This window comes from Macaca nemestrina, chromosome 2 (genome assembly GCF_043159975.1).
Source record: "Macaca nemestrina isolate mMacNem1 chromosome 2, mMacNem.hap1, whole genome shotgun sequence".
NCBI classification, from domain to species: Eukaryota; Metazoa; Chordata; class Mammalia; order Primates; family Cercopithecidae; genus Macaca; species Macaca nemestrina.
In genome coordinates this window covers 110,938,332-111,182,124 of record NC_092126.1, presented here as the reverse complement: position 1 = coordinate 111,182,124, position 243,793 = coordinate 110,938,332, and the positions used below count along the sequence as shown (strand labels likewise).

The window sequence follows — 243,793 nt, the reverse complement described above, 5'->3', positions numbered from 1 at the left end:
GCGCCCGGCCAATCATACCTTGATAATTTAAAAATTTTCGGCTTCTATATGGGCCATTCATTAATTCATCAAGTATTCACTGTACATGTATTCATTGTCTCAGGTGTTCAGGATACACCTGTGAACAAGTTAAGATTAGGTTCTCATGTAATTTATGTGGAAGGTAAATGAGAAACTAAAAACACCGGGTCATGGTAAGCGCTACGCAGAAAGTGTATGGGTGTGAACAGTTCAAGATTGTAAGATATGACAACGGCTTTCTGAAGTCCTTTGAACCAGTGAATCTGAACGCGTCTCATAAGTGAAAATCAGAAGGGAAGACCCGCTGAGGTCTCCGAAACAGCCGATGCAAGGGCCCGTGGGGGCAGGAATGAGCCGCTGTGGCTGGACCCCTGAGGGAGTGGAAGGTCTGTGAAGCCGAAAAGCCTTGGCGTGGGCGTCCCAGATGGCTCTTCCCAAATGCCGCCGGGCCGCTGGGGGTGGAGGGTCTAAGGGAAAGCCGGGCCCGGCGCACTCGATACCCTAGGCAGGCTTTCCCCTCGGCACTTCTCGCACCAGACCTTTTCCCTTCAGCGGAGGCAGGCTATGACACAGAATCAACCTGCGGTTGTTAACCGCATAACGATTCGACGTCGGTAGCGAGGGAAGAGCATGGCTCAATAACCGGCACTCACTAGGGGAGAACGGAGCCTACAGAGGCTGGCGGAAGAGGCGGCTGGACGTGCTAGTCCAAGGCGCGCCCGCACGAGTGCTGCGCATGCGTATGCGCGGGCTCGCGTCGGATACGGCGCCAGTCCCGAGAGGGGGCGGGGCCGGGCGTCCGCACCGGAAGGGGGTTGGCTGGGCGGGGCCGGGAAGCGGCAGTGGCGGCTACGCGCGCGCGGGCGCGCGCGGGAACGAACGGGAAACACCGCGAGGGCCGGGGTGGGCCAGGCTGTGGGGACGACGGGCTGCGACGATGGCCGCAGCGGCGGGCGGCGGCGGGCCTGGGGCAGCGGTAGGCGCCACGGGCTCGGGGGCCGCGGCGGTAGCCGCAGGCCTAGCCGTTTATCGGCGGAAGGATGGGGGTCCGGCCACCAAGTTTTGGGAGAGCCCGGAGACGGTGTCCCAGCTGGATTCGGTGCGGGTCTGGCTGGGCAAGCACTACAAGAAGGTGGGTTCGCGCGCCCATGGGGGCCGGGAGACCACGCGACTGGGGCCGGAGGCGGCATCTGGCCTCGCGGGCCTCGGGCCTCCCCTCCCCCCCGCACGCCACGAGGGACAACAAAGGCAGGCGCAGGGCCCGCCACGCCCCCGCCGTCCGCTCTGGGCGCCCGCGCGCCGGTGGCCTGACGGGTCAGGCGCTTGTTCTTGTGAGCCCACGCACCCCTGGCGAAAGCCCCTGCTCAGTCTCGTGTGCCAGAGCAGGTCGAGCTCAGCCACTAGGCGAGTGTGACTCTCTTTTGTCAGCTGGCTTAGGTGTATGAACAATGATCCCTAAAGACCGAGCAAGCGTGGTAAAAGCAGCTTCAAGTTTTGTTTAGAGAGTATTCAAAGTCTCGAGGGGGTTTGCTACCTGTTGTTGATTTGCTAAACGACTGGGATGATTGTATTCGTTAATTACTAACAGGTAATATGAATTCTAGGATGGATGAGAGCTATTAACGACGGTTTCTACCTCATTGTGCTTCTGGTTCTGTGTGGCGTGAGAGTTAATGTTCACTTGTACGTAAAGTGTTCTTCAGGGAGGCCTTCCTAGAACCCAGTTTTTATTAGAGCACTTTTCTTATGTCACCTTTATTTTCTTCGTAGTATTTACCACATTTTGAAATTATTCATTTACTTATTTATCCTACCTTTGGAATGGAAGTTCCGCCGAGTCAGTAGTTTTCAAAGTTTTGACTTAATCCCTTGTTTATAACATTTTTTTTTTTCTCCAACTTCCCCTTTGTGTAAATATTCCGGAGAACTCCCTTAAAGGGTGTAATGAAGCAGGTAGTCAGAAAGGCTCCCCAGCCTCTGAAGTTTTCCTATCACCCTCTTTAATTCTGTACTTTCTCCTATTGAGGATCATAGCACTGAAGAAAGGGCTTTGTTCACTACAGTGTATCCGGGAACGTGGCTGATACTTAGTGCCTTACCCTTAGTAGCTGCTTAGTAAATATTTGTTTAATGAATGAAAAGATAAACTAGGAACCTATTTATTTGGCCTTTACAGCTCAGTGAAGCCTGTCAGTGTTTGGCAGTTATTAGGCATGGGCAGGGATCTTGGGTTCCTTTGGCATTACACGTGGTACATTCGGAAATGACCATTTCTGGCCGGGCGCGGTTTGGGAGGCCGAGGCGGGTGGATCACCTGAGGTGAGGAGTTCGAGACCAGCCTGACCAACATGGTGAAGCCCCGTCTTTCCAAAAAATACAAAATTAGTCGGGTGTGGCAGCACACGCCTGTAATCCCAGCTACTCGGGAGGCTGGGGCAGGAGAATAGCTTGAACCTAGGAGGCAGAGGCTGCAGTGAGCCGAGACCGCACCATTACACTCCAGCCTGGGTAATAGAGTAAGACTCTGTCTCAAAAAACAAAAACAAGCAAAAAACAAACCCCAGAAATGACCATTTCTTTCTTTCTTTTTTATTTTTGAAGTTCAGCTGGGAAAAATTACATTTCTTGTCTGAAGTTTGAGGAAGTGAGAGACAGTAATTATATTTTTAGGTGCTTGGACCCCCCCCCCCGAAATTACATTTAGACTCTAGATGTTTAGTAATATTGCCCTTTCTTACACAGTGATAAATTGGTCACTTTTAATTTAATTTTATTTTATTTTTGAGACGGAGTCTAGGTCTGTCGCCCAGGCTGGAGTGCAGTGGTGCGATCTCCGCTAACTGCAAGCTCCACCGCCTCCCGGGTTCACGCCATTCTCCTGCCTCAGCCTCCCTAGAAGCTGGGATTACAGGCGCCCACCACCTCGCCTGGCTAATTTTTTTGTATTTTTAGTAGAGACGAAGTTTCACCGTGTTCGCCAGGATGGTCTCGATCTCCTGACCTCGTGATCCGCCCGCCTCGGCCTCCCAAAGTGCTGGGATTACAGGCGTGAGCCACCGCGCTTTTTAAACGTAGGTAATAGAGCTTCCAGGAGTGGTTAGTGGAATTGAATATGTTATGAAAATATTGGTTAATTCTTTCTTACTACATTCCTTTTAGCCAATGCTTTGGGTCTTAAATTCAGTGAAGCTTTAACAAAGAAAAATAATCTAGAGATGTTCCTTTGAATATCAAGGAAGAGAGTAGAAAAAGGCAAATTTCAATAATTTCTATCTCTCCACACTGTTCAGTGTGCATCAGTTTGGGACCAACTACAAGAAGCTTTAGGTGTGGATAATCCTTCAGATATTTGTTTGGGTGGGTAGGGAAGTGGCTACAAAGCAGTTTGAAGAATTGCCCAGTAGTATTGAGACCACTAGGCTAATGTTGATTCACTATCCCTGAGACTTTATAGACAAAGTTGTCTTTGACTTCTCAGGACTTTGTAAAGCCAGAGTGTATTTCTATGGTCTACTGAGATTGAGAATCATATATGCCCTAGGCCTGACAGCCAGAATCTTTTCAGTCTCTGGGTGTTAGTGTCGAAGTGGTGAAAATATTATCAGAAGGTTCTTTGCTTCTTTTCTACACAATGCATTTCTATTTGTGTACACATTGGTTTTAACTAACCGTTTCTAGTGCATGTAATACTGCATTTTCAGAGCAGACAACAGTTTCAGTCTCAGTAAACATGATTTTGCTAGTGTTGTTTTTTATTTTTATTTTTATTTTTTATTTTTATTTTATTTATTTATTTTTTGAGATGGAGTCTCGCTCTGTCGCCCAGGCTGGAGTGCAGTGGCGCAATCTGGGCTCACTGCAAGCTCTGCCTCCGGGGTTCACGCCATTTTCCTGCCTCAGCCTCCCGAGTAGCTGGGACTACAGGCGCCCGCCACCTCACCTGGCTAGTTTTTTGTATTTTTATTTTTATTTTTTTTGAGACAGAGTCTCGCTCTGCCACCCAGGCTGGAGTGCAGTGGCCGGATCTCAGCTCACTGCAAGCTCCGCCTCCCGGGTTCATGCCATTCTCCTGCCTCAGCCTCCCGAGTAGCTGGGACTACAGGCGCCTGCCACCTTGCCCGGCTAGTTTGTTGTATTTTTTAGTAGAGACGGGGTTTCACCGGGTTAGCCAGGATGGTCTCGATCTCCTGACCTCATGATCCGCCCGTCTCGGCCTCCCAAAGTGCTGGGATTACAGGCTTGAGCCACCGCGCCCGGCCTATTTATTTTTATTTTACTTTATTTTTTTGAGACAGGGTCTTTCTCTGTTGCCCAGGCTGCAGTACAGTGGTGTGATCATAGCTCACTGCAACCTCAAACTCTTGCATTCAGCTCATGCGTTCAGTGAACAACTGAGCATTTACCATGTGCCAGGTACTTAAAGTATAACTCACTTAAAATCCTCACAGCAGTCCTAAATGATAGATATTATTTACCTTCTTTTTCAAATGAAAGATACCTGAGACTTCATTTAGGAACTTTTCTTTTTTTTTTGAGACAGAGTCTCGCTTTGTTGCCCAGGCTGGAGTGCAGTGGTGCGATCATAGCACACTGCAGCCTCAACCTCCTGGGCTTAGGTGATTTCCCACCTCAGCCTGGTGAGTAGCTGGGACTGTAGGCATGAATCACCACACCTGATTAATTTTTTGTATTATCAGTAGAGGCAGGGTTTTGCAATGTTTCCAGGCTGGTCTCAAACTCCTGAGCTCTCTGCCTGCCTCAGCCTCCCAAAGTACAGGGCTTACAGGTGTGAGCCACCACACTTGGCCCATACTGACTCTTATTTGAAATATTTTGAGACTAATATATTTTTCTTTTCTTAAATAAAATATGATAGACTTTTTTTGATCAAAAGATTAATTGGGCCAGCTGCAGTGGCTCAGGTCTGTAATCCCAGCACTTGGGAATTCCAGGTGGGACATTCATTTGAGCCCAGGAGTTGGAGACCAGCTTGGGTAACATGATGAGACACTCTCAAAAAAAAAAAAAAAAAAAAAAAAGAGACAAAAAACCCCCACCAATTGTGGTGGCATGCATGTGTAGTCCCAGCTACTTGGCTGAGGAAGGGTCCTTGGAGGATCATTTGAGCCTAGGAGGTTGAGAATGCCGTGAACTGTGTTGGCGCCATTGCTCTCCAGCCTGGGCAACAGAGCAAGACCTTGTCTCAAAAAAAAAAAAAAAACCAAAAAAACCCAAAAAACCCAACAGATTGTTTATGACATCAAAATTAAAATTTATTGATTAGGAGTCAGTGGTTTTTTGTTTTTTTTTTTTTTCTTTTTTGAGATAGAGTCTCGCTCTTTTGCCCAGGCTGGAGTGCAGTGGTGCGATCTCGGCCTCCCATGTTCAAGTGATTCTCCTACCCCAGTCTCCTGAGTAGCTGGGATTACAGGCACCCACCACCACGCTCTGCTAATTTTTTTCATTTTTAGTAGAGCTGGGGTTTCACCATGTTGGTCAGGCTGGGCTTGAACTCCTGACCTCAGGTGATTCGCCAGCCTCTGCCTCCCAAAGTACTGGGATTACAGGCGTGAGCCACTGTGCCTTGCCTACATGCATTTTCATGTTTGGTAATTCAGTGGGATGATTTGGGAAAAAAAAATCTAATCAGAATTAAATATTTTATAGTTTATTAAAAATTGGACTCAGAATGGGCACTGTGACTCAACGCCTGTAATCCCAGCACTTTGGGAGACCGAGGCTGGTGGATCACCTGAGTTCAGGAGTTCGAGACCAGCCTGGCCAACGTGGTGAAACTTCTCTACTAAAAATATAAAAATTGGCTGGGTGTGGTGGCGCACGACTGTAGTCCCAGCTACTCAGGAGACTGATGCACGAGAATCACTCAAACCTGGGAGGCAGAGGTTGTAGTGAGCTGAGATCAGGCCACTGCACTCCAGTCTAGGTGACAGACCAAGACTCTGTGTCAAAAAAAATAAATATATAAATAGAGACAGGGTCTTACCGTGTTGCCCAGACTGGTCTCAAATTTCTGGACTCAAGTAGTCCTCTAACATTGGCCTGCCAAAGTGCAGGGATTACAGGTGTGAGCCACTGCACCCGGCCTATATTCACTATAGGTATTAAAGATATAGGCCGGGCATGGTGGCTTATGCCTGTAATCCCAGCACTTTGGGAGGCCAAGGTGGGCGGATCACCTGAGGTCGGGAGTTTGAGACCAGCCTGGCCAACATGGTGCAACCCTGTCTCTAACAAAAATACAAAAATTAGCCAGGCATGGTGGCGCATGCCTGTAATCCCAGCTGCCCAGGAGACTGAGGCAGGAGAATCGCTGGAACCCGGTGGGCAGAAGCTGAAGTGAGCCGAGATTATGCCACTGTACTCCAGCCTAGGCGACAGACCAAGACTCTGTCTCAAAAAAAATAAATATTTACCTGAGGCCAGGTGCGGTGGCTCACGCCTGTAATCCCAGCACTTTGGGAGACCAAGGTGGGCAGATCATCTGAGGTTGGGAGTTCGAGACCAGCCTGGCCAGCATGGAGAAACCCCATCTCTACTAAAACTACAAAAATTAGCCAGACATGTTGGCACATGCCTGTAATCCCAGGTACTTGGGAGGCTGAGGCAGGAGAATTGCTTGAACCTGGAAGGCAGAGGTTGTGGTGAGCCGCGCCATTGCACTTCAGCCTGGGCAACAAGATCGAAACTGGGTTTCAAAAAAAAAATGTATATACACACACATACATACACGTACATGTTTACATATATATGTATATTTACCTGAAAAGTTGATTTGGTTCCATCTGAACAGCCTTTTTCACGGACATTGTCTTTTTCAGCTATAGAGTTTGGCATTGTTAGTTATCTGAAAAATAAAGATTGTAGTTACTGTTTTTGAGACAGAGTCTCACTTTGTCACCCAGGCTGGAGTACAGTGGCACACTCTTGGTTTGCTGCAACCTCTGCCTCCTGGGTTCAAGCGATTTTCCAGCCTCAGCCTACTGAGTAGCTGGAATTACAGGTGTGTGGCACTCTGCCTGGTTAGTTTTTGTATTTTTTTAAGTAGAAATGGAGTTTGGCTGTGTTGGCCAGGCTCATCTCAAACTCCTGACCTCAAGTGATCCATCCTCCTCGGCCTTTGAAAGTTCTGGGATTATGGGTGTGATCCACTGTGCACGATCAGTCATTATTATTTTTTTTTTATTTTATTTTATTTTTATTTTTTGAGACGGAGTCTTGCTCTGTCGCCGGGCTGGAGTGCAGTGGCCGGACCTCAGCTCACTGCAAGCTCCGCCTCCCGGGTTCCCGCCATTCTCCTGCCTCAGCCTCCCGAGTAGCTGGGACCACAGGCGCCCGCCACCTCGCCCGGCTAGGTTTTTTTTTTTTGTATTTTTAGTAGAGACGGGGTTTCACCATGTTAGCCAGGATGGTCTCGATCTCCTGACCTCGTGATCCGCCCGTCTCGGCATCCCAAAGTGCTGGGATTACAGACTTGAGCCACCGCGCCCGGCCACGATCAGTCATTATTTTTTTACGTTGCTTTACCTTATACAAAAAAAGTGCAGTACATTATATGACTCCTTTAGGAAACCTGTGGTTATTAAAGATTATGAAGTTATCTTGTGGATATGTACAATGTATTTTGTCAGTTTTTTTTTTTTTTTTTTTTTTTTTTTTGAGACGGAGTCTCGCTCTGCCGCCCAGGCTGGAGTGCAGTGGCCGGATCTCAGCTCACTGCAAGCTCCGCCTCCCGGGTTCACGCCATTTTCCTGCCTCAGCCTCCCGAGTAGCTGGGACTGCAGGCGCCCGCCACCGCGCCCGGCTAGTTTTTTGTATTTTTTAGTAGAGACGGGGTTTCACCGTGTTAGCCAGAATGGTCTCGATCTCCTGACCTCGTGATCCGCCCGTCTCGGCCTCCCGAAGTGCTGGGATTACAGGCTTGAGCCACCGCGCCCGGCCTGTCAGTTTTGTAAGATATACTTGAAGCATTTTTTTTTCCTTTTTTGAGACGGAGTCTTGCTCTGTCACCCAGGCTTGAGTGCAGTGGCGCACTTTCGGCTCACTGCAACCTCTGCCTCCTGAGTTCAAGCCATTCTCCTGCCTCAGCCTCCCAAGCAGCTGGGATTATAGGCATGCAGCACCATGCCCGGATAATTTTTGTATTTTTAGTAGAGACGGGGTTTCACTATGTTGATGAGGCTGGTCTTGAATTCCTGAGCTCAAGTGATCTGTCCACCTTGGCCTCCTAAAGTGCTGGGATTATAGGCGTGAGTAACTGCATCTGGCCACAGTTTTAATTTTTGATTTTTTTGGGTACATAGCAGGTCTATCTTGAAGTTTATTCTTTTATTTATTTATTTATTTTTTTGAGACTGAGTCTCGCTCTGTCGCCCAGGCTGGAGGGCAGTGGCGCGATCGCGATCTCAGTTCACTACAACCTCTGCCTCCTGGTTTCAAGCGATTCTCCTCCCTCAGCCTCCCAAATAGCTGGGACTACAGGTGCCCGCCACCACACCCGGCTAATATTTTATATTTTTAGTAGAGATGGGGTTTCACTGTGTTAGCCAGGTTGGTCTCGATCTCCTGACCTCATGATCCACCCACCTCTGCCTCCCAAAGTGCTGAGATTATAGGCGTGAGCCACCGTGTCCAGCTTTGAAGTTTATTTATTTATTTTTTTTTTTGAGACGGAGTCTCGCTCTGTCGCCCAGGCTGGAATGCAGTGGCGCGATCTCGGCTCACTGCAAGCTCCGCCTCCCGGGTTCACGCCATTCTCCTGCCTCAGCCTCCCGAGTAGCTGGGACTACAGGCGCCCACAACCGCGCCCGGCTAATTTTTTGTATTTTTTAGTAGAGACGGGGTTTCACCGTGGTCTCCATCGTGAGCCACCGCGCCCGGCCTCAAAGTTTATTCTTTTCTTTTCTTTTTTTTTAAAGGTGGAGTCTCACTCTGTCGCCCAGGCTGGAGTGCAGTGGCGCGATCTCTCTGCAAGCTCGGTTCACTGCAAGCTCCGCCTCCTGGGTTCACGCCATTCTCCTGCCTCAGCCTCCCGAGTAGCTGGGACTACAGGCACGTGCCACCACGCCTGGCTATTTTTTTGTATTTTTAGTAGAGATGGAGTTTCACCATGTTAGCCAGGATGATCTCGATCTCCTGACCTTGTGATCTGCCCACCTCGGCCTCCCAAATGCTGGGATTACAAGCGTGAGCCACCGCGCCCAGCCCGAAGTTTATTCTTAAGTAAAAATTAGACTGGGCGCGGTGGCTCACACCTGTAATCATAGTGAGAGGCCAGGGCTGGCAGATTGCTTGTGTCCAGGAGTTTGAGACCACCCTGGGCAACCTGGTGAAACCCTGTCACTACCAAAAAAAGCCCCCAAAATTAGCCAGGCATGGTGGTGCATGTGTGTAGTCCCAGCGACCCGGGAGGCTAAGATGAGAGGATCCCCTGAGCCCTAGGAGGTTGAGGTTGCAGTGAGCCATGATCATGCCACTGCATGCCATCCTGGGTGACTAGGAGTGAGACTCTTAAAAAAAAAAGATACAGTTGAGTACATATGGACACAAAGAAGGAAACAAAAGACACCAAGACACCAGGGCTGGCTTTAGAGAGAGGGTGGCAGGAGAGAGAGGATCAAAAAAACTATGGTTACTATGCCTATTACCTGGGTGACAAAATAACCTTAACACCAAATCCCCAAAACATGCAATTACCTACATAACCTGCACATGTATCCTTGAACCTCAAATAACAGGTAAAAAAAAATACTGTGTTGAGTATCACTAATTATTTAGCAAATTGAATCTTCTTCTTGTTTTTTTTTTGAGACGAGTCTTGCTTTGTTGCCCAGGCTGGAGTGCAGTGGCGTGATCTCAGCTCACTGCAACCTCTGTCTCCTGGGTTCAAGTGATTCTCCTGCCTCAGCCTCCTTAACAGCTGGGATTACAGGTGTGTGCCACTACACTCGGCTGTTTTTTGTATTTTTAGTAGAGATGGGGTTTCACCATGTTGGCCAGTCTGGTCTCAAACTCCTGACCTCAGGTGATCCTCCTGCCTCAGCCTCCCGAGTAGCTGGGGTTACAGGTGCCCACCACCACACCCGACTAATTTTTTGTATTTTTAGTAGAGACGGAGTTTCACTGCATTAGCCAGGATGGTGTCGATCTCCTGACCTTGTGATCCGCCCGCCTTGTTCTCACAAAGTGCTGGGATTACAGGCGTGAGCCACCATGCCCGGCCCTTGAATGTTATCTATTAAATTTTTACTATGTTGAGTAAATTGGAGAAAAAGTGATTGAAAATTTTCACTTGAAAGTATATGGGCCAGGTGCAGTACTTTATGCCTCTAGCGTTTGGCCTCCCAGCGCTTTTTGAGAGGCCAAAGTGAGAGAATCACTTGAACCCAGGAGTTCTAGACTAGCCCGGAGAAGTTGGTGAAAACTGTTCTCTACAGAAAATTAAAAAATTAGCCAGATGTGTTGGCACGCCTCTGTAGTCCTAGTTCTCTGGGAGGTCGAGGAGGAGGATCACTTGAGCCCAGGAGATTGAGGCTGCAGTGGCTGTCATCACACCACTGTGGTCCATCCTAGGTCTCCATCTCAAAAAAAAAAAGAAAAAAAGAAAAAATGTTTTTAAAATTAGTTATTTGAGACGGAGTCTCGCTCTGTCACCCAGGCTGGAGTGCAGTGATGTGATCTCGATTCACTGCAACCTCCATCTCCCAGGTTCAAGCGATTCTCCTGCCTCAGCCTCCCGAGTAGCTGGGGACAGGTGTGTTGTCACCACACCCAGCTAATTTTTGTATTTTTTTTTTTTTTTTTAGTGGAGCTGGGGTTTCGTCATTTCAGGCTGAGTGATAGAAGAAGACCCCATCTCAGAAAAATAAATAAATAAATAAATGATTGCCCTTTTATATGCTGTAAGTTTCAATGGTAGCAGAAATTGTGTGCCCTTTGTCCTATGCATAGTAATTGTAGACGTTGCAGCTGATATAATTTTGACCATACACCAGTCATCTAAAAAATATTTATTGTAATGGAGACATACCACATTAACCTTGAAATGTCGGGTGGTAGTTTGAAAGTTTGCTCCAGCAAAAAAAAAAAAAAAAAAAAAAAAATTCTCTCTTGTCCAACTGAAAGGCGAGTGTAGATGTTTTTCTTGCTCGGAATTGGAGATTTAAAAATACTTTTTGAGGCCAGGCGTGGTGGCTCATACCTGTAATCCTAGCGCTTTGGGTGGCCAAGGCGGGCGGATCATGAGGTCAGAAGTTCAAGACCAGCCTGGCTATCATAGTGAAACCCCGTGTCTACTAAAAATACAAAAAAAATCAGCCGGACATGGTGGTGTGCCCCTGTAGTCCTAGCTGCTAGGGAGGCTGAGGTAGGAGAATCGCTTGAACCCTGGAAGCAGAGGTTGCAGTGAGCTGAGATGGTGCCGCTGCACTCCAGCCTGGGTGAAAGAGCAAGACTATCTCAATAAAAAAGAAAAAAGTGGCCGGGCGCGGTGGCTCAAGCCTGTAATCCCAACACTTTGGGAGGCCGAGGCGGGTGGATCACGAGGTCAGGAGATCGAGACTATCCTGGCTAACATGGTGAAACCCCGTCTCTACTAAAAATACAAAAAACTAGCTGGGCGTGGTGGCGGGCGCCTGTAGTCTCAGCTACTTGGGAGGCTGAGGCGGGAGAATGGCGTGAACCCGGGAGGCGGAGCTTGCAGTGAGCCGAGATCATGCCACTGCACTCCAGCCTGGGAGACACAGCGAGACTCCGTCTCAAAAAAAAAAAAAAAAAAGAAAGAAAAAAGAAAAAAAAATTTTTTTTGAGTGTATTGGCTACTCAGTGATATTGAACATTTAATTGCCAAATAAAACTTTTACATTTAACTCACTGATTGATGCTTTTCTTGTTGTGTTACCCATTGTTTTTCCTTGCTGTGAAGCTTCCTAGCTGATGTGTCTATTACTGGGTTGGGCTTTTGACATTCTTTACATTAATATGGATAACATTTTACTTTCATTCTTTTGGTAAAAAACACAGGAGATTTACCTTTGTGAGGTCGAGGCGGGCAGGTCACCTGAGGTCAGGAGTTCGAGGCTAGCCTGTCCAACGTGGTGAAACCCTGTCTCTACTAAAAATACGAAAGTAGCTATGTATAGTGGCTCATGTCTGTAATCCCAGCTACTTGGGAGACTGAGGCAGGAGAATCGATTGAACCTGAGGGCAGAGGTTGCAGTGAGCCGAGATCGCACCGCTGCACTCCAGCCTGGGTGACAAGAAAGAAACTCTGTCTCAAAGAAAAGAAAAAAAAAAGAAAATTAACCATCTTAACCATTTTTAAATGCACACACGTATTTGTTTTTGTAAGCTCCTTTATAGCACAGAGCGTGTCTCAGACATCTATAAATTTCCCATAACATAAGTACTTAGTAGGTACTAGGAAGTAAGCCAACATTTTCTTCTGCAAAAATTGTACTTGTTTTTGAATGCCTGTCTTTATCTTGCAGTATGTTCATGCGGATGCTCCTACCAATAAAACACTGGCTGGGCTGGTGGTGCAGCTTCTTCAGTTCCAGGAAGATGCCTTTGGGAAGCATGTCACCAACCCGGCCTTCACCAAACTCCCTGTAAGTACATCAACTTATTATTATTTGGGCATCCACAGTTGCTGTACTTTTAGGTATAGCATCCGGCTTTTTTCCTTTGCTGCTGCTAGCGTGTAGAATTAAAAAAACCAAAAAAAAAAAAAAAAAACCCAAGAGAACAATTTTAGTTATAGAATATTACTACTTTTTAACCGTAGGAAGCTGCTTTTTGAAGAAGCACTTGATATTTGCATTAAATATTGGAGCAGTCATTGTGAAGACCTAAAAATATTTTACTATGTTGCAGTTCCCTATCCTCTCGCTGTGAGAGTCTTCTCCATGCTTTCTCCTGATGCAGGTTTTGTGCCTAGAATACTGTTTTGTGGAATTTTTTACATTTTGTAGGTGAGATACCTTCTGAACTTGTGTGAGAATATAATTTTGGTGTCTTTGCAATTGTGTGTTTTGTTTTTGTTTTTACAGACAGGGTCTTGTTCTGTTGCCCAGGCTGGTTTGATCACAGCGTACTGCAGCCTTGATCTCTGGGCTCTAACCATCTTCCCACCTCAGCTTCCCAAGAGGCTGGGACTACTAGCACGTGCTAGCATGCACGTATGGGTGACTTTTAAATTTCTGTGGGGATGAGATCTTGCTGTGTTGCCCAGGCTGGTCTCAAAATTTTGGCCAGAAGGCGATCCTTCTGCATTGACCTCCAAAAGCACTTTGGTTACTGATGCGAGCCACCATGCCAGCCCTTCTCTGCTATCTTTATTTTATTTTATTTTATTTTTTTTTATTTTTATTTTTATTTTTTGAGACGGAGTCTCGCTCTGCCGCCCAGGCTGGAGTGCAGTGGCCGGATCTCAGCTCACTGCAAGCTCCGCCTCCCGGGTTCACGCCATTCTCCGGCCTCAGCCTCCGGAGTAGCTGGGACTACAGGCGCCCGCCACCGCGCCCGGCTAGTTTTTTGTATTTTTTAGTAGAGACGGGGTTTCACCGTGCTAGCCAGGATGGTCTCGATCTCCTGACCTCGTGATCCGCCCATCTCGGCCTCCCACAGTGCTGGGATTAACAGGCTTGAGCCACCGCGCCCGGCCTTATTTTATTTTTGAGACAAAGTCTCGCTCTGTTGCCCAGGCTGGAGTGCAGTGGTGCCATTTCGGCTCACTGCAACCTCTGCATCCTGGGTTTAAGCAATTCTTGTGCCTCAGACTCCTGAGTAGTTAGGATTACAGGTGTGCGCCACCACACCCAGCTAATTTTTTTTATTTTTAGTAGAGACAGGGTTTCACCATGTTGGCCAGGCTGGTCTTGAACTCCCAACCTCAAGTGATCCACCCACCTTGTCCTCCCAAACTACTGGGAGTACAGGTGTAAACCACCACATCTGGCCTTTATTTTTATTTTTATTTTATGTTATGTTATTTTATGTTATTTTTTGAGATGGAGTCTTGTTCTGTCACCCAGGCTGGAGTGCAGTGGAGTGATCTCGGCTCACTGCAACCTCTGCCTCCCGCGTTCAAGTGATTTTCCTGCCTCAGCCTCCTGAGTAGGTGGGACTACAGGCGTGCAGCACCCACCACACCTGGCTAATTTTTGTATTTTTAGTAGAGATGGGGTTTCACTGTGTTGGCCCAGCTGGTCTTGAACTCAAGTGGTTTGCCTACCTCGGCTTCCCAAAGCACTGGGATTACAGGTGTGAGCCACTGTGCCCAGCCTCTGCTATCTTATACTCCTTCATTTATATTTTTGAACTCTGATTGTACAAATACTAGATTTTTAGGAATTGTCATATCTTTTCTCATAATTTGTTTTTTTTTTTTTTTTTTTTGAGACGGAGTCTCGCTCTGTTGCCCAGGCTGGAGTGCAGTGGCCTGATCTCAGCTCACTGCAAGCTCCGCCTCCCAGGTTCACGCCATTCTCCTGCCTCAGCCTCCCGAGTAGCTGGGACTACAGGCGCCCGCCACTGCGCCCGGCTAGTTTTTTGTAGTTTTAGTAGAGACGGGGTTTCACTGTGTTCACCAGGATGGTCTCGATCTCCTGACCTCGTGATCCACCCGTCTCGGCCTCCCAAAGTGCTGGGATTACAGGCTTGAGCCACCGCGCCCGGCCCTTTTCTCATAATTTTTGTCTCTGAATTCATTTCGGGTTTTGTTTCTAGCGTGGTGTTAGCTGCCTTTATGAATCTATGATCAGTAGACCTTTTTTGTGGGGACTGTTCTTGATCACTAAATCGTTTAACAACTTACTGATCTTTCAAATATAATTGAGAATAAGAAATAGTAGTCTGGGCACGGTGGCTTATGCCTGTAATCCCAGCACTTTGGGAGGCTGAGGTGGGCGGATCACGAGGTCAGGAGATCGAGGCCATCCTGTCTAACAAGGTGAAACCCTGTCTCTACTAAAAGTACAAAAATTAGCTGGGCATGGTGGCAGGTGCTTGTAGTCCCAGCTACTTGGGGGAGGCTGAGGCAGGAGAATGACGTGAACCCGGGAGGCGGAGCTTGCAGTGAGCCGAGATTGCGTCACTGCACTCCAGCCTGGGTGACAGAGCGAAGACTCCATCTCAAAAAAAATAAAAAATAAAAAAAAATAGGCCAGGTGCGGTGGCTCACGCCTGTAATCCCAGCACTTTGGGAGGCCGAGGTGGGCGGATCACGAGTTCAGGAGATCAAGGCCATCCTGGCTAACACGGTGAAACCCCGTCTCTACTAAAAATACAAAAAATTAGCTGGGCGTGGTGGCGGGCGCCTGTAGTCCCAGGTACTCGGGAGGCTGAGGCAGAAGAATGGCGTGAATCTGGGAGGTGGAGCTTGCAGTGAGCTGAGATCGGGCCACTGTGCTCCAGCCTGGGTGAGAGAGCGAGGTTCCGTCTCAAAAAAAAAAAATAGTGTTTCAGTGATCTTACCGTTAAATGTGTTTGCGTATGATGTTTTTATGATCCAAAAAGTTAAAGAAATTTAGTTAAATAGATTGTTGTGGTTACTTTTCTCATTTTGAATTATAATTGGGAAGCTTTTATCATTCCTTGGTTATAAAGGAATTCAGCTATGTGTTCTTTTAGTACTTGTATGGTTTCATTTTTCACTTTTTTTTTTTTTTTAATTTATAAAGATAGAGACAGGGTCTTTCTGTGTTCCCTAGGCTGGTCTTTTTTTGGAGACAAAGTCTTGCTCTGTCTCCCAGGCTGGAGTGCATGGTGCTATTTCAGCTCACCACAACCTCTGTCTCCCAGATTCAAGCAATTCTTGTGCCTCAGCCTCCCAAGTAGCTGGGAATTCAGGCACCTGCCACTATGCCTGGCTAATTTTTTTGTGTTTTTAGTAGAGACGAGGTTTCACCATGTTGACCAGTCTGGTGTTGAACTCCTGATCTCAGGTGATCCACACGCCTCAGCCTCCCAAAGTGGTGGGATTATAGGTGTGAGCCACTGCGCCCGGCCCCAGGCTGGTCTTGAACTCTTGGGCTCAGGTGATCTTCCCGCCTTGGCTTTGCAAAGTCCTGGGATTACAGGTATGAATCACCACACCCAGCCTTATTAGTTATTTATTTATTTATTTATTTTTGAGACAGAGTCTCGCTCTGTCGCCCAGGCTGGAGTGCAGTGGCACGATCTCAGCTCACTGCAAGCTCCACCTACCGGGTTCATGCCATTCTCCTGCCTCAGCCTCCCGAGTAGCTGGGACTACAGGTGCCCGCCACCACGCCTGGCTAATTTTTTTTTTTTTTTAATTTGTAGTAGAGACAGGGTTTCACCATGTTAGCTAGGATGGCCTCAATCTCCTGACCTTGTGATCTGCCCACCTCAGCCTCCCCAAGTGCTGGGATTACAGACGTGAGCCACCGTGCCAGTCCCCAGCCTTATTTTTACATTTAGTTCTCTGATCCGTTTAGGATTTGCCCTGGTTAGTTGGTGTGGGAAATGGCAGATCCATTTTTATGTTTTTCGTTATGGTTATCTGGTTATTCCAGAAAAGTTCATTTAAAAGGGCTCCTTTTCTCCACTGATTGGAGCTCAGCAAATGCTAAGAATTTGATTAGGTGCAGGGTCCTAAGAATACAAACAAATACTGTATATTATTTGTCCTCAGGGGACTCACAGTCTAATGAGCTGTGTGAGTGGAGACTTTGACTTACTTGGTGATGTCAGGAAATGTTTCTGTGGAAAAGGACATTTGAATTGTGTCTTGAAAGTTGAGTGTGAGTTCTTCAGCTAAGTGGGGGAGGATGGGATTTTCAGGCAGTGGTAGCAACACATAAAAGCATTACGGTCTGAGAGAATGTGATACTTAAAGGTTGTTGCACATAGTTCAGCACATTTAGACCTAAGGGTAGGTAGAGGGCAGTCATCAGAGAGATGGGCCAGAGTCAGTCATAAAAGGACTGGTTTACTGTGCTAGAAGTGTGCATTTTATCTTGAAGGTGATGGGAAACCACATCATAGGGGAAAGTAGAAGGTGGCTTAGTCAATTTTGGTATTTATGTATGTATGTATATGTGTGTGTGTGTGTATGTATATGTATTTATGACGGAGTTTTGCTGTGTCGCCCAGGCTGGAGTGCAGTGGCGTGATATCGACTCACTGCAACCTCTGCCTCCTGGGTTCAAGCAATTCTCCTGCCTCAGCCTCCAGAGTAGCTGGGATTACAGGTGCCACCACCGTACCTGGCTAATTTTTGTATTTTTTTTTTTTTTTTTGAGACGGAGTCTCGCTCTGTCGCCCAGGCTGGAGTGCAGTGGCCGGATCTCAGCTCACTGCAAGCTCCGCCTCCCGGGTTCACGCCATTCTCCGGCCTCAGCCTCCCGAGTAGCTGGGACTACAGGCGCCCGCCACCTCGCCCGGCTAGTTTTTTGTATTTCTTAATAGAGACGGGGTTTCACCGTGTTAGCCAGGACGGTTTCGATCTCCTGACCTCGTGATCCGCCCGTCTCGGCCTCCCAAAGTGCTGGGATTACAGGCTTGAGCCACCGCGCCCGGCCTAATTTTTGTATTTTTTAGTAGACACAGTTTCACCATCTTGGCCAGGCTGGTCTCGAACTCCTCACCTCGTGATCCGACCGCCTCTGCCTCCCAAAGTGCTGGGATTACAGGCGTGAGCCACTGTGCCTGGCCTATATTTTTTTTTTTTTTTTTGAGATGGAGTCTCACTCTGTCATCCAGGCTGGAGTACAGCGGTGCAATCTTGGCTCGCTGCAACCTCCACCTCCTAGGTTCAAGCAATTCTCCTGCCTCAGTCTCCCCAGTAGCTGGGACTACAGGAGCCCGCCACCACGCCTGGCTCATTTTTGTATTTTTAGTAGAGACAAGGTTTCACCAGGTTGGCCAGGCTGGTCTTGAACTCCTGACCTCAGGCGATCTGCCTGCCTTGGCCTCCCAAAGTGCTGGATTACAGGTGTGAGCCACCGTGCCCAGCTAGCTGCCTGATGTTTTTTGTAACAAAAGTTTAAAGATACTTAAAAGTAAAAATTTGCAAGATTAGTATGAAGAACTTTTCTTTTCCCTTCACTCAGAATCTACAGTTGCTAACATTTTACCCATTTGCTTTATCATTATCATTTTCTGTGGGATGTGTGTTACGTATTTTATGTGTGAAAAATTTGAAAGTTCCTTGTTCCGTTACAGCTAAAGTATTCATTTCCTGTTCTCTTGCATTGTGAACTGGGCTAGAATTATCAAATTAGCTATTGATTGAGGTTTTCGATAGCTTAATTCACTGTAATATAGTACATATTGATTGCACTTTATTAATTGTAACATGTAATTTAGAGTAAAATTACAGATTATATAAAGTATTTTACATAATATGATTGAAATTATATTGGGATTCTTAATTAGGAAAATATGCATGTTTTCAAAAATGGTGTTTTTAGAGAGCGTTATGTGTGGGCTCTTTGACTCCTGGGAACTAAACCATTATTTAGTTCCAGATTTTAAAGTATTAGGGAGGAATGTTTTTAGGCATAAGCCGTAATTAAAAACAATTCCTGGTTTAGTGCCACTGGGACCAGATGTACTTGCCTTCCTCTCAAAATGGTGTTCAGCGTTTTCCCAGATGAAAGGAATTGATACAATCTGTAATGGTATAAAACAAAATTCGTTGAGATAGATAATTAACAAAGCAAAGAATGTTTCAGTGAGACATATAAGTTATATACTTTAAAAAGTTTTTTCCCTGAGTAATCAGTATGGTATAAGAGTTCATGCTGGGCATAGTTGACACCTGTAATCTCAGCACTTTGGGAGGCTGAGGTGGTCAAAACTCTTGACCCCAGGAGTTTGAAACTAGCCTGGGCAATATAGGCCCCGTCTCTACAAAGAAATACAAGAAAAATTGGCCGGGCGCGGTGGCTCAAGCCTGTAATCCCAGCACTTTGGGAGGCCGAGACGGGTGGATCACGAGGTCAGGAGATCGAGACCATCCTGGCTAACACGGTGAAACCCCGTCTCTACTAAAAAAATACAAAAAACTAGCCGGGCGAGGTGGTGGGCGCCTGTAGTCCCAGCTACTCGGGAGGCTGAGGCAGGAGAATGGCGTGAACCCGGGAGGCGGAGCTTGCAGTGAGCTGAGATCCGGCCACTGCACTCCTGCCTGGGCGACAGAGCGAGACTCCGTCTCAAAAAAAAAAGAAATACAAGAAAAATCATCTGGGTGTGGTGGTGTATGCACGCTTGTAGCCCCAGCTACTTGGGAGGCTGAGGTGGGAGGATCACTTGAGCCTGGGAGACAGAGGTTGCAGTGAGCTGAGACTCTGTTTTAAAAAAAAGAGTTCATTATTTTGTTGTTGTTGTCGTTGTCCAGGCTGGAGTGCAATGGTGCGATCTCGGTCACTGCAACCTCTGCCTCCTGGGTTCACACTATTCTCCTGCCTCAGCCTCCCAAGGAGCTGAGATTACAGGCGCCCGCCACCATGCACAGCTAATTTTTGTATTTTTAGTATAGACGGGTTTTCTCCATGTTGGCCAGGCTGGTCTTGAACTCCTTTTTTTTTTGAGACGGAGTCTCGCTTTGTCGCCCAGGCTGGAGTGCAGTGGCCGGATCTCAGCTTACTGCACGCTCTGCCTCCTGGGTTTACGCCATTCTCCTGCCTCAGCCTCCCGAGTAGCTGGGACTACAGCAGGCGCCCGCCACCTCGCCCGGCTAGTTTTTTTTATTTTTTTAGTAGAGACGGGGTTTCACCGGGTTAGCCAGGATGGTCTCGATCTCCTGACCTCGTGATCCACCCATCTCAGCCTCCCAAAGTGCTGGGATTACAGGCTTGAGCCACCGCGCCCAGCCTTGGTCTTGAACTCCTGACCTCGTGATCCACCCGCCTCAGTCTCCTAAAGTGCTGGGATTACAGACGTGAGCCACCATGCCCAACCGAGATCGCTATTTGGACTAATCATTTTTTAAAAAAAATCAGAGTAGAGGCTGGGTGCGGTGGCTCAGGCCTGTATTCCCAGCACTTTGGGAGGCTGAAGCGGGCAGGTCACCTGAGGTTGGGAGTTCAGGACCAGCCTGACCAACATGGAGAAACCCTGTGTCTACCAAAAATACAAAATTAGCCGGATGTGGTGGTACCTGCCTGTAATCTCAGCTACTCAGGAGGCCAAGGCAGGAGAATCACTTGAACCTGGGAGGCAGACGTTGTGGTGAGCTGAGATTGCGCCACTGCACTCTAGCCTGGGCAACAAGAGCGAAACTCCATTTCAAAAAAAGAAAAAATCAGAGTGGAACTTTTTTTTTTTTTTTTTGAGACGGAGTCTCACTCTGTCGCCCAGGCTGGAGTGCAGTGGCACGATCTCTGATCACTGCAACCCTGCCTCCCGGGTTCACGCCATTCTGCTGCCTCAGCCTCCCAAGTAGCTGGGACTGCAGGCGCCTGGCACCATGCCCGGCTAATTTGTTTTTGTATTTTAGTAGAGACGGGGTGTCACTGTGTTAGCCAGGATGGTCTCGAACTCCTGACCTCATGATCCGCCCACCTTGGCCTCCTGAAGTGTTGGGATTACAGGAGTGAGCCACCATGCCCGGCTAGAGTGGAACTTTATATAGTAACTTCCCAAATCATGCTGGATGTCAGACAACTGGCTCTTGTTCTATCAAATGCTGAGAGATTTAGAAAGAAAGAACCAAACACTTCATAAGGCTAAGGCTAAAGGTGTGTTGCATTAGCAAACACATGAATTGAAACAAAAAAAAATTGCTAAGATGTGGGTATAAAACAAAAAAGAAAAATATATTTTATCTTCATTACAAGTAAAGTTTCTAATTTTTCTACAAGCCCTCCAAGGCTTTAGTCTACATAATATAAACGTAATCGTAATAATAGAACTATTTTTCTCTTTTTGAGACAGGGTCTCTCTCACCCTGTCACTCAGGCTGGAGTGCAGTGGTATGATCTCAACTCACTGCATCTTCGACCCCGACTTTCCGGGCTCAGGTAGATCCTCCCACCTCACCCTCCTGAGTAGTTGGGACAATAGGCTTGCACCACTACACCCTGCTAATTGTTGTGTTTTTTTTTGTAGAGACAGGGTTTTGCCCTGTTGCCCAGACTGTTCTCGAACTTCTGGGCTCAGGCTGTCTTCCCGCCTTGGCCCCCCAAAGTCCTGGGTTTACAGACATGAGCCACAGTGCCCGACCTAGAGCTATTTTTTTTAATTCTGCATTTTAAAATAGATTATAAGCATCTGTGTTTAAAAAAACAAGAAAGCTCTGAGAGTAAGAAATGTAGAAGGTTAAGTGAGAGTCTCAAGTAACTGGATTTTAATTGTGTTTGGGAGATGTCCAAGATTTTGTTTTCTTTTTTACGTGACACAGCCCCAGGAGATCCTGAGAATGTGTACCTTATTCCCAAAATTGTAAACCTGTCATTGCACTTAAAAAATTAATCATTGACCCAGCGAGGTGGCTCACCACGCCTGTAATCCCAGTACTTTGGGAGGCCAAGGCGGGCAGATCACGAGGTCAAGAGATTGAGACCATCCTGGCTAACATGGTGAAACCCCATCTGTACTAAAATGCAAAAAAATTAGCCAGGTGTGGTGGCGGGCGCCTGTAGTCCCAGCTACTCGGGAGGCTGAGGCAGGAGAATGGCATGAACCTGGGAGGTGGAGCTTGCAGTGAGCCGAGATCGCATCACTGCACTCCAGCCTGGGCAACAGAGTGAGACTCCGTCTCAAAAAAAAAAAAAAATTATTTAGACTGGGGGCGGTGGCTCACGCCTGTAATCCCAGCACTTTGGGAGGCTGAGGTAGGTGGATCACCTGAGGTCAGGAGTTAGAGACAAGCCTGGTTAACATGGTGAAACCCTGTCTCTACTAAAAATACAAAAATTACCCGGGCATGGTGGTAGGCGCCTGTAATCCCAGCTACTCAGAAGGCTGAGACAGGAGAATTGCTTGACCCCAGGAGGCGAAGGTTGCAGCGAGCCAAGATCATGCCGCTGTACTGCAGCCTGGGTGACAGCAAGATTCCATCTCAAAAAGAAAAAAAAAATTTAATTTGCAACTGGAGGAAAAATGTAGAGTATTATATTCCTGAACTGATTTCACTCTGCCATTGTATGAATTTCAGAATGGAGAGACTATCTTTGGGAACATGGGACTAGGAAGGAGACCATAAGTGTTGTATATATATTTGAAGTGAGCATTTGAGTTTGTAGCTTAGAATTCTGTCTGATGAAAGTAGAATATAAGCACCTGTTTAAGCAAAATAGTATGGGAAATGTACTTGTGGAATAATGGTTTCTTTTTTTTTTTTTTTTTTTTTTTTAACAACTTCCTATTGCAAAATATATGGAAAGTAAAATACATTTTGACTTAAATAATTATAAAGAGAACATCCATTTAACCACAGTCCAGGTCAGAAATTGCTAACATTGCTAACAACCCTAACAAGCGTATGTATTCCTTCCCTAACCTTAAACTCCCCTTTTTCCCCCACAGATAATCTTTTCCTTGCTTCTTTTTTTTTCCTGAGATGGCGTTTCGCTCTTGTTGCTCAGGTTGGAGTGCAATGGTGCGATCTTGGCTCACTGCAACCTCTGCCTCCTGGGTTCAAGCGATTGTCCTGCCTCAGCCTCCCGACTAGCTGGGATTACAGGCATATGCCACCACGCCCAGCTAATTTTGCATTTTTAGTAGAGAAGGAGTTTCTCCGTGTTGTTCCGGCTGGTCTTGAACTCCCGACCTCAGGTGATCCACCTGTCTCAGCCTCCCAAAGTGCTGGGATTACAGGCGTGAGCCACCGTATCCGGCCTGCTTGCTTTTCTTTATAGGTATCACTGTGTTAGCATGCATCCCTGAATAATATAGTATAGTTTTGCTTGTTTTTGAATTTTGTACTAATGAACTCATAGATATTCTTGTAACTTGGCGGCCATGTAGGAAATAATTTGCAAACATGGAGAAAACAAATAGTCTAACTGAACTGCTCAGCCATATACGTGTGGATAAAACAAATTACTGTAGAAGAGTTAAGTCTCTGAAAAATCTAGTTAGCTAGCTTCTGGCCTTTATAATTCATGTGCAAGGGCAGTGAGCCTACATGATCTAGCATGACCAGTTAGATAGAGCTCAGTAGGCTGCAAAATATGGGCTGCTATGTTGGAGACATGGACTAGTATTCCAGGCAGAGGGCATGCTGGACCAGGTGGTGGGCAAGGCTCTGGAGAGCTGTATGATCAACTTCAATGCAGGCTTGTACTCTGTATCATATGGATTCACAGGTAGATACCTGAGTTCACTGGCATTGTACTTATTTATTTGATTGATGTTTCATTTATTTATTTTTTCCCATATTTTTACTTTTTTTCATCTTTCTCTCTCTCCCTATAATGTGTCCTCCAGCTTTGCTGAAGTATGGCTAATGTACAGTAAACAGTACATATTTAGCTGGGCACACTGGCTCATGTCTGTAATCCGGTGTACTTGGGAGACTGAAGCAGGAGGGTCACATGAGGCAAGGAGTTTGAGACCAGCTTGAGCAACATAGTGAGACCCTATTTATCAGAAAAACTAAAAATTAGTCGTGCATGGTGCTGTGTGCCTGTAGTCCCAAGTACTTGGGAGCTGACCCAGGACGATCACTTGATCCCAGGAGTTAGAGGCTGCCATGAGTTATAATAGTACTGCTGCACTCTAGCCTGAGTGACAGAGCCAAATCCCATCAGTTTCTCTTTCTCTCTCTCTTTTTTTTTTCTAAAGAAAAAAGCTGGGTGCAGTGGTTCATGCTTATAATCTTAGCATTTTGGGTGGCTGAGGCTAGAGGAGTCCTTGAGCCCGGGAGTTTGAGACCAACCTGGACAATATGGTGAGACACCCTGCCTACAAAAAATTTTAAAAAATTAGCTTGGTGTGGTGGTGCATGCCTGTGGTCGCAGCTACTTGGGAGGCTGAGGTGGGAGAATCCCTTGAGCCCAGGATGTTAAGGCTGTGGTGAACTATAATCATGCCATTGCACTCCAGCCTAGGCGACAGTGAGACCCTGTTTCAGAAGAAAAACCTAACTGAAGTGTTTTGTGTTGTGAAAACATAGTGTAAACATAAAACAGAATACTGTATACATATATATTTATTTTTTTAAAAATCTCAGCTGGGCACTGTGGTTCATGCCTATCTGTAATCCCAATACTTTGGGAGGCCTAGGTGAGTGGGTCCTCTGAGCTCAAGAGTTTGAGACTAGCCTGAGCAACAATCTTGTGAAATTGAGCTTTTCTTAATATAGCTACAAAAATGGTGAAGTATAATACTGACTTATTTTAAAGCAGTTGTCAGAACTTACTGAAAAAATTATTTTGTTTTTATAATTTTTTTTTTTTAAGAGCTGGAGTCTTGCTCTGTTGCCCAGGCTGGTCCCAAACTCCTGGGCTCAAGTGATCCTCTCGCCTTCTCCTCTGAAAGTGTTGACCCAGAAGGGCCAGGCTCATTCCTGTAATCCTAACGTTTTGGGAGGCTGAGGCAGGAGGATCGCTTGAGCCCAGGAACTTGAGACTAGCCTGGGCAATAAAGTGAGACCCTGTCTCCAAAAAAGATTAAAAAATAAAAAAAAGGAAAAGAAGGATTATTACTCTTGAAGAAGGAGATGCATTGAGGGGACAGATACACCCATTTTAAGGGGACTATCGTTGAACATTTTCTCTTTTTTTTTTTGAGATGGAGTCTTGCCCTGTTGCCCAGGCTAGAGTGTAGTGGCGTGATCTTGGCTCACTGCAACCTCCGCCTCCTGGGTTCAAGGAATTCTCCTGCCTCAGCCTCCTGAGTAGCTGGGACTACCTGGCTAATTTTTTGTATTTTTAGTAGAGATGGAGTTTCACCGTGTTAGCCAGGATGGTCTCGATCTCCTGACCTTGTGATCTGCTCGCCTTGGCCCCCCAAAGTGCTGGAATTACAGGCATGAGCCACTGCACCCGGCCACCCCTGGCTAATTTTTATATTTTTAGTAGCGACAGGATTTCACCATGTTGGCCCGGCTGATACCAAACTCCTGACCGCAGGTGATCCGCCCGTCTCAGCCTCCCAAAGTTCTGGGAGCCACTGTGCCTAGCCTCATTCAACGTTTTCTAAATTTGTTTTCAATTGTTATGTGATTTGGTGGAATACCTGTAAATACACTGAGCAAAAAATGTTGTCATAGCCAAATGTGGTGGTGTGACTGAACTGGGTAATATATTTTGGGATGTTTTAGATGAGTCACAGTTCATAAGCTATCTCTTTCTGACACCTTGGAATTTCTCCCCAGTATGACTGACCTCATGGCAGGAATTCTCACAAACTGGATCAGTCTGGTGTAATGGAAAGGGTGGGAGTTGGAGGACTGTCTCTTTAACAGTCTGTTTTCATTTGATTGAATAAATCATTTGGAACATGAAGTTAACAAGAAGGGGCTTACAGTTGGAGTTGGACTTTATCACTGGTTTTATAATTATTTCCTGGGGAGTACCTGTAGCATCTGAGAAGAGGGAAGTGAGGAGTAAATGCAGAGGGCTAAGAAGAATCTGTTGTCTTCAAGTTTCACTTTGAACAATTTTTCCTAATAGACCTCTTTGAGTTTCTAAAATGTTCTGCGGCAAAGAAACAGGAGAAAACAAGCTGAGCGCGGTAGCTCACGCCTGTAATCCCAGCACTTTGGGAGGCTGGGGCTGGTGGATCACCTGAAATCAGGAGTTCTAGACCAGGCTGGCCAACCTTGTGAGATCCTGTCTCTACTAAAAATACAAAAAAATCCCAGCTACTCAGGATGCTGAAGCGGGAGAATCGCTTGAACCCTGGAGGCAGAGGTTGCAGTGAGCCAGGATTGTGCTGCACTCCAGCCTGGGCAGCAGAGTGAGACTCTGTCTCGAGAAAAAAAAAAAAAAAAAGAAATAGGAGAAAACTATCGAATTTGGCAAATGTTATGATCTCTCTTACTGAACATTTTATGATCTGTATGTGAGAATGGTATTGTTTTGCCAAAATCATGCTGATTCTAGGACTTTGTGGAATGGATGAGGGAGAATGCAGAGATTAGCATATAGGTCTTGGAAGGAAGAATAAAAGGATGGATTTACGTGAAAGAAATCACCAGTCATAGTCACTTGAGTTGTCATCATCCATCAAGTCCAATCTAGCAGGGAGGGAATAGCTTGAGAGACTTGAGACTGAGGCACAGATCTCTGTAGAACATGGGCTTTATCCTGGCAAATATAGTGATCAAATTTAGGAGAGTGGCTTTGATATAATACTGTTATTTACCATATAATCTATCTACACATTTCGCCAGTTATCTCAAAAATGTCCTTTATAAGATCCACACCAACACCACATATTTTATTTAGGTATGTATTTTTAGTCTTATTTAATTTGAGATAATTCAGCCTGTTTTTTTCTTTTCCTTTTTTTTTCTGAGATACTGCCTCACTCTGTCACCCAGGCTGAAGTACAGTGGTGTGATCATAGCTCACTGCAGCCCTTACCTCCAGGGCTCAACTGATCGACCTGCCTCAGCCTCCTGAGTGGCTGGGACCACAGACACATTCCACCATGCCTGGCTTGGCTTTTCTCTTCTTTTCTTTTCTTTTCTAAGACAGAGTCTTGCTCTGTCACCCAGTCTGGAGTGCAGTAACACAATTTCAGCTCACTGCAGCCTCCCCTTCCCGGGTTATTCTGTCTTAGCCTCCTGAGTAGCTGGGATTACAGGCGTGCACCACTACACCCAGCTAATTTTTGTATTTTTAGTAGAGATGGGGCTTTACCATGTTGGCTAGGCTGGTCTCGAGCTACTGACCTCAAGTGATCTGCCTGCCTTGGCCTCCCAAAGTGCTGCGATTACAGGTGTGAGCCACAACGCCTGGCCAAATTTTTTAATTTTTAATTTGATAGAGACAGGGTCTCACTGTGTTACCCAGGCTGGTTTTGAACTCTTGAACTGAAGAAGTCCTTCTGCCTTGGCCTTCCAAAGTACTGGGATTGCTGCTTTGAGCCACCATGCCCAGCTGACTGACATTTGTTTGTCATTACTTACATTTTTTTGGTGGTTGTTTTTTGAGACAGAGTATTGCTCTGTTGCCCAGGCTGGAGTGCAGTAGCACGATCTTGGCTCACTGCAATCTCCACTTCCTGGGTTCAAATGATTCTCCTGCCTCAGCCTCCCCAGTAGCTGGGATTACAGGCATGTGCCACGACGCCCAGCTAATGTTTGTATTTTTAGTAGAAACTGGATTTCACCATGTTGGCCAGGCTGGTCTCCAACTCCTGACCTCAGGTAACTGCCAGCCTTGGCCTCTCAAAGTGCTGAGATTACAGGTATGAACCACTCTCTCTGGCCCATGACTTAACATTTTTGAAGCATGCAAACAAATACTACATTTTAAAAAATGTTTTTGTGTTTTTTTCTTTTGAGACAGTCTGTGTCGCCCAGGCTGGAGTGCAGTGGTAGGATCTTGGCTCACTGCAGTCTCTGCCTTCTGAGGTCATGCGGTTCTCATGCCTCAGCCTCTAAAGTAACTGATTAACAGGTATGCACCACCATGTCTAGCTGATACTTTGTGCTTTTGGTAGAGATGGGGTTTCACCGTGTTAGCTATGCTGGTCTCGAACTCCTGGCCTCAAGTGATCCGCCCGTCTTGGCCTCCCAAAGTGCTGGGATTTCAGGCACGAGCCACTATGCCCAGCCTCAAATTTTTGTGTGCTATTGCTTATAGTCGTAATTTGTTTATTCTCATTGTTGTGTACGGGCTGATAAATTTTTTCTTTTTTCTTTCTTTTTTTTTTTTTTTTTTGAGACGGAGTCTCGCTTTTGTTGCCCAGGCTGGAGTGCAATGGTGTGATCTTAGCTCACTGCAACCTCCACCTTCCGAGTTCAGGCGATTCTCCCGCGTCAGCCTCCCAGGTAGCTGGGATTACAAACACCCGCCAGCACACCCGGCTGATTTTTTTGTATTTTTAGTAGAGAGGAGGTTTCACCATGTGGGTCAGACTGGTCTTGAACTCCTGATCTTAGGTGATCCGCCTGTCATGGTCTCCCAAAGTTCTGGGATTACAGGCGTGAGCCACCACGCCCAGCTAAATTTTTTCTTAAAGGGACAGAGTGTGCCGCATGCTGTGGCTCACTCCCATAATCCCAGCATTTTGGGAGGCCGAGGTGGGTGGATCACTTGAGTCCAGGAGTTCAAGACCAGCCTGGATAACATGGCAAAAGCTGGTCTCTACAAAAAATACCAAAATTAGCTGGTCATTTGGGAGGGCCCCCCCTGTAGTCCCAGCTATCTGGGAGGCTGAGGTGGGAGGATTGCTTGAGCTAGGTGGCGAAGGTTGTAGTGAGCTGAGATTGCACCACTGCACTCCAGCCTGTGCGACAGAGTGGCAACCTATTTCTCCTTCTTTTTTTTGAGTCAGAATTTCGCTCTTGTTGCCCAGGCTGGAGTGTAATGGTGCGATCTTGGCTCACTGCAACCTCCACCTCCTGGGTTCAAGCGATTCTCCTGCCTCAGCCTCCTGAGTAGCTGGGATTACAGGCATGCGCTACCACACCTGGCTAATTTTGTATTTATAGTAGAGAAGGGGTTTCACCATGTTAGCCAGGCTGGTCTCAAACTCCTGACCTCGAGTGATCCATCTGCCTCGGCCTTGCAAAGTTTAGGATTACAGGCGTGAGCCACCGTGCCCAGCCAACACCCTGTTTCTAAATAAATAAATAAATTAATTAAATAAAGGGACAGATAGTAAATATTTTAGATAGTAAATGTTTTAGGCCTATAGGCTGTGTGGACTCTGTCACAGCTGCTCAATGTAGTATGAAAGCAGCTATATACGATACATAAATGAGTATATATACATGCAATACATAATGAGTAGGGGTGTGTACTGGTAAAACTTTAATTTTTATTTTTTGAGATGGTACCCTGTTGTGTTACCAGGTTGGAGTGGTGTCCCAAATGAACACAGCTCACTGCAACCTCGACCTCTAGGGCTTAAGCAATCTTCTTGTCTTAACCTAGGCATATACTACCACGTGTGGCTATTTTATTTTGGAAGGCTGAAGTGGGAAGATTGCTTGAGCCCAGGAGTTCAAGACCAGCCTGGGTTAGATAGACCACATCTCTACAGAATATTAAAATATTAGTGTTAGCATGGTGGCAAACTCCTGTGGTTGGAGCTACTTAGGAGGCTGAGGTGGGAGGATCACTTGAGCCCAGGATTTGGAGGCTGCAGTGAGTAGTGATCATTCCATTGCAGTCCAGCCTGGGTGACACAGTGAGACCCTTGTTATTTTTCGATAGCTGTTTCATGATTTGCTAACAGTTGCTGTATAGTATTCTGTTGTGGGAATATACCACAATTTTTTTTATTCATTCTGTCATTGATAGGCTTTTGCGGTAATTTGCAGCTTAGAGCTATTATAAATAGTGCTGCTGTGAATATTTTTATATATTTCTTTTGCTCAACATAGATATTTCTTTTGGTTATGTTCTTGAGAGTTTACTTGCTACGTTACAGGTTGGTCAGCTTTAGCAGATATTGCTAAACAGTTTTCCACAGCGGTTCTACTGATTTATATTCCCACAAACAGTGTATGAGCATTCTGATTTTCTTTTCTTTTTTTTTTTTTGAGATGGAGTCTCGCTGTGTCGCCCAGGGTGGAGTGCAGTGGTAGGATCTCAGCTTACTGCAAGCTCCGCCTCCAGGGTTCATGCCATTCTCCTGCCTTAGCCTCCCGAGTAGCTGGGACTATAGGTACATGGTGCCACGCCCGGCTAAGTTTTTGTATTTTTAGTAGAGATGGGGGTTCACCAGTTTCACGTGTTAGCCAGGATGGTCTCGATCTCCTGACCTTGTGATCCGCCTGCCTCGGCCTCCCACAGTGCAGAGATTACAGGCATGAGCCACCACGCCCAGCTGAGCCTTCTGATTTTCTACTTTCTCACCAACCCTTGGAATCTTTTTTTTTTTTTTTGAGACGGAGTCTCGCTCTGTCGCCCAGGCTGGAGTGCAGTGGCCGGATCTCAGCTCACTGCAAGCTCCGCCTCCCGGGTTTACACCATTCTCCTGTCTCAGCCTCCCGAGTAGCACTGGGACTACAGGCGCCTGCCACCTTGCCCGGCTAGTTTTTTGTATTTTTTAGTAGAGACGGGGTTTCACTGTGTTAGCCAGGATGGTCTCGATCTCCTGACCTCGTGATCTGCCCGCCTCGGCCTCCCAAATGTGGTTATAATGCATTATTTTCTAGTTGCTAATAATTAATGTGAGCAACTTTTATTTATTGACCACTTGTCTATCCTTTCTTGAGAAGTACCTGTTTGCCTGTTTAAAAATTTGCACATTGGTCTTTCTCTCTTTTTCTTTTTTTCTTTTTTGAAACGGGGTCTGGCCTAATGACCCAGGCTGGAGTACATTGGCTTGATCATAGCTAACTGCGGCCTCAGACTCCTGGGCTCAGAGGATCTTCCCACCTTAGCCTCTCGAGTAGCTGGGACTACCAGTGTGCACCACCACACCTGGATAATTTTTTCTGTTTTTTTGTGGAGACAGTCTCACCTTGTTTCCTAGGCTGATCTCAAACTCTTGGGCTCAAGCGATTCTCCCAGTTCAGTGTTCCAAAGTGCTGGGATTACAGGTGTAAGCCACCATACCTGGCTGAATTTTTCTTAGGTATTCCGGATATGGTTCATTGGTCAGAAATATTTATTACAGATCTCTTCTCCCGCTTAATAGTTTATGTTTTTGTTTTTGTTTTTTCTTTTTTTTTTTTTTTTGAGACGGAGTCTCGCTGTGTCTCCCAGGCTGGAGTGCAGTGGCGTGATCTCGGCTCACTGCAAGCTCCACCTCCCGGGTTCACGCCATTCTCCCGCCTCAGCCTCCCAAGTAGCTGAGACTACAGGCGCCCGCCACCACGCCCGGCTAGTTTTTTGTATTTTTAGTAGAGACGGGGTTTCACCGTGTTAGCCAGGATAGTCTCGATCTCTTGACCTCGTGATCCACCCGCCTCGGCCTCCCAAAGTGCTGGGATTACAGGCTTGAGCCACCGCGCCCGGCAATAGTTTATGTTTTTACTCTCATAATGATGTCCTTTGATGACCAGAGGTTTGTAATTGTAATATACAACAGGAAACGGTAAACTTTTTCTGTAAAATGCCGGATATTTTGGGCTTTTTGGGTCATGTGGTTTGTGATGCAAGTACTCACTTTTGCCGCTATTGTGTGAAAGTAGCCACAAAAAAATACATGAATGAGTGTGAATTTGCTTTCGTTAAACTTTATCTGCGAAAACAAGAGTGGACTGCATTTGATCAGTGGACCATCATTTTCCGTTTCCTGGTACAGAACAATTTAGGAAAATTTTTCTGTATTGTTAATACTTTTTGTGTTCTTATAGAAATCTTTGCCTTTTTTTTTTGAGACGGAGTTTCGCTCTTGTTGCCCAGGCTGGAGTGCAATGGCACGATCTCAGCTCATTGCAACCTTCGCCTCCCGGATTCAAGCGATTCTCCTGCCTCAGCCTCTTGTAGCTGGAATTACAGGCATGCACCACCACGCCTGGCTGATTTTGTCTTTTTAGTAGAGACGGGGTTTCTCCATGTTGGTCAGGCTGATCTCAAACTCCTGACCTCAAGTGATCTGCCTGCCTTGGCCTCCCAAAGTGGTAGGATTACAGGCATGAGCCACCACGCCCGGCCAGAAATCTTTGCCTTTTGTAAAGTCATGTATATATTCTATTGTATTTTCTTCCAGAAGCTTTATTTTTTATTTATTTATTATAATTTTTTTGAGATGGAGTCTTGCCCAGTCGCCCAGGCTGGAAAATGGCGCGATCTCAGCTCACTGCAACCTGTGCTTCCTGGGTTCAAATGATTCTGCTGCCTCAGCCTCCCGAGTAACTGGGTTTTCAGATGCCTGCCACCACGCCCAGCTTTTTTTTTTTTTTTTTTTTTAAGATGGATTCTGGCTCTGTCACCCAGGCTGGAGTGCAGTGGCACCATCTCGGCTCATCGCAACCTCTGCCTCCTGGGTTCAAGCGAGTCCCTTGCCTCAGCCTTCAGAGTAGCTGGGATTACAGGTGCCTGCCAGCACACCTGGCTAATTTCTGTATTTTTAGTAGAGACAGAGTTCACCATGTTGGTCAGGCTGGTCTCAAACTCCTGACCTTGCGATCCACTTGCCTCAGCCTCCCAAAGTGCTGGGATTACAGGCATGAGCCACTGCTCCTGGCCTATTTTTTTTTTTTTTTTTTTGAGACAGAGTCACGCTCTGTTGCCCAGGCTGGAGTGCAGTGGTGCGATCTCAGCTCACTGGAAGCTCCGCCTCCCGGGTTCACGCCATTCTCCTGCCTCAGCCTCCCGAGTAGCTGGGACTATAGGCGCCTGCCACCATGCCCGGCTAAGTTTTTGTATTTTTAGTAGAGATGGGGTTTCACTGTGTTAGCCAGGATGGTCTCCATCTCCTGACCTCATGATCCACCCGCCTTGGCCTCCCGAAGTGCTGGGATTACAGGTGTGAGCCACCGTACCCCACCGATTTTTTGTATTTTTGGTAGAGACGGAGTTTAACCACATTGGCTAGGGTGGTCTGAAACTCCTGATCTTGTCATCTGCCCGCATTGACCTCCCAAAGTGCTGGGATTGCAGGCATGAGGCACCGCACCTGGCCTATCTTACATTTTAATGTAATTAAAATTTACATGATAATTTTTTTTAAAAAGTGCAATTAAAAAAAAAATTCATTTTTTATTTAGTTAATTTAGTTTTTGAGGCAGACTCTCACTCAGACTGGAGTGCAGTGGTGCGATCTTGGCTGACTGCAACCTCCACCATCTGGGTTCAACGAGTTCTCCTGCCTCAGCCTCCTGAGTAGCTGGGATTACAGACATGTATAACCGTGCCCAGCTAATTTTTATTTATTTATTTATTTTTGAGACAGAGTCTTGCTTTGTCATCCAGGCTGGAGTGCAGTGGCACAGTCTCGGCTCACTGCAGCCTCTGCCTCCTGGGTTCAAGCTATTCTCCTGTCTCAGCTTACCAAGTAGCTGGGATTATAAGTGCCTGCCACTGTGCCTGGCTAATTTTTCTATTTTTAATAGAGATGGGGTTTCACCATGTTGGCTAGGCTAGGCTGGTCTTCAACTCTTGACCTACAGTGGTCTGCTTGTCTTGGCCTCCCAAAGTTCTGGCATTATAGGCATGGGGCACTGTGCCTAGCCTAGGGTTGTATTTTTTACCTTGCGTGATTACCACTTTGACGTTTAGTTGTTTCTTTTTTTTCCTCCCTTTGATTTGCTTTCTTTCTAGGAATTCAGCTGCTCATTTAAAATAATGTCTGTTACATTTACCCAATATTTCTACATGTTAGTGGTAGTGTGTAATAGTTGTTTAGTCTACAATATTGCTGGAGCCAGCAACACTTTTTTCACTTGTAAAATGGGTGTAAAAGAGCAAAGTTCAGGCCAGGCGCCGTGGCTCATGCCTGTAATTTTAATACTTCGGGAGGCCGAGGCGGATGAATCACGACGTCAAGAGATCGAGACCATCCTGACCAACATGGTGAAACCCCGTCTCTGCTAAAAATACAAAAATTAGCTGGGTGTGGTGGTGCGCGCCTGCAGTCCCAGCTGCTCAGGAGGCTAAGGCAGGAGAATTGCTTGAACCTGGGAGGCGGAGGTTGCAGCGAGCTGAGATTGCACCAGTGCACTCCAGTCTGGCGACAGAGCAAGACTCTGTGTCATAAAAAAAAAAAGTAAAGTTCGTGTGATTGTTGTGACAAGTAAATGAGGAAATAAGTCAAAAGTGCTTCATGGTAAATTCTCAGTGATTGGTATCAGTGCTAGTACTTTTTGTTGTCTCCAAGACTGTTACAGTAGCAATGACCTATCATTAGAGGTGCTGATAATAATACAATTTCCAAATAAGTTTAATAGATAAGTAAATGTATGGAATTTTTGATGTATGTCATTTTACTTTGTGAGGTATAAGAATTCTGGAATTTAAATGATGTGTTTTTTTTTCTCTCGACCGTTTTCAAGGTGTGAGGATGACTTTGTGATTTCCTGTGAACTCTCTTGGTTTTTTGGACACATTCTCTGCTTATTTACTACTTCACATCCCTTTTCTGGCACAGTCATTTATTGACTGATAGACCTAAACATAGTGTTATAAATGTGTACACTCCTTTCATAGAAACACACGTTTTTTACCAGTCGTTAGCACTACTTTGTCTTTTTTTTTTTTTAATTTTTTTTTGAGATGGAGTTTTGCTCTTGTTGCCCAGACTGGAGTGCAATGGTGCAATCTCGGCTCACTGCAACCTCCACCTCCTGGGTTCAAGCGATTCTCCTGCCTCAGCCTCCCGAGTAGCTGGGATTACAGGCGCGCATTACCATGCCTGGTTGGTTAATTCTTTGTATTTTTATAAGAGACAGGGTTTCACTATGGCCAGGCTGGCCTTGAACTCCTGACCTCAGGTGGTCTGCCCCCCCCCCCGCCGCCCCCCCGGCCTCCCAGAGTGCTCAGTTTACAGGCGTGAGCCATCACACCCGGCCTACTTTGTCTTTTATGAATAAGTAAAGAAATAAGGGTTAATGGCACAAATTATTGTAGTAGATTTATCTTTTCATTTTTTATTTTGGAGATGGAGTCTTGCTCTATTGCCCAGGCTGGAGTGCAGTGGCGTGTTCTTGGCTCACTGCAACCTCCACCTCCTGGGTTCGAGTGATTCTCTTACCTCAGCCTCCCGAGTACCTGGGACTACAGGTGTGTGCCACCACATCCAACTAATTTTTGTATTTTTAGTAGAGATGGGGTTTTACCATGTTGGCCAGGATGGTCTCAAACTCACCTCATGACCCGCCCGCCTCGGACTCCCAAAGTGTTGGGATTACAGGCGTGAGCCACCGTGCCTGGCCTAGATTTATCTTTTCTAAGTTTCTTTTTTTTTTTTTTTTTTTTTGAGACGGAGTCTTGCTTTGTCGCCCAGGTTGGAGTGCAGTGGCCGGATCTCAGCTCACTGCAAGCTCCGCCTCCCGGGTTTACGCCATTCTCCTGCCTCGGCCTCCCGAGTAGCTGGGACTACAGGCGCCCGCCACCTCACCCGGCTAGTTTTTTGTATTTTTTAGTAGAGAGGGGGTTTCACCGTGTTAGCCAGGATGGTCTCGATCTCCTGACCTCGTGATCCGCCCGTCTTGGCCTCCCAAAGTGCTGGGATTACAGGCTTGAGCCACCGCGCTCGGCCTATCTTTTCTAAGTTTCATTAAGCTCAGCAAGATGTTAGGTGGGCTACGAATAAGTAGGATGAGACCACTTACATATATCCAGAATAAGATCAGATTAAATTTCCAATAGAGTCAGCCAGGGATAGAATTGTTTATTAAAAGCAATTGGGTCACACAGTTGAGAGTAGAGGCAGCCTGTTAGAGATGACTTTGACCCCCAGAGTCTCTAATTAGAGTGTTCAGCTGTTGAGATACTCATGTAAGGCATCATTTTGCTAGCTCTGGAAATTTCAGTTTTTGCTACTTTTTTTATGTTTGTTTTTTTCAGACAGGACTATGATCATGGTTTGCCGCAGCTAGCCCTAGGCTCAGCTAGCCCTCCTGACTCAGCCTATTGTGTAGCTGGGAGGTGCATCCTACCATGCCCGGCTAATTTTATTTTAATTATTTTCTAGAGACAGGGTTTTGCTCTGTTATGTTGCTCAGGCTGTTCTTGTACTCCTGGCCTTAAGTGATCCTCCTGTCTTGGCCTCTCAACGTGTTAGAATTACAGGTGCGAGCCACTGCATCTGGCTACCTTTTTATTCTTTCGATTTTCCGTAAGTGATCCTCCTGTCTTGGCCTCTCAACGTGTTAGAATTACAGGTGCGAGCCACTGCATCTGGCTACCTTTTTATTCTTTAGATTTTCCGATACGAATTAACAAGTATTTACTCTAACATCCTGTGCTTTTCATTTAGGAAATGTTTAAGAACCATACTCACTATGAATTACGGCAGGGCCTCTTCAGCACTGGGGTTTATAGGATGGTGCTGGAATGGGAGATACAGTCAAGGTGCAGTGAATGTCTCTAAGAAGTTTCTTGTCCCCGTCTTCAACTTTCCATTACCTGACTTTGGTTTCTCATGTTTTCATTTGGGTGATTGTGCTGCTGAGCTTTATGAGCCAATCCCAAGTCCATTTCTATCCCAAATCCATTTGTGTGCAAGCCGTAAGAATCCTTGATATATGGATAGACCTTGCCCCGCCAGTATCATTTTATTCTGCCACATCTGTAGAGGTTTTTTTTTTTTGTTGTTGTTGTTGTTGTTGTTTTTGAGATGGAATCTGGCTCTGTCACCCAGGCTGGAGTACAGAGGTACAATCTTGGTTCACTGCAACCTCTGCCTCCCGGGTTCACAAGCCTCCTGAGTAGCTGGGATTACAGGTGTGTGCCACCATGTCCTGCGAATTTTTTTGTGTTTTTAGTAGTAATGGAGTTTCACCATGTTGGTTAGGCTTGTCTTGAACTCCTGACCTCGTGATCTGCCCTCCTCGGCCTCCCAAAGTGCTGGGATTATAGGCGTGAGCTACTGCGCCCGACCGAGGTTTTTATCTTGTTGAACTTCGTTGTTGGAACTAATACCTTTGATAGGTTCGTGAGTTCTGTCTATTCCTTTTTATTTTTATTTTTAAATAATATAGACAAGGTCTCCCTATGTTACCCAGGTGGGTCTTGAACTCCTGGGCTCAAGAAATCTTCCTACTGTGGCCTCCCAAAGTGCTGGAATTACACTGCTTTTATGTATATTTTACCATTGGAAAATTGAATGTCAGTTTTCTTTTTTTTTTTTTTTTGAGACGGAGTCTTGCTCTGTTGCCCAAGCTGGAGTGCAATGGTGTGATCTCAGCTCACTGCAACCTCCGCCTCCTGGGTTCAAGCGATTCTTCTGCCTCAGCCTCCCAAGTAGCTGGGATTACAGGCGTCTGCCGCCACACCCAGCTAATTTGTGATTTTTAGTAAAGATGGAGTTTCACCATATTGGCCAGGCTGGTCTTGAACTCCTGACCTCATGATCAGCCTGCCTTGGCCTCCCAAAGTGTTGGGATTATAGGCATGAACCACCGTGCCTGGCCATCTGTTTTCTACTTCATTCTCAGCATCTGCCCCTGTAGTGGTTGAATAAAAGTTACTTTGTTAGCCTGGCACGGTGGCTCACGCTGTTAATCCCAGCACTTTGGGAGGCTGAGGTGGGTGGATCACCTAAGGTCAGGAATTCAAGACCAGCCTGGCCAACCTGGTGAAACCCTATCTCTACTAAAAATACCAAAATAAGCCTGGTGTGGTGGCATGTGTCTGTAATCCCAGCTGTTCAGGAGACTGAGGCAGGACAATCACTTGAACCTGGGAGGCGGAGGTTGTAATGAGCCCAGATTGCGCCACTGCACTCCAGCCTGGTGACAAGAGCGAGACTCAGTCTCAAAAAAAAAGTTTGTCTTAAGTGTATATTTGGTAATAATTTCATTTTTCAAATTTAGTATCTGTTGAGAAATTGACCTTAAATTATTTATACAGATGTTTTATTGTTATGGCCTGCTCAGTATATATTTCTGAGTAGCATGGATCTCTCATTTTAAGTGGTGTCAATATAGTTGAACTATTGAGAAAATTCAGATTACCTATGTTATCAGGTGGCACATTGCTGAATGTCGGTGATAGATTTGAATAAGCACTGTTCCTGTCCACAAGGAGTTCATATCCCACATAAAATATGTGAATCAGTCATGTCAGTATTATGCTGAGGTGCAATAGTGATTACAGGCATGGTTTGAGGAGAACATTTTAGATCAATCTGAGGATTAAGGGGAGGCTTTGTGTAGGAGAAGTAAGTCTCATTCTACTGTAGTAGATACCCACCTATTACATTAGTCTATTTATTTATTTATTTATTTATTTATTTATTTATTTATTTGAGATGGAGTCTTGTTTGTCGCTAGGCTGGAGTGCCCTGGCGCGATCTTGGCTCACTTCATCCTCTGGCTTTCGGGTTCAGGCGATTCTTCTGCCTCAGCCTCCCAAGGAGCTGGGACTACAGGCATGTGCCACCATGCCCAGCTAATTTTTGTATTTTTAGTAGAGATGTGGTTTCACCATGTTGGCCAGGATGGTCTTGATCTCTTGACCTCGTGATCCGCCCGCCTTGGCCTCCCAAAGTGTTAGGATTATTCACGTGAGCCACCATGCCCAGCCTACGTTAGTCTATTTTGAGATGTCAGCACTACAGGATTTTCAAAGATAAAATGTTATCAGTGGATAAGAATTGCACCCAAATGTACTTTTTTTTTTTTTTTTTTTTTAAGATGAAGTCTTGCTCTGTTGCCCAGACTGGAGTGCAGTGGCATGATCTTGGCTCACTGCAACCTCCACCTCCCTCCGCCATTCTCCTGCCTCAGCCTCATGAGTAGCTGGGACTACAGGCACCCTCCACCACACCTGGCTAATTTTTTATATTTTTAGTGGAGACGGGCTTTCACCATGCTAGACAGAATGGTCTCGATCTCCTGACCTTGTGATCCGCCCGCCTCGGCCTCCCAGAGTGCTGGGATTACAGGTGTGAGCCACTGCGCCTGGCCTTTTTTTTTTTTTTAAGGACATTATAATGTAGCATTTGGGATGTATTGGGTATAGAGTTGGCCAAAATAGTAGGAGATCAGAAAAGCTGCATATTTAAAAAGCACAGAATAACCAGATTGACTTGGAGAGTGTACCAGCTTAATTTGGAAGAACTCTAAGGGATCTTAATGATTCTTCTTAATTTTTTTTTTTTTTTTTTTGAGACGGAGTTTTGCTCTTGTTGCCCAGGCTGGAGTGCAATAGTGCGATCTCGGCTCACCGCAACCTCTGCCTCCCGGGTTCAATCACTTCTTCTGCCTCAGCCTCCCTAGTAGCTGGGATTACAGGTGCCACCATGCCTGGCCAATGTTTTGTGTTTTTATTAGAGATGGGGTTTCTCCCTGTTTGTCAGGCTGGTCTCGAACTCTCAACCTTAGGGGATCTGCCCGCCTCAGCCTCCCAAAGTGCTGGGATTACAGGTGTGAGCCACAGCGCCTGGCCTTAATTTTTGTATTTTTAGTAGAGACTGGGTTTCACCATGTTGGCCAGGCTGGTCTTAAACTCCTGACCTCAAGTGATCCACCTGCCTCATCCTCCCAAAGTGCTGGGATTATAGGCTTGAGCCACTGTGCCCAGCTGATTGATTATTTGCCTGCCCCTCCCTCTGTCCCTCTCCCCGCCGCCTCTCTGTCTCTCTGTCGCGTTCTCTCTCTCACTCTCTCCCCCTGTGTGTGTGTGTGTAATTATTTGGTTAAAGGGTCTCACTTTGTCATCCAGGCTGAAGTGCAGTGGTGTGGTCACAGCTCATTGTAACCTCAACTTCCCAGGCTCAAGCAACCCATTTACTCAGCCTCCTGAGTTGCTGGGGCCACAGGCATGTGCCGCCACACATGGTTCATTTTTGTTTTATAGTTTATTTTATAGATGAGGTTTCGCTATGTTGTGCAGGATGGTCTTGAACTACTGGTCTCGTGATCCTGCCTCGTTGGCCTCCCAAAGTGCGGGTTTTATAGGCCTGAGCCACTGTACCTGGCCTATTTATTTTTTAAAATTTTATTTATATTTAATTATGTTCTAATATCTATGACAAAATATGCCATTTTAATGATTTTCATTTGTTTTTTGAGATAGGGTCTCACTCTATTACAGTGGTGTGACGTCAGCTCACTTCAACCTCCGCCTCCCAGGTTCAAGTGATTTTCCCACATCAGCCTTCCAAGTAGCTGGGACTACAGGCGCCTGCCACCTCGCCCTGCTAATTTTTGTATTTTTTGGTAGAGATGGGATTTCACCATGTTGGCCACTCTTGTCCCGAACTTCTGACATCAAGTGATCTAAGGGATCTTAATGATTCTTCTTAATTTTTTTTGAGACGGAGTGTTGCTCTTGTTGCCCAGGCTGGAGTGCAATGGCATGATCTCAGCTCACTGCAACCTCTGCCTCCCTTGCTTAAGTGATTCTCCCACCTCAGCCTCCCAACTCGATCTCCCAAAGTGCTGGAATTACAGGATACTTTTTATTTTTTATTTATTACTATTTTTTTTTTAAACAGAGGTGGGATCTCACTATGTTGTCCAGGTTGGTCTTCTACTCTTGGGCTCAAGTGATCCTCCTGCCTCAGCCTCCCAAAGGTTTGGGATTATGGGATGGAGAAACTATGCTCACTTCTGTATGTATTAAACAATGACTTCCATTCCTTGTCCCTCTTTCCTTGGCAACCACCATTCTGCTTTTTGTCTCTTTTTTTAATGTTTGATACCATGTGGTTCTTTGTAGTATATTATTTTGTAGTAATAGTTTTTAAAGAAAAAAATGCATGGGTGTTTCTAATAACACTTCATCCTATTTCGCCTATCTGATGCTCAGTTTATATTGCTTATACCTTCATAATGTGGAAATTATTCACCATTTCATTTAATTTGAGCTATATTTTTAATCCATAAAGCACAGATCTCTTGAATTGTGGCATAGATTTTAGCTATTAGTTAAATATAGTTTTATATAGTTACACCACGTTTTTATGGTCATTAAAATATCATAATAGGCTAGGTGTGGTGGCTTATGCCGGTAATCCCAGCACTTTGGGAAGCCAAGGTGGGCAGATCACTTGAGGTCAAGAGTTTGAGATCAGCTTGGCCAATATGACAAAACTTTGTCTTTTAAATATGCAAAAACCAAAAAAAATTAGCTGGGCGTATTGGCACTCGCTTGTAATCCCAACTACGTGGGAGGCTGAGATATGAGAATTCCTTGAACCCGGGAGGCAGAGGCTGCAGTGAGCCATGATCACGTTGCTGTACTCCAGCCTGAGCGACACAGTTGAGAACCTGTCTCAGAAAAAAAAATAAGTATAATAAAAGTGTTCACTTACAATTTTTGTATAATTTATGTTTTTATTTTTATTTTTTTGGTGAGACAGTCTCACTATGTTGCCCAGGCTGGAGTGCAGTGGTGTGCTCTTGGCAACCTCTGCCTCCCGGGTTCAAGTGATTCTCCTGCCTCAGCCTCCCGAGTAGCTGGTATTACAGGCGCCCGCCACCACACCTAGGTAGTTTTTGTATTTTTAGTAGAGATGGGGCTTCACCGTGTTGGCCATGCTGGTGGAAAACTCCTCACCTCACATGATCCACCCGCTTTGGCTTTCCAAAGTGCTGGGATTACAGGCGTGAACCACCACGCCTGGCCTAATTTTTGTATAATTTATAGTCAAGAATCTATAAGATGAAAAACTCTGACTATCTCTATATTTATTTTTTTGTTTCCTTTTTTTTTTCTTGTGGCAAAGTTTCACTTCCTTGCCCAGGCTGGCCTCAGAACTCCTGTCTTCAAGCAGTCCTCTCTTCCTCCCTGCCTTCTTTCTCAGCCAGAGTACTGGGGTTATAGGTGTTTTCTTTTGGAACATTTTGATTTACCTTTTTTATTAAAAAAATTTTTTTTGAGATAAGGTCACACTCTGTCACTCAGCCTGGATTTGTCACCATCACAGTTCCCTATAGCTCAACTTCCCATGCTCATGCAATCCTCCCACCTCAGCCTCCTGCGTAGGTGGGACACTACAGGCATGTGCCACCATGCCCAACTAATTTTTATATTTATATTTATATTTATATTTATATTTATATTTATATTTATATTTGTATTTGTATTTGTATTTTTTGAGACAAGTTCTGGCTTTGTTGCCCAGGCTGGAGTATAATGGCGTGGTCTCAGGTCACTCCAACCTTTGCCTCCCAGGTTCAAGCCATCCTCCTACCTCAGCCTCCCAGTAGCTGGGACTACAGGCACACTCCCCCCATGCCTGGGTAATTTCTTTTGCATTTTTTGTTGAGACAGGGTTTCACCATGTTGCCCAGGCTGGTCTTGAACTCCTGTGCTAAAGCCATCTGCCCGCCTCGGCCTGCCAAATGCTGGGATTAAACTTTTTGTAGAGGTGGGATCTCACTGTGTTGCCCAAGCTGGTCTCAGACTCTTGCGCTCAAGTGATTCTTTCAACCTTGGTGTCTCAAAATGTTAGAATTACTGGTGTGTAGCTAGGCGCGATGGCTCACGCCTGTAATCACAGCACTTTGGGAGGCTGAGGCGGGCAGATCACTTGAGGTCAGGAGTTCGAGACCAGCCTGGCCAACGCAGAGAAACCCTGTCTCTACTAAAAATACAAAATTAGCCGAGCGTGGTCACGCATGCCTGTAATCCCAGCTATTTAGGAGGCTGAGGCAAGAGAATCACTTGAACCTGGGAGGCAGAGGTTGCAGTGAGCCGAGATAGCACCATTGCACTCCAGCCTGGGCAACAAAAGCGAAACCCTGTCTCAGAAAAAACAACAACAACAACAAACTGCTCCTGGCCTAAATTTAGCTTTTTAAAATCTTTCTTTTGACAGACTATTTACTCAAATTATAGTATGTTTATGGAATTTAAAAGGAATTCTTTTGGGAGGGATATGAGGTCTTGCTATACTGTCTAGGCTGGTTTTGAATTCCTGTGCTCAAGTGATTCTTTCATCTCAGCCTCCCAAGTAGCTGTGACTATAGGTGTGAGCCACTGTACTTGCTATCAGAAAGTAGTTTGAATTCAGTTTATTTTATTTCATTCCATTTTTCTTTTTTTTTTTTTTTTTTTTTTTTGAGACGGAGTCATGCTCTGTCGCCCAGGCTGGAGTGCAGTGGCCGGATCTCAGCTCACTGCAAGCTCCGCCTCCCGGGTACACGCCATTCTCCTGCCTCAGCCTCCCAAGTAGCTGGGACTACAGGCGCCCGCCACTTCGCCCGGCTAGTTTTTTGTATTTTTTAGTAGAGACAGGGTTTCACCGTGTTAGCCAGGATGGTCTCGATCTCCTGACCTCATGATCCGCCCGTCTCGGCCTCCCAAAGTGCTGGGATTACAGGCTTGAGCCACCGCGCCCGGCCCATTCCATTTTTCTTGAGACCGCATCTCACTCTGTCGTCCAGGCTGGAGTGCAGTAGGGCGATCAGGGCTCACTGCAGGCTCAACCTCTCAGACTCAAGTGATCCTCCCACCTCAGCCTCCTGGATAGGATTACAGGCATGTGCCACAATGCACAGCTAATTTTTAAAATTTTTTTCTAGAGACTGAATCTCCCTATGTTGCCAGACTGGTCTTGAACTCCTGGGCTCAAGTGATCCTCCTGCCTTATGCTCCCAGAGTGTTGGGATTACAGGCATGAGCCTCCATGCCCAGCCTAATCGACTTTTAGAAAAACTTATTGATTCCTCAGTTTATTCAAGAAGATATTTAAGGAGGTTGTTTAATTAATATGTGTTTATATCTTTGAATTTATAAAACTTAGGATTCAGACATGAGTAATTTTGTCAGAAGCTTTATTTTTCTCATGTGTAATTTGTATCATTTTTAGGCAAAGTGTTTCATGGATTTCAAAGCTGGAGGCACCTTATGTCACATTCTTGGGTCTGCTTACAAGTATAAAAATGAACAGGGATGGTAAGTTTTTGTATTTGTTTGCATGTTTTGATCTTAAGTTATTTACTTTTAAGTCCTATTTCCTTGTGTTAGAAAATTCTGTAAGCACATTATGATTAATGTGTTTTACCAAGAGCCCTAATTTACCTTGTTTCTACATCCAAGAAAAATATCAACCAACCATGTATGTATTTACTTACTTATTTTTGAGACAGGGTCTTAAAAATAGGACCAAGGCTGTCAGCAAGGCTAGAAGTGCAGTGGTGCAATCTCAGGTCACTGCATCCTCCGCCTCTCAGATTTCGACCAATTCTCATGCCCCAGCCTCCTGAGTAGCTGGGACTACAGGCATGCACCACCATGCCTGGCTAATTTTTCTATTTTTAGTGGAAACAGGGTTTTGCCATGTTGTTCAGGCTGGTCTCGAACTCCTGGCCTCAAGCAATCCACCCACCTCAGCCTCCCAAAGTGCTGGGATTACAGGGATGAGCCTCTGCACCTGGCCACAACCATGTATTTATTAGGCAAGTGATTTCTTTTTTTTTTTTTTTTTTGAGACAGAGTCTCGCTCTGTCACCCAGGCTGGAGTGCAGTGTCGTGATCTCAGCTCACTGCAAGCTCCACCTCCCGGGTTCACGCCATTCTACTGCCTCAGCCTCCCGAGTAGGTGGGACTACAGGCACCCACCACCACGCCTGGCTGATGTTTTAGTATTTTTTGTATTTTTTCATTTTTAGCTAACACGGGGTTTCACCGTGTTAGCCAGGGTGGTCTTGATCTCCTGACCTCATGATCTGCCCGTCTCGGCCTCCCAAAGTGCTGGGATTACAGGTGTGAGCCACTGCGCCCAGTGTGATTTCTTATATTTGATTTTTATAGTAACAGGTATACATTATTAGCAAATTAGAAGGTAGGCTTGCCAGGAAATGTGTAAATGTGTATAATGAACTCATACATTATGTTTGAAGTGGATAGATAGTATTTTTGTTTGTTTTGTTTTTTTGAGACTTAGTTGCGCTCTTTTGCCCAGGCTGGAGTGAAGTGGTGCGATCTTGGCTCACTGCAACCTTTGCCCCCAGGTTCGAGTGATTCTCCTGCCTCAGCCTCTTGAGTGACTGGGATTACAGGCACCTGCCACCATGCACCCAGCTAATTTTTGCATTTTTAGTAGAGATGGAGTTTCACCATGTTGGCCAGGCTGGTCTCAAACTCCTGACCTCAGGTGATCCACCTTCCTTGGCCTCCCAAGGTTCTAGGATTACAGGTGTGAGCCACCGTGCCTGGCCAGATAGCAGTTTTAAGAGATCAAGTTAGCTAGGCCTTCAAGAGTGTTCCATTTTGCTATCCTCAGGACAGTGATAAAAGGAGAAATACATATCTTTGCCTAGATCAGTGTTGGAGATAGATTGAGAATCCCTGCAGATGTTCCTGCCATTTTGCTCCCTTCAGTCTTTTCCCCTTTTCTAGCTGTCTCTCTTGGTACTATTTCTTTTTTTTCCCCTTGAACTCTGGGGTTTCCATCAGTTGCTGGGACTAGTGATGTTTGACGATGATGGTCCTGATCTGTGGGGTTGTCAGGGACATACTTCACAGGGTAGGGTTGGAGGAGTGGAGTATATTGTCTTGAAATTGTTTGGTATTTTCAGTTGAGTTAGCTGTGCACAGTTTATAAGCTTAGCATCTTTCCAGGAGAATACACATGTAATTTATATATTTTACTTTCAAAGTTAAGCTAACCCCATACTTTATGGCTGGGAAGTGCAAATAAATATTTAGATCAACAATAAGGACAAGTGTGCAATTAAATTATTTATATAGTAAATAGGACATATAAACTAACATGTGTATTTACTGAAACTTTTTATATATGGATGGTGTTGAATAGATGTTGATTTGGATCACCTGAGGTCAGGAGTTCGGGTCCAGACTGGCCATCATGGCGAAACCCCGTCTCTACTAAAAATACAAAATAAATTAGCCAGACTTGGTGGTGGGCACTTGTAATCCCAGGTACTCACGTGGCTGAGACAGGAGATTCACTCGAACCCGGGAGATGGAGGTTGCAGTGAGCTGAGATTGCGCCACTGCACTCTTGCCTGGGCAACAGAGCAAGACTCTGTCTCAAAAAAAAAAAGATATTGACTAAAAGCATGAGTCTTTTTTGTTTTTGTTTTCAGAGGTAGCTCTCTGTTTTCCAGTTCTGTGTCTAGCTCTGATGTTGGACCTCTCACGAGGGTATTATTCCCTGATCTAGGACCAACGGCATGTTTCAGTACTCGTAGAGATGGTTTGTTCCCTACTCTTGACTCTGGGTTCCCGGTTGGAACTCTTTCTGTCCCTGGTTCTTGTTCAGCTTCTATCACAAGTCCTGACCTGGACACTTAAGGACAGAATTCCAAAGTGATATGATTTTTCATAGGTCACGTATTGTGGAACTTGCTTTGTGTCTATAGTTTCTGCACAATGAAAAAAAAATTTTTTTTGAGACAGAATCTCGCTCTGTCACCCAGGCTGGAGTACAGTGGTGTAATCTCAGCTCACTGCAACCTCTACCTCCCGGGTTCAAGCGAATCTCCTGCCTCACCCTCCTGAGTAGCTGAGATTACAGGTGCCTGCCACCACACATGGCTAATTTTTGTATTTTTAGTAGAGACCGGGTTTCTCCATGTTGGCCAGGCTGGTCTTGAACTCCTGACCTCAGGTGATCTGCCTGCCTTGGCCTCCCAAAGTGCTAGGATTACAGGCTTGAGTCACCGTGCCCGGCCACAGTGAAATATTTTTATCTGAAATCACTTGCAGTAGTTTAGAAAGATATGTATAATACAGGTCGGGCGCAGTGGCTTGCACCTGTGATCCTAGCACTTTGGGAGGCCAGGGTGGTCTGATCACGAGATCAGGAGTCAGAGACCATCCTGGCCAACATAGTGAAACCTCGTCTCTACTAAAAATGCAAAAATTATCTGGGCATGGTGGCATGCGCCTGTAGTCCCAGCTACTTGGGAGGCTGAGGCAGGAGAATTGCTTGAACCCGGGAGGTGGAGGTTGCAGTGAGCCGGGATCGCGCCACTGCATTCCAGCCTGTCAACAGAGCGAGACTCCGTCTCAAGAAAAAAAAGAGAGAGGCCGGGCGCGGTGGCTCAAGCCTGTAATCCCAGCACTTTGGGAGGCCGAGACGGGCGGATCACGAGGTCAGGAGATCGAGACCATCCTGGCTAACACGGTGAAACCCCGTCTCTAATAAAAAATACAAAAAAAAAACTAGCCGGGCGAGGTGGCGGGTGCCTGTAGTCCCAGCTACTCGGGAGGCTGAGGCAGGAGAATGGCGTGAACCCGGGAGGCGGAGCTTGCAGTGAGCCGAGATCTGGCCATTGCACTCCAGCCTGGGTGACACAGCAAGACTCCGTCTCAAAAAAAAAAAAAAAAGAAAAAAAAGAGAGAGATACATATGTAATACGATTTCCTTAAAATTAAAAGTGGGGCTAAAAAAGACGTAAAGGATAGGTTTAGCATTGTCAGGAATAAGAATTTTTCCAAGTCTCTTATGCAGATTGTGCCACAATTACTTCCTTTCAGGTATAGTTATGTATCCAGTTTCAGTGTGTACCTTCTCTCATCTCTTGTGCCTCACACTTGAAGTGAGTGCATATGTTAGTAACTTCCCCACTCTGTTTGGATATCTGAATGCTGACCTGTCATTCTGACCATGCCCTGACTTGCCCCATGCCTAACATGCCTCTCAGAACCTTGTGTGTGTTCTTTAATTGAACCTCACAGTCTAGGTTGCATTTCTGGCTTTAGGTCCAAAGTTTGCTGGTTTCGTTATTATGGCAAGCACTATTTTCTTCTTATTTCATTGTGGTTCTGCTTTCTTACTGACTTCTCAGTAGTCTTTGTTTTAGTCGCTAATGGCATGAAGCTCTAATGTCATGCATATGAGGTTGAATGGGAATACCTGGTAATTACTAGCATATTTGTGAAGAGACTGTACATATTAATATTACAGAATTGGCCAGCTGTTGTGGCTCATGCCTGTAATCCCAGCACTTTGGGAGGCTGAGGTGGGCGGATTGCTTGAGCCCAGGAGTTTGAACCCAGCCCAGGCAACATGGGAAAACTCAGCCTCTACAAAAAGTAGAAAAATTAGCTGGGTATGGTGGCACATGCCTGTAGTCCCAGCTACTTGGGAGGCTGAGGTGGGAGGATCACTTGAGCCCAGGATGTAGAGGCTGCAGTGAACCAAGATTGCACCACTGCACTCCAGCCTGGGTGACAGAGACCCTGTGTCAAAAAAAAAAAAAAAAAAGAGAAATTACAGAATTGAAATGTTAAGTTTGATCTTTCTGGATGTTTCTAAATAGGCAAAATCAATGAGTGTCTTATTAATGGTTTTTCTCCTGAAGGATAAAACTTTGTATAGATTTGAATTGTAGTTATATGTAACTGAAGGATAACAAGTTTGACCTATTCATGGAAATCCAAACAGATCTCCCAAAGGAGAGATTAAATACCAAGTTCAATTAAGTAATAGAGAATTGACTTTAGTGCCCACGTGCCCAGAGATTAGGATGTTGTTTATTTTTCCCTACAGTTCTAAAGAGATTGTTAAATTTTTTTTTTTTTTTTTTGAGATGGAGTCTTGCTTTGTCACCCAGCGAGCTGGAACACTATCTTGAATTTACCAAGAATGTTTAAATTAAGTTTTGCTTTCTAATAATGCAGAAAGGTGTTCAAGCTTCAACCCGAAAGAGGAATGCAAATTAGAACTATAATCATTAGACCTGCGTGGTGGCTCACGCCTGTAATCCCAGCACTTTGGGAAGCCGAGGCGGGTGGATCACCTGAGGTCAGGAGTTGGAGACCGACCAGGCTGGCCAAAATGGTGAAACCTCGTCTCTACTAAGAATACAAAAAATTAGCCGGGTATCGTGGCGGGTGCCTGTAATCCCAGCTACTCGGGAGCCTGAGGCAGGAGAATCGCTTGAACCCGGGAGGTGGAGCTTGCAATGAGCCGAGATCTCACTGTTGCACTCCGTCCTGGGCAACAAGCGTGAAACTCCCTGTCAATTAAAAAAAAAAAACCACAAAAACTATAATCATTAAATATTTTAAAATCTATCACAGATTGACAAAGATTAAAAGGTGAGGTAATGTAAAATAAAAGTAAGTACATAGTTGGCTACTGAGAGGGAGAAAGCATAATACATTCTTAGTGGAACTATAAATGAGTACCATTTTATTGAAAGATGATTTTGCCAGTTGTGTTACGTTTGTATTATGTTTCTTATTATTTCAAGTTGAGTATCTCTAATTCCTTACAAATCCATCTGACTAGTACTAGGTTCTAGAAGAATCCCATAGGAGGGCTCTAGAAAAAAAAAAAAAACAAAATCAACTGGAAAGAGATATTCTTGCCCTATGTTATCACAGTCCTATAGAGAAAAGCAAATAAATACATTTTCCTTTTCTGACTTTTTTTTTTTTTTTTTTTGAGACAAGGTCTCGCTGTGTTGCCCAGGCTGGAGTGCAGTGGCATGATCTCGGCTTACTGCAAGCTCCGCCTCCCAGGTTCACGCCATTCTTCTACCTCAGCCTCCCGAGTAGCTGGGACTACAGGTGCCCGCCACCACGCCCGGCTAATTTTTTTGTATTTTTAGTAGAGACGGGGGTTTCACTGTGTTAGCCAGGATGGTCTTGATCTCCTGACCTTATGATCTGCCTGTCTCGGCCTCCCAAAGTGCTGGGATTACAGGCGTGAGCCACTGTGCCTGGCATTTTTTTTTTTTTTTTTATGAGACCGAGTCTTGCTCTGTCGCCAGTACAGAGTGCATAGGCGCCATCTAAGCTCACTGCAACCTCCATCTCCCAGGTTCAAGCTATTCCCTTGCCTTAGCCTCCCAAGTAGCTGGGACTGTAGGTACATGCCACCATGCCTGGCTAATTATGTTTTAGTAGAGACAGGGTTTCACCATGTTGACCAAGATAGTCTCTTATTTCTCGCCCCCATGATCCGCCCGCATAGGCCTCCCAAAGTGCTGAGATTACAGGAGTGAGCCACTGCGTCCCGCCTTTCTGACTTTTTAAATCTTTGGCCATTTAAACTGTAAATGCAAGCTCTCAGTTGAGGGTTTACTCATTAATATAAAAGTCTTCTGCATTGTTTCCTTTTGTCAATCTACTGGGCAATATCTTGCTGTAGCCTTTCAATCTAAGGCAGTAAATATGCATTGTGTGTCAAAAGGAATTACGGGCTGGTGGGAAGCCAAGGTGAAAGGTTCGCTTGGGCCCAGGAGTTGGCGACCAGCCTGGGCAACATAGAGAAGCCCTGTCTCTTGAAGAAATTTTAAAATACTACCCCAGAAAGGTAGCATGTACCTGTAGTTCAAGCTCCTTGGTAGGCTGAGCCGAGAGGACTGCTTGACCCCAGGAATGCAAGGCTACCTACAGTGAGCTATGACTGAACTGCTGCAGTCCAGCCTGGATGACAGAGCAAGAGTCTATTAAAATATATATATTAAATAAAAATAGAAAATTTAAAAAAAGTTCCTCTACTAACTGTATTCCTCCAGTTTTATTGCCTCTCGTGAGTATATTTAGGGCTACCTCTAGAAAATGGTCCGAATAGGGCCGGGCACGGTGGCTCACACCTGTAATCCCAGCACTTTGGGAGGCCAAGGTGGGTGGATCACGAGGTCAGAAGATCAAGACCATCCTGGCTAACATGGTGAAACCCCGTCTTTACTAAAATACAAAAAATTAGCTGGGCATGGTGGTGCATGCCTGTAGTCCCAGGTACTTGGGAGGCTGGGGCAGGGGAATCACTTGAACCTGGGAGGCGGAGGTTGCAGTGAGCCAAGATCGCGCCACTGCACTCCAGCCTAGCAACAGAGCAAGACTAGCAAGACTCTGTCTTTAAAAAAGAAAGAAAGAAAGAAAGAAAATGGTCCGAATAAAAATAGTCTGTTTTTTTTTTTGAGACCGAGTGTCACTCTGTTGCTTAGGCTGGAGTGCAATGTTGCAGTCTGGCTCACTGCAAGCTCTGCCTCCTGGGTTCACACCATTCTCCTACTTCAGCCTCCTGAGTAGCTGGGCCTACAGTTGCTTGCCACCACGCCCAGCTAATTTTTTTTTTGTATTTTTAGTAGAGACAGTGTTTCACTGTTAGCCAGGATAGTCTTGATCTCCTGACCTCGTGATCCGCCCACCTCGGCCTCCCAAAATGCTGGAATTACAGGCGTGAGCCACTGTGCCCAGCCTAATCAGACTCTTTAACACTGGATGGATCCCAGGTGAAGAGTTTATTCCATAGAAGTTGTGTAAAAGGGCTTCAGAAGGAAACTTCTAAAGGGAAAAACAAAAATGCACTGAGCCAAGCGCAAGACAACAATACAGCCAAACAGTTTTGTGGGGAAGTTGCTAAAGCCGGTCTCAAATAAGGAGCTTTGTATGATGACAGCAAGCTAGACTACCCTGGAGACCATCCCCACAGGATGGTCTAGTATGCTGTACCCCAAAAGGGTGGCAAACATCCTAGTAGGATCAGGTGTGGTAGCTCACACCTATAATCCGAGCACTTTGGGAGGCTGAGGCAGAAGAATCACTCAAGGCCAGAAGTTCAAGACTAACCTAGCCAACATAGCAAGACCCCATCTTTATTAAAGAAAGAAGAAAAGAAACATGAAAGATGGCCAGGTGTGGTGGCTCACATCTGTAATTCCAGCACTTTGGGAGACCGAAGCATGTGATCACCTGAGGTCAGGAGTTCGAGTTCAGCCTGGCTGACATGGTGAAACCCTGTCTCTACTAAAAATACAAAATAACTGGGTGTCATGGAGCATGCCTGTAATCCCAGCTACTCGGGAGGCTGAGGCAGGAGAATCGCTTGAATCCAGGAAGCAGAGGTTGTGGTAAATCGAGATCACACCACTGCATTCCAGCCTGGGCAACAGAGTGGGACTCCATTTAAAACAACAACAACATAGAAGATAGGCTTAGCTTCATAGAGCAAGTGACTTGGGGACTGATTCTGGAAGTGATAGTGTCAGGCCCATTGAGTGGGTAGTAACATCCTGGAAAGGCTATAGAGTTTAAAAAGAAAGATTGGAAGTGTGGGGAACATCTCCAGGATAAAATAGCATGACATGTGAGTTAAGCGTATGAGCTCTGGACTCAGACTGCCTAATGCTAGGTAGTATCTGGTAATGATTAAGAAAATTATAACTGGGCCAGGCGTGTTGGTTCACCTCTGTAATGTCAGTACTTTGGGAGACTGAGGCAGGAGGATTGCTTGAGCTCAGGAATTTGAGACCAGTTTGGACCAACATAGTGAGACCTTTGGCTTTACAAAAATAAAAATAAAAAACAATTACCTGGGTATGATGGCTGGTGCCTGTGGACCCAGCTACTCAAGGCTGAGGTTGAGGTGGGAGTGTCCCCTGAGCCCAGGAGTTCAAGGTTACAGGGAGCTCTTACTGCACCAGACCTTTCCGGCCTAGATGACACAGTGAGACTTTGCCTCCAAAAACAAAAATTATAACTATAGCTAACATTTATTGATCAGTTACTTTATATTAAATTTAAGCACTGTTGTAGTATATACCTCATTTAACCTTCACAAAAACCCACAGTAGGCTATTACATTTATGAAGCAGTCAATCCTTGGGTTAACAAATTGCTCAAGACTAATGTAGTTTTCCACAATCCTTACTTTCAGTCACTAAGCTCTACTCCTCTCCTGGATGTTAGTGTTAAAAGAACTAAAACAGAGCAAAAACAAAGTAGGTATTGAATAAAAAGTAAGGAGAAACAGGCGTTAGACTTTGTAAAGATTTAACCACATGGAGGTGACATGCTTGGGAACTTAATGTAAAGAGACATTGGAGAAGAGTTTCAAGTAAAGGTAAATACATCAGTTTTACCACATTTAGGAAAACAGTGCTTGTTATTCATATTTGCGGGTTTGGTATACCCCCAGCAATCAAGTGATTTCAGATTAAGGGATAGTCTCTGCTCTTGACTGTTACTGTGGCCAGTTAAAAATTTTATTTGGAGAAACCTTGTCTGTTTAAATCACGTCTTACAGCTGTATCAGAATTAAATACCCAAGATGCTTTCCTTTATCTAAGAGAACACAGATACTGCTGAATTTGAACAAATGATTTTTTTTTTTTTTTGAGACGGAGTCTTGCTCTGTCACCAGGCTAGAGTTCAGTGGCATGATCCTGGCTCACTGCAACCTCTGCCTCTCGGGTTCAAGCGATTCTCCTGCCTCAGCCTCCAGAGTAGCTGGGATTACAGGCGTGCTCCACCATGCCCAGCTAATTTTTGTATTTTTAGTAGAGATGGGATTTCACCATGTTGACCAGGCTGGTCTTGAACTCCTGACCTTGTGATCCGCCCGCCTCACCTCCCAAAGTGCTGGGATTGCAGGCGTCAGACACTGTACCCAGCATGGATCTGTGAACTACTTTTCTGTAAGATGTAAGATGTCTTAGATTTAAGGAAAATTAGATAGATATGTCATGGAATTGATACTTCATTTTCACTGAGGTGGATCTTAATATCTCTTTTATAAGGGTGTTGATACTGTGTATTCTTATATTACTGAGAGAATATCTCACACGTTTTGTAGAGTGTTATTTTAATTTCCAAATCTTTCTAACTCATTTGCATCGAATTCTAAAACCAAGTTTTCATTTGTGTTTAAGGTGGGAGACAAATTAACTAGGGTTTTTCCTTTTTTTTAGGCGGAGGTTTGACCTACAGAACCCATCCCGAATGGATCGTAATGTGGAAATGTTTATGAACATTGAAAAAACATTGGTGCAGGTAACTTGGAAACAGGTTATTTAAAAAGTTTGCCTTTAATATATTTTCAGTTTTAAGATTGGCGGGCCGGGCGCAGTGGCTCACGCCTGTAATCCCAGCACTTTGGGAGGCTGAGGCAGGCCTCCCAAATCACGAGGTCAGGAGATCGAGACTATCCTGGCTAACATGGTGAAACCTCGTCTCTACTAAAAAAAAAAAAAAAAAAAAAAACAAAAATTTAGCTGTGTGTGGTGGTGAGTACCTGTAGTCCCAGCTACCTAGGAAGTTGAGGCAGGAGAATGACGTGAACCCAGGAGGTGGAGCTTGCAGTGAACCAAGATTGTGCCACTGCACTCCAGCCTAGGCAGCAGAGCGAGACTACGTCTCAAAAACAAAACAAAACAAAAACAGATTGGCTTTATTGGATTGCCAAAAGAACAAAGGAAGAAAATGTTCTGAAAGGTATTGTTTTATTATTTTTATGGGTGTTTGGGGATTAGAGCTATGATTAATCTTGTCTTTAAGACTATTAAAATTTATGGTGAAATAATTTATAATTTTCTTCATTAATTTTACCTAATGTATTGTTTGACTTGCCTTTATTTTATTTTTATTTTCTTTGAGACAGGGTCTCACTCTGTCACCCAGGCTGGAGTGCAGTGGTGCGGTCATAGCTAGGCTCACTGCAGCTTTGAACTCTCGGGCTCAAGTGATCCTCCCACCTCAGCCTCCCCTGTAGCTGGGACTACAAGCACACGCTATCACACCTGGCTAATTTTTTGTATATTTTGTAGAGGTGGAGTTTTGCTGTGTTGACCAGGCTGGTTTCGAATTCATGAATTCAAGTGATTTGCCTGCTTGGCCTTCCAAAGTTCTGGGATTACAGGCATGAACCACCGAGTCCGGCCTGCCTTCATTTTATTTGGTTTAAGCACTCTTCCATCCAGTTCACTTGACTGAATATTTTCTTTGGGTTTGTTCCATGGTTGTACCATAAATACACATATTATTTCTCTAACTATATTATAACCTGGAAAAAAGAATGCTTAATGTCCTTATTTGTGTTTCCTAATATGTTCATTGTTTAATAATTTATGGTGATCACTAAATTAACCTTCCTGGGGAGAGGTAGCTGGCAAAAATTCAGTTAGATATTACTGTTAACTTAATATGTGAAAGTTGTTTGTCTCACAGATTCTTAGCTAGGGAAACAATTGGATATGTTTTGTTTGTTGGGTGAGAGTTTTTTTCATGATTTGGGGAGTCAACATACATGTTTTGTCATTGCTATTTTTAAGATTAACTGTAATCCCCTTCCATAGCTAAAAACACTACATTAGACCATTAAAGTAAATTTGGGTAAAATTGGGGAGGAGGATTAATCTGGCAATCTGGTGTGGTATCTTAATGAAAAAGCTGCTGAATTTCTTTAGGTCATGCTTCTCAATATTTTTTGTGGCAGAAAAGGTTATCTGGGGGTGGTTTGTGTATTACATAAATAATGTGATATTATTTCAAAACCAAGAGAATTTGAAAGTCTGTTCTTTTCATCCTCAGAACAATTGTTTGACCAGACCCAACATCTACCTCATTCCAGACATTGATCTGAAGTTGGCTAACAAATTGAAAGATATCATCAAACGACATCAGGTAATAGACACAATCACTTTAGATAATAATAGACACGATCACTTCATTTTGTAATTGTAAGCCTCTAATAAATGTCAACCATAGTAATGCTTTGGATTTCTTGATATATTTACATCAAAATAAATTTTTTTCTTGAGTTTTTATTTCTCTTTTTAGAGGTGAGGTGTCACTGTGTTGCCCAGGCTGGAGTGCAGTGGCGCTATCCTAGCATCTTTGCTCACTGTAGCTTTAGACTCCCGGGCTCAAGAGATCTTCCAGTTTTTGTGTGTGTGTGTGTGGTTTTTTTTTTGTTGTTGTTGAGAGAGTCTTGTGTTGTCGCCCAGGCTGGAGTACAGTGATGCGATCCCGGTTCATTGCATCCTCTGTCTCCGAGGTTCAAGTGATTCTTGTGCCTCAGTCTCCAGAATTGCTGGGACTACAGGTGTGTGCCACCATGCCTGGCTAATTTTTGTATTTTTCGTAGAGATGGGGTTTTGCCATGTTGGTGAGCCTGGTCTCGAACTCCCTACCTCAAGTGATCTGCCCACCTCAGCCTCCCAAAGAGCTGGGATTACAGGCATGAGCCACCGTGCCCGGCCACGATGGTTTCTCACTATGTTCCCAGGCTGGTCTTGAATTCCTGGCCTCAAGTCATCCTCTAGCCTCGCCCTCCCAAAGTATTAGGATTGATTATAGGTGTGAGCCACCATACTTGGCCTCTTTTTGAGTTCTTAAAGTAGCAGTGTTTTTTTTCTCTCCACTCATCTTTAGCTTTTAGCCTAGAGTAGCATTTAATAAAGTCATTGGTATGGAGTCTTTTTTTTTTTTTTTTTTTTTTTTTTTTTTGAGACGGAGTCTCGCTCTGTCACCCAGGCTGGAGTGCAGTGGCCGGATCTCAGCTCACTGCAAGCTCCGCCTCCCGGGTTCACGCCATTCTCCGGCCTCAGCCTCCCGAGTAGCTGGGACTACAGGCGCCCGCCACCTCGCCCGGCTAGTTTTTTTTGTATTTCTTAATAGAGACGGGGTTTCACCGTGTTAGCCAGGATGGTCTCGATCTCCTGACCTCGTGATCCGCCCGTCTCGGCCTCCCAAAGTGCTGGGATTACAGGCTTGAGCCACCGCGCCCGGCCGGAGTCTTTAGTCTTATTGTGAAGTGTGCTTTCATAGACCTAAGGAGACCAATGTATTCTATATCACAGAGCTCTATCTACATCACAGAGATTATAAAGTCAAATAGAGTTGGTAACATAATTGGTAGGAAGAAATGACATATTACTTTCAAGTAATCATGTCTCCCTTAACCCCGCATTTTATGTATTCTGTTACATACATTATTTAAAAAAAAGCAATTGATGGCCAGGCGTGGTGGCTCATGCCTGTAATCCCAGTACTTTGAGAGGCCAAGGCGGGTGGATCACAAGGTCAAGAGATCGAGACCATCCTGGTCAACATGGTGAAACTCGTCTCTACTAAAAATTAGCTGGGCATGGTGACGCGCCTCTGTAGTCCCAGCTACTGGGGAGGCTGAGTCAGGAGAATTGCTTGAACCCAGGAAGTGTAGGTTGCAGTGAGCTGAGATGGCGCCACTGTACTCCAGCCTGGTGACAGAGCGAGACTGTGTCTCAGAAAAATTCTGCCCCCTCAAGCTTACTTTGTCTTGATACACATGTACTAGTACTGTCTTCTGACATCTTAGCCTTCTTCTTCTGACTTCCTTTTAGGCTGAGACTTTGGGTATTTACTACATGTAAGTTTACGATTACACGTGACTAAACTGTAATTAAGCCCATCACATAGTAATCTAGCTGAGGAGACTTATGTAGAAGATAATTTTCTGAAACATTCCTTGTGTGACAGAGTTTTATGTATCCTTAGAATTGGTTGAGAAGCCTCATGAAATGTCTTTTTTTCCTGCTGCAAAAGAGATTACCAATTGAATTATGTTTTAGCATTTAGTAAAATATCTTGCATGTTCTGAAAGTTAATGTTTCTAGTACTGCATACAATTAAAGATTGAGTACATTCTTTCTTTTATATATGTTATCTCAAAGTGTAAGGTAATATAATTATTTTATCACATTGAGCAATCTGAAGTCCAGTTCCTTTTTTTACTAGTATTATGGCTTTGAACAGATCCCTTAAACCTCTTTCTTTTGGAATATCTTTTTATTAGATTGACTGTCAAATGCAGTTTATATGTGGAATGTTACCAGGATAGGAGTGGAACAAATTGATTGCTGTTTCTTGCCTTGAACCTGAAATTACCTACTCTTTTTGCTACCAGGTTGTACTGGAAACATTTTATGTATTGTCCTACAATTTATGCTGAATATTTAGCTGTTTTATATATATATATAGAGATATATATATATATATATATATTTTTTTTTTTTTTTTTGAGGTGGAGTCTCGCTCTGTCACCCACGCTGGAGTGCAGTGGTGCGATCTCGGCTCACTGCAAGCTCTGCCTCCTGGGTTCAAGCCATTCTCCTGCCTCAGCCTCCCGAGTAACTGGGACTACAGATGCATGCCACCTTGCCTGGCTAATTTTTTTTTTTTTGTATTTTTAGTAGAGACGGGGTTTCACCGTATTAGTCTCGGTCTCCTGACCTTGTGATCCGCCTGCCTCGGCCTCCCAAAGAGCTGGGATTACAGGCATGAGCCACTTGCGCCCGGCCTTAGCTGTTATATTTTTGATGAAACCTGCCTTAGTGATTGTTTTCTAGGGATACCCTCCAGAGGGATGCTGAGGTCTAACTGGCTTCTTAGAATCTTAGGAAAGAGACCTTAATAGGTCATAATAATAGTACCTTCATTGATTTGATGATCAGGCCTTTATGTGTAAGCATTTTAAATGAATTAACAGGCTGGGCACCGTGGCTCACGCCTGTAGTCCCAGCACTTTCAGAGGCCAAGGCAGCCAGATTGCTTAAGCCCAGGAGTTCAAAACCAGCCTGGGTAACAAGGCAAAACCTCTACAAGATGATAAGTAAATGAACCAACAGCTCACATTGATTGAGTACCTTCAGTGTTCCTAATGCCTTAATTCATTGTATTTGTTAATTCAGTTGTAAAGAATTCTAATGATATAGGTGTTATTGTTATTACTTTGTTTCTTTTTTGTTGTTGTTCTTTTTTGTTTCTTTGTTTGAGACAGAGTCTCACTCTGTCTCCCAGGCTGGAGTGCAGTGGCGTGATCTCAGCTCACTGCAAACTCCAATCCCCGGGTTCAAGCGATTCTCCTACCTTAGCCTCCCAGGTAGCTGGGACTACAGGCATGTGCCACTATGCCCTGCTAATTTTTGTATTTTTTAGTAGAGACAGGGTTTCACCATATGGGAGAGGCTGGTCTCGAACTCCTGACTTTGTGATCTGCCCAAAGTGCTGAGATTACAGTCATGAGCCACCTTGCCCGGCCTTGTTGTCTTTCTTTTTTTAACAACAGGTGTGCTCCACTGCACCTGGCTAGTAGTTTTATTTTTGAAGAGACATGGTCTTGCCTAGGCTGATCTCAAGCTCCTGGCCTCAAGAGATTCTCCCTGCCGCCTCGGTCTCCCAAAATGCTGGGATTACAGGCATGAGCCACGGAACCCACCCTGCAGCACACACTCCCCCCCCACTCCTTTTTTTAAATGGAAGGTTTGTGGAAACTGTGTCAAGCGAGTCTGTTGGTGCCATTTTCCCAATAGCATGTGCTCACATTGTGTCTGTGTATCACATTTTGGTAATTCTCACAATATTTCAAACTTTTTTAGTTGTTTGTTTGTTTGTTTTGTCACCCAGGCTGGAGTGCAGTGGTGCGATCTCAGCTCACTGCATCCTCCACCTCCTGGGTTCAAGCAGTTCTCTGCCTCAGCGTCCCGAGTAGCTGGTATTACAGGCACCCGCCACCACGTCCAGCTAATTTTTGTATTTTTAGTAGATACGGAGTTTCACCATGTTGGCCAGGCTGGTCTTGAACTCCTGACCTTGTGATCCTCCCCGGCTTGGCGTCCCAAAGTCCTGGGATTACAGGTGTGAGCCACCACTCCTGGCTTACTTTTTTAGTATTATTGTATATGTTATGGTGATCTGTGATAGATGCTATTTGATATTATTTTAATTGCTTTGGTTTAGCACAACACCCATAGAAGATGGTGAAGTTAATTGATAAATATATGTGTTCTGACTTCTCCACTGACTGGCTATTCCTCTCTCTACCTCGTCCCTGAGACCCACAAGTATTAAAATTAGGCCAATTAATAACCCTACAATGACTTCTAGCTGGTCAAGTCAAAGGAAGAATTGCTTATCTGTCACTTTAAATCAAAAGCTAGTCGTGATTTAGTTTAGTGAGGAAGGCATGACAAAAGCCAAGATAAGGTGAGAACTTGGCTTCTTAAGCCAAACAACCAAGTTTTTAATGCAAAGGAAAAGTTTTTGAAGGAAATTAAAAGTGGAACTCTAGTGAACATGCAGATGATACGGTGCAAAACATGCTTATTGCTGATACTGAGAAAGCTTCAGTGGTCTGAATAGGAGATCAAAGCAGCCCAACATTTCCTTAAGGTAAATTCTAATCCAGAACAAAGGCCTAACTCTCTTCAATTCTGTGAAGGCTGAGAGAGGTGAGGAAGCTGCAGAAGGAACGTTTGAAGGTAGCAGAGGTTGCTTAATGAGGTTTAAGGAAAGAAGCCGTTTTCAGAACATAAAAATACAAGGTGAAGCAACAAGTGCTAATGTAGAATCTGCAGCAAGTTATCCAGAAGATTGAGCAAAGATAATTGGTGAAGCTGGCTACACCAAACAACATATATTCAATGTAAATGATAGTCTTCTATTAAAATAAGATGCTATTTAGCGTCTTATTTATAAGATGCTATGCATCATATTTATAAGATGTCATAGTTAGAGAAGTCAATGCCTGGCTTTAAAGCTTCAGCCAGGCTGTTTTGGGGCTTAATGCAGTTGGTGACTGTAAGTTAAAGCCAATGGTCTTTTGCAGTTCTTACAATCCAAAGGCCGTATAGATAATGCTACATCTTCTTTGCCTGTGCTCCATAACAAAACTGCAAAGCCTAGATGACAGCACATCTATTTACAGTATGGTTTACTGAATACTTTAAGCCCACTGTAGAGACCTGCTGCTCAGGAAAAATAATTTCTTTTGAAATACCACTGCTCATTGACAGTCACCTAGTCACCAAAGTCTCTATTGGAGATGTACAAGGAAATTAATGTTACTTCCATGCATAGTAACACAACTTCCATTCTGCAGCCATGTTTTAAGGAGAAATTCGACTTTCAAGTCTTGTTATTTAAGGCATACATTTTGTAAAGATATAGCTGCTATAGTTAATGGTTCGTATGATGGATCTGGGCAAAGTAAATTGAAAATCTTCTGGAACAGATTCATCATTCTAGATGCCACTAAGAACACATGTGGTTCATCAGAGGTCACAATATCAACAGTAACAGAAGTTGTGAAGACGTGGATTCTGACCCTCATGGTTGACTTTGAGGGGTTAAAGACTTTAGCTACAGACGTGGTTCAAATAAGAGAACTAGAATTTGAATTGAAACTGGAACATGTGACTGAATCGCCGCGATCTTATGACCAAACTTGAACATATGGAAGAGTTGTTCCTTATGGATGAACAAAGTGCTTTCTTGACATGGAATCTACTCCTGGCATAATTGCTGTTAACATTGTTGAAATGAGAACAAAGGATTTTAAATATTACATAAATTTACTTGATAAAGCAAACAGCAGGGTTTTGAAAGAAATTCTACTGTGTGTAAAATGCTGTCAGCATCGCATGCTACAGAGAAATCGTTTGTGAAAGTAGTCAATTAATGTGACAAACTTTACTGTTGACTTATCTTGAGAAATTGCCACAGCCACCTTAACCCTCAGCAACCACCACCCTGATCAGTCAGCTGCCAGCATCATTGAGGCAGTATCCTCTATCAGCAAAAAGACTGATTTGCTTAAGTCTCAGATGATTGTTAGCATTTTTTTTTTTTTCTTTGAGGTGGCATTTTGCTCTTGTTGTCCAGGCTGGAGTGCAATGGCGTGATCTCGGCTCGCTGCAACCTCTGCCTCCGGGGTTCAAGGGATTCTCCTGCCTCAGTCTCCTGAGTAGCTGGGATTATAGGCACCTGCCACCACACCCAGCTCATTTTTTTGTATTTTTAGTAGACACAGTTTTCACCATGTTGGCCAGGCTGGTCTTGAACTTCTGACCTCAGGCGATCCACCCACCTCGACCTCCCAAAGTGCTGGGATTACAGGCGTGAGCCACTGGGTCCGGCTGTGATTGTTAGCATTTTTGAGCAATAAAATATTTTTAAATTAAGGTATATACGTTGTTTTCTAAAACCGTGTAAACATAACTTTTTATTTTTGTTTTGAGAGACAGGGTCTCTCTCACTCTCTTGCCCAAGCTAACGTACAGTGGCATAATCATAGTTCACTGCAACCTTGAACTCCTGGGCTCAAGTGATCCTCCCACTTCACCTCCTGAGTAGCTGGGACTACAGGCATTATTGCCTGGCTTTTTTTTTTTTTTTTTTTTGAGACAGAGTCTCGCTCTGTCACCCAGGCTGGGGTGCAGTGGCTGGATCTCAGCTCACTGCAAGCTTCGCCTCCCGGGTTTACGCCATTCTCCTGCCTCAGCCTCCCAAGTAGCTGGGACTACAGGCGCCTGCCACCTCGCCCAGCTAGTTTTTTTTTTTTTTTTTTTGTATTTTTTAGTAGAGATGGGATTTCACCGTGTTAGCCAGGATGGTCTCAATCTCCTGACCTCGTGATCCGCCCGTCTCGGCCTCCCAAAGTGCTGGGATTACAGGCTTGAGCCACCGCGCCCAGCCTGCCTGGCTAATTTTTAAATTTGAGACAAGGTCTCACCGTGTTGCCCAGACTAGTCTTCAACTCCTAGGCTCAAGTGATCCTTTCACCTCAGCCTTCCAAAGTGCTGGGATTACAGGTGTGAGCAGCTGCGCCTGGCCTAAATGTAACTTATTTTTTATTTTTTTGAGACGGAGTCTCACTTTGTCCCCCAAGCTAGTGGTGCCATCTTGGCTCACTGCAAGCTCTGCCTCCGGGGCTCAAGTGATTCTTCTGCCTCAGCCTCCGGAATAGCTGGGATTACAGGCATGTGCCACCACACCAGCTAATTTTTGTATTTTTAGTAGAGACGTGGTTTCACCGTGTTGGCCACTCTGGTCTTGAACTCCTGACCTCAAGTGATCTACCTGTCTCAGTCTCCCACAGTGCCAGGATTACAGACATGAGCCAGCACACCTGGCCATAAATGTAACTTTTATATACGTCAGGAAACTAAATTTGTGCAACTAATTTTGTAATGCTTTATCACAGTGGTCTGAAACTGAACTTGACAATATTTCTGTGTTATGCTTGCACAGAGTCCTAGCTTATGGCTCAAGGCCAGAAACTGCATTGATTCACTTTAAATAATGATAATTTGTGATGACCTTGGAAGTAATTTTAAGAAGTAGTAGTACCTGGCTAGACACAGTGGCTTACACCTGTAATCCCAGAACTTTGGAAGGCCAAGGCAGGCGGCTCACCTAAGGTCAGGAGTTCAAGACCAGCCTGACCAACATGGTGAAACCCCCTCTCTACTAAAAGTAGAAAAAGTAGCCAGGTGTGGTGGCAGGTGCCTGTAATTCCAGCTACTCAGGAGGCTGAGGCAGGAGAATTGTTTGAACCCAGGAGATGGAGAAGGTTGCAGTGAGCCAAGATCGTGCTGCCACACACTCCAGCCTGGGTGACAGAGCAAGACTTCATTTCAGGAAAAAAAAAAAAAAAAAGAATTAGTAGTACCCATATTACTGATATGGGTACCCAGAGAGAGAGAGATCTGTAGAGAACTAGCTAATAAATGCTCGAATTACTTTTTCTATACAGCAGTCTAAACTGTGTAGACAATTTCTTGGTTTATTGTTGTTAATCACTATTTTTTTTATTTGACTAAAAATAAGCAATACTTTTTAAATAAAGTCTATAAGTAAAACCATGCTTTTAGAATTTGTATGGAATTTGTATCTGGGATCCCATAGTTCATTTGCCATGTGCTTTATTTTTGTGGTTTTTGTTCATTTGCTTTCCAGGGAACATTTACGGATGAGAAGTCAAAAGCTTCCCACCACATTTACCCATATTCTTCCTCACAAGATGATGGTAAGTTGGTTTTGCGTTGTGAATGGATAAGCTCATACATCATACCATATGGATTTTATGTCATATCCTCAAAGTCTTAAACAGAATAACCAGCTTTTTATTTGTTTTTGTTTTGTTTTGTTTTGTTTTTAAGATGGAGTCTCTGTTGCCCAGGCTGGAGTGTAGTGGCGTGATCTCAGCTCACTGCCACTTCCACCTCCCGGGTTCAAGAGATCCTCCTGCTTCAGCCTCCTGAGTAGCTGGGAATACAGGCGGCCGCCACCATGCCCAACTAATATTTGTATTTTTATTAGAGATGGGGTTTCACCGTGTTGGCCAGGATGGTTTTGATCTCTTGACCTTGTGATCCGCCCACCTTGGCCTCCCAAAATGCTGGGTTTACAGGTGTGAGCTACTGCACCCGGCCAACATTAACTTTTACAAGATGTAGTAGAAGCTGTGCCTAGAGGAACATTTATTTCTTTATATTAGGAAAAGAGAAAGGTTAGAAATCAGTGGTCCAAACATCTTTCTCAAGAAATTAGAAAAACACCACCAAATTAAACCTAATGAAAAAAGGAAATAATAAAAGAGCAAAAATCAATGATGTAGAAAATACACATTAGTGAGATATTCAGCAATGTCAAGTGGTTCTTATGAAAGACTAATAAGGCCCGGATGTGGTGTCTCATGCCTGTAATTCTAGCACTTCTGGAGGCCAAGGCAGGTGGATCACTTGAGGTCAGGAGTTTGAGATCGGCCTGACCAAAATGGTGAAACCCCATCTCTACTAAAAATACCAAAAATTAGCCGGGTGTGCTCGCACCTGTCTGTAACCCCAGCTACTTGGGAGGCTGAGGCAGGAGAATCACTTGAACCTGGGATGCAGAGGTTGCAGTGAACCAAGATCTCGCCACTGCACTCCAGCCTGGGCGACAGAAGGAGACTCCATCTCAAAAAAAAAAAAAACGGACTAATAAGGTGGTTAAATCCAGGTGTGGTTGTATGTGCCTGTATTCAGCTCCTCTGGAGGCTGAGGTGGGAGGATCACTTGAGGTCAGGAGTTTGAGGCTGTGGTGTGTGATAATTGTGCCTGTGTATAGCCATTGCACTCCAACCTGGGCAACATAGTGAAATCTTATGTCTTAAAAAACAAGGCCTGGCGCTGTGGCTCAGGCCTGTAATCCCAGCTTTCTGGGAGGCTGAGGCAGGTGGATCACCTGAGGTCAGGAGTGCAAGACCAGCCTGACCAACATGGTGAAACCTGGTCTCTACTAAAACGACAAAAATTTAACCGGGAATGGTGGCAGGTATCTGTAATCCTGGCTACTCGGGAGGCTGAGGCAGGAGAATCGCTTGAACCTGGGAGGCGGAGGTTGCAGTGAGTTGAGATTGCGCCATTGCACGCCAGCCTGGGTAATAAGAGCGAAACTCTCTCTTACAAAAAAAAAAAAAAAGAAGATTCCTATTGGTAAAAGAGGAAAATATCTAAAACCTAAGTTAAAATAATTAGATGAATGGATAAACAAAATGTGGCATATACATACAGTGGAATTTAAAAAAAAAATTTTTTTTGAGACGGAGTCTTTGCTCTGTCACCCAGGCTAGAGTGCAGTGGTGTGATCTCAGCTCACTGCAACCTCCGCCTCCCGGGTTCAAGTGATTCTCCTGCCTCAGCCTCCTGAGTGAGACTCCGTCTCAAAAAAAAACAAAACAAAAAAAAAAAAAACCCAACAAAAAAACCCAATTCTGTTCTTCTAGCTAAGCTAATTTCAGTTAATTATTATATTAACTGTATGATATGCTAATTATTAACTGTATTTTATATTATACTAATTTATATTAACTGTATATTTTTATTTTCTGTATTTGTGTTGCTCTGGCATTTGATGCCCTGGGGAGAGATTGCCCTTTTGAGGGCTAGCTAATTTCTAAAGATAATAACTTCTCTAGGAGCACATCTTTCATATGTAAACCAACCAATCTGAGTATGTAGCTGTAACCATCTTCTTATCTAACTCACACACCAAACCAATATTTCCCCTTTTCTAAATCATTCCAGGGTGAGGTACTAGGCAATTAGAGACAACCTCTATGCCCCAATGTTTCTTGGAATTATTCAGCCATCCCTACCCTAAACTGTTTACTCTGCCCCGTGTTACCTTTTCTATGGAAACCCCAATACAGGCTTTGGCTTAGGCTTCCCCTTGTTCCTGTCTTCTACCTCTTGACTATTGTGATGCCTCTGCAGTGGCTCTGCATGGTATGTTCTTTCCCTTCTTTTGGGATATGTAAGTAATTCATCTTTCAGTGGCATTGGCCTTACTCTTGTCATTCAGCCATACTTCTATAAGTTAATTCTTGGGTATAAATTTATAATACCTGGGAAGAGAGTGAGTTTACATCTCACACCTCTTGTTGTTTCTGCTATTAGGAAAATTTTCAAAGACAATTAAAAAAATTGTCTTGGCCGGGCACGGTGGCTCACGCTTGTAATCCCAGCACTTTGGGAGGCCGAGGCGGGCAGATCACGAGGTCAGGAGATCGAGACCACAGTGAAACCCTGTCTCTACTAAAAATAAAAAAAATTAGCTGGGCACGGTGGTGGGCGCCTGTAGTCCCAGCTACTCAGGAGGCTGAGGCAGGAGAATGGTGTGAACCCGGGAGGCGGAGCTTGCAGTGAGCCGAGGTCGAGATCGCGCCACTGCATTCCAGCCTGGGCTACAGAGCGAGACTCTGTCTCAAAACAAAACAAAAAAAACCAAAAAAAATTGTCTTGATAAAAATCAAAAATTTTTTTGGCCGGGCACAGTGGCTCACGCCTGTAATCCCAGCACTTTGGGAGGCCAAGGTGATAGTTCACCTGAGGTCAGGAGTTTGAGACCAGCCTGACCAACATGGAGAAACCCTGTCTCTACTAAAAATAAAAAAAAATTAGTCAGGCGTGGTGGCGCGTGCCTGTAATCCCAGCTACTTGGGAGGCTGAGGCGGGAGAATCGCTTGAACCTCGGAGGCAGAGTTTGCGGTGAGCCGAGATCACACCATTGCACTCCAGCCTGGGCAACAAGAGTGAAACTCCATCTCAAAAAAGAAAAAAAAGTCAAAATTTGTATCAAAGTCAGCTGTGGTTAGGAAAGATATGTTTTCTTGTTTTTCTCATTAAAGTACATAGTCTTTGACAAGATAATCAGTATTCTGAAAGTCAGCTTTTACTAGTCAGAATACCACCAAGACACTCTTAACAGGACAGGACAGGTAGTTTAGGTAGTGGGGATTTAGAAAGATCCTCTGGCCTCTTCTTTTCTTTTTTCCTCTGCCATGTTGAGTTACCAGGTTAGGGAACAGGACCTGATTCTGTCATTTTCACCTTTTGTTTTGAGGTGGGGATTCACTCTTGCCCAGCCTGAAGAGCAAGAGTGCACTTATTAATAGCTCACTGCAGCCTCAAACTATAATGCTCAAGTGATCTTCCTGCCTCAGCCTCCTGAGTAGCTGGGAGTATAGATGCACACCACCATGCCTAGCTATTTTTATTTTTAAATTTTTTAAGTGACCGAATCTTACTTTGTTGCCCAGGCTGGTCTTGAACTCCTGGGCTCAAGTGATCTTCCTGCCCCTGCCTCCAAAAGTGCTGGGATTACAGGCTTGAACCACCACACCTGGCCCCCTTTCACTTTCTTTTGAGATGGTTAGGTGAGTCATTGTATACTTTAAAAACAGCACAGGTGTAGGGGCTTCATGGCTTTATTCAGTGAAAACAAGGCTATATCTTGTTAAAACCAGCACTGGAAAGTAATTTTTACTTGGCTAATTTACTAAGGTCTGGTGGTTGTTTTTTTTGTTTTTTTTGTTTTTTTTTTGTTTTTTTTTGCTCTTTCTTGGGCTTTAAGGGGGCTTGCTTCAGAACTTCTCTCTTGCTATTGGGCGTACATTTTCTAAGCTAAATTCAGACTACCAAAGAAGCACGTGATAACCATTGTTGAAATGTGGAGGTAATTTAACTATGATTAGAATGAAAATCACTTTATTGTGTAATTTGCACTTATCTTTGGAAAGGAAACTTGAAAAAAAAGTCTACAATATGTAATCACATTGCTTACACTCTTGTTGGGAGGGCTAAATTAATAGGTATGAGGCAGTTAAAGAATAGTAAAAATAGTATTTTTGATAAAAACTTTGATGTAGCACTGTATAACTTACAGAACATCAGAAAAAGGGAATCTAGAGGAAGCAGAGTAGTTAGTAAAACTTTCATCAATGAGATGAAGTACAGTTTACATCTGGAAAGATGTGTAATAATTGCTAAGCCTCACAGAAAGAGGGATGAGAGGTTCACCATGGGAAGTGAAGCATTAAATAATATGATGATTATTACTTGGGTAGAAGAGAGAGGGGAGGCTGGCAGGAGAATGGGATGGGAGTATTTTACCACAGTGGATAGTTGGTTTTGTCAAGAGTGATGGATAGTAGATCTACAGTTTGGTAAGTGTGAAAGACTGAGAAATTTCCCTTTAATCTGGTAGATAGTACTCAATTTGAAAACTTTTTCTTTCTAAACCAGCAATGGCATGTTGGAAAAATGTTGTTCATTAGCAAACTAAAACATCTTAGTAAAAATTAAGGCTAAAAATAATAGTTTCTTCATTATTTTGTCAGTTTGAGTAAAATTTTTTTCTTTTTCTCTTTCAGAAGAATGGTTGAGACCGGTGATGAGAAAAGACAAGCAAGTGTTAGTGCATTGGGGCTTTTACCCAGACAGGTAATGTTCATTTGCTGTGAGACCTGGTATAAAGATTTCTGTGAAAGGAAGGCACATTTATTTATAGTTTTATTTTCTGAATAGTGACAATTTGTTGATTTGTGTGTAGTCTTTTAGACTCTTCCAGAGTCTTTCATTGACTATTTTCTTAAGGTACAGAATTTAATGAGATCACCATTAAATCATGAATGAATAAGCCATAAATGGCTTTATTTATCTTTGAAAAAAAATTGATATCAGCGCTGGGCGTGATGACTCACGTCTGTAATCACAGCGCTTTGGGGGAGGCTAAGGCAGGTGGATCATGAGGTCAGCAGCTCGAGACCAGCCTGGCCAACATAGTGAAACCCCATCTCTACTAAAAATAAAAAAATTAGCCAGGCGTGGTGTCAGGCGTAATCCCAGCTACTCGGGAGGCTGAGACAGGAGAATTGCTTGAACCCGGGAGGCAGATGTTGCAGTGAGTTGAGATTGCGCCGTTGCACTCCAGCCTGGGTGATGGAGTAAGACTCCGTCTCAAAAAAAAAAAAAAACCCAAAAAACCTGGTGTCTTTTATGTATTTGCCGAGAAAGTCTGTGTGGTATTAGGTTGCTAATTTATATTTGTTTCTTTTAAGAAATGAATTTTACCGGGCACGGTGGCTCATGCCTGTAATTGCAGCCCTTGGAGAGGCCATGGTGGGTGGATCATGTGAGGTCAGGAGTTCAAGACCAGCCTGGCCAACATGGTGAACCTCCGTCTCTACTAAAACTATAAAAAGTTAACCAGACATGGTAGCACACGCCTGTAATCCCAACTACTCAGGTGTCTGAGGCATGAGAATCACTTGAACCTGGGAAACGGAGGTTGCACTGAGCCGAGATCATGCCACTGCACTCCATCCTTGGTGACAGAGTCTCACTCTGTCTTCAACAAATAAAGAATTTTTTCTAGTGTTTATTACTGATTAAATTTTTTTGAGACAGAGTCCTGTTCTGTTACCCAGGCTGGAGTGCAATGGCACAGTCTTGGCTCACTGCAACCTTCACCTCCCAGGTTCAAGTGATTCTCCTGCCTCCATCCTTCCTAGTAGCGGGGATTACAGGTGTGCCTCACCATGCCTGGCTAATTTTTGTATTTTTAGTAGAGACCGGGTTTCACCATGCTGATCAGACTAGTCTTGAACTCCTGACCTCAGGTGATCCACCTGCGTTGGCTTCCCAAAGTGCTGGGATTACAGGTGTGAGCCACCACGTCCAGTCTGATCAGTTTGCTTTTTTCAAAAACTACTCATGCCAAACCATTAAGGATGAAATTAATTTATGTCGAAAATTGAGTTTTTCTTCTCATCAGAAATGTATTTGCCTAGTACTGTTGTGGCTTTACATGTTATAACCCATACTGGTTTCAGTATCTATAGTGTGTATAACGAGTATTATAAACAAGAGCTAGATATTAGTGAAAATAGTGGGGGCAGGCGTGATGGCTCATGCCTGTAATCCCAGCACTTTGGGAGGCTGAGGCAGGCGGATCATGAGGTCGGGAGATCGAGACCATACTGGCTAACATGGTGAAACCCTGTCTCTACTAAAAATACAAAAAAATTAGCCGGGCGTGGTGGCGGGTGCCTGTAGTCCCAGCTACTCTGGAGGCTTAGGCACGAGAATGGCATGAACCCGGGAAGCGGAGCTTGCCGTGAGCCGAGATCACGCCACTGCAGTCCAGCCTGGGAGACAGAGCGAGACTCTTGTCTCAAAAAAAATTTTTTTTTATTTATTAAATAAAAATTATTTAATATTAATGCCTGCATAGTGCACATGGAAATAGGGATAACATTCCTTATACTTTATTTTTCTAAACCTATAGTAGAGCAGCTTTAGTATTCATTTCCTTTTTTTTTTTTTTTTTTTGAGACGGAGTCTCGCGCTGTCACCCAGGCTGGAGTGCAGTGGCCGGATCTCAGCTCACTGCAAGCTCCGCCTCCCGGGTTCACGCCATTCTCCTGCCTCCGCCTCCCGAGTAGCTGGGACTACAGGCGTCCGCCACCTCGGCCGGCTAGTTTTTTGTATTTTTTTTTTAGTAGAGACGGGGTTTCACCGTGTTAACCAGGATGGTCTCGATCTCCTGACCTCGTGATCCGCCCGTCTCGGCCTCCCAAAGTGCTGGGATTACAGGCTTGAGCCACCGCGCCCGGCCTAGTATTCATTTCATTCTTGTCAAGTAAAGTGGAGATTTTCATTGTGGTTTCTACAGGTCTAGTCAGTCTTCTTTCACCTGCTTAATTTTTATGTTTTTATTTTATTTTCTCATAAGTTATTGGGGTACAGGTGATATCTGGTTACGTGAGTAAATTCTTTAATAGTGATTTGGTGCACCCATCACCCAAGCAGTATACACTGCACCTTATTTGTAGTCTTTTATCCCTCGCCACCACCCCCACTTTTTTTTAACCTCTACTTCTATCTACTTCTCGTCTTCTCATGTTATTTATAGCAAATCCCAAACACCATTTGAATCATAAGTATTTTATTATGTGTTTAAAAAGAAATACATTCTCTCTTTTTTAAAATTTTTTTGAGATGGAGTCTTACTCTGTCTCCCAGGCTGGAGTGCAGTGGCACAATCTTGGCTCCGCCTCCCTGGTTCTAGCTATTCTCATGCCTCAGCCTCCTGCGTAGCTGGGATTATAGACGCAAGCCACCACACCTGGCTAATTTTTGTATTTTTAGTAGAGATGAGGTTTTGCCACGTTGGCTAGGCTGGTCTTGAAAACTCCTGACCTCAGGTGATCCACCCACCTTGGCCTCCCAAAGTGCTGGGATTATAGGTGTGAGCCACCATGCCTGGACTTTTTTTTTTTTTTGGAGACAAGGTCATGCTCTGTTACCCAGGCTGCAGTGCGGTGGCATGAAGACAACTCAAGTGATCCTCCCACCTTAGCCTCCCTAGAGGCTGGCACTACAGGCACATGCCACCCATAGGTGCCTTGTTTTTTAATTTTTGGTTGGGGGGTGGTCTCTGTGTGTTGTTTAGGCTGGTCTCAACCTCCTGGCCTCAAACAGTTCAAAGTAATAATACCATTGTCATCTTAACCCCAAACAGTTCCTTAATATAAAATATCATGACTGGGCACGATGGCTCATGCCTGTAATCCCAGCACTTTGGGAGTCTGAGGTGGGAGGATCACTTGAGGCCAGGAGTTCTAGACCAACTTGGACAACGTGGTGAAACCTTGTCTCTACAAAAAATACAAAAATTAGCCAGTCGTGGTGATATGTGCCTGTAGTCCCAGATACTTGGGATGGGGCTGAGGTGGGAGGATTACTTGAGCCCCAGAGGTTGAGGCTGCAGTGAGCTGAATTCATGCCACTGCACTCTAGCCTGGGCAACAGAGCGAGACCCTGTCTCAAATAAAAATAAAAATCCAGTCAATGTTGTCAATTAAATGACACATTTGATTGATTGATAGTTGTTTGAATTAGAATTCAGATAAAATCTACCTGTTGGGATTAGTTGGTGTATTTAAGTACTTTTCTAATTTATAGTTGTATAGGTTTTTCTTCTGTCTTCATGACCTCCCCTTTCTTAAAACCTTACTGGTTTTAAGAAACCAGTTGGTTTGTCATGTTTTGTTTACCACAGTATGGAGTTTTTCAGTGGCAGCACTGTGGTTTATTTGAATGGATTACTCTGTTCTCTGTATTTCCCTTAAATTGGTAGCCGGATCTAGAGGTTAATCAGATTCCATTTTAATTGGGGAGGAACAAGACTGTTGCATATATGTGTTCTTTATCAGGAAACAAAACGTCAGGTTTTGCATTGTTTCTGTTAGTCTATTTAAGTTTATTTTACTTGTAATTATATTTTTAAAAGAAGGAAGTTTGTCTTTAGATTCATTCAACATTTTAAGAGTATATGCCGTCTTTTTATGTAGTTCGAGTTAATTACAACTAAATCAAGTCACCTTTGTAATCAGTCTCGTGTGAACCATAATTGACAAATTTAAGTGAATAACTTCCCGTCCCCTAAGGATTAGTTTTTACTTTTAAAAAATATGTTGCCCACACTGGCCTCAAATTCCTGGGCTCAAGGGATTCTTCTGCCTCCTTACTAGCTGGGACTACAAGTATATGTCAGTAGGCCCAGCTTATTTTTAAAACATCATTTGAATAAGTGCTTTCTGTAAAGCACTTCTAGTCTAAAGGCTTCAAGTTGGTAGTCCTTGCATCCAAAAACACCTTTTAATATCTCAGCAACTATGATAGGAAAGCAGTTTGCCCTTTGAAACACTTCAGTGGAAACTTAAATTTATGATGACAAGCTACATAAGTATAGAGTTGGTATAAATTCCAAAATAACACATTTGTAACACATTTTAAGACAGTAGCCTGTTTGCTCACCTTTTATGTATCAAATTAAGATGTGGCAGCTGTCTCAGGTCTTGTCTTCTCAAGGGGTCTTGTTAATTCACCTTTTAAAAATTAACTATGGCCTGTGCCCTCACTTCTGCCCACATTTGGATTTCTAATCAAGACTGGAAGAGTATAAGATTAATTTTTTTTTTTTTTTTTTGAGGCAGAGTCTCACTCTCACCCAGGCTGGAGTGCAGTCGTGTGTGTGATCTAAGCTCACTGCAACCTCCGCCTCCCAGGTTCATGCTATTCTCCTGAATCAGCCTCCCATGTAGTGGAGACTATAGGCGCCCACCACAACGCCCTGCTAATTTTTGTATTTTTTAATAGAAACGAGATTTCACCATGTTGGCCAGGCTGATCTTGAACTCCTGACCTCAGGTGATCCACCCCCTCGGCCTCTCAAAGTGCTGGCATTACAGGCGTGAGCCACTGCACCTGGCCAGGTTCTATATGCTTTTGAACTGACTTCTGAATGGTGACTAAAAGGAAGCTGATATTTGTCATCATACTAGATGTCATTTGGTTTCATAGTTTACTGGTCAGTATAGTGATATTCACAGTGTTTTATTTTGGTGAAAAATGTTATGCTTATTTTATGATTTTGTTGGAGTAGGTGGCCTGATTTATGTCATTAACTTAGAGCTTGTTGATAAAGAGGCTCCTTGAGCAAAGAGATGTGAAGAAATGAGAGACTAAGCTATATGGATATCTCGGCAGTGAGGGATCAGTCTGTGTAGAGTGTATGCAGGCTTAGTAGGGCATGTTGGAATAATGTTATCAAAGCCTGTGTGACTCAAATATAACATGAGTAAGGAGAGAGGAGCAGGAGATGGGGTCAGCGTCTCCATCAGATAATCAGATCTTGAAGCCATGGCAAGCCATCATTAGGTTTTTTTCTTTCACTCTCATTGGGTGAGAGCTGTTGGAAGGGTTGGATCAGTGGAGTGATGTGGACTGACTTAGTTTTCAAAAAGATCACTATGGTTGCTATGTGAAAAATTAACTCTTGAGAGACCAAGAGACCAATGGCAGAAGCCGGAAAACCAGTGAGCAGAGTGGAGGGGTAAGAATTAGATGGATTCTAGACATACTTTTGAAGTTAGAGCTGGTCACATTTGCAGTTGGTTTGATTACAGGATGTGCTTGAGAATGGAATCAAGGCTGTTTGCAATAATTTTGGCCTGAACAGCAGGAAAGATAAAGTTGCCATTACTGAAGTGGAAATGATTGGCTAGAGTACATCGCTGGGGCCAGGGTAGCATTGCAAGTTGAGCTTTGAATGTTAGGTTTGGAATGCTTGTTAGACGTTCTACACAAGGAGATGTGGAACTGGCTGTTGGATTTATGAGTTCAGAATACATGGGAGAGTGCTGACATAAAATTTGAAGTCATCAGTGTGTATTTAAAGTTATAGGAAGGAATGAAATTAGCAGGGGAGAAGGATTTTTCCAAAAACTGAACCTCGGAACTTTTGAAGGTTGAAGACGTTTGGGACTAAGACCAGAAACTGGCATGGAAACTTGAAGAGAGGCTGGTGAATATAAGGACTATTAGGTGATATAGTACTTTCTTGGTGGCCAAGTGTGGGAAATGCTTTGAGGAAAGAGCAATCAGCTGTTTAAAATTTTTTGGTCTTAGTCTTCAACTTCAGGTTTAGCAATATATACGTTATATACTGGTGACCTCTACAGAGGAGCTTTCTTGGCAGAATAGTAAGGAGAAAAGTGTCTAATAAGTTGCTATTAATAGATTTTAGTAGTATTTCTTTTAGTTTTTTGTTTTGTTTTGTTTTGTTTCGAGATAGGGTCTCACTCTGTTGTCCAGACTGAAGTGCAGTGGCATGATCTCGGCTCACTGCAACCTCTGCCTCCTGGGTTCAAGCAATTCTTCCACCTCAGCTTCCTGGGTGGCGGGGACTGCAGGCACGTCCTACCATGCCCAGCTAATTTTTGTATTTTTTGGTAGAGACGCAGTTTCACCATATTGACCAGGCTGGGATTTTAGTAGTATTTCTAAAATATATTCTTATTATTTGTAAAAGTCTTTCTAGTAAATTACCTTTGACTCTAATTTGTTTTTCTCTTTTCTGTTCCTTTATAGCTATGATACTTGGGTCCATAGTAATGATGTTGATGCTGAAATTGAAGATCCACCAATTCAAGAAAAGCCATGGAAGGTAAATGATTTAAAAAAAAAAATCTTATAATAATCTCTTTTTTTGTTGTTTTTTTGAGATGGCGTCTCATCTGTCGCCCAGGCTAGAGTGAAGTGGTGTGATCTTGGCTTACTGCAACCTCTGCCTCCCGGGTTCGAGTGATTCTCGTGCGTCAGCCTCCCAAGTAGCTGGGACTACAGGCACACGCTACTATGTTTGGTTAATTTTTGTATTTTTAGTAGAGACGGAGTTTTACCAGGTTGGTCAGACTGGCCTCAAACTCCTGACCTCAGGTGATCCGCCTGCCTCGGTCTCCTGAAGTGCTGGGATTATAAGTGTAAGCTATCGTGCCCGGCCAAAAAAAATTATTATAATAATCTAATAGCTCTTCTCAGCGGTTTTCTAAGCAGTCTCTCTAAGGAGATACAGAATGTTGGTTTCCCTTTCCTGTCATCCATTTACAAGATATGCATGGCTACGAAGACTTTATTATCTAGGTCTTAGATGAGATGTCTGCAGTGCTTGATGTTTGAGGAGAATCCAAAGGCAGGTCAGATTGTGGTTTGTGAGAGAGGAGTGTGAGGAGTAGAGTTGAACATCACTGATGATGTCATTTGGAAAGCTTGGAAGCAGTGCCTGTGTGACTTTTAGAATGATGTAGACTCACTTTATTAATCATTTCTACCATAATGTAGTAAGAGTCCATACACTGACTTGTTAGTCAGCTTTTGAAGTAGAAGTAATTTAAACTTTGTGGGGCATGGTGACTCATACCTGTAATAACAGCACTTTGGGAGGCTAAGGCAGGAGGATTGCTTGACCAGCCTGAGCTACCAAAAAAAAAATTATCTGAGCATAATGTCAAGTGCCCTATAGTCCTAGCTACATACTTAGAAGGCTGAGGCAGGAGGATTGCTTGAGCTGAGGAGGTTGAGGCTGCAGTGAGCCATGATTGCACCACTTCACTCCAGCCTTTGTAACAAGACCCCGTCTCAAAACAAAAAAATTAATTGTACAGGTTGCAAGAGTAGTCCAAAACAAAAGCACTACTTTGTACTCTTCTTCCAGATTTTTCTATTTTTAACTATTTTTGGAAATTAAATGTTGAAATTATACTATCATCTAATAGTAAAGGAGTAAGCCATATGACTCATGAACCATGTAATGTTGCGAAGTACTACTGAAGGATTTTTAGACATTTATTGCCCTGTAGATTATAGTGTCAGAAGTTTAAGACTGGGAATGATTACTTACTATGGTATCACATTGTTAGGAAGGAAACTAGGCTCCAGAGTATACCTCATATATCATGAGTAGTATTACGTTATTAATGTGTTTTATGCATTTGAGGCTTTGAAAATAAATCAGCGTGTTTCCTTTTCAATACTTTAAAACCTTGAGTGATTTTGTTATTTATGTAGATATTCATGATTTGATACGGTTTTAGGTTCATGTGAAATGGATTTTGGACACTGATATTTTCAATGAATGGATGAATGAGGAGGATTATGAGGTGGATGAAAATAGGAAGCCTGTGAGTTTTCGTCAGCGGATTTCAACCAAGAATGAAGAGGTATTTTCTTTGGCATGATTTCTCACCGTTAAGTCTGTCTTCTTGGCCTAAATGTTACTAAATCTTCATCAATAAATTGTCATATACAAACCACTTAGGAACTTTCACATCTACCTGATGGCTGATGTGCCATCAGGTGAAAATTCCTAAGTGGCTGTAACAGCCATCTCAGAAGCTAATAACCTCCCAAAAAGGGGTATGAAAATCTTAAAAGGTTATTAAGATTTAAAGTGGCCCATGCAGAAGGATAGTGGTATAGCTGATTTTGCCCACTAGATCTGAAGTGTAATATCATCACAGCAGAATTTAATGTAGCTGTTGGTTTTCCTATGGAAAACTCATTTTGTTTAATATGTGTATATATTTTTTGAGACAAAGTCTTGCTCTGTTGGCCAGGCTAGAGTGCAGTGGCACAATCTCGGCTCACTGCAACCTCTGCTTCCTGGGTTGAAGCGATTCTCCTGCCTCAAGCCTCCCAAGTAGCTGGGATTATAGGCGTTTGCCACCACATCTGGCTAAGTTTTGCATTTTTAGTAGAGACAGGGTTTCTCCATGTTGGCTAGGCTGGTCTCCAACTCCTGACGTCAGGTGACATGCCTTGGCCTCTCAAAGTGCTGGGATTACAGGCATGAGCCACCATGCCCGACCTGTTTAATATTCTTAAATAACTGTTAATCCACAGATGGTAGGTAGTGTAAAGTACAGGCCTTAAACATCTTAACAGTTATAGTTCAATCCGCTTTTCTGAGGGTGGATGATTTGACATTTTATATCATTTAATCCTTTGAGAAGTTCAGTCGCTTAGATATTTACCCGTGATTCCTTGTAAGGCACAACTTGTGGAAGGCACAACTCGTGCGGTAGGTGTCACTAGAAGACAATTTGACACTGAGAAGAAGGGGTGTTAGTATTGGATTTGTGGTAGCTTTAGAGACTTCTGGTTCCTTTTCCTGGGGGTATTGTTTGACTTTATTTATTTGTTTGTTTGTTTGTTTGAGACAGATTCTCACTCTGTTGCCCAGGCTGGAGTGCAGTGGTGTGATCTTGGCTCTCTGCAACCTCCACCTCCTGGGTTCAAGCGATCCTCCTGCCTCAGCCTCCCAAGTAACTGGGACTACAGGCACGCGCCACCACACCTGCCTAATTTTTGTATTTTTAGTAGAAATGGGGTTTCACTATGTTGGCCAGGCTGGTCTTGAACTCTTAATCTCAGGTGATCCGCCCGCCTCGGCCTCCCAAAGTGCTGGGATTACAGGCCTGAGCCACTGCGCCTGGCCTGTTTTACTTTGTTGAAACATCTTAGAGATGGATATTCTTTGAACCACTGACATGCAGAGTACAGTTCTTTCATACCTATTTCAGTGCTGTGACTTTACTATGAAAACCTTACTGTTTTTCACATTAATTTTTTTTTTTTTCTTGACACGGGGTCTCATTCTGTTGCCCAGGCTGGAGTGCAGTGGAACGATCTTGGCTGAATGCAGTCTCTGCCTCCTGGGTTCAAGTGATTCTCCTGCCTCAGCTTCCCAAGTACCTGGGATTACAGGCACGTGCCACCACACCTGGCTAATTTTTGTATTTTCAGTAGAGATGGGGTTTCACTATCTTGGCCAGGCTGATCTTGAACTTCTGACCTCAGTTGATCCACCAGCCTTGGCCTCCCAAAGTGCTGGGATTACAGGTATGAGCCACCATGCCTTGCCAATTTTTAGGAAAAATATTAGGAAACAAAAATGTTAAATGGCTGGGCCCAGCGACTCACACCTGTAATCCCAGCAGTTACGGAGGCCGAGGTGGGAGGATTGTTTGAGCCCAGAAGTTTGAGACCAGTCTGGGCAATGTAGCAAGACCCTCGTCTCTTCAAATGATAAAAAAAATTAGAGAAAAAAAAAAGAGAAGAGAAAAATGTTTTACAGTTGAGTCTTTGTCATACCTTTTTACTTGCAGTTGGTTCTTGTTTGTTTTGGAATTGGACTCGTCAAATTTTTTTTTTTTCCACCAGTCTTATGGTGCTGATGACTCTTCCATATTCTCTTATTTTAACCCTTCCAGAAGATACACTTACATATTTGCTTTCCCTTAATATATTTTAATTGAAGGCTTTTTTGTCATTAGGAATATTCCAGTTTCTACATTACATTCTTTAACCGACCAGTTCATACCCATTTCTGTTCTGATTTAGTTTGTTTATTCATTTATTTTTAGGAGGTTATATAAAAATGGATATTTGGGCCGGGCACGGTGGCTCAAGCCTGTAATCCCAGCACTTTGGGAGGCCGAGATGGGCGGATCACGAGGTCAGGAGATCAAGACCATCCTGGCTAACACGGTGAAACCCCCTCTCTACTAAAAAATACAAAAAACTAGCCGGGCGAGGTGGCGGGCGCCTGTAGTCCCAGCTACTCCGGAGGCTGAGGCAGGAGAATGGCGTGAACCCGGGAGGCGGAGCTTGCAGTGAGCTGAGATCCGACCACTGCACTCCAGCCTGGGCGACAGAGCGAGACTCCATCTCAAAAAAAAAAAAAAAAAAAAAAAAAATTAAAAGGATATTTGTTTAAAAATTTAGGGTTGGGCATGGTGGCTCACGCCTGTAATTCCAGTACTTTGGGAGGCCAGGGTAGGTGGAGTGCTTGAGTGCAGGAGTCTGAGACTAGCCTGGGCAACATGGCAAGACCCTGTCTCTGCAAAAAATACAAAAATTAGCTGGGCTTGGTGGTGCGCAACTGAAGTCCCAGCCACTTGAGAGACTGAGGTGAGGGGGATCAATTGAGCCCAGGAAGTTAAGGCTGCAGTGATCCATAGTCGCTTGAACTCGGGTGGTGAAGGTTGCAGTGAGCTGAGATCATGCCACTGCACTCCAACCTGTGTGTCAAGAGTGAGACCCTGTCTCAGAAAAAAAAAGAAAAAAATTTAACTTCAGATTTATTGTATCATTCAAAGGTGTATATCCTTTAGATTTTTTTCAAACTGCTATTACATACTCATAAGGTGTTCAAGGTTCTCAGTTTGATGCCATGGAGCTTCTCAATGGAAATGCAGTTGAAAGGAATAGGATGGCAACAGAGAAAATTAACATTTAATTCATGGATTTTTTTCATTTTGGCGTGAGACAGAATCTCATTCTGTCACCTACGCTGAAGTGTGGTGGCGCGATTATAGCACACTGTGGCCTTGACCTCCTGAGCATAAGCTATCCTCCCGGCTCAGTATTCTGAGTAATTCGGGTGACAGATGCACACCCCTAAACCCAGCTAACTTTTTGTTTGTTTGTTTTTGTAGAGACAAGGTCTTAACTATGTTTCCCAGGCTGGTCTTGAACTCCTGGGCTCAAGCATTCCCCCCGCCTCGGCCTCCCGAAGTGCTGGGATTACAGGTGTGAGCCACCATGACCAGCCTAAGTGATGTTTTAATTTTAGGTTATTTACTTATGCCTTTCATGCTTTTACCTAATCTAGTACTGATCATTTAGGTGTTTTTTTCTTTATGATAGTCTGTTTTATTAAATTGGTAGTTACTGTCTGCAGGCTTGCTTTTGTATGTTGATCTTATGTCTTGCAACTTTCCTGAACTTGTTCATTAGGTCTGGTAGCTTTTTTTATGTATAAAATTGTATCATCTGCAAACCGGGATAGTTTTTACTTATAAAGGTTGACTTTTTTTTTCCTTCTTTGAGACAGAGTCTTGCTCTGTCACCCAGACTGGAGTACAGTGACATGATCACGACTCAGTGCAACCTTCGCCTACTGGGTTCAAGCAGTTCTCATATCTCAGCCTCCTGAGTAGCAGGGAGTACAGGCATGCTTCACCATAGCCCGCTAATTTTTTGTATTTTTAGTAGAGATGGGGTTTCCCTGTGTTGGACAGGTTGGTCTTGAACTCCTTGCCTCTTGCCTCAAGTGATCTTCCCACCTCGGCTTCCCAAAGTGCTGGGATTACAGGCATGAGCCATGGCACCCGGCCCTAGACCTTGACTTCTTTTTTTTTTTTTTTTTTTTTTTTGAGACTGAGTCTCACTCTGTCACCCAGGCTGGAGTACAGTGGCCCGATCTCAGCTCACTGCAAGCTCTGCCTCCTGGGTTTACGCCATTCTCCTGCCCCAGCCTCCCAAGTAGCTGGGACTGCAGGCGCCACCAAGTTTTTTTTTGGTATTTTTTAGTAGAGACGGGGTTTCACCATATTAGCCAGGATGGTCTCAATTTCCTGACCTCGTGATCCGCCCATCTCGGCCTCCCAGAGTGCTGGGGTTACAGGCTTGAGCCACCGTGCCCGGCCAGACATTGACTTCTAAATTATGTTGCCATCTTGCTTAACATTTCTTATAACATAAAGTTATCTTCTGTTTGTTTTAGAGATTAAGAATAATTCCTATAATGCTACATTTTCACAGGATCATTTGGCCTGTCTTTGTATTTTGTCAGTTTAATAGAGTGTATTTCATATTTTTCCAGTAGTTATTGAAATACATTTCCCACCTCAAAACATAGAATGTGAACAGTACCAGTTTTTAGTTGTGCAGGGTTTCAGCATGTCTATTATAGCATAGTTTGAATAACTGATAGCTGATACTTCCATTGATGATATATATCACCTGAAAGGTCAGGGAAAGTTTCTTGATTACTGGTGTTCCTGGATGATTAATGATATTCTTTTCATTTGCTCTGAACTAAGGATATGCTCTTGTCTTTGTATGTGGAGACTCACCTTTTGCCAAGGATTTGTAGAAACTGAGGAGCAAAGATAGCTGATATTTATTTCCATTTACTTCTTCCTAGCCAGTCAGAAGTCCAGAAAGAAGAGATAGAAAAGCATCAGCTAATGCTCGAAAGAGGAAACATTCGCCTTCGCCTCCCCCTCCGACACCAACAGAATCACGGAAGAAAAGTGGCAAGAAAGGGTAAGAACGATTACATGATTCAAAGGGCATTAAAACAGGCCGGATGTGGTGGCTTACACCTATAATCCCAGCACTTTGGGAGGCCAAGGCAGGCAGATCAACTGAGGTCAGGAGTTCAAAACCAGCCTGGCCAACATGGTGAAATCTCATCTCTACTAAAAAATATAAAAATTAACTGGGCGTGGTGGTGCACGCCTGTTTGAATGTTAGGTTTGGAATGCTTGTTAGACGTTCTACACAAGGAGATGTGGAACTGGCTGTTGGATTTATGAGGCTTGGGAGGCTGAGCCTGGAAAATCACTTGGATTTTTTTTTTTTTTTGGTATCTAAGTATGTATTGAGAAGCATGGCTGGTAAGGAGTTTAAGACATTATATTCACCAAGTGTAGTGTCTCCTTTTCTGATTTTACCCTTTGTCCCATTTGTGACAAAATGTACTCATAGAAGAGGTGAATAGGTGGCTGCTTGATGTTCGGCAAAGCATGGCAGTACAACTTTTGTACTTAGTGAGCTTTGGTTGAATGAGGATTATGATTTCTACTGAATAGATTGTTTTGAGGGTTAAATGAGACTTTAAAGCCTTTGCACATTGCCTGGCCTTAAATACACACTTAATAAATGGTATATGGTAGTTAATAATTGGTATATATTAAGATACATAATTTCTGGTTTGCATAGCTTAAAATATTTTCATTATAATTTTTATAGTTTAGACTTAGCAAGATAATTATGGTCTGTAAATTGATTATTTTCATGTGACAGTCAACTCTTTGGATGTTGATTGAAGTGTAAAGGTACAATTGACATCATCTCTCCTGCAGTTTCCTTATATAGACTTTCCTCCCTACCCTAGTTAGCATTTCTGTTCCCAGAAGATTCCTTGAATCATATTACTTCCTGAAGGGTAGTTATGACAACACTCTTACTAATAGAAGTCTTTAGGTGCATTTAATAACCTCTTAGTTTCATATATTATTAAGCAAGTTACAGTCATCAAAAAACCTTTAAAAACTTAGTTTTTGAGCCCATATGTATTATGACATGAAAATTGAAATTATAAAGATAGATTTTTCATTAGCTGTTTATGGTTTGTTTTTTTTTTTTTTTTTTTTTTTGGGAGATGGAGTCTCACTCTGTTGCCAGACTGAAGTGCAGTGGCGCAATCTCAGCTCACTGCAACCTCCGCCTCCCAAATTCAAGCGATTCTCCTGCCTCAACCTCCCAAGTAGCTGGGAGTACAGGCTCGCGCCACCACGCTCAGCTAATTTTTTTGTATTTTTAGTAGAGACAGAGTTTCACCATGTTGGTCAGGATGGTCTCAATCTCCTGACCTCGTGATCCACCCGCCTCAGCCTCCCAAAGTGCTGGGATTACAGGCATGAGCCACCGTGCCTGGCATACATTCCTTTTATATATATTTAACATTTCATCTTTTTTTTGAGACAGTGTCTTGCTCTGTTGCCCAGACTGGAGCACAGTGGTGTGATCTCAGCCCATTGCAACCTCTATCCCCTGGGCTCAGGCAATTCTCCTACTTCAGCCTCTTGAGTAGCTGAGACTACAGGTGCGCAGTACCACACTCAGCTAATTTTTGTATATTTTGTAGAGATGTTTTCTCTCCTTGTTACCCAGACTGGTCTCAAACTCCTGGTCTCAAGCAGTCCTTCCACCACGGCCTCCCAAAGTGTTGGGATTATTTGCATGAGCTACCACACCTAGCCTATTTCTTACATTTCTAGTCTGAATGTTGCTGTTGCTGTTCAGAGATTTTGGAGCTACATGAGATCTCTGCAGGGAGGGCACTGTCAACTATGATGAGATAAAATGGGGTGCCGGGACACCAGTGGTTATTGAACCGAGATGTGATCCCTAGGAGGCTTGAGGCTCACAGTGGTGACATGTACCCTCTACTTTGAATATAACGCATACCAGATTGAGTTCTCTAAAATATATGTATGCATGTACTTTAATGGAATACATTTGCCTTGTAATGACCACACCTTTTCTCATTTTACGTTTCTCCTTAGAATTATGTTGAAAATATAATTAGAAAATATTTTGAAATCTGTTTTCCCAACTTTTGTTTCATTCATCTGCATTGTATGTTTTCTTCCCCTTTAAGTATTTTATCTCTCTGCTGCCTTTATGTTTATAGGCTTTTAAAAAATCATCATGTAGCACTTGTCTTTCAAGTTGCCTGCTTAGCCCTCTTCCAAGTGTACTTTCCTTCCTTTTGTTTAAAAAAAAATAAAGGCTGAGTACGGTGGCTCATGCTTGTAATCCCAGCATTTTGGGAGGCCGAGATGGGTGAATCACGAGGTCAGAAGATGGAAACCATCCTAGCTAACACAGTGAAACCCAGTCTCTACTAAAAATACAAAAAAAAAAATTAGCCGGGCATAGTCCCAGCTGCTCGGGGGAGGCTGAGGCAGGAGAATGGCGTGAACCTGGGAGGCGGAGCTTGCAGTGAGCTGAGATCACGCCACTGTACTCCAGCCTGGGTGACAGAGCAAGACTCCGTCTCAAAGAAAAAGAAAAAAAAAAAACAAGAACAAAAACAAACAAACAAAAAAACTCATGTGATTTTTATTTGGAAAACAGTTTTACTTTATGTATCCTATTCTAACCTAAGCCAATATGTCATCCCTCAAAGGGAACTTTGAACATTCTTTCTGCACTGTAGAACTCAGGCTGGCCCAGCATGCTGTTTCAGTCAGCTTTTTCTCCATTTCCACTCTCACTTCACAGTGCACTTTAGATTGCTATGCAGTACTTCCCAAAGCAAGTGTGTTTTTCTTTTCTTATACCTTTTGGCCATTATTCTGCATCCTGAAGCATTGTCTTTTTTTTTAGTATTTCATTTATTTATTTTTGCCGGACAAGATCTTGCTCTTTGGCAGAAAAAAATAAAAAACAATAACAAATAAATTAGGGGCTTAAATTAGTATAATAACATCTGCTGAAGAATAAATAAATAATCATTAAAAAAAGACAATGCAGAATATTCAGGGTGCAGAATAAAGGCTGGAGTGCAGTGGTGCAATCATGTAACCTTAAAATCCTGAGGTCAAGCAATCCTCCTCAGTGGCTGGGACTACAGGTGCATGCCACCATGCCTGGCTTAGCATTAAAAACTTTTTGGAGGCTGGGTGCAATAGTCCATGCCTGTCATCCTAGCACTTCGGGAGACTGAGGTGGACAGATTGCCTGAGCTCAGGAGTTAGAGACCAGCCTGAGCAACATAGTGAAACCCCATCTTTACTAAAAATACAAAAAAATTAGCCGGGCGTGGTTGTGCACCCTTGTAATCCAAGCTACTGGGGAGGCTGAGGCGTGAGAATTGCTTGAACCTGAGAAGGCAAAGGTTGCAGTGAGCTGAGATTCGTGCCACTTCTCTCCAGCCTGGGCAACAGAGCAAGACTGTCTCCTCCCTCCGCCCCCACCAAAACAAAAGAAAAGAAAACAAAACTTTTTGGGCCAGGAGCCATGGTTCATGCCTGCAATCCCAGAACTTTGGGAGGCCAAGGTAGGAGGATCGCTTAAGTTTGACATCACCTGAGACAACATAGTGAAACCCTGTATCTAGAATAAATTAAAGAAAGAAAAATAGTCTGGGCATGATGGTGTGCACTTATAGCCTCAGCTACTCAGGAGCCTGAGGAAGGAGGATTACTTGAGCCCAGGAGTTCAAGGATGTAGTGACCTGTGATTGCACCACTGCATTCCAGCTTGGACAACAAAGTGAGACCCTGTCTCAAAATTTAAATTTTTTGTTTTTTGGTAGAGATGGGGTCTCGCTCTGTTTCCGAGGCTAGTCTCGAACTCCTGGCCTTCCCTTGCTCTTGGATTACAGGCATGAGCCACCACACCCAGCCCTTACCTCTTAGTGAATTGTTAAACAATTCTCAAGGTTCAGCTTAACTCTAATCTTCAGTCCTTACAACCTCTCTATGATGTATTTTCTTGGTACTTTTATTCATTTCTCTGCACTGAAATATAATACTTCTATTGTATTTCTCTGTGTTTCTGTGAATCCTGTTATGTGAGGTAAGGATTTCTGTTGTATATCCCTTGTAATCCCTAAAGGTAAAGAATCATTACTGGGTTTATTTTTTTGAGCCCCCCTGGCATTTATTAGTTTTAAAAATTAATAATGATTTGATTGAATTTTTGGTGCAAGAGCAGTGGATGATTTTATACGGTAGATTTAGTACTATGTTTAAGGATTCTACTTGCCATTCCTGATATTTGGATGATAAAATGGCCATTAAAACACAATGGTACATATCTTTGATCACATATGTGATTGCTTATAATCTTAGAATATATCATATTTCCTTAGCAGTTCTTCTTTTATTACACTAATTTAAGTCCCTTTTGTGATAGTGCCAGCAATTGTCTAGTAGGATTTTTTGCCCATTTTTTATGCCTGTTAACTTTTATTTTTGTTTTATTGGCTGGTTAGATGTAATTTGGGGGAAGTTATCTAATTTTTTTTTTTAATGTTGCCTTTTTTATTTTTAAAAATTCTTTTAGATAGAGTCTCCCTCTGTCACCCAGGTGGGAGTGCACTGGCGACATCTCAGCTCACTCCAACCTCCACCTTCTGGGTTCAAGCAATTCTCCTGCCTCAGCCTGCTGAGCAGGTGGGATTACAGGCGCCTGCCACCATGCCTGGCTTATTTTTGTATTTTTAGTAGAGACAGGGATTCGCCATGTTGGCGAGGCTGGTCTCAAACTCCTGGCCTCAGTGATCCACCTGCCTCAGCCTCCCAAAATGCTGGGATTACAGGCATGAGCCACTGCGACCGACCTACTGTTTGTCTTTTAAAGTGATCTTGAGCATATATTCTACAAATAATGAAGGTGTGCAGCCTCAGAAACTGTTTGCTATAAGTAGCAATAATCAATCTTGTTTATATTTCATATACCTTGTATGTTTTAGCCAAGCTAGCCTTTATGGGAAGCGCAGAAGTCAGAAAGAGGAAGACGAACAAGAAGATCTAACCAAGGATATGGAAGACCCAACACCTGTACCCAATATAGAAGAAGTAGTACTTCCCAAAAATGGTTTGTATTATTCTGCATGAGAGTGTTAGATGTAATTTAGTCATTCTCAGCAATACCATGGGATGAGTCATTGCTTGCTGTGGGTTCACAGTTCTCGACTTTCAAGTATGAATAGATTATCCCTTTTATGGATATCATTTTTGAATGTTCTGTAATCATTTGAGTAGTTTTACTCTTTTTTTTTTTTTTGAGACGGAGTCTCTCTTGGTCGCCCAGGCTGGAGTGCAGTGGCGCGATCTCAGCTCACTGCAAGCTCCGCCTCCCGGGTTCACTCCATTCTCCTGCCTCAGCCTCCCGAGTAGCTGGGACTACAGGCGCCCACCACCGCACCCGGCTGATTTTTTGAAGTTTTTAGTAGAGACTGGGGTTCACCGTGTTAGCCAGGATGGTCTCGATCTCCTGACCTTGTGATCCGCCCGCCTCGGCCTTCCATAGTGCTGGGATTACAGGCGTGAGCCACTGCGCCCGGCCCTACTCTTTGTTTATTGAGAAAACTTACAGCGACCAAAAACAACTTTAAATTTAGGAATGTTTTAAAATTAATGGTTTTTAAATTGCAACAGAATCATATTCATATGAAAAAGTGGAGTATGTACTTATATACAGTTTAACTTATTGAAATCTCTAGGGAATGCTTTATGTGAATGCAAATTTGAAGATCTCCAGTAATGAATTTCTTCTAAGTGTGATGAACCTCAGTTACCAGTTATGTAAATTCTGACCTGACTTCTATTCAATATAATTAAATTCAAAGTGGGCTGGGCATGGTAGCTTATACCTGTAACCCCAGTACTTGGGGAGACCAAAGCAGGGGGATCACTTGAGGTCAAGAGTTCAAGACCAGCCTGGCCAACGTGGTGAAACCCCATCTGTACTAAAAATACAGAAATTAGCCAGGCACAGTGGCACGCCTGTATTTCCAGCTACTCTGGAGGCTGAGGTAGAAGAATCATTTGAACCCAGGAGGCGGAGGTTGCAATGAGCTGAGATCATACCACTGCACTCCAGCCTAGGCGACAGAGTGAGACTCAGTCTCAAAAACAAAAACAACAAACATAAAAAAGCCAAAATGTTCTTTAAATATTGATAAGGTATTTTTTATTGATCATTAAATGTTTGTGTCCTCAGTGAGCCAGTGATTAGATTTAAAAAAATAAGCTCTAGCATACTTTATAAAGTAAAGACCTATGATTGGCGTTTTATGATTTATTAGCCTTCTCCACCCATCTTTGTGGGTACAGCTTGTAAATAAGAGACTATATATATGACTATATATATCAGTTGGTGAATTATAACTCTCATACTAATCATCTGAGTTTATAGAATTTCACTGGAATCTAGAAAGTGGAGATTTAAAATTTGGGAACTAGAAACTAAGTCATTAAAGTTATTAGTGTTTTTTTTTTAAATATACTTTATTGAAATAACTGGAGGAATTAGAACTTTTTCTGGTTATTAGAAGCTGAATTACAATTTCTTCAAAACAGCCTAAGATGAAGGATTGTAGTAAATTATAAGGTATCTCTTTTTTATTTTACTATTCTGTGAGCATGAAAAATAATGAAAAAGTAGAAAAAAAATCTAGGATTTAGATTAAGATGTATATGAAGCATATAACTATCTCTCCTGTGCTAAACTTATGCAGTGACAGAAAAGAGTATTATAAAAAGCCTAGGAAAAACCAGAACATTATTTGTACATTTGTACATTGTTGAGAAATTTGTAAAATATAGGAAGCCATCTGGATCTAAAAGTAAGATGAGTTACTAAAACTCAGAAAGTATACGGTTAAAAATAGGAGAAGATTATATGGTTTATATGGCACTAAACAGAGCAATTGATAAAGAAGACTATATGGTTTATATGGCACTAAAGACAGAGCAATTGATAAATAATTAAGATGGGTACTGGGTGTATATGTATATATACATAGGTATATACATGTAGGGCAATATGCATATGTATGTATATACCTATATATACACACACATATAGGAAATATACATATGTATAGACATATAGGACAATATACATATGTATAAGATGGGCACTGGGTGTATATATGTATATACATATGTATATACATACAGGACAGTTAAGAATACCAGGAGAAGCTAGGCTCATCAGCATTGGTCTGTCTGTATTTTGCACTCAGCTGATGGTGTGTTGTCCGGTCGAAGGCTAAAGCACTATGGCTAAAGGTGACAAAGATGGCAAGGAAAGTGTCCCAAGCAGTTCTTGACATCCAGATGGAGGGATTAAAGGATAAAAAAAAATAAGCAGGAGAATTGGTAGTTGTCCTTTTTATTGGTTTTCTGTTCTCTAGTGAATTTATAAATTACACCATTCAAGCATTTGATTTTTCTGAATTTAAGTATAACCAGTTCAAGCCCCTATTCACAGTTGCTTGGATTTTCATTTTCTTAACACTTTTTTTTTTTTGGAGGACAGGTGCTCTTAACTTCTTGTGTCCTAAGAAATTTTTTGCCTACGTTAGTGTTGTAAATGTGTTTTTCTGTGTGTTCTTGCAGAAGGCTTATGCCTTCTGCTTTTATAGTTAGGTCTGTGACCCAATTTAAAGTTGATTTTGAGGATGTTATGAATTACGGGTCGAAGATTATTTTATTCCCCACATAGGTATTTAGTTGTTTGTACACCATTTGCTGAAAAGACACTACTTCTCACATTGAACTATTTTGATGCCTTTGTTGAAAATCATCACACATGTCTACATTGAGATTCAGTATTCTATTCTAACCATCTCATTGTACTTAATACCACAGGGCCTGAGTTATTATAGTTTTTTTAGTAAGTATTGAAATTGAGTAAACTTCAACTTTTGTTCACATTTTTCAATATTGTTTTTGCTATTATAGCTCTTAGCTTTTCCATGTAAGTCTTAGCACCAGCGTTTAATGTAATTTTTCCTCTTCTGTGTTTTGTATGTTTTATTATGAGGTCTTTCACATTTTGTTAAATTTATATCTCAATTTTTTTTGTTACTGAAAGTTTAAAATTTTCCACTTATGTTTTGCTAGTATGTAGAAAGAGAATTAATATTCCTTAATTTTTGACCGTGTATTCTGTTGCTTTTTAAAAAATCATGTATTCTGGCACTTTTTTGTAGATTTCTTAGGATTTTCTGTTACACAAACCTCCAATTACGTTATACCTCCACTATAATTTTAATAGCGGTTTAGAAAGCAGACATTTTGCTTTTTTCTCTGTCTTCGAAAGAACACATTTTTATTTTACCATGACGTGTGATATCACACAATAGATGTTTCATCAATTTCAAGAAGCTTTCTTCCTGGATTTTTGTGAGTTTTTATGAATGAATGCCAAATTTTGATACCATTCTTCAGTATCCACTGATGTAATGATATTTCTCCTTTTAATCAGTTAATATTATTTAATTACATTGTATGATTTTTGTAGTGGTTGAATCAACTTTGCATTCCTGGAATTAAAAAAAAAAAGTCAGGGTCTCTCGCTCTGTCGCCCAGGCTGGAGTGCATTGGTACAGTCATGACTCACTGCTCACTCAAGTGATCCTCCCACCTCAGCCTCTCGTTTTAGCTGGGATACAGGTGCTCACCACCACGTTTGCCTAATTTTTATTCATTGTAGAGACACGGTCTTGCCATATTGCCCAAACTGGTCTCAAACTCCTGAGCTCAAGCAATCTGCCTGCCTCAGCCTCCCAAAGTGCAAGCTACCATGTCTGGCTTATTTTATAGTTAATTCCTAATTAAAATCTATGGCAGAGCTGGACATGGTAGTCTTTCCCCGTAGTCCTAGCTGTTCAGTGAGAGGATTGCTGGAAACCAAGGACATTGAGGCTTCAGTGAGCCATGATCGCACCAGTGGACTACAGCCTGGGCTAAGGAGTGAGACCCTGATTCAAAAAAACCCAAAATCATTCACTGAAAATCTAGTCTTTTGAAATTTATTCACACTTGGCCAGGCACGGCCTGTAATCCCATGGCTGTAATCCCAGCACTTCGGGAGGCCGAGGCGGATGGATCACCTGAGGTCAGGAGTTCAAGACCAGCCTGGACAACATGGTGAAACCCCATCTCTACTAAAAACACACACAAAAAATTAGCCGGGTGTGGTGGCGGGCGCCTGTAGTCCCAGCTACTCAGGAGGCTGAGGCAGGAGAATCACTTGAACCCGGGAGGTGGAGGTTGCATTGAGCCGAGATTGCGCCATTGCACTCCAGCCTGGGCAACAAGAGCGAAGCTCTGTCTCAAAAATAAAAAAAATTATTCATACTTGTTTTATTACACAGCATATAGTTTATTTTGGTGAAGGTTTGCTTGTACTACTTGAAAAGGACATGTGTTGTACAGTTTTTGAGTCTAGTGTTGTATAAATTTGTTTGTTTTGTTTCTGAGACAGAGTCTGGGCTCTGTTGCCCAGGTTGGAGTGCAGTGGTGTGATCTCAGCTCACTGCAATCTCAGCCCCCAGGATTCTAGTGATTGTCCTGCCTCAACCTCCTGAGTAGCTGAGATTACAGGTGCCCACCACCACGCTTGGCCAGTGTTTTTGTATTTTTAGTAGAGACGGGGTTTTGCCATGTTGGCCAGGCTGGTCTCGAACTTCTGATCTCAGGTGATCCACCCGCCTCGGCCTCCCAAAGTGCTGATTATAGGCATGAGCCGCCTCGCCTGGCCCTTTTTTTTTTTTTTTTTTTTTTTTTTTGAGACGGCATCTTGCCCAGTCACCCAGTCTAGAGTGCAGTGGCATGATCTCGGCTCACTGCAACCTCCGCCTCTTCAGTTCAAGTGATTCTCCTGCCTCAGCTTCCCGAGTAGCTGGAATTACAGAAGTGCACCACTATGTCTAGCTAATTTTTGTATTTTTATTAGAGATAGAGTTTCAGTGTGTTGCCCAGGCTGGTCTTCTAACTCCTGACCTCAAGTGATCTGCACACCTCAGCCTCCTAAAGTGCTGGGATTATAGGTTTATAGGTGTGAGCCACTGTGCCTGACCTTTTTTTTTTTTTTTTTTTGAGACAGTCTTGCTCTGTTGCCCAGGCTGGAGTGCACAGTCTCTGCTCACTGCAACCTCTGCCAGGTTCATGTGATTCTCCTGCTTCAGCCTCCCTAGTAGCTGGGATTACAGGTGCCTTCCACCATGCTCAGCTAAGTTTTGTATTTTTAGTAGAGACAGGGTTTCACCATGTTGGCCAGGCTGGTCGGAACTCCTGACCTTTGGTGATCCGCCTGCCTTGTCCTTCCAAAGTTCTGGGATTACAAGCATGAGCCACTGCGCCTGGATGACAAAGTAACTTTTATTCAACCACTATAGGGACAGATGCTGAGGGTGAAGTAGAAAACAGGCGTTCAATTTTCCAGTGTATGATTTTATGCATAATATAGCATTGTTTTAATTGAGATATACTTCACATAACATAAAATTAATTATTTAAAAATGCATACTTGCATTGCCACCCAGACTGGAATACAGCTGTGCAATCATAACTCATACAGCCTTCACCTCCTAGGCTCAAGCGTTTCTCCTGCCTCAGCCTCCCTAGTAGCTAGGACTTACAAGCATGAGCCACTACACCCAGTTATAAGGGCATTAATCCCATTCTTGAGGGGCCTATCCTCCTGACTTAATTATTTTCCAAAGGCCTCACTTCTAAATGCCAGGACACTACAGTTGGGTTTCAACATAAGAATTTTATGGGCACACATTTTTTTCCGTTACTATGTGTTTAGCTCATCAAATATATTTAGAATCACTGTTAACTAGTTGAGGTTAAAATACAAGAAATTTAGCACTTTAAACAGGTTTTTTTTGGGGGGGGGGATGAAGTATTTACCCATATAACAAAGGACTAGAATACTAAAAATGTATAAAGAGTCTGAACCCCTTAGACTAAGTATTTACTGTTGATTATGTCAGATTGGTAACTTGTTAGAAATACATGGCCAAGAAGTGTGTGAACAGATGGTCACTTAAAGATAGGCAAGTTCTTCAGATCACTGTTTTCATCAATAAGATTTTTAAAACCTAAAAGGTAGATGGAAAAGTGTGAAAGTTTTGAAGAATGAGTACTATCAAATGCTGTTGATGGAAAGTGTAAATTAATGAAGACGTTTAACGCAATTTGGCTGTATTTTTTTTGTTGTTGTTTTTTGTTCTTTTTGAATCTGAGTCTTGCTGTATTGTCCAGGCTGGAATGCAGTGGCGCAGTCTCACTCATTGCAACCTCCACCTCCCAGGTCAAGTGATTCTCTTGCCTCAGCATCCTGAGTAGCTGGGATTACAGATGCACACCACCATGTCAAGCTAGTTTTTGTATTTTAGTATAGACGGAATTTCACCATGTTGGCCAGGCTGGTCTCAGACTCCTGACCTCAAATGATACACCTGCCTCAACGTCCCAAAGTGCTGGGAATACAGGCATGAGCCATTTCACCCGGTCTTGACTGTGTTTTTAAAATTTTAAAATGTGTACCTTTAGTTGCAGTGTTTTATTTTTAGAATTTATCTTAAATAATTACATGTGCCCACAATGATAATTACAAAAGAATGTTTTTGAACAGTGAAATATTCAAAATAAACATGGTTTCCACAAATGTAGGGCCAGTTAACTTACATCCACCCATGGACACAGTGAACTTTTAAAAATGAAAGAAATGTAATGTAACTCAAAGTTCTTACGTGGAAAGGTCAGTGCTAAGAACTAAGCACAGTATTGATAACATTTACATAGAGTTAAAAAACCCTCAGGATATATTTTGACGTCCATATGGATGTATAAAAGATTTGTTTGGCCAGACGCAGTGGCTCATGTCTGTGATCCCAGCATTTTGGGAGGCTGATGTGAGTGGATTGCATGAGCTCAGGAGTTCGAGACTAGCCTAGGCAACGTGGTGAAACCATGTTTCTATAAAAAATAAAAAAGTTATCTAGGTATGGTGGCATGTGCCCATAGTCTAATTCCTTGGGAGCCTGAGATCAAAGGATTGCTTGAGCCTGGGAGGTCAAGGCTGTGGTGAGCCATGATCGCACCACTGCACTCAAGCCTGGGCGACAGACTGTGTCCCTGTCTCAAAACAAACTGAAAAGGTATTAGTTCTTCCTTAATTTTTTTTAAATGAATGAATGGAATATAAGTGAGAATCAAATGCATCATAAACTTCAATAAAAAAACTTTGTGGAAGCAATTGAAAGATTATTTTCATGTTTTGTTGAGTATTTTGTATTGTTTACTTTTATGATGAAAATACATAGTGCTTGGGTAATTAGAATATGGTCTACTAAATATTTCATATCTGGATTTATGATTTTTACCTGAAAATATTGAATTGTGTCGCAGTTGTAGTGAGATGCATGTCATTTAATCGTGTCCTATTCTGTTTTCTTTCTAAAAAGAAGTACAACTTTCCCACATAAACATAACTCTTTTGCTTTTCTAGTGAACCTAAAGAAAGATAGTGAAAATACACCTGTTAAAGGAGGAACTGTAGCAGATCTAGGTAAGCACCCCCCCCCCCCAAAATATACAATGGTTTGTGCTTTCTCTCTTGAATATGTCATCTCCTTTGATAGTCTATTCTTTCTTTATTTTTATCTGTTTTTTAGAGACAAGGTCTTGTTCTGTTGGTAACCTGGAGTGCAGTGGCGTAATGTAGACCACCACAGCTTTAAACGTCTGGGCTCCAGCGATTTTCCCACCTTAGTCTTCCAAGTAGTTTGGATTGTAGGCACATACCACCATGCCCAGCTTGATACACTCCTTTTCTTTTTTTTTTCTTGAGACAGAATCTCGCTCTGTTGCCCAGGGTAGAGTGCAGTGGCACGACCTCGGCTCTCTGCGAACTCTGCCTCCTGGGTTTAAGCAATTCTCCTGCTTCAGCCTCCTGAGTAGCTGGGATTACAGGCACGCGCCACCACGCCCAGCTAATTTTTGTATTTTTAGTAGAGACGGGGTTTCACCATGTTGATCAGGCCTGTCTCGAACTCCTGACCTCATGATCTGCCTGTCTCGGCCTCCCAAAGTGCTGGGGTTACAGGCGTGAGCCGCCGTGACTGGCCGATACTCCTTTCTTAAGTGAGACTTGTGCTTAACCACTGCAGGATATTAGCTGTGGCTTACTCTTAGTGCCATTATGATTTGGGTAGCTACTGTTGTAGGAAAGTTAATTTCCTGTGATCCATTGTTGCCATTCTTAGTGATCTCCCCCTGTTGGAGCATATTTTTCTACAAACTAGCAAAGGTGGTAATATTATAATTGAATATGAATATGAGTTTTAACGAAATAGTTCTAATTAAAGTGCTTTTTCAAATGTCGCTGAATTGTTTTTGTAACATAGTATGCAAATTGATATTGTATTGTTAGAACAAAAATCTGTGGAGTGTTAATACTTTGTAAGCCAAATTAAAGTTTCTAAGCAGTATGAAATGAGAATGACATCATCTTTTCCTAGTATTTCCAAGTCTTAGAGTACATTTTCACAAGTAAGGTGTAATTCTTGAGTGATTTTGCAGGAAAATAGAGAAAAGTATAATCACTTGTTCTCTTTAAAAATTAAATAGGGGTAGTTTTAAACATCTTTGTTCTGGAGAGTTGTGGATGAGACAATAGCCTTGATTTCTTTTATTCACTTGTAAAGGAGAACCTAATGTTTTCAGTATATACTAAATGTTTTACTTTATGGAATTTTAAACATGAAAGGGATTTTCAAGATCTCCTTTTTTAGAAAATGAGATGTCAATTCTATCTTCTAATTAAGGAATTCTGTATTTGAATAAATTGCAGTCATTATTATTTTCTGAGATGGAGTCTCGGTCTGTTACCAAGGCTGGAGTGCAGTGGCACGATCTTGGCTCACTGCAACCTCCTCTTCCCGGGTTCAAGTGATTCTCCTGCCTCAGCCCCGAGGAGCTGGGACTACAGGCACGTGCCACCATGCCCAGCTAATTTTTGTATTATTAGTAGAGATGGGGTTTCACCAGGTTGGCCAGACTGATCTCGAACTCCTGACCTCAGGTGATCCACCCACCTCAGTCTCCCAAAGTGCTGGGATTACAGGTGTGAGCTTTTGCGCTAGGCAGTTACAATTACTATTGATGGCAGATATGAGTGGGTATTTTGGATAGTGATCCATCAACTGTAAATTTTTGTTCTCAGAGCTGTTGTATTTTGTTTTTTGTTTTGAGACGAAGTCTCGCTCTTGTCACCCAGGCTGGAGTGCAGTAGTGTGATCTCGGCTCATTGCAACCTCCACTTCCCAGGTTCAGGTGATTCTCCTACCTCAGCCTCCCAGCTAGCTGGGATTACAGGCACCTGCCACCATGCCCGGCTAATTTTTGTATTTTTAGTAGAGACAAGATTTCACCATGTTGGCCAGGCTGATCTTGAAATTCTGACCTCAGGCGACCCACCCACCTCAGCCTCCCAAAGTGCTGGGATTACAGGCGTGAGCCACCGTGCCTGACCAGAGCTGTTGTTTTAACTGCTCTGTGTTCTGCCTTATATGCTACCTCGTCAAATATAGGTCTTTCATTCTTCAGGTCTCTGAAGGATTCAGTTGTTTGGTGTGGAGCATATTTTCTCACATCTGAAAGAAGGAAGAGAACATTTATTGAATATTACCATTTAGGGATCAGCTAATTTAGTATTATCAGACATATCTTTCCATTGAGTACCAAGACTACCTTGGGGAATGAAATTTGTCAGACTAAAAATGTGTAATTTGAGTAATGGGAGAGATTATTAAGTCAAACTAATAGTTTCTAGTAAGAGGTTGGTTATCCTATGGTTTACCATTGTCCAATGGACCAAGTGTTTGTTTTTGGCAGCCTTACCTAGATTTCTTTCTGTTAGTTACTTCCTAGATAAAAATAGTCACTATGCAGAGCTGCAGAACTCCTACTGGTAATTAATACAGTATTTTTTTCACATCCAGAATCGCCTATTCCTTGTTAGCAAGTATTTGTGACTAACTCACACATTAAGCCACCATGTCCATCTCTGGGTGGCATGAGTAGTTGTCAGATCTTGTTCTACATGTGTTTGCACTTCACTATTAAACTGTTTTGTTTTATTGGTGAGGAAATGGAGATTTAAAGAAGTTCAGTAACCTCTTTCCAAATATTTTGCAGAACCCCGATTTCGGTCCTGGTCTGTCTTACGTTTCCTGCCAGTGCTTTGTATCACTGCACTTGCTGTTGTGGTTTGTCTATTTTGCTCAGCCTTTATGTGTTTTCATAGTGGCTTTCTGTTTTGTGAAGTCACCAAACCAATCCAACTGGAGGCCCTTTGATTTGGTTCTTTCCTTTTTGTGGAATAATTACCTTGTCTTTCTCATCTCTTAACATTTCAACTTAAAGGCCAACTTTTCAGAGATACCTCTTTACTTGCTCTGAAGTGTCCGCCTACCCACTTCCTCTCTAATATATTTATGTTTATTCTTTGTATAGCATTTTTCAAAATCTGATAAATTTCTGTTTATTTTTGCTATATCCCATACCAGCCACCAAAAGTGTTGGTATAATAGCTGTGAGCGACCACACCCTACCCCCTTTTTTTTTTTTTTAATAAGAGATAAGATCTTGCTCTGTTGCCTAGGCTAGACTTGGACTCCTGGCCTTGAGTGATTCTCCCACTTCTGTCTCCAGAGTAGCTGGGACTGTAGATGTGCACTGCTGCACCCAGCATCCCATGTTCTTTTTGAACTTCATCATGCCTTACCTAGTGCCAGCTGTCACAGTAGTCATAAAAAGCTTAAATATTACAGGCATATAATAACGTAATTTGTTGTTCTTTAATACTACCTCTTTCCTATTCTGTACTGGCAGTTTTGCTTTTCACTGTGGAAATCAACTGTCTAGTTTATAAATTTTACCTGAGCTTTCTCTCATGCTGAGCCCTGTATCCTCAGAAGGCATTGTCTTACTAAGATTATTAAGGGATTGGTTATCACTTGTTTTTTTATTCATCATTCTTTACTCAATTCTTTTGGAACCCAAAATGTTGTTATTTTAGCAAAACCCAGGAGACAAGAATCATAATCAAGTCCTGTATCTGTTACTAAGATCATGACTATGATATTAGCTCAAGTAGTAATTAAATTCCCTACTGTTTGAAATTTTTAATGATCTTTGCTTTGAATTTCTAATTACGTCTGTGATTCTGTGTAAAATTCTAATTTAGTGAATTATTCAGAGTGATTTTGCTTTTATAATGCTCTATTTCATTCCTTTTCTTTGTCCAGTATCAGTTCTTACACCATTAATTTTCCAAATAACCCAAAGAACATTTACCTGTTTTGAAAATGAATTGTGTGTTTTGGTTTTGCAGATGAGCAGGATGAAGAAACAGTCACAGCAGGAGGAAAGGTAACATTCAGTTAAGCCTGTTGTGAGAGAGCTTCTCTAAGGGTCCTGTGTACCGAACAGTAGAAGCACTGAATTGTACGTAGCCCAATTTTTGGACTATGAGGCCCTTCTGGTTTTTGAATTTTTCTTTTTTCTTTTTTCTTTTTCTTTTTTTTTTTTTTTTTAGTTTTCCCCCCAAGGAAAACAAATACAGCATAAGAACCATTTCTGGAAGGTGTTTTTGTTAGTTTTTTGTTTTGAGACAGGCTGTCAGCTCACCGTAACCTTGACCTCCTGGGCTCAGGTGATCCCTCTCCCACCTCAGCCTCCTGAGTAGCTGAGACTACTTGTGTGCACCACTACACCCAACTAATTTTTTTTTTTTTGTAGAGATGGAGTTTTTTTATGTTGCCCAGGCTGGTTGCGAACAGCTGGGCTCAAGCAGTCTGCCTGCCTCAGCCTCCCAAAGTGATGGGATTTCAGGTGACAACCACTGTACTTGGCAAAATACTTGACTTTCTTGGACCCCAAGATTTTACTTAGAGGAAATTTTCATCCTCCCTGCTAGTGTCCCTGATGTGCTATGATTTGAAAAAACAAAAATAAAAGTTACTTAGTCAAAGAGCCACTTATTAATGAACATTACTTGTGCAAAAAGATATTATTTAAAGTAAATAGTGACTGGCACCTATAACCTCAGCATTTTGGAAAGCTGAGATGGGAGGATTTCTTGAGGTTAGGAATTCTATGCTGGCGTGAGCCAAAATTCTGCCACTGTGCTCTAGCCTGGGCGACAGTGCAAGACACTCTGTCTTTTTTTAATGTAAAGTGTTGAGTGCAGTGGCTATGTATGTAATCCTAGTTCTTTGAGAGGCCAGGTGGGAGAATCACTTTTAGCCCAGGAGTTGAAAACCAGCCAGCACAACATGGGGATACCCTGCGTCTCCAAAAACTTAAAAAATTAGCTTGGTGTGGTGACATCTGCCTGTGGTCCCAGCTAAAAAGGAAAGTCAAATTCCTTCATTTTAATGCCAAAGATAAGAGGATTTGAAGCCATGTACCAGTCGTTTATATAGCTTAAAAGGATTAAAGGTATTGTGTCTAAAGCAGTCTCCCAGAATGTCATCCTCCTTATTGTTTTCTGATTGAGGTCATTACAACTTATACTGTTGTCCTTCATTAATTGCGATGCCAGCCTCTTCCTGTTTTTTCTGAGTAAGGAAAATATTTTGTGTCCTAAATGATTTGTAAAGTCTATGCCACAAAAATGTATTAACTAAAGCCATAATAAAAAGAGGTCAGCCTTGAGAATATTTTTTGCTAGCTTCTGTGATTTGGGAAATAAAATTTGTTACCCTTGTCATCGTTATTATCACGTTTGTATTCGATATCATTTAAGTAATAACTAGAGTCCTTGGTGTTTTCAGCTTTAAATTTATTCCTTTTTACTATTCTTAGAGAAACTGTTAAGTTTATAGGTAGTACACTAGATCGTCATTTCAGATACTGAACAGGAAATTTAGGTTGAATTAAGTTAAAGGTAGAAATTAAATTTTGGAACCATTGTAAAAGAAAACTGATTTAAAATTTGGGTTTTTGCTTATTTTATTTTTTTGAGACAGGGTCTTGCCTAGGCTGGAGTGCTGTGCAGTGGTGGAAACACAGCTCACTGCAGCCTTGACCTCCTATGCTCAAGCAGTCCTCCTGACTTCAGTCTCTCAAGTAGCTGGGACTGCAGGCATGCACCACTATGTCCAGCTAATTTCTAAATTTTTAGTAGAGACAAAGTCTGACTGTGTTGCCCAGGCTGGTCCTGATCTTTTGGTCTCAAGTGATCCTGCTGCCTCAGTCTCCCAAGTGTTGGAATTACAGGCGTGAGACACCTTGCCCAGCCCATAATTTGTTTTTTTAATAGAAAACAATTTCATAAGGTTACAAATAATAAAATCACCACAGAGAGAAAATTGGAGAACATTTCAGTATCAAAAAACGTATTTAAAATACGTTTAAATGTATGCGATAAGAATGTATATCAAGTAAACATTTACTTTAGATTAAGTAAAACTGGGCAAGGAAGAAGCAAGCTGTTATGGAATGAGATCTAGGTTATGAGTTATTTATTTAGTCTGAAGTCCTGTGCATTGAAACAGACTTTCTTCAATCAACTTGTTAATCTTATTATGAGAGACCTACCTTCTCTGCATTGGTTCCCTCATTATCATAAATGAGCAACAAAACCTTATCTGTCAGCTGGCTACCTTGTACCTTAAACCTTAAATACTGTGAAAGGTTGTTTTTACTTGAAATTTGTTTTTCGGATATCTGATTGAATCAGGGAGCTTCATTTTATTTAACCTAACAACTAAAGTGTGAGAGATGTTATATATAGATACATATGTATCGATAGATAGATAGATAGATAGATAGATAGATAGATAGATAGATAGATAGATATCTGTAGTTCTTTCTTTCTTTCCACTTTGTCTTCTTTTCTGTAGGAAGATGAAGATCCTGCCAAAGGTGATCAGAGTCGATCAATTGACCCTGGGGAAGATAATGTGACAGAGCAGACTAATCACATTATTATTCCTAGTTATGCATCATGGTTTGATTATAACTGGTGAGTGACCACTTCATCTGTGAGCATGGTACTGAGCAGTACAAGAACTTTCCTTCAAATCAGGTTGTGCCTTTCTGCCCATGTTCCTCGTCAGAAATTACTGTCACCTTTGACGAAGGGAGATGGAAAGTGATTTTTATCTTTGGAATGTGTTTATGGTTTTTTTTTGTTTGTTTTTTTGTTGAGACAGAGTCTTGCTCTGTCACCCTGGCTGGAGTGCAGTGGTGTGATCTCAGCTCACTGCAGCCTCCCCCTCCCGGGTTCACGGATGTCTTTACATCACATCACTGCACTCTAGCCAGGGTGACAGAGCAAGACTCTGTCTCAACAACAACAAAACAAACAAAAAAACACAAACACATTCCAAAGATAAACAGAATTTTTTTTAAAGTGGGCTCTTCCTAACCTGTAACAATGAAAACATTGGGAGTTATATTAGAATTATGTAATTAGTTCCTTACGGTTATTCTTTTAGAAGTCATTATATATATTTATATAGCATTAATTCATCTTAGAAATTGTTTTTCTAGAAGTTTGCAGGTAATTCATTGTATTTATAGTATTTTACCGTGCAAATCCAATTTAATTTAAATGTTACCAAATACTCAAAGAGTGAATAATTTGAGTTATATTCCCAGACCATCGATTTGCTCTTTGCCATGCAACCAATACTTACATGTTGCATATCTGGAAAGCCACTGAGAAACTTAAAATGTCATCAGGAAGATGACACTTGTATTAGCAGCAGAAACTTTGTGCTAGATATACAGTTGGTTCATTTTTATACCGTTAGGCCTGATCATTTTACCTGATCTTTGCTTATGACCTGTAACATTTCATAAAATTATTAGCATTTGTATATATTGTTAAAATGTACTTCTATGATATTATTAAAAGCAATTGATACTGAAAATTTTTAAAAATTAATTTATCTCCCCAGCACCTCCACCAAAACTAAAAACTAAAAAGTAATTTATCACAGTGTTTCTGAGGGCTGGACAAAGGCTCATTTATGTTAACAGCCTGAGAAGCTGAGACTTGCAAATTTATTGTCTATTCTGGTCATTTGTTTCATCAGTTTGTTGCCATGCCATGCCAGCTACTTTGTTATTGTCAACATTTTTCAAAGAATTCTTCGTATCTTGTGGCTTCTTATCTAGTTATGATGTATTATGTCAAAAAATAATAAAATGTATAGTTTTCAGTGTGTCGATAGTAGTTTTTTAGTTTGGTTATGGGAATAGGAAAACTACAGTAAGTATTGGGAGTAAGAAAGAGAAGGCTTTCCTTAACTTTCTTGTATGCTGTTAATACATAGAAACTAGTGTAAGCCAATTAATTTTGGCAAGCGGTACTGAGGTTTTGGATTCATCACTTTTACTTAGAATATTTTGTGATTTTATTCTTTTAAAAAGAAGGCTCCTAAACCTTTTTTTTTTTCTTCTTCTTTTCAGTATTCATGTGATTGAACGGCGTGCTCTTCCTGAGTTCTTCAATGGAAAAAACAAATCCAAGACTCCAGAAATGTGAGGCCAGTGTTTTAGAAAACTTGTTTATTTGCCTGTGTGTGGTAGGGCCTCTTCAAGCATCCACCTGAGTTTCTTATTGCTGATTCTTGGAAGTTTGCAAATACTCCTTTCAGAACAGTGTTCATATCTCATTTGTATAGCATTCCATGGTACAAAGGAAATTGTATCTAGTTTTGTTTTTTGTTTTTTGGGGATTTTTCTTTCGTGTTTTTTTGAGACAGGGTCTCACTCTGTTGCCCAGGCTGGTGTGCGGTGTCATGATCTTGGCTCACAGCAATCTCTGCCTTCTGGACTGAAAGGATCCTCCCACCTCAGCCTCTTCAGTAGCTGGGAGAACAGGCACATGTCACCACACCTGGCTGATATCTATCTATCTATCTGTCTGTCTGTCTGTCTATCTATCTATCTATCTATTTTTTGGCAGAGATGGGGGTTTCACCATGTTGCCTAGGGTATTCTTTTATTTCTAAACCTTGAACTGTATGGACATCGGCTCTTGGAGTTTAAGTTTGGATTTTAAACCAATTTTTACTATAATGAATTCAGGCTTATCCTCACAACTTACCTTTTTTTTTTTTTTTTTTTTAATTGAGATGGAGTCTCACTCTGTCGCTCAGACTTGGGGTACAGTGTTGCAATCTTGGCTTGCTTCAGCCACCACCTCCTGGGTTCAAGCTATTCTCCTGCCTCAGCCTCCCAAGTAGCTGGGACTACGGGCATGCACCACCACACCTGGCTAATTTTTGTATTTTTAGTAGAGATGGGGTTTCACCATGTTGGCCAGACTGGTCTCGAACTCCTGACCTCAAGTGATCCACTTGCCTCGGCCTCTCAAAGTGCTAGGATTATAGGCGTGAGCCACCACATCCGGTCTGTCCTAACAACTTTCAGCTTGTGTGTGCATGTATGTTATGGATTGTTTCTATTCATCCAGGAGAAAATGAATCTTTATCTTCCTGATGCATGAGTGCTAATTAAAAGAGAGACATGGTGATATAGCTACATGTGAATTAAGCTTAATTACATAAAGGATTTTTGTGCTTTTGCATTGGAAATAGAGAAACTCTTATTGGAAGGAAGAAGTTTGGCAGAAAGTACTTTTTGTCTTTCCCTGATGATTCATCAGTATATACTTCTGGAACACTTGTCCCTATATATAAGTACACACCTTTCAGTACTGTAGATACGCTCCCATGTATTAATCAGGGTATAATCTGTTGATTTTTTTTTTTTTTTTTTTTGTGGCGGGGGGACAAAGTCATTCCGTCACACGGGCTGGAGTGCAGTGGCATGATCTTGGCTGCCTGAGTTTTGTTTTTCTTGTGTGCCAAGAACTGTTGCTAGGTCTCAAAGTCCTTAACACTCTTGTTATTAAGTACTGTATTTTGTGACAGAAGTCATTGGAATCTGCTGTAACAGAATCTCAGTTTCTCTCTCCATTTTCGTATGTTCTTTTCTGGATTTGGTCTCATGGATTCTACTTATTGACCAGCCATGATCTCCCTTAAAGAACTGCCACGAGAAGTTTCATAGCTATTTTCAGAGCCAAATCCACGTGCCACATTTGAAATACAGAAGTGATAGGCAACAGAGGTTGAGAGCATAGATTGAAGAGCCACCACACTGGGTGCGATGAATTCTGGCTCCATCAATTACCAACCCTGTGGCTAGGACAAATTCTCTAACAACTCAGTGTTTGTTTCCTCACCCATAGATGGGATGATAGCAGACCCTACCTGCAATATGGAGCGATTATGAGGATTCAGTTGTCAGACATACATTGCTTATAACAGTGCCCTGCACACAGTAAAGTATAGATACGTGGTAGTGAGGCACATAGCCTATGTAACCATGTGTTAGTTTCAAATTCTGCAGTTAACTACCACCATGACCAAGTTTGAATTTATGTTACTTCACATGAATGTCGTTACATTACTTGTTATTATACATTAGTAAACAGTTGTTTTGCATATTTGTGGTTCTAAATTCACTCATAACTTAATATGCAATATAATATCACCGTTTTTTTATGCTCTTGTCTTAATTTATTGTATTTCTAAGGAATCTGAAGATTTTTGAGTTTCTGAGTAACATTGTTTCTGAAAGGATACGTGTCCACCTTATGAATTTTGCCATTGCTTTTTAGATACTTGGCATATCGAAATTTTATGATTGACACGTATCGCCTAAACCCCCAAGAGTATTTAACTAGCACTGCTTGTCGGAGGAACTTGACTGGAGATGTGTGTGCTGTGATGAGGTAAAATGTTTGACTTTTTCTGAGACATTTAACTGTAGGAATTTACTTATGCTTTGCTGTCATATTAAACTGGTTGTTTCAACTGGGTAAAACACCTAATTTTAGTTGTGTCATTTAGGGGTGGATTATATTTTGTTTCCTTTCATTTCATTCAATTTATTTTATTTTTATTTTATTTTATTAATTTAATTTTATTGTCGAGATGGGATTTCATAATGTTGCCAAGGCTGGTCTCAATCTCCTGGCCTCAAGCAATTCTCCTGCCTCGGTCTCCTGAAGTATTGTGATTGCAGGCGTGAGCACTGTGTTCAGCATTAGAGGTTGAAAATTTAAAATATTTAATTTAGGCTGGGTGCAGTGGCTTACGCCTATATTCCCAGCACTTGGAGAAGCCAAGGCGGGCGGATCACCTGAGGTCAGGAGTTCGAGCCTGGCCGACATGGCGAAACCCCTTCTCTACTAAAAATATAAAAATTAGCCGAGCGTGGTGGCACATGACTGTAATCTTAGCTATTGGGGAGGCTGAGGCAGGAGAATTCAGGAGGCAGAGATTGCAGTGAGCTGAGATTGTCCCACTGCATTCCAGCCTGGGCGACAGAGCGAGATTGTGTCTCAAAAAAATAAAATAAGTAAGATAAATATTTAATTTAGTTTTCTAGATTTTACAGTTCACATTTTAATTTTTTTAGTCAAATCATAAAATAACCAGGGAAGGAGTAGATTCAGGTTGGGAGTGGATAAACTCTGCGCCCTAGCTCTGCCAAAAAAAAAAAACAAAAAAAAACCCGCCAGGTACAGTGGCTCACACCTGTAATCCCAGCACTTTGGGAGGCCGAGGTGGGTGGATCACCTGAGGTCAGGAGTTCGAGACCAGCCTGGCCAACATGGCGAAATCCTGTTTCTACTAAAAATACCAAACATTAGCTGGGCATGGTGACGGGCACCTGTACTCTCAGCTACTTGGGAGGCTGAGGCAGGAGAATCGCTTGAACCGAGGAGGCGGAGTAGATTGCAGTGAGCTGAGATTGCACCATTGTACTCCAGCCTGAGAGACAGAGCGAGACTCTGTCAAGAAAAATGTGGATTTTTTCTATGTGTGTATTTGGTCTGTGTGTGGGTTCTTTTATTACCATGGACCTAAATGCGTATTTGTGCTCTCATTTCTGTGATTTAAATGATTAAACTTTGTAATAGGTTTGGGGGGTGCTGTGTTATCAACATTATTTGTGGCTTGTAGAAATTGTTCCCTACATAACAAACAAAATCTGTCAAGTAATTTGTGGTGTTTGATAGCCTGCTGAGCACATTTACTTGTTTTATTGTTTCTGTTTTTTAATGGTGTAATGATGATAATAAAGCACATGAAATTGATTCTTTAGATTTTAACTTTCCGAGCTTTATTCTTTAGGGTCCATGCCTTTTTAGAGCAGTGGGGACTCGTTAATTACCAAGTTGACCCGGAAAGTAGACCCATGGCAATGGGACCTCCTCCTACTCCTCATTTTAATGTATTAGCTGATACTCCCTCTGGGCTTGTGCCTCTGCATCTTCGATCACCTCAGGTAAATTAATGTTGACTTTTCATCAGACCTGAATAGTAACAAATGTCTGTTTATAGCATATCTATTTAGGAATGCTGTTGTTAGTGCTGTTTCTTTGATGCTTGTTTGTATGTGTGTTTTGGTGTACTGTAAATATTACAGTCCAAAAGAATATATAGTGTTTAAGTTAATGCTGTCCCACCAATCCCAAAACCCAATGCCTTAGTCTATCAAATTATTAATTTACTTTTATATGCATAACTCCCTTTATCCTTCTGTCATCAAAAAGACACACATAAGTAAGCAGATGATGCAAAATCTTCTTTCCCTTCCTTCAGTCTGTGTTCTAGAAACGTGAAGCAAAGAAATCTTTATAACTTGTCCTAAGATTTGTAAAGTGGACATCCATATATACATTATCAAACAGATTATGTCAGACAAATTCTGTATAGCATTAAGTTGGATTCACAGGAACCTAAGGTATAAATTTTGTTCCATTGTGAAATAGAATATAGTAATGAAAATTTGTTATCCTTTCTGGACTTAAAGGGACACCAAAATGTAACTTGTATGTTGAATTTTTGTTAGAAGTATAGTGTAGAAGTGTGGGTATTTATTGTTTTTTCGTAGGAAATCCACCAAGAGTGGCTTAAGTTCCAATATTAACCTTTTTTTTTTTTTTTTTTTTTTTTTTTTTTTTGAGACAGAGTCTGTCTCTGCTCCCCAGGCTGGAGTGTAGTGGCATGATCTTGGCTCACTGCAATTTCCGCCTCCGGGTTATAAGCAATTCTACTGCCTCAGTCTCCTGAGTAGCTGGGATTATAGTCACATGCCACAACGCCCAGCTAATTTTTGTATTTTTAGTAGAGACGGGGTTTCACCATTTTGGTCAGGCTGGTCTTGAGCTCCTGACCTTGTGATCCGCCCGCCTCGGCCTCCCGAAGTGCTGGGATTACAGGCATGAGCCACCGCGCCCGGCCTAAACAAATTTTAAAAAACGTTTACCCTCTTGACTTTAAAGAGGCTAACTCAGCCATTTATCATTTATTTGACTCAGGTTCCTGCTGCTCAACAGATGCTAAATTTTCCTGAGAAAAACAAGGAAAAACCAATTGATTTGCAGAACTTTGGTCTACGTACTGATATTTACTCCAAGAAAACATTAGCAAAGGTAAGGATTTTTTTTCTAATCACATGTAGGCTACAATCCAGCACATCTTAGTCCTTCTAAGATACATCTGATGAGCTTTCTACTCAAATCTGATGGTATTTTTAAAAACAATTATGATTTATCTTACCTTTTATATTCCCATATGACTTAGTAGATAGGTATTTTAAAAATAACACTATTAGAGAAATTCGATGGGAAAATGGAGAATTTGAAGAGAGAATTGGAATCTGTAAAAAGAATCATGAATATTTTAGAACTGAAAAGTATACTTGAAATTATTTGATAGGTTTAACAACAGACTGCATACAGCAGAAGACAGGTTAGTGAACTCAGAGACAAATTAGTAGATATATTGAAACTGAAGTACCAAGAGAAAAAGAAATTGGATTGAGGTAGGGAGGGGCCAGGACAGAGAGGAGAGTGGAAAAGATACGTGAGATACAGTTCAGGCTGGACATGGTGGCTCACACCCGTAATTTCAGCACTTTGGGAGGCCAAGGCAGGAGGATCCCTTGAGCTCTGGAGTTTGAGACCAGCCTGGACAATATAGCAAGACTGTGTGTCTCTATTATTAGAAGAAGAAAAAGAAAAAAGAATGATAGAGTCCAAAGAATTAATGTTTGTCATTAGAGACCCATAAGAGAACGAATGAAGGAGGAGTGATACTTGAATATATAATGGCCAAAAAGATGTTGGAACAAATTAAAAGATACCAACTCAAAAAACAAGAAAGACAGAGCCAGGCCGGGCTCAACACTTTGGGAGACCAGGGCAGTAGGGTTGCCTGAGGCCAGGAGTTCAAGAGAAGCCTTGCCTCTACTGAAAAACACGCACAAAAAGAACAGATCCAGATTTATATATAGAGAGAATCACACTCGGGTACTTTATGCTTAATCTCTTAAAAACTAACATCTTAAAAGCAGACATGGAGGGTGGGGATAAGGGTAGAGAAGAACATACTAAATTCAAAAGAATAATAATAAAACCGATAGCTGACTTTTCAACAAAAATGATTAAAGCCAAAGGACAAATACAATAACATTTTTAAATTGTAAAAGAAAAAATATCTCTCTGGAATTCTGTATCCAGTAGATACTACTTTCAAAATTGAACGTGAAATAAAGACGTTTGTAGGCATTCTTAATGTAGAAAAGTTATCACTAGCACACAGTCTAAGAAAAGTAAAGGAATGTCTTCAGCATAAAGGATAATGATCCCAGATGAAAGCACATGACTCCATGAAGGAATAAGGAGCAGAGAAAAGGGTAATCTATGTGGTTAAATATAAAGTAATACAGATAGTTTAAACAATAATATTTGGGATTTATAATGGTAGAAATTATAAGAATGGCAGAAAGGCAGAAGGAGATTAAATTGAATAAATTGTTAAAAAGTTTACATTATTTGGAAACATGACAAAAGTCCTGATTTGGGGTAAACTATAATTTGACACAACATTTTGGGACCTGACTGGATCTAATGGAAGAATAAAGAGTGCTAGAAAAAAGGTCAACATGTGAGTCAGTATAAAAGACATCTTCTGGCCAGACACGGTGGGTCACGCCTGTTTTTGTTAATATAAAATTCAGATCCAAGAAAAACTAACCTATGGTTACAGAAAGTATATACTAGTCTATACTTACTTCTGTAAGTATATACTTTTGTGAGTGTATATACTTCTGTAAGACTAGTATATACTTTTGTGAGTGTATACTTCTGTAAGTATAGATTAGTATATACTTTTGTGTAAAAGACTAGTATATACTTTTGTGAGTGGCTATCAATTTGAGGTTTAAAGGAGGGAGCCTTTTGGGTTTTGATTTGAGTATTATTACATTGTCATATAAGTTAAATTGTATCAAGTTTTATACTAATTTGTGTATTTTATTGTATATGTATCATACCTTCAGAAATGCAAAAGAATTTTTTTTTTTTGAGACTGAGTTTGCCCTTTTCTCCCAGGCTGGAATGAAGTGGGGCGATCTTGGCTCACTGCAACCTCCACCTCTGTGGTTCAAGTGATTTTCCTGCCTCAGCCTCCCAAATAGCTGGGATTACAGGTGTGTGCCACCACACCTGGCTAATTTTTATATTTTTAGTAGAGACAGGGTGTCTCCATGTTGACTAGGCTTGAACTCCTGACCTCAGGTTATCCACCCACCTTGGGCACCCAGTGTGCTCAGATTACAGGCGTGAGCCTCTGGGCCTGGGCTTTTCTTTTTTTTTTTTTTTTGGAGACAGAGTCTCGCTCTGTTGCGCAAGCTGGAGTGCAGTGGTGCAGTCTCAACTCCCTGCAACCTGTGCCTCCCGGGTTCAACCGTTTCTCCTGCCTCAGTCTCACAAGTAGCTGGGACTACAGGCACGTGCCACCACGCCCAGCTAATTTTTGTATTTTTAGTAGAGATGGGGTTTCACCATGTTGGTCAGGCTGGTCTCAAACTCCTGACCTCAGGTGATCCTCCTGCTTCAGCCTCCCAAAGTCCTAGGATTACAGGCGTGAGCCACCACACCCAGCTTTTTTGTATTTGTATTTGTATTTTTTTAAAGAGAGGACATCTCACTGTGTTGTCCTGGTTGGTCTTGAACTCCTGAGCTCCAGTGATCCACCTTTTTTGACCTTCCAGAGTGCTAGGAATACAAACATGAGCCACCAGGCCCAGCCTAATTTAAAAAAAAATTTTTTTTTAATTATATGGAAGCTTCAGCAATCATTTTGTGGGCTCTGATTAGGCTTATGTTGTAGAGCCAGTTGTTATCAAGAGAGGAAACAGGCTGGGCATGGTGAAACCCCGTCTCTACTAAAAAAAAAAAAAATACAAAAACTAGCCAGACATGGTGGCGGGCGCCTGTAATTCCAGCTACTCAGGAGGCTGAAGCTCAAGAGTCGCTTGAACCCAGGAGGAAGAGGTTGCAGTGAGCTGAGATCACGCTAGTGCACTCCAGCCTGGGTGACAGAGCAAGATTCCATCTTAAAAAAAAAAAAAAAAAAAAGAAGAGGAAGAAACATTGACTTAAGTCTGTGGAGCAGAAAAAATTCTTTCTACACTTTGTGGCTGAGAAGTGGAGAGATGGTTGTTGAGGACCTTCCCTATAAATAAATGTCTGGGTCTAGGTTGTAGAGATCTTCCTTATGTTTGTTCAGGTTTTGTTTCTTCAGAATTTAGATTAGATGTTAATGAATTTTGTTCTTCTTGGTGCTCCAAATCTGATTGGTGATTACCTCTGATTTTGGTTTTTTAAAAGAACCTTTGGTTATCTTAAAGTAATCCTTGGGGATCTCAGCTGTATATTCTGTGTTATAGATACAGGCATCTTTTCTTTCTCACAAAGCCATACTGTAGGAGTTTAATTATTAATTCTGCAATGCTTAGGTCAACTGTTTTTATTCTTTAGTTAAAAGACTACTTATTTTTGATGCATTATTTGTTTTTTCTTTTTGCAAGTGAACAGGGTGTGTCAGAATGCTATGAATTGAATGCCCCAGAGATGTAGCAAATCAGGGTTTAATTTTGTTGTTGTTGTTTTATTTTTGTTTTTTCTTTCTTCCTTCATACAGAATTTAATTTTTTCATGCAGTGTGTAGCACTATTGCACTAAGAGATTTAATTATCTAAACTGAGAAACTATTGACATATACAGGAAAATCACGGATTGTAGAAATGTTTATTTATTAAATGGTAATCTCTCAAAATAGAGTTTTGAGAGAGGGAAATACGTTAGAATGTATATTTTGAATTAGTAATGTTTATAGCTGCATGATAATATCAGCTATACTACAAATCAAGTCTCCTGAAGATGAGTGAATGCAGCAGGGTATGCAGATCAAGAAATATAAATTAATCGATTAAATTGTAGTTTTTACACAAGCCAGTCTCACTTTTCTTATACTCACATTGTCACATGAATCATAAACTATAAGGGACTCACATGGAAAAGGTGATTTTGAGTTTACGGACTCACTTGGAGGTTCTTTTATATTTGAGAGGTGTTTTAAAATGAGATAGTGTAGACTTACTGCAGTTGGAATCAAGAACCTGTCAGTGTTTTATGTCTGTGGTACATCTAATCCTTGAATCCTGGAAGAAGTACTGTCTTTTTTTTTTTTTTTTCTTTTTTCTTTTTTTTTGAGACGGAGTCTCGCTCTGTCCCCGGGCTGGAGTGCAGTGGCCGGATCTCAGCTCACTGCAAGCTCCGCCTCCCGGGTTTATGCCATTCTCCTGCCTCAGCCTCCCGAGTAGCTGGGACTACAGGCGCCTGCCACGTCGCCCGGCTAGCTTTTTGTATTTTTTTTAGTAGAGACGGGGTTTCACCCTGTTAGCCAGGATGGTCTTGATCTCCTGACCTAGTGATCCGCCCGTCTCGGCCTCCCAAAGTGCTGGGATTACAGGCTTGAGCCACCGCGCCCGGCCAGTACTGTCTTTAAGTTATTACCAAGATGTGTGTTATGTTTGTGTATTACAGCTGATTTATGGTATGCAGTAAATTAATATGCCTTTTTAGCTTGCTAAAGATACTGTTAAGTATCAAAATAATAGAAATAACATATCCAAAGAGTTATGGGTCCTTGTTTGACAGCAGGAAGTCTTTTTTGGTTTTTGTTTTTGTGTTTTTTTGAGATGGAGTCTCGCTCTGTTGCCAAGGCTGGAGTGCAGTGGTGCGATCTTGGCTCACTGCAACCTCTGCCTCCTGGGTTCTCCTGCCTCAGTCACCGGAGCAGCTGGGACTATAGGCAAGAGCCACCACACCCGACTAATTTTTGTATTTTTAGTAGAGATGGGGTTTCATGGTGTTGGCCTGGCTGGTCTAGAACTCTGACCTCAAGTGATCCACCCACCTTGCCCTCCCAAATGCTGGGATTACAGGCGTGAGCCACCGTGGCCAGCCAGTCTTTGAAATAAGCCAGCATTTCTTTTAGAAGTTTAGGCTCCTTAAAGTGTTTTATTCCTGTTAGTCAAAGACTTACGTTGATAGTTTGTATAGCACAGTCACCTGAGCGTGGAAAGTAATTCTACTGAGCTCCATATTCAACTTTAAAAATGAGCAAAAAATTTCTGATTTTGTTTCCTTAGAGTAAAGGTGCTAGTGCTGGAAGAGAATGGACTGAACAGGAGACCCTTCTACTCCTGGAGGTAAGCAGATTAATGCATATGGGATGTGTGCTAAGATTCTATGACTAGCATTTTATTTTGTTTTGTTTTATTTGGAGGCAGGGTCTTGCTCTGTCACCCAGGCTGGAGCGCAGTGGCCTGATCATGGCTCAGTGCAGCCTCTACCTCCCAGGCTCAGGCGATCCTCTTACCTTTAGTCCTGAATAGCTGGCACTACAGGCATGTGCCACCATGCCTGGCTAATTTTTGTATTTTTTGTAGCAGTGGGCTTTCACCATGTTGTCCAGGCTGGTCTCAAACTCCTGGACTCAAGTAATCCTTCCACCTTGGCCTCCCAAAGTTCTGGAACTAAGGCATGAACCACTGTGCCTGGCCTGTGACTAGCATTTTAAATTCACCTTTAGTATTCTGTTTTAAAAAGTGTCCACTGGAGCTCAAAACTCAATCACACATGTGTTTTCCTTTAGAACAGCCATCATGCTTTGATAGTTGATACTTAAATCCTTTTCTGTATCTCCCATTGATAGTACAGAATTTTAAAACCGTGGAGTTAGATATTTAGACGATTAAATTGATAATTTTTATAGATTCATCGAGGATGTTTAAGTGAAGCTAATTCATAATTGTCACACACTCACAACAAAATAAGTTGTGAGTGTGTGACAATTAGGAATAAAGTGACTACTAAGACAATTGGTTTCATTGCCTGGATTTATGCTAAGATGTTGCCGCTCCTTTTGCACCATGAATGCAGATGTCGACATAATGAAAAAGACAGTAGTGCCTTAGTATTATCAAGGAAATTCTTTGACATCACATTCCTAAAAGAGCCTGGTGCCCTCTGGGTTCCCAGACCACGTAGAGTGGACTTGGTGACATTTTGATTGCTGTACTGCTTTGATTTGGTTTTTCAGGTTGTTCCAATTGTTGTAATTACTGTAGAAGTATCCTTGGTGCATCAAACTATTTTCATTTCTTTTTTGCATTCCTCTTTTACTTTTTCTTGCTGTTTTCTCCTTCTCCCCGAAACCTTGTCTTTCTCTGTTGTGATCAAAATCAAAACGATCCCTAGTTGTGTGTTCTTTTGCCTCTACTTTAATATGTTCTCATATGCCCATTCAGTATCAGTGATATGCAGAGAGCTTTGCTGACTCACTTTTTTCTTATTTATTTAACTATCTTTCCTATGGTACTGACTGACTCACTTTTAATTTCAGGACTATTTTGTATAGCCATATCTACTAGATTTTAATATTAATTAAAATGAATCGTGTTTTCAGTACTTGTGGGTGACTGTAAACACACTTCTGTATTGCTATTTTGGAATCTTTGGGCTCTGGAGAGAAAGTAAGTTATATAACAATGACTGGGACAACAATTGTTCTTTTTCTTGCTGCACATTGACGCTGAAACTTTTCTCCTTTTTCACATTTAAGATTAGTAGGTAGTAAAAGTGAGGTAAGAATAACTGAACTACTGTTTAAAGACATCCGGTGGGGTGGCTCACGCCTGTAATCCCAGCACTTTGGGAGGTCAAGGCGGGCGGATCACGAGGTCAGGAGATCGAGACCATCCTGGCTAACACAGTGAAACTCCGTCTCTACTAAAAATACAAAAAATTAGCCAGGCGTGGTGGCAGGCGCCTGTAGTCTCAGCTACTTGGGAGGCTGAGGCAGGAGAATGGCGTGAACCCGGGAGGCGGAGCTTGCAGTGAGCAGAGATCACGCCACTGCACTGCAGCCTGGGCAACGGAGCGAGACTCCGTCTCAAAAATAAAAAACAAAACATCCAAGAAAACCACAGTATTCTTACACAATAGTGCATTTTCTCTCTTGCAGGTGGAATCTGTGCAGTGTTTGATTTTTCTTTTAAACTTGCAATTCAGTCAACAGTAATTGTTTGCGATTACACAAAGAGAAATAAAAGACTTCTCCACATCAGTGTTTACCTCTAACATCTTCCATTTATATAGTTTATTTAGAGATACTCAATAGCTTAAGAATATGAAGTCACATGAGTATTTTTAAATGGATTTATAATCAAATATCGTCTCTTTCTAATACGTTGATAAATCTGGTAGACTCAGTGGGGTTTGCTGTTTTCAAAATAGCTTCGTACTTTTTTTTTTTTTTCCCCCCCAGACAGGGTTTTACTCCCTTCCCCCATGCTAGTGTGCAGTAGCACAATCTCAGTCCACTGCAGCCTCAATTTGCCGAGCTCAGGCGATCCTCCCAGCTCAGCCTCTCGAGTAGCTGGGACTACAGGTGTGCACCACCATGCCTGGCTAGTTTTTTTGTATTTTTAATAGAGATGGGGTTTCAGCATGTTGCTCAGGCTAGCATACTATTTTATTAAACAAATATACCACACAGGAAGCATTCCAAATATTTTTTGTATTCTTGAGCCCACCGCTTTGATTTTTAAAAGACCTTGTTTCATAAAGTCTTTTATCAAAGCACAGTTTTTGAGTAAATGCTAAAGGTTAATATCTGGTCATGTTCATTTCTTTGTTATCTTATTGTAAATATTGGAGGCAACATTTCAGTTTTGGAAATAGTCAAAGTGGAATGTATACAATAGATGAAGGAATGCAGTTTGAAAAAGAAAGATCTTTAATTGGTAGAAATGAAGGATAATGTAAGATTTTATATTAACTTTTTAAAAAGAAATTACTCTGTAAGATCGAGATGACGACGGCTTGTTTGAATAAGACTTCAGTTGTAAAAAGGTATGGGGAATTTCTACTTGAAAATGTGTCATTAGAATGAGTAGGCATATAAAGTCTGAAGTTTGAGGTGAAAAAACAAAATAGCACAACAACAAAAAGAAGCTACAAAAGACCACCACAGGCCGGGCGCGGTGGCTCAAGCCTGTAATCCCAGCACTTTGGGAGGCCGAGACGGGCGGATCACGAGGTCGGGAGATCGAGACCATCCTGGTTAACACGGTGAAACCCCGTCTCTACTAAAAAATACAAAAAACTAGCCGGGCGAGGTGGCGGGCGCCTGTAGTCCCAGCTACTTGGGAGGCTGAGGCAGGAGAATGGCGTGAACCCGGGAGGCGGAGCTTGCAGTGAGCTGAGATCCAGCCACTGCACTCTAGCCTGGGTGACAGAGCGAGACTCCGTCTCAAAAAAAAAAAAAAAAAAAAAAAAAGACCACCACAGTCTTTATGGAAGTTTGAAATTCTGTTGTTAGAATCAGGGCATCAGAAGGAAAGAGAGATAATGGAGCCACTCTATTCCACAGTGATTAAGGCGATCAAAAAATTTTTTTCAAATTAATATATATGTACATACATATCTATATATTTTTGCACATACTTATTTAATATAGAGGCAGGGTTTTGCTACGCTGCCCAAGCTGGTCTTGAACTCCAGGTCTCTAGTGATCCTCCTGCCTCAGCCTCCCAAAGTGCTTGGATTACAGATGTAAGCCACTGTGCTGGGTACACAGTTTCTTTTTTCTTTGAGACGGAGTCTCACTCTGTCTTCCAGGCTGGAGTGCAGTGGTATAATCTCGGCTCACTGCAACCTCTGCCTCCTGGGATCATGCGATTCTCCTGCCTCAGCCTCCCCAGTAGCTGGGACTACAGACACGTACCACCACGCCCAGCTAATTTTTGTTATTTTCACAAGACACAGGGTTTCACCATGTTGGCCAGGATGGTCTCGATCTCTTGACTTCGTGATCTGCCCGCCTCAGACTCCCAAAGTGCTGGGATTACAGGCACAAGCCACCGCACCTGGCCTTCACAGTTTCTTTTAAGTCCACAACTGATTGCACTATTCTTCCTGTTCATTTGTAATTATTCCTGGGCTTTAAAGTGACAAGACTTGAATTTGTAAGCTCACTGATTCTCCCTTGATAACTCTAGTGTTTGTCATGTATGCTTTGCTTTCTCATGCTATTTTTTTTCCCTTAGATAATTAATAGACATAAAGGCTATACCTGGAAATAAAACTTATAATTTATTAACATTTATGTATCACTATAAGTGTTTCTCTCTTTTTTCTTTTTTGAAACGGAGTCTCACTCTGTCACCCAGGCTGGAGTGCAGTGGCATGATCTTGGCTCACTGCAAGCTCTGCCTCCCGGGTTCACCCTATTCTCCTGTCTCAGCCTCCCAAGTAGCTGGGACTACAGGCGCCCGCCACCAAGCCCGGCTACTTTTTTTGTAGTTTTAGTAGAGACAGGGTTTCACCATGTTAGCCAGGATGGTCTTGATCTCCTGACCTTGTTATCGTCCCGCCTCGGCCTCCCAGAGTGCTGGGATTACAGGCGTGAGCCACCGCGCCCAGCCTTCTCTCATTTTTTTATGCCAGCTAAATTACAGGAAACATAGCATTAGAAGATATTTAGTAACCAACATGCAAGATTTCCTCACAGTGTGCATGCACTTTACATACTTTTTCTTGATACGCAACCCAGGAAATATTTCATTCTATGTACTTTTGAACTACACTAAGAGGAATAGTAAATCTTCTATTAAAAAACTTTTCTTAAGGACAGAGATGTTCAATCTTTTGGCTTCCCTGGGCCACACTGGAAGAGTGTCTTGGACCACACATAAAATACACTAACACTAACAATAGCTGATGAGCTTAAAAGAAAAAAATCCCCCAGAAAATCTCATAGTGTTTTAAGAAAGTTTATGAATTTGTATGGGTCACATTCAGCGCCATCCTGGGCCACATGCGGGCTGCAGGCCGCAGGTTGGATAAGCTTGGTTTAGGAGAAGCCTTTTTTTTTTTTTTTAAATTAAAAAATAGCCTTTTTACATTTGAGAGCCTTAGCAAAGTCAGATTTCTTTTTTGGTTTAGTTCAGTTTCCTGTGGTTTGAGTTCAGTAAACTTTATTAGGTATTGTGTGTCAGACACTATGACAGACACTGCATGTTGAGATCTATAGGACATAGTCTGTACCTTTAAGGAATTCATAGTCTACTAGGTGACAGAGAAAGATAAAACACAAAGCTTGAATGCAGAATTCCCAACTTTATGATTAGAGGTATGTCCAGAGCACAAGAGCTGTACAGAGGAGTTGCTTTGCAAACAGACCAGGTAGATAAGACAATGAGCAGCCTTCTGGGAATGGTATAGCTGTGTTGGTCCTAAAACATGATGTTTCCAGTGCAGAACAAATGGTTCATAGGCACAATACCTAGTAGGAATATATCAGTGGGACCTGTGTATTCTTGAAACAAAAAGAGTAGGGAATAGGGTGGGAGAAGTAGGCAGTGTCCTGATCATGTTTGGCTTAGTTTCATAAGATAATGACACATAATGAAATAGTTTTAGGCAGGAGAGAAAGAGTGTTTTACGTAAAACATATTTCACTCTAGCAGCTTGGAGAAGGATGAAATTAAAGTATAAAAAGGTAATTATAAGAATCAATTTATGGGGCCGAGATGGAAGGATCACTTGAGGCCAGAAGTTGGACAGCAGCCTGGGCAATATAGCAAGACCGTGTCTCTAAAAAAAAAAGAGAGAGAGAGAGAACGTATCCAGGTTGAGTGATGATGAAGACCTGAACCTGGGTTATGGCAGGATGAATAAAGCTGTTTTGTAGTATTATAAGATACTTACTAAAAACCTTTAATTGAATGAATGAAGCTGTTTTGTAGTATTATAAGATACTTACTAAAAACCTTTAATTGAACCTTTAATTGAATCATTCTCCTTCCTGGCCAGTGTATTCTCTTTTCAAACCATCTCTTTATTTTCCTCTCTTACTAACATTACTCTCAGTTCCCAGGCTCAGACATTTACTGATTCTCCACTCTGTGCTCTTCTGGATGCTGATTCTTGCTTGGATTTTGTATCTCAGAAGGTTCCCCAACTCCACCTTTATTCTGGAAAAAAAACTTGGTGAACTTTCTTATTGTTCCCTGGCGAAAGGAACATGAAAAAATATTTTTAAAATAAAAACTTCATTGGAAAAGGGCGTGATAGAGCATGCCTAGAGAATCCCTATTTATAATTAGAAACATAATACAGCCCCAGTAGATATGTTTCTACTTCCATGGACCTGCGTGAGATAGATTTATTTTTCTTTTTTCTTACAATCTGGGTCTTTCAAAAAGTAATTCCTTCTCAAACTACCTGAGGTTACTGAATATCCAGAGGTCACTGAATATCCAGAGGAAACCTAGAATTAGCCTAGTGTTTCAAGGGATTTAATGACTCAGACCGTTTGCTGGCTTGGGTTTTGAGAAGTCCTATATCATTCCAGCAGAAATGAAAGCCTGAGCAGCAGTTGGAACCCAGAGTTAAGAATTAATTGATGGCCAGGCACAGTATTTCACACCTGTAATCTCAGCACTTTGGGAGGCTGAGGTGGGAAGATTGTTTGAATTCAGAAGTCCGTGACCATCCTGGGCAATATAGTGAGAATCCATCTCTAAAAATTAAAAAATAACAAACAAACTTTGAAGTAAAATAATTAACTGAAAAAGTAAAACATGGAGACAACTATTGTTATAGAAAGCTCAATCTCACAGTGTAGATCAGCAAATTAGGCTCTAATGCAAGGTTTTTCAGTTGGAGCATTCAATATTGACATTTGGGCTAGTTTTGTTGTTGTTGGAGTGGAGGGTTCATATATGTTTTACAGCATATATGGCCCCTCCTTGTTGTTAGATACCAGCAGCACTTCCCCAGTTGGGTCCACCAGAATGTTTGCAGACATTGCCAGTGTCCTCAAGGGGGCAAAAATTACTCTTCATTGAGAACCATGGTCCTGGAGAGAATGGTGTTAGAGTAGCAACTTCAGTATGCCACTAAATAAATTCTTGTTATCCAATTAATTCCTCAACTTTCTTAGCACCACATAGTTGTCGTTTTCTTTCTACTGTTCTATCCATTTTTCCCTCGGAGACTCCTTTTAAACTTTTTGTTGGTTTCTTTCAGGATTTTCTCTGAAAAAATAATAAATGATACAACTAGAAATGTATGTAGTTTATAAATTTTAGAATCAGTTTATCAATTTCTACTAAAAAGAAGCCTACTTGGAGTTTGACTGGAATTGTATTGAATCTAAAGTTCTACTTGGAAATAATTGACATCTTAATACTGAGACTTCTGGTGAATGAACACAATATATCTCTTCGTTATTTTATTTGGGTCTTTTAGTTCTCTCATGTTTTACTCATTCCAGTCTGTTACTCTTATACATTCTTTATTATGTTTATTCCTCCTCCTAAGTATTTAATTATGCTATTTAAGACAGGGTCTTGCTGTGTTTGTCAGGCTAGCCTTGAACTCCTGGGCTGAAGAGATCCTCTCGCCTGAGCCCCCTGAGTAGCTGGGACTACAGATGTGTGCCCCCACACCCAGTTTTTATATTACTTTAAATACTTTTTTTCTTCATGTTTAAAATTTTTCATTGCTATTATATATGGATATATAGTTGAGTTTATTGCCCTTCTATCCTTTGACTTTGCTCAGCTGTTTAGTTTTAGTACTTTTTTTTATAGCTTCCTTGGAATTTTCTATATAAACAGTCATGTCTGTCTATATTAGTAAAAATATCAGCCCTTCCTCCCTCCCTCCCTCCCTTCCTTCCCTGTTTTCTTTCTTTCTATCACTCTTGCCGCCCAGGCTGGAGTGCAGTGATGCAATCTCGGCTCACTGCAACCTCTGCCTCCTGGGTTCAAGCGATTCTTGTACCTCAGCCTCCTGAGTAGCTGGGAATACAGGCACACACCACCATGCCCGGCTAATTTTTGTATTTTTAGTAGAGATGGAGTTTCACCGTGTCATTGGCCAGGCTGATCTCGAACTCCTGACCTCAGGTGATCTGCCTCCCAAAGTGCTGGGATTACAGGCGTGAGCCACCATGCTTGGAATACTTCTTTCTTTATAGTATGCATGTCTTTTATTTATTTTTCTTGCCTGATTGAAAATAATATAAAGAAAGCCATCAAATCTTTCTATTTATGCTTAACTATTTGCATTAATTTTTTTTTTTAAAAAGCTATATAAAGAACTTCTAATATTACACATTACTTTCTTGTTACCGGACATTAAAGCATCTGTTTTTTCTGTTTTAGGCCCTGGAGATGTATAAGGATGATTGGAACAAAGTGTCGGAACATGTTGGAAGTCGTACTCAGGATGAATGCATCCTCCACTTTTTGAGACTTCCCATTGAGGACCCATACCTTGAGAATTCAGATGCTTCCCTTGGGCCTTTGGCTTACCAGCCTGTCCCCTTTAGTCAGTCAGGAAATCCAGTCATGAGTACTGTTGCTTTTTTGGCATCTGTGGTGGACCCTCGCGTGGCCTCTGCTGCAGCAAAAGCGGCTTTGGGTACGGACTTCCCTAAACCATCTCCTCAACAGAAAAACTCAGTTTATCTCAATTTGAATATTACCAGCCATTACATTCATTTCTTTTAATGTAAATAACAAAAATCAGATATTACCTGTGAAAGATACCATATTCTTTGTGGAAGTATTACAAAATTTTTAAGTAATGCGTCTTAAAATTAAGAGCTTTAGGAATTGGAGGGACAGAGGTTTTTTATTGTATATTTCGTGATTAATTTATAATTTGGTATAACTAGCAAAGGAAGTCATTTGATATTCATGGGTTACACATTAATTATAACTAGAACTTCGTCACATCATAGAACTCTTTCTTGGTTTTATGGGTGTTTAATCCTTGCTGTTTTTGTTTTTTTGATTTATTAATCTAGTAAGCAAAGTTAAAATATGGACAGCAGTTTTGATTATTGCTGGTATGAGTTGAAAGATCTCTTATATCAAGGCTCTGTGATGTGTAGGATAAAATGTAGAGCCATAGAATTTCATTATTATTATTTTTTTAAATCACATTTAGTTCTCTCATTTTGCTGGTGTAGAGGGACTGAGAGCCTGAAGAGGTTGCTACACCTAAGACAATAATATTGTGTTGGGTTTCCCGATGGTGGTTTTACACTGAAGCAAATTTTTGTGCAAAGTTAGATTGCTGTTCCATTTTTATTCTTGAACCAGAGGAGTTTTCTCGGGTCCGGGAGGAGGTACCGCTGGAATTGGTTGAAGCTCATGTCAAGAAAGTACAAGAAGCAGCACGAGCCTCTGGGAAAGTGGATCCCACCTACGGCCTGGAGAGCAGCTGCATTGCGGGCACAGGGCCCGATGAGCCAGAGAAGCTTGGTGAGTCACTGCTGCTTTCAAGGGACAGGGTTAATATATGTTTGTATTCCTGTCAGCTTACTCAAGTAATTGGGTTTACCTGCACTAAAAAGTGAGTACAATGATCAGTATAAACTTGTCTTTTAAGATTAGTACATGATTTGTTTTCTCTTGTCTGTTTCTTTTGGTAGCTAGAACTAAAAAAATTGTCTTGTAATTGTTAATGGTATTACAGTTGTGAATTATCTGGTTACTGTTTGTAGATCCAGGTTTTGAATAGACAGATAGAAGAATACTGAAAGATGGATGGAACTGTAGGTGAAAAAAAAGAAATGACTTATGATTATGTTAATTTATATGTTGCTGAATGGGTTTCAGTTCATTGTTTTGTGGGTTTTCTTAGCTGAGGAGAAAATCCTGTAACATAAAATTCCTCATTTTAACTGCTTAAAAGTATAATAGCTTCTGCTCTATTTACAATGCTGTGTGTCTATCACCACTATCTAATTCCAGAACATTTTCCTCATCCCAACAGGAAATCACATACTTATTAAGCGGTCACTCCCCAGTCCTTTTGCTCTTCAGCTGTGGTACCCACTAACAATCTGCTTTCTGTCTCTATGGGTTTGCCTATTCTGGACATTTAATATAAACAGAATCATGTAATATGTGGCCTTTTGTGTCTGCTTCTTTGACTTAGCATGTTTTCAAGGTTCATCCATGTTGTAGCATCCATCAGTACCTCATTCTTGTCAGTGCTGACTATTTCTTTGGGTGGATATAACCAATTATATTTATCTGTCATATACCCAATTATATTTATCTGTCAATTCATGGACATTTTGTTTCCACTTTTACACTACTATGAAAAATGCTGCTGTGAACACTTATATACAAGCTTTTTTGTGAACAGAGGGTTTTCACTTCTTTTGATTGGGTATATACCTAGGGGTAGAATTGCTGAGTTACATGGTAATTTTGTTTACCTTTTTGAGAAACTGCCAGCCTGTTTTTCATAGTGGCTATACCATTTTATGTTCCTACCCATAATGTATGACATTTCTAAGTTCTTCACATCCTTGTCAATACTTATTTTTCTATTTTTACCTTTAATAGCCAGTCTAGTGGTTTGATGTTGGGGTTTGTATTTGCATTGATGATTAATAATCTTGAATATCATGTGTTTATTGGCCATTTTTATGTCTTCTTTGGGAAATACCTACTCAGATTCATGCCCCACCTCCCCGTTTTTTTTTTTTTTCTTAGTAGACTTTATGTTTTAGAGCAGTTTTAGGTTCATAGCAAAATTTGGTAGACATTATGGAGTTCCTGCATACCACCTGACTACCCCCCACATGCACAGTTTCCCCCACGACGACGATCAATATCCCATACCAGAATGGTACATTTGTTGATAAACCTACTTTAACACATCATCATCAACTGCAGTCCAAAGTTTTAGTTTATTCTGTAATTGATTCTCACATGTTGAACCACCCTCCCTTTTTGTTGTTGTTGTTTTTTGGTTTTTATTTTGATAAATCCAACTTGGCCTTTGTAAATAATCCATTTAACATGCTATCAGATTCAGTTTGCTAGTGTTTTGTTGAAGATTTTTGCATCTGTATTCATAGATTGTTTGTAGTTTTTTTTTCTGTGATATCTTTGTCTAGTTTTGGTATTAAGGTAATACCAGCCTCAAAGAATAAGTTAGGAATTGTTCTTTTTTTTTTAAGAAAAGTTTGAGGAGCTTTGGAGTTAATTCTTCTTTAAGCATTTGGTAATATTTACTGGTAAAGCCATCACGTCCTGGGCTTTTCTTACTTTCTTGATTACCGATTCTGTCTCTCTTTTTCTTTTTTTTCTTTTCTTTTTTTTTTTTTTTTTTTGAGACGGTGTCTGGGTGACTCCACTCTGTCACCCAGATTGGAGTGCAGTGGTGTGGTCTTGGCTCACTGCAACCTCTGCCTCCTGGGTTCAAGCAATTCTTCCGCCTCAGCCCCTGCAGTAGCTGGGACTACAGGTGCGTGCCACCACACCTGGCTAATTTTTGTATTTTAGTAGAGACGGGGTTTCACTGTGTTGGCCAGGCTGGTCTTGATCTCCTGATCTTGTGAACCACCCGCCTCGGCCTCCCAAAGTGTTGGGATTACCGGTGTGAGCCACCGCACCCAGCCCTGATTCTGTCTCTTAACTCGTTATAATTCTACTGAGATTTAAACATTTCTTAATGAGTCAGTTTTGGTAGTTTGTGTCTTATAGGAATTTATTCGTTTCGTGTAGACTATCTAATTTGTTGGCAAAAAATTTATAACAACAAAAAGGGGAAACAACTGGAATGTCCATCATCTGATGTGTGATAAGCAAAATGTAGTATATCCATACAATGGAATGTTACTTGGCTATAAAAAGGAATGAAGTATTGACATATGCCACATCATGGATGAATTTGGAAACATTTGGTAAGTGAAAAGCCAGTGAAAATAGCCAATATACTATATGATTGCATTTATAAGAAAAGTCCTGAAGAGGGAAATCTATAAAAACAAAGTAGATTAATGGTTGCTCTGCATAGGTGGAATGGAGGATTTGGGGTTGATTGCGAAAGGATACCTCTTTGAAGTAATGAAAATGTTTTAAATTTTACCATAGGGATGGTTGCACGTATCTGTTGATATGCTAAATTTCATTGAATTGTACTCCTTCAATGGGTGAATTTTATATTATGTGAATTACATCTCAATAAATTGGTGAATTCTGTATTATGTGAATTATATCTCAAAGCTATCTTTTTAAGTTCATAGTGTTCTCTCATAACTGTCAATAGTAATGTCCTCATTTTCATTACTGATTATAGTAATTTCATCCACTTGCTTTTCTTGTTTTAAAGTCAGTCCAGGTAAAGGCTTGTCAATTTTGTCTCTTCAAAGAACCAGCTTTTTTGTTTCATTGATTCTTTGTTTTTCTGTTCTATAATTTCTCTCCACTCTAATCTTCATTTTTTCCTTCTGCTTGCTTTGGGTTAAATTTGCTTTTTTTTCCTAGTTGTTTTAAGATAGTGTATGTTATTTGAGATCTTATTTAGTAATGTAGGTGTTTACAGCTCTATGAATTTCCCTCAGTACTGCTTTTGTGACATTCCATAAGTTTTGATATATTTATTTATGTTTCTGTTCTTCTCAAAGTACTTTGTAATCTTTTCTTTTTTTTTCTTTTCTTTTCTTTCTTTCTTTTTTTTTTTTTGAGATCGAGTTTCACACTTGTTGCCCAGGCTGAAGTGCAGTGGTGCGATCTTGGCTCACTGCAACCTCTGCCTCCTGGGTTCAAGCCATTCTCTTGCCTCAGCCTCCTGTAATCCCAAGTACCTGGGATTACAGGCACCCACCACCACTCCTGGCTTATTTTTTTTGTTGTATGTGTGGTTTTTTTTTGTTTTGTTTTGTTTTTTAAGTAGAGATGGGATTTCACTATGTTGGCCAGGCTCATCTCGAACTCCTGACCTCAGGTGATCCACCTGCCTTGGCCTCCCAAAGTGCTGGGATTACAGGCATGAGCCACTGAGCCCAGCCCCTGTACTTTGTAATTTCTGTTGTGATTTCTTCTTTGACTCATTGGCTATTTAAGAGGATGTTATTGTGAATTTTCATAAATATGTAAACTTTAAAGATTTTCTTCTTTTACTGATTTTTAGTTACATTTCATTGTAATCAGAGAAGGTAATTTGTGTGATTTCCGTATTTTTAAATTAAGACTTGTTTTGTTGCCTAACATGTGGTCTATTCCAGACAACGTTCTTTGTGCATTTGAGAAAAATATGTTTTCTGTTCTTATTGGATAGGGTCGTTCAAGTTGTCTACTTCCTTGTTTATCTTTTGCATAGTTCTCTCCTTCATTGAAGGTGGGGTATTGAAATCTCCAACTATTATTGTTGAATTATTCCTTCAGTTCTGTTTTTGCTTTATATATTTAGAGACTCTGTTGTTGCTTATATGTTTATAATTGTTACATCTTTTTGTTGTATTGAACCTTTTATCTTTATAAAATGTCCTTTTTGTCTTATATAACATTTTGTGTCTTAAAGTCTATCTTATCTGATATTAGTATACTATTTCAGATGCTGTTAGGTTTCTGTTTACTTTTTTTGTTGTTGTTGAGATGGAGTCTGCCTCTGTTGCCCAGGCTAGAGTTTAGTGGCATGATCTTGGCTTACTGCAACCTCAGCCTCCACCTCCTGAACTCATGTGATCCTCCTGCCTTAGCCTCTCGGGTAGCTGGGACTACAGGCACATACCGCTGTGCCCTGCTAATTTTTGTATTTTTAGTAGAGACGGGGTTTCACCATATTTCCCAGGCTGGTCTCGAACTCCTTGGCTCAAGTGATCCACCCACGTCTGCCTCCTAAAGTGCTGGGATTACAGGTGTGAGCCACGGGGCAGGGCCTGGTTTCTGTTTACACTGAATCACTTTTCTGTCTTGTTACTTTCAGTCTCTTTGTTTCTTGGTATCAAAAGTGATTCTTACAGACTGCATTATCATCATTGTATTTGAGAAGTTGAAACTTAGATTCTACCTTTGTTTCTGCCCTTCATAGCCATAGGACTTTCAAAAGCAGTTTACCTTTGCTGGTTAGCTCTGAATTGTCTCATCTGTAGAAGAAAAGGTATTATTAGATACTTTCTGTAATGTATCGTTTACTAGTGCTGTTTTATGATGTCAGAAAGGAGACATTTTTGCTATTAAGGACTTAATTACCTGTTTCTCTTTAATCAGTCTTAAAGAGAAGTGCACTTAATAAAGCAGCTTTATATGTAGTACAGCTTCTCAAATGGAAGTGCCCTTATATGAAAGGCTGTTTTTTTTTTTGAAATGGAGACTTTCACTGTCACCCAGGCTGGAGTGCAGTGGCGTGATCTCGGCTCACTGCAACCTCCGCCTCCCGGGTTCAAGCAATTCTCCTGCCTTCCAGTATATTCCCAGCATGTTTTACATTGTTCATCAATATTTTTCTTTTCTTTCATTGTGAAACTGTGTATGTCTGCTGATTAAAGAATTATAGGTGTCATTCTGTCTAATTATTTCCATCTTTATCTCACCTGTATGAAATTTATATACACTGTGCTTTAGATACAATGATTTTCATTTGTCTGTTTGTTTGTTTGTTTGTTTATTTTTGGAGATGGAGTCTCGCTCTGTCACCCAGGCTGCAGTATGGTGGTGTGATCTCAACTCACTCCAACCTCCACCTCCCAGATTCAAGCGATTCTCCTGTCTCAGCCTCCCGAGTAGCTGGAATTACATGTGTGTGTCACAGCACCTGGCTGATTTTTGTATTTTGGGTAGAGACGGGGTTGCACCATGTTGGCCAGGTTGGTCTCCAACTCCTGACCTCAAGTGATCTGCCTGCCTCAGCCTCCCAAAGGGCTGGGATTACAGGCGTGGGCCACTGTGCCTGGCGTATTATTATTATTTTTTAAGACAGTGTCTTGCTTTGTCACTCAGGCTGGAGTACAGTGGCATGATCATAGCTCATTGCAATCTGTACCTCCCAGGCTCAAGTGATTCTCCCACCTCAGCCTCACAAGTAGTTGGAACTACAGGCACATGACACCATTCTTGGCTATTCTTTTTCATTTATTCTTAAAATAAAGATAATAGGAAGTAAAAATTAAAATTGCTAGCTATTGCTCTCCAGAACATATCATCTGAACACCTAGTGCTCCATTCTTGGCAGTTCAAGTGGATATCAGTGAGGTCCTTTCAAGTCTCAAATCTTACCATTTTTTATGAGTTTGCATAGGGCCTACCCCTGTTGTTCTTTCTACTTTGTTTGAGTTAAGTGCCAGTCTAGCCATCTCATTTTGCTTATACAGAAACATTTTTTCAGATTAATGAAGCCTCTCATCCCTGCTGCTGGGGTTTGGATATGGTTTGTTTGTCCTTGCCAAAACTTGTGTTGAACTTTGATCCCTAATGTGATGGTGTTGGGAGGTGTTTGGGTTGTGGAGGCAGATCCTTCATAAACGGCTTGGTGCTATTTTTGTAGTAGTGAATGAGTTTCCATTCTCACTCTTGGGGAATTGGATTAGTTCTCCTAGTAATGGATTCATTCCCCTCAGAGTGGGTTGTTATAATTTCAGGACCCTCCTCAGGTTTCTCTTCTTTACACCTGTCTGCTTCTCCTTTGACCTCCTCTGCCCTGTTGGGACACAGAATAAAATCCTTTGCTAGGAATCGGGGCCATGCCCTTGAATTTCTAAGTCTGTGGAACTGTGAGCTAAATAAACCCTTTTTCTTTGTAAGTTACCTAGTTTCAGATATGCTTTTATAGCGCCACAAAATGGACTAAGATACCAGCCCTCTGCGCAAATTATTGTTTTAATTCTTCTTAACATTGTTACACCTAGAGTACCAGCTCTTTGATTTAAAAGTAATTTGAGAGTATCTATAATTCTTAGTTTGAAATTAACTTATTTTCTTTTTTTATATGAAGACTGAATTTAGCAGGCCAAGTCACTTCTCTGTTCTTCTTTCCTGATTCTGCACCATCAGACAGTACCCAGCATAGGCTGGAAAAACCTGGGACTAATGAAGCCTGGGTCTTAATTTCGTAAATGTTTTGAGTCAGTGAGATTTGTGTACTTTGCCAAATGAGGGATGTGTTTTTACATGTATGTTTTGAAAACATATTTTGGTAGATGATACCATAGAGCATTAGTGGCTATGAAATAGGCTGCAAATTTAGCCATTTCTAGTTTACTGAGATTTGAAACAAGACTAAAGTACCTAGCAACCTTGGTTTCTTTGGGAGACCTTTGAGTTTCTTTTTAGGATAATCCTTTGGAGGAAGTAACTTTTTTTTTTTTTTTGGCAAAAGCAAGTAAACTGAGGCATGGAGAGGTTACATAGGTGTGTATCTGAACCAGAAATTTAACCTAAATCTCTCTAATCCCAAAGCTCTGCTTCTCTTCACTGTAGCAGGCTGCCAGAAGTAAAATATGTAGGTTTGTCTGTGTGGTTTTCATTCATTGAACAAGCATCTTTAAAGGCCTAATAGCTCCAAATTACTGTTCTGTCTTAGATACTATGGGAAATATAATACTAAAGAGCCCAAGCCCTCTTGAGAACTTAACACCTGTCTCCTGAAATAGGCAAATGCATCAGTCAGAGCAGCTGTGGTTGACTTCCTCTATATGCCACTGAATACCAGCAAAACCCACAGAAGTCTGGGTGCCATGGCTCATGCTTGTAATCCCAACACTTTGGCAGGCAGGAGGATTGCTTTAGGCCAGGATATAGAGACCAGCCTGGTCAACATAGCAAGACCCCATCTGTACAAAAAAATAGAAATAAAAAAATTAGCTGAGCATGGTGGTGCAAACCTTTAGTCCTAGCTACTCAGGAACACAAGGTGAGAGGATCATTTGAGCCCAAGCTACAGTGAGCTGTGATCCACACCACTGCATTCCAGCCTACGTGACTAAGCGAGACCCTGTCTCAAATAAAAACCAAAAACCTTACACCAAAATTCAGTCAGTGTCATTCAGTGCATGAGCCTGTGCCAGAGAAGCTTTCTTGGACATAATCACAAAAAATCAAACTCAGTGTATCATATTGTCACATCATTTCTTTGTGTTCTAGATGCTAGGATACTGGTAAAGTAAACCAAAATTTCTCCCCTTTATGTTTTATATTTATTGAGTGTAAGATTGACAGCAATCTAATCAAATAAGTAAAACTTAGCGTGTATAGATGTAATTATTTATGAAGAGTATGTTGGCTGATGTGCTATTGTGAAAAGCAAAGCAGGGTTGCAAGAATATGAGTAAAGTGTGGGAATTACAATTTTAAATGATCAGGGAAAGTCTCATTGAGAAAGTGACTTTTGAGCGAAGATGTAAATAAGGTGAGCAAGAGTGCTATGTAGACATGCAGTGTAAGAGTGTTCCCAGTATTGGGAGAAGCCAGTGTAAAGCCCTCTGGGTAGGAGGTACCTGGCATACTTGAAGAACAGCAAGGAGGCTCATGTAAAGTCATAATAGCTCGATTGGTGGGGGAGGGGAGGATATGAGATGTTAAGGTAATTTGTGGATTATTGTGATGTTTACTTTATGCAAAGTGGAGGAAGTGGAGCAGTTTGACCGAAAGAATGTCAGAATCTGACATATGTATTTGAGACAGGGTTTCACTCTGTTGCCTAGACTGGAGTGCAGTGGCACAATCTTGGCTCACTGCAACCTCTGCATCCTGGGCTCAGGTGATTCTCCCAGCTCAGCCTCCCGAATAGCTGGGACCATAGGGGTGCATCACCACACCTAGATTTTTTTGTTTTTTTATAGAGGCGGGGTTTTGCCATGTTGCCTAGGCCAGTCTCAAACTCCTGGACTCCAACAGTCTGCCTGCCTCAGCCTCCCAAAGTGCTGGGATTACAAGTGTGAGCCACCATGCCTGGCCTGAGTCTGACCTATATTTTTTCAAGTCTTACTCTAACTGTTCAATTGAGAATATACTCCCATGTGGAAGTCATTAAATTGATTTATTATTTAGATAACATATATATGATTTTCAAAGAAAATTTTCTTCACTACATAACTAAGGCTTTTATTAGAAAGCTCTATTGAAGATTTTATTAAATTTTTCTTTATGTTTTTATTTTTATTTTTTAAAGAGACAGGGTCTTGCTATGTCTCCCAGGCTGGATACAGTGGCATGATCATGACTCACTACAGCCTTGACCTCCCGGGCTCAAGTGATCTCCCAGTTCTGCCTCCAAGTAGCTGGGACTACAGGCGTGCACCACCATCCTGGGCTACTTATTTTAGTTATTGTAGAGACAGGGTCTCACTATGTTGCTTAGACTAGTCTCAAACTCTTGAGCTGAAGCCATCATCCCTCCTTGGCCTCTCAAAGTGCTGGGATTACAGGCATGAGCCACTGCGCTCAACCCAAGGCCACATTTTATGCTTGTGTTTTGCTAGGATTACAGGTAGATATTCTTTTACATGACTTGGAAACTAAACAAAATTGCCTATTTTATAATTTGTTTACTTATAGCAAACATACTGATACATTGATAGGATAGCACAGTGAAATCTTGTATACCTACTAGTTAGGTTCAACTTTTTGATATTTAGCCTTCTAAATAAATGTTCTTTTTCTTGAATTATTATTATTATTATTATTATTATTATTATTATTATTATTTGAAACGGAGTCTCGCTCTGTCACCCAGGCTAGAGTGCAGTGGCACGATCTCCGCTCACTGCAAGCTCTGCCTCCTTGGGTTCTCACTATTCTCCTGCCTCATCCTCCCAGTAGCTGGGACTACAGGTGCCCGCCACTACTCCCGGCTAATTTTTTGTATTTTTAGTAGAGATGGGGTTTTACCGTGTTAGCCAGGATGATCTCGATCTCCTGACCTCAAGATCTGCCCGCCTCGCCCTCCCAAAGTGCTGGGATTACAGGCCTGAGCTACCGCACCCAGCCTGAATTACTTCAAAGTAATTTGAAGACATGATGATTCTTTGTAGCCTAAATAGTCCACCATATATTTCCTAAGGATAAGGACACTTTCCTAAATCAGTTATTTAACACAATGATTTTAGTCCCTTTTTAGGACACCAGCGCTTTCCCTCAAGAGAGTTGGAATGTACTTGTACATTCAAGGGCTAGTCAAGGGTTTGTCAAAAACCTTTTGTTGTTACCGTCATTTATATTTCCTAATCTCAAGTATTAATTTCATTTCTTTTGCTACTGAGTGGATTTACTGTCTGCATCTCAATTCTGGTTTGGACAAATTTTGAGGGATTAGGTTAATTGAAGTGTTTTCCTTGCAAGTTGATGACTTTTGGTGAAATTTAATCACAAATAGAATAATCAGAGTTTTTAAAAATATGTCAATGAGTAGATTGTCTACTGAGCTCCTTAATAACCTATGGAATACAGGTTTCCAATGAGTACATCTTGAGCCAGTTGTCACAGCTCTGTGTTAACCCAACTAATCATTCCTAGTTTTTAAGAAGGTTAAGGACTAGTCTAGACATTATGAGATTAAGATAATCCTGACAATAAATAATACTGAAGAAGTAACTTTCTAAGAACATATAGCCCAGAAATGACTGTTAGAATTCTCGCCTCAGATACTATTCATAGCTTATAAGTAGCCTCACTCTTCTCACCATGAGGATTTCCATAACATTATTTTTAAAGTCAGGCACTTCTAAAACACCATGTGTGAAAATACCCTAGGCCAATGCATGTAAGAAAAATGTGGAACCATATTTGATCATCAGACTTACATCATGTGGAATGGGCTGCTTTCTCTTTGTTATATTTAAAAGGCTCTTTCAAGTATTGTAAAAACATATTGAAATATATACTCAAACTTCTGAATAGCTCATAATTGGACATTTAATTTCTAAGGACTGACTAGGATTTACGTGACTTTCCTCATATTTATTAGGTAGTAGGATGTATATTTTCAGGAAGAAATTGACTTTTGTTACAAAATATAACTGTCTGCCTTTGGGAGATTGTTTCATCAAATCAGGCATTTTGGATATTTGATATATGCCTCTTGCTGTGGGCAAGTCATGTCATGCGACATACAGTTAATACCCTCTACCAATTGAAGCTATTTTTTTGTGCTACACATACATGAAAAAAATAATTTCAGCATTTGGGGCGTTGGTGATAAAATGAAGTATAGTATTATTTGTTCATGGAAAACTCTACATAGGAAGGGCTGTAAGAATTATTATACAGGAGCCAGGTGTGGTGGCTCATGACTGTAATCCCACCACTTTGGGAAGCCGAGGTGGGAGAATCATTTGGGCTAAGGAGTTTGAGACTAGTCTGGGCAACATAATATAGTGAGACCTCGTCTCTACAAAAAAGAAAAAAACCTAGCCAGATATGGTGATGCACACTTGTTGTCCCAGCTACTTGGGAGGCAGAGATGGAAGGATTGCTTAAGCCCAGAAGTTTGAGGTTGCAGTGAGGTCTGCTTCTGCCACCGTACTCCAGCCTGGGTGACCAAACAAGACTCTATCTCTTAAAAAATAAAAAAAGAATTCTTAAAAGGCATCGTGTAATTTTTGATGGAGGAATGCTTCACAAAGAAAGTAGTATTTGAGCTGAACGTAGAAAAAGAGGTTTAGAAGGCTGGGCGCGGTGGCTCATGACTGTAATCCCAGCACTTTGGGAGGCTGAGTTACACAGATCACCTCAGGTCAGGGGTTGGAGACCAGCCTGCGCAACACGGTGAAACTCCATCTCGACTAAAAATACCAAAGTTAGCCGGGTGTGGTGGCGCATCGCTATAATCTCAGCAGCCTGGGAGGCTGAGGCATAAGAATCACTTGAACCCAGGAGGCAAAGGCTGCAGTGAGCTAAGGTCGTGCCACTGCACTCCAGCCTGGGCAAACAGAGTGAGACTCTATCTCAAAAAAAAGTAAAAGAGGTTTAGAATGTCACTGAGCAGATTCGAGAAAGTATTTGATTCTGTAAAACAATGTGATTGAAGTCACAGAAACAGAAATGAGAAGTTATTTAGAGAATGGGAAATAAACTAGATTGGCCACAATACAAAGTTCAAATAAGAATGTAGAAAGAATAGGCTACAAAGGTAGGTTGTAGCTAGGTTATAGAGATTTGTGATGCCAAAGGTTGTGAGCTTGGGCTGTGTATTGCTGGCTTTATGAAATCCTTGCAGTTAAATATAGGGAGTGACGTGATCAGTCTCACAGAAGTATTGACTGGGTTCCTGCCATGTGCTTCATTCTGCTTTTGACAAGACAGAAATCTATGAGACTGTAAGTTCTCCAAGTTTTTGGTCTCAGGACTCCTTTATACTCTTAAAAAATATCTAGGAGAACCCCAGATGCTTCAGTTTATATGGATTATGTTTGTTGATGTTTGCTATACAGATGGTTCTTGGCTTTCAATGGGATTATGTTCTGATAAACCCATTATAAGTTGAAAATATGTCAAAAATGCATTTAATACACCTAACCTACCAAACGTAACTTAGCCTAGCCTACCTTCAGCATGCTCAGAACATCTACATTAGCCTACAGTTGGTCAAAATCATGTAACACAAAGCCTACTAACATATTGAATGTCTCATGTAATTTACTGAGTATTACATCAAAAATGAAAAGCAGAATGATCATATGGGTATTCAGATTATGGTTTCAACCGAATGCATATCGCTTTTGCACCATTGTAAAGTTGAAATGCCACAAGTCAAACCATTATAAGTCAGGTACCATCTGTAATATAAATCAAGACTGAGGAACTTTTGAAAGAATTCACGAGTGCATTGTTTTCGCTATCTGACTGATCATTTCATTGTGCATCATGCAGCCTCTAAAGTGTCAGACTCTAAATCTGTGTGAGAATGAGAATGCAAAGGCAAATAACATCTTAATGTTACTATGAAAATAGTTTTGACTTTAAGTAGAGGCTCATGCAGAAGAAACACTATTAGTTTTGCTTGGGTCCTTTAGGGAAGTCTTCACAAAGGATGTGACCTTTTATACAGGAACAAGTAAGGGGAAAAAAAATGAATGTAGGTGGCATATTCTGGAATGATTGCCAAGAGGTCTGTGGGGAGCAGGTACTCTGGTCAAGTGCATGCAGCTCTGGAGATGGCTGTGGGATTGATTTTGAAGGGTTCTTACCTTGCAGATATTAGGAAGTCATCAGAAAATAGAAGTAGCATGATTCAGTCTGTTTTTGAAAATAACTGCTGGCAGTTTACAAATGAAGTGCAGAAAATGGAGGGTGGTTCCTGCCAAATAGTCATAGTGCCTGATTATTACATGCTTACATTAAAGGCAGCTATGTGGCAAACATTTAAATCTCTTCTCCAGTATGCCTCTCCCAGTTCTTTCAACCTGTTAGGAAATAGTTATTAGACCTTTTTTCATACTGTTTTTCCTAGCCATGTTATTACTAGAATGTCTTTGGCACATGACCCACTAGTTTAAGTTATATGCCTTCTTGTTTAAGTCGTTTAATCCTCTTTAACGCTGCAGATATGGGTCAGGTTACATGTTTTTGGGGAAGGATTTTTAACCTGTTGGTTTATCAACCACAACAAAATGACATGAGATTCATGGAGAGGCTGCAGCCTCCTAAGGGTTTATGATTCAGACCAGAATTTAGACCAAAGAGACACTTTTTCTTTTTTCAAGAAGACATAGCAGATTTAAACAAATATTTTGTGGAATAGAAATTGCTTTACATACTGTTCCACATAGCATCTTGAGAGATGGACAACACACCATTAAATTCTTTATTTTATTTTTTTAGAGACAGGGTCTTGCTCTGTTGCCCAGGCTATTCCTGACCTCCTCAAGAATCCCCACACCTCGGCCTCCCAAAGTGCTGGGGTTACAGGTGTGAGCCACCACACCTGGCCCTACCATTAAATGCTTAACAGACATCACCTTAAAAGTCCGAGTCAGGTGGACCTGAGCAACACAGTGAGACCCCATCTTAAAAACCAAAACAAAGACCTGAGCATTGTCTCTGGATTTTTTCACTTATAGAGAGTCTGTCTCTAACTGTGCTATTACCATGTAAATAGCTATTAATATTATGTAACTTTATCTTGGAATCATAGCTAATTAAAGAATTGATTTCAAATTTGGCTTGCCTTACCAATACAGAAAGTGGGTGTGTCATCCTTTTGGAATGTGGACCTACAGATGGTGGGTAGTCATTTCAAAAGCAGATATCTTTGTGAGAAAAAAATCATATTGCATTTCTCCCACATTATACTTATTCAGTCTCTAAGCTAACTCAGTCAAGGTGACCTAATGCGTATTTATTTACAAGTAATTTGTACTTAATCTGTCACGGGATTAGAAAGAAATTTTAAAAGTAACGTGAAGTTTGGGGGTTTTGTTTGTTTTTAATAAACAAGTTCTTACTCTGTCACCCGGTGTGGAGGGCAGTAGCACAATGATACCCTGCTGTACCCTCAAACTCTTAGGCCCAAGCCATCCTCCTGCCTTCTCAGCCTCCCAGGTAGCCTCAGGCTACTGTCATTTTTATTTCAGTTTTATTTAACTTCAGTTTTACTCATTTTAAGAAGGTTGAACCTTTATCTTCATCTAATGTCTGCTCATATTCACTGTATGGCTGCATATTTCAGGGTTGTTTTTTGTCTTGTTTTGTTTTGTTTTGGAGACAGGGTCTCACTCTGTCACCCAGGCTAAAGTGCAGGGGCTTGAACACAGCTCAGTGCAGGCTTGACCTAGGATCAAGAGACCTTCTGGGTTCAAGCAACCTTCTTTCACAGCCTCCTTTGTAGATGGGACCCTAGGCATGCAGCACTACGTCTAGCTAATTTTTTGTAGAGACAGGGTCTCACTTTGTTACACAGACTGTTCTCAAATTCCTAGTGAACCACCACGCCCAGCCTGAGATATTTTCACTGATAGAGTTGATAGAAATTATTGACTAATTGCTACTGGAAGGTGAGAGAGCGAAGAAAGTCAAGATTGGGTTGACTCCCTTACCTTGCCATTTCATGGAATACCAAGAGGATGATACAGTTAATAAAGATACTGAGAAATACAGAAATTAATCTCATCCTTGTTTCCTATTTGTATAAAACCAACCTTTTAAAATTTTTAGTTTTTAAAAAAGTTATTATTGGCCGGGCATCGTGGCCTCTTGCCAATAATCCCAGCACTTTTGGAGGCTGAGGCGGGTGGATCACTTGAGGTCAGGAGTTCGAGACCAGCCTGGCCAACATGGTGAAACTCTGTCTCTACTAAAAGTACAAAAATTAACCAGGCCTGGTGGCTGACACCTGTAATCCCAGCTAGTCAGGAGGCTGAGGCATGAGAATTGCTTGAACCTGGAAGACAGAGGTTTCAGTAAGCTGAGAGCATGTTACTGCACTCCCACCTGGGTGATAGAGCGAGACTCCATTTCAAAAAAAAATTTTTCTTTTGAGACAGTGTCTTGTTCTGTCACCTAGGCGGAAGTACACAGAGGTATAGTCATAGCTTATTGCAGCCTCAAACACCTAGGCCCAAGTGATCCTCCTGCTTCAGCCTCCCAGGTACCTGGGACTACAGGTATATGCTGCTGTGCTCAGCTAATTTTTTTTTTTTTTTTTTAAATTTTTTTTCTGTGTGGAGATGGGCTTTTACTATATTGACCAGGCTGGTCTCAAACTCTTGACCTCAAGCTGTCCTACCCCTGCCTCTGAACGTACTGGGCTTTACAGGCATGAGCCACTGCGCCCAGCCTTTTTTTTTTTTTTTTTTTTTGAGATGGAGTCTCACTCTGTCGCCCAGGCTGGAGTGCAGTGGCCAGATCTCAGCTCACTGCAAGCTCCGCCTCCCAGGTTTACACCATTCTCCTGCCTCAGCCTCCCAAGTAGCTGGGACTACAGGCATCTGCCACCTCGCCTGGCTAGTTTTTTTTTTTTTTTTTTTTTTTTTTTTTTTTTTGTATTTTTTAGTAGAGACGGGGTTTCACTGTGTTAGCCAGGATGGTCTCGATTTCCTGACCTCGTGATCCGCCCGTCTCGACCTCCCAAAGTGCTGGGATTACAGGCTTGAGCCACCGTGCCCGGCCCTTAATTTTTATTTGTTTAGAGACAAGGTCTCCCTGTGTCACCCAGGCTGGAGTGCAGTGGCAATCATTGCTCACTGTAGCCTTGCACTTCTGGGCTCAAGCAGTCCTTTCTCCTCGGCCTCCCAAGTAACCAGGACCACAGGTATGTATCACGATGCCCAGCTAATTTTTAATTTTTTTGTAGAGATGGAGTCTCGCTTTGTTGCTTAGGCTGGTCTTGAATTGCTGGCTGCAGTCCTCCCACATCAGCCTTCCAAAGTGCTGGGATTATAGGCATGAGCCACCCATGCCTTGCATTTTGTGGTTTTTTATAATCCCATCTGCATTTAGTTGTTTAGTTTTTTTTTTTTTTTTTTTTGAGACGGAGTCTCGCTCTGTCGCCCAGGCTGGAGTGCAGTGGCCGGATCTCAGCTCACTGCAAGCTCCGCCTCCCGGGTTCGGGCCATTCTCCTGTCTCAGCCTCCTGAGTAGCTGGGACTACAGGCGCCCGCCACCTCGCCCGGCTAGTTTTTTGTATTTTTTAGTAGAGACGGGGTTTCACCGTGTTAGCCAGGATGGTCTCGATCTCCTGACCTAGTGATCCGCCCGTCTCGGCCTCCCAAAGTGCTGGGATTACAGGCTTGAGCCACCGCGCCCGGCCAGTTGTTTAGTTTTTTGTTCATCTCTCTTCATTATTATATTACAATGTGTCTTAATGCAGGTTATATATTTCATTTGAACTAAGTATTAGAACATTACCAGTAATTTGAATCAGTCTGTTCCTCCCATATCTTCTCTCACTTTCCCTTTCCCAGCACTAAGCATCTTGAATTTTGAGTTATTCTAAGTACTGTGAAAATAACTTTTATCACAAACATAAATGTACTTAAGCACTATGTGACATGTAATTTTTTTTTAAAGTTTATAAAACATGGTATATTCAGACTTTATTTTTTTCTTGGACCTCTAAGTGACCGTGTCAGACTTCTGAAACTTGATTTTTTGTTGTTGTTCACTCCATATTATGTTTTTAAGATTTATTCATGTGGTTACATTATGCATGTAGCTGTTTGTTTTCACTGCTGTAAAATCCTCTTGTGTGATTCTAATCCAGTTTAATTATCCATTCTGTTATTGAATGAGCAGTTTGGGTTGTATCCAGTGGTTTCTATGTTACACATGCATGTACTGTCTTGTATATGCCTCACAGTGCACATGCACAGGATGTCTCTTAGATGCAGTGCTACTCAAAGTGTGGTTGATCGACCAGCCGACACGCCAAGATAAGGAGCTTGCATCACTAAGCTTGCTGTCTATGTCATTTGTCACTTTTTCATCAGATGAATTTGTCAGTGAAGGAAGAGTAGTGAACGTTCTTGAATATTGAACTTTGAACACGTCTTGCTCAAATCGTTATTTTGTTGTGGACTGGTTCTATGAGTAACAACATTTTAGGAAATTCCAGTTTTTTTGTTTGTTTGCTTACTTTCAGACAGGGTCTCGCTCTGCCACCCAAACTAAAGTACAGTGGGGTGATCATAGCTCTTTACAGCCTCAACTTCCCAGGTTCAGCAGTCCTCCTGAGTAGCTGGGACTACAGGCATGTACCATCATGTGTGGCTAATTGCTTTTTGTCTGTTTGTTTGCTTTTTTGATAGAGACAGAGTCTGACTACATTGCCTAGAGTGGTCTCAAACTCCTGGACTCAGGTGATCCTCCTGCCTCTGCCTCCCAAATTGCTGGGATTATAGGCATGAGCCACCATACGTGGGCTGGAAATTTCAGTTTTTTTTTCCAAAGTGTATGTGCTGTTTTATATTTCAGGCAGCAACACTTGATCCAGTCCTTTCTGGTGTTAGACTCTGCTGATCTAGCAGGTGTAAAATGACATTTCATCGTGGTCTTATATTAGGTATCTCTCTTTTTTTTGAGACAAAGTCTCGCCCTGTTGCCCAGGCTGGAGTGCAGAGGCGCGATGTTGGTTCGCTGCAGCCTCTACCTCCTGGGTTCAAGCCATTCTCCTGCCTCAGCCTCCTGAGTAGCTGGTATTACCAGCATGCGCCACCACACCCAGTAATTTTTGTACTTTTAGTAGAGACGGGGTTTCACCATGTTGGCTAGGCTGGTCTCGAACTCCTGACCTCAAGTGATCCACCTGCCTTGGCCTCCCAAAGTGTTGGGATTACAGGTCTGAGCCACTGCACTGGGCAAAACCTAATATCTTTTCTTATATTTATTGGTCATATGTACTCCTGTAAAGCAACTCTTCCTGACTTCCTTACTTTTGTAGAGTATTTGTCTTTTTCTGTATAGATCTTATGTACTAATCTTTTTTTTTTTTTTTTTTTTTTTTTTTTGAGACGGAGTCTCGCTCTGTCGCCCGGGCTGGAGTGCAGTGGCCGGATCTCAGCTCACTGCAAGCTCCACCTCCGGGGTTTTACGCCATTCTCCTGCCTCAGCCTCCCAAGTAACTGGGATTACAGGCGCCCACCATCTCACCCGGCTAGTTCTTTGTATTTTTTAGTAGAGACGGGGTTTCACCGTGTTCGCCAGGATGGTCTCGATCTCCTGACCTCGTGATCCGCCCGTCTCGGCCTCCCAAAGTGCTGGGATTACAGGCTTGAGCCACCGCGCCCAGCCTTATGTACTAATCTTTTGCAAGTTACTACACTACATGCTACTTCTTTCTTCTTTCTTTTGGAGTCTTTTAATGAAGAGAAGTCCTTGATTTTAATAGTTATATGTTTCAGGGATGGATGCGATAGCTCACATCTGTAATCCCAGCACTCTGAGAGGCAGAAGTGGTTGGATTGCTTAGGGCTATGAGTTAAGACTAGCCTGTGCATTATAGTGAAACCACCATCTCTATCAAAAAATAAACAAAATTAGCCAGACACAGTGGTGCACGCCTGTAATCCCAGCTACTGAAGAGGCTGAGGTGGGTGGATCAGTTGAGCCCAGGAGTTTGAGGCTGCAGTGAGCTGTGATCTCACCACTGCACTTCAACCTGCATTACAGAGGGAGACCGTTTCTCTTAAAAATATACATAAGAGTAATTTTTTAAAAGTGTTGTTTGTCATTTTTATCCTAAGTGCTTTTTGTGTCTTGTTTAAGATAACATTCAAGTTTTATTTTTTCATGTGTCTTTATCTAGATTTTTTTTGTTAACATATCAAAATGTAGCAGTTGGTTTTATATGGTAATTTTATAACTCACTCCCTTCCAAAACCCTATCATTATTTCTAATAAGTTTTCTGCAGATTTTTGTATGTAGACAGTTTTACTCTCTGCATATCTTTTCAGCTTTCCTTTTTTCTTTCTTTTTTCCTTTGAAACAGGGTATTACTCTGTGGTCCAGGCTGGGGTGCAGTGGCAAGGTCTCAGCTCACTTCAGTCTTGACCTCCTAGGCTCAGGCGATCCTCCTCCCTCAACTTCCTGAGTAGTTGAGATCAGGTGCTCATCACCATGGCTGGCTAGTTTTTGTATATTTTGTAGACACGGGGTTTCACAGTGTTGCCCAGGCTGGTCTCAAACTCCTTGACTCAAGTGATTCACCTACCTTGGCCTCCCAAAGTGCTGGGATTAGAGGCATGAGCCACTATGGCCAGCCTAAGATTTTTTCTTAATTAACTGTGTTGGCTTTGGCCTGTATGACAATATTGAAGGGAAATAGTAATATTTGTATTCTTATCTTGCTCTTAATTTTATATAGAGAATACTGTTGGCATCTTTCAGTGAATAATGTTATTTGTTGTAGGATTTTTGAGAACAGCCTTTTGGAGATCAGGAACCTTCTTTGTAGCCTTAATTTTCCAGGAGCTTATAATGGACAATACTGAGTTTTGTCAGATACTTTACATGCATTTAATTAAATAGGTTTGTAGAGTACTAATATTAAGTCATCCTTCATATTACTCTGTCTAGTATAGGTTTTCTTTTTTAACACATTGCTCTATTCTGTTTTCATATAATTTGCTTCGTTTTTCATTTGTGATTACAAATGAGATTTAGCCTAGCCTCTAATATTTCTTACCCATTATCCCTATTTGATTTGTGAATCAAAGTTATACTGGTATCATAGACTGAGGTAGGGGAATTCCTTCTTTTTCTATACTCTAGGAAAGATTATGTAAGATTGTAATCATCTTTTCCCTAAGAATTTGGTAGAATTTCCCAGTATAAAACATCTGGACTAGTGTATTTTTAAGTTTTATAGTTATTTCAGTTTTTCTAACTAATATAAAGACAATTCAGGACTTCTTTGTCTTCTGGAATCAGTTTGATAAAAATAAATTTTTAGTAATTTTCCCATTTGATCTAAGTTTTAAATTTTACTTGGAATAAAGTTATTCAGAATATATTATCACTTCCTTTTTGACCTTGTTCTGTCATGATCTTTCTTCCATTCCTCGTATAGTTTGTTTATGCCATCTCTCTCTTTTCTTGATCAGTTACATTTATCATTTTTATTAATCATTTCAAAGAACCAACATTTGGGAATATTAATTCTCGTATATTTTTCTAAATCTCTAGTGTATTTTTTTTGTTTTTTTTTTTTCCTCCCTATCTTCTATATTGTTTTCTTTTTCTGCTATATCATAAAGGACATAGAGCTCATATACTTTGAGCCTTTATTTCTTTTCTGATTTAAACCTAAGACTTTACATTCTCTGTAATAACTACTTTTACTTCCCACAATTGAGTTTCCATGCATAGAGAAGTTTATTTTTATATTTTAAGTATCTGATTTCTTTGCATTGTGGTTGGATAAATTGATCTGTATGATAGTGGTTATTTGAAATTTGCGAGGACTCAAAACTTTGTGACCTAATTGGTAATCACTATGTTTAAAATGTTGTGTGAGCTTGAAATTAATGTGTATTATTGCCTAATTGGTGGATGTAGAATTCAGCATATGTACATTTGTACCGTTTTTCTGTGTTCATATCTGCTCTATATCTTATTGAGAGGTGTGTTCAAATCCTTTATGATGATGTTTGTCTTTGTTTCTTCCCTGCCATTCTCAGTTTTTGCTTATATGGTTGGTTGGTCTGTTTTTTTTTGTTTGTTTTTTTTTTTTTTTTTTGAGACGGAGTCTCGCTCTGACGCCCAGGCTGGAGTGCAGTGGCCGGATCTCGGCTCACTGCAAGCTCAGCCTCCCGGGTTCACGCCATTCTCCTGCCTCAGCCTCCCGAGTAGCTGGGACTACAGGCACCCGCCACCGCGCCTGGCTAGTTTTTTGTATTTTTTAGTAGAGACGGGGTTTCACCGTGTTAGCCAGGATGGTCTCGATCTCCTGACCTCGTGATCCGCCCATCTCGGCCTCCCAAAGTGCTGGGATTACAGGCTGGAGCCACCACGCCCGGCCGGTTGGTCTGTTTTTTTGTTTGTTAGTCTCGCTCTGTCTCCTAGGCTGGAGCGCAGTGTTGCAATCTCGGCTCACCGCAACCTCCGCCTCCTTGGTTCAAACAATTCTCCTGCCTCAGACTCCGAGTAGCTAGGGCTATAGGTGCATACCACCGCACCTGGCTAATTTTTTTGTATTTTTAGTAGAGACAGGGTTTCATCAAGTTGGCCAGGCTGGTCTCGAACTCCTGACCTCATGATCCAGTCGCCTCAGCCTCCCAAAGTGCTGGGATTACAGGCATGAGCAACCATGCCTGGCTGCTGCTTATATAGTTTGACATTAGTTTATTAGGTTCCTAAAATTATAGAAAATTAATAATTTTCTCATATGTGAAATAATTTTCTCTTGTAATTTGTTGATACGTGCCTCTGTTATACTGTGCTGGACTTGTTGGTTTGTGTCCTGTCTAGCCAAAATGTTATCCTCTTGAGATTTCAGTGAATATCTGGGTCAGCAGTGTTTCCCCCCAGTACCTGAGTCAAAATATATACTTGTCAAGCATCTGTTAAATAATAATGAATTATTTTTATTTTGCCTTTATATTTTAATACATACAGAAAATCGAAAATCATAAGCAGACAGCCTAGTTCATTTCTACAAATTCCAGACCTAGAAACAGAGAAGTACCAGCACCCTAGGACCTCCCATTTCCCCACTGAACTTGCTTTCTGTATAACTCACCTCTTCCCCCTGTTAGCCACTGTTCTGAGTTCTGACACCATAGATTACTTTTTACGTGTTTTTGAACTTTATCATATAGTGTGTTTTGTGCCTGACTGTATGGCTATATTCGTATGTATTACTGTGTATATTTGTATTTCAGACATGCTTACAGTTGTATAATAGTTTTACCTTTTTCCACATTGGAGTACTTGTTTTTATTCTTTTACTTGTAGAAGGAGCTGAAGAGGAAAAAATGGAAGCCGACCCTGATGGTCAGCAGCCTGAAAAGGTAAAGTCTCACAGCAGTAAAACCACAGATAGCATGCCTTTTGGAGCATAATGGTTTGTTTTTTTGGTGTTTTTGAGTCCCTCTTAGGGAACTGTAAGTAATTCTATCTGCTACTTGGACTTTGCTGGTTTAAGATATAGTTCTCACAAGATATAATATGGGACATTTTTCATTTATTCACTGGGGAGAAGGTATATTCACTCCCTATCCTCTTCTTTTATATTTTAAACATCTAATTTCATTGTATTAGAAGAAGAAGGAATACAAATTTCCCACAAAAGAAGAGGGAATATGAATACACAAGTTGGGAATATGAATACAAAAGTTGTTCTTGGCCAGGCTCAGTGGCTCACGCCTGTAATCCCAGCACTTTGGGAGGCTGAGGTGGGCGGATCACAAGGCCAAGAGATCGAGACCATCCTGGCTAACATGGTGAGACCCCATCTCTACTAAAAATACAAAAAAATTAGCCGGGTGTGGTGGTAGGCGCCTGTAGTCCCAGCTACTCAGGAGGCTGAGGCAGGAGAATGGTGTGAACCCGGGAGGTGGAGCTTGCAGTGAGCCGAGATCGTGCCACTGCACTCCAGCCCAGGCAACAGAGTGAGACTCCGTCTCAGCAACAACAGAAAAAAAGTTGTGGTTCTTGTGAATATCGAATTGTAAGGTTTGAGTCCTATACTTGTGCCAGAAGAGAATGACAGAATAATAAGTGATTTCCTATGAGGGCTAACTGCCTGCTGAAGAATCTTTAGAAAATAATTAATGAGAAGATGACATTTGAGGTAGGTTTTAAAGAGTAGGTAGAAATATAAAGATTGAAATAGAGGTTAGAAAATCAAAGATTCACACTGGTTGGGGAGGAGAGACACTAAAGCCAGTGTGTTAGTGGCTCAATCTCTCTTCTGTAGGAGACTGTAAATGCATCATGGGTGTGGCAGAACAGGAGGTTACAAAAGTCAGGATGTAGGCCTTTGTATTCCTTTTTTTTTTTTTTTTGGAGACAGAGTCTCACTCTGTCACCGAGGCTGGAATGCCGTGGCGCAACCTTGGCTCACTGCAACCTCCGTTTTCTGAGTTCAAGTGATTCTCCTGCCTCAGCCTCCCAAGTAGCTAGAATTACAGCCACGCACCACCACATCCAGCTAATTTTTGTATTTTTAGTAGAGACGTGGTTTCACTACGTTGGCCAGGCTGGTCTCAAACTCCTGACCTCAGGTGATCCACCTCCTTGGCTTCCCAAAGTGTTGGGATTATAGGTATGAGCCACCATGCCCAGCCTCTGGGCCTTTGTATTCCTAATGCTTTTACTGCACATAGTGAGCAGTCAGTCACTATTTGAGTGAATATATATAAGCCAGGATTGAAGGTCTTGATTACATGTGGTATTCTAAAATTGTATATAGTCAAGGGGAGGGTGAGGGTAATAATGAAATTGATTATAGTTCCTGCAGTATTCTAAAGATGATATTTGTACTTCACATTGTTTATTTCATTTAATTCCTATAATAATCTCAGCTGGGTGTGGTGGCTCATACTTGTAGTCCCAGCTACTTGGAAGGTTAGAGGATCACTTGACACTAGGACTTTGAAACCACCCTAGGCACTGTATGGGGACCCTACCTCTAAGCAAACAATATAGCCTCATGAAGTCAGTGATAGTCAGTTGCAGTTTTTTCAGTTTCTAAAGCATGATCACTGATGTTCTCTCATGGTTCTTCCTGAAACTGTTAGCAGATGGCTGTATTAAAAGACTTTGTCAACTTTTCCAGCAGTATTTCAACTTCTTCGTTGATGGTGTGAAATTTAAAAGCTCTTAATTCTTTAAATCAGTAATTATTAAGTACACGCACACACACACACACGTGTGTGTGGTGGTGGTGGGGTTTTTTTTCTTTTTCTTTTTCCTTTTTTTTATTTTTGAAACGGAGTCTTGCTCAGTCCCTCAGGCTGGAGTGTGGTGGTGTGATCTCAGCTCACTGCAAGCTCCCCCTCCTGGGTTCACACCATTCTCCTGCCTCAGCCTCCCAAGTAGCTGGGACTACAGGCGCCCACCACTACGCCCGGCTAATTTTTTTGTTTTTTTAATACAACGAGGTTTCACCGTGTTAGCCAGGATGGTTTCGATTTCCTGACCTCGTGATCTGCCCGTCTCAGCCTCCCAAAGTGCTGGGATTACAGGCGTGAGCCACCGCGCCCGGCTGGTGGTGGTTGTTTTTGAGATGGAATCTCACTCTTGCTGCCTAGGCTGGAGTGCAATGGTGTGATCTTGGGTCACTGCAACCTCTGCCTCCCGGGCATTCAAGGGATTCTCCTGCCTCAGTCTCCCGAGTACCTGGGATGACAGGTTCCCATCACCATGCTCGGCTAATTTCTTTTTTGTATTTTTACTAGAGACAGGGTTTCACCATGTTGGCCAGCTGATCTCAAACTACTGACCTCAGGTGATCCACCCGCCTCAGCCTCCCAAAGTGCTGGAATTATAGGTGTGAGCCACTGCACCCGGCCTGGCCTGTTTTTAGTCAACAAATAATATCAGTTCATTCCCTTCACTTTCCTTTGGGCATTGTAAACCTTGCTTTACAGCAGAGTATGCAGAGAGGGCAGTGACTCTGTGCTTCGGAGGAATATCTTGTGAGCACTCAAGTGTTGAAGTGGTAGAAAGTATTGCTCAGAATTTATTAGTTTTTTTCCAGCTGTTCTCTACAAGTCACTTTTGAATCTAGTCTACTTCTTGCCAAAAATATTGGAACCTTTTGCTAGTCTAAGATAATTACTCGTAAAAAGGTCTGGGGTTTTTTTGCTCACTGCCTGTCCTCTTGCTTTGTATCCCTTTCAGGCAGAAAACAAAGTGGAAAATGAAACAGATGAAGGTGATAAAGCACAAGATGGAGAAAATGAAAAAAATAGTGAAAAGGAACAGGATAGTGAAGTGAGTGAGGATACCAAATCAGGTAATTTGAGGAAACTCCTTATATATTCTTATGTGAAACTGTAAAAGGCACTGGAGAAATGAAGGTGGTTTATATAGAAATATTTCCCCTTTATTTTGGGTTTGTTTCTTAATGTAACAGTAAGTATGTAATTGAGTTTCATTTATCACATAGGTACTAATACTAATGCTGGTGGCTACACTTTTTCTCTGTGCTTTTAATATGTAGAACAACAAGTTATTCAGCAGTATTGAAGTCACCTCACAGACTTGCCATTTTATTTTCTGTGTCAGTTGCTGATACACCCCATCATGCCTGTCAGGCTTACAGAAGTAGTCTGTTGTCAGCTTCTGATTTCCTACAGACCCTAGAGTTCCTAGGGCATTTCATTGACTGATGGGCAAGTATGTTGGTTTTAGACTTAGTTCCCCTGAATTTTCCTTTATATATATATCCAAGGGACCTCCACATAGAACTTAGCAAAATGATAGGAAAACAAGTGTACTGTTTAGAAAACATGTCCCCCAATAGAGGCAAACCTAAATGCATGGAATGCCTCAACAGAACTCTTAAAAAGAAAAAAGCATTGGCTGGGTGCGGTGGCTCACGCCTGTAATCCCAGCACTTTGGGAGGCCGAGGCGGGTATTGAGGATATTGAGACCATCCTGGCTAACACGGTGAAACCCCATCTATACTAAAAATGCAAAAAATTAGCTGGGCGTGACGGTGGGCACCTGTAGTCCCAGCTACTTGGGAGGCTGAGGCAGGAGAATGGCGTGAACCCGGGAGGCTTGCAGCGAGCCGAGATCGCGACACTGCATTCCGGCCTGGGCAACTGAGCGAGACTCCGTCTCAAAAAAAAAAGAAATGAAAAAAGCATTGACATCTCTTTGTCACATCAGTCCTAGTTTGTTACGGTGGTGGAGGTGAGGAGAAAGATGGATTTTCGAGACTGGGCACACTAGTAATAAAGCTTTCTGATATTTTCAGAAGAAAAGGAGACTGAAGAGGACAAAGAACTCACTGATACGTGTAAAGAAAGAGAAAGTGATACTGGGAAGAAGAAAGTAGAACATGAAATTTCCGAAGGAAATGTTGCCACAGCCGCAGCAGCTGCTCTTGCCTCAGCGGCTACCAAAGCCAAGGTTTGCCCCTGACAGCCCTTTTCCAGTGCTCTCTTAAGGCATGAATGGTCGTATTGTTTTTAGTTAATTGGGAACATTTAGTATAAAGAGCTTTGCTCCCAATAGAAGATGACTATTTGCTTGAATGGCATTTCTAGGTTAAGAAATCCACAGGAAGGAGGAGGGTGATAGAAATAGTAGATCCAGTCTAAAGGGTGACTTTCATTCCATTCATTGTATCATTTAGCCTTGTAAAGACTACAGAGAATGAAGGCAAATTTTGAAGTCTCTTTAAGGAACTGATTATCATTTTGTTTTTAATTTGCCTGCAGAACTTATCTTGGACTATTGTTCCAATAATTTCTATCAGATTGAAATATTTATGATATTCAAGACAAAAACCCGTTTCCATGCCTAAATACTTCACCCTGATCTTACAGACTGAAAGGAGAGAGAGACCCTAAAATAGCTCTTTTTCTTCTTGAATTTGCCAGCTTTTCTGGGGGTGGTTTTTTTCTATTTATAGTATTAGCTGCAGAGCATGTTTAAGAAGACATGAGAATGTTATTTTCCTCTCTGTGTTAATTTAACATTTTAAGTAATTCTAAACATGAATATGTAAAGTTTTGAAAAATCTTCCCCTATTCTTCATTCTACTTCAGAAGTAGTTTCCTTCCATTATAGGATACCACATTTCAAGAAACAGTGATTACTAGAACATTGCTAATCATTTTATTTTGAACTGTTTTTGATCTCTTAATAAAGATGCTTTTTCATAGTCTTTAATTCCCTGGATCATTCAGCTACTGTGAACTACTTCTGTAAGTGTTTAATCTGATGTGATGAACCAATTCAAACTACAAGATTACTGTTTTGAATGACCACCCATCTAACATAGAGACTATGGAGGTTAGGGAGGTGTTTACAGGCCGCAGCAAATGCTCAGTCAACCCAGACAGTTACCTGGCTGATCATCGTTATTATACTAACTTGAAGTCCTACAAATTCATACTACCTGCCTTTTTCCTAATAACTAAAACTAGCTAATACTTCCTAATAACTAAAATTAGCTCAAGAATCAGTAAGATATCTCCTGATCTTTCTGATTCTTGAGCTAATTTTAGTTGTTCTATCTCCCCTACATCCCCCTCACCTCTGGGAAGGTACATGCTTGCTTAAGTGACGGCTAATATAACTTGACTCTTTTTCACCATTTGTCTGGTTTTGCTTTTTCATTGCAAACATCTTTTTTAGTCTGTCTTCTGCTACCCTGGAGTGTTTGGGCATCTCTTTGTCTCTGAGCTGTTTAAGTTCTTACTGTAATACTGTCATTAGGTGTTTCAGAGACCTTAAGGATTATTATTATTATTATTTTTTTTTTTTTGGAGATAGAGTCTCACTCTACCCCCCAGGCTAGAGTGCAGTGGTGTGATCTTGGCTCACTGCAACCTTCACCTCCTAGGTTCAAGCAATTCTCCTGTCTCAGCCTCCCAAGTAGCTGGGATTACAGGCGCCCACCACTATACCCGGCTAACTTTTGTATTTTTAGTAGAGACAGGGTTTTACCACATTGGTCAGGCTGGTCTCGAACTCCTGACCTCAGGTGATTCATCTGCCTCAGCCTCCCAAAGTACTGATATTACAAGTGTGAGACACTGTGCCCAGACTCTCACCTTATAAATGAGGAGCTAGAGGTGGAGAGGGCTTTCTCCTTTGTGCCCTTCCTCAGTCTTCAAACCTGCAACCTCAGCTCATTTTTTATTCTTGGTTCCTTCATTTTCCATAGCTATTCAGCCAGCAAATCCTTCATGGTGCTTTAGATCACTGGCTAATGTTCAGCTGCCCACTCAGGTCAGCATCTCTTAATCTTTTGCCTGTCTTCTCAGTCCCATTCTCCAACCTGCAGCCAGTGTAATCTTTTTGCTTTTTAACTTGTTCTTAAGTATAACTCACATTCAAATAAATGGACATACTTAAGCCTACACCTTTGTGAATTTTTGACAAACTGAGCCCACCCATGTCACAAGCATCCATTTTAATAAACAACATACCAGCCCCTCCAGAAGCTTCCTCTTATTCCAGTTACTTTGCGTTCCCTGGAGAGTAATCACTAGTCTGTCTCATTACACTGTAGATTAGTTTATCCTTTTTTTTTTTTCCACTTCATATAAATGGAATCCTACATTATTCACAGAAATCTATAAAAATGCAAATAGGAGCATGTTGCTTTCTTCAGTAACCTCCCTATCTCTCTCAGGTTACAATTTCAAACTCTTTAGTAGAGAACTTAGGATTTTTCTATAATCAGGACCCTACTTAATTCTCAACTCTCATTTCTTACCTGTCCTTCTTGAACTGTTTCTTGTAGCTCTGCCAAACAGAATTTATTCTTTTATCTCTATCTAAGCTTTTTCGGACATTCTTTTCTTACAGAGCATGGTTTTTTCTTTCTATTATTTCTTCTCTTTTTAAAATTTTTTTTTTGTAGAGACTGGGTTTTGCCATGTTACCCAGGCTGGTCTGGAGCTCTTGGGCTCAAGAGATTTGCCCACCTTGACCTCTCAATGTGTCAAGATTATAGGTGTGAGCCACCTCACCTGGCCAATGTCTCCTCTTGTTATCACTCTGCTGTGCTTCAGTATATGTTGCCATAGGAAGAACTGAAATGGTAGATTACCTTTTAAAAGTTTCACGAGGCTGGGTGCAGTGGCTCACACATGTAATTGCAGCACTTTAGGAGGCCAAGGCAGGAGGATCACTTTTGCTCAGGAGTTCAGAACCAGCCTGTGCAGCATAGTGAGACTCTTATCTCTACAAAAAAGAATTTTTTTTAAAGTTTCACAAATGCTTCATGATGTTTTCCTCTGGCCTCATAGCTGTTAATATGAGCAACTTTGGGCACAAAAGATTTGCCTGGTATGCACTACTGATTATCTTACAATGGCCTGACTCCTTCACTGCAGAGAAACTACTTTTATGGATCATTTGGCCTGCCTCTTCACTATTCCATACAAAATTTAAAAGGTGTCCAAAGAAGAATTTCTCTCCAGGTCACTGAATTTTCACTCCCTCATCATCATTCACTCTTCCTTCTATTTACTAGGAGCTCATATCTTCATACTCAAAACACCTAGGTTTCCCTCTGAGTTACGAAAGTGTACAAATGCTCATGCTGCACGACTTGGCACGTGTGAACCTTTCAGTGCCACTTACAGCTGGATCTGATAAATTTGATAGCACACATAATCATTTTCATACTACATGGTAATTAGGGGGTAAGGATTCCACTGAAATTACTATAATTAATATTAACTTATGTAGCCAATCCAAGTTTCTCTTATTCTCATTTTCTTCTTCTGTGTCTGTAAACAGCTTTGTTATTAAAAGTTTTCCGTAAGAATCTTTTGTCATACAGACGTGGAGTGATAATTAGAGATTCTAGATCTATCTCCTAAATAGATGAGGTGGCATGCTTTATGGCTTCTATTATTGCCCCCTGATAGGTTCTTCAAGAGCATGTCCATTTTTTCACTGCACCTGCTGACAGGCTGTGAATTGTCTCAACTAAAGGAGTGATGTGTGGGTGTAAGCAGAAGTACCATTGTTTGGATGCTTTGGATCCTTACCATCTGGGTCTTTAGGCTTAGAGGAGAAGGAAGGCCCCAGAACTATTGCCAGAATAAACTGTAAATCCACCATATTAGAGCATGTTCTCTTTTTGTCAGCAATAGTAGGTTCAGTTCTTCCAAGAAAGCAGAGATCACATTTTCTTAAAACCACAGATACTTCCTTTGGATTTATTCTACAAACCACCCCATGTCCACGTTTTCCAAAATGGCGTAAGTAGGTTTGTATTCGTGGCAACATGGTAATTGGATATTAGCTCTGGGACAACGGGAAGACTCTTTCTTACCCCTCAGAAACGTCTCATAACTTGATGCATTGTTTCTGCAATTTCTCATTCTTTTCGTTCTCTCTCTCCTCTCTTTCTCTCATTCATTCTTTCTTTTTTCTTTCTCTCTCCCTCTCTCTCTTTTTCTTTCTCTCACTCGCTTGCTTGCTTGCTTTGTCAGGGTCTTGCTCTGTCGCCCATGCTAGAATGTGGTGATGTGATCACGGCTCGCTGTAGCCTTCATGTCCTGGGCTCAAATGAGATCCTTTCACCTCAGCCTCTCGAGTAGCTGGTTCCACAGACATGTGCCACCACACTCAGCTAATTTTAAATTTTTTTGTAGAGGCGGGGTCTCCCTATGTTGCCCAGGCTGGTCTTAAACTCCTGGTGCCAAGCAATCCTCCCACCTCAGCCTCCCAATGTGCTGGGATTACCGGTGTCAGCCACTGCTTCCAGCATGAAATTCTTTCTGGAGGTGTGAAAATTGTCATTATATATTTTAGTCACAAGGCTTTAACAGACAAGGGTTGATTGAAATTGATTTACACTAAGCATGTTGATCATTGTTACCATACCTTAATAATCCTATTGAGAAGAGACAGAAGGAAAAAATAGCCCATTTGATCATTTTGCCTACAGTTAGTCCTGTTCAGTTTCATTTTTGTATGACTACATAGAAAGTAATTTCTGTTCTACTTGTTGGAATTCATGCTTTGTAATGTAAAATTTGCCTCAACCCTATTCTAGCTGGATTATTACTTCTCATTAATCACTTATCTCAGGTTGTTTCTTCTATGTTCCATGTATTAGGGATCCCCAACCCCAGTGGCTTGTTAGGAACTAGGCCACACAGTGGGAGGTGAGTGTCAGAGCGAGTGATAGCAAGCATTACTGCTGAGTTTTGCCTCCTGTCAGATCAGTGGTGGCATTAGATTCTCATAGGAGTGCAAACCCTTTTGTGAACTGTGCATGTGAGGGATCTAGGTTGTGTGCTTCATGTGAGAATCTAATGCCTGATAATCTGAAGTGTAAAAGTTTCGTCCTGAAACCACCCGCCACCCCCACCCTGCCCCGTAGAAAAATTGTCTTTCACCCTTTTCCATGAAACCTGTCCCTGCTGCCAAAAAGGTTGGGGACTGCTGCCGTGTATCTTCTGTGGCACCATCCCAGACCTCATCATTCTTCTCAGGTTCTGTAAAGCCAATATGTGAAGGGTTGGGCCTCTCCCTGTAGCTTCTCCCTGAAGCACCCTGGTCATCACTGTTGCCAGACCTTTCAAGAATCCATGATCTGAGCATCCGCTATATTCCTGTTTCAGTTATTTATTGCTATGTAAACTATGTAACTACCCTTGAAGTTAGTCGTTTAAAACCTCAGTCATTTTATTATCTGTCATGATACTGCAGTGAGGAACTTGGGCAGGCTTAGCTGGCAAAATGTGCTCCATGTCGCATTGACCAGAGTCACTCAGTACTACCTCATGGCTGGGCTATTAGAGAGGGCCAGAGACAACTTCATTTATATGCCTATGCCTAGGCTGAGATGGCTACCATCACTCTCTATACATCCTTCCTAAGAAGCAGGTGTAAGGTAGTCTCCAGGAGTAGTTGGACTTTTTACAAAGCTTAGAACTTTGAGAGAAGAATGTCACAAGCAGCAAGGAGGAAGATCTGCCAGTGGCTTATGACTTGGAGCCCCAAACTGACACAGCATAATTTCTGCCCTACTCTACTGGTGAAATGTTCTGTCCAAATTCAAGGTAAGGGGACACAGAGCACAGCTCAAGGTAGAAGATGTGCCACCTTAACCCACCACAGTCTGCTCTCTTATCATAAATTGTATACCTTTCCCCCACTGAAAAATAGATCCCTCATGACTTTATCTCATTATCATATCAAGCTGAGGTTGGAAGTCTTTTTTTTTTTTTTTTTTTTTTTTTTGAGACGGAGTCTCGCTCTGTCCCCCAGGCTGGAGTGCAGTGGCGCGATCTCGGCTCACTGCAAGCTCCGCCTCCCGGGTTCACGCCATTCTCCTGCCTCAGCCTCCCGAGTAGCTGGGACTACAGGCGCCCACAACCGCGCCCGGCTAATTTTTTGTATTTTTAGTAGAGACGGGGTTTCACCGTGGTCTCGATCTCCTGACCTTGTGATCCGCCCGCCTCGGCCTCCCAAAGTGCTGGGATTACAGGCGTGAACCACTGCGCCCGGCCTGGAAGTCTTATGTAAATCAGGTCCACGTACAGATGAGGCTCTTTAGGAGTGATTCCTATTTACCTATTTACAGCTTCTTGAATGCTGATACTGTAATTTGAAGATTTTCTGCACTAGTATAACAGGGGTGAGACACATCAAGGGTAACTGCACTGCGTTCAAGGAGGGTTTGAATTGAAGACATAAAACAGTCATACTTCATGGCAAATTTGAAATCTAGCCAGGCACACATTTCCAGTTCCTTCATCAGGGCCCAGTCCTACTCGCAGAATTGTTCTCCACACAGTTTGACTCGGCCCTCTGGGCTTTCAGTTTTTTCTTCTGAGTCTTTTTCCTTTTCCATTAAAAAATTAGCAGAGTTTTGCTTCTTGGCCTGCATTCTACTTTTAGGCCCAGTTTATATTCTTTCTACTTCAGTTAAAGGTATTATACCTTTTTAAGAACTTTGTGGGAATTCTGTGTTTAAAATGTAATCCCCACTTTGGGAGGCTGAGATGGGCAGATCATTTGAGGGATGTCAGGAGTTCAAGACCAGCCTGGCCAACATGGTGAAACCCCATGTCTACTAAAAATACAAAAATTAAGCCAGTCGTAGTGACACGTGCCTATAGTCCCAGCTACTTGGGAGGCTGAGGCATGAGAATCACTTGAACCTGGGAGGTGGAGGTTTCAGTGGTCTGAGATCATGCCACTGCATTCCAGCCTGGGGACAGAGTGAGACTCTGTCTCAAAAAAAAAAAAAAGTAATTCCCATTAGACAAAAGCCACACCTATATTTTCTTGCCTACGTAGTTCCCTTTTTGCCCTAGTCTTAGTTAAGATGTTATGAGAACAAAGCCCTTAATTTTTGGATCCCTTTTTGTCTAGTTGGAGGGATCTTAGATTTGTAACTTCAGTAATGATGATACAAAGAAATTGAGAGGTGAACTCGTAGAGGTGACACAGAAAACTAGTTTAAAACTAGGGACAGTGGTTAAAAACAAATATTTCAGCACAGTGATATGAACTAGGCAGAAAACAAAAGCAGAGGCAGTTATTCCTGAAAGATCATAAAGAGCTTGGTTAGGAAATTGTGGGAAAAGTCAAGTGTCCAAACATGGGAGTTCAGAAAGAAAGGAAAGAGTGATGTAGGCAGAATAAAAATAAATATTGGCTGTGTGAAAACTTTCCAAATTTGATGAAAACTTTAACTTCCAGACCTAAGAAGCTCAATAAAAGAATATATATATATAGGAGACATGCTGTAAAGATGTTTAGACCCAGCACAGTGGCTCACACCATAAGCCCAGCACTTTGGGAAGCTGAGGCAGGAGGATTGCTTGAGGCCAGGAGTTAGAGACCAACCTGGGCAACAGAGAGAGACCCTGTCTCTACAAATAAAGTTTTTCAAAGTTGGCCATGCATGGTCGTGTAATGCCTATAATCCTACTTACTCGGGAGGCTGAGGCAGGAGGATCTCTTGAGCCGAGGAGTTTGAGGTTACTGCGAGCTGTGATTTCACCGGTGCACTTTATCCTGGGTGACAGTGAGACCCTGTCTCAAAAAAACATCTAAAAGATGCTTAGAGGCCCTCATGTCTAGTAGAAAGGTCTAAGGCATATACTCAAGACTCTTAGAAGTCCTACTATAAATACCATTCAAAAAGCTTTATAGCTGCACCTTGAGCTATTTACCTTCAGGTCATCCTTTGCTGGTAGTGCTCTGGATTGGATCTTTCTCCCAAAGCCATTTCTTAGCTTCAGACTCTGCTGGAAGGAACCAGACATGAGAAATAATGTTTTATTCAAACCCTGCTTTTTCATATTTCCTCTAAATTCTGCCTGAAAACCTAATAGTTTTTCTTTTTTTTTTTTCTTTTTTTTTTTTTTTTTGAGACGGAGTCTCGCTCTGTCACCCAGGCTGGAGTGCGGTGGCTGGATCTCAGCTCACTGCAAGCTCCGCCTCCCGGGTTCACGCCATTCTCCTGCCTCAGCCTCCTGAGTAGCTGGGACTATAGGCGCCCGCCACCTCGCCCGGCTAGTTTTTTGTATTTTTTAGTAGAGACAGGGTTTCACCGTGTTAGCCAGGATGGTCTCGATCTCCTGACCTCGTGATCCGCCCGTCTCGGCCTCCCAAAGTGCTGGGATTACAGGCGTGAGCCACCGCGCCCGGCCAATAGTTTTTCTTTACTTCCATGTTCTTCTACCTGCTTACAATAAAATAGAAAAAGAATTTTTCCATTCTGCCTGGAAATGCCCCAACCATATCCTCAAGTGTATTAATTACCCTTTCTATTTCCATATGACTAGAGATGATGGTGTTTCCAAAAGTTGTGCTACTAGATAATAAAGATCTACTTCTTCAACCTTCAATACTGTTTTCCTCTCTTTACATACCTACTGATGGTTTTCTTAAAGCCCTTTCAGCTTACACCCACTATGTGGTCCCAAAGCCAAAGAGGAGCATTTTAGGTTTCTGTTACAAAAGCTCCCCATTTCCAGATAACCAAATTATTTTACAATAGCAAAATTGAGTAGTTTAAAACATAACAATTTTATTAAATCTCATAATTTTGTTAAATTTTAACACCGAACAGCTGGGCAGTTCTGCTTCATGTATCAGTTGAGTCATTTAGCAGTCTTAACTTCATAGGTAGGTTTATGTAGGTCTGAGACGGCTTCATTAGAATCCTAGTCCTTGGCAGGGGTAACTGAGGTTTTTTTCCGCTCCATGTAGTCTCAGAATTTCTCTTTGTGGTGTTTCCAGCAGGGTGATCATACTTTGTACATGGCAACTTGAGACTCCCAGAGAGAACATTCCAAGAACAGGACATGAAAGTTTCCAGGATTGTAAGGCCTGGGCTTAGAAAAGGCTACCACTAATTTTTATTGGGCAAGGCAGAGAGCCTGTCTTGATCTGCCTCTTAATGAAATAAAGGCCAGTGAACTTGTGGCTATCTTTAATCTACCACAAGTCCCTTCTAAGAATTACCCAGGAAAGTATCCACTGAAGTATCAGTTATTCCAAAGATGCACTGGAAAATAATTCATGGGCCTTTGGGTTTGGAATTTAAATTTTTGGTTCCAGCTCTGCCATTTACTAGTCTCTTTTTTCTTTTTCTTTCTTTCTTTTCTTTTTTTTTTAAAGACGGGGTTTCGCCAGGCACAGTGGCTCACGCCTGTAATCCCATCCCTTTGGGAGCATCACTTTGGGAGGCTGAGGCAGGCAGATCATGTCTCTACTAAAAATACAAAAATTAGCCGGGCTTGGTGGTGGGCGCCTGTAATCCCAGCTATTCGGGAGACTGCGGCAGGAGTGTCACTGGAACCTGGAAGGTGGAGGTTACAGTGAGTCGAGATTACGCTACTGCACTCCAGCCTGGGCGACAAAGCTAGACTCTGTCTGAAAAAAAAAAAAAAAGACGGGGCTCGCTCTGTCACTTAGGCTGGAAATGCTGTGGCAAGATCACAGCTCACTACAGCCTCAAACTCGCAGACTCACATGATCCTTCCTCCTCAGCCTCCCGAGTAGCTGGGACTATAGGAATGTGCCACCATTCCTGGCTAATTTTTTTTATTTTTTTGTAGAACGGGGTCTCATGTTGCCCTGGTCTCAAACTCCTGGTCCCAAGCGATTCTCCTGCCTCAGCCTTCCAAAACACTGGAATTACAGATGTGGGCAACTGCAACTGGCGTGTTTTCAGTGAACTTCTTGGTGATACAAATGTTTTTAATTTGATGAGGTCCAACCTAATTTTCTCTTTTATTGTTTGTGCTCTTTACATGTCTCGAAATCTTTGGCTTAACCTAAGATCATTTAGATATACTTTGTTTTTTCTTCTAAGAATTTTTTATTGTATACTTTTATATTTAGATCTGTGATCCACTAAGTCAATTTTTGTGAGTGATGTGAGATAGGAGTCTAAATTCATTCTTTTGTATTGGATATTCAGTTTTCCCAGCTCCATTTGTTGACCTACCCCAACCCACCTTTAAACTTTTATTATGAAAGTATTAAAATATATATAGAAGTAGACTGGGCACGGTGGCTCATGCCGGTAATCCCAGCACTTGGGGAGGCCGAGACAGGCAGATCATTTGAGCTCAGGAGTTTGAGACTAGCCTGGGCAACCTGGCAAAACCCTGTTTCTACCAAAAATACAAGTTAGCTGGGTGTGGTGGTGTGCGCCTGTAGTCCCAGCTACTTGGGAGGCTGGTCTTTTTTCCTTTCTTTTTTTAAATTGTAAAAATAAAATAAAAATAAAGAAGGGATTTTGCCATGTTGGCCAAGTTGGTATCAAACTCCTAGCCTTGAGTGATCCACCCACCTCGGCTTCCTGAAGTGCTGGGATTAGAGGCATGAGCCATAGCACCTGCCCAGATTCTGTCTTTAAAAAAAAGAAAGAAAGAAAAAGAAATTAAAAAAAAAAGAATATATACAGAAGTAGACAAAGTAGTAAAATGAGTCTCTGTGTACACATTATCTAGCTTTGGTTATCAAGTTCTTACCAGTCTTGTTTCATTTGTCTCAATTTATTTTATTTTCTGAGATAGTGTCTTGCTCTGTCGCCTAGGCTGGAGTGCTGTGGCGCGGTCTTGGCTCACCACAGCCTCCGCCTCCTGTGATTACAAGTGTGTGCCACTACATCCAGCTAATGGTTTTTTTTGTTTTGTTTTGTTTTGTATTTTTAGTACAGACAGGGTTTTACTATGTTGGCCAGGCTGGTTTTGAACTCCTGGCCTTCTGTGATCCACCCACCTTCTCAAAGTGCTTGGATTATAGGCATAGGCATGAGCTTCTGTGCCCAGCCTCAGTTTATTTTTGAATCATTGCTTGCCCTATAAACTCAGAGTTTCTTTCTTAGGTTGGGTCTGTGACTTTTGAATCTAAGGTCTTTTTACCTTTTTCTTTTTTTTCTTTTTCTTTTTTTTTTTTTTGAGACGGAGTCTCGCTGTGTCTCCCAGGCTGGAGTGCAGTGGCGTGATCTCGGCTCACTGCAAGCTCCGCCTCCTGGGTTCACGCCATTCTCCCGCCTCAGCCTCCCAAGTAGCTGAGACTACAGGCGCCCGCCACCACGCCCGGCTAGTTTTTTGTATTTTTAGTAGAGATGGGGTTTCACCATGTTAGCCAGGATAGTCTCGATCTCCTGACCTCGTGATCCACCCGCCTCGGCCTCCCAAAGTGCTGGGATTACAGGCTTGAGCCACCGCGCCCGGCCACCTTTTTCTGATATTACATTACTTGAGCTAGAACACATACCTCAGTACGCATGTGTAGGAAGTGAACTTTTTAGTCCTTGATTTCAGGAATGTCTGTTCTATATTCACACTGTTAACAGGTTGCTGTACAGGAAATTCTAGTTTGAAATTCATTAGCTCTGAGTTGAAAGGCATTTTACCATTATTTTCAACATCTGATATTACTCTTAAGAAGTCTGATACAGTCCAATTTTTGGGGTAACCTGTTTTTTTGGGACGGTGCCTTTCCAAAAGCTTGTAGGATTGTCTATGTCTTGTGTTCTTAAAACTTCAGTAATGTTTCTTGCTATGGATCTTTTTAATTTTTTTGATACTTGCTGCCCACCCGCTTTTTTTTTTTTTTTTTTTTTGAGATGGAGTCTTGCTCTGCCACCAGGCTGGAGTGCAGTGGAGGGATCTCAGCTCACTGCAACCTCTGTCTCCTGGCTTTAAGCGATTCTTATGCCTCAGCCTCCCAAGTAACTGGGATTACAGATGTGCACCACCACGCCCAGCTAATTTTTTTTATTTTTAGTAGAGACAGGGTTTTTGCTATGTTGGCCAGGCTGGTCTCCAACTCCTGATCTCATGTGATCTGCCCACCTAGGCTTCCCAAAGTGCTGATGTTGCAGGCATGAACCACCACGGCTGACCAGTGACCTGCAGTTTTAAAAGGAAATATTTTCGTATTATTTTATTGAATAATACTTGAAGACCCTATTTTCGTATTATTTTATGAATAACACTTGAGGACCCCCTTTCCACCTACCACCCTCCCCCCCTGTTCCTGCATAAATCTCAAAAAAAAAAAAACAAAAAACAGAAACATTTTCTTTCAAACCAGCTGAGTTCTAGGAGTCACATTCTCATAAAAAGACCAGAAATTGATAACATTATTATCTTCAAAGGAAGAGTTATTGATGTATAGCTGACAGAAGTGAGGAGACCTACTTTTTATTTTATACCTGTTTGTAACTTTTCAGTTTATATCATGTACATAAATTTTTTTGTTCAAAAATATAAATTGTATAACATTGTACAGTGATAATGGCTTGAGTTACATAATTGTTTAAAGTTTTGGTGTCATTGATGTAGCTCATTGTAGTTTAGGGTGGCACACATGATCATTAATAGCTATAAAACCTCATTGTCACCTCTTGTCTACATTTCTGAATCTTTCTGCAAATGGGTCTCCATATCTGTAAAACTACAGTTTTTATTTTCAACTGTAGATGAACAAAAAACTAGGCTTTCGTCTAAGTGTTAGGTCTCAGCATAGTTCCCAAAAGCCTATATTAAGTTCCTCTTGCATGGTTGCTCCTAGGTTCTATAGGAAACCTAAGATCATTAAGAGATCAGTAAAGTAGCCGCTTCATGCTGTTTCTTAAGACCTTGGGAAGATGCGTACTGTGACATGCACGGCTGTGGCATGTCACAGCTACTCAGGAGGCTTGGGCAGAAGGATCACTTCAGCCCAGGAGTTGGAGGCCAGCCTGAGCAACATAGGTTTTTTTTTTTTTTTAATGACCCTGCTGCTGCTGCCGCTTTTTTTTTTTTTTTAAAGCCTTGTGCAGAAGCAAGATAAACACGTAAATTCAGCAGGCATAATAAAAGTGAATGAAAAATGGTGCTGGGAGTTTGTTGGGGAAGTTCTTGGAAGTCTGTAGAGGGTGGGATTGATTACTGGCTAGTAGTTAGGGTCTTAAGCAGATACAAGTAATGTGGCATCTTCCTCTTTGTGCTGTTGAGTTGGCAAGAAGCATGAGTAGGAGTCACCATCGGTCTTGCAGAAAGGAGTGGTAGTCTTCCAGAGTACCTTTCTGTTTAGTACTGTATTTATTTTTCCAGCTATGGATCTGGACCTGGAATTACAGGTGAAATATTGTTTTCCCTTTTGTTTCCACACGTGAGGTCTGCTCACCAAGGAGAAGGGAGAGGCTTTTGTAAGAGTGTCAGGTGCTGAGGAGATCACTGCCTGCCTGCCTGCCTGCCCACCCGTGGAAAAGTCTTAGGGAGGAAAGGATAGTGAGGGGACAGACCGAGTGCCAGGATGGGATGGTAGGTGGCAAAGTACCTCCTGTCCTCATCTTTGGCCCATCAGGGTCCTAGTTTGCCCTCTCCTTCTTGATAGGCCTTTTGAAGGTAGTAGTTTACCACATGAGGCATTTCCTTTAATCTTTTAAGGGTTGGTTTATCTGTTTAAGGACCAGAAATTCAGAGACGTTATTTTAGATTAAAATAAATGTTTAGTAGAAACGTACAAAGGAGACATATAGGGTACCATTGTAAATTATATAATCTCCACTTTGCATATTGTCAGCATTTTCTTAATGTTCTTTAAGCAAATGTTTACCTAAATAGCTTGAATGATCTTTACCCTTAGCACCTGGCTGCAGTGGAAGAAAGAAAGATCAAGTCCCTGGTAGCTCTGTTGGTTGAGACACAAATGAAGAAACTAGAGATCAAACTTCGACATTTTGAAGAGCTGGAAACTATCATGGACAGAGAGAAAGAAGCTGTAAGTATTTGGAATTTTATAGTGGCTTTTTCATGATTAAACCTTGGTCACTTTTCACTAAACACAAGTTAGGTAAAATAAATGGTAGCCTGTTCTCTTGGTCTCCATGGCTAACTTCTGTCCTTTTTCCTATGTTTGATTTGCCATTTCAAAAGGATTATTAGCCAGTGATGTTAAGTAGAAGGTACTCTGTTAACTTTCTAAAGCTAATTCTCTAAATCTCAGCTTCTTGTACATGTTGGCTGTGAAGATACATGATGATATTAAATTCTTCCTTCTACAAAACTTAGAGTTTTATTTCATTACCTACTTGTTACCAATAAAGTAGAAACTGTATAACTCCATTTTCTTTTTTTTTTTTTTTTTTTTTTTTGAGACGGAGTCTCGCTCTGTAGCCCAGGCTGGAGTGCAGTGGCCCGATCTCAGCTCACTGCAAGCTCCGCCTCCCAGGTTCACGCCACTCTCCGGCCTCAGCCTCCCGAGTAGCTGGGACTACAGGCGCCGCCACCTCGCCCGGCTAGTTTTTTGTATTTCTTAGTAGAGACGGGGTTTCACCGTGTTAGCCAGGATGGTCTCGATCTCCTGACCTTGTGATCCACCCGTCTCGGCCTCCCAAAGTGCTGGGATTACAGGCTTGAGCCACCACGCCCGGCCCATAACTCCATTTTCTGATTCAGGGATTTTTTCTTTTTTTCTTTTTTTTTTTTTTTAAGTTTTAATTTTTATTTCAGATTCAGAGGTACTTGTGTGGGTTTGTTACATGGATATATTGTATGATGCTTAGGTTTAGGCTCTATTGAAGCTGTCACCCAAATAGTTAACATAGTACCCAATATGTAGCTTTTCGGTCTTTCACCCTTTTCTCCTCTTCCCCTTTTGGAGTCACCATTGTCTATTGTTTCCATCTTTATGTCTGTATATACCCAGTGTTTAGCACCTACTTAAAACTGAGAATATGGCCGGGCACGGTGGCTCAAGCCTGTAATCCCAGCACTTTGGGAGGCCGAGACGGGCGGATCACGAGGTCAGGAGATCGAGACCATCCTGGCTAACACAGTGAAACCCCGTCTCTACTGAAAAATACAAAAAACTAGCCAGGCGAGGTGGCGGGTGCCTGTAGTCCCAGCTACTCGGGAGACTGAGGCAGGAGAATGGCATAAACCCAGGAGACGGAGCTTGCAGTGAGCTGAGATCCGGCCACTGCACTCCAGCCCGGGCCACGGAGTGAGACTCCGTCTCAAAAAATTAAAAAAAAGAAAAAGAAAACTGAGAATATGTGGCATTTTTTGTTTCTGGGTTAATTCACTTAGAATAATGGCCTCCAGCTGAATCTATGGTGGTGCAAGGGACATAATTTCATTCTTTTTTTTTAATGGCTGTGTAGTATTTCATAATGTATATGTACCACATTTTCTTTGTCCAGTCCACTGTTGATGGGCACCTAGTTTGATTTCACATCTTTGCTATTGCGAATGGAGCTGCAGTAAGCATGCACATGCAGGTGCATTTTTGGTAAATTGATGTATTTTCCTTTTTTCTTTCTGAGACAGAGTCTTTTTTCTTTCTGTTGCCAGGCTGGAGTGCAGTGGCACAATCTCAGCTCACTGCAGTCTCTGCCTCCCGGGTTCAAGCAATTCCCCTACCTCAGCCTCCATAGTAGCTGGGACTACAGGCACGTGCCACCACGCCCAGCTAATTTTTGCATTTTTAGTAGAGATGGAGTTTCACATGTTGGCCAGGATGGTCTCTATCTCTTGACCCCATGATCTGCCCACCTCAGCCTCCCAAAGGGCTGGGATTACAGGCATGAGCCACCATGCCCGGCCAAACAATTTATTTTCTTTTGGGTATATACTCAGTAATGGGATTACTGGGTTAAATAGTAGTATAGTTGAATAATATTTTTATTTCTTTGAGAAACCTCCAAACTGCTTTCCACACTGAACTAATGTACGGTCTCATCAGCAGTATGTAAGTGTTCAGAGATTTTCTTGATTCCTTGACTTCTTCAAAATAAATACTAGAAAGTAGAACTTAATCTCATCTTGAATTAGGAACCACATTTTCTCTTATCTTCCCTCAGATCCATCCTTGGGCTTTCTCACACTTCTCTTCCCTCTCCTATACTGAATGGTAACTGAAATTAGGCCCATCTGGAGTCTTGTACCTAGCATTCCCTGGAACAGAAATTTTTGACATAAGGTCATGGCCCAAACAGGGCCAAGAGAATTATGAAAAGGGCCAAAAGTGAGAGTGGAAGTCATAGAAAGTAAGAAATTGGTTATCTTGGGAGAAGTTCTAGAGAAAAAGAGATTAAGTAAGCTCTTTGTGGGGAAAAAAACAATTTTTTTTTTTTTTTTTTTTTTTTTAATGGAATCTTACTGTGTCACTCAGGCTGGAGTGCAGTGGCATGATCTCAGCTCACCACAACCTCCACCTTCCAGGTTCAAGTGATTCTCCTGCCTTAGTCTCCCGAGTAGCTGGGATTATAGCCATGCACCACCACGCCCAGCTAATTTTTTGTTTTTTTAGTAGAGACAGGGTTTCACTGTGTTGCCCAGGCTGGTCTCGAACTCCTGAGCTCAGGCAATCTGCGTGCCTCAGCCACCCAAAGTGCTAGGATTACAGGCCTGAGCCACCGCACCTGGCCAAAAATACATTTTTTTGAGTTGACTGGAGAAAGAATTAGTGACTCCCTAACCATGGACTAAATTTGAGCATTTAGTTAGGGCTTTTTCCCTCTGACTATTTTGACTTTTTTATCTACATATGAGATTCTGACTCCAAATGGTAGAACTTTAAAAAGAAATTATTCCAGAATACTGATCATTTTAGGATCACTGTTTACATTTGCCTAAGTATCTTCTTGCATTATTTAAAGTGTTTCTTAGTGGCCCAAGCAAGTCCTCTGTTGAACTCCTCATGATGAGCAGCCCAGTACCTGTCACTATAGCCCTATCCATTTTGTCCTAAGACCATCTGGCCCCATGAGTAGGAAGAAGCTGCTTCAGTAGCTCTCCTACCCCAGCTCTATACCACCCCACCCTCAGTTCCCTGATTAGGAAGGAGCCTAATCAGAGACTTACTGTGCCTCTCACTCCATGCTCTACATCTGTCATTGAGCTTTTGTCTATGTAAGCATCTCTCACACCATTGACCCTCTCCTGCCCTGGGAGCTCATGAGACCTCTGTTTCATTTCTGTCACCCTCTGTGTATGCTGGACCAAATGCAGGCTTCCTTCATAGCCGTACTCTCCTTGCCACCTGTTTGCTTTCTGCTTCTCTGGCCAAGAAGGCCCTTTGCCCCACTTTTTGCCTACCTCCTGCATTCCTCAGCTATGGGTGGCATGGCCTTCACATTTACTGCTATGGCAGTCTCACAAAGCACTTAATTGTACTGTAATCACCAGTTCATATGTTCGCATTTCTGTACCAGAGTGTATACTTTTTGAGGGTAGGGACTTAATCAGATGTCTTTTTTAACACAGAAGTAGCACATCAGAGGCCCTTACTTAAATGAGTGTGTGCCAGCATTGTTGGCGTAGTTGGGAAAGTGGAAAGGGTAATCCACCCTTAAAGACTTATTTTAATGGGAGAAACAGTCAACAAATAATGACAATACAGTATGCTTGTATAGTACAGCAGTTGTACAGATGGTGCTATGGGAACAGAAAGGAGGCATCCCCAGGAGATGGGGAGAGGGAGAAGTTATCAGAGAAAATGTCCTACAGGTGGAGCTTTGGGGGATGAGTCTTTGTGTTTATCTTTCTCTTATAAGCTTCCCTTTTGACATTTTACGGATTTTCTTAGAGGACCTGGAGTAATAGGGGGGCTGTAATATAGTGGAGTGGATTATTGGTATATGCAGAATTCAAATGATGGTTGGGTAGATCCCACTGGCAACAAGACGTCTTGCTGTCATTTGCAAAGTGTAAGTGATCCATTAATCTTGAATATTGAGGCGACCCTGAGCACTTAAATAATATATCTAGTTTGGCAAGGAGCTCTTTCCTCAGCACTAAGTTGCTTTGTCTTCAAAGAATGAACCTGCTGGTCCCCCAGTTTTTTAAACCTTCTGATGCACCCGTTGTCTGTCCCCTAAGAATAGCAGAGTTCGTATCCCCTTTCCACTTCTGTCCACTGGCCCCCAGACACCAAGGGGCAATGTGTAACTGCTCCACTTCTCTCAGGCCTGCAGAAGTTTCCTTGTGTGGTGTATATTTTTTAAATAACTGCTTAAATTATGTAACTTCACTATTTTTTCTCTTTTGACTTTTTTTTGGGGGGATAGGGCTCACTCTGTTGCCCAGGCTGGAGTATAGTGGTGCAGTCATAGCTCACTGCAGCCACAAACTCCTGGGACTCACGTGATCCTCCCTCCTCAGTCTCCCAAGCAGCTGGGACTACAGGCATGAGACACTGTGACCAGCTAATTTTTTTTTTTTTTTTTTTTTTTTTTTTTAAATAGAGACAGGATCTTGCCATGTTGCCCAGGCTGGTCTCAAACTCCTGGCCTCAAGCAATCCTCCTGCCTCCTCCTCCCAAGGGGTTTGAGTTACAGACATGAGCTGCTGTGTCCAGCTTTTTGACTTTTAACAAATGTTGCTTTCTAATCAGATCACACACAATATTTCATAAATATTTTCTGAATAAAACAACACAGCTGAAAATGTTGCAGAAATACTCTCCAGACTCCATCCCAATACACAAGGCTGCTATGCTTGAATTCTTTCATGGTCGACCGTTATTTTGTTTTTTGTTTTTTGTTTTTTTGAGACGGAGTCTTGCTGTGTCGCCCAGGCTGGAGTGCAGTGGCCGGATCTCAGCTCACTGCAAGCTCCGCCTCCTGGGTTTACACCATTCTCCTGCCTCAGCCTCCCAAGTAGCTGGGACTACAGGCGCCCGCCACCTTGCCCGGCTAGTTTTTTGTATTTTTCAGTAGAGACGGGGTTTCACCGTGTTAGCCAGGATGGTCTCGATCTCCTGACCTCATGATCCGCCCGTCTTGACCTCCCAAAGTGCTGCGATTACAGGCTTGAGCCACCGCACCCGGCCAGCCATTATTTTCTTAATCAGCATTTAATGTCAGCTGTTTGTGGCAGGAAAATTCTTTGAGACAGTCCCTACCCCTACTGAGTGAATGTCAGTAATCCAACTGTATTGGTTATAAATTGCTATGGTTTCTAAGCGATTCAGAAAAGTTAAGAGTATGAAAAATCACCCAAAATGGGAGCTGTCATGTTCTTTATAATGTAAACATGCAAGTCACATCCGTTCTGCCACATCCTGTTGGTTGCAGAGACCAACTCTGGATCTGGGGTAGGTGAAAGTTTTCAGTGGAGACGGTGTAAATATTAGAAAGCAGGATCGTTGGCAACCAGCTTAGAGACTCGTTCTCAGACCAACAAAAATGGGTCATTTGAACTTCAAAATGCCACCCGTTCATTTTGTGTATAATTAAGACATAACCTCTTTCTCACCCTAGCACTAACATCCTATCCTTCCCTGTGGGAAGCAAAGCTATGAATGTTTTTCTACTGATGATTTCCACACAGAATTCTTTTGAAAATTGAGAGAAGTATGACATATGCCTTGGCACAGTGTCTAGCACATACATAGTGTTTGGTAAATATACGCCTCCCATTATGCAAACCAGTAATCAACAAATATATAGAAAATTCTTAAGATTCATAAGCCGGCCGGGCACAGTGGCTCACGCCTGTAATCCCAGCACTTTGGGACGCCGAGGCGGGTGGATCACAAGGTCAGGAGATCGAGACCATCCTGGCTAACACGATGAAACCCCATCTCTACTAAACATATAAAAAAAATTAGCCGGGCGTGGTGGCAGGCACCTGTAGTCCCAGCTACTCGGGAGGCTGAGGCAGGAGAATGGCGTGAACCTGGGAGGCGGAGGTTGCAGTGAGCCGAGATCACGCCACTGCACTCCAGCCTCGGTGAGAGAGCGAGACTCCATCTCAAAAAAAAAAAAAAAAAAGATTCATAAGCTATTGTTGGCCTTGTGAGCATTTATTGGGTCAGTTACTATGCCAAAGCACTTTAAATGGATTTACTCAGTTTATTTCCCGGCAAACTATGTGAGGAAGCCACAAGCAAGAAAATAATGTTTGCTTTGAATCCCCTTATTCAAGAATCCAGCAGTGATGTCAGATGACAACATAAGCCACTTCTTTGTTAGCCCTTCTTACATTCCAGACTGGAGCTTGAACCTGGTAGGTTGTGTACCTCAGATTACATGAGTCAGAAATGACAGAGCCAGATATCAAACCTGTTTGTTCTGTTCTCTGTATTTATCTAGTACTTCATAATTTATAAAGAAATGAGCTTTTGCTATTTCATTTTAACCTAGGGACTCTGAGATATATATGCAGCTTCTGTCATCCTTCTATTATGAATCAATAAAGTTGATACTCGAGACAGTGAGTAGATCAGCTAGGAGTAGAGGCACCTAACTCTCCACCTCCCACACTGCCTCAGTTCATTTTAGGGTGCACTCTTGCTCATCTTAACTCAGTAAGCAGTAGCTTTAGGATAACGTTTTCTTAAATGGAACGTTTGGTTTTGTTTAAATAGCAATGGGTTTCAGAAATTAAGACTCACAGTCAAATATAAAGCTTTTTTTTTTGTCTGATGACTTAAAGCCAGATGTTCTTTTTAGTCTTAAGTAATTGTAATTAGATGTAATCATATAAAAATTTCAGGGCCAGGCATAGTGGCTCATGCCTGTAATCCCAGCACTTCAGGAGACCAAGGCGGGAGGATCACCTGAGGTCAGGGGTTCGAGACCAGCCTAGTCAACATGGTGAAACCCCGTCTCTATTAAAAATGCAAAAATTAGCTGGGCGTGATGGCGGGCACCTATAATCCCAGCTACTTGGGAGGCTGAGGCAGGAGAATCACTTGAACCCGGGAGGCAGAGGTTACAGCGTGCAGAGATCATGCCATTGTACTCCAGCCTGGGTGATAATAGCAAAATTCTGTCTCAAAAAAAAAAAAATCCCAATTTGTTATAGGTATCATGAACTCAGCTATAATTAGTAGCTATTCCAGCTTCCTCATATTTTAAAGCGTTAATATTAAAGGAAAGGCAGTTATGGAAGTTATAGAGTCTGTCAAGGAATTGGCATGAGAAAAGCACTCCAGTTCAGGGGAAGGTGTTGAGCTGCCAGTGAGTCTACCGCTCATTGTGTCTGTAGACTGAGCAGCAGTCAACAGAGCAGGTTTCAGACTGGGTTGTGTTGTAGACTAGAACTACCTGGAGAGAATTGAAGAGCCTGGGCCCCACATAAGCTGTTTACATTTAAATGTTTTCTTTTAAAAGACACTCTCAGGCCATTGAGAATGGATCTATGAGCTGATTCCATTTATACCTTTTGGACTAAATGTTGTCTGTGTCTCTGAAGTTCATTTGGCTAGGTATAGAAATTTTATACCTTCAGAGGCTGGGTGCAGTGGTTCACGCCTGTAATCCCAGCACTTTGGGAGGATGAGGCTGGTGGATCACGTGATATCAGGAGCTCGAGACCATCCTGGCCAATATGGTGAAATCCCATCTCTACTAAAAATACAAAAATTAGGCGGGCGTGGTGGTGGGCGCCTGTAATTCCAGCTGTTAGGGAAGCTGAAGCAGGAGAATCCCTTGAACCCAGGAGGCAGAGGTTGCAGTGAGCTATGATCGCTCCATCGCACTCCAGGCTGGTCAATAAGAGCAAAACTCTGTCTTTAAAAAAAAAAAAAGAAACTGTCTACCTTCAGAAAAGAGGGACTATTAGGGAACTCAAAGCTGTGAGAAACCCAGACTCTGTACTTAAGGAAGTTAAAGGATGGATGAGACATTGACACGAAACCAAATACAATGAGATGATGGGGCTATGAAAATTCAGAGAAAGGGGAGGTCTCATGGTCAGCTCAGATTATCAAGGTAAGGTTCCTGGAAGAGGAGGACTGATAATGATTTGTAAGAAAGGTCCAGCTCTTGAAATATGAAAAGAATGATTGCTTAGGAGACTGGAGAATCAGCCTGCCTTGATAGTTTTTGTGGTGGATAAAATGATTTATTTGTTCATTTGCCAAATACTCACTGAGCATCTGCTGTCATCCAGGCATGTAGCTAGTGAGGATACAGTGGTAAATAAAACCCAGCAAAGATCTCTGCCTTGGTGGATCTCAAATATTTTGAAATCAGGAGTGAATTAAGGAAGTTATATAAGTAATAAGGTATATGCTGCATATATATAGGTATACATACAAACTTTGTGTGTATGTTATGGGCTGAGTCGGGGGAGATTAGGAGTGGCAGGGAAGGGATTTCTGTTTTGAGTGGTGTCATCAGATTAGGCCTTATTGAGAAACTGACAGTTGATGGGCAAGCACTTCCAGGTGCTGGAAACAGTCAGTGCAGAGGCCCTGAGGCAGGAGTATGACTGACATGTTCCAAAACAAGGGAGTAGGTGGGTGGGCTGGAGCATAAATGAGTCAAGGGAGTTAGGAGGATAAAGTCAAAGAGATCATGGTGACCAAGTCACAGAAATTCTTGAAAGCCGTCCAGAGGCCTTTTGCTTTACTCTAAAATGTGGAATAATTGAGGGACCTTGAGTTGAGGACTGAAGTGATCTTCCTTACAGTTTATCAGGAATCACTCTGTCTACTATGTAGAGAGAATAAATTATAAGGCAGCAAGGTCAGAATCAGGGAGACTGGGTGTGGAGGCTGTTAGGTTAATGCGTGTGAGATACGGTGGCTCGGACCAGGGTGTCAGCCATGAAAGTTAACAGAAATGGTGAAGTTCTGGATGGATTTTGAAGATAGAGATAATGGCTATCGGAAAAGTTTGTTATATTTTATGACAAACTAAGGAAGAAAGAACAGCAAAAAAGAATTTCATACTGTCCCAGGATAATTATATTTAACTTTGTTTTCTGTGTATTTGTAGTAATTCATCTCTGTGCTGCTTGTCATACAATTGAATCTATTGTTCAACATTTGCTATTACATTAAAGGTAGTTTTATTTGAGATTAGAAAGCTGTACCCAGTAGCAGGTTCAGTTCTGAAGCAGAAAGACATGTGGCCTCATGAAGCAAGCACACTGCAACAAAGATAAAATGACCAGCCCACAATAATGATGCAGGCTCCCTTTTTTGATTTCTGCTTCCAGAAGTACACATGGAAGCAGCAAAACGCAATTACATTGTTTTCTTTTACCTCAGGTATAAAAAGGGATGGATATGTCTGTTTAGGATTTGGGTTTTCTTCAGTGAATTTCTCATCACTGATACAAAGCATTGAAAAGGAAGGTGTGATTATTTACTTTAGCTCTGAGGCTTCAAGTCTCAGCTGGTATTTCAGTCCTTGGCATTATAGATAAATTTTTGTGACCCTCACTGTCTTTTACTCTTTCCCACCCCCCTCCCTGCTTTATGCAAATAGAAGGGAGAAGAGCTTTGTGTGAACTTCAGCTGCACTTGCAGCTGTGTCTGTGTTTGGTGTCTTGGTGTTGAAAAGTGCTCTGTTGTGTTAGATTTTGCTCGGATACGGCTGCTTTATGCATATACAGTGAAGAGGGAGAGGAAGGCAGGGTTTTTGAAAGCAGGGGAAGTGGGGACTCAGGATGTGTCTTCAGAGCAGGGCCATAGGCTGCCTTGTATGAAAAACTGGGTTCGCTGGAGCCTATTTTTTTGTTATTAAAAAATATTTATGTGTGTACTTTAAATTTTCAAATCATAAATAAAAAGTTCTGGCCAGGTGCGGTGGCTCATGCCTGTGCACTTTAGGAGACCAACGCGGGTGGATCGCCTGAGGTCACGAGTTCAAGACCAGTCTGGCCAACATGGTGAAACCCCATGTTTACTAAAAATACAAAAATTAGCTGGTTGTGGTGGTGGGCCCCTGTAATCCCAGCTACTTGGGAGGCTGAGGGAGGAGAATCGCTTGAACCTGGAAGGCGGCCACTGTACTCTAGCCTGGGCGACAGAGCGAGACTCCGTCTCAAAAAAAAAAAAAAAAAAGAGAAAAGTTCTCCTACTCCCAGTTTCATTTCTATGGATGATCACTGTTAATAGTTTGTATCTTTCAGAACATTTTAAATGTGTTTATACATGATCACAAAGTCATTTTTATATACTTGGATTATCTTATAAATATTTTTATTGCAACTTGTTTTTTTCCCCATTCAGGTTATCTTATGTAACTGAACATCAAAAAGAATGCCTTGATGACCATCCTTACACGTGCATACATACGGTATTTTAGGACAGTATTTCCAGATGCCTAATCACTGGTTCATTGGTTAAGTGCATTTAAAATATGACCAGTACTGGCAATTTTCCCTCAAAAATTCCTAGTTAACATTCTTCCTGATTGTCACAAAAGTGAATGCAGTCTTCAACTTGATTTAATAAAAATAAGATGTCTAGAACAAGAAAAGTTATTTTATTTGCATAATGAGGCCAGTACATGGTGGCAAGCTCTGCTGCATCTGCCCCAGAGCAGACATGGCCCTTGTGGAGCCAACCGGTAGCCTGTTATTTGGACATTGCTCTCAACTCATAGGATCTGTTTAGCCCAACATTGGAACTTTTGGTTTAAACTGGGTTCTCTTTCAGGTTTATGTATGTGTTTAATCGCTTATCCTTTCTTTTTTTTTTTTTTTTTTTTTTTTTTTTGAGACGGAGTCTCGCTGTGTCGCCCAGGCTGGAGTGCAGTGGCCGGATCTCAGCTCACTGCAAGCTCTGCCTCCCGGGTTTTTACGCCATTCTCCTGCCTCAGCCTCCCGAGTAGCCGGGACTACAGGCGCCCGCCACCTCGCCCGGCTAGTTTTTTGTATTTTTTAGTAGAGACGGGGTTTCACCGTGTTAGCCAGGATGGTCTCGATCTCCTGACCTCGTGATCCGCCAGTCTCGGCCTCCCAAAGTGCTGGGATTACAGGCTTGAGCCACCGCGCCCGGCCTCACTTATCCTTTCTAATTCTTCTAATTACTTTTTTTAAATTACCTTCTAAGTTTTAAAATGACAGATGAAACTCAGAAAATAAAGAGGATAATACAGGCTAGCTCATGTTGTAGGCAAGGAAAATTGGCCAATTTTTTCTTCCCAGCTTGGCCCTCTCATCTTATTAGTAGATTCTTTTTTTGTTTCCAAAGATAATACCTTGATATTAAGGTAAGCCCCCAAAGAAAGACTAGTTTGGTTAAAAACAGAACCCAAAATTCAGCTAGAGAATGCAGAGACCAAAATTTCTTTTTAGAGTCACTGCTCCCTCCAGTAGCAGTTCAGCTTCCTTATAAAGCATATCTTGACCTGAATTCCATAGTTCTTACATAACGGTAGGACTACAGCCAAGCTGTTCAGACCAGTAGTCACTCAACAAAAACATAGATAAGAGGACGTTTTCTGGCTACCTCTTAAGCAAATTGAAGTCCTAAATTCCTAGAAAGGTAAGAAGAAAGCAAAACCAAGGATCTGTAGCCAGAATATTTAGATTTCCCACCCCACCTTTTATAATCATTTTGCCTCTTACTTACTAATCTGTTTAGTCTTCCTGCAGAACTGGACTTCCAGAAGATTCTCTTGCTGTTTACATCTTACAGCTCCCTTCTCATCATGCACACAGGAAACTGAACCAGGCCAGGCTTTACCCTCCTCAGATCACCTTTCCCAGAAAATGAAGAGCCCACACTAGACTATTAGGACCAGTAGAACCCTGTCTTGCTTGTTCCTGGTAACCGTCAACCTCTCTCAAAATGTTTTGTTTCAGAAGATCTCCCTCTCCCTAAGGAAAGTCTACAAGCCAGTTACCAAAATCCAGGACATAAGCTATACCATTTACTCTTTTTATTTGTTCTCCTCTTCGCCTGCTCGTGCGTCTTTTCTTCATACTGTGTTCATGGCCTGTCTTCCCACACCCCATCTGTCCATGGAAATACCCTAGTTGCTACTCCTATAACCAGTGATGCTTCTCACTCAATTTCACAGGGATTTTCCCCAGTTGGCCCTCTGCCAAAGGCCCAGATTCTTAGGCTAATTCTCATGCTTATTCCATCTAGTTTTTGCAAATAATAGTGTGTAGTGTTTATCCACAGAACTGGCTGCCCCCAAAAGCAAAAATGTTCTACTTCCTATTAAATGCATCAGAATAGTGCTATCTGACAGAAATATGTGAGCCATATATATAACTGAAATTTTCTAGTAACCAAATTAAAAACAGGTGAAATGATGTTCTACATAATTCAGTATATGTAAAACCTACATATATACATTGTTTCTATATGTAATCTATGTGAACAATTTTTCTTTTTTTTTTTTTTTTCTTTTTTTTTTTGAGACGGAGTCTCGCTCTGTCGCCCAGGCTGGAGTGCAGTGGCCGGATCTCAGCTCACTGTAAGCTCCGCCTCCCAGGTTTACACCATTCTCCTGCCTCAGCCTCCTGAGTAGCTGGGACTACAGGCGCCCACCGCCTTGCCCGGCTAGTTTTTTGTATTTTTTAGTAGAGACGGGGTTTCACCATGTTAGCCAGGATGGTCTCGATCTGCTGACCTCGTGATCCGCCCGTCTCGGCCTCCCAAAGTGCTGGGATTACAGGTTTGAGCCACCGCGCCCGGCCTATATGAACAATTTTTCATATTAAGTCTTCACATTTTACTGTGCATCACTGACAGCACATCTCATTTCGTGTTAGCCACACTTCAGGTGCTCAGTAGCTGTGTGTAGCTTGTAACTGCTGTATTGGACAACACCGCACAAGAAAATGATTCCCAATGACTCAGATTTTTCTATGAAAATGATGGGATGGAGACATTATTGAAAAGAAGTGGGTTTATTAACCCTCCTAATGCTTATGATTTTTATACTACTTTCAGAGATCTGGATTTTCATTTTCCTACATGTTCAGGTTTCCTGCATGATTTTCTTTATCATCCCTGAATTAAATTAATTTAGGATAGGCTTCATTCTCTGAACTAAACATATAATATTGTATTTCTCTTTATTCTCATTTGGGTGCCAGAAAGATTATCTTGAATATTGAAATGCTTGTAGTCGTTAAACTAAGATTCATGCTGATTTTTTTATAGGCAACTAAAATATTCCGTGAATGTGTCACCAAGTATAATTTTGGGTACTTGAAAGCTAAGATTTGCAGTGGCACTGCCAAAGTTCCACAGAGAGAAATGCATATCTTTGCAGCTAAGGCCACATCAACTCATGCAGAGTAATTTAACTCTGGTGTTATGTTCTAAAATAGATGATAACCAAAAGAGTATCACATCCAAAAGAGAGCACATAGGAAGTTGGGGGAACTTGAAATGTTAACATCTGAGGAACTATTACAAGGACAACAGAGGCTCATTTTACCTGGGGAAGACTCAGACAGCCATAGGAAGTATTTTTAGTTATCTAAAGGCCTGCCAAACATAGAGGGGATTACATGTGTCCAAGTGAGCCCAAAGAGCAGTAGCCCTACTGCAGGAAGATTACAAGGAAAGACTTAGACTCAACATGGAGAAGACGTTGCATGGTAACAGATGTCCAAATGGAAATATGCTACTCAAATAACGCCTTTGTTCTCACTGTAGAAGGTGCAGGAAGTGAGGTGGTGATGTCAGTGTGATGGGATAGAAGGAATTCAGGCATTATGTAGTTGTTCTTTGTGTTATCCAATCCTGAAAACCTCTTCTGGTGTCTTTTCCCTTCCACTTCCTTTGCTTACAGCTAGAACAACAGAGGCAGCAGTTGCTTACTGAACGCCAAAACTTCCACATGGAACAGCTCAAGTATGCTGAATTACGAGCACGACAGCAAATGGAACAGCAGCAGCATGGCCAGAACCCTCAACAGGCCCACCAGCACTCAGGAGGACCTGGCCTGGCCCCACTTGGAGCAGCAGGGCACCCTGGCATGATGCCTCATCAACAGCCCCCTCCTTACCCTCTGATGCACCACCAGATGCCACCACCTCATCCACCCCAGCCAGGTAAGAGGAAGGCCCTGCTCTTGGAAAAAGCTTTTGGTCACTACAGAGGTACAGAGCATCACTGAGGCCAACCACACAGTTGGTGTTTTCTCATGAAGACTGTTCAAAATTTTCATTGTCATCTAGAAAATTGTAGGCATGTGAGATTTAGGGTTATCGCCATATAAGGCCTTCCATGTTCTTTTTCTCTTGGTATGATGCCTTTTCTTTGAGTAGGTCGGTCTCTGAATGGACAGTAATATCTCAGAGTTCATTCAGAATTTATCTTTGGATTATTGATACTTTAAAAAATTTGTAGATATTTTCAAAGATAAACACACGTAACACAGCAAACTCCCATGACCTGGTTTCAACAACCATCATCTTTCTGCCACTTTTACTTTTTGTTACAGAAATCTGCAACCATAGATAAAGTAGAGAGAATAGTATGATAATCCCCCATGTACCTATTGGACAGCTTCAAAATTATCAACATTTTCGAGTCTGTTTTTATCTTTTCCTCCTCACTTTGGGAAATGAGATAGACTTCAAATATATCTCTAACCAGTGGGAGTCTTATTCTTTTTTTTTTTTTTTTTTTTTGAGACGGAGTGTCGCTCTGCCGCCCAGGCTGGAGTGCAGTGGCCAGACGTCAGCTCACTGCAAGCTCTGCCTCCCGGGTTCAGGCCATTCTCCTGACTCAGCCTCCCGAGTAGCTGGGACTACAGGCGCCCGCCGCCTCGCCCGGCTAGTTTTTTTTGTATTTTTTAGTAGAGACGGGGTTTCACCATTTTAGCCAGGATGGTCTCGATCTCCTGACCTCATGATCCGCCTGTCTCGGCCTCCCAAAGTGCTGGGATTACAGGCTTGAGCCACCGCGCCCGGCCAAAGGAGTCTTATTCTTTAACATAACTATCATCACCATCAAACAAAAGTAACCATAATTCCTAATATCTTTCGTTAAATATCTTTGAGTGCTTAGTTTGTTTGAATCAGTATTCAATTAAGATTCACACATTTGTTGACATGTCTCTTAAAAATCTATGTATGGCCGGGCGCGGTGGCTCAAGCCTGTAATCCCAGCACTTTGGGAGGCCGAGACGGGTGGATCACGAGGTCAGGAGATCGAGACCATCCTGGCTAACACGGTGAAACCCCATCTCTACTAAAAAATACAAAAAAAAAAACTAGCCGAGCGAGGTGGCGGGCGCCTGTAGTCCCAGCTACTCAGGAGGCTGAGGCAGGAGAATGGCGTAAACCCGGGAGGTGGAGCTTGCAGTGAGCTGAGATCCGGCCACTGCACCCCAGCCTGGGCGACAGAGCAAGACTCCGTCTCAAAAAAAAAAAAAAAAAAAAAATCTATGTAATAATTCACCTTCCCTTTTTTGTGCCATTTATGTGTTGAAGAAACCAGGGTTTTTCTGCAATGTGGCTATGCCTGATTATACACCAAAGGTGCATAGTGTCATGTCATATGTCCTAACCCCCACCCCACCTACACACAAACACACATTTCCTATAAACCAGAGGATTGCTCTGGATATTTTATCAGATTCAAATTCACCTTTTTTTTTTTTTTTTTTTTTTTTTTTTTTGGAGACACTGTCTTGCTCTGTTGCCTAGGCTGGAGTACAGTGACATCAGTGACATGATCATGGCTCACTGCAGCCTCAACCCCCCAGGCTCAGTCAGTCCTCCCATCTCAACCTCCTGAGTAGCTGTGACTACAGGCGCACACCACTACACCTGGCTAATTTTTGGTTATGTTTTTATAAAGATAGGGTTTCGCCTTGTAGCCCAGGGTGATCTTGAACTCCTGGGCTCAAGCAATCCTCCCACCTCGGACTTCCAAAGTCCAGGGATTACAGGCATGAGCTCTACCACACCCAGCCAAGATTAACTTATGAGGTCAGGCATTCTTGTAATGTCAGTTTTTCTTTTTGTGATACTAAGATTGATCAGTAGTTCTGGTGTTATCAGTTGGATTCATCCATTATAAAAATCCCCATTCAACTTAATTGTTTTAGAATTTAGCATTCAGAATTGCTTCCTGAATTAGCTATTTTAGTCTGGGCATGATGGTTCATGCCTGTAATTCCAGCACTTTGGGAGGTCGAGGTGGGCAGATCACCTGAGGTCAGGAGTTCGAGACCACCAGCTTGGCCAAAATGGTGAACCCCCATATCTACTGAAAATACAAAAATTAGCCAGGCATAGTGGTGCACATCTGCAGTCCCAGCTACTCAGGAGGCTGAGGCATGAGAATTGCTTGAACCTAGGAGGTGGAGGTTGCAGTGAACCAAGATTGCGCCATTGCACTCCAGCCTGGGTGACAGAGTGAGACTGTGTCTCAATTAGTTACCCTGAAAATCAGTTCTCATAGGAAAACCTGGATAAATGCATCATATTTTCCCTCTATTGGTTGTCTGTATAATGAGTTGCTGCCCCCCAGTCACCAAAGGTGACCAGTGAAGGTTTTTTTGTGTATATTTTTAATATTGTAAAATTACAAGTTTTTAAATATTTTGTGTGTTTCAGTCTATCATAGATACTATTTGTGTTGCTTCTTAAAAGACGTTGGGTCTCACTGAGTTGCCCAGACTAGACCCAAATTCCTGGTTTCAAGCAATCCCCCTGCCTCAGCTTTTGAAGTAGCTGGATTATAGGCATGTTCTACTGTGCTTGGCATTTTCTTATGCTTAAATTGTCCCATTTGTAGCTTGTGAGAGCTGTTTCGAGTTGGCTATTATTTACTAAATTTTAACCATTTTGGAAGTTGAACTCATAGTTCCTTCAAGCTTAACTGCCAGCATCATTAAAACCTAAGATGTACTTTTAATTCCAGTTCACCCCCCAACCTTCTCTTCTTAGAGGGCAATATGTGTGAGTGTGTGCTGTGTATTGTTAGTCTAGTGAAAGTCATCTTGTAAGATTTTTATAGTTTGTTTATCAACAGTAATATACTAAGTGCTTAGCCAGAGCCAAAGTTTGTGCTTCTGGGGTTGGGATGCAAATTCTCTGGCCAAGTCATGGTATTATCAACACACTTATTCACAACCCAAAATATATTTTAGGCCTTAGTTTTAGTAGTTTTTATTGGCTTTACTGAAAAACAGGGCTAAGTTTACTTTGGGAAGCTTTTGTTTAGACACATTCAGAGGATTAATGTGCAATCATGAGATTTACTACCATCACCAGACTTGCCACTCTAAATGACATTTGCGGAGAAAGCCTTAGAAGTTTGCCCTGCTCACAACCAGATGCTTTCTTTCTCAGTCTTCTTCTCTGTCTACTTGAGTGGATCTTAAATTCTCTGTATAGAATCTGATTTTCTCCAGGGTTAAGCTTTCAAAAGATACAAATGCTTAACAGAGTGCAGATCTCAAAGTAATTTTTCAAAAACAGTAGTTATTCAAAAATTAAATTCCTAGGTCAGGCTTGGTGGCTCACACCATTAATTCCAGCACTTTGGGAGGCCAAGGTTTGAGGATTGCTTGAACCCAGGAATTTGAGACCAGCATGGGCAATATAGAGAGAAGCTGTCTCTACCAAAAAAAAGCCAGGTGTGGTGGCACTACATACCTGTAGTCCTAGCTACTCAGGAGGCTGAGGTTGGTGGATCACTTGAACCCAGGAGTTTGAGGTTGCAAGTGAGCTGTGATTATGACACTGCACCATTGTACTCCAACCTGGGCAACAGAGTGAGACCCTGTCTCTAAAAAATAAATAAATAAATAAAAATTCAGTTTCTAAAATACTGGGATAAACTTTTAAGAGGAAGTTTACTGTAGCTACATGGTATTTGGCTTTTAATGGTGCTAAAGCATCATATTCACATTAAATCTCACAGAACATCTAAGGAGCACTAGCATCTGCATTTAGTTTGTAAAAGATGAGCAGAGAGGTGCATCTACTTTCTTCCCTAAATGAGATTTTGGTGATAATAGGTATTTGTGTGCCATGCCCCTTACCCACATTGTTTCACTTACTTTTCATTTACTTTTCACTTACTTTTCATTCTCACCTTACAAAGCATGGCAAGGCCACAGAACTTTGCTGCATGGTGGAGCCAGGATTCACACTGAGCTCCATCTAATTGCAAAGTGAGGCCAGTGCCACAGTGCTGCCTCCCGTGACAGAAGACTAAGGGGATTTACAGCAGATTCAGATACAGCTATTCTAGTGAAGCAGTGCCAGCAAACTAGAGTTCATAAAAATAGTCTTTGGAAGAGAAATAGGTCATTTTAATCTTTTTACTTTCTCACAAAAATAGACTTTTCTAAAGTGAATTTGTAAAGGAAAGAATTATTGAGTGCAGTGCATGATGAGAGGTTTTTTTTATTTTTAGTCTATGACAAGATAGTCTTATGATCTTTTTATTGAAATAAAATGTACATTTTGGATAATGCACAATCATAAATATTCAGCTGAGGGTTTTTTTTTAATTTTTTTACTTCCTTTATACTTACAGAATTGATGAGTTTTAACAGAGAATATTCATGTGTAACGAACACACAGAGGCCCTCATCATACTCAGTCGCCTTCTAGCACCTGACTTCTAGCACTGTAGACTAGTTGGGCTGGTTGAATGTTATCTAAATGTAACCACAATGATATTTATTATATCTGGCTGCTTTCCTTGTTTTGTTTTGTTTTATTTTGTTTTGTTTTGTTTTGTCAGGACCATACTCTGTCACCCAGGCTAGAGTGCAGGGACACCATCAAGGCTCACTGCAGCCTCAACCTCCCACCTCAGCCTCTTGAGTAGTTGGGACCACAGGTGCACACCACCACGCCCCACTGCTTTTTAAATTTTTTTGTAGAGGCATGGGCTCACTATATTTCCCAGGCTGGTCTTGAACTCCTGGACTCAAGCAGTCCTCTCACCTCTGCCTCCCAAAGTGTTAGGATTACAAGCTTGAGCCACCATGCCCGGCCACGTCTGGCTTCTTTCACTCAACACTGTGTATCTGGGATGCATCCACATTGTTGTTAGTGGTTGTACATTTGTTCCTTCTGTATGCTATACAGTGTTCTGTGGCTGTATTATTTACTAGTCTGTTCTCCTGTTGGACATTTGACTGATTTCTGGATTTTAGTTATTATGAATAGTTTGTGGTGTTGTGAAATACATGAGCACATGTCTTTTGATAAGATATATATGTACATTTCTGTTCTATATATCCCTGAGGTATAGAATTGAGTATTAAGCCGGGCGCGGTGGCTCAAGCCTGTAATCCCAGCACTTTGGGAGGCCGAGGCGGGTGGATCACGAGGTCAGGAGATCGAGACTATCCTGGCTAACATGGTGAAACCCCGTCTCTACTAAAAATACAAAAAACTAGCCGGGCGTGGTGGCGGGCGCCTGTAGTCTCAGCTACTTGGGAGGCTGAGGCGGGAGAATGGCGTGAACCCGGGAGGCGGAGCTTGCAGTGAGCCGAGATCACGCCACTGCACTCCAGCCTGGGAGACACAGCGAGACTCCGTCTCAGAAAAAAAAAAAGAATTGAGTATTTATGAACCTAAGAGTGGATCATAGGATATGCATATGTTCAGATTAATAGATGCTGCCAAACTTTTTGCACAGTGGTGGTGCCTGTTTACACTCTAGCAGTATGTGAGAGTTCCAGCAATTCAAGATAATAATTTTCCCAAATTATCCCTTTGTTGCGTTGCTTTGGAGTTTGAATGTAAAATTAAGTCTGTTAAAGAGTAAAATTAAGAGCAACAGCAAATTAGGCTGGGCGCAGTGGCTCATGCCTGTAATCCCAACACTTTGGGAAGCCAAGGCAGGTGGATCACTTGAGGCCAGGAGTTCGAGACCAGCGCCTGGCCAACATGGCAAAACCCCATCTCTACTAAAAACAGAAAAATTAGCCGGGTCTGGTGGCACACGCCTGTAATTCCAGCTACTCAGGAGGCCAAGGCATGGACCCAATTGCTTGGACCCAGGAGGCAGAGGTTGCAGTGAGCTGAGATCATGCCACTGCACTCCAGTCTGGGCAACAGAGTGAGAGACTCTATCTCAAAAAAAAAAAAAAGTAAATTAAACACACTGTTTTAAAGTTATCGGTTCAGAAAAAGCTGGTTCTAACAGGTAGGTCTGATAGACCATATTCTAAAGGTCAGCTACAGAGTACTTTCAAACCAGGACAAGTAAGATTGTCCGTAGCGTTCTGGGGCCAGAATGGCTTTCGTCTCTGAGTTGCCACAGGGTAAGAACTATGAGCAGGTCCTTCCAACTTAGGATTCCTAAGTTCCAGAAAAGTTAACAGGCCACAACTTACATTGGGAGCTGAAGACTGTCTGGGTCAGTTGGCTGTCTTTGGTATTTGGCTAGACTTTATGATACATGATGGGAATAATCAGCCTCTGAATGCCAGTAAGGTTGAGGAAATGCTGAGTGCAGGGACTAGGCAGGTTTATTACCAAGTGGTTAATTTTTCATCTCTCTGGCTTCTGTATAAGTATGCAGATAAGTTACATGTAATTTTTCTCTACACAACTCTCCATCAGTTAGTGGTGGAGCCTGTTAAAGTAGCAGCTTGGTATTATGAATCTGCTAGGCTCTCAAACACTTATGGACTTCTAGGTTTCAGTGTAACTGGTATAAGCTGGTACCTGTACATATGCCATTTAATTCGTACCTGTACCCCTCTGTAAGTCCTTCAGCCCCTCTGCCCCATCCCCTACCTTTGATTCATCAAATGCTTGTAATTTTTGTTTAGAGACGACTGTGTGCATGCCTCTATTGCTCTTCCTTGGCTCTTATTATTTTGTTCCTATCTCTTATAGTGTCCTAACTTGGTTTCTTCCTACCAAACAAAAAGACAAGGGAAGTATCTGTAGTAGAGTGTTTCTGGTATCCAGTTGGCAAATGGAAACTGAAGGTTGGCCCCACCTGTTCTGTTTGTTTAGGTTTTGTTGATCTTAATGAAATACACAGCACTGCATTTCATTCCTTTTCATTTAAACTATAAAATTGTATCAAATGATGCCTACATTAAGATTCTCCCTATAAGGCTGCCATTCCAGATGGCAAAAGGTGAATAGTCATAATAGAAACCAATTCTTAAGCACATGTGTGTTATTCCCTTGACCATACCCTGGCCCATGGTATCTGTTAATATGAAAGCACATGGGGAACCATAGAGGAGAATGGCCCAGGTGGTGGCTGCTGTTTGCTGAGGTGTGCTGCTTACTCGAGCAGGAGGGCACCTCTGACTTCCTGGGATCTCCGGTTTTTTGGTTTTTTTTGTTTTTTTTGTTTTTTTTTTTGAGACAGAGTTTTGCTGTTGTCACCCAGGCTGGAGTGCAATTTTGTAGTCTTGGCTCACCACAACCTCTGCCTCCCGGGTTAAAGCAATTCTCCTGCCTCAGCCTCCCGAGTAGCTGAGATTACAGGCACCTGCAACCATGCCCAGCTAATTTTTTTATTTTTGGTAGAGACAGGGTTTCACCATGTTGGCCAGGCTGGTCTTCAGCTCCTGACCTCAGGTGATCCACCCGCCTCGGCCTCCCAAAATGCTGGGATTACAAGTGTGAGCCACTGCACCCGGCGGGATCTCCTTTAAGTTGAGATGGTCAGGACTGTAGGAACTTTAGCACATGTTTAAAGGAAGATTACCTATCATTAAGTTCGAAGGAAATGACAGAAATCTAGTATATAATTATAGTGGTAATCTCTGCTCTCCATAGGCAGGGATGTATTTTAGTAGAGGCAAGGTCTCACTATGTTGCCCAGGTTGGTCTCAAACTTGAGCTCAAGTGTCCCTCTCGCCTTGGCCTCCCAAAGTGCTGGGACTACAGGCATGAGCCACTAGGCCCAGCCCATCCTAGGCATTTGTAATAAATGAGACACTCTTGAATATTCTTGCCTCATGGATCTTAAGTCAGCTGCCTGCATTGGGGAAGCCTTTGTGTGTGCTCGATGTGTGTAAGCAGAGGGAAAGAACATGTTTGATTTAAATATTTTCATTGTTTCATCATTATTAATAGTGTAAGAATTTTTGAAAGTGCCTAGAAAATCAGAATAGAATTGGTCTGATTTGATGAGAACTCAGACATAATACAGTGATATTCTAATGATAAAACTAGAATGGGCTGGAAATGATGGCTCACGCCTGTAATCCCTGCACTTCGGGAGGCCAAGGCAGGCAGATTGCTTGAGCTCAGGAGTTCGAGACCAACCTAGGCAACATGATGAAACCCTGTCTCTACGAAAATAAAAAAATTTGCCAGGTGTGGTGGCATGCGCCTGTGGTTCCAGCTACTTGGGAGGTTGAGGCAGAAGGATCACTTGAGCCCAGGAGGTCGAGGCTGCGTTGAGCCAAGATCGCGCCACTGCACTCCAGCCTGGGCGGTAGAGCAAGACCCTGTCTTTAAAAAAAAAAAAAAACTTTTTTTTGAGACAGGGTTTTGCTGTGTCGCCCAGCCTGGAGTATAGTTGTGCAGTCATGGCCCACTGCAGCCTCGAATTCCTGGGCTCAAGCAATACTCTCACTTCAGCCACCTGAGTAGCCGGGACTACAGGCATGTGCCACCACACCCAGCTATACTTGGCTTTTTAAGCCCCTCAGACCTACTTACACAACCGTACCTCATGAGAAATAAAGCTCAGGAAAGGATTACAACCAGTTATCACTTTCTAACCCACCCCTGGACTCAACCCCACACTGAAAAAGAAAAGCAATAGCCTGGCCGAGCGTGGTGGCTCACATCTGTAATCCTAGCACTTTGGGAGGCCAAGGTAGGCAGATCACCTGAGGTCAGGAGTTTGGGACCAGCCTGGGCAACATGGCGAAACCCCATCTCTACTAAAAGTACAAAACTTAGTCGGCCATGGTGGCAGGCACCTGTAATCCCAGCTACGCAGGAGGCTGAGGCAGAAGAATCACTTGAACCCAGGAGGCAGAGGTTGCAGTGAGCCGAGATCACACCACTGCACCACTCCAGCCTGGGTGACAAGAGTGAGACTCCGTCTCAAAAAAAAAAAAAAAGAAAAAAGCAATAGCCCATCACATCAGCCAAGATTTTATTATCTGCGGTGCCTTTGGTCCTACTTGCATCATGTGATAACAAGGCTGCCATGCTACTTTCCGGAGTAGCAGGTTACCCTCACAAAGAGAACAGTGAGGGCCCAGTCTTCAACAAAGAGAGTCTGTCACAGGCACCCCCAGGAAGCTGCTGTGGGGAAGGCACAGTCTCTGAGGAGCCTGGGCTTCCCCTCACTTGGCCCTGATTTTGTTATTTCCGTTCTCCAGGGGACTCAGCCAGGGAGGATGTGGCTTATATAGACAGTTAGAAATGGATTGATGAAATGTGCTCAAGACTGGAAATTCACAGGTTCCCTTTCCTAGATTAACTTTCTTTTCCTACCCTCCTTTCTCAACCCAAAGTATAAAATTAAGATACTTTACTAATATTCCATTAAGTGTCATGAGTGTAATGCTTTAGTAAAAGATATAATAAACCTGAAAGAGAATGAGGGATTTTTCTACTAGTTAAACTTAATTTTAGCAAACCTTTTAATTTTTCAGGCTTCAGATGCCTGCTGTTTAAAAAAAAAAAGAAAAGAAAAAAAGCTTGTATGTAGGTCAGACTGCCACCATTCTAAGCTTTGATACTGCTGTTTTGATGCGCACGCTCTCTCTGTCTCTCTCTCATTTTCTTCCTCTCCCTGTCTGTTGGGAAAAAAATACCTGATTTTTTTTTTTTTTAATGGAAAAGACATACACCCTTTACTTCGTTTGCCAAGGCCTGTTCCTATGCATTTCAGATTTGTGTGGGCCAGATCTCTTTTTTTTTTTTTTTTTTTTTGAGACGGAGTCTTGCTCTGTCTCCCAGGCTGGGGTGCAGTGGCCGGATCTCAGCTCACTGCAAGCTCCGCCTCCCAGGTTTACACCATTCTCCTGCCTCAGCCTCCTGAGTAGCTGGGACTACAGGCGCCCGCCACCTCGCCCGGCTAGTTTTTTGTATTTTTTAGTAGAGACGGGGTTTCACCGTGTTAGCCAGGATGGTCTCGATCTCCTGACCTCGTGATCCGCCTGTGTCGGCCTCCCAAAGTGCTGGGATTACAGGCTTGAGCCACCACGCCCGGCCCAGGTCTCTTAATGTTAGTAAGAATTAATGGAAATGCCTTCAGACACTGTTGTTCATTTAAAAGTGGTGAGACCTGTATTAAGACACCACAAAAACCATAAGGATGTTTAGGTTTCGTAAGGACAAGGGTTGCTTTACGAGAAATTGATTTTGTCTTCTCCTGAGTCTTCTTAAATTCTACCCATTTCAGATTTCATCCTTGGAAGTTACCTTTTCTAAGGGGAAAGTTACTCCTTCGAAAGGAAGGTGGGGTAAAGGAAAAGAGAATGGACTTCAGGATCAGAATGACCTGGATTTGAATCTCAGCTCAGTCTCTTGTTCATTGTGACTTTGGGCCAAATTACATAGCTTCTCTGAGGCTTAGTTTCCTTATCTCAAAACTGGGCCCTTACCATCATCTTCCTAACAACCTGGAGGCTTCAAAGAGATAACTGTCACATCACCTGGCATGGTCGACCCTTACTCAGCCTTATTCTTACCTCCTTTCCTGTCTTTTCTCTAAACCCACTGCCCCAGGTACACCAGTGCTGAGTTGCATAGCATCTGACAGAAGGAACCTCTGGACAGCAAAGGGACATCATTCACTCTTAGAGTACCCTTTGCTTTCCTGCGAGATGTTTGTCTTTGCAAGGTGCCATAAGCAGAAGTAAATTGCTTTTCCTCTATACCTTCATTTTTGCTGCTGAGAAGCTGTTGTCCTCTCCTACTCAGAACACCTGTATCCTAGCGGCTTTATGACCTTGTTTGTGACAATAGGATAAAGAATCTTTTCCACAAGGCTTTAGAATTTATAATAAATGAAAGGTTTTTTATCTGTTGGGCTAACAGCCTTGGAAAACCCTAAAGCTGCCCTATCCCAGCTTGTATTCATAAAGATGTAGGGAAATAGGTAAATGGGCCACTGCCACTGAGAAGATAGCTTTGGAAATAGTACTACTGGACTTAAGAGCAAGAGCCTGCAGGCATTTCCCAGTGCATGATAGGTAGACATCACTTCATGGGCGTTTGTCAGTCAGCCAGTGATGCTCCTCTTTGCCAGATTGTTTCTTGAATAGTTGATTTCTTTGCTAGAACATACACTCTGAATTGCTGGTTCAGAAAGTAATTTCTGTCTGGAGCTGAGCATGGGGCAAATAACAGGTCAATCAGTTTGGTGACACCAGGGTTTGCATCACATTGTCTCTGAGCACCTGTTAGACCCCTCTCCCCCAGACCTTGATTGTCAGAGGTGCATACTGGCTGCAAGCACCATCTCTAGAATCAGAGTACCTACATCAGATCTGAGCTCCCTCATTTACAGCTTTATGACATTGGGCAGGCTACTTAATCTTTGTGTCCTCCCCTTTCTTTCACAGGGATAATAGTGCCTGGTTTATAGTGTTGTATGGGGATTGAATGAGTTAACATTTATAAAACTCTTAAGTACAGTGCCTAAGGCATACCACATGTTTCCTACATAGTTTCCTGAGGCTGCTATAATTTTTTTGAGACAAGAGTTTTGCTCTTGTCGTTCAGGCTGGAGTTCAGTGGTGTGATCTCTGCTAACTCTAACCTCCGCCTCCTGGGTTCAAGTGATTCTCCTGCCTCAGCTTCCCAAGTAGCTGGGATTACAGGCATATGCACTCCTGGCTAATTGTTGTATTATTAGTAGAGACGGGGTTTCACCATGTTGGCCAGGCTGGTGTCAAACTTCTGACCTCAGGTGATCCACCCTCCTTGGCCTCCCAAAGTGCTGGTATTACAGGCATGAGCTACTGCACCCAGCCTGTCATAATAACTTAATACAAGAGAAATTTATTCTTACTTTCTGGGAAATCAGGTCCAATATCCAGCAAAGCCATGCTCCTTCCAGGGTGTATAGGGAAGAATCCTGTTCCTTGTCTCTTCCAACTTCTGGTGGCTTGCAGCATTCCTTGTCTTATGGCCACGTCTTTCTTTGCTCCATCTTTACATCACCTTCTCCTCTCTATGTCTCTGTCTCTGTGTGTCTCTCTCTCTCTTTTTTTTTTTTTTTTTTTTTTTGAGACAGAGTCTCTCTGTCGCCCAGGCTGGAGTGTGCAGTGGCGCGATCTCAGCTCACTGCATTCTCCACCTCCCAGGTTCAAATGATCTTCTCCTCAGCCTTCCGAGTAGCTGTGACCACAGGCATGTACCACCACACACAGCTGATTTTTGCATTTTTAGTAGCGACAAGGTTTCACTATGTTGGCCAGGCTGGTCTTGAACTCCTGACCTCAGCCTCCCAAAGTACTGGGATTACAGGCGTGAGCCACTGTGCCGGGCCACATACATAGCTTTTATTCAATAAAGTCTCAGGAAACCAAAGCTCAGGGATTCAGAGAGAGAGGAGGAGACCTGTGAAGGGTGGCAATACGTTCTTCCTAACTTGTTTAAGGCCTCTGTCCAGGTCGGACTTGGTGGAAGGAAGCAACCTGTACCTGTTGATAAACACGGGCGGCATTATTTCTCCTAGTATATGGCTTCCCTTTCTCACAACAAGTCCATTAGGAGTGTTCTTTCGTCTGTAGGCTAGAGTGTTGTACTTTTTAGCTTAAAAGTAGGCCTCCTGGCCGGGCGCGGTGGCTCAAGCCTGTAATCCCAGCACTTTGGGAGGCCGAGACGGGCGGATCACGAGGTCAGGAGATCGAGACCATCCTGGCTGACACAGTGAAACCCCGTCTCTACTAAAAATACAAAAACTTAGCTGGGCGAGGTGGCGGGCGCCTGTAGTCCCAGCTACTCGGGAGGCTGAGGCAGGAGAATGGCGTGAACCCGGGAGGCGGAGCTTGCAGTGAGCCGAGATCGCGCCACTGCACTCCAGCCTGGGCGACAGCGTGAGACTCCGTCTCAAAAAAAAAAAAAAAAAAAAAAAAGTAGGCCTCCTGTTTCCAGCAGCAACGAAGTCATCTCCTGTCACCCTTCACACCACCTAGAATACCATTAGAGAATCATTAGTAGTGATTTAGAGTGTGGAAAACAAAGCATTGCTTTTATTAATGGCCTAGCAGGTGATGTGGGGTAGGAAGAGAGCAAAAAACGGGCCTCCAAAAGGGAGCTGGGACAGTACCACCTTAAAAACAAAGGTACCACCTTAAAAACAAAGCTGGGACAGTACTACCTTAAAAACTGCCCCTTTGACAGTTTGTGGAGAATCTTAGAATAGTAAGTCTCTGTGTTTGCCACTGCTCTATTTGAAACTCTGGGAGTTCTATACCTTCTTCCCTTTACACATACCTCTGTATTTCATTGTGTGGCTGCCCAGCCTATATCTCCTGTTCCCAAAGCAAAAGTTCTGTGTCCTCTTCACATCATCCCATCTTCACACTCCCAGCAGTCAGATACCAAACCCAAATTCATTCTCCATCTCAGTTCCATGCTCACCCTTCCTCCTTGCTCTGTCACCAATCCCCAGGATGCCTGTTTTTAAGGAACCTGCGGCTGGGCACAGTAGCTCACACTTATAGTCTCAGCAACTCAGGAGACTGAGGTAGGAGGATCATTGAGCCTAGGAGTTTGAAACCAGCCTGGGCAACATAGAAGGCCCCATCTGTATAAAAAATTAGCTGGTATGGGCCGACCGCGGTAGCTCAAACGCCTGTAATCCCAGCACTTTGGGAGGCTGAGGCAGGCGGATCACGCGGTCAGGAGATCAAGACCATCCTGGCTAACACAGTGAAAACCCATCTCTACTAAAAATACAAAAAATTAGCCAGGCGTGGTGGCGAGCGTCTGTAGTCCCAGCTACTCAGGAGGCTGAGGCGGGAGAATGGCGTGAACCCACGAGGCGGAGCTTGCAGTGAGTGGAGACTGCGCCACTGCACTCCAGCCTGGGCAACAGAGTGAGACTCCGTCTCAAAAAATAAAAAATTAAATAAATAAACTAGCTGACGTGGTAGTGCACACCTGTAATCCTAGCTACTCAGGAAGTTGAGGTGGGGGCATCACTTGAACCCAGGAGTTCACTGCTTTAGTGAGCTATGATCATACCACTGTACTCCAGCCTGGGTGACAGAGCAAGACCTCATCTCTTTTTTTTTTTTTTTTTGAGACTGAGTCTTGCTCTGTCGTCCAGGCTTGAGTGCAGTGGCGCAATCTCAGCTCAGCTCACTGCAACTCCTGCCTCAGCCTCCTGAGTAGCTGGGATTACAGGTGTGCGCCACCATGCCCAGCTAATTTTTGTATTTTTAGTAGAGATGGGGTTTCATCGCGTTGGTCAGGCTAGTCTCAAACACCTGACCTCATGATCCACCCGCCTTAGCCTCCTAAAGTGCCGGGATTACAGGCATGAGCCACCGCCCCCAACCAAGACCTCATCTCTTTTATTAAAAAAAAAAAAAAGAAGAAGAAGGAACTTGCAGAGTGCCATCTCCTATTCTTGTCTATCTCATCAACCTGACATTCAGCCCATACTTCTCTGCAAAAGCGCTTTTTCTCTGCTCTAGGCACTAACTCCTCTGCATCCCTTCTTAAAGCTTTCTATCCTAGCTGGGCATGGTGGCATGCACCTGTAACCCCAGCTACATAGGAGGCTGAGGGAGGAGAATCACGTGAGCCCAGGAGGTCTAGTTCAGCCTCGGCAACATAGCAAGACCCCATCTTTTTTTTTTCTTCTTCTTCTTTTTTTTGAGACGGAGTCTGACTCTGTCGCCCAGGCTGGAGTGCAATGGCATGATCTCAGCTCACTGCAACCTCCGCCTCCCAGGTCCAAGCAGTTCCCTGCCTCAGCCTCCCGAGTAGCTGAGATTACAGGCGCCTGCCACCATGCCTGTAACCACCATGGGGTTTCACCATCTTGACCAGACTGGTCTTGAACTCCTGACCCCTTGATCCACCCGCCTTGGCCTCCCAAAGTGCTGGAATTAGAGGCATGTGCCACCGCACATGGCCAAGACCCCATCTCTTAAACATTTTCTAAAAAATTGCTTTCCATCCCACAAAAAATTAGGTTCAATCTTCTCTTCTCTTCACAACTTTTCACTAAGTCTTCTGTAGCCTGACTATTGAAGTTCTCACCCCTTGTTCTACATGCATGACTCTTTTTTTGAATTAATGTAGCCCTTTTTCCTTTGAATCATGACAGACCCAGCAGTTTTATTTTATTTTTGTTTTGGGGAAAAAAAAAAAAAAACCTGGGCCAGGCGTGGTGGCTCAAGCCTGTAATCCCAGCACTTTGGGAGGCCGAGACGGGTGGATCACGAGGTCAGGAGATCGAGACCATCCTGGCTAACACGGTGAAACCCCGTCTCTACTAAAAAATACAAAAAAACTAGCCGGGTGAGGTGGCGGGCGCCTGTAGTCCCAGCTACTCGGGAGGCTGAGGCAGGAGAATGGCGTGAACCCGGGAGGCGGAGCTTGCAGTGAGCTGAGATCCGGCCACTGCACTCCAGCAAGGGGGACAGAGTGAGACCCCGTCTCAAAAAAAAAAAAAAAAAAAAACCTGGCCGGACTTGGTAGCTCACACCTGTAATCCCAGCACTTTGGGAGGCCAAGGCAGACAGATCACAAGGTCAAGAGGTTGAGACCTTCCTGACCAACATGGTGAAACTCGGTCTCTACTAAAAATACAAAAATTAACTGGGCGTGGTGGCGTGAGCCTATAGTTTCAGCTCTTCAGGAGACTGAGGCAGGAGACTCACTTGAACTGGGGAGGCAGAGGTTGCAGTGAGTCAAGATCGCCCCACTGTACTCCAGCCTGGGCAACAGAGCAAGACTCTTGTCTCAAAAAACAACAAAACAAAAAACCCTTTATAAGCCTCAGTGTAATAAAGATGAAAGATAGTAAGGTACCACAGAAGGGTATGGTATTTATGTAGATGCTACATATAAATGGTACCTCTCAGTTACAATGGGAGTGATATTCACATTATTTTCTGATTGTTTAACTTAGGGCTTGGCTGTGTGTTTATTTTATTTATTTATTTATTTATTTATTTTGAGACGAAATTTCACTCTTGTTGCCCAGGCTGGAGTGCAATGGCTCATTCTCAGCTCACTGCAACCTCCGCCTCTCCAGTTCAAGCGATTCTCCTGCCTCAGCCTTCAGAGTAGCTGGGATTACAGGTGCCCGCCACCACATCTGGCTAATTTTTTTGTATTTTTATTAGAGACAGAGTTTCAACATGTTGGCCAGGCTGATCTTGAACTCCTGACCTCAGGTGATTTGCTCACCTCGGCCTCCCAAAGTACTGGGATTACAGGTGGTGAGCCACCGCGCCCACTTGGCCATGTGTTTTTTTTTTAAAAAAAAATCTTAACCCATACACAAACTTTTCTAGCAGCGTTATTCATAGTAGCCAAAAAGTGAGAAGCACTGGATGTCCTCTTTAAGGTGTGTGGTCCATCCACAGCAGGGAGCACCACCCAGCACTGAGAGGAACAGCCCGTGATTGCATACACAACCGGTGACTCTCCAGGAAATTACCTGGAGTGAAAAAAGAAGCCAATTCCAAAACATTGCAAACAGTGCTTCCACTTATGTAGTAACATTCCTGCAACAACAGGTCAGAGATGGAGAATAGAGGAGCGGCTGCAGGAGTCAGGATGGGTTGTAGGGATGTAGGTATGCAGATCTTATCAAGGTGTACCTGCTGTCCTGCAGCATATTCCCTGGGGGTGGGCCAAGGCACCCAGGATTTCTGTTATTTCTTATTGGTTTGTGGATCTACAAGCATGTGGCTTCACAGTCCCATCACAAGGATGCCTGAGTCCTTGGGTCCCTGCTGTCCCAGGTGTTTTTAGGATTAGTCCTATCCCTAATCCCTTTCCTTCACTTTACTTACATCTCATCCACAATTCCAAGTTACTCACAAATTTTTATTGATCAGCTGGAAAGTCTTCATTTTTTTTGGCTTGCTCCTTCCATGGTTTTTCCTTGATTTGCCTTTCACTCCTTTATGTGCACTCATCGTTCATATGCCTTGTAGTATTCTTGCCATTTGTCCCTTTTATCTCTGAGTCAATCCCTAGATTGGCAGACTCTCCAACACTGCCTATTTCTATCCTAGCTACACGGCACAAGTACAAAAAGACAAAAATTAATGATGGTCAGTTGGTCCTAGTGGCAGTGTCCACGTAGGAGTAGATTCAGCAGCTGCTCTTGGTTTTGCCAAAGTGATTTGACCAAGTTATTTTCCAGCAAGCAGATCTCTGAGACTCCTCTGCCGGGCTTTGCGTTACATTATAGAGTGCAGAAAGATGGGCCAGAGGGCCCAAAACTCACTATTCTGTATATTCTGGGACATAATGTTGATGTATTTTGTTTTAAAAAGTAGTCCCTGGAAGACTGGACTACCTTAATTCCTAATTCTTTTTTTTTTTTTTTTTTTTTTTGACAGAGTTTCACTCTTGTTACCCAGGCTGGGGTGCAGTGGTGCAATCATGGCTCACTGCAACCTCCGCCTTCGGGGTTCAAGCAGTTCTCCTGCCTCAGCCTCCCAAGTAGCTGAGATTACAGGAGCATGCCACTATGCCTGGCTAATTTTAGTATTTTTAGTAGAGATGGGGTTTCACCATGTTGGTCAGGCTAGTCATGAACTCCTGACCTCAGGCGTGAACCACCGTGCCCAGCCCCTTATGCCTAATTCTCATACTTCATTGTAGTTCTCTTCATTGACACCCCTGAAGTAAGGGGCTCCTCTCTTAGGTTCTTGGGTCAAGGAACAGCCACTGGAGATAGGCAGGGTGTGGTTTGAAGCTTTGTATGTCTTTGTTTAGATAGACCTCTTTCTGTAGTGACAGAGAGTCTTTATTTGAATTATCTTCAATACTGCTTTGTGTATTTTAATTTGGTCCAATCTCCAAATTTTTCAAGATTAAGCATTCTTATTTCTAGCTGTCTCAGTACTGTCTTCTAACCTATATTCAGTTTCATACAGTTGTCCTTACATAGATAGTAAAGTCCCTAGATTTAAAGAAAAACTACATTGATTCTGTTTTCTTATTCTGTAGAGAATATAATTTGTCCTACATAAAAAAATTTCAGGCCAGGCACGGTGGCTCACGCCTGTAATCCCAACACTTTAGGAGGCTGAGGCAGGCAGATCACTTGAGGTCAGGAGTTCGATACCAGCCTGGGCAACATGGTGAAACCCTGTCTCTACAGAAAATGCAAAAGTTATCCAGGTATGGTGATGCACACCTGTAATCCCGGCTACTCGGGAGGCTGAGACAGGAGAATTGCTTGAACCTGGGAGGCAGAGGTTGCAGTGAGCCAAGATGGCGACAGAGCAAGATTCTGTCTAAAAAAATAAAATAAAATAAGCCTTGATTATGCCCATTAAACTATTCTTCTTCATTTATTACTCTTTAAAACCAAGACTACGGCCGGGTGCGGTGGCTTATACCTACAAACCCAGCACTTTGGGAGCCTGAGGTGGGTGGATCACTTGAGGTCAGGAGTTCGAGATCAGCCTGGCCAACATAGTGAAACCCTGTCTCTACTGAAAATACCAAAGGAAAAAAAAAAGCCGGGCATGGTGGTGCACACCTGTAGTCCCAACTATGTAGGAGGCTGAGGCAGGAGAATCCTTTGAACCCAGGAAGCAGAGGTTCCAGTGAGCTGAAATCGTGTCACTGCACTCTAGCCTGGGTGACAGAGAGAGACCCTGTCTCAAAAAAAAAAAAAAAACAAGACTACCAGCCTGGGAAACATGGTGAGACCCCATCTCTATAAAAAAATTTAAAACTAGCCAGGCATGGTGATGCTCACCTGTAGTTCCAGCTACTTGAGAGACTGAGGCAGGAGGATCACTTGAGTTTGAGTTGTTGAGCCTGCAGTGAGCTGACCTGTGATTGCACCACTGCACTCCAACCTCAGTAGAGAATTCTTTCTCAACAAAAGAAAACAAGCCCAGCAGCCAAATCCCTTGGTTTAAGAACTAGTAAATATTTACCATCATATCCAAAGCAGGAATCGCCTACAGCCTAGGTCAAAATCTGGCTCATCAATTGTTTTTCATACAGTTTGTAAGCTAAGAGTGGTTTTTATAGTTTAAATGGTTGGAGGGGGATATCAAAAGAAGAATAATGTTTCATGTCACATGAAAAATTTGTGAAATTAACCTTTTAGAGTTCATAAAGATGTATTTATTAGAACACAGTCTATTGTGTATCATCTGTGACTGCCTTCATGCTTACATTGCAGAGTTGAATAGTTGTGACAGAGACCATATGGCTGGCAAAGACTAAAATATTTACTATCTGGCTCTTTACAGAAAAAGTTGGCTAAACATTCTAAAGGGTCAGAAAGCTCAGTGTGAAACCGAATACAGGAGGTATTTTAGTGTTCTTGTCCTTCAGTGTTCAGTTGCCAGTTAGTTATCAAATGGTCCCATCTCCACATTTTTCAAGATCAAGCATTCTTATTTCTAGCTGTCTTGGTACTGTCTTCTAACCTATATTCAGTTGCATACAGTTGTCCTTACAAAAAGATAGTAAAGCCCCTGGATTTAAAGAAAAAAAACTATATTGATTCTCATATGATTTTCATCTCTCAAATGATTCCTTTAGTGTTCATGTCCCTCAGTATTGAACAACAGTATTGAATACTGTAGAGTCTTCTGTCATTAATTAGAAAACAATAGGAAGAGTGGCTCACGCCTGTAATCCCAGCGCTTTGGGAGGCTGAGGCAGTCATACTGCCTGAGCTCAGGAGTTCAAGACCAGCCTGGGCAACATGGCAAAACCCTGTCTCGGCCGGGCGCAGTGGCTCACACCTGTAATCCCAGCACTTTGGGAGGCCGAGGCAGGCGGATCACAAGGTCAGGAGATCGAGACCATCCTGGCTAACTCGGTGAAACCCCGTCTCTATTAAAAATACAAAAAATTAGCCAAGCGTGGTGGCGAGCGCCTGTAGTCCCAGCTACTCGGGAGGCTGAGGCAGGAGAATGGTGGGAACCCGGGAGGCAGAGCTTGCAGTGAGCAGAGATGGCGCCACTTGCACTCCAGCCTGGGTGACAGAGCGAGACTCTGTCTCAAAAAAAAAAAAAAAAAAAAACCGTCCCTACTAAAAATACAAAAAAATTAGCTGGGCCTGGTGGGGCACCTGTAATCCCAACTACTTGGGAGGCTGAGGCACGAAAATTGCTTGAACCCAGGAGGCGGAGGTTGCAATGAGCTGAGGTAATGCCACTGCACTCCAGCCTGGGCAACAGAGTGAGACTGTCAAAAAAAAAAGAAATGAAATGAAAGGAAGGGAAAGGGAGAAAACGGTAGGAAGAGATGGAGCTGTCTGTGTTTTCCCATATGAGTCTATCAGGCGAGTGCTTCATAGTAACCTCTATAAGGAATGATTTTTTTTTGTTTGTTTGTTTTAATCATACATGAGGCTTTTAATGGGAGAAATAGTTGTGGACAGGAATTGGGGATTCAAATCAGAATCCCCTTTTAATGGTGATTTCGCAGTACTAATACCCTTTCAGACAAACCTTCCCTGTAAGCCATGGAGCACAATCTGGACTGAGTTGTGGTCCTTTTACTGACTTTTACTTACTGACTTCCTTTTAAAGTCCTCTCCATTCCCTGTGGGCTGTGCTTGGCATTGTATATCCTCAGGAAGACATTTGACAATCTACTGCTCACCCAAACTAACCAGAGTGAGTGCTTTATTTTAGGGAACCTTTGCCATTTCTTTTTACAGCCACCTTCTTGCCAGTGTTTAGAATAATCAGTCATTCCACAGATCTACCCCCATTAACACCCTCCTCCAAAAAACTCAGAATACAAAAAGCTAGACGTAGAGATTATTACAGATTATTGCTCTGTTGGTATTTCAGATCCTCTGGAGGGCTGGATATTTATCTGTATTTAGGAGTTGGATTTAAGTTGATCCCTTTCTTATACCCCTTTCTAGTATACTTATAGTACTTTAAATCTCCCTCCACAGGTCAGATACCAGGCCCAGGTTCCATGATGCCCGGGCAGCACATGCCAGGCCGCATGATTCCCACTGTTGCAGCCAACATCCACCCCTCTGGGAGTGGCCCTACCCCTCCTGGCATGCCTCCAATGCCAGGAAACATCTTAGGACCCCGGGTATCCCTGACAGCACCTAACGGCATGTGTAAGTAACACGGTAGGGGGATGCATTATCCCAGGGTCTGTTCTGGAGGGCTGTAGATAAGGGAAGGAGGCTTTGTTCTCTCCCCGAGATTTGGCAGGTCCATGGATGATGCAGTCTGTGACAGTGGCTTCTAGAAGACCAGTTTTCAGTCTTTGTTCTTAGGCACCCCGATGGACAGATGCACAGATGACAAAATGCTTCTAATCAGGGTTGTGCCTTTATGGCATGCACTGTCGGCATTGGGGCCAAAAAGATATTCCTCTGTTTAAGCCTGTCTCATTATGACTCTCAACAGACATGTAGAGCTACTGGTGGTGGTTTTCCCTACAGCAGCCTTTTGTGGATACAGGGTTCAAAAGTGATGTGTGTAAAGAAAAGAAGTGAGTTTAGAGCTGGAATAACATATGTTTCTTGTAGCCATTCTTGATGTATTAGTAGTGGCTGTGTAGGCTAAGAAAGTAGTATTTGGGGTCTGTGTTGAGAGGAAATACGAAGTCCCAGCAAGCTCAATGAAGAAAGCACTGGTGCTGCTAAGTGATAGTTGTCTGAGGCTGTGTTTAGAGGCCAGGTCATTTCTCCCATAGGCTCTTGCTCGGCTTCAGCCTTGGCCTGAGGGTTGTTTCAGAGACCCTGGCCTGCCTTTTACTCCAGAAGGTCTTCCCAGTGAGGATGATGCTGAAATGCAGCCAATAGTGGGTCGGGTACCCCAGCCACATCTGTAATCTTAGGTTCATGTAGAAGTTCACGTGTGGCCAAAAGTTTAGCTACTATTTATAGTTCAGAGAGATAGGAAGCATAAGAATTCTTGCTCTGTAGGAGCTTTAGTTGGGAAAACAAGAAATGAAAACTTGGATAGAACTTAGCAAATGTTACATGAAGGCATATAGAACTTACCATAGGTTACATGAGACTACGATGTGCCTTAAGTACACTGTAATACTCTGGGAGGTTTCACAGACTGAGACGTGTCTTACTCTTCTCTGGCCCCCAGAGTCTGGGACAAAGTAGATACACAAAAGAAAGACACTAATTTATCTAGGTATATAAGATCACAACAATTTTTTTTTAAATTACCTCCCTTAAGCTAGTGGTCAGAGGTTGTATAGTACAGTTGGTACCTCTTTTTCTTGGCAAGAAAATGTTTGCCAAGCCACCCTGCAAACCGTACATAAATGAACCCGCCTGTCAGGAGAGTTGACCAGTTTTCCATCCCTGTTGCAGAGGTAGTGTCACTGGTCTTTACCAATTTACCACTGTCATGCCCTGCTGGTCACGCATGTTTTGCACTTCAGGATTCCTTCCCAAAGGGACCTCAGTAGAGCTCGTTGAGAATGTGGAGGGTTTCAGGTGGAACCTTCCCACCTGCTGCCTGGTTCCTACCATAAGTCAGTGCTCTGGGAATTCTGAGCCATGTGAATTGGTTCTAGGATACTAGGTAGGCCACACTGGATGAGTTGCTTCTCCACTTCAGCCCTTCATTTCCTCCACTGAAAGATGACACAAGGGATTAGATCAGTGAGTTTCAAAATGCTTTGAAGAGTCTTAAGGGTTTGGTAGAAACCTCCTGGGCATAGAGTTGGGTGAATTGATTGGTGAGCAAGGCTGCACTTTGTTTCATATGTTTTCAATTCTGGCAAGATCTAGGGGTTTTTAAAACCCAGATTAAATGATCTCTAGGGTTCCTTTGTACACTAAAGCAGCTAAAGTTGACATAGGAAAGAGTCCCAGACACTCATACTAATTGTTCCCTTCAGGACATGACCTAGTTTGGGCCAAAAATCGAAGGACTGCAGTTCAGGAGCTGTGGAGGCCTCCCTGGACTATCCAGTTTGTCAGCAACTGCCTCAAGTGAAGCTCTCTGGCCCTGGTAGAGACATTTAAATAGCAAGAATTTATTGATAATCTCTTGTGTGCCCAGCTAGGCTAGGGACTATGGGAGAAAGAAAAATAAGACATAGAACTGTCCCAGGAAGGAGCTTATTATTTAACTGAAGAAATAAAATTAGAACCATTGAAATACAATGAAATCAAAATTAACTTCTGAACAATTCGTGGAAGGAGTTGGCCTGGAAGGAGGGTGGGGGAAATTCAGACACCTCCCACTCCCCAGCCACTAGGGTTAGGCTAAGCAACATGAGCAGCGCCCTGGAGATTCAGAAGGAATTGACCTGCATAGACCACAGTGGAATCAATGCCTCAGAGGGGGCATTGGTTGCCTGCCACTAAGAAAATGACTTCTGTGTCTTTTTTTCATTGAGTAGGCTCTTTCCTCTAAGTCTCTTGTATTTCCAGCAATAACGAGTTACTCTTGGATATGTTTGCAGATCCCCCTCCACCACAGCAGCAGCCGCCGCCACCACCACCTGCAGATGGGGTCCCTCCGCCTCCTGCTCCTGGCCCACCAGCCTCAGCTGCTCCTTAGCCTGGAAGATGCAGAGAACATCCATGCCCACCACCATGAGCTGGAGTGGGGATGACAAGACTTGTGTTCCTCAAACTTTCTTTGGTTTCTTTCAGGGTTTTTCTTCTCACAGCTCCAAGCACGTGTCCAGTGCCTCCCCACTCCTCTTACCACCCCTCCTTCTGACACTTTTTGTGTTGGGTCCTCAGCCAACACTCAAGGGGAAACCTGTGGTGACAGTGTGCCCTGGTCATCCTTAAAATAACCTGCATCTCCCCTGTCCTGGTGTGGGAGTAAGCTGACAGTTTCTCTGCAGGTCCTGTCAACTTTAGCATGCTATGTCTTTATCATTTTTGCTCTCTTGCAGTTTTTTGCTTTGTCTTATGCTTCTATGGATAATGCTATATAATCATTATCTTTTTATCTTTCTGTTATTATTGTTTTAAAGGAGAGCACCCTAAGTTAATAGGAACCAAAAAATAGTGATGGGCAGAAGGGGGATAGCCACAGGGGACAAACCTTAAGGCATTATAAGTGACCTTATTTCTGCTTTTCTGAGCTAAGAATGGTGCTGATGGTAAAGTTTGAGACTTTTGCCACACACAAATGTGTGAAAATTAAAAGAGATGTGGAAGGAGAACCTCAGTGATTTTATTCCCTAGTGAGGCCTCTGAGGGCCTCCACACTGCCTGGCAGAACATACCACTGAACTAGTATGTGCTAGAGGAGAGCACAAACATCCGCTCCTTCCCTAGGCCCGCTGGCTCTGGTTTTCTATGCAGATGATTCATTGGATTGGGGGTGAGTGTTTTGTTTTTCTGGGGGCAATTTGACCTTTGAGGGTTGTAATATTGGGAAGCATTCCTTAGTTTCCTCAACTAGCCTTGAAAGTTAGGAGTCTTGGGTAATGACCCCTGCAATGAGTCTAGCGTACTATTCACTGCTTTGTGTGCATTTTTTTTTCTCCCTCTTTAAAAAACCCTTTACAAGAAGAAAAAAAAAAAAAAAGTAGATAGTGCTGAATGTTTTAGCTCGTGAAACTTGGTTAGGATGGCTGGGGGTACAAGTCCCCAAACTACCTCTTGTTACAGTAGCCAGGGAGTAGAATTTCATGAACCGGTACTTTTAAGGTTAGGATGGGATGGGAAAAGTGAAGCAGGATATTAGTTCCTTGTACCTTCTCCCTTCCATTTCTGAGAATCTCACATTCCATCTATCACAGGGTTTTCAAAGAGATGCTGAGGGTAACAAGGAACTCACTTGGCAGTCAGAGCATCATGCTTTGAGGTTTGGGGTGCTCAGGCTGGGAGGGTAGAATGCCATTCCAGAGGACAAGCCACAAAAATGCCTTAATTTGAGCTCGTATTTACCCCTGCTGATAAGTGACTTGAAAGTTCCCGGTTTTCTCGTCCTTCCCTCCCTTCTGTCCTTCCATGTGTGGGGAAAGGGTGTTTTTGGTAGAGCTTGGTTTCCAAAGCACCTGGCTTTCTTACTTCACATTCTCAAGTGGCAGTTTCATTATTTAGAATGCAAGGTGGACATCTTTTGGATATCTTTTTCTATATATTTTCTAAAGCTTTACATATGAGAGGGTATAGGGAACTTTTTTCCTTAATATCAGAAAGCAAAAAAAAAATAAAACCACAATTGAGATTTGCCTTTCAAACCCTCAGGTTTGCCTCTAACCAGGTGTCCCTGGTCACCATCAGAGTACTGGAATACTGGAACCGAGGAGACCTTGGTCCTTTTGTTTTTGTTCTGGACTCTTGGGAGTGGAAAATGGGAATGAGTTTATTCCTACTGGAGTTTAGTTCCAATGCATTTGGCTCCAGAAAGACCCCAGTGCCTTTTGACAATGGCCAGGGTTTTCCCTACTTCCTGCCAGTCTTTCCCAAAGGAAACTCATTCCAAATACTTACCTGTTCCCCTGGAGTCCTAGAAGGAAAATGGAATTCTGGTTCATACTGTGGTCCCTTGTAACCTCAGGTCTTTAATGTGATCACTTTCAAATTTAAAAGATCCAGGTGGAAATATTTTTACTATAATAATAATTCTACAAAATACCTGAATTCTTAACACTGTTATATTTCAGTATAAGTGGTGGCTTTTTCTTTTCATGTCTTTGATCTGGTTTTATTCCTGTAATTCACAGCCACCTGATTTTGTGAAGGGGGGGGAATAATACGTGGTTTTTGTACAAACATGTTTCTCAGTGTGTTGTTATTTTGGAGAAAATGAGGGGAGGGAGTTTGGCGAGATTGGAGAAAATGAATGAAGAAGGCCTAATCTCCCTCTTTTTCAGTGAATAAATGGAACACCATTTCTGGATTCTAGTCCCATTTTCTGCATTCATATACCAGTTTCTTCATATATCCTATGAAGAACCTAAACATTTGGCCCCGCCTTGTCTTGGTTTGGTCGGCAGTTAAAATTCTGTGACTCGGGCTTCCTTTCTGACTGCCCACCTGCATGATGTGTAAGGAACATACCTCACCCAGTGTTCATTTGCATGGTCAAAGTGAAAATGAGTGGAAGTTCTCCAAAAATGATGGCCAACATCCTGGTACCTCCTGGTGTGAGAAATAGCTTTCCTTAGTGAATGGGATAATGTTTGTCAGGATGCAGTTTAGACAGTCCCAAGTTGGAGGCAGGCCTTGAGGGCAGAAGGTTCTGTGAACCTTGACATACTCTAAGGACAATAAACCCTGTGCAGAAAAAAGAAGTGATTGTTTTCAGGATGCTCATAAATCCAGTGAAGCAAAAGAAGAGGATTCTGTGTCTGCCATGAGATGAATGCCCTGCTCTTCACAAAAGTGTGCCTCTAATAAAGAGAGCCAAAGCCAGCTGGGTCTCACCAGATTCCTGTACTTTCTCAAGGGTGATGGGGAAGGTTAATCCTTTATTCAAACTAAAGACTGGTTTATAAACTTGAGTGTGAATTATTTTTAGGATATTGGAGGACATGCATGATCAACTAGTCTTACATAGGTTCCCTGGGTCCTTACCATGGAGTAATTCCCCCACATTCAATTAAGAATAGTTTAGGCTGGGTGCAGTGGCTCACGCCTGTAATCCCAGCACTTGCATTTTGGGAGGCCAAGGTGGGCCGATCACCTGAGGTCAGGAGTTTAAGACCAGCCTGGCCAACATGGTGAAACCCTGTCTTTAGTAAAAACAAAAAATTAACCAGACATGGTGGCATGCACCTGTAATCCCAGCTACTCGGGAGGCGGAAGTTGCAGTGATCTGAGATCGCACCACTGCACTCCAGCCTGGGTACAGTGAGACTCCATCTCAAAAAAATTTTTTTTTAGAGATGGGGTTTTGCTCTGTCACCCAGGCTAGAGTACAGTGGCATGATCATAGCTCATTGCAGCCTTAACCTCCTGGACTCAAGTGATCCTCCCGCCTTAACCTCCCAAAGTGCTGGGATCACAGGCGAGAGCCACCACGCCCAACCAAATTTTGCTTGTTTTTGTTTTTGTTTTTGTTTTTTTGAGACACAGTCTCGCTCTGTTGCCCAGGCTGGAGCGCAGTGGCGCCATCTCGGCTCACTGCTGCAAGCTTCGCCTCCTAGGTTCCCGCCATTCTCCTGCCTCAGCCTCCCAAGTAGCTGGGACTATAGGCACCCGCCACCACGCCTGGCTAATTTGTTGTGGTTGTTTACTATTAGTAGAAACGGGGTTTCGCTGTGTTGGCCAGGATGGTCTTGATCTCCTGACCTTGTGATCTGCCCATCTCGGCCTCCCAAAGTGCTGGGATTACAGGCGTGAGCCACCGCGCAGCCCAATTTCGCATTTTTAACAAGTTCCCAGGAGATGCTGATGAAGCTGGTCAAGGAACCAACCTTGGAAAGCTAGTGGTTAAGAAGGTCGTATGATAGAGCAAGATCCCTACAGTTCCTTACAGTTTATTGTATGAGATGTTTCATACAGTAAACATTTGAGGAGCCACTATTTGCCAGACATTGGTCAATTAATACAGTGAAATTGCAGTTGTGAATACAGTATGCAGGGCCTATGCCATCCAGGCCATTTATTCTAATGGGGTGGGGTACAAGACCATAAATGGTTAAAAAAAAATGTTTTGTATTCTTCCAAGTGTTAATAAAGAAAATAAATGCAATCAAGAGTTTCCTGGAGGTGGGGCGTGGTGGCTCATGCCTGTAATCCCAGCACTTTGGGAGGCCGAGGCGAGTGGATCACCCAAGGTTGGGAGTTCAAGACCACCCTGACCAACATGGAGAAACCCCGTCTCTACTAAAAATATAAAAAAATTAGCCGGGTGTGGTGGCACATGCCTGTAATCCCAGCTTCTCGGGAGGCTGAGGCAGGAGAATTGCTTGAACCCAGGAGGTGGAGGTTGCGGTGAGCTGGAGATCACGCCACTGTACTCCAGCCTGGGCAACAGGAGCAAAACTCTCAAAAAGGTTCCTGGGGACAACTTCCGGGTGGACAATGTGGATAGTCTGTGAATTGCGTGGTCTCCCATGATTTCTGTCCTGCTGGATATGGTAGCCTGAGGGGTTGACCTTCATTCTGGGAAAATATCCATCTGAATACCCAGAGCACCCTTTTGTCTATATAATGCCAGTTTGTGAGAGTACTCTGCAAACCGCTCTGCCTGTAACTGTTTATTACAAAACCCCTGCTTTCTACAGTTCCAGGAGCATAGTTCTTTTGCTCCCATTAAAGGGGGGTGTCTTCCTGGAAACAATGTGAAAGTACCCTCAATTCCCTGTTGATGGGTTATCTCCATTTAAGGAGGTCGTTTCAGAATGGGATGGGAAAGGTATATCCCTGAAGGAAGCGCTACCTGCCTTCAGACCCAAACCTCCTTTGTTGGATCTCCTTGTGAGCAGCTCCTCCCCCCAGCTTCATTTCCCTGTGGCTTGTTTTTAGGCATGCCAGCACTCTGGCCATTAGGATACACCTGTGATCCTGAAGTCCTTGGGACAAAGTTGAGGCAACACTGTCATACACAAAGGGTGACTAAAGGGATAGAGAAGGTGCTATGAATCAAACTAAACAGGTTCCAAAACCAACTGTAGCTAGCTCTAGCCCTGTTCCAATTCTTACGGAACCCCTGCTCTTAGCCTGCCACGCAGAATTGTAGTCATCTTTACTACCACTGCCCCCAAAGACCTTTCCATGCCCTTTTAACCTATAGAGGGCAGCCAGTTGACTAATTCTGACAGCAACTTTACCCTTCAGGGGAGATACTCCCACCTCCCCTTAGGATACAGCTTTTGCAGGCCTCTGGAAAATAGCCGTGCCTTAATACAGTGTGACAATCACCTTCAGACAAGTGACAAGGAAAATGCCTCCTGCTCTGGTTCTGTGGCAATCTACCATCTAAGGTGCTCTCTCAGGGCAGTTGGTCCAGAAGAATGTAAGGAAGTGGGAACAGTCTTGGATGGTAATAGCTACGCAGTTTCATTCTGATCCTCCCTAGCAGATTTCTGTAGCAGTTTCAGAACTGAGCAGGTGATAGACGGTGGATCCAACCAAATCGGCACAGGCTGATTGATGTGTCTGGTTTGGTCCAGACATGGATGGGTTTCCTGTGGCATCCCTGTTTGCAGTCAGCTTATTCCACAGTAGCTACAGGATGCCCGAGAAGTGCTTAGGTCACCTGCTGAGGCAGCAGGTCTCTTCTGCAGACAAACAGTTGCTTGGCTGGGCGCAGTGGCTCACACCTGTAATCCCAGTACTTTGGGAGGCCCAGCCAGGCAGATCACCTGAGGTCAGGAGTTCGAGACCAGCCCGGTCAACATGGCAAAACCCCATCTCCACTAAAAATATAAAATTACCCAGTGTGGTGGTGCATGCCTGTAATCCCAGCTACTCGGGAGTCTGAAGCAGGAAAATTGCTTGAACCCCGGAGGTGGAGGTTGCAGTGAACCAAGATCATGCCATTATACTCCAGCCTGGGCAACAAGAGCAAAACTCTCAAAAAAAAAAAAAAAAAAAAAAAAAAAAAAAAAAGTTTCTCCACATGGTGAGGCCCTGTGTTTGCTTGTGCTATGTGGCTTTCTCCCAGCTGGTTTGGCTTTGGGGTAATGAAATTCAAGAGGCCTTTCCCATCTGGTTGCAGACCCATTGCCTGAACAGGATTACCACCTTCTTCAGGTTGTGATGTCCTTAGATGACAGCACTTGCTCAACTGAGAATCCAGAGTTTTCTGCAGTGCGGAGGTGGTGGTCAGCACAAAGAACTCAGACCCCTACCTCTTAGCCCTTCCCTTTCTGGGGATGGTGTAAAGAGGCACATCACATAAAATGGTCACAGAGCAGACTGCCATGCAGCCTAGAACCAGGAGTCTGGTCTTGTTGCTGTGTTCCCTGGTAAGAGATCATGGCATTATTTCTTAAATGGCTAAGTGAAGGTAGGAGAGTTGGGGAGGGGAGGAGGGAGGTCCTCTGTTCTGCCAATTGATAGTCTACCTCTGTGTCCTGATTTCTCAAGCAAGAATGAAAACCTCCATATTGAAACGAAAGGGTTTGGAATCAGGGTCTTTGTTCAAATCCTGTCCTTACCACTTCATTAGCGTACTCTTGGACAAAATTGCTAATTCTCTCCATTTGCAGATGTGTAAAATAGGACTGACAAGATATTTGTAGTGTGATTGTGAAGAATTAGGCACATTAGCACAGGAAAACTAAAAACTCATTAATATGTTTGTGTTAGCCTGTTTGTGTTGCTATAAAAGAATACCTGAGATTGGGTAATTTGTAAGGAAGAGTGTGTTTGGCTAACGGTTCTGCAGGCTGTACACAACATAGAGCCAGCATCTGCTTCCAGTCAGGGCCTCAGGAAGCTTACAATCTTGACTGAAGACAAAGGGGAGCCAGCATCACATGGTGAGAGCAGGAGTGAGACGAGAGGAGGTACTAGGTTCATGTAAACAACCAGATCTCACATGAACCCATGAAGCAAGAACTCATTACCTCGAGCACCAAGCCATTCATGAGGAGTCCACCCCCATGGCCCAAACACCTCCCACTAGGCCCACCTCCAACACTGCATGTCACATTTCAGCATGAGATTTGGAGGGAATAAAACATCCAAACCATATCAATGTTAATGGTTAATACTGAGGACTTAAAGCCGGGAACTTCCAGTCCACGCAGCTATGCCCCCAACCATGGCAATTGTAGCACTCCTGCTCTGGACTGCAGCCCCCTGGTCAAACCAGGGGCTTTTCATGCAGATGGAGGCTGGCTGCTTTCATGGCAATGGACCTTGAGCCTACCTGAGCCCTGGAGCCAGGCTGCCAACCCAGTAAGAACCTCAGAGGCATGAAGAAACTGTTGCCACATAAAACATCCCTGATGCCCAGATGCAAGAGACATAAATATGGGGACATGGGTATAAGGACGTCAGTTTCCCTTTTTTTCACTCTGTGGTTCCTACATCTTCTGTCTCTTTTCTACCCTACCACAGTCCTGTGCTCAGAATAAATGTTCATTTGACACTCTGGTTACCAAGCACTTTCACATATGAGAGACAAGTTGCTAACTCAAAGTCACACTGATGCTGAATCCTGCCCTTCCCATCACATTCCACTGGCTGAGTTTTCCCATTCATCTTGTGGAGGTGTTACCCAACCAAGTGTGCTATGCTCACTTCTCAAACTGCTATTGAGATCCACTAGGGAAGATCAGAACGAAACTGAGTAGCAACAATTGATTTAAAATCCCAAATTGGGCAGGGCATGGTGGCTCATGCCTGCAATCCCAGCACTTTGGGACGCCAAGGCGGGCGGATCACCTGAGGCCTGGAGTTCGAAACCAGTCTGAGCCAACATGGAGAAATCCCGTGTCTACAAAAAATACAAAATTAGCCAGGCGTGGCATGCCTGTAATCCCAGCTACTCAGGAGGCTGAGGCAGGAGAATCACCTGAACCCGGGAGGCAGAGGTTGCAGTGAGTGAGTCAATATCACACCATTGCACTCCAGCCTGGGCGACAGAGCAAGACTCCGTCACAAAAAAAAAAAAAAAAAAAAAAAATCCACATTGAAGTAAGTGTTAGCAGACTTCATCTCCAGGAAAGGGAAGATACTTAAATAGTTAACACAACATATTTAAAATGAGTGGGAGAACTTCCTCCATCAAATGCTGTTGAAAACGTGTGAGTGGTTGTCATGCCCCAGACATCAAGGAACCCATCCATGAGGCCTTCCCACACAGACCGACCTCAGGAAGGGAAGGAGGAAGTAGGCCATTCTGACAGCCACAACCCGAGTTGAGGAAACAAGCAGAGGAACACAGAGAGTCTACATACAGTAAAAGGTGACAGGAGGTAAGCTGCACACAAGGGAAGCCGAGATGGGTTGGAGGCAATTAAGGGTGTGTTGCTGCCTCTGTGGCCAAGAGGTGAGTGCAAAGCCCTACGGTGCCCTGTTTAGAGAAGGCTATTGTTTCAAACATATTTTACTTGGTCCCTGGAGGCAGCATGAAACTGTGAAAGAAAGAGCCTTACCCCTTTTTTCAAGGAGCTCCAGACCACAGTTATGGGTTGGGTGTGGGTGGTTGCCATTCGTTCATTTATGCCTGTCTGATATGGAGCCTCCCTCTGTTACCAGCCCTGTGCACTCAAGTGCCTTGCAGTCCAGTGAGGATTAACTGTAGGTAAGATGAGATGATGGGCATAAGTGTAACTGCTGAGGAGGCTTCATAAAGGAAAAGGTGATAAGAACTGAGCTTTTCTGGCATGAGGAGTTTACCAGGCAGGAGAAGTAGAGACGCTAGGCTAGGCAAATAGGCTGCAGCCATAATTCTGTGGAGAAACAGGTGTTGAACCAAGGCAACTCCATCTGGAGACATGTATAAGAAAGATTAGGAGATGGAATCTCCATCTTGGTCACTTACTTGGTCCTCTAAGACAGAAATGGGACCGAGAGTCTCTTAAATACTAGAGTTGTCCTGTCTCCTTGGGCTGATACCCTGAACTGTCACATTTGGGTGAATAACACATTTAGGGGTAGACGGTCAGTTTGGGGGAATAAACTAAGTGACTAGGTTGCGGTTCCTCCTCCCAACTAAGCAGACCTCCTGGTGAGTGGTCTTGGGTTGCCCTGTGAGCCCTGAAGCTGTGAATGGGCCCCACAGATACTCTAAAGCCAGGCGTACATGTGTGCCCTGCTGGGGATCTAGGCCCCCCTGGTCTACCTAGGAATCTGAGTCTTGGTGGTCTGAGACACCTGGGGGACGACGTATCCCGGAGAAGGGACCAGGATTAAAGGCCACTCCCCAGGCTGCCCGGAGGAGGCTAGAAGGAAGGCGAGGTAGCCGCAGTCCCAGGGAGGGTCTCACCCCTTGCTCCAGGGATGCGTTCTGGCGGGCCTGGCTGTGCGAAATCTGGGCTAGTGGCTTTGGCTGCGAACGGATTAGGTCTGATCCGATTAGAGCCTGGGCCGTCGGCTTCGCCCCCTTGCCAGGCTCTGCCAACGCCCGCCCCTCCCTGGTGGAGACCCGGAGACCTCCCTGAGAGCCTTCCCGCCCGGAACACGGGATTGGTGCAGAAATTCGAGAGGCTCCATGCGCCCCGGGCCTGGCTTGTTTCCACAGTGGGGGCTCTTGCTTCCGCCCCCTGCGGCTCTTCTGAGCCCCGCCCCGACCTTGCGGGTATCTGGGCCCGCGACGTCCCCGCCTCCATGCTTGCCGCGTGGCGGGTGGGTTCCTCCGGGTCGGGGCCCCGTGCCGCCTGTTCACCTGGGGCAGGACCGTGGCCCCATCCCACAGGTCTCCCGCCCGTGCACCTGTCGCCTAACGCCGCTTGCCGCGCCGCGCAAGTACGCTTGCCCCGCGCTCCCAGTCCATGTGTCTCCTAGTCCCCAGCGAGGGGTCTGTCTGTTCCCCTGGCAGGCGGACCGAGGGGCCGGCGTCAGCGCTACGTGCGGCGGGGCCGGCGCGGCGGGCGGGGTGAGGGCGGCGCTGAGCGCAGCGGCGGCAGCGGCGGCGCGGGAGGCGGGGAGGCGCGGCGCGCCGGGGACAGCGGCGGACGGCGGCGGCGGCATGCGGCTCCTCGCGCTGCCCATCGTGGGCTGAGGCGTCCGCAGAACGGGCGGGAGGCGCGGCGGCCGGGCGAGCCGAGGGCGCAGCCAGCCGGGCGGACCGCGGACAGCGGTCGGGGCGCCGCGCCATGGGGCGAGCCGGGGGCGGGGGCCCGGGCCGGGGGCCGCCGCCACTGCTGCTGCTTCTGGGGGCCGCGCTGGTCCTGGCCTCTGGGGCCGTGCCGGGTAGGTATGACTGCGCCCGGGACCCCCGCGGCCCTCGCGCCCCACCCAGGGCAGGGGTCCCGCTGGCTGCAGGGACAGGTGGAGCCGTGAGCTGTGGCAAGGGGGCGGGGCACCGCCTAGCCACGGCCGGGCGGCGGAAGGGTCCCAGGAGGTGGTAGGGGTCCGGGGAAGGCCGACCGGGATGGAGGCCGACCCGGGTGGAGGCCGACCCGGGTGGGGGTAGCCGGGACCCAAGAGCGCGGGCCAATGTGCGGGCTGGGGGCGGGGCCGGGGGCGGGGCTGGGGCGGGGCCTGAGGGTGAGACTTCAGGGCGGAACCTGGAGCTGAAGGAGCGAGCCTGTGGACGCGGCTCAGGGTGGGTTCCCAAGGGTGAGACTTCTGGGTGGGCCGAGCTGGGGGCCGCCCTGGCCCGGCTCCTCAGACGGCAGGGCAGGTCCGGCGGGACCCGAGCCGCGAGCCGTTGGGCGGGCTGTGATCCTGGGCTTGGGGGCAGACTCCGGGACGGGGCTTAGAGGTGCCGGGTGAATGGGGTCACACTGGGGCGGTGGGGTCTGCGGGTGGCGGGGTCTGGGTTGACCGGGTCTAGGCAAGCGGACCTGGCTGGGTCGGGCCCGGGCTCCAGGGCTCCCCAGCGCGCCGCCCTGACGCCCCGCCCCTCGCCCTCCCGCCCGCAGCGCGTGAGGCGGGCAGCGCGGTCGAGGCCGAAGAGCTGGTGAAGGGCAGGCCGGCGTGGGAGCCGCGTGCCAACGACACGCGGGAAGAAGCCGGCCCACCAGCGGCTGGGGAAGATGAGGCGTCGTGGACCGCGCCTGGCGGCGAGCTGGCCGGGCCAGAGGAGGTGCTGCAGGCGACCGGCACCGCCTGGCTGGAGGCTGACAACCCAGGCCTGGGAGGAGTGACCTCAGAGGCGGGTAGTGGCGATGCCCAGGCCCTTCCAGCTACGCTCCAGGCTCCCCACGAGGTCCTCGGGCAGTCAGTCATGCCCCCTGCCATTCCTGAGGCTACAGAAGCCAGCGGGCCACCCTCCCCCACCCCTGGCGACAACCTGAGCCCAGCTTCTGAACTCCCCAAGGAGAGCCCCTTGGAGGTTTGGCTGAACCTGGGGGGCAGCACACCCGACCCTCAAGGGCCAGAGCCGACTTACCCCTTTCAGGGCACCCTGGAGCCCCAACCGGCATCAGATATCATTGACATCGACTACTTCCAAGGATTGGATGGTGAGGGTCGTGGCGCAGACCTGGGGAGCTTCCCAGGGTCACCAGGAACCTCAGAGAACCACCCTGATACTGAGGGAGAGACCCCTTCCTGGAGCCTGCTTGACTTATACGATGATTTCACCCCCTTTGATGAATCTGATTTCTACCCCACCACATCCTTTTACGATGACTTGGATGAAGAGGAGGAGGAGGAGGAGGATGACAAAGATGCAGTAGGAGGTGGAGACCTAGAAGATGAAAATGAGCTTCTAGTGCCCACTGGGAAGCCCGGTCTGGGGCCCGGGACAGGCCAGCCCAACAGTCGATGGCATGCTGTCCCTCCACAGCACACTCTGGGGTCGGTCCCCGGCAGCAGCATCGCCCTCAGGCCCCGCCCAGGAGAGCCAGGCAGGGACCTGGCCTCCAGTGAAAATGGCACTGAGTGCCGCAGTGGCTTTGTGCGGCATAACGGCTCCTGCCGGTCAGTGTGCGACCTCTTCCCAAGTTACTGTCACAATGGCGGCCAGTGCTACCTGGTGGAGAACATAGGGGCCTTCTGCAGGTAAGGGCATGGCAGGCAGGTGCATAGGGACACTGAAGTGTGTATGTGAGGCCGACTCAACAGAGGGCAGTGTGACAGGCACAGCTTGCAAGAGGTTGTACAGTCGTAGGATTCCCAGGTGGAGAAATGTTCACTCAGGCTTCTACAGAATTACTTCGTAAAATACACTTCCTGTGACCTTATCACTAGGAGAGATTCCTCAGAAATAAGATTCTGTCTTTCCTCTGTGCGTTGTGTCCTTACCCAAACCCTCAGTTACAAGGGCAAAATGAGGCTGGACGCCGTGGCTCACGTCTGTAATCCCAGCACTTTGGGAGGCCAAGGTGGGCAGATCACTTGAGGTCAGGAGATCGAGACCATCCTGGCTAACACGTGAAACCCTACTAAAAATGCAAAAATTAGCCGGGCGTGGTGGCGGGCGCCTGTAGTCCCAGCTACTAGGGAGGCTGAGGGAGAATGGTGTGAACCCAGGAGGCGGAGCTTGCAGTGAGCGGAGATTGTGCCACTGCACTCCAGCCTGGGCGACAGAGCGAGACTCCGTATCAAAAAAAAAAAAACCATAAAAAATTTAGCCGGATGTGGTGGTGGGCGCCTGTAATCCCAGCTACTCGGGAGGCTGAGGCAGGAGAATTGCTTGAACCTGGGAGGTGGAGGTTGTGGTGAGCCGAGATCGCACCATTGCACTCCAGCCTGGGTAACAGGAGCGAAACTCTGTCTCAAAAAAAAAAAAAAAAAGAAAAAGGCAAAATGAAGGGACTTCTTTAAGACTTTTGGAAAGAGGGCTGGGTTGAGGAGTGTTTGCTGGAGAGAGTTCTGGCGGTACTGGTGAGAGGGGTAGGCCCATAAACCTACTCTGTGGGATAAAGACAGCTGCTGAACACTGCTCTGTGCCTTGTGCACAGAGGGAGGAGGGGCCAGTTCCTCAGAAGGGATGTAGGCATGCAAACTCAAAAGGAAGGACCTTCTTGGAAACAGACCCCAAAATGCAGCCACTCACACAGGTAAAATCAAGCTAAGGGTCTTCGTATTGCAGATGGAGGGGTGTTTCTTGACTTTGGGAGGTGGCTTTTTTCTCTCTACTTTGATGTTTGTCTACCTTGGGATATCATATCCATAATCCTTTTAAAGACTCAGAGTTTAGTTTCCCTAAGGGCATTGTCTGCAGCTCATCAGTAATTACCCTACTCACCTCACTCTTGGGAACTGCCCTCACAGTGAGGTATTTAACTTGCTGCAGAGCTTGCAGCCTGATTCCAGAAGAATCCCAGGTTGGGGTGATCAGGTGGTTTGCTTGTCTCCATCCTTTACTGGCTGTAGAAGTGGAGTAGAGCCCTCAGACTCCTTTGAGGGTTGTCTCCATTAGTCCTAAGTGGAGCACTTCTGTCATCTGACTGTCTCTTTTTATTTTTAGTAGAGACAGCGTTTCACCATATTGGCCAGGCTGGTCTCAAACTCCTGACCTCAAGTGATCCGCCCACCTCAACTTCTCAAAGTGCTAGGATTACAGGCGTGAGCCACCATGCCCGGCCAGGGTATCTCTTTTTCAAGTGTCATTCTCCATCCTTCTTGTTCTTGTTCGTTCTGCAGGTATATGAAGAATTCAAGTTCCTTAAGTCCTGATGTAGTGATCAGAGAATAACATATAGAAAGCAATGAGCATTTTGTCCTTGGCATTGTAACTTGAGTTCCAGTTTCTTTCTATGAAGTTCTTTTTTGTTTGTTTGTTTTGAGATGAAGTCTTGCTCTGTCGCCCAGGCTGGAGTGCAGTGGCACAATCTCGACTCACTGTAATCTCCGCCTCCCAGGTTCACACCATTCTCCTGCCTCAGCCGCCTGAGTAGCTGGGACTACAGGTGCCCGCCACCACACCCGGCTAATGTTTTGTATTTGTAGTAGAAACGGGGTTTCACTGTGTTAGCCAGGATGGTTTCAATCTCCTGACCTCGTGATCTGCCCACCTCAGCCTCCCAAAGTGCTGGGATTACAGGCGTGAGCCACTGCGCCTGGCCGAAGTTCTTTTTTATAAATGGTCATGACTTTAGGGTCACTCATAGGATGTGACCACACAGTTCTTGGAGTTGCCCAGCCACTGCCAAAAGGAGGTACTGTGATTAAGAAATTGTAGCAGTTTTATTTTAAAAAAGAAAATATGGCAATAAACTAACTTGCCCATTGATTAAGGGCTACCAGAAATATGAGGAAACCCTGTGATTTTGCTCCTCAAACTTCAGTTTGGGGGACTATAGTGATGTAGCCTGGGGGTTGTGCAACCTCTTTGCAAAATCATCATCTTTCATCCTATTGGAGGCCTGGAATTTTCACCTTCAAAGTGAACTCCTCATAATAGTATGAAATTTTACAGCTCTAGAGAGCTGTAAAAATTCCCAGAATCTCCTGGAACTCTCGGAAAATTCCCAAGTAGAAGAATAAGATTGTCTTCCTCACTAAGCTACATGGCTCTGCCAGCATGGGTCTACCAGCCTCTCACTGCCTCGCAAGGGCTTCTCCACGTGTCCACTCCAGTTCCCCTTGCTTAGCTTCCATCCCAGGATCACATTCGGGCCTTCCTACCAGATTCCTCCCCTGGCTGTGTACACCCAGGCCTGGCCACGGCTTGAAAACTATTTTTGCATTCCACTCACAGGAGACTGCTGAGCCGTTGGTTGCAGACTGCAGTGTGCCTTTGTCTCTGTCACCCTGACCCACTGCAGGGAAATGAGCAGAGCTGTGGCGGAACTTCTCTAGAACACTGGAGTAGAGGGCCCCGCTTAGAGGGGTCTGCATTCCCTGGCAACCTCAAACAGATAGCCCTCCATGACGGCAGAGGCTCAGTTGGAAAACAAAGAATTTCTTGCTAGCCATGTCTCCCCACCCTATTCTAGATGTGGAGTAGCCAGTTCTCTGGTGCATAATTTCCCCATTTCTGGACCCTTTTCTCTTGTCTGTCATTCACCCTGAGGTTCATGTCCTCCCTCTTTTGCCTGCCTCTGTATCCTTCCACATCTTTCCTCTTTGAAGCAGCCTCGTTCCCATGGAAACAGCAATGTCATTGGAAGAGTTGGAGCCTGGGAATGTCCCCAAGGGCAGGAGAAAGTCACTCAACAAAAAGACTAAAACCCACCCAGAGGGTTGATTCTCACTGTGCTTGCATGACAGTTCTCATAGTACTAGAATAGGGAGCTTTAGGGGCAGAACTTGGGGGGCTGCAGAGATAGAAGGATCTACATCCATCTTTCTGTTTGTCCTTGTCTGTCACTTCCTTATTTTTCGGTGTCTTCTTAGCCACGTGAACTAGGTGGGACTACAAAGCAGCAAGATAGGTTTGCATGTGCAGGGCAGGTCCTGGGACTTTGTAGTTGTAGCTCTTATTCCTCTTGTTTTTCATCTTTCTTTCACCCAGAGCCAAGGGCAGGGAGAGGCCTGAGAGGATCCTGTTGGTGTCTTCATTGAGGCTGCACAGCAGAAGACCAGGATTCCCTTCCCTCCTCAGTCACTTAGCAGTCAGAGAACTTTGACCAGTTCACTCGGTTTCTCTACTCCTCGGTTACCTCATTTATATCACAGACCTCAGAGCTCCCTGGCCCACTTCATAGAATAGTTGTGAAGGTGGGGGCGATCACACCAGCTCTGAGGTCTGTGCAGATTCGGAGCATTGCAGTTGCTCTAGTTGGCCTTAGGAACAGGCTGTGGAGATAGGTGTTGGGGTGAGGGCCCAGGCCCTTGCTGTGGCCGTGGCTGCCTGCTCCATCGCTACGGTTTCTCAATGTCACTGCTGCAGGTGCAACACACAGGACTACATCTGGCACAAGGGGATGCGCTGCGAGTCCATCATCACCGACTTCCAGGTGATGTGCGTGGCCGTGGGCTCAGCTGCCCTCGTCCTGCTCCTGCTCTTCATGATGACGGTGTTCTTCGCCAAGAAGCTCTACCTTCTCAAGACGGAGAACACCAAGCTGCGTAGGACCAAGTGAGTCTGTGTCACTCACCCGTCCACCCAGGTCAGGGTGTGGGAGGCCCCCGACCCTGCTATACCCCTCCAACTGATCCAGGGACTTTGTCCTGAGGGTTTCTGGCACCTGTGCTCCATTCCCAGCTGTTTTGTTGGTGCTAAAGATTCACCCAGGCTCGTCTGTTCCCACACAAAATGTGCTGGAGCTGCAGCAGAGGTGAAGCCCCTGTGGCACACTGCCGCTGTCCAGCAGCTTTCCCAAACCCCTGCCCTAGGCATCTGAGAGCCTGCTTTAAAAAGGCAACCAGCATGTAGCTACTCCTCCTCTAGCCCCCAAGTAAGTTACTCAGTCTGTCCACCCTCCTGATAGCCCCTTCTTCCCTGGACTGTGACAGCCAGCAGCCAGTGCGAGATGTCATTCACAATTCTGTGTGGAGGAACTCCATCTCTTTCACATCTGTCATCCAAAACCATCTCCTCTTCGGTGAATGCTGAGGAGAAAGTGTTTGTTGAGCACCATACTGCATTGGTTTTTGAAAGCTAGTCAAGCCTGTGTCCAATCGGAAGTGCAAGGAACTTAAGGAAATCCTCTTTACCTCTCCTGAAAAGAATATGTGGGGAGAACTAGGTTTAACTTCCTCTACTGTGGATTTTAAGGGCCATATGGGATGTAGAATCTTATTTCAGCTCTTCCCTTAGCAAAGCAGTGACTATTGTGTGCATGTGAGAATCAACATGTGTTTGCCTTTAAGCCCGTGCCTTGAACACTAGGATGTGACCTTATACGCTAAGAGAGAATTACTTCTATCACTAAGCAAAGTTAGAAAACCTTTTGGAAGTGTCACAGGAGTCACAAAAGGGAGATTGGAGTTCAGCTTCCTTGGGACCCCAGAAACAATTTATGCAGAACTGCTCCCACTTCCCTTTCAACCTGTTGCCCCATTAATCCCCCTCCCCTTGACCTGAGACTTCCTCTAGAGAATATGACTGAAGGACTTTCCCTGGGTCCTGGGAAAAGGACAAAACACCATCTGTTGCTCCTTTGTTGGGTAGACTCACACAATATACAGATGCCAGCAGCTCTCTGCAGCCTTTCAGCTAACCGCCGCGGGGCTGGTAGGGCCTCTCCATTGTGCCTGTGCACTGAGGCGGGCTGCATCTACGCACGTGATCACTCCAGAAAGACACAGTCCTGGACCCCTGGCTCCTCACGCCTACACCAAGGGGGTGGGTGAGCAGGGGTATCCAGGGGACAGGAGATGGGACTGCTTCAATCACGGCAGTTGCTGATGAGGATGGAGGAGAGAAAGGAACAACAGCCAGGGCAGTGAAGAAGCAAGAGCTGAAGCCAGGTGCAGGACACTATTCTAGGGCCTCCTCTTCTAGCCAGCCCTGTGTTTTTCACAGAGCATGGCCCTCTTGTTTCTCCACATGCCTTCTTTCTTTCCCAAGCCTGGTTACTGCTTTGATGGTGTGACATGCACCTGGTGCACTGCAGATACTGCCATAATTTATTTATTCTAAAATATACCTTTTTTCCCCCACATATTAACATCTCTGAAATTGGATTGTGTCTTACAATCACTGGCATCTTTTTTTTTTTTTAATTGAGACAGGGTCTCACTATGTTACCTAGGGTGGTCTTGAACTCCTGGGCTCAAGTGATCCTTCCACCTCAGCCTCCCAAATAGCTGTGACTACAGGCATGCACCACTGTGCCCAGCCACTGGCATCTTATGATCACTGTTGGCCACATGGTAGTTACGATGTAGTGGTAATTCCCCGGCATGCACAAATGGGTTCCTAGCTGTTCATATTGTTGTCAGTCCCTTATCTAAAGTCTAAAAGAACTACTTCAAGTATATAAGAAAAGCTCAGTTGGGCATGGTGGCTCACGCCTATAATCCCAGCACTTTGGGAGGCCGAGGCAGGTGGATCACGACGGGTGGATCACAAGGTCAGGTGTTCAAGACCAGCCTGGCCAAGATGGTGAAACCCCGTCTCTACTAAAAATACAAAAATTAGCTGGGTGTGGTGATGGGCGCCTGTAGTCCCAGCTACTCGGGAGGCTGAGCCAGATAATGCTTGAACCCAGGAGGTGGAGGCTGCAGTGAGCCGAGATTGTGCCACTGCACTCCAGCCTGGGCAACAGAGCAAGACTCTGTCTCAAAAAAACAAAAACAAAAACAAAAAAAACCTCTAAGGTGTAAGAAAGTATTGGATGATGGTTTAAGTGGTGGAAGTGTTTTTATTTTTTCTTAATGGTACATCAAATAATGGTGCATCTTATTACAGTCCATGGCATTTGGCTAGATGCTATGACTCATGCCTGTAATCCCAAGACTTTGGGAGGCCAAAGCAGGAGTACCACCTGAACCCAAGGATTTGAGTCCAGCCTGAGCAACATAGCAAGACCTCATCTTTACAAAAAAAAAAAATTTTGTTTTAAGATAATCCAGGAGAGGGGAGGGAGAGCATTAGGACAAACAGCCAATGCACGTGGGGCTTAAAACCTAGATGATGGGTTGATGGGTGCAGCCAACTACCATGACACACGTATACCTATATAACAAACCGACATGTTCTGCACTTATATCCCGGAACTTAAAGTAAAATTTAAAAAAAAGATAATCCGTGGCATTTGATAAAACACAGTATTTGGCCGGGCACAGTGGCTCACACCTGTAATCCTAACACTTTGGGAGGCTGAGGCAGGCAGATTGCTTGAGCTCAGGAGTTCAAGATCAGCCTGGGCAACATGGTAAAACCCCATCTCTACAAAAATTACCTGGGCATGGTGGCATGCACCTGTAGTCCCAGCTACTTGGGAGGCTGAGGTGGGAGGATCACTTGAACCCAGGAGGTCAAGGCACAGTGAGCTGTGATTGTGCCACTGCACTCAAGCCTGGGCAACAGAGTGAGACCCTGTCTCAAAAAGAAAAGAAAAGAAAAGGCTTTAAAAACCGATAACCAGCACTAGGCACAGTTCTGCACTTACCAATAAAATTTAAAATACTTTTTTTAATAAAGAAAGAAATACAGGAGGCCAGGCGCGGTGGCTCAAGCCTGTAATCCCAGCACTTTGGGAGGCCGAGACGGGCGGATCACGAGGTCAGGAGATCGAGACCATCCTGGCTGACACGGTGAAACCCCGTCTCTACTAAAAAATACAAAAAACTAGCCGGGCGAGGTGGCGGGCGCCTGTAATCCCAGCTACTCGGGAGGCTGAGGCAGGAGAATGGCGTGAACCCGGGAGGCGGAGCTTGCAGTGAGCTGAGATCCGGCCACTGCACTCCAGCCTGGGCGGCAGAGCAAGACTCCGTCTCAAAAAAAAAAAAAGAAAGAAATACAGTATTTGGTTTTTTTGTTTGTTTGTTCTTTGAGATGGAGTCTCACTCTGTTGGCCTGGCTGGAGTGCAGTGGCACGATCTCGGCTCACTGCAACCTCCGCCTCCCGGGTTCAAATGATTCTCCTGCTTCAGCCTCCCAGGTAGCTGGGATTACAGGTGCATGCCACCACACCCAGCTAATTTTTGTATTTTTAGTAGAGATGGGGTTTCACCATGTTCACCAAGCTAATCTGACTCCTGACCTCAAGTGATCTGCCTGCCATAGCCTCCCAAAGTGCTAGGATTACAGGCGTTGAGCCACCACGCCCGGCCGAAATACAGTATTTGATCCAGAAGCTGAGACATTGTCATGTTTTGTCGTGATTATTTCACTTACATTTTTCCTTCACTCTTCTCTCTTAATCAGCAAATTCCGGACCCCAGCTGAACTCCACAATGATAACTTCTCCCTCTCCACCATTGCCGAGGGCTCTCACCCAAATGTAAGGAAACTTTGCAACACTCCCCGTACCTCCTCCCCCCATGCCCGTGCCTTGGCTCACTATGATAACGTTATCTGTCAGGTAACTTGTTTTCTTCACATCTCTTCTCTTATGCATGCTTTGGCTCCTAGCCCATGTCTGGTGTCTATTTCAAAGTATGAAATCCCCAGAGAGCTCTGGAGGTCAGCCTAGGGCAACTGGGTTGGGCAGCAAAGGTGGGAATAAGCACTTGATGATGGATCACTTATTTGACAAGCAGAATTTTAAATAGAAAAGGTCTTTTTCTTTTTAAAATTTTTATAGAGATGAGGTCTCACTGTGTTGCCCAGGCTGGTCTCGAACTCCTGGCCTCAAGTGGTCTTCGTGCCTCAGCCTCCTAAAGTGCTCGGATTGTAGGCGTGAGCCACCTGCCTGGCTGAGAAGATCTTTTTCTAGGATTACTCATGACTTTTTGCTTCATCTATGCTTTAGAAGTCTGATTATTGTCTTATTTTCCATATCAAGGAGAAAGGCTCTGCTTTCACTGCTGAGGAATTTCATGATGGTCAGTGAAGCAAATGATGGTTGCTCTTTGGGATGGGTGGAAAGAGTTCTGTGTCCTTGCTGCTATTTGAAGACCCTAAGAACTGGCAGGGTTATACACAGCTGGTTAGGGCCAAGGCCTGAAAACCAAACACTGGCAGAGCCTTAAGTCTAGGAATAATCCTGTTCTTAGGAGGATGGGCTTATAAATATCAGTTGAAATCCAATAAAAGATCCCAATAGACCATTTTCTAAAGACTGTGGCCTAGTGTATTGCCTGGATTAGACCAGTAAAATACTAGAGAGAATTTCGAAAACAAGGCAGAAACCATCCAAATCCCAAATCGTGCCACATCCAAATCCTAGAATTCTCTATATAATGCAGGTTCTATACTTCAAGATAAATGCATTTTTACACAGATTATTACACAGATAAACAAGCTAAACTGAGACTGCAGACTGAAGCAATGGAGTTTAAGAAGAAATTTAGAAGACGTTCTTAGAAATCATGGACCATAGAGTGTCAGACCTCACAGGGGCCTCAGCAATCTAGACCAATACTGTCCAGTGGAACTTTCTGTGAAATACAAGTATTCTATATCTGCTCTGTCTACTACAACAGCCACTAGCCACTTGCAGCTGCAGAGCTCTTAAAAGGTAGTTAATGCTACCACATTACACAGTGCAGACCTAGACTCCTGGGCTCAAGTGATACCCCTGCCTCAGCCTCCTGAGTCGCTAGGACTACAGGTATGTGCCACCACACCTGGCTCATTATTTTAACTTTTGTAAAGATGGGGTTTTGCCATGTTGCCCAGGCTGGTCTCAAACTCCTGGGCTCAAGTGATCCTCCTGCCGCAGCCTCCCAAAGTGTTAGGATTACAGGTGTGAGCTACCATGACTGTCCTTTTTCCTTTTATAGATGGGGAAATTGCAGCCCCAGAAGGAGGAAGAGAGAATAAGAGTAAATGTGTGGCCTCATTCACAAAACCCCAGAATAGGAAATCTTGGCCTGGTACAGGAGAAGTAAATGGGTGAATTTAAATATGAAGTAAAAGAGGTAAACTTAGGATAATTTTTTAAAGACTTTGATGTAAAGGGTAGAAAAAGAACAGATTATTTCACTTGGTATGTACCAAGATACAACAAGTAAGGTCAAGATGAACATTATAACCAAGGAAACACTATGTCTTATAAACTGTAAGATTGGTCGCCATGTTCATCAACCCACAGAGATGTAGGCACCCTGAGGGCAGGACAGAGTCTCGCTCACTCTTCTCGGTGAGCACATTACCCCGCCCTCTTCAGTAACATGCACACAGTCAGCACTTGCTGAATACTAGTGAGTGATGGCCTGCTACGGGGGCTCTCGGTTCCACTGGCCAATCTGCCATCCTGCAGATGGCAGCAGGTCTGCCACGGCGGGAGCTCCTGTAGTCAGCATGTTCACTGTCCACGGTTGGACAGAGTCCTCCCACTCCGCTTGACAGAGTGCAAGCGTCCTTAGGAAAGTTTCTGACCCTTGTGTTTCTGGTACCATAGCTTCAGACACCTTTCCTCTTCCCAGAGGGGGAAAAGAAAGAGCTCCTCTTGGAGGGCTTGGCTACACAGCCAGTGCAAATGTTTCTTGTTCTTGGCTGATCCAGCTTTGTGGAAAGTGAGGTTTTTGTACCTGAACACTGCCACTGACCCTTAGTTCAGAAGATGGCAAGCCTTGAAAACAGCAGAGCAGGGGGTGGTCAGCCACAGAAGGGTGGTGGTCGGCCACAGTGGGTGGTTGGCCACAGGCAGTGGTGATCTAGCATGAGGCTTGGGGGTCAGCTACGGGGCGGGTGAGGGTGTCGGCCATGGTGGGCTATGCCTGAGACGGGGTGATGGGGTGGCCAAGGCAGCACTCAAGCTATCCGTTAGGAAGCAGCAAGATCTGGCTCTGGTTCTCTCCTGGCTCCTCTTAGATCTTGAGGCTGATGCCTTCTTTTTTTTTTTTTTTTTTTTTGAGATGGAGTCTCGCTCTGTCGCCCAGGCTGGAGTGCAGTGACCAATCTTGGCTCACTGCAAGTTCCGTCTCCCGGGTTTACACCATTCTCCTGCCTCAGCCTCCTAAGTAGCTGGGACTACAGGTGCCCGCCACCTCGCCCAGCTAGATTTTTTGTATTTTTTAGTAGAGACGGGGTTTCACCGTGTTAGCCAGGATGGTCTCGATCTCCTAACCTCATGATCCGCCCGTCTCGGCCTCCCAAAGTGCTGGGATTACAGGCTTGAGCCACCGCGCCCGGCCCCCCCTTTTTTTTTTTAACCAAATACCCAGACTCCAAGGAGATTGAGGCTGGTGTCTTTCTGTCAGCTTGTGCCCAAGGGGACATCATCCTCTCCTCTCTGAAAGCAGAGAGGTGACTCTCCTATCCAGCAGGAAATGTACTGGTGGATTTTCTACCTTCATCTCTAATTCTCTCCACCTCACCCAAAGGTCAAACTTAGTCATATTCAAGATCTTGTGGGCATTGCTGATGAACACTGTTGCCACTTGTTTATGAAGTGAAGCCCTGCTCACTGCTACAGCCGCCACACTGACTGCCTCCAAGGGGTGCCAGCAGCCGGGGAGAGTGAGAAATCCTCCAGATGAGCCGGGAGGAGAGACGAGGGGGCACTGGAGTCCAGCCTGCCTTGTGGCCTCTCCCCACCCCTCTCTCCCCACCCCCAAACTCCTTGCTGGCATTGGTGTTCTCTAAAATTTTGGAGAGTTTTATTTATTTTCATGGAGGCGTTATTTCTTTTATATAAGCAAAATAGGTTGAGCAGGTCAATTTCCTACACTGTTTCAATCACCTCTACTAGCCACACTCTGAAAAGATTGCAAACAAAAAAGTCTGGGGCTTTGGGCCTGTGACAGGGAAGGGTCAGTGGCTGGTATCTGTACCAGTGGCACCTACTTCCCTCCTCCACTCCTCTCTGCCCTCAGGCTGATGTGCGGCTCTGTAGCTGGCCAGCCTTAGGCTGAGTCTGTGTAAGTGTCTTGTGTAGCTGAACAACCAGCCTTGAAGGGTATGTCAGGAGGCACAGAGAGTGTAGGAAGCTGCCCGCGCTCCAGGCACACTGCGTGAATGAAGCCACCAGAAACTCAGGGCAGCTGCCCCAACACTGGGCTGCCCTGGTGGTCCCCACAACGGTGCTGTGGAGACCATGGGGGTAACTTGGGTTGCACTAAGATTTGACAGACCTTCCAGGATTTCGGTTTATTACTAGGGTTTCTCCATTGATGCCCCTGTGCTTTTGTTTGTTTGTTTGTTTTTTCCTATTTAACTCTCACTTCCCAGACTCTCCTCTTGCATGTATTTGTTAAAGCACTGACTGCCCACCCTCTTCCAATAGACGTTTGCCTCTGACCAGTGGGGTCCAGACCTGAACCCACATGACCCCTGGGTTGAAGGGTGTCCATATTGCTGGGGTTGAAGGCTGGGAGCAGTGAGTCCACAGTGGTTCCTAGAAACTTATGCCAGATGTTGATCCAGCTCCCTTGTGATGAGGTACTTCTGTTAAGTCAAAGGCAGTTGGACCTGCTGTGGAATTCAGCTACCCTTGGCTTAATAGGATCAAGTTCTAGAGCAAACACCTGGGTTAGGAGAGCCCCATCTTGGTGTAGACATTCCTTTGCCTGTTGTGTTTGTTGGAGGGATTCAGCTTGTCTAATAGCGCTGTTTGCATATCTCTTGCTTTTGTGATATGCTTCTTCCATGCCTTGGCTCAGAAGGCAGTTTTCTAATCTGGACCTCATGAGCCCTTGAGGGGTCAGGTTTAATCTGGGAGCTCACCTTCATGGCATCAGAGCTCTGAGACCTGGGTCTGTGAGGAGTCTCTTAGTCTACTTTTCTTCACATTATGAGAATGTTTCTGTGCCCCTGTACGCCCCCAAAGAATATGTGATGGAGGAGTTGAGGGTGAGAGGTTATCTTGAAAGACATAAAAGCAAGTTGTATCCTTTTAAGAGGAGAAGTGAGTATAGGTCCTCTTGTCCTGTTTCAGATTTCAGTGTGATTCAAAGTCCATCCTACATAATGATAGTGTTAGCTCAGCTCTCAAGCTTTCATGCCCATGGTTTCCCCCAAACAGTACAGAAGTACATGAAATAAAAAAGTGCAGCTCTACGTCACCCCCACTTCCCTCTCCATAAAGTACACACGTGTGTGTATATATATACACACAAACACACACCTATATCTATATTTTTGAAACATAAATGAGATTTTGCTATACATATGTTCTACCCCTTACTTTTTTTCAATCAGTGTATCATGGAGATCTTTCTGTCTCAGCAGATGGACATTTATGTCGCTGCACAGTGTTTTCTGATTCTAAGCAGTGATTGACCGTTCAACTGGCTACACGTGCTATGTGCAGCTGCCTTGCCTCATGTATGCCTCAGTACTCTGTGAAGTTCATTGTCTTGTTCTTGTCTCATTGGGACAAGAAACATGTGTTCCCCTGTCTACAAATCATGTGTGAAGTCTTTGAAACTCTACTAAATTGTCCTCCTTAATATTGGCCTCTGGAGAAGCACTGAGTGAGGCTGTGGCCATTGGGCAACTGGCAGTGATTTCCATACGCACAGAACTCGTGGACTCCCCGGTGTCCTGTGTGTACAAGCACCATGGAAAGCCTGGGGTCTCTCCCTACTTTCTTTCCAACTCATCACTCCCATAACCTAGTGCTGTTATGGGTCAAACTCAGTAGCAGGCAGCACAGACGAGGACTCACCAGACTTCTGTGGAGAACACCCTGGTCCTTAAGCATGATCCTGGTCCTTAAGGTAATCTTAAATTTTGGTAGTAGTTGAAGCAAGAATGGCCTTAGCTAGCTGGTCAGATTAGGACACTCTCTACCTTCTTGCCATCCATGAATCTGCCTTAGTGGTTACACACCCTCTTCCATCAGCAGAGTTCCAAGCACTTACAACAGCTGTTTGGGGCACCAGAGAAAGAACTGAAGCCCACTGAATTGTACTAGGTATATTCCCCTTAGGTGGTCCTAAAGGAAATTAGTAAAGCAAGAGTTGCCACAGAAGTTCTCTGAATGTGCAGAATGCAGACCTGGAGGACTTTGTGCTAGTGTGGGCTTCCTGAGAACCTTTAAAAGGCAAATTCAGGCTGGTGTGGTGGCTCACACCTGTCATCCCAGCACTTCGGGAGGCCGAGGTGGGTGGATCACTTGAGGCTAGGAGTTTGAGACCAGCCTGGCCAACATGGTGAAACCCCATCTCTACTAAAAATACAAGTTAGCCAGGCGTGGTCGCGAGCGCCTATAATCCCAGGTTCTGGGGAGACTGAGGCACGAGAATCCCTTGAACCCAAGAGGTTCAAGATTGCAGTCAGCCAAGATCACACTACTGTATTCTGGCCTGGGTGACACAGCGAGACTCCATCTCAAAAATAAATAAATACATACATACATATATACATAAAATGCAAATTCATCTCAGGTTCAGGAGTTTGTCAGAGAGAGCTTGTCACAGGGCTGTAGGCAATATACATGGATTATTACATTAGAATCAGCAGTGCAAATATCATGTGATGCAGAGTGTGGCAAGCCATTGAGGCAGCCAGGTTCATTCGGGCTTGGATTGAGGACATCCTTTTGGCAGGTTCACTTGTGACAATGAGAGACTGACACATCTTTGACCTCTACTCAGAGGACATGCTCTTACTGTGGGGAGAGAGGCCCCTAGCATAGCCAGGAGCAGTTCTGCACTTTACCAGTCCTATGCATACCCCACTCTATACACTGATGAGACATGTTCCCTGACCAAGACATCTTTGTGAAAGCAAAACTCAACAGGATGGAAGGCCAGAGGAAGGCTGGGCTCAGCAGGCCACGCAGAGCTCATCAACACATGAGGCTATAGAGGCACCTGGGCCAAGGGACTCTTTCTTCCCGATCTCTGTTCAAGAGAAAACCTTGGACATGGCCCAAATTAAAGGTATTTGTAAGCTGATTACTGTCAAGTTTTCCTCTCTGCCTGGCCATTGCTTTTAAGGATGACTTTCCTAAAAAGTTGCTGCTAATGAGTTACTTTTTGGTTCCTTTTAGTTAATTCAAGTCTTGGAGCTTTTTCCTTGTTTCAGTGATGCTTCCTTCAGCCAGATAGAAAAACCTGATATTATTATTTGATTGCTGTATGCATTGTCTCCCCCCACCCCAACTTTTTCGCTCTTCCAGGATGATCCTAGTGCTCCCCACAAAATCCAGGAGGCTCTCAAATCCTGCCTGAAAGAGGAGGAGTCATTTAACATCCAGAACTCCATGTCGCCCAAACTTGAGGGTGGCAAAGGTGACCAGGCTGACTTGGATGTGAACTGTCTTCAGAATAATTTAACCTAAAACAGAGCAAGAAGAGAGGAAGCGGGGCTGGTGGGGGGGGGGGGGGGTAGGGGAAAGAAACATTATCTCCTCTTGTACAGAGTCTATTTCTTGTAACCATTTGTTAAACTCTTCTTTTTCTGATCTCATGGCATGCTTTGATGTATTTTGTACAGGAGGCAAAAAAAAAAAATACTTAAAATAAGCAAAGAAACTGAACAAAATTGCATACATTGGGTTGTTTTGTCTGTGCTGTCTGTACATTGCTTCTGCTGCTGTGATTTCTAAACCTGTGCTGTTATTCAACTGACTTTTTTTTGTACTTTGACCCACCTTTTTTTGAAATACCAGTAAAAAAACAAAGTTCTTGAAATAAAACTTTTTAAAAAGTTATTCATTTTCTTAGTCATTGTGTCCACTCCTTTAAGTTTGAGTTGAGTTACCTCCACTGAAGATGTTTGTTTATCTATTTATTTATTTTGAGGTGGAATCTTGCTCTGTCGCCCAGGCTGGAGTGCAAGGCTCATGGCGGCTTTACCTCCCCAGCTCAAGTGATCCTCCCACCTCAGCCTTCGGAGTAGCTGGGACTACAGGTGCATGACAACACACCTGGCTAATTTATACATCATTTTTTTGGAAAGGCAGGGTCTCACTATGTTGCCCAGGCTGGTCTCAAACTCCTGGGCTCAAGCAATCTTTCACCTCAGCCTCCCAAAGTGCTGGAATTACAGGTGTGAACCACCGCACCTGGCCAAGGATGTATATTTATTTATATTTATTTATTTGTTTGTTTATTTTTTGAGACAGAGTCTCACTCTGTTGCCCAAGCTGGAGTGCAGTGGCGTGATCTCGGCTCAGTGCAACCTCCACCTCCTGGGTTCAAGTGATTCTCATGCCTCAGCCTCCCAAGTAGCTGGGACTACAGGTGTGTGCCACCAGGCCTGGCTAATTTTTGTATTTTTAGAAGAGACAGGGTTTCACCATGTTGGCCAGGCTGGCAAAGATGTATATTTAAACATGTTTGAAATATCAGAAATGTTCTGTGTGTTTGTCTGCTTAGGCTATCATGACAAAATACCACAGACTGGGTGGCTTAAACAGCACAAATTTATTTTCTCATGGTGCTGGAGGCTGGAAGTTCAAGATCAACCCAAGAGGGTTGGTTTCTGATGAAGCCTCTCTTCCTGGCTTGCAAATAGCTGCCTTCTCATTGCATCCTCACACGGCTTTTTCTCTGTATGCATGTGGAAAGAGAAAGATCTTTGATGTCAGTTCCTGTTCTTACAAGGACACCAATCCTATTGGATTAGGGCCCCTCCTTTATCAGCTTTTTAATCTTAGCCCATTAAAAGCCCTGTCTCCAAATATAGTCACAGTGGAAATTGGGGCTTCAACGTATGGATTTTGGGGGAACACAGTTCAGCCTGTAACAGTCTGTATCACCTATTATTAAGAATACTCTGGCTGGGCGCAGTAGCTCTCGCCCACTGTAATCCCAGCACTTTGGGAGGCCGAGGCGGGTGGATCACAAGGTCAAGAGATCGAGACCATCCTGGCCAACATGGTGAAACCCCGTCTCTACTAAAAATACAAAAATTAGCTGGGCGTGGTGGCGCATGCCTGTAGTCCCAGCTACTCGGGGGGCTGAGGCAGGAGAATCACTTGAACCTGGGATGCGGAGGCTGCAGTGAGCCAAGATCATGCCACTGCACTCCAGCCTGGGTGACAGAGTGAGTCTCTGTCTCAAAAAATACATATACACTTTCATTCTTTCATAAATGTTTAGTAAGCTGGGCAGCATGGCACACACATATAGTCCCAGCTACTCAGGAGCCTGAGACAGGAGGATCAATTGAGTCCAGGAATTCTGGGCTATAGTGCACTCTGATGATCCGGTGTCCACACTAAGTTTGGTAACAATGTGGTGTCCCCTGGGAGCATGGGACCACCAGGTTGCCTAAGGAGGGGCAAACCAGCCCAGATCAGAAGCAGAAAAGGTCAAAACTCTCGTGGTGATCATTAATGGGATTAAGCCTGTGAATAGCTATTGCACTCCAACCTGGGCAACACAGCTGAGACCCTACCTCTAAAAATTAAAATGTTTATTAAGCACTTACTCTGAGCCAGCACTATGCTAGATGCTAGGAATACTAAATGAATAAAATAGATCCAAACCTCAACAAGTTAATAGTCGGCTTGAGAAACAGACATAAACAAACAATTATAACAGTGTGTCAGTACAAATAATTAGAATACTGTGTCAGTGTGTAAAAAGCTATGAGAGTTGGAGTTAAGATTTCAGAAAGGGCCGGGCGGGATGGCTCATGCCTGTAATCCCAGCACTTTGGGAGGCCAAGGGGGGAGGATCACCTGAGGTCAGGAGTTCGAGCCCAGCCTGGCCAATATGATGAAACCCCATCTCTACTAAAAATGCAAAAATTAGCTGAGCGTGGTGGCGGGCACCTGAAATCACAGCTACTTGGGAGGCTGAGGTAGGAGAATTGCTTGAACTCAGAGGACAAAGTTTGAAGTGAACTGAGATGGTGCCACTGCACTTCAGTCTGGGTGACAGAGCAAGACTCCGTCTCAAAAAAAAAAAAAAAAAAAAAGGCCGGGCGCAGTGGCTCAAGCCTGTAATCTCAGCACTTTGGGAGGCCGAGATGGGCAGATCAGGAGGTTAGGAGATCGAGACTATCCTGGCTAACACGGTGAAACCCTGTCTCTACTAAAAAATACAAAAAACTAGCCGGGCGAGGTGGCAGGCGCCTGTAGTCCCAGCTACTCGGGAGGCTGAGGCAGGAGAATGGCATAAACTCAGGAGGCGGAACTTGCAGTGAGCTGAGATCCGGCCACTGCACTCCAGCCTGGGCGACAGAGCGAGACTCCATTTCAAAAACAAACAAACAAACAAAATATATATATATATAATATATATATACACACACACATATATATATTTCAGAAAGGCTTCAAAGAGAGGAGGTTTAAATTGGACTTTGAAGGATAAGGAGGCATTTTTCAGGATAAAATAGGAGACGAGGACATTGAAGGCAAAGGTGGAATACCCAGGAAAGTAGTCTATATGAAGAGATTGTATGATGAAGCTGAAAAGGGCAGTTTAGGACAGATTACCAACAGCCCTGAATGCCATTTAAGCACAGAGCTGAGGGATAGTCAGATTTGTTTTGTTTAAAGACAACTCTGGAGACAGTGGGTAAGGCAGATTGAGGATGGGGATTGTAGTATGGGGATGGATTAGAGAGTGAAGATTTCAAATAGCCAGACTTACCAGCGATTGGAGTTTTCTTGAACATTTTGCCTGTGTTCACTCTGTGATCATTCCAATAACTGGAATCCTTGTGTGTTCCTGTCACCTAATTTCTGCTGGTTCCCCCGATGTGTGTTCACGTGTGCCTCATTTTTTACTTTGTGCTGGACATTGTATTTGAAAACCTGTTCATTAAAATATTTTGAAGCCTAGGACAATTTCTGCCTCTAGAGAGGAATTTTATTTGCTTCTGTCAAGTACCCAGGAGCACTAGAATTCTGGGGTCACAGTAATCCAGATTCAAGGTTGGATATTTTCTAAGCCACTGAAACCAAGCCACAGACCTGTCAGACTATGCAAGGGCTGGTTTGCTTCTGGTTTATCCTTAACCCTAGGGTATAATCCTCTCAGGTCACACCTCAAAACAGGCAGTGGTTTACCAGTATTCCACCTTTGGTAGGCCCCGTACTCCAGCTCCCCCTGCCCAGCCCTACAAAACTTTCAGAAACACAACCCATTCTCTCCATTGCCTCTGCTAAATGGGCAGTTGCCTCCAGGCCCAAGTGGCCCAAATGCTGGGCTCACCTGTCTGGATTCGTGTCCTCTCTGGGATGTTAGCCTAGTAATTCTTTAGTATCTTGTTAGCTCTTTGATGCTTTTCAAATGTTTTGGCTCCTAGTGCAAGAGTTGGTACAATTTACCTAGTCTCCCATTTACTAACAACAGAAGTCCTCTGTTTTCATCTTGGGTCCCTTGCCCAGATGGTGTTTAGCTGGCGCCATGAGCTCAGTCTGCTCTTTGCTGTAGCATAGGGCTGCATATTGGGACGTGTGTCATGGGTTCCTAACCACATCTCTGACCCACTTTCAGCTCGTTGGTTCTGCTTGGGCCTTTCTGGACTCTGTTAACTAGGGAACCTGTCTTTCGTGGATAGGTACCTCTGGATCCTTTCACAATTAGGCCCAATCAAGAGGGACTGGATGTAAAAGTACTTTGTAGGCCGGGCGTAGTGGCTCATGTCTGTAATCCCAGCACTTTGGGAGGCCGAGGCGGGCAGATCACCTGAGGTCAGGAGTTCAAGACCAGCCTGGCCAACGTGGTGAAACCCCGTCTCTACTAAGAAAAAATATAAAATTAGCCAAGCATTGTGGCAGATGCCTGTAATCCGAGCTACTCGGGAGACTGAGGCCGGAGAATCACTTAAATCCAGGAGGTGGAGGTTGCAGTGAGCCGAGATCGCCCCATTGCACTCCAGCCTGGGCTAAAAAAGGGAAACTCCGTCTCAAAAAAAAGCACTCGGGAGGCTGAGACAGAATTGCTTGAACCTGGGAGGCAGAGGTTGCAGTGAGCCGAGATTGTGCCACTGCACTCCAGCCTGGGCGACAGAGTGAGACTCCGTCTCCAAAAAAAAAAAAAAAAAAGTGCTTTGTAAATTCTAGATCTCAGCAGACAGAAGGTTTTCTTAGTGTTGTGCTCTGTTTTGTTTCTGCTGCAAGAGTGTTATGAAATATGTGTCAAAGCCCTTGGCTCTGTCTCACCTACCCAGCACAATGCAAGAGGGATAGGAAAGCCCAGATCAGAAGGGGAGCAGGAGATGGCGGAGGCCTATGGAATAGAGTTACTGGATGTTGCCAAGAGTCTTGGACCCAAAGAAGGGGCTGAAGTGTTAGAACAGGGTATATTGATTTCCATCTGCGTCTGTCCTCTTTCCTGCCAGAGTGTTTGTGCTTCTTGACGACTGTGATCCATAGGCCTGGCAAGAGTTCTCTGGGGACCTTGTCCTTTCTCAGATAATTTATCCTGATGAAAAGGCTCATCTGTGCTCCAGAAAGCAGCACTAAACACTGAACTCGGAGCTAGAAGTTCTCTCTGTTCAGGAGCCATGTGCTTTCTGAACCTAAGGCTCTTCATCTATAGAATCTTTGCCTTTTCCTAGGACTAGCTAGGCATCAGGGATATAGCAATGAATAAAACGGACCAAAAACTTTGCCTTGTGAAGCGTATTTCTCAGTGTCATGAAATTCATTCAGGGTTCTCCAGGCCCAAGGGAAAGGGCGGGTACCAGCAGGGGAACAGAGGCAGCTTCACTGGTCCAGGAGCAGGGAGCATGCGAATACCACCCTTGCTGGGTGCTACAGCAGAGGCGCTTTCCTCAGCCCAACAGCTCATTGCAGGCATACAAGCAGCTTTGGGGAAAGTGTGAGGAACTCCTCTAAAGCAAGCTTGGAAATAATACTGTCTCCTGAGTGTATAACCGTAATATGACACAAAGTACATAGGAACAAGATTGCAGAGTTACCCTAAGGACTCAGATGGCCAGCCAGACTAAGTAACACTCTGGCCAATGGTTTATCAAAACCAGAAGAAGAATGTGGCGATCAGAAGGATTCACCTCCAGGTACCCATGTGCACGCAATTCTGGAGCACATACCTAGAAGCAGAATTGCTAGGATGGAATTTAACTTATCTTGACTTTACAAGATCATAGTTAAAAGTGGTTGTATCAGGCCGGGCGCGGTGGTTCATGACTGTAATCCCAGCACTTTGGGAGACCAAGCCAGGAGGATCATTTGAGGTCAGGAGTTCAAAACCACCCTGGCCAACATGGTAAAACCCTTGTCTCTACTAAAAATAGAAAAGTTAACTGGGCGTGGTGGCACACACCTATAATCCCAGCTACTTGGGAGGTTGAGGCAGAAGAATCTCTTGAACCCAGGAGATGGAGGTTGCAGTGAGCTGAGATCATGCCACTGCACTCCAGCCTGTGTGACTCTGTCTCAAAAAAAAAGTGGTTGTATACTCCCACCAACACTGGATTGCCTTTGCTCCACATCCACAGCAGTGCTTGATAGTTTTATACTTGTCAATTTTAGAGATTCTTATTGGCTAAAATGTAGTGGCAAGTAATAGTGATTTTAATTCGCATTCTCTAATTATTAATGACATTGCACAGCTTTTTTTTTCGATACAGGGTGTTGCTCTGTTGCACAGGCTGGAGTGCAGTGGTGCAATCATGGCTCACTGCGACCTCAACCTCCTGAGGTCAGGCTTTTCCCACCTTAGCCTCTCAAGTAGCTGGGACTACAGGTTTATGTGCCACCACACCTGGCTGATTTTCTAATTTTTCATAGAGATGGGGGTCTCCCTATGTTGCTCAAGTTGGTCTCAAACTCTTGGGCTCAAGCAATCCTTCCGCGTCAGCCTCCCAGTGTGCTGGGATTACAGGTGTGAGCTACTGCACCCGGGCTGCACAGCTTTTAACATGTTTATTAGCAATCTGGATTTCTGCTTTTGTGAAGCACCTGCTTAACTCTTTTTTTTTTTTTTTGAGACGGAGTCTCGCTCTGTCGCCCAGGCTGGAGTGCAGTGGCCGGATCTCAGCTCACTGCAAGCTCCTCCTCCTGGGTTTACGCCATTCTCCTGCCTCAGCCTCCCCAGTAGCTGGGACTACAGGCGCCCGCCACCTCGCCTGGCTAGTTTTTTGTATTTTTTAGTAGAGACGGGGTTTCACCGTGTTAGCCAGGATGGTCTCGATTTCCTGACCTCGTGATCCGCCCGTCTCGGCCTCCCAAAGTGCTGGGATTACAGGCCTGAGCCACCGCGCCCGGCAGCACCTGCTTAACTCTTGAGTCCATCTTTCTTTTAGGTTATCTTTTTCTTAATCTGTAAATTTCAATTTCTCTCAACATGTAAAAACATGCTTAAAAAATTAAAACATTTGTCTTGAGTCCCAAAGTTAGGACAAGTTATTCTAGCCTCCCTTTGTAGCCCCAGTTTGTAGAAAACAGGGTTGAAAAGCAGCATTAGTGGGACCAATGGTGATGGAAATGATCTTTCTTTGGGATCCGTGGAATTTGTTTTCTCACTCTTTTTAAGTTATCTATTCTATAGAAAAATGACCATAGCAACACAAGCTATAATTTTGGGAAGAAAAATTTATGTTCTTAAATTCACATAGTGGTTTCGATTTGTGTAAGAAATTGATAAGGTATATTATATAGTTAAGCAACAATGAATGATGAAGATTCCACTCATCAGAGAAAGTGTGTGTGTGTGTGTGTGTGTGTGTGTGTGTGTGTATACACATACAATGTATCTAGATTACAGTAAGTCAGGGATAAAGTCTACAGTAGAAACTATTCTATATATATATATATATATATATATATATTTTTTTTTTTTTTTTTTTTTTTTTTTTTCCTGAGACGGAGTCTCGCTCTGTCGCCCAGGCTGGAGTGCAGTGGCTTGATCTCGACTCACTGCAACCTCTGCCTCCCGGGTTCAAGTGATCCTCTTTCCTAGCCTGCCAAGTAGCTGGGATTACAGGTACCCACGACCATGTCCAGCTAATTTTTGTATTTTTAGTAGAGATGAGGTTTCACCGTGTTAGCCAGGCTGCTCTCGAACTCCTGACCTCAGGTGATCTGCCCACCTTGGCTTCCCAAAGTGCTGGGATTACAGGCATGAGCCACTGAGCCTGGCTGATTTGTTTTTTTTTTTTTAATTTAATTATTATTTTTTTACAGATAGGATCTCACTCTATCAACCAGGGTGGACTACAGTGACGCACAAATAACACTGTAAATGGAACTCCTGGTCTTAAGCCATCCTCCTGCCTCAACCTCCCAAAGTGGTGAGATTACAGGTGTGAGCCACTGCTGCCAGCCAACTTTTTAGTTTTTAATTTTTTAGTTATATATTGCCTCTTGTGTTGAAACATACATACTGCTTTTTGTAAAGAAGCTCAATTATTTTTTAGTATTGATTTGGTATTTAGCAACCTTGCTAAATACCCTTATAATAATTGATCCATACATCCTTTTGGATTTTCTTTTCTTCTCCTTTTTTTTGAGACAGGGTCTTGCTCTTTTGCTCAGGCTGGAGTGCAGTGGTGCAATCACAGCTCACTACAGCCTTGATCTCCTGAGGTCAAGTGATTCCCTCACCTTAGCCTCCTGAGTAGGTGGAACTACAGGTGCCCGCCACCATGCCCAGCTACATTTTTTGGTTTTTAGTAGAGACGAGATCTTGCTATGTTATCAGGCTGGTCTCGAACTGCTTAGTTCAAGCAATCCTCCCGCTTCTGCCTCCCACAGTGCATTGGGATTTTCTATGTATAAAATCATGTAATCTACATATAGTAATAGCTTTGGGCCGGGCGCGGTGGCTCAAGCCTGTAATCCCAGCACTTTGGGAGGCCGAGGCGGGCGGATCACGAGGTCAGGAGATGGAGACCATCCTGGCTAACATGGTGAAACCCCGTCTCTACTAAAAATACAAAAAACTAGCAGGGCGTGGTGGCGGGCGCCTGTAGTCCCAGCTACTTGGGAGGCTGAGGCGGGAGAATGGCGTGAACCCGGGAGGCGGAGCTTGCAGTGAGCCGAGATCACGCCACTGCACTCCAGCCTGGAGACACAGCGAGACTCCGTCTCAAAAAAAAAAAAAAAAAAAGTAATAGCTTTGTTTCTTCCTTTACAATCCTTACACATTTTAATTCTGTTTCTTGGATATCACACTAGACAGGACCTTTCAGTACCGTAAGAATACATATGGTGAGAGCAGACATCCTCATATCATTGCTAGTCTCAAAGGGAAAAAAAGCCTTCAATATTTCATCAAGACTGCCTGCTGTAAGCTTTTTTGCAGCTACCCTTTATCACATTAAAGTTCTCTTCTATTCATAGTCTTGAAGAGTTTTAATTTTAATGGATGTTAAATTTTATCAAAAGCTTTTCCACGTCTATTAGGATAATCATGTAATTTTCCTAACTTATTTGCTTAATACAGAAAATTACATCGATTTTTCAAATGTTAAACCAATCTTGTAATTTTGGAATAAACGTAACTTGGTCAAATGCATTAACCTTTCAAATTATTATTAGACCAAATTTGCCAATGTGTATTTTTAGTATTTGCACATATGTTAATGAGTTAGATTGGCCTATAACCTGCCTATCTTTGTTGGATGTTTGGTATCAACATTATGTCAGCCTTCTAAAATATATTGAGTAGCTGAGTGCGGAGGCCCAGGCAGGCAGATCACCTGAGGTCAGGAGTTCAAAGCCAGCCTGGCCAAGATGGCAAAACCCAGTCTCTACTAAAAATACAAACATTAGCTGGGCATGGTCAGGGGCATCTGTAATCCCAGTTACTCAGGAGGGTGAGGCACGATAATTGCTTGAACCCAGGAGGTGGAGGTTGCAGTGAGCCAAGATCGCGCCACTGCACTCCAGCCTGGGTGACAGAGCGAGACTCCATCTCAAAAAAAAAAAAAAAAAAAGTGTTGACACAATCTTGGCTCACTGCAGGCTTGACCTCCCATGCTCAAGTGATCCTCCCGCCTCAGCCTCCTGAGAAGCCGGGACCTCAGATGCGTGCCACCATGCCCAGCTAGTTTTTGTAATTTTTTTTCGCAGAGACAGGGTTTCACCAGTTGCTCAGGCTGGTCTCCAACTCCTGACCTCAAACGATCTGCCCGCCTTGCCCTCCCACAGTGCTGGGTTTACAGGTGTAAGCCACCATGCCTGACCTGCACTACCTAATAAAACATTTTTAAAAAAATATCTCGGCTGGGCGCAATGGCTCACGCCTGTAATCCCAACGCTTTGGGAGGCTGAGGTGGGCAGATCACCTGAGATCAGGAGTTCGAGGCCAACCTGGCCAACATGGCGAAAGCCCGTCTCTGCTAAAAATACAAATACAAAAATTAGCAGGGCATGAGGCTGGCACTGTGGCTACTCGGGAGGCTGAGGTGGGAGGATCACTTGAGATCAGGAGGCAGAGGCTGCAGTAAGCCAAACTTATGCCACTGCACTCCAGCCTGGGCAACAGAGCAAGACTCAGTCTCCAAAAAAAAAAAAACTCATTTGAAAATCCATGAGTAAAATTAAAATTTCAAATTTTATTCATTACCATTGCCCAGTTTGCAAAATAAGAAATGATTATTTTTATCATTTCATGCTTTGCCACTGTCAGTTTGAAAGTTACTAGCTTTTTTCAAGGCTGGGTGCAGTGGCTCACGCCTGTAGTCCCAGCACTTTGGGAGGCGGAGGCAGGCAGATCACTTGAGGCCAGGAGTTTGAGACCAGCCAAGGCAATATGGCGAAACTCTGTCTCTACTAAAAATACAAAAATTTTCCAGGCGTGGTGGCACACACCTGTAATCCCAGCTACTCGGGAGGTTGAGGCAGGAGAATCACTTGAACCTGGGAGGTGGAGGTTACAGTGAGCTGAGATCATACCACTGCCCTCCAGCTAGGTGATAGAGCAGAAGAAGAAAAAAAGAAGAGAAATGAAAGTTATTTGCTTTTTCCATATTCATTTAGTAATTTCTCTAGAATAGTTTTGACCAATTTTTCATTCTGTACTGAATGAAAATATTCTGTGTGGCTGCTGTTCAGTGTAGTAACCACATGTGCTATTGAGCATTTGAAGTGTGGCTAATACAACGAAGAAACTGAATTTTTAATTTTGTTTAATTTTACTTCATTTAAATGTAAATTGATCCTCATGTGACAGCTCTCCTGGCCCCTCAATGTCACATGGCTGGTGGCTACCATATTAGATAGCATAGTTGTAGAAATTATAACTTGCATCCCTTTCTTGTCAATGTCTGGTTTTAACATTATTGTTATCTTCTTCCCAGGCAATTAAAGAACCTTAGAACACTAACTCATTTGTTTCTCTCCTCATATATACGCTACAGTTAATATTTTTAAATTCTCCCTATATATTTAAAATTCCAAAAGCTATTATTGTCTTGTTTCCCTCTTGTTCAATCCATCCTATGACCACTCTGGTTTTCCTTATGTTCCTTGAATAACAAGACTTACTTCAGAGCCTTTGCACGTGCTCCTCGGTCTGCTGAGAACATCTTTCCCTCACATCTCTGTACAGATGGCTCCTTCCCGTCATTCAGATGCCCGCTCAGATCAACATCCTCAACGAGGCCTCCCCTGACCCTCTGTTGCAGCATTTGGTGGTTGCCTACCCAACAACAATGTGGTGATCCTTCCTGAGGACCTTCTCTTTGTTTCGTTACCAGGCCTCCTCTGAGGCCCCTGCGTTTAGAAGCGAGTCCTAATTGGTAAGCCAATCCAGGTGATTTCAGCCACCTTGCCAGTGATTGTTTTTATTTTTAAATTTTTATTTATTTATTTATTTATTTATTTATTTATTTATTTGAGACAGCGTTTTGCTCTTGTTCCCCAGGCTGGAGTACAATGGCACTATCTCAGCTCACTGCAACCTCCTGAGTTCCAGCAGTTCTCCTGCCTTAGCCTTCGGAGTAGCTGGGATTACAGGTGCCCGCCACCACACTAATTTTTTGTATTTTTAGTAAAGACAGGGTTTCGCCATGTTGGCCAGGGTGGTCTCCATCTCCGTACCTCAGGTGATCCACCCACCTCGGTCTCCCAAAGTGCTGGGATTACAAGCGTGAGCCACCATGCCCAGCCCCTAATTATTATTATTTTTTTAATTTTGTAGAGACAGGGTCTTGCCATGGTTCCCAGGCTGGTCTCAAACCCCTGGGCTCAAGCAATTTGCCCCCCTTGGCCTCCCAAAGTGCTGCGACTACAGTTGTGAGCCACTGTGCCTGGCCTTGGTGATCAGTTTTAAGCGTGAACACGTGACGCTGCTCTAGTAAATGAGTTGTGAAGTGAAGCTTACTGGGGTGAATTCCGGGAAAGTTTTTCTATCACCAGGAATAGATGATCTCTTCTCCAGTGACCTCTGTCATGCATTACATCCTTAGATGTAATGCTTGGCACAGTGGCAGCCATCTTTTTTTTTTTTTTTTTTTTAATTTATTTTTTTTTTTTGAGACAGAGTCTCGCTTAGTCGCCCAGGCTGGAGTGCAATGGCGCGATCTCGGCTCACTGCAAGCTCCGCCTCCCGGGTTCACGCCATTCTCCTGCCTCAGCCTCCCGAGTAGCTGGGACTACAGGCGCCCGCCGCCTCGTCCGGCTAATTTTTTGCATTTTTAGTAGAGACGGGGTTTCACCGTGTTAGCCAGGATGGTCTCGATTTCCTGACCTCGTGATCCGCCCGCCTCGGCCTCCCAAAGTGCTGGGATTACAGGCGTGAGCCACCGCGCCTGGCCAATGGCAGCCATCTTGTGGCTACAAGAGGCGCCAGCCTGAGGCCAAGGCTGAAGGTAACAGAACAGAGAGCAGCAAAGTGCCTGGTTCTTCAAAGATGTCCGTGAGTCCCTGAAATGGCCAGTTCTGGAGCTGCCCAGTTTCCACGTTTCTTATCACTTGAAGCCAAAAGCAGTCTAATTTTTACCTTCCCTGATGTGGCTCTCCTCACCCCACACCTCCCCCGACATTCCCTCCCACTCAGGTTCTTCAGAGTATGTGTCTCTACTGGAAACTACTTTATTTTTCATTTAACAAATACTTGGCCAGGCGTGGTGGCTCACGCCTGTAATCCCAGCACTTCGGGAGGCCGAGGCTGGCAGATCACCTGAGGTCAGGAGTTCGAGACCAGCCTGGCCAATATGATGAAACCCTATCTCTACTGAAAATATAAAAAATTAACTGGGCGTGATGGCACACACCTGTAATCCCAGCTACTTGGGAGGCTGAGGCAGGAGAATCACTTGAACCCAGGAGGTGGAGGTTGCAGTGAGCCGAGATCGTGCCACTGCGCTCCAGCCTGGGTGATAGAGTGAGACTCCATCTCAAAAAAAAAAAAAAAAAATTTCTGTGGTGTTTACTATGTGCTAGGTAGTGCTTGAAGTGTTTTACATATATTAACTCCTTTCATTCTTAGAGCTATCCTGTGTGATAGATGCTTTTATTATCCCACCTTACAGAGGAGGAGGCCCAGGCACAGAGGTTAAATAGCTTTCTCGTGATCAGAGGTGCAGCCAGGGCTGGGCTTTGAACCCAGAGCTTTCAGCCTGTGGAGTCAGTGCCCATAACCACTCTTTGCCTCTGTGTAGTTTTTCCACATTGGTTTACTTGCTTTCTGCCTGAGGAGTCAGAATAGAGATTTCTGAGAGCAGGGATCCTGATTGTCTTGTTCCCTACATGGTCCCAGGGCACTCAGTAGTTGGTAGTCTTTGTTGAATGAATGGAGGGATGGATGAATGAATGCATGAATGAATGAATGAATGAATGAATGGTAGACTCTGTTTCCTTGAGGATGGAGCAGTTTCTTGTTTGCATCATGGCCCTGGGCTTGGAAGAGGGCTGAGCCTTCCTCAGGATGTATTGATCGAGCCTGTGGAGTGAGCTGAACTCTGGACCCCTGATGCCACCCCCACTCTGAGGCCCTCGGGGAGGCCTGTGCTGAGGTCTCAGGAGCCCTCAAAAGCGTGGCCCTTTGTTTGGGTTTGCCCTCTGGTTGCCGGGTGCTCCCTTGGCAGGCTCCCTCATCCCTTCGCTGCAGAAGAAAGGGAACTGGTCCTCTTCCCCCTTGGCACTATGTGTGCTCATTGGAAGTTCCCAAGGCCAGGCCCAGTGGGCGGCCCGAGCTGCCATCGTTAATCACACAGCCTGCTGCTGCCTGCCCACGCGGCTAGCTTTGAGGGCCGGCCAGAGCCTCTGGTGGGAACTGCTCTCTGCTCTAATTGGGCCTCTCCTGGGAGGCGGCAGGCCCTGATTCCCACTTGTCTTTACTCTGGCGACTGCTTGGCCCTCTCGAGGAGGACAGCATGCTTCCTGGTCTGGCCAGCTCTATGGACAGCCAGGGCAGAAGTTCACCCTTGTTCTACAGATGGAGAAACAGAAACCCTGGGGCAGACCGGGTCCATGTCCAAGGCCACGACAAGGTTGCCAGGAGTAACCACCAGAAAGCCAAGTGACATGGCTTTGCTCCTCACTCTGCTGGCAGCTGGAATGAGTTCCCACAGGAAAAAGGACCTCCCTTTGGCTCCCCTGGCTTCCCAGGCCCTGCCAAATGCCAGACACCAGACTCTAACTTCTGGCATTCATGGAGAACTGTCCATGTGAGAACTGTCACCCACCCTAGAGACCCTGCCAACCTGAAAAAGGTGGAGGAGAGCATGACCAGCAGGAGCACACTGCAGGCCCCTCTGACACGGAGCGGGACAAGCTGGTGACCACATACCACTGTGACTTCCCTGTCCTGTGCCTCAACTTACCCTTCCTGGAAAATGGAAAGAGTTTCAGATACATGATGTCAGGGACCAGGGGAGGCTTGTCTGTGAGGGACTTGCAACGTGCTTTCCCCAGGCAGACTCAGAGAGACTCTCCGGGCAGGACGAGCGTGATCATAGGCTGGCCCCGACCTCCATTTGCGGCTGAAATCACCCCTGCAAAATTCCAAAGATCACGTGCCTCGCACAGTCGGACTTCCTCCAGCAGGAAGGCCCTCGCGACTTCCCACCGTGCTCTACTCCCTGTTTTGTTCTTCTACCCCTTCCCCGCCTTCCCCACCTTTTGTCAGATGGGTCATTTTTTCACTGAGCCCTCCCGCCTCCCTGAGTCACACTGTGGACCTAGTCTACTCTCTCAGCACTTGGAATAAACGAGTAAGTCCTCCTTTTTCTTTCATCAACTTTCCAAAAACAAAATACAACCAGAGTGCCGCTCCTGAACCTTCTCTCCTCCTGGCTGAATGTCTTTAGTCCCCTCAGCTGACCCTCACGTGACAGCTCTCCTGGCCCCTCAATGTCACAGGTGCTTTTCTTAGGACATTTGTGGGGGTTTGGAAGGGGTTGCACTTCTCTAGGTGCTGCCTGAACTCAGAGGAGCACACACGCCTCCTCGCCCAGGCACACACGAACATTTGCAGGACAGTACTGGGGGATGCACAGAGGCCCATGTCTGAAAGTTTACAAGCAATTGTACAAGCAAACCATTCAATAAGCAAATCTCCACTCTGACCTTCATGATGACTTGGAAGGCCAAGTTTGAATTTAGATTTCTTGGACTCTTCAGAGTTCTGTTTGAGAATGTGCTGGGGCCAGGAGAGGAGCCCTGCTGACCCCAACCTGGTCCCTCTCCTTGTATCCCCAGGCTGTACTTGTAATGCAGGGGATTTCAGGGATCCATGTGTGGCCCCCTGAGACCACACGTTCTGGTTCTGTTCACAATCCCTTAGCCTCCTCTCAGACCCCATCGCTTGCGGAGCAGGGGTTTGGGGCCTTTTGGGCAATAGATTCTGGGGTCCCCGGTGCCAAGCGTGGTGTGAGTGTGGCTTCTGAGTGGGCATGTCCCTTGGCCCTGAGGAACATTACCCCATAGGGAAGATCACAGCCCTTCTTGCCCAGGTCTGAGGACCTCAGTGACTTGCTAACATCATGCCTCTCTCAGTTTAGTCACCCTGAGCTGGTCCCCAGTGTCATTTTTCTGATAGAAGTACTACTCCAGGCCAGGCACGGTGGCTAATGCCTGTAATCCCAGCACTTTGGGAGGCCAAGGCGGGCGGATCACGAGGTCAGGAGATCGAGACCATCCTGGCTAACACGTTGAAACCCCATCTCTGGCCGGGTGCCGTGGCTCACGCCTGTAATCCCAGCACTTTGGGAGGCTGAGGCGGGTGGATCACCCGAGGTCGGGAGTTTAAGACCAGCCTGACCAAAATGGAGAAACCCGTCTCTACTAAAAACACAAAATTAGCCAGGCATGGTGGCGCATGCCTGCAATCCCAGCTACTTGGGAGGCTGAGGCAGGAGAATCGCTTGAACCCGGGAGGTGGAGGTTGCGGTGAGCCGAGATCACGCCATTGCACTCCAGCCTGGGCAAAAAGAGCGAAACTCCGTCTCAAAAAAAAAAAAAAAAGAAACCCCATCTCTACTAAAAATACACAAAATTAGCCGGGCGAGATGGCGGGCTCCAGTAGTCCCAGCTACTTGGGAGACTGAGGCAGGAGAATGGTGTGAACCCGGGCAGCGGAGGTTGCAGTGAGCCAAGATTGCACCACTGCACTCCAGCCTGGGCGACAGAGCGAGACTCCGTCTCAAAAAAAAAAAGTACTACTCCATTTGTTCAGATGGGTTTGGGGGCACAAGGACAGACTTGGCCTTTGTAAAAACTGAGTATCATATTTCTTTTTTTTTTTTTTTTTTTTTGAGACGGAGTCTCGCTCTGTCACCCAGGCTGGAGTGCTGTGGCCGGATCTCAGCTCACTGCAAGCTCCGCCTCCCGGGTTCCCGCCATTCTCCTGCCTCAGCCTCCCGAGTAGCCGGGACTACAGGCGCCCGCCACCTCGCCCGGCTAGTTTTTTTTTTGTATTTTTTAGTAGAGACAGGGTTTCACCGTGTTAGCCAGGATGGTCTCGATCTCCTGACCTCGTGATCCGCCCGTCTCGGCCTCCCAAAGTGCTGGGATTACAGGCTTGAGCCACCGCGCCCGGCGAGTATCATATTTCTAACCTGTTGAAATTCTTTTGAGCTCCAATTCTATCCTCCAGAATTCTGAGCTAACTACAAGTGCCACCTGCCATGTGCACCTTTGTTGGATGTGTCATTTGTACCCCCAACCAAGACCTTCACCAGTCTCAACCCCAGAGCCTGGCTGCTTCACTTGGCATCACACTCCTCTCTGCCTGTGGTGGCTGGTCCCAGGGTGCAGTGTTAGTGGCACTAAAAGCAAGCTGATGAGGGGTGCAGTGGTGGGGAGTGTGAACAATGCTTTGGAAACTGTGACGCTCCTGTTCTTGTTTCCTGAGTCGCTAGTTGACTGTTTCCCAGCCTGTTGGCTTAGCTGACTTAACCTGCAGGTGGCAGGTCACTCTGCACAGCACTGCACACAGGACTGCTGAGGACAGTGGGCTTGATGAGGAAACTTAGGAGATTTCTGCTCAACCCTTGGATGGCCAAGAAATTCCTTCCAGAGTAACCCTCAAATCCTTAGGCTTTATTAAGCCATGATTCATAAGCTTAGTAATAACTGTCACACAGCCAGATACTATGCACAGTTCTCAACAGCATTATTTCATTTAATTCTCATGACAACCCACAGATGTATGTAGGCATTACCTTTACTGTTTTTCTTTCTTTTTCTTTTCTTTCCTTTCTTTTTTTTTTTTTTTTTTTTGAGATGGAGTTTCGCTCTCGTTACCTAGGCTGGAGTGCAGTGGCGTGATCTCGGCTCACTGTAACCTCTGCCTCCTAGGTTCAAGCGATTCTCCTGCCTCAGCGTCTCAAGTAGCTGGGATTACAGGCTGCCACAACACCCAGCTAATTTTGTATTTTTAGTAGAGATGGGGTTTCACCATGTTGGCCAGGCTGGTCTCGAACTCCTGACTGCAGGTGATCCACCAGCCTCAGCCTCCCAAAGTGCTGGGATTACAGGTGTGAGCCACCGCGCCTGGCCTAACCTTTTGAAAAAATCAGCCAGGCGCAGTGGCTCATACCTGTAATCCCAGCACTTTGGGAGGCTGAGGTGGGCAGAACACTTGAGGCCAGGAGTTCAAGACCGGCCTGGCCAACATGATGAAACCCCGCCTCTACTAAAAACACAAAAAATAGCAGGGAGTGTGGTGGTGTGCACCTGTAATTCCAGCTAGTTGGGAGGCTGAAGCAGGAGAATCATTTGAACACAGGAGGTGGAGGTTGCAGTGAGCCAAGATCACGCCACTGCACTCCAGCCTGGGTGACAGAACAAGACTCCATCTCAAAAAAAAAAAAAGAAAAACGATTACGCCTGTAATCCCAGCACTTTGGGAGGCCAAGGCAGGAGGAGGCAAAGAGGTCAAGGCTACAGGGAGCTATGGTCGCACCACTGCACTCCAGACTGGGCAACAGAGGAGACCTTGTCTCAAAAACAGGAGGAACCTGAAGTTCAGTGAATTTCATCGAGGTTGCAGTGTGGGGAAGTCACTCATTCAAGATGTCCTACTTCAACCCAGTATTTCTTTTTTTTTTTTTGAGACGGAGTCTTGCTGTCGTCCAGGCTGGAATGAAAGAGGCATGATCTTGTCACCGCAAGCTCCGCCTCCCAGGTTCATGCCATTCTCCCGCCTCAGCCTCCCAAGTAGCTGGGACTACAGGCACCCACCGCCACGCCTGGCTAATTTTTTTTTATTTTTTATTTTTTATTTTTTTTGAGACGGAGTCTTACTCTGTCGCCCAGACTGGAGTGCAGTGGCGCGCTCGCTGCAAGCTCCACCTCCTGGGTTCTCGCCATTCTCCTGCCTCAGCCTCCCGAGTAGTTGGGACTATAGGCGCTTGCCACTACGCCCGGCTAATTTTTTGTATTTTTAGTAGAGACGGGGTTTCACCATGTTAACCAGGGTGGTCTGGATCTCCTGACCTCATGATCCGCCCGCCTCAGCCTCCCAAAGTGCAGAGATTACAGGCGTGAGCCACCGCGCCTGGCCAATTTTTTATTTTTTGTAGAGATAGAGTCTCACTATGTTGCCCAGGCTGGTCTTGAACTCCTGGGCTCCCTCTTCAGCCCTGCAAAATGCTGGGATTGCAGGTGTGAGTCTCCAGGCCAGCTGCAGTAATTACTTTAAAAGCAGAAATGTGAGGCCCTGTGGGCTGCAGGCTTGAGCCCTGGGGACTACCATGGTGAGGAGGTTGGATCACCTGAGGTCTGGAGTTCAAGACCAGCCATGGCCAACATGGCAAAACCATGTCTCTACTAAAGATACAAAAATGAGCTGGGTGTGGTGGCAGGTACCTGTAGTTCCAGCTACTCAGGAAGCTGGGGCTGGAGAATCACTTGAACCTGGGAGGTGGAGGCTGCAGTGAGCCAGGATTGCACCACTGCGTTCTACTCTAGGTGACAGAGCGAGACCTTGTCTCAAACAACAACAACAACAACAACAAACCAAAACCACGCTTGTCCGTGGATGGA

At 43.6% G+C, this 243,793-nt stretch overlaps 2 protein-coding genes and 1 long non-coding RNA gene across 5 annotated transcripts; 2 read left to right on the top strand and 1 right to left on the bottom strand.

Annotated features, from left to right (window-relative positions):
- Window positions 1-861: 861 nt before the first annotated feature.
- On the top strand, window positions 862-200,418 carry LOC105480388 (SWI/SNF related BAF chromatin remodeling complex subunit C1). 2 transcript variants are annotated; one of them, XM_071091592.1, is made up of 28 exons: window positions 862-1,153; window positions 12,528-12,647; window positions 43,513-43,598; window positions 53,321-53,402; window positions 54,939-55,031; window positions 63,126-63,195; window positions 67,864-67,933; window positions 74,429-74,504; window positions 75,931-76,056; window positions 80,829-80,950; window positions 85,896-86,020; window positions 93,461-93,520; window positions 97,349-97,386; window positions 99,864-99,985; window positions 101,440-101,511; window positions 103,661-103,774; window positions 105,183-105,336; window positions 106,373-106,486; window positions 111,556-111,615; window positions 119,647-119,905; window positions 120,592-120,753; window positions 142,616-142,671; window positions 145,508-145,622; window positions 146,593-146,747; window positions 160,428-160,562; window positions 174,289-174,550; window positions 195,513-195,689; window positions 198,014-200,418. In XM_071091592.1, exons 1-28 carry the CDS (start codon window positions 959-961, stop codon window positions 198,109-198,111), a joined length of 3,318 nt encoding a protein of 1,105 aa, XP_070947693.1. In that variant the 5' UTR covers window positions 862-958; the 3' UTR covers window positions 198,112-200,418. The 2 variants fall into 2 exon arrangements, with proteins under 2 accessions (XP_070947693.1, XP_070947694.1); XM_071091593.1 differs by lacking the exon at window positions 862-1,153 and adding an exon at window positions 1,383-1,609.
- On the bottom strand, window positions 117,354-160,460 carry LOC112426433 (uncharacterized). Its single transcript, XR_003017740.2, has 5 exons — window positions 160,398-160,460; window positions 154,502-154,573; window positions 133,413-133,628; window positions 125,303-125,378; window positions 117,354-117,447 (listed from the first exon to the last, which is right to left on the bottom strand). It is a non-coding gene; the product is annotated as an uncharacterized lncRNA (long non-coding RNA).
- A 7,649-nt stretch (window positions 200,419-208,067) lies between the features above and the next one.
- On the top strand, window positions 208,068-225,139 carry LOC105480387 (chondroitin sulfate proteoglycan 5). 2 transcript variants are annotated; one of them, XM_071091596.1, is made up of 5 exons: window positions 208,068-208,334; window positions 209,009-210,092; window positions 213,871-214,059; window positions 217,798-217,873; window positions 224,606-225,139. In XM_071091596.1, exons 1-5 carry the CDS (start codon window positions 208,238-208,240, stop codon window positions 224,765-224,767), a joined length of 1,608 nt encoding a protein of 535 aa, XP_070947697.1. In that variant the 5' UTR covers window positions 208,068-208,237; the 3' UTR covers window positions 224,768-225,139. The 2 variants fall into 2 exon arrangements, with proteins under 2 accessions (XP_070947697.1, XP_070947696.1); XM_071091595.1 differs by having other exon boundaries at window positions 217,798-217,954.
- Window positions 225,140-243,793: the final 18,654 nt, after the last annotated feature.

Coding starts and splice junctions, on each gene's coding strand:
- LOC105480388 (XM_071091592.1), top strand. CDS start 959: ATGGCCGCAGCGGCGGGCGGCGGCGGGCCTGGGGCAGCGGTAGGCGCC. Junction 119,906..120,591: donor TGCAGCAAAAGCGGCTTTGG/GTACGGACTTCC, acceptor TTCTTGAACCAG/AGGAGTTTTCTCGGGTCCGG. Junction 195,690..198,013: donor GACAGCACCTAACGGCATGT/GTAAGTAACACG, acceptor ATATGTTTGCAG/ATCCCCCTCCACCACAGCAG.
- LOC105480387 (XM_071091595.1), top strand. CDS start 208,238: ATGGGGCGAGCCGGGGGCGGGGGCCCGGGCCGGGGGCCGCCGCCACTG. Junction 208,335..209,008: donor GGCCTCTGGGGCCGTGCCGG/GTAGGTATGACT, acceptor TCCCGCCCGCAG/CGCGTGAGGCGGGCAGCGCG. Junction 214,060..217,797: donor ACCAAGCTGCGTAGGACCAA/GTGAGTCTGTGT, acceptor TCTCTTAATCAG/CAAATTCCGGACCCCAGCTG.